The 214,183-nt window shown below is 48.6% G+C and overlaps 8 protein-coding genes, 2 long non-coding RNA genes and 1 other non-coding gene across 34 annotated transcripts; 6 read left to right on the top strand and 5 right to left on the bottom strand.

Annotated features, from left to right (window-relative positions):
- Positions 1 to 2,782: 2,782 nt before the first annotated feature.
- On the top strand, positions 2,783 to 36,980 carry CCDC13 (coiled-coil domain containing 13). Its single transcript, XM_061127765.1, has 15 exons — positions 2,783 to 2,952; positions 6,658 to 6,893; positions 10,329 to 10,471; positions 12,059 to 12,148; positions 16,954 to 17,070; positions 18,278 to 18,382; positions 20,799 to 20,957; positions 21,589 to 21,765; positions 22,632 to 22,838; positions 24,422 to 24,561; positions 25,050 to 25,133; positions 27,346 to 27,468; positions 32,198 to 32,352; positions 34,342 to 34,456; positions 35,025 to 36,980. Exons 1-15 carry the CDS (start codon positions 2,783 to 2,785, stop codon positions 35,182 to 35,184), a joined length of 2,181 nt encoding a protein of 726 aa, XP_060983748.1. The 3' UTR covers positions 35,185 to 36,980.
- A 5,346-nt stretch (positions 36,981 to 42,326) lies between these two features.
- Positions 42,327 to 49,725, top strand: HHATL (hedgehog acyltransferase like). The gene is made up of 11 exons (XM_061127897.1): positions 42,327 to 42,432; positions 42,855 to 42,922; positions 43,459 to 43,572; positions 43,834 to 44,028; positions 44,388 to 44,597; positions 44,840 to 45,011; positions 45,530 to 45,674; positions 45,796 to 45,831; positions 48,669 to 48,870; positions 49,275 to 49,416; positions 49,601 to 49,725. The coding sequence occupies exons 1-11, from the start codon at positions 42,327 to 42,329 to the stop codon at positions 49,723 to 49,725; spliced, it is 1,515 nt and encodes a 504-aa protein (XP_060983880.1).
- A 429-nt stretch (positions 49,726 to 50,154) lies between these two features.
- On the bottom strand, positions 50,155 to 57,126 carry KLHL40 (kelch like family member 40). The gene is made up of 6 exons (XM_061129141.1): positions 55,966 to 57,126; positions 54,297 to 54,457; positions 53,984 to 54,091; positions 53,600 to 53,785; positions 51,599 to 51,745; positions 50,155 to 50,627 (listed from the first exon to the last, which is right to left on the bottom strand). The coding sequence occupies exons 1-6, from the start codon at positions 57,124 to 57,126 to the stop codon at positions 50,516 to 50,518; spliced, it is 1,875 nt and encodes a 624-aa protein (XP_060985124.1). The 3' UTR covers positions 50,155 to 50,515.
- A 4,337-nt stretch (positions 57,127 to 61,463) lies between these two features.
- Positions 61,464 to 74,626, bottom strand: ZBTB47 (zinc finger and BTB domain containing 47). Of its 2 annotated transcripts, none has more exons than XM_061127885.1 (6): positions 74,526 to 74,626; positions 69,095 to 70,648; positions 67,290 to 67,437; positions 65,907 to 66,022; positions 65,136 to 65,280; positions 61,464 to 64,936 (listed from the first exon to the last, which is right to left on the bottom strand). In XM_061127885.1, the coding sequence occupies exons 2-6, from the start codon at positions 70,565 to 70,567 to the stop codon at positions 64,578 to 64,580; spliced, it is 2,241 nt and encodes a 746-aa protein (XP_060983868.1). In that variant the 5' UTR covers positions 70,568 to 70,648; positions 74,526 to 74,626; the 3' UTR covers positions 61,464 to 64,577. The 2 variants fall into 2 exon arrangements, with proteins under 2 accessions (XP_060983868.1, XP_060983867.1); XM_061127884.1 differs by lacking the exon at positions 74,526 to 74,626 and adding an exon at positions 74,100 to 74,220.
- Positions 74,627 to 74,710: 84 nt separating this feature from the next.
- Positions 74,711 to 79,594, top strand: LOC133045663 (uncharacterized). The gene is made up of 3 exons (XR_009690306.1): positions 74,711 to 74,787; positions 78,317 to 78,422; positions 79,405 to 79,594. It is a non-coding gene; the product is annotated as an uncharacterized LOC133045663 (long non-coding RNA).
- A 109-nt stretch (positions 79,595 to 79,703) lies between these two features.
- Positions 79,704 to 120,304, bottom strand: NKTR (natural killer cell triggering receptor). 8 transcript variants are annotated; one of them, XM_061127879.1, is made up of 17 exons: positions 120,112 to 120,275; positions 119,902 to 119,982; positions 109,987 to 110,061; positions 109,316 to 109,423; positions 108,774 to 108,818; positions 108,441 to 108,468; positions 98,114 to 98,143; positions 97,498 to 97,643; positions 96,327 to 96,549; positions 95,731 to 95,886; positions 92,805 to 92,892; positions 92,170 to 92,315; positions 87,586 to 90,468; positions 85,126 to 85,221; positions 84,682 to 84,738; positions 84,020 to 84,124; positions 79,704 to 82,517 (listed from the first exon to the last, which is right to left on the bottom strand). In XM_061127879.1, exons 2-17 carry the CDS (start codon positions 119,957 to 119,959, stop codon positions 82,430 to 82,432), a joined length of 4,332 nt encoding a protein of 1,443 aa, XP_060983862.1. In that variant the 5' UTR covers positions 119,960 to 119,982; positions 120,112 to 120,275; the 3' UTR covers positions 79,704 to 82,429. The 8 variants fall into 8 exon arrangements, with proteins under 8 accessions (XP_060983862.1, XP_060983858.1, XP_060983859.1 ...); XM_061127875.1 differs by lacking the exon at positions 108,441 to 108,468 and adding an exon at positions 106,912 to 106,999; XM_061127876.1 differs by lacking the exon at positions 108,441 to 108,468 and adding an exon at positions 106,912 to 106,999 and having other exon boundaries at positions 84,020 to 84,121.
- Positions 120,305 to 122,846: 2,542 nt separating this feature from the next.
- Positions 122,847 to 132,489, bottom strand: SS18L2 (SS18 like 2). Of its 6 annotated transcripts, none has more exons than XM_061127895.1 (5): positions 132,353 to 132,489; positions 128,496 to 128,575; positions 127,976 to 128,184; positions 127,632 to 127,708; positions 122,847 to 123,977 (listed from the first exon to the last, which is right to left on the bottom strand). In XM_061127895.1, exons 3-5 carry the CDS (start codon positions 128,042 to 128,044, stop codon positions 123,890 to 123,892), a joined length of 234 nt encoding a protein of 77 aa, XP_060983878.1. In that variant the 5' UTR covers positions 128,045 to 128,184; positions 128,496 to 128,575; positions 132,353 to 132,489; the 3' UTR covers positions 122,847 to 123,889. The 6 variants fall into 6 exon arrangements, with proteins under 6 accessions (XP_060983878.1, XP_060983875.1, XP_060983876.1 ...); XM_061127892.1 differs by having other exon boundaries at positions 122,848 to 123,977; positions 128,417 to 128,575; XM_061127893.1 differs by lacking the exon at positions 132,353 to 132,489 and adding an exon at positions 132,121 to 132,240 and having other exon boundaries at positions 122,848 to 123,977; positions 128,417 to 128,575.
- SEC22C (SEC22 homolog C, vesicle trafficking protein) lies at positions 131,633 to 165,041 on the top strand. Of its 7 annotated transcripts, none has more exons than XR_009690305.1 (8): positions 131,633 to 132,141; positions 139,425 to 139,633; positions 141,505 to 141,668; positions 143,787 to 143,966; positions 154,293 to 154,411; positions 156,128 to 156,193; positions 158,086 to 158,715; positions 163,741 to 165,041. XR_009690305.1 is itself a non-coding variant. In XM_061127890.1 (8 exons), the coding sequence occupies exons 3-8, from the start codon at positions 139,452 to 139,454 to the stop codon at positions 158,284 to 158,286; spliced, it is 912 nt and encodes a 303-aa protein (XP_060983873.1). In that variant the 5' UTR covers positions 132,394 to 132,488; positions 132,676 to 132,704; positions 139,425 to 139,451; the 3' UTR covers positions 158,287 to 159,381. The 7 variants fall into 7 exon arrangements, 5 of the variants coding, with proteins under 5 accessions (XP_060983869.1, XP_060983872.1, XP_060983870.1 ...); XR_009690304.1 differs by lacking the exon at positions 163,741 to 165,041 and adding an exon at positions 162,092 to 163,375; XM_061127890.1 differs by lacking the exons at positions 131,633 to 132,141; positions 163,741 to 165,041 and adding exons at positions 132,394 to 132,488; positions 132,676 to 132,704 and having other exon boundaries at positions 158,086 to 159,381.
- Positions 153,208 to 153,340, top strand: LOC133046327 (small nucleolar RNA SNORA42/SNORA80 family). Its single transcript, XR_009690465.1, has one exon. It is a non-coding gene; the product is annotated as a small nucleolar RNA SNORA42/SNORA80 family (small nucleolar RNA).
- Positions 165,042 to 173,263: 8,222 nt separating the features above from the next.
- VIPR1 (vasoactive intestinal peptide receptor 1) lies at positions 173,264 to 204,653 on the bottom strand. Of its 5 annotated transcripts, none has more exons than XM_061127869.1 (13): positions 204,526 to 204,651; positions 192,836 to 192,944; positions 188,650 to 188,757; positions 184,681 to 184,787; positions 182,957 to 183,063; positions 182,411 to 182,543; positions 179,842 to 179,995; positions 179,255 to 179,315; positions 178,982 to 179,048; positions 178,517 to 178,608; positions 175,628 to 175,757; positions 175,360 to 175,401; positions 173,264 to 174,685 (listed from the first exon to the last, which is right to left on the bottom strand). In XM_061127869.1, exons 1-13 carry the CDS (start codon positions 204,601 to 204,603, stop codon positions 174,494 to 174,496), a joined length of 1,380 nt encoding a protein of 459 aa, XP_060983852.1. In that variant the 5' UTR covers positions 204,604 to 204,651; the 3' UTR covers positions 173,264 to 174,493. The 5 variants fall into 5 exon arrangements, with proteins under 5 accessions (XP_060983852.1, XP_060983853.1, XP_060983854.1 ...); XM_061127870.1 differs by having other exon boundaries at positions 182,957 to 183,060; XM_061127871.1 differs by lacking the exon at positions 179,842 to 179,995 and having other exon boundaries at positions 182,411 to 182,562; positions 204,526 to 204,653.
- On the top strand, positions 202,623 to 204,472 carry LOC133045747 (uncharacterized). The gene is made up of 3 exons (XR_009690330.1): positions 202,623 to 202,712; positions 203,690 to 203,740; positions 204,109 to 204,472. It is a non-coding gene; the product is annotated as an uncharacterized LOC133045747 (long non-coding RNA).
- Positions 204,654 to 214,183: the final 9,530 nt, after the last annotated feature.

Raw genomic sequence — 214,183 nt, 5'->3', positions numbered from 1 at the left:
ACACATCTATTAGTATGTCTAAAATAAAAAATAGTGACAAATCAAGTACTGGCAAAGATGCGGAGAAAGTGGATCACTCATACACTGCTGGTAGAAATGTAAAATGGTAGAAGCACTCTACAGAAAAGATTGATGGTTTTTTATAAGACTAAACATGTTATTATACAACTGGACTCTTGGGCATCTATCCTGGAAAAATGAAAGTGTTAAGTTCCCACAAAAATCTATATACGAATGTTTGTATCAGCTTTATTTGTAATCCTCCTCATGTGTCTGTTAGTTGTTCAGTCCTGTCCAACTCTGTGACCCTATGCACTGTAGCCCACCAGGATCTTCTCTCCATGGAATTCTCTAGGCAAGAATACTGGAGTAGGTAGCCATTCCCTTCTCGAGGGGATCTTTCTGACCCAGGGATTGAACCTGAGTCTCCTGCACTGCAGGCTAATTCTTTACCGTCTGAGCCACCAGGGAAGGCCCTTTATCTGTAACTGCCCCCTACTAGAAAGAGCCCAGATGTCCTCTGAGGGGCAAATGGTTTAAACAAGATGTTGTACATGCATATCATAGAAAACTACTCAGCAATGAAAAGGAACAAACTGATACATACAACAACCTGGATGAATCTCCAGAAATCGATTCTGAATAAAAGAAGTCAGTCCCCAAAGGTTACATACTATATTATTCCATTTATATAACATTTCTGAAATGACAAAATTTTAGAAATAGAGAACAGATTAGTGGTCACTCCTTTTGGAAGTGAGGAGGGAGGAAAGTGGATGTGGTAATAAAAGCCCAAAAAGAGGAATCCTCGTGGTGATTTAAGTGTTCAATATTTGAAAATGATAGTGGATATGCAAGCCTAAGCATGATAAAACAGTATAAAAGTAAACATACACACAAATGAATACAAGTACAACGATCAACATCAATATTCTGGCTGTGATATTGCACTAGAGTTCTGCAATATGTGGTCTGGTGCCCCTCCTTCATGCATGTCTGTGGAGTGAATGCCTTATGAGAAAAAAAGAAAACAAAAAAACCAAAAAAAAACCATGAAATATCTGAAGACTTTCTGAAGACCTGCATCTAGTAGTGACTTAAATTGGGAAGTACCTTAAAGAAGAAAACAAACAAACACACAAATGTTTTCCATTATGCAAATAAACCATGTACTCTATATTTTTAAATCCTCTAAAGTGCAAAAATAAAAACACACCACTGCAATTCCAGTACTCGAATACAACCATTTTTAACTTTAATATTTCTTTGCATTCCTCCCCAGTCATGCTCCGTTCATAGTTTTTGTTTTGTTTTGGCCGCGCCATGCGGGATCTTATTCCCAGGCCAGGGATCGAACTCGTGCCTCCTGAAGTGGACGCTCAGAGCCCTAACCACTGGACTGCCAGGGAAGTCCCTCTGGTCCTAGTTTTAAAAACATAACTACATTTATTTAGCAGTTATTATTTCGTGCCTTGCCTTTTACACTCACTGGCACAAAATAACCTTTTCCCGACACTGTTCTATATTTTCCAAAGAGATTCTGAAAGGCTACGTTAAATTTCATGGTGGGATCGTTCCCTTTACCTTTTTCCAGCAGGACTGCGGGATGTGCATCTCTGCGTAGAACGTTTGGCCCACAAAACTTTTAAAACACGTTCTAGAGGCGGACCACTAGCTCAACTTTAAAGTCTCAAGACGCAAGACGCCCCGTTCCACTACCCCTCCGCAACGGCTGACTTACCTACTAAACCCAGGTAGTCCGCACCTCCGTCCCTTTCCGAGCTCCCGGCGCCCTCTTGGCCGCCGTAGACGCATGATGACGTCACGCGGCGTCGTGGCTGGTTTCCCTGGTGACGGTTGCCAGGACAGCGCAGGACAGCGTCTGAAGAGGCGACGGAGCTTCTGCAGCTAGAGATGGGGAGCAGCGGAGCAAACACTGTAAGTGCAGGGAAAACTACAGAATGGTTCCGGCTGGAGTCAAGGGAGCAAGTAGCCGCCAGGAGGCCTGGCCGGAGCCAGGGTGTATACCTGTGTAAAGATTTATTGAGCTGTACACTCACTTTACTCATGTAAATTATAATTCAATTTAAAATTATACCTCAACTAAAAGCAGTAATTAGGGACTTCCCTGGTGGTCCAGTGGTTAGGACTCCGCGCTCCCAATGCAGGGGGCTCGGGTTCGATCCGTAATCACGGAAGTAGATCCCATATGCCACAACTAAAGATCCTGTATGCTGCAACTAAGACCTGCTACAGCCAATAAATATTTAAAAAAAAAAAAAAAAAACAGGAATGATATCTGAGCCCCATTCCTAGGAATTGATATTTAATTGGTCCAGGGATGTGCCACAGCATTGTTATATTTTAGAAGCTCCTAGGAGATTCTAATGTTCAGCTAGAGTTGACAACACTGCTTACAGGGATAGGAAGGAATCAACTGTTGACTCTGAGTAATGGGGAGAGTATCCTGATGGCACAGTCAGGGATGGAAGGGTGTGTCGGGGGGTGGGGTGGGGCGGTGACGCTCAGTACAGTTCAGCTATTGCTTTCAGGGGATCTGAAGTGAGGGTGGGTCTTCCAAGCTTCCACATGGACACCTGCAAAGCTAAGCAGGAAACTCCAGGTTTGGGGAGTTGTAAACAGGGCTTACTACGAGTTGAGCACTCTTGAGAAAGAAGCACTTCGTAGAGTTTGCTTCAGCTCAGGCTCCTTTTCCTACTCCGAGGGCAAGATGACAGAGGATGAAGGCTCACAGGACACCCTGAGGCTCCAGTTTAGAGCCATGCAAGAGATGCAGCACAAAAGGTTACAGAAGCAGATGGAGAAACGGAAGGAAAAAGAACTGAGCCTCCAAAGCAGAGGTGATGACCAAAAAGAGCCCCTGGAGATATCTGATGGCCTCAGCGTCCTCCAAGCTGGGGAGCAGAACTCGAAAACCAGCTTTGAGCAGAGGTAAATGTAAGCTTGGACTCTCCCAGGGGCACTGCAGGGAGGTAGGGAAGAAGGGGAGAATGACTGCAGACAGTTCGACAGTCCAGTTGGCTAGATGTGTGTTTATCAACTGAGACTCAAGAGGTTTTGACATAGAGATTGTTACTGAAGACTCTTGCATCTGATAGAGGGTCTGTGGGCGTACAGACATAACTTGGCATGAAATTTATTCAAAAACCATGTGAAGCCAAATGGAAAATTTTGAAACCAATCAAGGTGTAGTTTATTAAGAAAAAATTGGTTTTTGAGGAGCCAGTTGGCTGGCTCTGATATCTCACAGATGATCACTGCTCCAAACCTCACCTGAGACTCTTCTGCCCCAACTTCCCTTTCCTGACACATAAGGACACATAAACCTACCTCTCATAAAGAAGCACTTGATGGGTTCCTTGCTTTTATCTAGTTGGTGAAAAAGTTGAAGAGTCCAAAATCTTTTCATTTTGCTCTAAATTTGATGGTATCCTACAGATGCAGTGATTTATATAGGCTATTAGAAGCAGAAGTCTCCATTGATACAAAAGTTTGCTAGCCATTTTGCTAAAAAAAAAAAAAAAGCACAGTTGTTGAGCTACCTCTTTGCTTCTGGTTTCACCTAGAATCTATTTTCTCCATCTACAATTCTACTTTTCATGGTTTCTCAGTTTTCACAATGTTCTACTGAAAAATGCTAATTAGAAAAAATTAAGATATCAATAATTGAAAAAATTCATAGGGCTCCTAAATATTAGATCTAAGTTAACCCCAGACCGATTTCCAAATGATCTTTCCCCAAGTCGGAGAAAGTGGAATTTGTGGATACTTGAGCTGTTGGTATCCAACGATATTATTAATAATAGCCGTTATCTAATAATTAGTTGAGCTTCCCACGTGGCTCAGTGGTAAAGAATCTGCCTGCAATGCAAGAGATCCAGGTTTGACTCCTGGGGCGGGAAGACCCTCTGGAGAAGGAAATGGCAACCCAGTCCAGTATCTTGCATGGGAAATGCTGTGGACAGAGGAGCCTGGTAGGCTACAGTCCATGGGGTCACAAGAAAATTGGACATGACTTAGCAACTAAACAAAACAACAATAATTACTGTTACCTTTGAGCTTCCCAATTGGCACTAATGGTAAAGAACCAGCTTGCCAATGTAGGAGACATAAGAGATGCAGGTTCAATCCCTGGGTCGGGAAGATCCCGGGAAGTGGGCATGGCAACCCACTCCAGTATTCTTGCCTGGAGAATCCCATGGACAGAGGGGCCTGGAGGGCTACAGTCCATAGGTTGCAAAGAGTTGGACACAAGTGAAGCAACTGAGCAGACACACATGCATAATTTCTATAACTTATTTACTTCCTGAGCAACTGCCTCTATGGAGCAGGCTTCATGCCTAATGATGGAAACGATCACAGACCCATCAATCACACATTTCTCATGTTTTAAAGTTCTGAAAAAAGTGTTGCAAGACAATGTAAAACATACAATACCAGTCGCCTATTCTGATTTCCTGTTGGGTTAACCTGAGACCCAGAGCCCTGACCTCAGCTTAAGGCTTAGACAGTCCTCTTTGGTCTTCTAATTGTTGTTCAGTCACTCAGTCATGTCCAACTCTTTGTGACCCCGTGGACTGCAGTACACCAGGTTTCCCTGTCCTTCACCATCTCCCAGATGCTCCATCTTGCTCAAACTCATGTCCATTTAGTCAGTGATGCTCTCCAACCATCTTGTCCTTTGTGGTCCTCTTCTCCTCCTGCCTTCAATCTTTCCCAGCAGTAGGGTCTTTTCTAATAAGTCAGTTCTTCACATCAGGTGGCCAAAGTGTTAGAGCTTCCGCTTTAGCCTCAGTCCTTCCAATGAATATTCAGGGTTGGTTTCCTTTAGGATTGACCGGTTTGATCTCCTTGCAGTCCAAGGGACTTGATCTCAAGAGTCTTCTCTAATACCACAGTTCAAAAGCATCATTTCTTTGGCACTCAGATTTCTTTACAGTCCAACTCTTACATCCATACATGACTACTGGAAAAACCATTGCTTTGACTAGACGGATCTTTGTTGGCAAAGTAAAGTCTCTGCTTTTAATATGCTGTCAAGGTTTGTCACAGCTTTTCTTTCAGGGAGCAAGCGTCTTTTAATTTCATGGCTGCAGTCACTGTCCACAGTGATTTTGGAGCCCCCCAAAATAAAGCCTCTCACTGTTTCCATAGTTTCCCCATGTATTTGCCATGAAGTGATGGGACTGGATGCCAGGATCTTTGTTTTTTGAATGTTGAGTTTTAAGTCAGCTTTTTCACTCTCCTTTTTCACCATCATCAAGAGGTTCTTTAGTTCCTCTTTGCTTTCTGCCATAAGGGTGGTGTCATCTGCATATCTGAGGTTATAGATATTTCTCCCAGCAATCTTGATTCCAGGTTGGGCTTCATCCAGTCCAGCATTTCACATAATGTACTCTGCACAGAAGTTAAATAAGCAGGGTGAATATAAGCATAGAAGTTAAATAAGCCTTGACCTACTCCTTTCCCAATTTTGAACCAGTCCATTGTTCCATATCCGGTTCTAACTATTGCTTCTTGACCTGCATAAGGTTTCTCAGGAGGCAGGTAAGATGGTCTGGTATTCCCACCTCTTTAAGAACTTTTCCACAGTTTGTTGTGATCCACATAGTCAAAGGCTTTAGCATAGTCTATGAAGCAGAAGCAGATGTTTTTCTGGCATTCTCTTACTTTTTCTATGATCCAATATGCAAGTAAAACTAGAGGGCCTTCCCTGGTGGTCCATTGGTTGAGGCTTTGCCTTCCAGTGCAGGGGCTGCAGATTCCCGTTGGAAAGCTAAGATCCACATGCCTCGGGGCCAAAAAACCAAAACAAAAAAGAGAAGCAGGGCTTCCCTTGTGGTCCAGTGGGTTAAGAATCAGCTTTCATTGCAGGGGACACCGATTCAATCCCTGGTCCAGGAAGATCCCACATACTGTGGGACAACTAAGCCCATGCACCACCACTAGAAGAAAGCCTGTACGCAGCAACCAAGACCCAGCGCAGCCAAAAATTTTAAAATAAATAATCTTAAATTATAAAAAAAAAAAGAAGCAATATTGTAACAAATTCAATAAAGACTTTAAAAAAATGGTCCGTATCAAAAAAATCTTTAAAAAATTAAGACTATAAATTTCCTTCTAAGTATCACTTTAGCTGCTGTTCACAAGCTTTCAGATATATTGCTTCTACAGTCAATTCATTCTAAATGCTTCATAATACACATTATGATTTCTTCTTAACCCATAAATAACTTAGCAGTGTGTGTGTATGTGTAAGTTTAGTTCCAAGTATATGACAACTTTAGAGTTCTTTTCTGAATTTTTGCCCTTTTTCAGTATTGATTTCTAATTTTAGACAATTAATATTAAAGAAAATGGTCTGCATGATGCTCATTATTTGGAGTTTGATAAGATTGCCTTTGAAGCCTACAATACATTTTTATGCATGTCCCATAGATGCTGGAAAGGAGTATGAATTCTCTGGGCAGGGTTTTACGTAGCTCTGTTGAACCCCTAATAAACCACAGCATTCAAAGCTTGTTGCTCCTTTCACTTATGTGCATGTGTCCTTGATCACTGTTTTGAGAACAGTATGCTAAAAATCTGCTCATTGAGATTCCCCTTAATTTCTCCTTCCTGTTTTATACAGAACAGTTCTAGTCACCACCCAGTACCCATCAGGGACAACAAACCTGGGCCACGGAGGCCTGAGCCGCCTGTGATTCTGCCTTTCCCTTGCAGGGTACTTGAAGATGAGATCGAACAGCTTCGGGATCAACTCCGGGAAACAGTGGATGAGAACGGGCGATTATATAAGTTGCTGAAGGAGAGGGACTTTGAAATCAAACATCTCAAGAAGAAAATAGAAGAAGACAGATTTGCCTTTACAGGTAACTGCATCACTATCATGACAGCTCCTACCCTGACGTCCAGGTTGGCTGGCCCAGCTACCATGGAGCCTACGGGGCAGACAAACAACAAGTTCCGGAGGGCAAGTGTGAAGAGAGAGTGCAAGGCTGTAATCAAGCTTATCCCCACGAGTTCCAGAAATGAGGGATGGGGAGAGGAATGGAGCAGGCAGGGTGGGCCAGCATGCCAGGAACCGGGAGCACGAGAACATCAGAGGCAGAGGGCAGGCATTCCAGGCAGTGTGGGTGAATCGCTGGGACTCATGACAGTTCTCCGTGGCATTTGCTGCATGTTCGGTGGGCTGATGGCATCCATTCTATCTCGATGCTCTGGCTCAAACATGGACGTGAGAAAAGCCCCAGCAGAAATAGGCATTTACTCTATACCTCTTGCTGTTACTGGGCCAGAAGGGTAGATAAGACAGGGAATTTGGCTGTTCCCCGGGGATTTCCTAGAATCCAGTGGCATCTAGAGTGGACCTTGTCCCTTCAAGTCTGACTTGGACCCTGGCTCTGCTGCTTGAGACCTTGACCCCATGGGCCTGTTAGGGACCTTGGGTATGTTAGCCCTGTGGTATGGACTGGACATGACCACTGACTCTGTGGTTCTAAGCTAGACCTTGTTCTGACAGATGTGGTGGAGACTTTGGCCCTGGTTTCCTCTGCTCCATGCATTGAGCAATTCCCAGGTGGCTGACTAAGAAAGTACAAAGTCAGTGTCACCAATCACAGAGGGCAACACGCCTCACCTGGCATCTGCCGGAGCATCCGCTCTGCCTTTGCTAGTAAATGCCCTTAAGAGTAGGTGCACCCAGAGGACCAGTGCTGAATTAAAATGCAAGGGGAATTTGGTATCTTAAAAACTCTTACGCCTCCCTCCATTCTTTGGCCTTTTCTGTCTAAAATAAAGCTATACTGAAGAGAAGGCAACACCTAACCTGGCTTGGGTTTCAGATGCAAAGGGGCAGCTTTTGCAAGGCTGTCTCTCAAGGCTGAGAGGCTCCAAGGGGAGAGGAGATGTCTTCATGTTTTGAAGAGGAAAGTCTGACAGGCTCAGTTCATGTTTTTAAACCAGGCTGCTGACAGCTGATAAACTGGGTTTCCTTTGGCTGGATTTTTCATGTTTGCTTTAGTTTTTCCATTTCTTTGTACAATTCTTTAATGATTGCGCTAGTGCTTACAACACACAACTTTTCATGGCCTACTTAGAAGTATTATTTTACCACTCAAGTGGGATGAAGAAATTTTACCACCATATGGACCCCTTTACCCTCCCCCTTACAGTACAACTCTTAAGTATTGTATCTGTGTATGCTGGAAATCTCATCAGAGAATCCTATCATATTTTCTTTCAACCATTATACGTGAACCGTGAACTTCCAGATGTCAGATTTAGAAAAGGCAGAGGAACCAGAGATCAAATTGCCAGCATCTGTTGGATCATCAAAAAATCAAGAGAGTTCCAGAAAAACATCTACTTCTGCTTTATTGACTATGCCAAAGCCTTTGACTGTGTGGATCACAACAAACTGTGGAAAATTCTGAAAGAGTTGAGAATACCAGACCACCTGACCTGCCTCTTGAGAAACCAACCTGTATGCAGGTCAGGAAGCAACAGTTAGAACTGGACAAGGGACAACAGACTTATTCCAAATAAGGAAAGGAGTATGTCAAGGCTGTATATTGTCACCCAGCTTGTTTAACTTATATGCAGAGTACATCATGAGAAATGCTGGGCTGGATGAAGCACAAGCTGGAACCAAGACTGTCAGAAGAAATATCAATAACCTCAGATATGCAGATAACACCCACCCTTATGGCAGAAAGCAAAGAAGAACTAAAGAGCCTCTTTATGAAAGTGAAAGAGGAGAGTGAAAAAGTTGACTTAAAACTCAACATTCAGAAAACTAAGATCATGGCATCTGGTCCCATCACTTCATGGCAAATAGATGGGGAAACAGCAGAAACAGTGACAGACTTTATTTTTCACTGCAGATGGTGACTGCAGCCATGAAATTAAAAGATGCTTGCTCCTTGGAAGAAAAGTTATGACTAACCTAGACAGCATATTAAAAAGCAGAGAAATTACTTTGCCAACAAAGATCCGTCTAGTCAAAGCTATGGTTTTTCCAGTAGTCATGTATGGATGTGAGAGTTGGACTATAAAGAAAACTGAGCACCAAAGAATTGATGCTTTTGAACTGTGGTGTTGGAGAAGACTCTTGAGAGTCCCTTGGACTGCAAGAAGATCCAACAGTCCATCCTGAAGGAAATCAGTCCTGAATATTCATTGGAAGGACTGATATTGAAGCTGAAATTCTAATACTTTGGACACCTGATGTGAAGAACTGACTCATTTGAAAAGACCCTGATGCTGGGAAAGATTGAAGGTGGGAGGAGAAGGGGACAACAGAGGATCAGATGGTTGGATGGCATCACTGACTCTGTGGACCTGAGTTTGAGTTAAGTCCAGGAGTTGGAGATGGACAGGGAGGCCTGGCATGCTGCCATCCATGGGGTTGCAAAGAGTCAGACATGACTGAGTGATTGAACTGAACTGAATTATATTAATACATATTTTAAAGAACTTAATGGTATAAAATATTCTATTTACCCAGATATTTTAGCATTTCTGTGCTTGCCCATTTACTGCTGCCCCTATCATCATGGGGATGGCGGCTTCAAGAGTGGGGCTTGGGCTTCCCTGGCGGTTCAGTGGTAAAGATTCCACCTGCCAATGCAGGAGACGCCAGTTCAATCCCTGATCTGGGAAGATCCCACATGCCTCAGAGCAATTAAGCCCATGAACCACAACTACTGAGCCTATGCTCTACAGCCCAAGAGCCACAACTGCTGAGCAGAGGTGTTGCAACTACTGAAGCCCGTGCACCCTCGAGCCCATGCTCTGCAGCAAGAGAAGCCATCGCACTGAGAAGCCTGTGAATCGCAACTAGAGAGTAGCCCCTGCTTGCTGCAATAATGAAGACCCAGCACAGTCAAAAATAAATAAAATTATTTTAAAAAATAGTGGGGCTTGTCTGGAGACAGAGTTGGGAAAGAATAAGCAAAAGAAAAGGATTTCCCCCATTCGCTCTGAGCCCACTGCCTGCCCTTTGGACGAGAGAGGGCAGATCACTTTGACCGCTTTCTGATGTCTAGTTTCAGGATTTGTAATGCTTTTGAGTCCTGGGAGGGAAACATAACCAGAAAACTCACCACTGGACCATCTGCACTTCTAGGTTTCGTTTCCTTCCCCAGGTTCTTTCTCCTCACGTGTCCTCATCCTCTTCGACATGAGGTGGCCGAGGGCTACTCCTGGTTTCCCCAGTCACTGCCTGGCCCAGGTCAGCAGCAGCAAGCTTGTTCAACATGCAGGCCTGTGTTTTTAATGGACCTCACCATTTCCCTTCATTTTAGGGACAGCTGGTGTGGCTGGGGATGTGATTGCCACCAAAATCGTCGAGCTGTCCAAAAAGAACCGGGTGCTGATGGCAGAGTCTGAGGGTGCGAAGACCAGGGTGCGGCAGCTGAGCAACCGCATCCAGGAACTGGAGCAGGAGGTGAGGAATCTCAGGTGCGCCATGGGCTCCTCACACCCCACACCACTCCTCCAGAGAGGGGACGCACTTAGATGCCTTGGGTCCTTCACAAGGACTTTGGGCCAGTGTTTGCCCTGAGTCCCTCAGTCTATCATATCCTGAGAGGGGAGTGTTGGGAAGCAAGGAGGAAGCAGGCCTGGAGAGGTAACCCAGCACACTGGAGAGGATGCGAGCCTGGAGCCTGACCACCCAGGTGTGAATGTCAGCTCCACCACCAACTTGCACTGTGACTTTGAGCCAGTTACAGTCTCTCTGTGCCTCAATTTCCTCCACCAGTCACATGGCAGTGATAATGGCGCTCACCTCAAGGTTTTCTGAGGATTAAATGACTTAATGTTGTAAAATGCTTAGAACAGTACCTAGCAGGTAGTTAGCACCAAAAAGATGTTGTTAGATACATTATCAGGGATTTTCTGGCTAACTTGAAGCTAGAACCAGGAACATTCCATCAGTCCCTCCCATGTTTGTCCACCTTCCCTCTCTGCTGCCCCTACCCTCTCACATAAACGCCTCCAGCTGAGCGAGGGCACAGCCCCAGCGGCTCATGGTCCCTCCAGAGCTGGAATGAACCTACGTACATAGCTTCTCCTCCTGTGGCTGGAGGAGCTGAGGCTGGCAGAGGTTAAGAGGCTTTCTCAAGTCACACAGCATGTGGTGGTGCCAGACTTCAAATCCAGTTCTGTTGTTCTCCAAAACCCTCTTCAGGCATTATACTTGGCATTGCATTAGAACCTCTTTATTCTATAACAAATTTTTTTTGAGAACCATCTCAGGCTCTGTGCCAGGCCCTGGGGAGACTGTGAGGCGCAAAATAGTCCTATTCTTTTCCTCCTGGAGTCAGACTAGCAGCGAAGGCCCCTTCGAGGAGGTAGCATGCACAGTGGGTCCCTGGAGGATGAGAAGGGGCTAGACTCGGAGGATTGAGGCTGGGGCCTCCAGACAGGGGACCCAGCAGGGGCAGAGGACCTAAATATGGATAAAGGCCTGAAAGAGGGCCAGTGTGACCAAGCGTGGAGCAAGGTGAGGTCAAAGAGGTGGGAGGGCGGGTCATGCCCAGCCGTGTCAGACAGGGGTGGTCTTGGTGTGAAGGACAACTGGGAAGCCCTTAAAGGGTTGGTTGACTGTCTGTATATAGCGGCGGTCTTGGCCAGCCCACAAGCCTGTCAGGCAGGTTTCTTAGAGTCTCTGACCTTGTTTCCTTGAGTGTAAGGTGAAGTCTGTAATTCCTTTTCTCTCTGTCTCCCAGGCTGTTATTAGATGCAAATCATGGCTGCAGAATCATTATTTATTAAGCTGTTCATGAATCCTAGGGCTGCTCCATTCCGTGACTTGGGAATGGGGCAAACAATCAATTAAACCCTTTCCCATTGCAGAATGGCTTGTAAAAGACAGTTCTTCCATTAATGGGCCTTAAAGTGAGCTGAAGAGACAGGCTACTGAGATCAGGCACTGCACATCTGATGGCAGCACCAGAGGCCTTCACTCAAGGTGCCACAACCACTGAGTAGAATCAAATATTAAGTGCTAGGTTTGCTTTTGCTTTTTCAGCTGCAGATGACCCAGGCCAGGCTGCCAGCCAAGGGACCCACTGACGCAGGAGCCAAGCCACTGAGGACCCAGATCGGAGACAGAGTCTTGGTATGAATTCTCTTCTGTGCTGGGGAGTGTGTGAGGCCTGGGCTCCCCTCTTCCATGGGGGTGCAGGTGTCTCTCTCGGGGGTCCACCTCCACCCCACTGCTGAGCCAGTGCCACTACTGCAGCAGCATCCTCAGAGTAGCCATCAGGGCACAGTGACCGAGTCTACCGTCTGAGGCCAGGAATGCCCCAGTGAAGGCTACTGAGGGTCTAACTGATTTAGTTCCCAGAGAGAGAGGTTAGGAGGGGCCTGAGGACCCTGGAATTCTAGAATTTCAGGATCAGGAGGGAAGGCCTGGTCCAGCTGGCCTCCCGCTCTCAGCCCAGCCATGAAGGATCTCTGTTACAGCCTCCTCACTGGGAGGCATCCAGCCTCTACCTTACCCCAGCGACAGGGAGCTCACTCTTCCTCAATGGAACCCTGGTTTCAGAGGGAGGTGATCCATATTGTGGTAAGTCTTCCCTTGGTGGAACTCCAAATCTACAGAGTAAAAGTGATTACTGGGAATGGGGCCTGTTTCCAAGATTCCAGTTTTTACTAAACCAGTGAGCCTCCATGAAACCTAGGAAATGGGAATTACAACTCCATGAAGGAAGGCAGTCTGACCCAGTGGGCTACTGGTGAGGGGCACCGAACCCAAGCCAGACAATAAATAGCTCAGAGTCTCAAGAACAGGCTTCCTAGGTGGCTCAGTTGTAAAGGATCTGCCTGCCAATGTAGAAGACAGAGGAGATGAGGGTTCAGTCCCTGGTTTGGGAAGATCCCTTGGAGGAGGGGCATGGCAACCCACTCCAGTAATCTTGTCTGGAGAATCCCCATGGACAGAGGAGCCTGATGGGCTACAGTCCATGGGGTCACAAAGAGTCAGACATGACTGAGCAACTGAACACACACTCAAGAACATCCCAGGAGGCCTCCCCACAGTTTTTTTTGTTCTTGTTTTTTTTGATTGCACCACATGGTTTATGGGATCTTAGTTCCCTGACCAGAGATTGAACCTGGGGCCCCAGCAGTGACAGCACCAAGTTCTAATCACTGGACAGCCAAGGAAATCCCCCCATTGCTTTCTTAAGCCAAATGAGTTGGTGAAACGGAATCCAAGCCTCAGTACACCCAGTTCAGTGCCCCCCTTTCCACCCAATCGTCCCTGTTGTCTATGACTCAGGGTCGAGCCACATCATGCCTGTCTCAAGGAGAATTCAGTTCTCTCCTCGGTGTACAGTGATGGGCCCCTCCATGTAAAGGGCGACATATCTCTTGAAGGCTAGTCTTGTGTAGACCTGTCTCTTTGCTAGGGAGGCAGTGGAGGGGCTCTGCCCTCAGCGGGGGCCAGACTGGGTGTCATTCAGCACTCTGCCCAGCTCTGGGGGATGCTGCTAAGCTGCCCCATGTACATCCCCATCTCTGACTGGGACTGTGCTGGGTGGGAAACTGCTCATTCAGTCACTTGTTGAGCCTGATGGGATTTTCTGTAATACAGAGAATCAAAGACCAGCCCACTGTCCACAAGGGGGCTCAATAGGGGAGATGAGTAGGCATATTGAAGGAAGGAGCGGGGACAGGGCCCTCAGGGAGAGACCCCCAGCTCGGAGTTCACAGAAGGAATGCACTCCACCCGAGGCCAAGAGGTGGGATGGGCAAGGGCTTCCTGAGGTGGCCTTGCTGGAGTAGGAAGGTAGGGGTGGCCCTTCCAGCAGAAGCAGCGCAAGCTCAGAGCAGGAAAGTGTCACTGTTCCTATTCTGTCTGTTAGCTGGGCATCAGTTAGACAACATTTGGCTGCAGCCCAGGGCCCATGAGGAGGGAAAGGGGAACATAACAAAGGGGAACAAACAAGGGGTGGGGTCACCTGCGGAAGGAAGCCTTGACAGTAGGTGGAGCAGGAGCTCCAACTTTGTTCTCTGGCAGCAGGGAGCCTGGGAGGTTTCTGATGGACTGCAGTCTCCACTCCTCAGGACACACGTCTTCCCCAGCCTCTTCTGATGAGAGCGAGAACAATAGCCATGTCCCTTTCATTAGACTGTTCAGGCCAACCCAGGCCTGGGCCAGGCTCCATAGCCTTCGGGCTCACACCCGAAGTAGGGTGAGCAGTAGGATTAGAAGCCTGGTCCTTCCCTTGCACCAACTGATTCTCCAAGTTTAAGCTGGGACTGATGCCTTTGCATAGTGGCAACAGGTACACTGGTTGGTGGGCTGAGGGTCCCACTAGGCAGTGACACTGAGACCATCTGCTCCTGTCCCAAGACATCAGGTGGCTTAAACTTCTGGGAAACAGGGTGGATACCACAGCGGCTTGCTGAATTTTTCTGGGCTGCTGTCCGGGCCCAGAGCTCCAAGTGCATTCCAGAGTGAAGCTGAACGCCCTCTCTGCATGGGGCCTCATGAAGCTGTTGTTGTGTGTGGCCTTGGCACTGTTTGCTCCCCTAGACACCATTTCAGGTATTCCCTCAGGGGAAAAAGCCAAGACCCCCAGAAAGCCTGTGGTATCTCACTCTGGGCAGAAACAGCTCTGAAATGCCAAGGAGGTGGGGTTGGCACAGCTTCCCAGGTTGGGGGTGAGGTGTGGAGCCTGACAGAGCAGATGGGGTGATGCCCTCACCGCAACACCATCTAACCCTCAGCCACCTTTGCCAGCTGCTGACCCAAGTCAAGTTATGCCCCCCGGGCATCACCGTCTGTCAGAATCTGCCCCAAGGAGCACATGCATTATCCCATCAACACTCACAGGTACCCCCGGGGCTGGTGTAAGATGCCCCCATTTCACAGAGGAGAAAATGAGGCTTGGAGAGGTGTGTGGCTGCCCGGCTCCGGATTGAGATGCAGTCTGAGTGGCCTTTCTGTGCCCTTATGCTCGCAAGCTCTCTCACGTCCTGCACCACCGCCCACCAGAGCCTGGGGGACAGGGCGGGAGGGGGGTTGTCAGGCAGGGGCTGCTGCTTCCTAACCCAGGGCAGATTCAAAACAGCACCTTAGCAGGAGGCAGACAGGCCCCCAACAGCAGTGGGAAGGGATGGCAGACAGCCAGATGGGGGAGGGACAGACAAAAAATTAGATTAAAAAAAAAATAAGATGCCCTTGTGTTTTGCCTAAGTTCTCAGGTTGCAAATTCTGCTCACACTAGTTACTCTATTCAGCCTCATGGTGGCGCTGTGAGGACGCAGGCATTTCCTAGGTGAGGAGACCCGGTGAGTCCAGGCTTTTCTGGCTGTGTGTGCAGGTCTAGCTGCTCTGATCAGTGGTTTTCACAGGGGATGCCCAGAACCTCTGGGGTCCATGGGGCTCCCCACCCCCAGCCTCCTGGGGTCTATCTTTCACCAACATTCCCTGGAGGTTTTAATCTGTGCCTACTAAGAAAAATTCAGCAAGCCGCTGTGGTATCCACCCTGTTTCCCAGAAGTTTAAGCCACCTGATGTCTTGGGACAGGAGCAGATGGTCTCAGTGTCACTGCCTAGTGGGACCCTCAGCCCACCAACCAGTGTACCTGTTGCCACTATGCAAAGGCATCAGTCCCAGCTTAAACTTGGAGAATCAGTTGGTGCAAGGGAAGGACCAGGCTTCTAATCCTACTGCTGTCACCTCAGCCAGCTGTGTGCCTGGGAGGGCATGTATTTCCCTTCTCAGGAACTTATTTTCATCACCTATGGAAAGGGTTTGAATGGGCTGGCCCTGGAGTCCCTTTAATGCCAAAGTTCTGTGAGCCTCAGGAACTTCTATTGAAGCCAGAAATGCGGAGCACATTAGCTCACCATTTTGAGAAAAATTTCATCCAAATAGTTTACATGAAATATTATTTAAAAAAAAAAAAGACACTGCTAAGAACGCCAACAGGCAGAGTTTTCATGGTTCCTGCAATTCTTTATGCCACAGAAATGGAGCACTATGGGATTAAACTGGGTCCTGATTTCTTTTTTCAAAAAATAATGTTATTCATTTATTTGTTTTTGGCTGTGCTGAGTTTTGGGCTTTTCTCTAGTTGCGGTGTGCAGGCTTCTCATTGGGTGGCTTTTCTTGTTGCAGAGCACTAGGGCGCACAGGTTTCAGTAGTTGCAGCACATGGGCTCAGGAGTTGCAGCTCTTGGGCTCTCGAGCACAGGCTTAGTACCTGTGGCACATGGGCACACTTGTTCTGCCGCATGTGAGATCTCCCCAGATAAGGGATCGAACCCGTGTCTCCTGCATTGGCAGGCAAATTCTTTACCAGTGAGCCACCAGGGAAGCCCTGGGTCCTTATTTCTATTTAGTGAACTTACTGCCAGGAAAGGGAGCCCAAGGCCCAGTCTGACGATTCTAGGAGAGGGAGGCCCTGAGTTAGAATGGTTGTGGCCCTGCTGCCAAGCTAGGGCAGGCTTCTATAAATAAACCTGTTCCCTCTTCATCCTGAGTGAGGGCGGATTTGCTGTGATGCCAGTCTCTGCACACAGCAGAGGGACCACAGTCTGTGAGTGCCTGGGAGGTGGGGAACAGCCTCTTCCAGATGCTCCCAGGCTGTGGTCAACCACAGGTGTCCACACGTGTGGGGGCCACACTTGAGCACAGGGCTCAGCCCCCAAAGTTGGGCTGCCAGGATCCACATCCCTACTCCCATTGAGGTCCCTCAAACCAAAGGGCTCACCTTCCACCAGCCTCTGCTCTGCATCCACAATGGGCTGACAACAGGACCTACCTCACAGCGGGTATGAGGATGAGATGGATTCCTCTTGTTGAGCCTTAGCGTGGTACCTGCACACACCTGGAGAAACGGGGACTGTGAGTATTATTACTATTTAGGCTTCACGTGACCTCTCTCCCTCCTGTCTTTCCCAACCAGCCGGAGAACCCAGAGGTGAAAGTCTTGCAGGACAGGCTGGCGGCCACAAACTTGAAGATGAGTGACCTCCGCAACCAGATCCAGGCTGTGAAGCAGGAGCTCCGGATGGCCCAGAAGGTACTTCCGGGTCAGAGTTCAGGTCCTCTTGTATTGCTGGGACTAGGGCTGGGAAGGGCACGGCTGGACAATGGCTTCCATTCAGGAGTTTGGTCCCGTGAGCATCATGCTGCTTGTTCTGGGTCAGGCTCCAGATCCAGTAACTTCCTTCCACCAGGTCTTTAAACAGACCCATCTGGTAAGGGCGATTGCTGGCCGCCTGCAGGTCCCTGCACAGAGGCCCTTGTGGTGCCCACTCAACCCTGGACGGAAGACAGCGCTGTCCACCCTGGAAAGTCCCTTAAACCTTCCCTGTGCTATGTGTACCCCAATAGACCCTGGGTGTCTCCTTAATAAGCCACCTTGGACTTGGAAGCCTACCAAGACCCACCTCCTGTCCTCTGCTGTCTCTAATATTAGAAAATGGAAAGGTTGTTTGTGGATTAAAGGCCCCTTTCAAAGGAAAATGCTCAGACTTGGGAGGCAGGCCCAGCTGGTTCATTATTTATTTTTATTTACATAGTGAATTCTCTGGCATTTGTCTTCCCTGCTGGAACCACTCAGACCAGCCAAGATTTCCAAAACAGAGTTCTATTGTGGAAACAAGCACCAGAGACTTGGTACGCTAGATCAGTTTCCATGACAGGCTACAGAGGGGCCCAGGGCACAAGCTGGGGTGTACTGTTTCTACCTCAAAGCCTCGAGGTTGAGCCTGAACATCTCCCTGTAACAGCCACAAATCTGGGCCCTTCTGGAAGCAAACATCCCCAGCTGACATTTGGTAGGCCCCTGCCTTGTTGCACTCAGACACGGCCCCTTGTCTGTGGCTTTGCACAGAGGGCAAGGCCCTGTGGTGAGGTCGTCCCTATAACCTCCAGAACAATCTCAGTTCAGGGTGACAGGTAAACAAATTTAGGAAGCAGGTCTTGGTCATCTTTGTGATTCACTCATCCCAGAATGTGTCAAGAGCAGGCCGCCCCACCTGGGTAGTGTCACCAGCTCCTTGTCTGCTCTGAGCATCACTGAGAAGTGCTGGGAAAGGTGGGTTTACTGCTTTCCCAGGGAGAGAGCTGTTCGTACAGTGTGGGCAACTGGCCCGGGAGGTGGGGAGGCTGGAGAGGGGGTGGTTGTGCAGGTGGAGGCCGGGTCTTCTGGGAACGCCAGGCACCCAGCACTGTTTCTGCACATACTGTGCTTTGGGTCATACTGACGGCCCCACCTTTTTCAGGTTTTGACTAGTGAGGTTGGGGAAGATGTGAACATCCAGCAGCTCCTGTCCTCGCCTGGGACCTGGAGGGGTCGGGCTCAACAGATCCTCGTCCTGCAGAGCAAGGTGAGTGAGTCATCAGACGCCTCCTGGCCCTGAATGTAAGGCTTGAGATGCCCTAGAAAGACCCACGATGACCCACATTAAGAGACACAGAACCCAAAAAAGGCCTTTAGGTTCTGCGGAGCGCACTCGCAGGGCTGTTGTTTCACATTCTTCCCAACCAGCCTGATTTTCATTTGTTATTTAATGAACAAGCATTTATGTAACACTACATGCCAGGCACTGACGCTCAACAAATGCCAGAGCCTTTGATTTATTTCACTCCAGGCAAATTTTTTTCCCCCTAGTTCATGTAAATTTGCATGAGTATTGTACTTGTAGGCTTTTTCCAGTTTTGTCCAGATGCTTGTAGGCTTTTGAAAGTTTCAATTACCCACCCCACCCCCCACCAAAAAAAAACTTGGCCTGTCTCCCTTTTTATGTTCGAAATATTTTGGAGCATCTCCGGGAAATGGTGAAAGACAGAGAAGCCTGGCATACTACAGTCCATGGGGTTGCAAAGAATCGGACACAAATGAGTGACTGAACAGCAACAAAGAGGGTGGGAGTGGGGGCTCCACAGCCAGACTGCTTGGATTCAAATCCTAGCTCTCTGGGGCCTCCCTGGTGGTCCATGGCTAAGACTCCATGCTCCCAACGCAGGGGGCCTGGGTTTGATCCCTGAATGGGGAACTGGATCCCACATCCCACAACTAACATGTGCGCCAACTGAGACCTAGTATGACCAAATACATAAATATATATTTTTTAAAAAACAGCAAACATTAGCTCTCCACTCACCAACTGTGTGGCCTCAGGCAAGCTGCTTCATCTCCGTGTCTCAGTTTCCTCCTCTTTGTACTGTGGATAATGACAGCATCTACCCTAAGGTTGTGGGCGGACTGAGTGAGTGCACATGTGTAAATCGCTTACCACATGCCTGGCATGGAGGAAACGCTGTCTGAGGTTAGCTGGACCACGAAACTAAGAGGCGCACAATTGGGTGGGCCACTTCCACTATTTGCCACGTGCAGGCTCGCCTTCACCCCAGGTTCTCCAGTGGCTTTTGCCCTCAGGGTCTCCTGTGGGATCCTTGAAGCCAAATGAAGAGGTCTCTAAAAAACTGTAATTAACAGCCAGTGTGTGGCCTTGAGCTTCCGGAGACCTGAGTTTGAGTCTGGCCTCAGTCATTGGTCTACATGTTTGGTGTCTTTGAACAAATCTCTTCATCTCTCTGCGTCTCAGTCTCCGCACCTGTAAAATGGAGATGATAATACCTTCTTTGTAGGATTGTTATGGGTTAGACAAAATAACGTTTGGGAAGCACCCAGCACAGTGCCTGGCCATAATAAGCACTCAGCACTTTAGTTATTATTGTTAGTGTTGTAAAGCTGTGTAAATAAATGGTTAAAAGCAAGTGTTCTTTACCGCTTAAATGGAATTACCACACAGTGCCATGCAAGGGCGCTGATCCTGCAGCCCTTTACCAGGGATCCCAGTGAATTTTTCTCCTGGCCATGGACACAGGAGCCTGGTGGGCTACGGTCCACGTGGTCGCAAAGAGTCGGACATGACTGAGTGATTAACACTTTAAGGGTCACACCATTTATTTTGTGTTGACACAGAAATCAGGGTTAGAAGGGCCCTAGGGGTTATCCACATTAAACTCAATGTGATAAAGCCATTGTTTTGTAGGATGACTTCCACCTCCCCTGTGCTGAGGGCTTCCCCTGGGCCATTTTGGGGTTTCTCAAAGTTGCCTAACCTAACAATCATCTATAGCACCTGTTTAAAATGAAGATCCCAGGGTTCTTCCCCTGGAATGGGCCCCAAGATTTGTCACCCCAAGAAACATCTTGGGGATTCCCAGGCTCAGACAAGTTGGGATACTGAATTCTCATAACATTATACAGGGTATACTCATAGACCCCCTTAACAGACGAGGGACCTGAGATTCAGAGAAGTAATCTGTGCAGAGTCACACAGCCAGCGAGGCTCTGAGCTGGTCTCCCAGCTTCCACACCCTGCCCTCCCTCGCAGCATCTCCTGCAGGAACCCGTGGCCTCCCGAGGAGCGTCCCCAGGCTCAGGTGGCCTGTCTGTTAGCTATTCCTGGTACTGAGACTGCTGTCCTTTCCCTCCCAAGTTCCTGGGGCTCCACATCTGCTTCTTGGCCTCAGAGATAAGGTGATTTTTCTCATTTACTTTGAAGTTTCTCTTTGCCAAGCAAAGCCTCTCTGGTGTCTTCCCTTGTTCTGCTCAGGATGCTACCACAGGCCCCTCCCATCCCTCCCCCATCGTAGTCCCTCTCCTAGGGGCCTCCACATCCATCTGAAACTGTGGTGTCGTCTGTCCAGGGGGGTCGTACAACCATCACATCATAGGGTGGCCCCTCTGAGGGGTCGAGTCTGACTACAGACCTGTTGTGGAACCACCTTCAGGTTCGAGAGCTTGAGAAACAGCTGGTCCAGACCCGGAGCCGGTCTGAAGAAACAGCCAGTGAGCTGTCTGTCTATCCTGACCCAAGGAAGCTGTCGGCCCAAGAGAAAAATCTGCTGCGGATCCGCAACCTGGAGAGGGAAAAACAGGAAGGCTGGGAGGTGAGTGTGCCCAGCAGGAAGTCAGGGGCGTGTGGGGTCGGGAAACCACCCCCGCGATCATGTCTGTGAAGACTCAGAGGCTCTGAGGTTCGGGGTCACCTCTGTGCATGTTCCTCATGCCCTGTTGGTCCACCCTGAGAGACCTGACTGGTTCCTCACCCCAAGCCCATTTCATGAATATCAGGGTGGCCCCATTATGGACGTTGTGGAGATGTTGGGCCTGAAACTAGCTCTTGATGGGGTGAGACAACTCAGTTTGAACCTTAGCCTTAGTGTCCACCGAAGCATGGCTTTTCTCTTTCGCCACACAGGAAGGGATTGAGGGTCCTCAGAAGACACACTGGGGCTTCCTAGGTGGCTCAGTGATAAAGAACCCACCTCCCAATACAGGAGATGCCAGAGATGTGGGTTCGATCCCTGGGTCAGGAAGATCCTCTGAAGGAGGAGATGGCAACCCACTCCAGCATTCTTGCCTGGAGAATCTCATGGACAGAGGAGCCTGGTGGGCTACAGTCCATGGGGTCGCAACCCCTCTCTGCTCTGGCCTCATCAGTGAATGGCAGTGAAGGCTCAGCCGTGACCCAGGGCCCCACTCAGCCCTGCAGCCTGTGACTGCCCACTCTGATTACAGAAACTTGCGGCGGAGCGGGATGCCCTCCAGAGAGAGCTCGAAGAGCTGAAAAAGAAGTTTGAGGGCATGAGGTCCCGGAACAAGGTGCTGTCGAGTGAAGTGAAGACCCTCAGGAGTCAGATGGGGACCCTTGTGGAGAAGGGCCGGCATGATGATGAGCTCATCGACGCTCTCATGGTACAGTCACCTCTGGGGCCCCACCCCACCCAAAGACCTGTGACCCAGTCCCAGCCCCCAGAGTCCTCATGTGCCCCAACATGCCACCCACATAACCCGGGAGCTCGTTGCTCTGCTGGGTCCAGCCCCAAAGCCTGGCCCTGGGCACAGAAGCAGCATAGAGGCTGCCAGAGGGCCAGCAGAGGACCTGCTGTGAGAGGTTAATGCTGGCCATGAGTCACTGAGCCTGTGGACCCCAAAGGAGAAAGAAGAGGATGACGGGGGGAGCAGATGTGATTACACCCTGGGTTATTGTTCATGGAGGAATGGAAAGGATGACTGAGGGGAGCCGGTGCATATTCTTGTCTGTGTGGTAGGAACAGCACACCCTTCTGGGCTCTTGGGGTGTGGTTTATGATGGTGAGTCCCCAGTCATGTCCGACTCTTTGCAACCCCATGGACGGTAGCCTGCCAGGCTCCTTTGTCCATGGGATTTCCCAGGCAAGAGTACTGGAGTGGGTTGCCACTGCCTCTTCCAGGGAAGATAACCCTTAGGAACACATAATCCAATTTCACAGCTAGGTTAAGTCATCCAAGGCCACACAACTGAATTCAAACCAGACTTATCTGATCGTGAAATCTCCTTGGATGGGGCTCCTGGAAACCCCTTGGATGTCCTTAACCCTGACCTCAAGGAGAAGGAAGCTGAGGACAGGAAAACCTTGTTGAATGAGGGCAGGCAAAGTACTCTTCCTTCTCAAGGGAACACTAGCGTCCCACTGTTAGGTTCCCGAGGAGCAGGGAAGGGGTGGGTTGCTGGTCTTCTCTTGCCTTTCTCTATCAAGAGTCGTGGCTCCCCTCGCCCACCCTCCCACCCGGCGCCACAGGACCAGCTGAAGCAGCTCCAGGAGATTCTGAGCAGCCTGAGTCTGCAGGAGGAGAAGACGCGAGTGTCCCAGCACCGCCTAGACCAGCAGCTCAACAGCGAGGCTCAGCGGAGCAGCAGCCTGGTGGCCCAACTGCGGGCCATGGTGGCTGAGCGGGAGGCCAAGGTGCGGCAGCTGGAGCTGGAGATCGGGCAGCTCAGTCTGCAGGTGAGCAGGGTGCTGGTTCAACCTGCTGGCTCCCAAGTCGGGGCAAGTCCACCCATTACCCAGAGAAACCTCAGCCACTTCCTCTTCTCTCCACCTGTGTTCCCTCGGGCTGCACCATCTCCTACCTGGCCCCGCTTCGGCTCCCTGCTGCCATCTGGCTCCCCGGCCCATGCTACACCCACCTTTCCTCTCTAAAGTACAGATCTGATTGCCTCCCTGCTCCTTGTAAAACCTATCTGTGGCTCCCCATCACCCTCAGCCTCACCTGGTCCTCAAGGGTCCAGGCTCCCGCCAGCTTACCCTCTCCCTCCCCAGCTGTGGCCTTCATCCTCATGACCCAAGATGGTGGCCACAGTGCCAGCACTTTTATCCACATTCCAGGCAGCAGGATGGCAGAAGCAAAGCACACTCCTTTATCCAGTCTGCAGGGCACCAGGTGACTGGTTCCTGCTGCCACCCCTCCTGCATCTTCTCTTCACTGCCCGCCGTCCACCATTCTGACCACGTGGATGCCACTGAGCTCCCCCATGGCCCTGCTTTCTCCCCACTCTGGGCCTGTGCACATACCCAAAGCACACACCTTCCCTGCCCTCCCCCTCAGCGTTGACATCTTACTAGTCCAGAGCTGCTCCAGGAAGCTCCAGGGCTCCCAGTCTGCATTACAAGCCCCTCCTGGGTACTCTCCTAACTCCTGTGCATGCCCAAGCCAAACTTTTGTCACACAGTGTGATCATTTTCCTGTTTTCTCCCCCAAATTCTCCTTGAGGGGGCACTGACTGTGGTACCTCAGTGCCTGGCCCAGGACCGAGCACACAGTAGTTGCTCAGTAAATGCCTGTCTAACGCGTAAGCTCCTGAGGATGTTTTGCCTTAGCAGAGGCCTGGAGGTCACAGTATCTCCACCTCACTGCTGTCCTGGCTCCAGGTACAGAAAAGAGGACTGACCTGCACCTCAGAGGTCACACCGAGCAGTTGGGGGCCGAGCACTACCCACCCGACAAATGGGCGCACATGGCGAGTTTTCTCAGGGTGGGTGGGGCTCACACCAACTGTCCCACTGTTGATGGTGGCCAGACCTCCTGCTGGGGGTTCTCAAACGTTCCTCCTTCCACTGGCCCCACCAGCCATCTGGAAGAGGGAGGGAAGGGGAAGGTGGGGGCCTGAGAAGCCCAGCCTCCCGGCCAGGCTGCTGGCTCTTGATCTTGGCTTCAGGTGTTTGGAACGTCTTCGTGTCTCCAGCTGAAAAAGGCCTGAAGTCACACCTGGTGTTCACCCCCATGTGGGTGGGGCTACCCGGAGAGGTGGACCTGCCCCCTCACTTCCCCTTGGGACCTGAATGTGGAACAGCTTCCTGGCCCGGTCACCCTCCTCTGGCAGTAAAGCTCCCTTTCTGAAGAGAGGCGTTATGAGCTGTCATTATCATGCAAGCAGTGCCTTCACCCAACAGGCCTCGCTCTGCACTCCTGAAAAGAAGCCTCTTTCATATCCCCTGAAAGCCCTGAAATCAAGCCAAGGCCCCCTCCTGCCTTCTCCAGGCCTCTGAGCCAAGGCCCGGATGATGGAGTCCACGTCTGTTCCCTGCAGTATCTTCGGAATAAAGGAGTAGACGAGGGCTCCAGTGGACCCGAGGTCAGCCGGGCCTCGGCCAAGCTCCCCGACGACCCTGGCCTGACCAAGCCCCCAGCCTCAGCAGGCGATCATGCTGGCAGGCTTGGATCTTCCCGGTAAGAAAAAATGGTGGGGGCGGGGGGGGGGGGGGTTGGAAAGTGCATCTTCATTATTCAGAAGAAAGGGCGGGAAGCCATGGATGCAATTTTACGATGTCTGTGGTGTTGTCTTTCTGATACGTGGGCCTCCCCTTCAGTCAGCCTCGTGTCTGCATGAAGGGGCCAGTGAGTTCCAGATACCATTACCTCAAGAGTGTTTGGCTGCAGCTCTCTGTAAAATTGGCTCCCAGCTGGCCTCAATTCTCACCTGCCTCTAGGATTCTCAAACAGACCCATGTTGGACCCTTTGAGGCTCTAATGTCCCCTGGTTCTGTCTTGTTTTTAAGCAAGCTAGAGTTCTGGAAAGGAGGGCAGCAAATCCACAGAGTGGCTGTAAGGGCCAGCACTGCCCCCTCCACTCCCAGGTCCCTGCTGGCGCCTGCTCCCTTCAGAGCTGGGCCCAGCCTGCCTGCCCGTGGTGATGAGCCCATTCTGTCTTCGCACAGCTCCGTGACCAGCCTGGGCCACACACTGGTGGAATCTTCTCTCACATGGCCTTCCCTGCCCAGTCCTCATGGGGCCTCACCCAGGTAGGAGCCCAGCCCTCTCAGCACCACACCCTCACAGGACTTCCCATCCTTGATCACTGAGCCGGTGTTACCATCCCATTACAAGGATGGGAAACTGAGGCCAGGCCAAGTCTGGGGACTCTTCCCAGGATCCATAGGGACATGGAGGGTCAGGGAGATCCAGGGCCTTATCTAAGGTGAAACGGCAAGTGGCTTCAGAATAGGAGTCCTGGCCTAGTGTTCTTTCTGCTACCAGAGTTCACACCAGGAACCTTCCAGGGCCTGGGGCCCAGCACCTTCCCTTGCCTCCTCTTGCCCATTGAGAGTCCGTCTCTAGGGGGAGAATTTCACGTCACACGGTTCCCACTTTAAGCCACTGATATCCCCTCTGCTCTCTGGCCCGCTCTTTGTTGATAGAATCAAGCCGTAGCACTCAAATGGGCCTTTTGTTCCTCCTGCCAGCTCACGGACAAAGGGCCGCCTTGTCCGGCCTCACTGTCCTGTGTACTGTCCACTGGAGCCATGCTGCTGTCAGCTCCTGCCCCCGCTCCCTGGGCAGGTCAGCTCAGGTTCCGGTTGGGGCCTCTCAAGGGCCTCTGTCTCACGTTCGCCTTGCTGTGTGGCTCTCAGCAGATCAGTCCTCCCTGGGGCTGCTGTCCCCCAGCAAGTGTCTGGGGGTGCTTCCGGCCTAACATCTGGCGGCACAGGCACCAAGAGCTGAGGCCAGCCCTGCAGATGCCCCCTCCGTCAGCCTGGGGCCACAAGGGCACGGGGGAGAGGGGTCTGACTCAGAGCCTCAGGGGCCCATGTCGCACCCTCCTCACAGCACAGGGAGAACAGAGGCTCTGTCGCTCTGAGGTTATCATAGTAGTGAGAGCAGGAGGATAGACAAGATGACCCCAAGGTCCCTTCCAGGCTTATGTGGCCATGACCTCTGCACTCCAAAGGGTTGCAGGAGCCAATGTGCCCCGGGCTGGCCAGACTGCTGGTTCTTAAGCTTGTGTCTTCCACAAGACACACATATTTACTAAAGCCAACCACATGTGAGTCCTGCCCTCATAGAGCTCACAGTTCCCTCCCATCAGGGACAGGACAGATGTTCATCGAGTAGGAGTGACCCTAGAGAGCGTGTCTATCAGGGCTAGCGTGCTGGCTCAGATGCAGTGCCTAGGAGGCAGGTGGAGTGAGGGGATAACTCCCTCCTCCCACATGTGAGATCACAGAGGTGACTAAAGTAGGTTTTCCTAACTTACTGTGCACACGAATCAGCTGAGGATCTGCCAGGTTACAGCAGGTTCTGACTCCGCAGGTAGGATCCTGCCGGAAATGGGATCCCGCATTTCCAGCAAGCTCGCTGATTCAGAGACCACACTGAGTGGCAAAACCTTAGCATATACTTAGGAACCAAACAGGGAGGAGCCTGCAATCCTCGGAGCCCATCTCAGCCAACCCCTGTTCAGCAGGAGGACTGGGGCCAAGAGAGGGGGAGCCAGTCAGCTTCTGGGCTCCAGGCCCCAGCCCAGCCCTCCTCATGTCCTGTGGTTCTGGGAGAGAAGTCTGCCTCACCAGGGTCTCCCCAGGAAGGGTGAGGGCAAAGCAGAGAGCAGCTTGGCACTGTACAAGGGCTCTGGGGTGGGGGCATGCAGAGCTCCCCTTTGGTCCCAACCCCAGCCAGCAGGTAAGGTCCAGCGGTAAGAAGGGAACCAGAGATGGGCTGGATCAGGGCTGGAGAAAACTGACTAAATTACAAAGCAAGGGTCCAGGGCCCAGGAAAGAGGACTGGGCTTGGGGTCACACCAGGAGATACAGGAGGGCCAAGACAGGCTGACAGGGAGACAGGAGCTGGGCCCAGTTGGCAGAGAAGCATGGACAGGTCCCACACCACAGAGGTTCCCAGGGTACCACCAGGTCCCCAAGAGTCAGCTTCCAAGGCAACCAGACTGATTCCAGGCCCCTACAGGGATTGGGTAGACAAGAGGTGCTGATGAAACTCTAGTCCTGGTGGGGTCTAGCTTTGGAGCCAGCTAAGTGAAGTCGAGAGACTTCAGCAGAGCCAGGAATGGAGGCCTGAGAAGAAGCTAGCGGAAGAGGCCAGAAGGGACTGGACTGTCTTCCTTCTTTCTGGTTCCCTTTGAGGACCTCTGAATGTCCTTCCAGTCCCTCCCACCCTCACAGGGATAAGCGTCTCTTCAGGTAACCCTTCACTGATCTCTGCCCCCACCCTGGTCCCCAGGTTCTTGGACTCCCCTGAACAAAAAGGCTGGCAGACACAGGTGACGGAGTTCAAGGCCCTCTGGCAGGCTGCCGAGGTGGAGCGCGACCGGCTCACCGAGTTTGTCACCGTCCTGCAGAAACGGTAATGCCTGGAGCCAGGGACACACTCTCGTGGGCCCAGGCGGGCTGGTGGTGGGCAGCCTGACCCAGGGGCATCCCTCTTGGACAGAGGCCAGGCCGTGTCCGTGACCAGATCCACCTCACTGGTGAGCTCGGTTCCCACAGAGTTGGTCCCGGGCCTTCCCAGCCACATCTCATGTGCCCCCGAGTGCCCCTCAGTCTCGGGGCCCCGTCATCACACTTGTGTCCTGCCCCGTCCTGTATGTCCCCAGTAGGACTGCTGGACACATGTGGCCATGAGGTGGGAGTCTCAAGGAGGGGACTCTCTGAAGTGGGTAAATCAGTCAAGTCCACTCACCAGTAAGAAAGATCTAGGATGAGCATGGCACTGTACTCCGAGTCTCTGCAGGCTGTGGTGGGAGGAAGTTCCAGGCGAGACTGAGGCCTGAAATAACAAAGAGGAAAAGGGTCACTGAGAGATGGGGAGCTGAGGCTTTCCTGGTTGGGGGAGGGAAGCGTGTGGCCTGAGGTAGTGGACCGGGGGTTTGGTTTCCTCTAAGGGGTTGTTGACAGATTTCTATTCAGATAAACCAGTGTTCCTTGCTCAAGTGATACTTTTGGCAAGAACGGTGGCTGCCCAGGCCAACACACGGCCCAACCATGTGACCTCCACACTGAAAACTAGAAAGGATACCACAGAGTATCTCCCTGAACAGGCATGTCACATGTCAGTTAGGGCTCTTTGGTGACAACAGAAACCAATTCTGGCTAAGTCAAGGGAAAGGAGAGTGTGGGAAAGCACTGGCTGACTCCAAGGTGCAGGGCAGAAGAGGAGCCCAAGAAAGCCCAGGGATACTGGTAGCAGGAACCCTGGAGAAGTCTCTCCTGGGCCAGGAGAATGATGCAGGCCCAGCGGATTTCAGTTCTTGTGCAAGTGGGTCCCGGGAGAGAAGGTCTAGCTGGCCTGGGTGGCTCACATGTCAACCCTGGACAAAGGCCAGACACCCTTACTGGAAGGACCTCCAGGTGCTCACATAATGGAGGAAGGCTGGGACTTCCCTGGTGGCCCAGTGGTTAAAGCTCCATGCTTCCACTACAGGGGGCATGGGTTTGGTCCCTGGTCAGGAAACTAAGATCCCACATGCCACACACTGCAGCCAAAAAAAAAAAAAGAATTAAATTAAATGGGGGAAGGGCAAATTGCCAAAGGAAAAGATGGAGTAAGTCACCCAAGGAGCTGAGGTGCTGGGATGGCAACTGCCTAAGCAGTGAGGGGCAATCAGCTTTGTTTTCTTTTCAGTAGTATGTACACAGAGAGGGTATGTATTTCAGACTTGCTCAAGCAAATGAGAAAAAGTAACACTGATTCTTTTTCTGTCATTGAAATATAATGGCTAGCACAAGCCTCCAGCCTATCCAATGGAAGAAACATAAGTTATGGCTTTCTCTCCCATTTTCTTTAAGCTGCACCTGAGTCTGGGGCAGTGTGGGTGTGAAGCAAGGTGACTAGGTTATCTATTGCTGCCTAACAAACCATCCCAGACCTAGTGGCCTCAAACATGATTTACTCTTTCTTACCATTCTGTGGGCGGCCTAGGTAATTCTGCTTCACGTGATGCCAGCAGGATCACTCACATGCTCCGTTCAGCTAGCTCGGTAGGGGTGCCTTTGTTCTGTACATCACCTCCCTTTCCAGGTGGTGCTTCATCTTCCAGGGCCTCTCCATTCAGGGCTGGGGTGAGGGTGGGGCAGGCGAGAGACCTAGGGTACAATATTCAAGAGACACGCTCAGAGTCACACGTGTGATTCTCAGCTGATACCCAGACCTTCTGGGGAACTGAATTTTACATTTTATTTTATTTTCATGACTTTTTATTTGAATAGCTATATGTGAACACGAGGCTGCAGCCGCTGTGTTGAGCAGCACAAGTCCATCATATTCTACCATATCCCATGGTGTGAATATGTTACCTTTGGTCTTTCCCCTGTTGATGCACCTTTAGGTTGTTTTAGTCATTTGCTTCAGCAAATAAAGTTTCAAGGAACATTCAAAATAACAAGGAACATTGAAACTAACATTGTTAGTTTCAAGGAACTAACACAACACTAACAGGTTGTGTTAGTAGCTGTATACTGTGTTGGCATACAGTTCTGTGTTGGTAGTTGTATTCTGTTCAAAATTATTACCATTCTGTTCCTTCTTGAAGGAAGGGAAGAAGAACGCTGGGAAGGTGGGAAGAATGCTTCCTCCAACACTGTTCTTACACTTCCAGGTTCCCACTCTGATTTGCATGGGTCTATGTGTGAACAGTTAGAACTGGACATTGAACAACAAACTGGTTCCAAATAGGAAAAGGAGTACGTCAAGGCTGTATATTGTCACCCTGCTCATTTAACTTATATGCAGAGTACATCATGAGAAATGCTGGGCTGGAATAAGCACAAGCTGGAATCAAGATTGCCGGGAGCAATATCAATAGCCTCAGATATGCAGATAACACCACCCTTATGGCAGAAAGTGAAGAGGAACTAAAAAGTCTCTTGATGAAAGTGAAAGAGGAGAGTGAAAAAGTTGGCTTAAAGCTCAACATTCAGAAAACTAAGATCATGGCATCTGGTCCCATCACTTCATGGCAAATAGATGGGCAAACAGTGTCAGACTTTATTTTTGGGGGCTCCAAAATCACTGCAGATGGTGACTGCAGCCATGAAATTAAAAGACGCTTACTCCTTGGAAGGAAAGTTATGACTAACCTAGATAGCATATTAAAAAGCAGAGACATTACTTTGCCAAAAAGGTCCGTCTGGTCAAGGCTATGATTTTTCCAGTGGTCATGTATGGATATGAGAGTTGGACTGTGAAGAAAGCTGAGCACCGAAAAATTGATGCTTTTGAACTGTGGTGTTGGAGAAGACTCTTGAGAGTCCCTTGGACTGCAAGGAGATCCAACCAGTCCATCCTAAAGGAGATCAGTCCTGGGTGTTCATTGGAAGGACTGATGCTGAAGCTGAAACTCCAGTACTTTGGCCACCTCATGTGAGGAGTTGATTCATTGGCAAAGACCCTGATGCTGGGAGGGATTGGGGGCAGGAGGAGAAGAGGACAACAGAGGATGAGATGGCTGGATGGCATCATCGACTCGATGGGCATGAGTTTGAGTAGACTCTGGGAGTTGGTGATGGACAGGGAAGCCTGGCATGCTGTGATTCATGGGGTCGCAAAGAGTCAGACACAACTGAACGACTGAACTGAACTGAACTGATGTGTGTATGTCATCCTTTGCTTGGGTGAAACCTCAAACAGTCCTGGCCTTCTAGCTGAACCTTTGGTATCACAAAAGGCTGAAATGCCATACCTCACCATAAGAAGGACCATAGCCTCAAACTCAGTGAGAAAATAATCAGATCCTTTGGTGAAATAACCAAATAACGAGGACTTGAAGGCCCATAAATTCATGACAAGTATATAGAAAATAATAAGTAATCATAATAATGAACAGAAAGCAATCACTAGTCTAAGCAAAACAAGCAAATAAAAAAGAAAATGTCCAGAATTCTTTGGTAGTCTAGTGCTCAGGACTCGGAGTGCTTCCACTGTAGAGGACCCTGGTTCAAATCTGTGGTTGGGGAACTAAGATCCCACATGCTGTGTGACATGGCCAAAAAAAAAAAGTAATCATGAATATACTGCCTTTTGAGTGTCCTAATGTAACCCCCTGTGGTAGACAGGATTTTGTTCTCTGTGTCCTTCACCCCCACTCTTGTGCCTGTGAATACTTTATGTTATATGGCAAAAGAGACTTGCAGATGTAATAATCATCATGGACCCTGAAACAGGAAGATTATCCTGGATTACCCAATCTAATCACTTGAACCCTTAAAAGCAGAGAAATTTCTCCATCTGGGGTCAGACAGAGAGGTGCTACAGAAAAAGTCAGAGTCAGAGCATGAAAAGGGTACCCGGCTGGCCTTGGAGATGGAGGGGGCCCGATAGTCTCTAAAAGTTGAAAGTCACCAGCCAACAAACCAACAGGAAACAGGGATTTCAGTCCTTCAACTGGAACTGAAGCCTTCCAACAACGTGGATAAGCCTAGAAGCAGATTCTCTCCTAGAAACTCCAGGTAAGAGCCCAGTTCAGCCAACACCTTGGTTTTGGCTTATAAAACCTGGAGCAGCGAAACCAACAGGACCTGCTAAACTTCTGACTTACAGAACCATGGGGTGATAAATCTGCATTGTTTTAAGCTAAGTCTGTGGTAATTTGTTATAGCAGCAATAGAAAACAAATATGCCACCTAACATTCATTCAGCCCCCAGTAATGGTAATATAACTACATTGCGAGGTGGTGAGGTGATTCTCTTTGGTGAGGAGAAAGTACTAAAATAAAACTTAAATCTCATGTTGCATAAGATATACTCATAAGATTATATTTAAGCCTTAAAAAACAGCAGCATAAGCATCTGTAGAAATATGGCAGTAGTGAAAGGAACAGTTAAAAGTGGTATAAGTGGTTGCTTCTGGAGAGCAGGAATTGGGAGTGAGGAGTGGTGGAAAGAGGCTGCATTTTTTTTTTCCATTTTAAGGCTTAGAGAGAACTATATGGTTTTTAAATGCACATATCTATGTTACTGCAATAAAAATAAGGAAGAATGGAGTCCCGTGCCCACCAGTGTAAGATGTGCCCAACTCTCTGAGGTCTGAGCAGGTGGGTGCCAGGGAGTATGGTGACCCTTGTTCTCTCATCACCAGGGTGGAGGAGAGGAACAGCAAGCTTCTGGAGTCAGAGAGGAGGCTGCAGGAGGAGCGGCACCGCGCTGTGGTGCTGGAACAGCACCTGGAGAAAATGCGCCTAGAGCCGGGCAGGATGTCAGCCTCTCAGAGAGCAGCCCCCAGGAGCAAAACAGGTAGGGCTGGGGGTGGGGCCAGCCCAGGGCCACATGGGCTGATGGTGTCCTGGGGCTCCTGTCTGACTGGGGGCCAGGGGGAGAGGACACGCAGCAGCAGAGGCAGGCTGAGCTCTCTACCCTGGTGGAGGGGCTGCTGACTGGCTCTGCCCTCTGTCCTGAGCCCCTTAGCTTCCAAAGGCGGGACCCTAAGGTTCCTCATGTCACTTCTGCTTTCATCCCATTGGCCAGATCCTAGTCACGTGACCACACCAGCTGCAGAGGGAAGTCTAGGTGTCCTGAACTAAAAGTTCAGTTCTGTGGCTCTAACACAGTGGTTCTTAAGGTACAGTCTCTGGACCACAAGCAGCAGCTTCTTGTGGGGCGGGGGAAGTGGGGATGCGAGATGCCAGAGCCAGAAGCCATTTTTGGGGAGGGAGAATCTTCAGTGTGGAGATGATGGATCTGCCTCTCTCTGATATCTCTATCCCAACCCCTCCAGGTTCTGGCGTGGACTTTTGTCCCCACTTCCCTGCCTCTCAACACCCCAGTACCCCTCCCCCAGCCAAGGACACATAGATCTTTTTTTCCCAGGGAAGGTGAGATCAGAACACTGTAGGACGTGCCAGAAGTAGGGCACAGAGAGGGAGGAAAGCCCTTTTCCCACCAGCAGAGCCAAGACTCCAGGGCCTTCCAGGAGCTGCTGAGAGTACAGGCTGGGGAAGGACTACAGGGCTTAGCTCTGCTGAGCTCTCAGGAACAGGTCCCTTAAGATGTAGTATCTCCCGACCTTGGACTTACCTCCTGCCAGGCAGCCGAGCTCCCAACTAGGGAGGGCTAAGCCACAGTAAGAAAACTACTTTGGCACTGCCTGGACAAGGAAGGGGCAACTGCCTGGAGAGAAAGTGACCATGTGGCTTCTGTGTATGCTGCCTGTGACCTGGGAGAAGCACCACCCCTCTGGGGGGCACAGCACACCCCTTCACATATACAATAGGAAGCCTGATTGTGAAATGTGGTCCCTTGTGGCAGTTCCATACCAATGGGGAAGAGAACAATAAACAAACCAGCAAAGGATGGCAGGTCAGATGGAGGCAGGGGCTGTGGCTCACAGCAGAGGAAGAGGACAGGAGGTACGGAGAGCAGCTGATTTCTGTGGAGCAGTCACCCTAACTGATGAGCTGACATCTGAGCAAAGACAGCAGAAGGGGGTGGGGATGTGGCATAGATACCAGTGGGAAGAACAAGTGCAAAAGCCCTGAGATGGGTACATGGCTGGAGGCTTGGAGGCAGTGAGACTACAGCATGGGGAGGGGAATATGAAGTGAGGTAGGGAAGTCATGAAGTGCTGAGGAGGTGGTTCCATCACACAGGCCTTGAGGGCCAGATGTGCATTCACTGTGGCCTCACGGAGCTCTGGAGGCAAGAACTATTCTCCTCATGAAACAGGTGAGGGAACCAGCTCAGAGAGGTTGATGGTTTACCTGGGGCCACACAGCAGGAGGTAAAAGCCAGGGCTGCTGATGTCAGGTGATTTACCCAGCACCATGCCGCCCCTGAGGTATTATTCAGCACAGAGGTTTTCTGATGCTGTGATAGTACTCGAATTCCCCACCAGGTGGACCCTGATTTCTTTTTCTGAGCGCTCTTTGTCCCCTGCACCCAGCCACCCTGGATCCCCTATATGTATGGATAGAGCTGGGGGTGAGGTGCCCAGTGGTAAGAGAGCATCAGGTCCGATGACCGCCTAGACTCAGACCCAACCTGCAGGCCAGACCTCAGGCCCAGCTGACTTCCAGAAACTTGTAAAATGCCAACAGGGAAACATTAACAAGAGGAGCCATCTCAGTACAAAGCAGGGCCTGGAGGGAGGCAGCCTATACCCTGAAGGAGGTATAATGTTTCAAAAAGTGGAAAAACAGGAAGTGGACAGTTGGGGGTTGGGTGAGGGGGAAGTGCTAACACAGGGCCATGGTCTCATCACAGAAAGTGGCCACTGCTGCCCCACAGGTCTGCCTGCCTCAATCACCAGGCACCACCCAAGCGAAAGTGAGAGGAAGGACCCATCTTCCACCCAGCTCTCCAGTGTGCCCATGGAATCCCAGATGGAGGAGCTGACCACCAGGTGCCCCCTGCCCCTTCTTCTGAAAAGGGTGATGTTGCATGGGTGGAGGTGCTCTGACAGGCAGAGGGACCACATCGCTTCCCCCCTGACTTCTATTTGGCCAGAAGGCTGGTCCTGCAGGGTCCTGGGTTCTAGGCCTGCAATTCAGCAACTGGCCATCAGGGGACAGAGAGACCCAACTATGACTAAAGATCTCCTGGCCCCAAGAAAAGCTTTATCATGTATGGGTTACTGAACCCACTTTTCTCATTCAACCTAAACTTTCTAAGGTCAAATGCAGTGGTGGGAAAGGAAGAAAGGGGAACCTCTATAAATTAGTACTCATGCCTTGAGGCAATCAACATTTTGGGGAACTACCAGATACTAGGCCCAGCAGCTGTGAGTGGGCCCAGAGAGGAATCCCATATGGTATTATTCCCCGAGGGTCCCTGAGAGGAGGGGACTGGTCAGAGAGTACCCTGAGTGTGAAGAACAGCTGTGCTGGCAGCCCCAGGGCCCTTCGCAAACATGCACATATGTTCACATGTGCCAGCTCAGCCATGCTGAGCCCTCTCTCTGTGTGGTCCAGGCTGGCCATCCAGGTGGAGGAGAATGAAATGCTGAAGGCGGCCCTAGGCAATGCCCTGCAGGGAAAGGAGGAGGACTTCCGAATGTACCATGAGACCCTGGACCAGGTGAAAGGGGTTTTCCTGCAGGCCCTGCGGCAGCAGAAAGCAGACAAGCACTAGGATGGCAGCCCAGTGTCAGCCTGGCTGGACAGGGCAGCCTTAGGCCTTGAGAGGATGAGGCTCTATCTGAGGACTCCATCTGCTCCTGGAAGCCAACCTGAAACAGCCATCTGGGCCTCTTCTGCCAGAAGAGGTGCTTCAAAGGTGACCAGAGCCAATATCCCATGGCAGGAGGGCAATATCCCTGGGCATGCTTAGCCACAGCAGGGAAGGAGACTGACACCCTGTCAGCATCAGCAAGAGCTCTGGGATGAGAAGCCGGCTGTGGACGGACAGATGCAGTCCCTTGGGCAGGTGCTCACTGCCCCTGTCCCCTGCAGGGGACCCTGCAGGCCCACAGAGGTCCACATGTGCAGGAGGATGCAGAGGGCTCTGGGCTGGGAGCATCCCCCAGCCACCCAGACACACTCCATCTCCCTCACCAGAGCATCCTCATAGCCCAATGCCAATCCTAAGCCAGGGCTCCATCTGTGGGCATCCCTCCCTCTGCAGACTTGGGGGCCACTATGCTCCTAGCCATCTTGTCGACCCACACCTTAGGGTTCTTCCTTAGATTCAGACCCTCAGGTTTGTAATAATAATGATTATTTTCATGATCATTGCAGATCCCAGTGAGTGGCATCTACTGTGTAAACCTGACCCCCATCAAGATCTCCAATAACCCAGGGGGTTGTCACTCTCTTTTACAGATGGAGAAACTGACGCTCATGGAAAGACACAGAGCTAATATTTAACCCTGGTCTGCATGCCTGCAACAGCCAGGGCCTCCAAAATCCGGGGCCTCTAAAAGCCTGGGCCTCCTTGAGCTGATTACCCCGGGTGGGCATGCTACCCACTGCTGGGCAGCTCTGCCCCTCTACCAGCTGCTCCAAGAGGCACCTCTTTTTGCTTCCCAAAGGCTGCAGCTGGTAGGCACTGGCGGCAGAGGGCAGAGGCGAGGCCAGCGGGAGGATTTTGAGGCAATGGGTCCAGGCAAAGGAAGAGTGTACCTCCCTCCCCACGGCACAGGGCTGAGCTGGGAGCGCTGCTGCAGGAGAGCTCCAGGCCCCTCTGTGACTGCCACAGGGTCACCCCCTCCACTGCAGTTACTGTCATGGGGAGGGGTGGCTCCATGGAGGGCAGCCACATCTCTGCTCACACGGGCCCACACAAAGACACAGACACACACAAATCCCTGGACTTGGGAGTATGAATCATACGTATACACATGTGCCAACAGATGGTGCTGACTCCACACTCATAGGTCCTGCCTGGCCATTTCCCTTCAAGTGGCATCAGAGAAAAACTTCCTTCCCAGGAAACCTGAGGGGCCCTTCATCCTGATTGCCTTCACTACACTTGCTGAGGTCTCTAGACCTGTCACCCCATGCAGGGTTGAGGCTCCGAGCAGGGGGGCCAGCATGGACTCCCTCCTCAGCCCCATCCTTGAAGAAGGGCTCCAAGAGACAGGGTCCAGGAAGCTGCAGATGGCTTTCCCTGAGGTGGGGGTTTTCACAGTATGTACGCCGCCTATGTGAGTCACTGCCCAAGTGACACAAGTGACTGGTCTTCTCTAGCAGGAATGTACATCTACCTCTACACACACACACACACACACACACACACACACACACACACACACACACACTAGCAGGAATGTACATCTACCTCTACACACACACACGTGGAGGGGCTGGCTTAAAGGTCTGCTCCACTCCCCCAGCAGAATCCCCCTTCAGGACTCCCTGAATTAAAAGGTGCCAAGTGCTGGCGCAGTGGCTGGCACACAGTAAGAACTCAATAAATGTCAGCCCTCAGTATCTCCTCTATTAGTTCCACAAATACTTGTCGAGCAGCTCCTCTGCCCCAGGTAAGGGGGCACCGGGTAAGGCAGACTCGGCCCCTGAGATCCTGGAAGCCCCAGACCAGCTGGGACGACAGATTCCCAGGCCACCATGTACCCAGCCAGCTGGCCGTCAAGTAGTCACCGAAGGCCAAGAGCATGCCAGCCTCTCCAGGCCTGTTAGGGGCCCAGAGGTGAACCTGACTTGTTGCTGCCGCCTTTAGAGAGCTGCTGGTCTGGTCAAAGAGGCGTGGGAAACAGAGGGCCCTGATGGAGCAGGAAGAGGTGGGGCGGGGTGGGGGGAGGCAGAGACAGAAAACCGCACCTCAGAGCCTCCCACCATCCCTCTGGCTTCCAGGCTCATTGCCCAGGTCTGAGTGGGACAGGGGCCATCCTTCTGCTCTCCCTGAGGTATGGATGGGAGAGGGTGGAAGGGGAAGGCCCAGGAGAAGAAAGTGTTGTCAAAAGGGACAAGGACGGGGCCCTGAAGGATCTAACTCAGGTGGGCTGGGTGGGGAGTGGACCAACCTGGTCTGTCCAGGTGAGTGCCCTGAGCAGCAGTGCCTGTCCCTGAGGAGGACCTCCCCAGCCCTCAGGCAGCTGGGCAGCCGGTGGGCTGGATTTTTCTCTCACAGATGGGAACACTGAGGTCCCTGCCCAAAGCCACACGGTGGTGGGAATAGGAGACAGGTGCCCGGAGAGTGCAACAAACAAAGAGGCCGAGGATGGAGAGGCCTCACGTGAGGGCTGTCCCTGGCCGCACCTTGGGCTGTGGGCCTGGGTGCTCAGGTTCCAACACTGACAGGTGACACCTGGTTGGGCCATGGGTGTGGCTTGGCCACTGTCCCTGTAGGGGCCTCTGGGGCACCGGAGCTGAGCTGAATAAGGTTGCAGTCTGGCTCAGGCTGATTCAAGCCCCAAACACATTCCACTGCCCCTGGCCCTCCAGAGGACTCCTCCGGGCCCCCATACCCCTCCTCCAGCAAGACCACAGCCACCATACAAGGAAGCATCTGCCCACCCACTCCATCTTCACAGGCACTGCCTGCACATATACCCTATCTCCTACAGTCCCTGAGCCTTACACACACACACACACATACACATGCCATAAACATACCACACACACATACTTTCCCCAAATTTTTACTATAAGCAGCAACCAGAAACAAATAAAAAGGACTCTGACACTTAAGAGAATTGGCCCCCTGCCCATCTTTCCCACTGGCCCTTGCTGATCTTAAGTCAGTCACTTCCTGCCCCTCATTTTGTGGGTGCCAGGCGCCCTCCCCTTGGCACCCCTCATGCAGGGAGGAGCTGGCCTCAGGCTGTCTAACCCGAGGTCCAAGAGGCCTCCCTAGCCCTCCACCCACCTGCCGTCCACCCCATCCAAGCTCCCGACAGACTCCACTGTGCAGGGCTCGCCTGGTGGACCTCCTGCTGTGTGTGAGTGCTGCCTGTCCGGGCCTCTGGAATGAGCGAGGGGTCACCCACCTCTCTTAACAGCTTCTCTCTATGAGCAGTCCAATGAGCCAGGCCCTGGCCATGGAGGGAGTCGTCAAATCCCCCCTCAAGAATCCAGTGAGGTCAGGGCCGGCAGGGTGCCCATTTACAGATGCCCATCTGAGGCTCAGAGAAGTGGATTGCCAGCAAGGCGGAGCTCAGGCTCAAGTCGGGCCAGCTGCACCTGGGTTCTTAATGGTGAAGCCAGACCACCCCATCTGCTCCCCAGAGTCATTCTCTTTGAGCCTTACAAGGGCACCAGCTGGATGGCTGGCCCAGGCTGGTCTCAGCCAGCACAGGTGTGGGTGTGCCGGGTTCCTGCCCCTGCAGGGCAACCAGTTCCAGAAGCTTATGCAGTTGGCCCAACAGCTGATTCTAACCTCCTCGTACGTCAGTTTCCTTTTCTGTCAACTAGGAAAAATGGTAACCACCCCTTCCCGAGGGATTGTGGTGACATTAAAAAGAGTTAAACCATGTACAGTCTTACAACCATGCCTGGCTACCGTGATTAACTTGTTTCTCCTCTAACCATCACTGCCTCTACGTTGGGACTCTGTTCAGGTGTCCCGCCTCCTCCAAGAAGCCAGCCCTAACCCCCCCAGCCTGGCTTAGGCACCCTTGCCTGATGCTGGCCTCCTCCAGCACTTGTGATCCATGACTGGAGCCCCCACCCAGCCCCAACAGGGCAGGAATCACCACTCATGCTTCTCGGAGTCAGGGACCAGCCACACCGGCCTCTGTGTCACTCTGGGGAGTGTGTGCTGGGAGGCAGCTTGTCGCCTTAAGGCATTACGGGAAGGTAGGGGACTCTCCTGCCCGGGCCTTGCTCAGGCCCTGGAAGTGTCCCTGCTGGGGGCAGATGGAGGAGAGCACCCCTCCCTCCTCTAGTCTCAGCTGAGCCTGTGACGGGGGTCGGGGGATCAGCATGGGCTCCAGGACCTATCCATGACGAATGACCACCACACAGCTCCTTCTGCCCCCTAACTCTGCCCCTCCTTGCACGTGCACAAACAGGCCCTCACAGACTGAGATCCTCACCCCAGAGGATCCCAGAGTGGCTGGATCACTGGGTGGCACTGGCCTTAAGGAGGCTGTGAGGGACCCTGGCACACGCCCCAGCAGGGAACTCTCGGGTCCGGCCTCCACCCACCCATGTATCAGTCTGACCCACTGGGTGCTGGAGCCGGGGTGAAGTGGGCCTCAGGATACCCCTCTGTATCAGGTTGGCTGGTTTGAGGCCTTGGCTACCCCTTCCCAGAATGAGGGTCCTGTCTCCCCCAGAGGAGTTCCAGTTGGTTGGGAGCACTGTGATCTGCCTCCATCCTGCACGGAGAGAGTGCCTACACTTGAGGACCTGCTAGCACCCCTCCACCTGGGCAGCTCCCCGTGGGACAGGGTCGGGGTATGGGGTTCACATCTCTTTTCAGTTCCAGTTCCACTGGGCCACTAAGTCCTCCGCCCCTGCACTGATGCCTGGCCAGGCAGGACTCTGCATGCTAAACTGGACCAGCACAGGGGGCTGGGTGGGGGTGCCCTGAGAATTCACACATAAAAGTGTGTGCCGAAATTCATGCAGCTGACCATCAAAGCGTGTGCATGGTGTGAGTGTGGCAAGGCAGGGCAGAGCTCACAAGCCTGCAGAAGTCAGCGGGGGCCACCTGGAAGGCTTCCTGGAAGAGGGGAGTCCTGGCGAGCAGTGAGAGGGAGACACAGGCTCTCTGGACCAGGGAAGGCAGGCTGAAGACAGGCCCAGGTGTCCCGGTGAGAGCCGACGCCAGTGGCCACCCCTTCTGCCCCCCCACCATCCTCCCTGCAGCTCCCTGTGGCCAGCAGCTCTGCAGCACTCGGCTCTGCTCCACTTCGCTCAGCTCTGCTCCAGGAAGGCCACCTCCTCCCTGCCCTCCTCCTTCCCCCCTCCTCCCGCTGTCACCACTCACCGATCACAGCCTCGAGGGGGTGGGGACCCCAGGGCTGGACACACCCCACCGTGGCCCCAGAGCCCAGCTGATCGGACGGTCGCACGGTCGGACGCAGGACCCCGGAGCCCCGAGGTGGGCAGTGTGCCAGGGTCCCTCACAGCTGCCTCAAGGTCAGTGCCTGCCAGGGATGCAGCCACCTCAGGGTCCTTGAGACCCAAGGAACCCACCCCAGGTTCCCATCCCAAACCTCAGGCTCCAAAGCCAGCTTTACTCCAGGTGTACCTGAGGTAGGCAGGTCAGCGGGCAGGGGGCACTCCTTTGTCCACAGGCGGGCCCAGGTCCGGGGGTCTATCAGGAGAGGTCCCAGGCTGGGGGCCAGCACCGGCCGCGCTCACACAGGCCTCACTGGGGATACCCGGCACCGGCCATGGGGAGCTAAAATTGGAAAGTGGCGAGTGGGAGGCAGCTGACAAAGCTATTTCGCAGGCTCTTCACCGTGCTCCGGTTTCAAGCTTCTGCTCCATTAACCCGATCCTCAGGGCCTCCCTACCCCCACCCGGCCCATAAGAAGGTGCCTCAGCCCTCAGGCCCGCAGTGGAGAAGTCAGGTCGGGCAGCCCCCAGTAGTGGCAGGGACAACAGATTGGCTTCTCCAGTTAGGGACTCCAGGGGGCTCACTGAGACCACTCAATCCCGTCCCTGGTCCACTGTGTGACCTTGACAGGTCCCTGCCCCTCTCTGGTCCATGACCCCTCCATCACTGCAACAGGGAGAATGCTGACTTTAGTGGCCTAGAGGAGCTGGTTTCAGAAATGGTGAGGGAGGTTTGGGAGAGGATCTGGGGCAGGAGACAGGGCTATGCCAGCCACCCTCTTGCTCAGCCCAGACCGAAAAGATGCCTAGACATGTTCCTCCCTTTAATTTGGGCCCTGAGCCTGTCACCCACAGGGCCCCTGGGAAGGTCCTGGTTTAGGTTGGAGCAGGATACAGAGGGCACAGGTTCTAACTGAGGTCCCAGAGATGACCCAGAAGGACTCCTGGGGATGAGCTAGACCCTGGCTGGAGGGAGTGGCCAGGCTCACCCTAAGCCTAAGACTGGTCAGCACCTTGGGCAGGGGCCAGCACACTCCCTGATGTCTGCCTGGGCCAGCCTAGCCCCACACCCACTACTCCAGGGCACCTCTTCAAATAGCACTCCTCCAGCCAGCTTCCAGGGCCTGAATACACAGAGCACTGAGAGAGTGGGCCGGTGTGGCCACAGGGGTGGCAGGCTGAGGCTCAGGGGCTGGGTGAGGTAATGGGGGTCAGTGAGAAGCCAGAGGCTGAATGAGAGGGATGGAGGCTTGGTGCTAGGGCAGGACCTGCCAAGGTCCTGGGAAGTAAAGGCAGCTCAGGAGCAGGTAGGGAATCACAGAAGGGTGCCCCGAGGGGGTGGGTTTTGTCGGAAACTGTGGGAGATTTACTGAGAGGAGTGCAGACCCTGGGGGCCAGAAATACAACGGAGGTGATGCAGAGGGAATTTCTCCACATGAAAGTCATCTGAGACCTTGGAGGAGCAGTTTGTGCAGAGGGTGGGGACCGGTCCACCTGAAAGGTATGGTGGAGTGAATGAAGGTGAAGAAGGCAGGCTGAGAGTGAACAGAATGTTTTCAAGAGCCTTTGGTGGGAAGGGCGGCTAGAGTGGCAGCTAGGATGGGGCACCAGGTGGTAGGGGGCCTGGGAGGAGTGGGAGATAGGTGGGGGGGAAGGATGGTATGAGGTCCCCAAGGGGCAGGAAAGGCAGTTTCTCTTCAGAGTGGGATACCTACCACCTCAGTGAGGGACCAAGAACTGCACGAGGGAGTGCTGAGGGGTTTCAGGGTCCTCACCGGATCTTTCTCCCTCAGCCCCATCCAGGCTATGGGCATCAAGACAGCGTTGCCCACGGCAGAGCTAGGCCTGTACTCCCTGGTGCTGAGTGGGGCTCTAGCCTATGCTGGCCGGGGCCTCCTTGAGGCTTCACAAGGTAACAGCTGGGCCCGGGGGCAGAGGGGTGGGACCCTTCTTCCCCTGGGGTTCTCAGCAAGTTTCTCTGCCCAGCAAGGTAGAAACTTAAGAAGCCCCAGACTCAAGGGTAGTCCCTAGGCCCTGAGCAGGGAAGGGGTCAGGGTGGGGGGGTGTTGAGCCAAATGCAATCATAGGGAGATTCAAATGCAGAAGAATTAACAGAGACCTGGACCGAGCCAGAGCCAGAGCGACAGAAACAGAGAGGCTCAGACACTCAGGAATACAGAGACCTGGCCCCAGACACACAACGAGACCTAGAGAGAATCAAAGGCAGAGAGAGACCCAGACCTCCTCGCCTCTCCCTAGGGTGGCATCAGCCTTGCTATAGAAGCAGGTATGGGTGTGAAGGGACCCCTCCCTGAGGCCACACTCTGTTCTCAGATGGGGCCCACAGGAAGGCCTTCCGGGAGTCTGTGAGACCTGGCTGGGAGTACATTGGTCGGAAGATGGTAGGTTCCCCACACCTCGGGGTACCTGACCGGGGTCCCTGATCCCTGGCACACCTTTCCTGTCCCAAACCTTTCTTGACTCTCCCCTGTTCCCAGTGGTCCCACATAACAAGAGGGCTCTCACTGGGGAGGGTCCCTGGCTTGAATTTTAGCAGCCTCCATTCCTCCAGTGGCCCCTCCTCTGTCCTCCTGGGGTCACATCAAGTCTGCCCAGACCCTGCTCATTTAAGAAACAACTCGAGGCATGCTTCAGCAGGGCCTCCAGCATCATACTCCCCAGAACACTGCAATAATGGCAGAATGTCAGGCAAGGTGCTGGGCAGAGGGGGAGCTCCGAGGAGCAGGGCAGCCCATATGGTGCCCCTCATTCCTCTCAACTTATCTTCCGGGTACTTGCCACAAGAGGGGAAGGCAGGGACCTTCTGCCACTGCTCTCCTCTAATGTATAAGAAGGCTCTGGGAGTGGGGAAGGTGCTGGGACCCTGACCAGCCCACTCTGCCTCTAACCCACCTTAACCTGCCGGGACCTGCCCCAGGATGTGGCTGACTTCGAATGGGTCATGTGGTTCACCTCCTTCCGCAATGTCATCATCTTCACCCTCTCCGGACACGTGCTATTTGCTAAACTCTGCACAATGGTTGCCCCCCAGGTGAGCTGGACCTGAGCCCCCCCAGCCTCCCCCTCCCTTTCCCCTCGTAAGGGTTGTGGGAAGAATGAGCATCCTGGGGTCCCACTTCCATTTACTTGAAGAGGTAACTGAAGCGTTCTCCAGTGGCAACCCACTCCAATATTCCTGCCTGGAGAATTCCACAGACAGAGGAGACTGGCGGGCTACAGTCCATGGGGTCGCAAAGAGTCAGACACAACTGAGCAACTAACACTTTCACTTTCACACTTCCCCTGTCCACAGCTCCGCTCCTGGATGTACGCTGTGTATGGGGCCCTGGCTGTGGTGGGCATCATGGGCCCTTGGTACCTGCTGCTGCTGCTTGGCCACTGTGTGGGCCTCTATGTTGTCTCACTCTTTGGCCAGCCCTGGCTCTGTCTTGGCGTCGGCCTGGCCAGCCTTGCCTCTTTCAAGCTGGACCCCCTCATTTCCTGGCAGGTGTGTGCTGGGGCAGGGCAGGGGTGGAGGGTGCAGGGACCGGACCCCAAACATCTTACTCCATCCAAAACCTTGGCCTCCAGAGTCTCCCCAAGCATGTCTTTCACTTTCCCACCTGTCTTCAACCCTTTGATTACAGAGCATGTCTGGCCCATGAGGGAGTGGAGGTGGAGTCACCTCCACCTCAGCATACATGTCCAGCTCTACCCCAGCACTTAACTGGCACTGGGCAGCCAGTGCTGACTTGCACAGGCAGAGGGAGAGGGCAGGACCAGGCTGGGCCCCTGCTGGAAGCGGGATGGGCTTCCCAGAGACAAGGGGCATCCTGGTGAGCCGGCGGCCTGTTCTCTCCCATCCAGAGCGGGTTTGTAACAGGGACTTTTGATCTTCAAGAGGTGCTGTTTCACGGGGGCAGCGGTTTCACGGTGCTGCGTTGCACCAGTTTCGCGCTGGAGAGCTGTGCCCACCCTGACCGCCGCTACTCCCTAGCCGACCTGCTCAAGTACAATTTCTACCTGCCTTTCTTCTTCTTCGGACCCATCATGACTTTTGATCGCTTCCACGCTCAGGTGAGGGGACGGACACCCTGTGGGCTCCCAAGACAGGACTAAGCCCCTTCCCCTCACCATGACTGGCAGTGAACCCCTCGCAGGAACCAGAGGGGCCTGGTCTCCACACTCGGGGCAGCCGGGATGAAGCGGCGTCTCCCCTCACCCTCAGGTCCCCAGACAGTTGGTGACTCACCATTCAGACAGGGCTCCTCCCGCAGGCAGGGCTGGCCTCCCCGCTCAGACACTTGGCGTCCCCTCAGGTGAGCCAGGTGGAGCCCGTGCGGCCAGAGGGCGAGCTGTGGCGCATCCGGGCCCAAGCAGGACTCAGCGTGGTAGCCATCTTGGCCGTGGACGTCTTCTTCCACTTCTTCTACATCCTCACCATCCCCAGTGACCTCAAGTTCGTCAACCGTCTCCCGGACAGCGCCCTCGGTGGGTGCGCGCCGGGCCCAGCACAGGGACCGGGGGTGGGCATCCACCTCAGAACCGACCTCTGCCCCCCCACCCCACCCCCCCCGCCCCCCGACAGCGGCGGAGTCACAGCCGCGGCAGCATCTGTGGAAGGGTGGGGGAGCGGGGCTTTGCTGTTTGAAATGCGCGGGACTTGGAGGTAGGCTTGCCCTGTGAGGCCCGGAGGGGTATCCTACAGAGGGCGCCCCACTCCTCTTGGGGCCTAGGGCCGATTTCCACAGCCCGACAGCATCTCCCCAGGGCCAGCCCCGCCCTCGGAAGTGGGGCGGGACCTCCGTGGAGGGGGCGGGACCTCCATGGGGGCGGAGCCTCGTGGGGGCGGTCCGGGCGTAAGGACAGCCCCAGGAGCTGGTAATTTTCCGCAGGGAAGGACTGGGCTCAGCTACCACGCTGGATTTGGGAAGGCCCGGGGCTGGGTGAGGGGCGGGAGGGGATGCCAATGTGACGGCCCCCAGGCACTAACGACCCTCTGTCCGCAGCTGGCCTAGCCTACTCAAACCTGGTGTACGACTGGGTGAAGGCGGCTGTCCTCTTCGGCATCGTCAACACCGTTGCGCGCCTCGACCATCTGGACCCGCCCCAGCCTCCCAAGTGCATCACAGCGCTCTATGTCTTCGCAGAGACGTGAGTGAGAGGTCCGGGGACACGCCCCCGGTATCCCCACCTTCCCTTAGCCTCTTCCCCCATGCTCCAGAGCTGGGCCCCTGGCCGATTTACACCTGTCTGCTCTCCTCTCCTCCTACAGACACTTTGACCGTGGCATCAATGACTGGCTTTGCAAGTGAGTTGGGGTAGGGTGGGGTGGGGGGATGTCACAGCCATCCCCCAGGTGTCTAAGCAGGGCAGTGTCCAGATGGGTCCACGATTTCAAAGGTCACCCCCTGGGCCAGAGGAAGCAAGGAGGGAGTGAGGAGGTCATGGTAGAGGTTTAAGTGAAAGATGGGGGTTTGGACGTGGGTAGGGGCCCTGGAGGTGAGAGAATGGTGGAGTGGAGACACACAGCAGGCAGCCTGGACAGGACTTGGCCTGGGATTGAGGGCATCAGGAAGGAGGGGATGATGACTCCCAGGAAGTCGTGTGCTAGGAAGGACTCTAGTTGAAGGGAGAAGGCGGAGCTGGCAGAAGGGCCTAAAAAGAGTGTCACAAGAGCAGGAGAAAAGTCAGGATCATGGGACACCCTGGAAGCTAAGGGAAGCACATTCTGGCATGGTAGGGGCAAGCAGGTTGGATGCTGCTGAAGCCAGAGACTGAGCATGAGTGTTGGTTGCCTGCAGGTTTTCAGCGTTTCCCGGGAGACACAGGGGCAGGGGAGGAGAGGGAAAGTTGGGGGGGCCACTGAGGAACTGCAGGGGAGTTACGATGTGGACAACCCCTGGAAGAAGCTTGGCACTGAAAGGGGACACATAGGAATGGCTGAAGGGAGAAGTAGGTGTTTTAAAGACAAGAAATAATGAGACATACTTGGGTGCTGAGAGGAATTATTCAGTAGAGGGGAAGAAGTTGGCAATGTTGGATAGAGGGGTGATTGATGGAGGGAGGTCCCTGAGAAGGGAAGAGGCAATGGAACCAGTGCCAGGCAGAGGTCTGGCTTTAGGACAGGGAGGAGGAAGAAAAGCCAGTGTGGATGTAGAAGAATGGTGGGTGAGTGTGGAAAGGTGAGGGATTCCTCCTGAAGGCTTTGATTTTCTCTGTGAAATAAGAGGCAAGGTCATCTGCTGAGAGCTGTTTGTTTGGGGATGGAGGGAGGCAGCATCTATGTGCCTACCTTGCTTAGATCACCACACACCCACTCATATCTGCCGGAGAGATGAAGGTGGAGTAGCCACTGCAGAGCCTGGGAGAAGAAGCTGACTAGAGAAACTTTGACACTGACAGCCCAGATAGTGTGGGAGGTGGTGGATTTATGGATTCTAATATGTCAAGGTGTGGGATTCTTCCCATCAGGGTTTAGTTTCTAGGGTGAAGGTGAGGAGGAAGTGGGTGATTTGGGCTTTCCCAGATGGGTGAGAAAGAAGTGAGGGAGAAGGGTTTTTAGGTTATTTGTGATGATGACTCATTGAATATAAGCCTGTTAAGAAGGGTGGTAAAAATAGAATGGCATCAGGAGATGAGGAAGGTAGGGGGAGTCAATGAGATTGAAGAAGTGGAACTAGGGAGTCAGATCAGCCCCTAGTGGGGCTGGGTGAAGGATGGAAATCAGGAAGAAGTAAAAGAAGTGGTGAAAAAGTTGGGGTGTGGCCATGGGAGTGGGTGACTGGAGTGGAGTGGAGAAGAAGTCACTGGAAATGAGGTCAAGTAACAGAGACACTAGCTATGCAACAGGTCTTCAACCAAATTTATTTAACAAATATTTATTGAGTATCTATCTACTGTGTGCCAGGCACTCACTGTTCTAGGCTCTGGGGATACAGTTGTGAAAATGGCAAAGACCCTGAACTCATGGTAGTTACAGTCTAGTGGGGAGAAACAGACCATAAACAGGTAAAAAAAAGAGAGAGAGAGAAAGATAATTTTAGAGAGTGGTAAGTGTTATGAAGAAAATAAAAGAATGTAATGGGATAGACTCTTCTTTAGTTGGGGTCCAGGCAGGCCTCTGTGAGATGAACTGAGACTTGAATGATAGGAAATGTGGAGGACAGATTTTCAGGCAGAGAGAAAAATAGGTACAAAGGCTTCAAGACAGGAACCAGCTGTGTGTCTCTGAGTGTCAGAAAGACTGGTGAAGGGGAAAGCACAGTGAATGAGGCGGAGAATGGTGGGTGATGAGGTCAGGGAGGGAGGAAGAAACCAGACAACGTGGGATCTTCTAGCCATAGGAAGGTGGTTGAGTTTAACTGTAATGAGGAGCTATTGAGGGAGGGTATAATTGTGGAAGTGAGGTAATCTGGGTTACACTCTTAAAAGACCTGCCTTGACAGGGAAGCCTGGCATGCTGCAGTCCATGGGGTCGCATGGAGTCGGATGCAACTGAGCAGCGAAACAACAGAAGCTGCTGTGTGGACAGTGGATAGTAGAGGCAGAGGCAGAAGCAGGGAGACAGCTTAGGTCCCTGCAATAATCTGTGTAAGAGGAGATGATCGCCTGGACTCGAGTGGTGTTACTGGAGGCATGAGCAGTGCTCAGGACTGAGTGCTCAGGACTGAGCTGTAGAAGTTGCTCACTTGGATGTGAGTGGAGAGGGGAATTGAGAATCCAAGATGGCACGAAGAGTTCTGGCAGCAACGGAATGGATGGTGGTGTCATTAGCTGAGATGGGAATGAAGCAGGTTTGGGCAGGGATGAGGGAGTCCGTCATTCATATGAGGTGTCTGGTAACAGTTGGATTTATGAGTCAGGAGATACATTTGGGGCTCATCAGCATAGAGATGGCATTCAGAGTCTTGGGTGTGGATGAGATCACTTGAAGAAGGAAGGTAGCTGGAGAGGACGGGAAGTTCAAGGCTGAGCCCTCCATATTTTGAAGCTGGATAGAAGAGGAGCAGCCACCTGAGGCCCAGGATGTTGAATATGCCCCGGATGATAATGTTGAGGAAGCTGCCCCACTTCGTGTATCCTTTACCCACCTCCCACCTTCCTTTTCCCACACTCCCACCGGCCCCTTTTCCACCTTTCCTGCAGGTACGTGTATGACCACATTGGTGGGCAGCACTCTGCAGTGATCCCAGAGCTGGGGGCCACCATAGCCACATTTGCCATCACCACTCTGTGGCTTGGACCTTGTGATGTTGTCTACCTGTGGTCATGCCTTAACTGCTTTGGGCTCAATTTTGAGCTCTGGGTACAGAAGCTGGCAGAGATGGAGCCCCTAGCGCAAATTGAGGTGAGCAGGGAAGGACTGGGGCTGGGGTTGGCTGGGGCCCTGGAGTAGGTGGCACTACTGACCTCTGGAGTCTTCCAGCCACACTTGACTCTCAGTCCAGAACTTTCTCACCACCACCCTCCTGGTCATCAGGGTAATGACTCCTCCTGTGGGTATCTGGCCCTCCCTTACGTTCTGCAGGGTGGGGGCACCTGGCGCTAGATGTGTTGATCAGGTCGTGTCCTCTCTCCAGGGTGCAGTTTCCCATGTTTAACAAAGAGGGAGAGCTAACCTGTGAGTCTCAGGATATGCTAACCAGCATATCCTAGGATCCTGTGGCCATGTGGGCAAGGCCTCTAACTCATTGTATCCTCTTTTCCCCTGGGCCTCTTGCCTCACTGCCAATGTTTTCCTGGACCAAGCAGACCTCTCTGTCAGAGCAGATGTCCCGCAGGGTCCGAGCCGTCTTTGGGGCCATGAACTTCTGGGCCATCGTCATGTACAACCTTGTAAGCCTGAACAGCCCGGAGTTCACAGAGCTGGTTGTCCAGCGCCTGCTGCTCTCAGGTGAGGGACAGTGGATACAGAATGTGCCCTGTGTCCACTTCGAGAATCGTGACCTCCTGAGATGTCCCCACCCCACCACAATTCCTCAAGGACCCAACAGGGAGGGGGCAGTCAAGTGGGGAGGGAAGAGTCACAGGGGGAGGGGGGCTCTGCTCCTAGGACCCATGACCTGTTCCCCACCCAGGGTTCCCCCGGACCACGCTGGCCATCCTGTTTGTCACCTACTGTGGTGTCCAACTGGTGAAGGAGCGAGAGCGAACCCTGGCTCTGGAGGAGGAGCAGAAGCAGGACAAAGAGAAGCTGGAGTAGGGGTGGAGGGGAAGCGGGATGGGTTCTGCTCGGCTCTTCCTGGGCCCTGGTCCAGGCCAGGCCAGATGGGGCCTGGACTGATAGAATAAAAGACTTTTCTACCGTGGTCTGGCCGTTCCCTTCCCCTTCCCCCCATGGTCTCCCAGCTCCCTGTCCAGGCAAGATGAGGAGCTGGAGGTCCAGGGAGGGGGCTCAAACTCTCGACACACACAGAGTATGTAGGAGACACATGTGGAGGGCAGAGGCCACCGACCTTGGCAGCCCAGCAGCTGAACACAAGAAGCCCCAGGTCTTCAAACTACCTGGTCACTGCTGCTTGGAGCATCTCATCCCAGACTCAGCTGCTTGCTCGCAAGGCACTTTATTCTTCTCGCAGAAGGAGACTTACTCAGGCTGCAAGGTGCATTAGATGGGGTTGCTCCCCACCTGACAGGCGAGGAGGCTGAGTCCTGTGGGGCATTTACTGGCACACAGCCAGTCTGGGACTGGACCAGGGTGCAGCCTGACACCCCGTGAGGTTCTGCCTCATAGACCAAGAACACTGGGGGATATGAGACACTGGAGAGGCCAAAAGTTTCTTATCCCTGCCCGAAGGCCCAGCACTGGGCAGCAATTTCCCTGTCCCAGCTGAAGCAGCTCCTGGGGCACCATGACGGGATGGGATCCAGGTGGGCTCTGCCTCTGCCGAACTCCTCTGCCAGGGACTCCTCCCTGGAGTCCCCACCCAGAAGGCCAGGCCTCTGTGGTCTACAGCATGGGGGACAGGGCACATTCAGGCCCTCTGGGCAGGTCACAGCTTGGTCAGGCGCAACACGTTGAGCCGCACAGGTAGGAAGGTGGCGCCGGCGGCATAGGCGATCTCCCGGAGGACCCCCTCCCACTTCTTCTCGTCCTCATTGTATCTGGGGTGGGAGGAGTGGGGACAAGGACATAGAGCTCAGTCAGCCAAGTCCAGGGTGGGACCCAGCAGGAAGAGTGCAGCAGGCCACCCCTGGGAGGTGCTGCCTCCCAGCCCCAGGCCCACCTCCTTCCTTTTCGTGCTCTGGGAAAGGGGTGGGCACCTACCTAAAGAACACCTATATTCTAGGAAGGGCTCCCTCTCAAGAATTCCACCTTCTTTTTTTTTTTAACCACATAGCATATGAGGTCTTAGTTCCTTGACCAAGGATGGAACCCATGCCCCCTGCATTACCTGCATTGGGAGGATGGAGCCTTAACCACTGGACCACCAGGGAAGTTCCAAGAATCCCATAACTCCTGGAAGTCCATCTCCTTCCAGGAAGGTCTACACCTCCTCAGTCCCCTCCTCTTGAGAATTTCTGAACTGAACCCTCCAAGAAGTAACCCCCACCACCCTCAATGTCTTGGGTCCTGTTCTCCCAGCAGTGCTGCCCCCTAGAGGCCGCCTGCAGTACTGGCATCACTGAAGGTTCAAAAGCTGCCCCAGAGGGCTGAAACCTCTTCCGACCACCTCCAGGTACCATCAGCCAAAGAAGCAAGGCACTGAGAAGCTAGGATCCAGCTACTTCTCAATCCCAGTCCAGCTCTCTCCCTCAGGAGGGAGGAGAGAGGAAAAGCCCACTCTGCTCCCTGGGGCCCATTTCTGTGGGTCTGGGTCCTAACCTGGGCATCGGCTTCTGACTGTGACACTGTTGATACCCCATAGTGGGGTGCGGTGCCATGTGTGCGCACCCAGACTTTCCCAACCAAATGGAGAGACCCTGGGCTAAGCAAGGCATGTCTGCTGTCCCGTCCCCACAGGGTTCCCTGAAAGGCAGTCAGCTCTGCCCCGCCCATGAGCCTGCCAGGCACTGCCTGGGTGCCCAGCCAGCCTTGCTCACAATTCCTCTTCCCTCCCTGGGGCCAGGCTCACCTCCAGATGTCGTTGAGCTCTGTGGGAACCAGCTCCCCGGACTCCGTCTCCAGAGTGGCAAAGCCACCAATGGCATAGAGGGTGCCCGCCAGGCTGACCAGGCTGAGTGAGCTGCGCTCCTGTGGGAAGGCCTCAAAGGGTGCCCACCTGATGGGAAGGAGGGGGCATGAGGGGGGTGCCCCCATGGGCCTTGGCAAGCCCAGTGACTGTCCCCTGCCAGCATCCATAGCTTCAGCTGCACCCTTCAAAATCCAACTCCCAGGCATCCATTCTGCAAGCACAACCTCCTCTTCCCTGACTGCTCAGGAACACCCTCTGGTCTTCTCTTCTTCCCCATTCTTTTGCCCTTCACGTTTCCCTTCACTGTTCCCCTATCATTCCATCCAACCTATCCCCCATGAAACCCACCAGGGATCTCCCCAAGGTCCCGCCTTTGCTCCTAAACCAACTCCTACTGGCCACCTCAGTCACCATTGAGACCATCCTGTGCACTCCTGCCCCATCCCTCTTCTCCCCTTCACAGCCCAGAGCCTCTCAAGCTGCCTTCACTCCCCCTAACTCCCGAGGTTGGACCTCCATCCCTCCAAAACCCCTCTCCCAACCACCGGAATTCAGGTCTCTGGAATCCAGGGCCCACAGTACACACCTCTGTTGACATGACTTTCTTCACCTTGCAGCTCCCCAGCCTCACCTCGTAGGTTTCCTTGCTGAATAAAGCATCTGCCCCTGCTGTCCCTCAGGACCTGGGCCTCAGCTTCTCCCACTCACTCACTCTCTCCTGAGGGAGCTTGTCCCCACGGAGTACTGTTGACCTCCAGATCCCACCCTCCAGCTCAGCCCTCTCTCTGCCCTGTAGGCTCCTCCTGGACATCCCCAAGCATCTCACATCCACATGTTCTAAGTGGACCCTCATTTTTCCTACCTAACTTCAATAGTTCCTCAATAAATGACGTCCCAGCCTCACACAAAAGTATCCACCTGTCCCTCTCACCCCCACCATTCAATCAATTGCTAAATCCTGCTTCTTCTGTCTCCTGAACTCTTGCTGCTGAGTATGGCCTATGGGCCAGCAGCATCAGCATCACCCGGGGGGTTGTTAGAAATATATTCTGAGATCCCTCCCCAGACCTGAGATTCAGAATCTGCATTCTAGCATGATCCCCAGGAGATTCTTGTGCATGTGAGAAACACTGGCCTAGATCTTTCTCTGGTGCATCCTTTCTGCCCCATCACTGCTGTACCCCCAGCTCCAGGCCACCATCAACACTTGCTACACAGCTGTACCCCTGCCTCCTGGGAAATCCCTAATCTCTTCTCTACATGGTCTGCCATGAGGCATCTTGGTAAAACACAGATGGGAGCTTAAAACCCATTGGAGGCATTTCACTACTCTGGGGATAAAGTGCCTCAGCCCAACTGGCCATCTCTCCAGCCCCAGTATCCACCAACCCCACCTCCCTTCACCCACCACACTCCATCCAGCCTGACCAAAGCCCTTTTCTCCATGGGCTTGTCTTTTTTTCCTCCTAACTGCCTTGGCACTAGCCTTCCTTTGCCTTCAAGCATCCTCCCACCACCCATTTAGCTGGCAGAGTCCAACTGGCCTGCTAGCACAGTTTTCTTCCTGACCTCCCCGGGTAGAGCAGCTTCTATCTTGGTTACTGCTGTTATCTCTAGCCATCAGGCCAGTGACCGGTATGAGTCTCTGAATGAGGAACCTGGCATCTCCTGGGAACTCTTGCCTGCAGACCTGGCTGGCCATAACACTTGCCCCATCTTGTAGGGGAAGCCACCTCACTGCTGACCAGAGTAAAGGGGCTAGGTCTGTGCTGATGTCCAAGCTCAACAGTGGAGACCCAAAGTAGGTGCTATGATTCCTGCCAGGGTAGACACAGAGAGGGCTGACATAGGCCCAAAGCCACGGGGCCAGAGGGTTACAGTGGGGACCTTCCTCCCTGGCTGTCCTGTGGAAGGGGGCGGGGAGGCGGGAAGCAGCCATACTTGTTGTCCGCAATGTTGTACACTTCGGCTGAGCTGGTCAGCCCTGTGTCTGTGACCCCAGCAGCTACAAAAATGCGGCCGTCATGGATGGTGGCCCCGAAGAGTGAGCGGGGAGTCTTCATGGGCGCCAGCTCCCTCCACTCAAACTTCTTAGGGTCGTAGACCGACATCTTGTTCAGGCACTTCCTATGGGGTCGGGGTGGAGGGGCAGTTAGAAAGGAGAAGGCGGGGGTGGGGAGCGCAGAGCCGCCTCTCTCCCTTGGTCCAGTCCCTCCAGCTGCCTCCCAAGGCAGGCGGGACAGACCCCTGACAGCCTCGGGGAGACGGCTTCGGTTCCGCCCGCCGACCCGGCTGCTGCAGTCCCGCTCCAAGCCCGGGCCTCACCTGTTGCTGCCTTTCCCGCCAATGACGTAGACCAGATCCATATGGGAGAGCACCGAGTGTCCGTACACGGCATAGGGCAGCGGGTCCGATTCGCCCCATTTGAACGACCTAAAGGGGAGGGCAGTAAGGCGCTCTCTGTCAGTCTCTGCATCCGCCCACCACGCAACACGTGTTGGGATGCACCCAACTTGTTAACCGGAACTCCCCAGACCGCTCAGCTCCTCGCTCCCTCTTCACCTGCCAGCCCCGCCCCGCCCCCGGATCCTTGGCCCCGCCCCCGGATCCTTGGCCCCGCCCCGCAGCCCGCACTCACTGTCTGTCGTAGCACATGACGGAGTCCAGGCTTTGCTCGTCGTCCTTGAGTTCTCGGCCGCCGACCACGTAGATGGAGTTAAGAGCCTCTCCGAGTCCGAAGAGGCAGCGCGGCGACGGCAGCGGAGGCATCCCCAGCCACTCCGAGTCCAGGTGGTCAAACTGCGGGCCGGGCGGCCAGTCAGCGACCTCCCCACACCCCCTCATCAACCCCTCTCCCCAGCCCCGGCCCAGCGCCTTCTGTCCACCCGCCGCCCCGGGTCCTGAGGAGTCCGGGCCTGCAGGTAGGGCCAGCGCAGCCTGGAGGCGGTGCCTGGAGGCAGTGCCCCTCCTCCTATCGGGCTGAGGACAGCCGAGGGTCCCGACCCCACAGGGGCCCGGAGATAACTTTTATAGCACCGTGATGGGGCATCCCTTGCAGAGCTGAGAAGGAGTCTCTGAGAGGGAGGTCCAGTTGCTGCCCTGGCCCTTCCCCAGTACAATTCCTGAATTGAGGCGTGCCTGCCCCGTTTTCCATCCCATCCCACTACACAGGAAAGGCCCAAATACAGCCACCCACTCCTTCAGACTTACAGTGTAATAAGTCTGTGGCCTTGTGCACTCCAGCAGTCGTTTTTTTCTGGCCACACTCGCATGGTTTGTGGGATTTTAGTTCACTGATCAGAGATTGAACCCCACCCCATCCCCATCCCCCAGCAGTAACAGTGGAGTCCTAACTACTGGACCAAGAGGGAATTCCCAACAGTCTGTTAATAACTATACTAGTGGCTCATCTTTTGGTGGAGTTTTCTGAGGGCTGAGCACTATGCTGATGAACACTTTATAACCATCAATTAACCTTCAGACAACTTTATCAAGCTAGGAAGTATAATATCACCATTTACAAACAGATGCCTAGAGAGAATACACAATGTGCCCACCGTGTGCCTCGGCTGGCGGAGATGCTCTCCCCACCCCCACCCCCCCAGTTTAACACTGGCACCATGCTGCCCCTCACCCCTCTCCAGCCTGGTTAGGCCTCAGTAAGCCCACTACTCACTAGGCTCCTTCCCATCTCTGTTCCGTGCTCACTGGTTCCCACCCAGAAGCACTGCACCCTCCCCTCCATGTCTCCAAATTCACCCAACTGGCAAGGCTTAAACCTACATGCCTAGTCACAAGGAAACCACGTTTGCCCTCTGAGATCCCACTGTCACATTATAACTTGAACCAGGCACCCCACTCTCCTGATCCTTCTTGGGTCTCAGTTTCCTTATCTGTGCAATGGGAAGGGAAGGGAGGATGGTCCCTTTGTTTGAGACACACTGTTCCACATTCCAATCCCAGCTTCATGCACAGGTCTTAGCCAGGACCCCTACACTGACCTTGCTCGTTCTCACTGTCCCTGACCTCAATCCCTGCACAGAGCTAGGGCCTCCAACATATTGACCATCTGAAAGCTGACATCTCCCTGAAACTGAGACACCAAAGTTATACATCTTATTGTCAACTGCCTATAACGATCTTCAGCCTTCAGGCAAGTGACTGTCATTCATCTTTCCTGGTCTACATCTCAGCCTATACCCAATGACATTCCCCAACAAGTAGACACAGGCCTCTGCTGGATCCCAAGGCGCCCCCCAGTGCCCAGAAGTCAGTACTGGCCGCCCCTCCCAAGGCTGGCCAGGCACCTGCAAGAAGTAAGCGCTCATGGGGTCCTCTTTGTTGTCCTCATTGTAGAAAAGGCCTCCAGCCACGAAGATCTGGTTCTCTTTGGTCACTAGGCTGACATGGTTCTTGGGGATCTGGGTCGAGAGGGAGGCACAGTAGCACTCATTGGCTGCCGGGTCATAGGCCACGGCGCCCTCCTCACTGATCATGAAGATGAGGTCCTGCAGGAACATGCCAAAGCGCAGGGTGTCATTGAGGATCCCGGGTAGGATGCGCTCTGCCTCCTCTTCCTCCTCCTCCGCCTTGGCTTCAGTTGTGCCCTTGTCAGTGGCCTTGGCCCCAGCCGACTCCTTCCCCTTCTCCTTCTTCTTCTTGCGCAGCACGGTGATGCGGCCCTCGTGGGCATCCTTCACCATCTGCACCTTGCGCAGCAGCTCTGGCTGGGAACGCACAAGAGGGTGGCGCTCCACGCGGCTCTCCAGGAAGGCGCGTGGCAGCAAGCGGAAGCGCACACTCTCGAAGACCGTGGGCAGTGCGCGCTGGCGCTCGGCTTGCGCCTCGGCGTCACCGCTGCTTGCCCATCGCATCACCGCTTCGAACACGGCTTCCTCCTTCTCCACGTTGAGGCCATCGCTGGAGATGATGGCGATGAGCTCGTCGGCTGAGAGCCCTAGGAAGTCGGCGTCGCGGGCCACCAGCGAGAAGCGCGCGCAGATGAAGTCGCGAGCGGACACGGCGAGGCGCGCGCAGTCGAGCAGGAGGCCGAGGCGGAAGACCGCCAGGCAGTTGGCCAGGCACAGGCGCTTCTGCAGGAAGGACACGCAGATGGTGAAGATGGAAGGGATCTGGAAGCGGTGCGCCGCGGCGAAGAGGTCCTGAACGCTCGCCTCGTCCAGCGCGATCTCTGAGGTGTACAGATAGTGGAGCACCTGGGCCACCACGTCAGGGGACACCTCCTCCAGGCGCAGCTCGCCTGCGCTCTCAGGCTCGGCCAGGAAGCGCGCCCGGAAGTAGGGGCTGCAGGCGGCCAGTACCAGGCGGTGGCACGGGAACTCGCGCTCACCCACCCGCACCACACAGTCGAGGAACTTGCCGTGGTCCAGCATGTCCTTGAGCCCGTCCTGCAGGAGCGTCTGCTGGTACAGCCGCTGCTCCTCGGCCTGCTCCAAGCCCAGCGCCATGGTGGGTGGCCTCCTCTCCGCCCTCCCTGCCTTCCTGCTGGGTCGCACGCAGTCTACGCAGCTGTCCAAGCCGGGCTATATATAGAGCTGGACCGGGCCCTGTAAGACGAGCTGCCTGGCCTCCTGCACATGACGCAGAGGGGACAGCTGGGCCGAGGCCCTCCCCCCAGAGCAACCTTGACTGAGCCCCCCGGGGGTTCATGGGACTGGGGTGGGGTGTCTCGGTCCTCCCTGAAAGATGAGGGCCTCCCTACCTCCTCTCTAAACGGAGCGCAGTGAGGCCTCGACTGCTTTCCTTGGTCTAGGTGATGCCCCTCAGGGAAGGGGATGACCCAAGCTCTGTCTCTCAGTCCAAGGAGGGATAAGCCTTCCAATCCCTCAAGGGTCTCCCTTCCTCCAGGCCTTCTGGGCTTTTCTGCCCAGCTGCTCCTATCCTCCTTGGAGTGTATCTCCCTCCACCCAGTCCTGGACACCGTGTGCTCAGGTTTCCCACTCAATGAATTTGGGCCTGGGGAACCTGTTGCCTCAGCTTTAACATGGGAAGACTTTTCTCTCCCAGCTCGGAGATCTTCCTTGGACTGTGCAAGAAAGCAAGAAGACACTCGAATAAACAAGGTCGCCACTTTCCTGTGGGGCCTGAGAAGGCCAGATCACTCTGTTGCACCTCAGTTTCCCTTCCTGCACAGTGAAGAGACAGGTGAGTTCGATTTTTAAGGGCTTCAGTTCAGTTCTGCTGTGATTCGAAAGCAGAATCACACTGCTGTGTGAGTCTGTGGTTCTGTGCAGGGGCAGAATCACACAGTACCACTCACTGTGGTTCTGTGTCCCTGTCAATACACAGGCACAGGGTTTCACATTGTAAGCTGTCAGACGTGCTAGATTCAGTTTTGTAGGTTCAACTATTTTAGCTGTTAAAACACCCAGGAATCAAAAAACTAACAAACAAAAAGTTACACTCAGAATATTCCAGGAAAGCTGTCTATGCTCAGTTCTTTGTCCATCCTAAGCTTGACCTGAGCCTGCCCAGCCTTGGGGCCCCTACACCTGTCTAGTATCTAAGGGATCCGTGTAGAGGTCTGGGGCAGCCAGTCCCAATGCCCACCCTGCTCTGGACCGCTGACCGCCTCCTCCCACTCCACAACATGCACGCACACATCAGCCTCAGCCACCAAGATTAACTTGTTCTCAAAGTGCCAGAGGCTGCAGCTGTGGGTTAAATTTAGCCCCCAAGACACTGGTGTGAACTGTTATGGGGCATTCTCCCATCATTCCTGAGTCACTTGTTTATAACCTCAGGCTTGAGGGGTGGGGGGATTAGCGAGGGGGGCTTAGCCTGGGCCAGGACTGAGTCACCACCCAGTTTTGTGATCCCAGTGATGTCAATGCCTGTCCCTCCTGAGCAGTGCTCTCAACCATTGCTTGCTGACCCCTCTAGCAGATCTCATAGGGACATAGCACCTAGGTAGGATCACCTAGAAATAGTCCTATCTTCTGGGAAGAGCAGAGGCTCACCCAGGGGCCTCCAGCCCAGCCCTATACTGCAGAACATTTCCATCCAGCACCATCAGTGAGGAGACCAGGTTTTGAGAGGCTCAGCCATGTGGCTAAGTCACACAGCTGGCGAGTGGCTGATCCAGGATTCGAAGCAGATCTGCCCACTTCCTAAGACTGTGGGAATCCCTCCCTGCCTTGCTGATTCCAAAGAAAATGTCCGTTATTCGTCATCTCACTTTCCAAAGACCAGGACAGAAGGTACTGGCTGAACAATTAACTTATATTTATCAGATGATTCAGTGGCATATTTTTAGATTATGATGAGTCCCATGGTGCTCACTTCCTACCAGGCATTCTACTAGAATGTTTATATGTGGCTCATCCATTCATCGAGAACCTACTGTGCACTATTCTAAATGTTGAGGATTCAGCAGTGAACACATCAAGTAAGAATTCCTGTCTTTTTGGAGCTTAACTTCAGCTGAGGCAAGGGGGAACAGCAACAAGTAAATAGTTATACAGGGTGTTGGATGATAACTGCTGTGGTAATAGGTAGCTGGGAAAGGGGCATGGAAAATGATGGGTAGCAGAGGTCACAATTTTAAATGGAATAGTCAGGATGGACTCACTGAGAGGACTATGCTTGAGCAGGTTTAAACCACAGAGGAGGAGCATTCCAAGCAGGGGAACAGCTTGTGCTAAGGCCCTGAGGCAGGAGTACACCTGTCCTGTTCCAAGAACAGCAAGGAAGCCAGTGAGCAATGAATGAGGAGGTGAGTAGGAGATGAAGGCAGAGAGGTAAGAGGGGGTGGTATCATGTATGACCAGTGTACAGACCGGTTTTTTTTGCCCTCTGTGAAATGGGGAACTGCTGTTTATTTTTAAATTACAATGATGGGAAATGCAAACATTTCCAAGGAAAGAGTAATATACTGATCTCTCATGTACCAAGCACCCCATTTCAACAACTACCAAGTCATGAAGTCATGGCCAGCCCTGTGTCATCCCAGCCCCTCTCACTCTGTCTTCACCCAAGGACATGCCCGGGGATCAATGTGGGAGGGAGAAAGCATGATTCCAGGGCTTGATATTGATCAGAGGGGGCTGTCATTTCATTTCATCCTTTTAAACTTTACAGCATTGGGCTTCTCAACAGAAATGCCAGCATCTAAAATTCTGAGGGAAGTCATTTCCAGCCTGAATTTTACACGCAGGCAATTTTACACCCAGGGAGATACAGTCTAGCTCTTCAGAATGTCATTCCTGGAAGTGGTCCAGAGGAGAAGGTAAATTTTAGGGTTAGGAAAAAGGAGGCCACTAAGACATAAACCTTTTAGAAGTTAAAGATCTCTGCAGTGAACTTGAAGGGACACAGTCTCAGCAAAGAGCGACAGGGAATGACAGGCTGGGGGAGGCTGTTACGCAGTTTCCCGTCTCCTCGTGGGAAGCTGGTTGCACAGTGTGTTCCTAGGGTTGTCTTCCTGCACTGCTCCTTGGTTGTGAGAGTGATGAAATGGATGGAACACTCGCTGTGTTTGCACATACTGGAAACCCTTTATGACAAAGGGTTTGGGGATGCAGCAGTGATAAACACCCAGAAACCAAAGTAAATTATGTTTAAAAGAGCCAAAAGTAAAAAGTTATAGGAGAAAGGAAATGGAATCATTGTATTATATGGCTTGGTTGAGATCAGTGTCTACATAGTCATAATAATATAGATACTAAGTATTAATGTAACCTCAAATAGTAACATAACCATGTTGGGAGGAAGGGGAATTGTGTATATAGTGTTTGTGTGTGTGATGGGAGTGCTGAAGAAATACATCTATAGCCAATGCCTAAAACTGAAAATAGGAGGAAAGCGGTGTTGGAGGTATGCTTTCCATGGACAGGAAAACACCAAAAATACCAACTGAATTGGAACTGCTCACTTATTGGGAGTTGGAAAGGAGGAGTTGTGGGGAACTGCAGGTTTTTGTTTAAAAAAAGTTCTAGAAATATTTGGCTTCTTCAACTATGTCCAAATAAAACTTTAATTTTAAAAATAGATATTTTCCTCAGAGGTTCTCTAGAAAACCATGCTGTGTGGCATGGACCGTCGCTCACGGTACAGTGGGGCTGGTGGGAAGAGGTGGTATGGAGGCAATACACGGATGGACAGGTAGCAGACGGGAAACAGGGAGGCCGAATCCCCACAAGACACCAAGCAGGGAGCAGCCGGGCCTGCAGGCCTATCAACGAGCTGCACTTTCAGGGTGACTTGAGTGAGTCCCTGTTCCCCTCAGGAAGTGGGGCTGTGTGGAAGGCAACGTCCTCATCCTGGGGACCTGAACCCCCTCCCTGGCTGGTTAGTGAACCACCCAGGAGTCTCTTTCCTAGCCCCTCCCGGTGTCTGAGACCCCTCAGGTACCCTGGTATCTCATCTTGAGACCCCCCTCTGGGCATCTGAGACCAAGTGCTACATACATGGTGAGGGGGCATTCATTCATTCACCATGTGTCCCCACAGCCTAGAATTCCATCCTGCATGGAGCCAGTGCCCCAGCAAAATAATTCTGAGGTCCACGGGGAGAGTTGCTTGTTCCCTCCTAGGAGGCCACGGTCTTCCATCTGAGATGTTCTCCTGGGCGCAGACACCAGGCTCCTCCAGACCTCAGCTCTGGACTCTGGAGACTCCCCAGGAGCCCAGCCCATCCTCAGGCAACGGAGACGAGACCTGTGGATGCTCCAGGCACAGGTGTCCATGTGGTCTTTGGCAGCTGAGTTGTCCTTCATCTCACTGTGGTCTGAGTCCTTTCAGCCCACGGTCAGGGTGGCATGTGTAAAGAAAAGGCTGGGCCAAGGGACAGTTGTACTGCCTTTATTCCCCTCCACTCTTCTCCTCACCCTCCTGCAGTCCCCCACACACTCCGGGGCTGTGGGACGACCACACAGGGCAGACATCAAGGGTCCACATGCCTGGGCACAGCCATTTTGCCACTGAGCGCCATCCCCTGCCCATGATTGCCAAGGGGTGCCATGTGGGCCATGGCAGCAAACGTCAGGATCAGAGGCTCAGGATTTGCCCCCACCGCCAGCCCCCCTGGCCCAGGTTCCTAGAACTGTGGTCATGGGGCTTGAATGGTCATCTCTCTGGCCACTCATCCCCAGCTGGCCCAAGACCAGGGACTACAAGGGGAGATGGGGAGGGGCAGGCCAGGTTCCAGACTTGAGGCTCGGCCAAGTGGGCTGAGAAGTCCAGCTGGACAAAGTGGCCCCCCTTGGCAGATCTGCAGTGGGAGGTGACCACCCCAAGCCCCCTCCCCATCACCAGCTCTGGGAAGTGGGTATGATGGCCCAAGCCCCTCGCTCCAATATCCAGGTGCTTGTTAATTTGTTTTAAAAATTAAAAAGGAAATGTAAAAGCTGGTAAAACAAGAACCCCTATCCATACGGGCACAGCTGAGGTTCCATTATTGCTTCAGACCCTTGTGGTCTGGCCAGAAAGGAGCTCCCACCAACACTGGCCCAAGGGGAAGAGAGCATTTAGCACCAGGGACACAGGGCTCCTGTCCCCACTGGGACAGGGGCCTCCCAGGAGAGGGGTTGGCCACGCCCATCTAAGCTATTAATACAATGACCATCTGACCAGTGCCCAGCCTGCTCTCTGGACCCCTCTCGTGCCCTGAGAAGGGAACCGTACAAGAGTAGGAGACCCGAGTCCTGGGGCAGGGTCTCACCAGCAGCTCCCTACAGCCTTTGCTTGTGGAAGTCTGACTTCATGGATCAGAAGCCCAGCCTGGCCAGGGCCCCCTAGGCTCTCTAAGGCTGCAGTGAGGGTAGCAGGTGGCACGGCCACCAGCTGTAACGGGAGATCCTGGTGTCAGCCACAGGGGATGAGAAGCTCAAGGGAGTCCCAGCCTACAGCCCATTTGGGGAAATCAGACTTTTCTTAGGAAAATGTGGGCCAGCTCTGAAGAGCTGCCAGGCACTGGGACTGGAGGTTGGAAATAGCAAGGGAGAGGGGGGAGTGGGGGGGGGGGGGACCCTGAGGACGTCATGGAAGCCCAGAGATCAAGGGGTGCAGGAGAAGAAAAGAGCTAGAGTAGAGCAGGAGCCTGAGAGGTGCAACCCTGACCCCATAGGAGGCTAGAACCCCCAGCCTTGGGGTGGGGGAGCTGCAGTGCTGGGAACCAGACAGGGAGCTTTCCTCTCTTGAGGGGGTGCCCAGAGGACAGCAGGGGCATCTGAGGGTATGTACGTAGGCTCTGGTTTGCACTGTTCCTGCTACAGCCCCAAACTCAAACCCTCTAAGCCCAGAGAACAATCTGGGCTGTGTGGCTTGGATTCTAAACCCTCAAATCATTCGGGCTCCTTGGGCTTACCCACATCTGTACAGAATAAAGTGCTTCGTTTATTGATGATTAAAATGTCCCCAGCCCCCTGCCCCAGCGCCATGGACCTTACGAGGAGGTCTGAGGGGTCCCGACCCCCTCAGCCCTTGGGCTGATGGGGCCAGTCCCGCCTCCACCACCCCCTGGGCTCAGGCCTCTTCCCACTCCAGCCATGCTGGGAAGGTGGTGGTGTGGGGGTAGTCATGGGGGTTTAAGGTGCAAAGAGTATAACAAACAAACTGTATAAACACAATAGGAAAGAGCTTAACTAGGAAATATGTAGCTTATGGAACCGTCCTCCCCCTTTTAAAGGCAGGAATCAAGACGTTAAATGACAACAGAAAAAGGATGTCCTATTAGTGCTGACCTCGTGAGGGCAAGCATTGAGCACAGGCTGGGGCTCTCCCAGCGCCCCCGACCCTGACCCCCAGGGCCTGATCATGCAGGCTCCTTGTGCCACCCATGAGCACAGAGGCCCAGGAGGGACAGGGGTGCTGGATGCCAGCCAGGGGCGGGTTGTGACCAGGCCTAGGGAGTGGAGGAGGCTTGCGCTGCCTTCAGGGAGCAGACAGACACAGACACACACATCTCTAGTGTGGCAGATGCAGCTGGGGCAGCTGGTGAGGGATGGGGTGCTCTGTGAACAGCTGCCCTGGCCTCCGCCCCACTGATAGCACCTTGAAACCTCAGAACATTGGCCCAAGCCTTCTCCTTAGGGGCCTGCCCCTGGGGTTCACCCATCTGCAGGGGCTCCTGGGCGGCAGACCCTGGGAGCTGGTGTTGTGGGAGCCAGCCCGTCTGTCCACCCAGGGCCTGGCCCACAACACCCTGAGGCCCAGCGGCTTCTGGGGACATCTTCTCCAGGACCCAGGGCCCTCAGTGCAGCCTAGTGCAGGTCGGGGATCCCTGTGCCTGCTGCAGGGTTGTGAATGGGGAAAGCAAATGTCTGGGGTCCAGCCCCTGCCCGCCCCACGCCCCCCTGACCCTCCCTGTGCAGAGCTGCAGTCTTCACGCCTTGCCACAGCCTCCCAGCACGCTCCCAGGGTACCCAGGCTCAAGCCTCTGCCTGGATATCCACAGGCCTCACACTGAGTCCACACCTCCTCCAAAGGGGGATGGCACTCCAACTTCTACCCAAACCCTCCAGGATATGAGGCACAAGTTAGGGGGCCCAGGAGAGGTGCGGATAAGTGGAAGGTGATCCGGGCTGGGCCACCCCCCCTCCCTCTGGCTTAGGCCTCAGCAGAGTGACCAGTCACACCTGCTCCCTGGGCCCCTGTCCCCCCCTACCTGCCGCCTCCAGCGCCCCCCTCACCTGGAGGGGGATACTGCCAACGGTTTCCTCTCTTTTCTTTTTCCTTCACTTCCCAAAAAACAAACAACAAAAAAAGTAAAGGCTTCAAGAAGTCACTGAACGGGGGCACTTGGTAGTGAGGTGTCCTCAGCCAGCTCTGGGGGCTGCCAGCCTGCACACCCCCCAGGGTCAGGGGCCTCAGGGCGAGGCCGGTGTCCAGCCAACTCCGGAGGTGTCACTGCCCCCCAAGGAGGAGGGCAGGGTCCTGGGCCCCTTGCAGCAGGCAGGCAGTTAGTTGTTGGTGCTCAGCCTCCCGCTGCCCGGGCTGGAGGCCGTGGGGAAGAGCGGCGGCGGGGGCGGCAGGTGCGGCGGGGGTGGCAGGGTCTGCGGCAGCCCGGGCAGCAGGGGCAGCGCCTGGGGCGGGGCGGGGGGCAGGCCCGGGGCCGCGGGGGCGCCGTCGCTGGCCATGGGGTGGCTGACCCGGAAGCACTTCTCCTTGTGCGCCTTGAGCATGTTGGAGAAACGGAAGCGCTGGCCGCACACGTCGCAGGGGTAGGGCTTCTCGCCGGTGTGCGTGCGCCGGTGCCGCTTCATGTTGGGCCGGCTGGTGAAGCTTTTGCCGCAGATCTCGCAGATGTACGGCTTCTCCCCTGCAGGGTGGGTGGGGATGGGCCTCGGGGAGTTACTTGGTGGGGGGGGGGGGGGGGTGCGCCACGCCCCCCACCCCCAACCTGTAAGCCAGCCTCCCTCACCCGACCTTGGGAGCCAGGGAGGCCGGGGCTGAGCCTCAGAAAAGGGCAGAGAAGGAGGCCCGCTACTGCGGAGGCCATCGCTGTTGGATCGCGGTACCTGTGTGGGTCTTCATGTGCTCATCAAAGTACTGCTTCATGTTGAAGTCTTTGCCACACCACTGGCACATGAACTGTTTGTGGCCGATGTGGATGCTCATGTGTGACCGCAGCTGGTACTTGTACTGGAAGCGCTCGTTGCAGTTCTGAGGGCGGGGTGGGGTGGGGCAAGACCCAGGGCAGAGCGGGGGTGAATAACCTTCAGGGAGGGAAGTGCTGGTCCCCAGATCATAGGGCCGCAGGACTCACAGCAGGAGGGACTCCTGAGCAAGGAGGGGTGGGTGCAAAGGCCAGTGGAGGTGTCCCTGGGGCGGGGCAGTGCACGGGGCACAGGTAGAGAGGCCCAGGTGGGAATGGGGCTCAGGAAGTGTGAAAAGGCCCCCGAGTGGAGGGAACCCTTGTGCTTAAGACTCCCCATCCTTCCTCCTTGTCCAGAGGCCTCCCTCATCCCCACCTGCAACTCCATCTCTGATCTCTGCCTAAGATGTGTCTTTCTCCACCTCTCCAGAAAGCCTGTCCTATGGTTCCAACCCACGCAGACTTCCCACCCTGAACGTGCAGCAGTGAGATAGGGAGAGGTAGCAAGGGTGTGTGTGTGGGGGTGGGTGTAGGTAGGCAACCAGGGAAGGATGGAGTAGGAGGCAAATGACAGGAGGGCCCCCTCTCTTTCTGCACCCTATACTCCAGTCTCCCCACCCCCTGGTTTTTAAGCTGCTGTTGCCCCTGATCCCTGCCCTGTTCAGGGTGGCCCCTGGGGCAGAAGTGGACTCACCTCGCATCTGAACGGCTTCTCCCCGGAGTGCTGCAGGGAGTGCACCTTGAGAGACATGCTGCGTTTGAAAGACTTCCCACAGGTCTCGCAGGTGAAGGGCATGTCCTTGGTGTGGGCTACGGGGCAGGCACGATGGCCATGACATTTCGGGGGGATCCACTTGGCTTCTCCCAGGGGACCCCTGCTGGACCACCCCCCACGTTGAGCCTTGAACCCCCCTCCTGGGGCACCATCTACCCTGGGACCTGCCCTGTGCCTTCTGTTCCCCAGGCGAGGTCCTTCCCCTTCCCTCCCTGTCCCTCCCTCCCTCTCCCCCCTCTAGGTCTCTGTCTGCTCAGCCAAGCACAGAGGCCTTCATGGTTCTTTAGCCTCGGCTCAAATCCTGGCCCAGTCACTGGTTCCCTGCATGGCTGCATGGCTGCTGTGAGCCTCAGTGAGTCTCAGCATCCTCTTCTATAAAAAAAGGAAGAGTGGTCCTGGGTCTCCAAGGTGGCTGGGCTTTACAGAGGATGGCACCTCTAAAGGCCTCAGCCTTGGGTCCCCTGCCATCCAGAAGGAGTTATCTGCGCTCCCCTCCCTGCAAAACAAACTCCAAGGAAGATGTGGGAGGAAGTGACGGGAGACAGGGAGGGCCCCCCTCACAGTTCAGAGCTGGGGAATCCAAGCCCAGGGAGGACCACCAATCCTGGGGTGCCTAGCATGCTCCTGGCTGATACACCCCAGCTTCTCAGCTCCTCGTCAGTTCATATTGGAAGCCTCCAGCACTGTCTGGCAGAGAAAGGGCATCACACCTGGCCAGGGCTCACTGTCTCCCTGGCTAGACAGTGGGGAGAGCTCCAGCCCCGAAGTGGGCAAAGAAAGGAGGGCCACCCAGACACCAGACTCTCAGCCAGGCCCACCTAAAGGGGAGGGACAGCCATGCCCAAGGCAGCGAAGTGGCCCAAGACACACTTGTGTCCAGGTATGACCCTTGGGAGGAGGGTTGCATTCAGAGAAGTCTGAAGCCCTGTCAGGGGCACAGCTGTCCTCAGACTGAGACAGGGGCTGTGTCAGCCCACACAGCGAGCATTCTGTAATTTAGCGGAAGGTGCTCTGGTGGACCCAGCCCCGTGTTGGGGCGCACAGCCTGGTTAGCAGTGTGCTAGCGGGATTCTGGTCTCCACCTGCCCTCCTGTCATGAGCCCTTGTGCTATGTGCAACCTGCCCAACCGTACATGGCAGCCCTGGCCCCACTGCCCCATCCACTGTCCCCGCCCCACCTCCTAGCTACTTGGCGCCTTCTCATCCCTTTATCTTGTCCCTGGATATGAAAGACTTCCTAGCACACCCAGCAGCCGGCCCAGCTTGGACATCGGGCCCGTTCTGCCACAGGCCTAGACTCACCAACCATGTGCTTGCGCACGTGAGCCATGGTGTAGAACTTCTTCTCACAAATTTCACAGGAGAACTTCTTTTCTGCGTAGCCGTGCACAATTTTATTGTGCTCGTGGAGGGACCAGAGCTTCTTAAAAGCTTTGCCACATGTCACACACTGTGGAAGGAGAAGACTTTAGGCCCTGGGTCAGGACCATGTGACCTAGGACAAGTCACTGCCCCTCTCTGGGCCTCAGTTTCCCCACCTGAACTATGCTGGAGAGCGAGGCCTTGATGGCCAAGGACCAGCTATGTTTGATATTCTGAGAGTCAGGGGTGGTAAATCCCTAAATATTCTTACCCACCTGCCCACCCGCCCAGGGCTGCAGCCTGGGGCCCTCCCTCCTCATCCTGAACTCATTAGGGTCATGGGCCACCTCTTCCACGAAGTCCCTCCTCTGTGCTCATTTCAACAAGACATCTTTCTACAGAGAGGAGACACATAACTGGCTGAAGGGCCACAGTAGGTGAGGAGGCTACAGTTCAAGGGGGAGCCCCCTGGATAACAGGTCCTGGCAAAGCTGAGACATTATCTCTGCTGCCTCCCCTGCTGGGACCCATACCTTGACACCACGGAGATCCCCAAGGGAACAGGTTCCAAAGTCCTGGGGGACTGCGGCAGGTGCAAGGGCCTCTTGGGCACAAGCTGGTAGTGGGAACCCTAGGGACCACACTCCCCTCCTTCTCGTCTCCGGGGCCCTTATCCCTGCAGTAGGCCAGGGCTTGGGCAGAAATTGGGTCAGGGTACCCAGGGCAGAAGAGGTACAAGCGTCTTTCCCTTTCAGGAGGGAAGCTCAGGGGTGTGCATGTGGAGAGTCACAGGGCAGCCCAGCAGGCAGGCAAGTGGGAGCGTGTGCCTGAGGGTGGGGCAGGAATCCAGGTAACCCTCAGGTACCACTTTCTCCAATTAGCAATTAGTTCAGGCAATTAGCATCGCCTACCTATGGCCCCTCAACCTCACTCCCAGCCAGAAAAAGGCAAAAAATCACTTGACTGGCCTTGTGCTGTCTTCACCCTGAAAGGCCAGGCTGGCCCAGATGCAGGCTGGCTCAAGGCTTGGCAGTCAGCCCAGCTCCCCTGTTTGGCCCCGGCAGCCTTCCTGTTGGGCCCCCTGCACTTCCCAAAGTGCTCATCCAGTCCCTCTTCCCCATGCCCAGGCCAGCTGGTACCTCCAAAGAGTTGAATGCTGGGGTTTCCTCCCGCCTGGCTGCCCCTTGCTCCACTCAGCTCTTGCAGTAAGTGGAAAATGGCGCCCCCTTCCGGGCAAGCCCCCCCTCCCCTCTGTGCTTTCTTTCCTGCAGTGCTCAATCTACCAAACCATATACATGGTGGCCCTCCTGGCTTTGCAGCAGTCCAAAGATGTACAAAAACACTGACTCATCCCTCCTCAGAGCTGGCTGTCCCCCAGCCTCACATGCTCAGACAACTCTCTCTTCTCATTCTCCTGAGTCCCTGCTCCCCTCTGCCTCTCTGGCAAGGGTACTGTTTGTTCCACTCCTTTCTGCACATCTCTGCTCTTGCAGAAGCCCGGCTCTATCTGCCTCCTCCAGGAAGCTCTCCCTGACGTCATCCCCTGAGCTCTTACCACCCTGGGCTCACCCTTGGGCCGGGGCTGGTCCCACTGTCCCCGGGGCGGGGTGGGGGGCCGGGGAGCTGAGCCTGGTCTCTGCAGACTGTGCAGACAACGCAGGCAGCAGGACACTGGGTGCCCAGGGCCCAGTTCCGGCCTGGCTCAGCCTGGATGGCTGCCCCCTGCAGGCCCCTTGGAGGCCCACCTGGATGTTGCGTTCGCAGTCTGTCTGCCGGTGCAGCAGCAGCTCGCTCTCTAACAGGAAGCGCTTGCCGCACTGGTCGCAGATCTGCATGCGGCTGTGGGTCACGTTCATGTGCTTCTCCAGGTACCAGCGGTTGTTGAAAACTCGCGGGCACTTCTGGCACGGATGGTGCTGCTTCTCCTCCAGCTTCACCTTGGCCCCCAGCCCGTCGGCAGCCTGTGGCCCTCGGGAGCCAGGAGCGGGAGCCACTGCAGGGGGCTTTGGCCGCTTCCCGCCCTGCCGCCCGGCCTCCTCCGGCTCAGGGGGACCACGTCGCCGGGCAGACCTTGTGGCCATGCGACTGTGGGCCGGGGGCTCGGCCCGGCTGCCTCGGCGCCCCAGCCCGCCCTGCCGGCCCCCCGCCTCCCCATCCTCCTCATCTTCCTCCTCCTCTGAGCTCTCCTGATCCTGCTCGCTGTGCCCTTCCTCTTCCTCCTCCTCTTCCTCCTCCTGCTCGCTCTGCCCTTCCTCCTCCTCCTCCTCCTCCTCCTCCCCCTGGCTGCCGCCCTCCTCGTCCTCCTCCTCCTCCTCCTCCGCACCACTGCCTCCTCCCTCCTCCTCCTCCTCCTCCTCGTCCTCCTCCTCGTCGTCGTCCTCCTCCTCTTCCGAGTGTCTCTGCAGCCCGTCCTCCCGGCCCAGCACCATGGTGGCTGGGCCCGTGGCAGCGCCCGGCTTGCCCTCGGGCCCTGTGGACACGTGCAGCGTCTGGTTGTTGAGGTTCACCTCCACAATGATCTGGGACTGCTCCCGCCGACTATAGGTGCCAGAACCCCCGAGCTCTTCCTCCAGCTCCTCCCCACCCTCCAGCTTGCACAAGCTGGCCGGGGGCCCGCCAGCCTCTTCAACGCCACCCTCCTTCTCCTCCTTGAAGAAGGGCTGAGCCGGCCCGAGGGCAGCAGGCACCGTGCTACCCGTGGCCCCAGCCCCGTCCTCCACGCGCACTGAGTAGGGGTCGGGGCCTTCTCGGGCGTAGATCTTGGGCAGGCCCGGGGCGTCGGCCTCCTGCTTGATGTCGCAGTAGTAGGGTGGTGCAGCCGGGGTGCAGCCAGCAGCCGGTTGGGCGAGGGCCACGGCACCGGGGCCTGGGGGGCCGAGGGAGCGGGCGTCCAGCAGCTCCTGGCAGGACGCGGCGATGTCGGCCATCTGCAGCAGTGAGGCAGCACTCAGCACCTCGTGGACATTGGCCGCGTTGACCAGCAGCTTGGACGTGTAGATGAAGTTGAGGATCTGCTGCAGGCCGCCGGGCGCCAGCGCCTCCAGGGACAGCTCCACGCGCTGCAGCTGCTTGTTTTGGGTGAAGAGCGAGTGAAAGAACTGGCTGTAGGCGGCCAGCACGCCCTTGTGGGCCGGGAAGACGCTGCGCTGGGGCACCAGCACCAAGTCCACGTCGCACAGGTCAGGCTGGAACAGGCGCTGCTCGTTCAGGCGGCCCATCAAGCAGGCGAAGTGCAGCGCCACGTCCTCCACCAGCGAGAACTCGGCCGCCGGTGAGTCCGTTGTCTTCTCAACCAGCAACTGCGGGGCCGAGGGCACAGGTCAAGTCGAGGCCAGCCAGGAGGTGCCCCCTCCCCTGCCCCATCACTCTTAGGTCCAGGTGACAGAGAAGGTGCCGAAACTCAGGCAAAGACAACAGGGAACCAGGACTCAAGCCCGAGTCAGCTCTCCTTCAGAGCTCAAACTCTGGCCGTGACCTTCTGCGGCCGTGTATCAGCTCCTGGGTCAGTGGTTGACTTTTCTGGGCCTCCCGCTGTTCCACTGTGAAATGGGAGTAGTCATCCCGGGAAGGGAAGCGGAAAAGGAGGAAAGGGGAAGGAAAAGGTTCAAGGGTGACCAACCATGTGGGTGGGCCAGGAACCTAGGGGTTTCCTGGGATGCAGGACTTTTGATGCTAAAACCGGGGCCGTCTCCAGCAAAAATCAGGACTGGGTTGTCTCCCCAGAGGCATAATTTCAGTATTTCTGGTCCCCATGGATTCTCTTCCTGACACTCACTTACAGATAAAACCCATCCTGCCCAGCCCCAGACCCCTCAGAAACAAAGGTCACAGTCACTGTCCCAGAGGTACAGTGGTCAGAGGCAGAGCAGTGAGCCAGGTGACTTCTGTTCCTGAGGTGTCTGGGGTCCGGCAGGATTGGTTTTATTTGTGAGTGAGTGTAGGGGAGAGAATCCATGGGGCCTGGAAATACTGAAAGGATGCCTGTGGGGAGATGACCCAGTCCTGGTTTGCTGGGGACAGCCCTGGTTTTACCATCAAAAGTCCTGCATCCCAAGGCTTGTACCAAACCCTTTCCCTCTAGGCCCCCCAGACCTCAGGTCAGGTGTGGTACAGGCCCAGAGGTTCTGAGATGATGTCATCTCGGTGGAGCCTGAAGGAGGCCCTTGAACCTGATTGGTCAGATTATTAGATCCTTGAGCCACATTCAATGCCTGTGAATTGCCCAGAGCAAGGGCTGGCTTAATTCTTGGTCCCACCACAGCGGCTTCCCCAAAAGCTGAGCAGCACAGACAGGCAGGCTGCCCAGTCCCTTGCATGGATCCAGCGCACAGCAGATGTTCGGTTAACAGCTATCGACGACCTGCCTGGCTGAACCTGCCCTGCAGGTACTAGGTTCTGGCCCTCCTCCGGCCCTGTCCGCTAAGTCAGAGCCTCCTACATTTGAGGGTACCTTGTTGCACTGCAAAGCCATCAGCTCTCCTACCCTATGCATGTCTCTGGAAGCCTTGGGATGAAACACCAGTCCCATCCATCCACAGCCTACCCCTCCTCTTTATGTCCATCCTTTCAGTCACTTGAATGAGAGGATCTGCTCTGGGCTTCACCCTTCATACCCAGTAGCCCAGGGCAGCACCCACCTCATGCTCTCTCTTTTTTTCAGCAGCTGCAGCTTGTGGGCTCTAGCAGTTGTGGCACATAGGCCCGGCTACCCCGCAGCACGTAGGATCTTCCTGGAACCAGGGACTGAAACCATGTTCCCTGTATTGGCAAGCAGATTCCCAACCACTGGACCACCAGGGAAGTCCACCACCATCTCTCTTGAGTTCCTCCCCAACACCTCCTTCACCCCAGCCAAGAAGCCACTTGTTTGTTCCTCTGTCTCGGGGCTGCTAGCCCATCTAGGCCTGGCCAATCTAACAGGAATAAGGTGCCACCCCCCTCTCATCTCCATCCTCTGACTCATTCTGATTCATCTTCTGGGACCAAACTTTATTACCCAGATGGGGAAACTGAGGCTCAGAATGCAAGTCTCACAGTCAACAGAAGCAGAGCCCCTGAACTCTCAGCCCTGCTGGGGCCACCCAATCTGTGTTGGACTGGATACTGTTCCACGTGGAAGTATTTCTTGGCCTTTAATGACTCAACAAGCAGGCCGAGGCATCTCGGGACCAGCTATGCTTCCCTAGACCCCACCAGCACCTCCGGCAACCTGTACTCTCCTCCCTAGAGCTGCTGCCACCTGCAAGTCAGTGAGGGGTCAGGATGCAATTTGCTGGTAACAGAAGTTCCTCAGGGCCTCCAGGGGCCAGAGAGTGGTGGGGAAGTAGCTTGGATAAGGACTTGTCAATGTCAGACCCGTTGTGGGGTACCCACCCCAGGTCCACTGCTCCTTCACAGAATGCCCCCCAGTGCCTGTGTGCCATGGGTCAAGGGCAGTGCCTAACATTTCCTGTGTGCACATCTGGTCCCAGGATCCAATGAAGACTCCTCTGGCCTCAGCAGGGGAGGAGAGGTTAGCCTAGGGGGTAGTGTTGCCCCAGAGACTCCATTTCTGAGGCAATACCCCCAGGCAAGGCTTCAACATCCTTGGCCCTTGAGGGGTCCAAAGATCTTACAACCAGGAGCCCTGACTGGACTTCTTGACCAAGCACATAGATGCTGCCTGAGTCCTTATCTGGCAGCCCCTCAGTGGCGTATGGCTACCCCCTGGCCTGGTACCTCCCACACAGGGCCCACCAGCTGTGTCTGCCTCTCCAGCCAGATGTGGCAGTTTCCTGAAGCTGTAGATAGCCCTCCCCATCTGGCTGTGCCAGCTGCAGTCACACACCCCACCCCAAGTCCAGGCCAGCTGGGCTAAGATACAAGACCAGAGGAGTGGTCAGGCACTTCTGTTGCCAGGGCATTTCATGCTGTCAAACCCTCCCCCACAAGCCAGGCTGGTGGGGGCAGGCCAGGTGCCAGGGACACCTGCTGAGGTTGCTCACCACCGGCAGAGCCTTCTACTCCTGAGAGGTACCCTGCCTCACCATCACAAAACCACCAGCTAGCTCCCTACCCTGCCCCCAGAATCTCCCTGGAGGCCCCAGGGTGAAACCTGGGTATCCATCTGCACCCCCTACTCCTTGTCAATCCTTCTGTCCCCAGACAGCAGTGGGTGGACCCAGGCTGAGAACTGCGGGGCACAGGCTCATGACTTACAGCCTCCTCCTTTTAGGGAGAGGGTATCTGTGCCAGCCTCCTCTCAACTCAGGCCACTCGTCCTTCCCGAGAAACAGGCCCAGAGAGGGCGGGGGACGGGTCCAAGGTCACACAGGAGTTTGGACCAGAGCTGCAGGCGTCCTCCCCCCATCCCGCTTGGCCCAGGAGCCCCGAATCCCCTGGCAGGGCGGCTCCAGCGCCCACGTGGCCCAAGGCCCAGGCGGGAATCCGACCTCCTCCCTCCCCCCATCACCCAGTCCGAGGGCGGCGCCGTCCCCGGCCCAGAGAAGCGCCCCCCTCCGCCCGTGCCTAGCAGGACCTCAACCTCTCGCGCCCGGGCCCCAACCCCAGGAATTTAACCCCTTCCCAACTCAGGGCCGCGTCAGAGCTCCGCATTCCCAGCCCGCAGGGACCCAGAGAAGGGGTAGGGGAGACCCGGCAAGGGCTAAGATCCCTCACACCCCTCCATGCCGAGACGACTGGCTGTTCGTTCGAGAGGGCAGAGCGGGCAGGTGGGCGGATAAGTGGGAGGACAGGCAGGGCCTTGCGTACCATGTTGCCGTGGCGCTGGGGGCTCACAGGGCCCCGCGGGATCGCGCTGCCCCCGGCGGCCAGGCCGGGGCCGCTCCATGTAGCGCCGCGCTGGGGGCCGCCCCCGCGCAGGGCCCCGCGACCATGGCCCCCGGGGGCGCGGCCGGGCGGGCGGAGGCGCAGGGCCGCGGCGAGTCCAGCCGCCGAGCAGCTGCGGCCCCAGAGCCTCAGGCGCGGCGGGCGGGGGGCGCGGGGCGCCGATTGGAGCCCGCGCGTCAGCTGGGGCCGCCGTCTGGACGCTTAAAGGGCCAGGCCGCCCTGCGCGCCGGTGGGGGCGCGGACACGCGTGGCGCGCGCCGTCCGGGTGCAGCCAGCCCCGCCTCGGGTCGCCGCGGGCTCCGGCCAGGCCCCGCCGCTCCCATCCTAGAGGATGGTCCCTGGACTTACTCTTTCTCACCGAGCCCCCTTTCCGCCGGAAAGTTCATCCCGGAGTCTAGCCTGGGAGCCCTCCAGCTGCGCCACCGAGGTGGGGTCGTAGTAGGAGGAGGCCCCCGAAATGGGGAAGCTGGACGCTCCCGCCCCCACCAACCAGTTACAGAAAAGGCTTACACCTGCTCTCCTGAGCGACCTCACACTGAGGGACTGAACCCCGCGTATCCTCGCTGGGTCGCCTTCCCCATCCTCTGACCTGGGCTGCTCTGACCTGAGGGTGAGTCTAGGATCTCCAACTGAGCTTGCCCCCCACCCCGATCCCAGGGCAGCTCAGGGTTTATGTTGTTCTGTCTCCAGGACTTGCTTCTTGTCGATCCATACTGACCTGATGGCTGCCTCTGGCTGCACAGGGACGCCCAGGACAGATGGGAGAATGCGAACCACAGCTGCATTGATCAAAGCCTTTCATGTGACAGACCCAGAGCCGGGAGAAGGCAAGACTAGAGTGAGGGCCAGAGGCCCAGGGCCCACTATGTCCCTCTGCCGTGTAGCTTGATGGCTGCTGAGAGGCCTTCCTGCTTTTTCTGCTGGGGAGATGCAGCCAGGCCTGCGGAATGCTGCTCTGGCATGGATGGCAGTGGGGGCTGGGGGCTGGTTGTGCTGGCTGCAGGCTGCACAGAAACACTGCCAGGCCAAGCAGGCAGCAGAGTGAGGACCACAGGGCGCTGAGCCTCACAGAGCCTAGGTGGTGGCTGGGCCATCATTGTGGAGAGGGGGCCTCTGTGGGCCTCTCATATGTCATCATTTGGATGCTTCTGTTTCCCCCACTCCAAGCTGATGGTTGCCCCATGTTTGGTCACTTTCACATTGCCCACATCCTGGCAGTACCACACTATACCCCACCCCCTTCGCTCACACATGCACTTGTGCTTACACACCTGCCCATGCCTGGCTGTAGCAGTGTCCCCTGAGTATGCCACTTTACTCATGAGTGGGCAGGGCCTCTGGGGCCAGTTCAGAGTAACTTGGTTCTGAGTGCCAGAGAAGGAAATGGAGTAGAGGCCAAAATCCCAGGCAGGCGCCACTCCGTAGTCTGATGTCTGTCCTGTGAAACTGCAAGGGCCTCCCGTGAGGCCAGGATTGGTAGGCCCTTAAGACAAGGCCATTCCAGGGTCAGGGAGAAAGCATTTCATGGGCAAAAACGGGGGTGACCAAAGAATGCCAAGAGAAAGAGGAGGAAACCATATAACTGGATGGAGGGTGAGATGAGACCCTGCTGAAAAAAAGAGATGGCAAGAGAAGAAGGGGCACAGATGGGGGCTCATGCCCCCAGTGATGACCACACAGCAGATATCCCGCCTCTGTGACTGTGGTGGGTGAGTTGACTCAGCTCCTAAAGGCCTCAAGCTGAGGCCAGGCCAGAACAACCTGCATGTCTGACCAGCCCATCACCTCAGGGGCTGCCTTCTGCTTCTTCCACCATCCCAACCCACTTCCTCATCTGACTCTGTGGCTCCCTTGCACAGGCCTGAGAGGCGGTAAGAGGGGAATTGTGTACCCATTGGCTGGCTAAGGACAGTGAAGGCAGAGCAGGACAGATCCCACAGTCAGATACCAGTGTGAGGAGCCAAGGAAAGGGGAGGCTGGAGCAGCCTGCTCCACAAGCTGGGAGGAGCCTGGCAGAGGGCTGCAAGGGACACTCTTGGGCCCATTTCCCAGCCAAGGTTTGGCAGGGGTTGTGACCAGCATGACCAAGATAGGGTTGCTGGCCCATTTGGAATTGGCCTTGGTTGCAATACTCAAGCCAAAGAAGGGGCTGGAGGTTGGGTGAGAAACGAAGAAATGGGGGGCTCAGTCTTCCTGAAGACCCTGGCTGTTCCCCTTTCTTCTCTGGCCTACAGCCCATCTACTGGGGGAACCCCAGGACAAGCCAGTTCTGGGAGAGGTCACTGGCACTTGGGTCACATGAGACAGGGCAGGAAGGCACTGTCTGAAGAGCTGTCTGGTGGGCTCGTGTGGGGCTGGCTCAGAGCGGAGGACTGAAAGTTGAGTAACACTGGAGCAAAAGGAGAGGACGGGTACTCCCCTGCACATGCCCCAAGAGAGGACACAGTTAAACATCTGCAGGGGACTGACTAGTGATGATTTGATGTAGCAGAATCGATTCTTGTCCAGTAGGAGTAGCCAGATAGAGATAGGCAGAATTGTTCCCTTGGCCTTGGAAAGGGCCATGTCACAGGATCCTCCCCTCAGGGTTGGTCAAGGCAGGCTTTCTGGAGGATCTAAGGTGGGATGAGTTACTGGGGAGGGGGATCCCAGGCCAGAATCACGGGGGCAAGTCAAGAGTTTGTGGAGACCAGGGCAGGGTTGGATGATCCCCAGACACTCAGGACTGGGTGCTGGCAAGGTCAGCAAAGCCACACCCCTGCTTCTAGAGGCCAGCTCGGTGTTTTCTTTTTTGTCCCCCACAACTTCCCTAAGCTTCTAGCCCCGAACTTCTCTTCCATGTCAGAGGAGGAACAGACCCAAAACGTGCTGGGGCAGCACTTGCGTGCATCTGCACACAACAGGGTTTAGCCTCCCTGGGCGGGGCGTGGAGCTGTGTAACTGCAATGGGGGAGGAGTAGAGAGTGGGCAGTGCCAGAAAACAGAAAAGGACATTGCAGCATGGGGCTGGAGGGGTGGTGGGGAAGTTCAACTTACCCACTAGGTGTGGACCCAGGGCTCTGTAGGTTGAGGGAGCATAGATCCCTGGGTGGGGGGGTTGGAGGGGAGTGGATTGCTCCTGTTCAGAGCTCAGCACTAATAGGCTACAGCTGTAGGTGGTAGGGCCTAATTCAAACCAGCAGGTTGCCCAGTTCCCTCCAGCAGCAGAAACGTCATGGCCTAGGCATTTAAGGCCTCCCTAGCAGCTTCCAGGATCCTCTCCCACCCTGCTGGTTCAAGGGGCCCTGGGCCTCTCACTAGTGACTGAGCCTGGCCCTCCTCACACTCTCCACCTGGAGGCAAGCCCAGGAACTAGTGTCCCTGAACCACTTCAACGTGTGCTTAGTTCTAAGCATTTAATCCTCACCACTCCAAAAATGGAGGAGTTATATTAATAATTATAAAAGTCAATTTACCCAGTTACCCACCAAGAAGTGTCAGAGTGAAACTTGAACCCAAGCAGTCTGGCTCAGACCCCAAACCCTTAAGGGCTGTGCCACAGAACAGTTGCTCACAGAAATCCTTTACTCCTTCAAAATAAAATCAGATTGGGCCAGAGACATTGAGACCGGTGGGATCTTTCTTTGGGAGTCTAGCCTGGTGGCAGAGGTTTTAGTTGCAGGAGGCCGTGGGTGACCGGAGACTGGGGACATGCCAGCCCAGTGCCCTATCCCCTAATGAGCTCTCTAGGAGGCCAATTCATCTCTAGGATGGTCTGGAAAGGGATGCGCACTCCTGGTTTTCATGTCTGGTTGCACCCTCTTTCTGGGTGTGAGCTTAGAGATCAGCAGTCTAAGGACTATTAGCCTCACATTACAGATGAGAGTCAGGCCTCCAGATGCAGAATGCAAGCGTCTGTGCTGAGAGCTCAAGTCACTTTTTTTTTTTTTTACCCCAATGTCCTCGGATCTCCAGGCTGGTTGGAGATGCAACCCTCCCCCAGCTAGTCTGGGTCCTGCAGACTATGAAACCCAGCTCAGTCTGTAGAGCTGGAGTTCAATAGCTATAGAAGGGGAATGTTGGGGCCTGGGGTCTCCAAGAGGCAGAAGTGCTTGACCCCAAGCTTGGCACAGCCTCACTGCAGTCCTTCTGATTCACAGGAATTAAAGGAGGCAGGAGCATTGGAGCACTTTGCCCTTACCTTCTACTGAAATCATTCAAGAAAACAGTCTGTTAGAGCCTCCTGCTCCTTTGCGTGTTGCCCAGGTAGGCCCTCCTTGCCTCACGTTCCTCAGGCACTGGCTGGAGCTGCCCAGAGTCTGTCTACAAGCTGCCAACTTCCAGGGAACCAGCTCCTCTCCCCAACCTTTACAGCATCAAAGAACTTCTCCCTGCTGTGTAGGAGTCCTCTTGGCACCCTGCCCAGTTCATCCTTCACAAGTCCCTCACGGGATGTAGGCGCTCACCTCTCTGAGCAGTGGCAGAGTGGATTCCCTCTCCTAAAGACCCGCCATCTGAGCCCAGTCTCTTCCCACGTAAGCCATGGCTTCTGGGCCCCCTCACCTGGCCACACAACTTGTCCCTCATCCTGCACTGGTGGAACGTCCTTTCCCTCCCAGGGATGCCTGGCCAGTATTCACGGTCAGTTGTGAGGGGCATTTATTTCCCTTGAATCCTCTTGCTAGCTAATTCAGAACGGTCAAAAGTCCTTGACACATTTCCTCCCAATACTGCCCAGCCGATCAAGATGCTCACTATCAGAACATCAGTAAAGATCATGGCACTTTCTAAAGAATAAGACTCTAAAGGAACCTCACTTGGGGATTTCCCTACAGCAAACTGACTCTACAATTTTCTTTAAATTTTAAGGCAACACATCCAGATTTGACTGTTTTCAGGAACTACCTGACTTGGTGGTTTACTGTTAACTCAACTTTGGAAACTGAATCTCTGCCAGTCTTACTGTGTGAGGTTATGTTGTATTCACTAAGAAAGTACAAATCCCTTTGAGTTCTGAGGAGAAAAAAGTTAATTGTACTTGCCCTGCAAATTCTCATGTGGATGCTAAAAATATCACCAGGAATATTTTCTCCCGGAGTAAGTGCTATGTGCTTGCTTGGTGAACCACTGTTAGGGAGGGAAGGGGGAAGGCTGTAGGTGGCTTATCAGGTAAACATGCTGTCCCTGGGCAGCATCTCACAGATGGGGTGGGACACAGTCCCTTCTCAGCAAGGATGTCTGTATGCAGGCCACCTCAGCTGGATGACAACTGGACCTGAAAGAAATCTGGAATTGGCAGGGGAAGCATGACCAAGCACCATCAATGGTTCTCTGCCCAGGTAAACATTTCTGCCTGAAGTTGTCTCTAGCACCACGTCGTGCCCCACCACTAATACCCGGAGAGAAGAGGAAAATGAGCCACAGAGAGAGATGAAATCTCTTCCCTGGCTGGGTCAGCAAAGAGACTCAATGCTTCCTTTTCCATTTCAGAAAGACTATTCGAAGTCTTGGTGAATAAAGAAGGATGAAACATGCACAGACTCAAACTTAGACTAAGTATATAGTTTAATTTCTACAAGGCCTCCCTTTTAAGTTTTAGGGAATTTAAATGAAGTATATACAAATTAGACATTGCAAATATATACAAAAGTATTTTCTACTGTGTTTGAACAATACCAGCTATATCATGTTTCATTTGCAATAAAGAGGAAATTACAAAAACAGTCCAATAATGCATTTTCTATTAAGAAGCACAATACACGACGTAATTCAATTTTATTAAAAAATAACTTAAAATACAGAACAATCCCCTTTAGGAAGAAAAGCTATTTCTGTAGTCCATTCAGTAAACACACAAGTTGAATGGTGCAGCTGAGGGCTGTTCTTTTCCATGGAGAAAACACATGAGGCTTCTAGGGCTCACCTTTTCAGGATAAAATTCTACCCACAGCACAACCTGCAAAGTTACTGCCTGTGGGAGGTAGAATTCTAAAATGCCCTTCTCTCTTTTCATGCCCCAATCCCAGAAAACTGTAAATATATCACTTCTGTGATTACATTCTATGGCATAGCTGACCTTAAATAGGGACACTATCTCACACATGAACCGTGATCTAATCACATGAACCTTAAAACAGGAGGAAGGCAGAGAGATCTGAAGCATGAGAAGACCCCGATGGGCCACTGCTGGTTTGGAGATGAAGGAAAGCGCACAGGAGGAATGAGAGCAGCCTTAAGGAGCCAACAGAGAGGACCCCCGCTGACAGCCAGCAAGGAACTCAATACTGCCAACAACCTGAATTAACCTGGAAGCAGATTCTTCCCCAGAGCCTCCACATGCAGCCCTGCTGACCCTTGATTTCAGCCTTGTGAGACCCTGAGCAGAGAATCCAGCCATATCACGCTGGACTCATGAGCTACAGAACTGTAAGCTAAGAAATGAGTATTGCTTTAAGCTGCTAAGTTTGGGAAAATTTGTTATACAGCAATAGAAACTAATACACTGCCTAAAGGTAACTTTTCTTAATGTAATTAGATTCGGCAGTTTTGGTTTGAGTTCTAAATGCAGTTTTTTCCACTGAATATTATTAAAGCAATATTCTCCTCTGCAGGCAACTTTTGAGAATGCTCATATGAATCACACATTGTTTTATATTCACTATCAAGTGTTTGCTTGAGTCAGGTCCTACTTTCTAATGTACTCTCATCTATCAATTTGGCAAACAATTGGCCACTTAACCCTGTTTATGAACCTTTAATAGGTGATGGTTTTAATACATCCAAGGTCACCCCTCCATCCATCAGGGGTGGTCAGATCCCTTCAACTGAGGGTTCTTTCCCACTTCCCAAGTATAGCAGTCAAGGGGTAGGATGGCACAAAGTTCTGCATCAAATATCCAATATGAATTTCTTCTGCATAACTGGATAAAACTGGCACTAAGGTGATTAAGTACACTTGGGGGAAAAGCTCAAACTAAAGATAAAAAAACCCAAAATCTCACCAGTTTTTATAGGTCAAATCATTTTTACAGGAACCACCCAAGACACTGAGTATGTGTAATCTATGCAGTACTGCACACCCTGATTTCCTGTCTGTTGTCATAAGTTTACCAATCTCACACAAGGTTTCACTGCATCACTGCAGGCCACTGAAACAGGGAAACATGCTGGCGGGTGCTAAGAACAGTTCAACTGCTCTTACATCTCTTACTTGAAAGGCTTAAAAGCAAAGCCCTGAAAAATGTGTCCAAAATGGCGGCAGGTAGATCTTAGTGTTACTTTTGAAGCCCACTCTGCATTCAACTCTTCCAGGCATCAGTCCTGGGCAGCATACCCAAGTGGTCACCAACCCTGTGCCAATCCTGCCTGCTCCATGTCCCCCAGCCCACACCTGCACTTGAGAGAAGGCTCTCCAAATAGTGAAAGTGAATACAGCTTACAATGAACCCTACTTGGGGCCAATGAATTTTTAAAAAATTTCTCTCTCTCTGATGGAATTCTAATGTATAGTATATAAGAATAATGCACCAAAAGTTACCAAGCACCAGAGCATAAACTGGAATAGAACTTTTTTTTTTTAAACAAACTGAACTTCTAATAGTATTTATTAAAAAAGCACATGAAACATTAGGGCTACAGAGACAGTGCAGATATTTATAGTTAAGGCTGATCTATTCTTTTTAACCTCACCCGCCAGCCTGAAGTAAGACAGTGGGCTGTATTATGACCACGTTCTTGATCCTCTGAGACAGCAAAGAAGAAAGGAGCCACTGCCTTATACTCCTGGTTGCCATCAGTATCAATTTTGGGTGGTTTGTTTTTAAGAGCACACATGAATAAGACTGTGTAATTGGTATGCAAGTATTCGGCCACCTTTCACAGTTCTCCTTCAGTTCTATGCTTGGGCAGCATAGATGCTAAAACCTTAAAAATGGGCAAAAAGAATCTGTATTCTAAGAAATACATGAGACAAATAATCTAAAATAATATTGCAAATTATACTTAAATTTCATGATTTCTTGATTCAAGAAAAAGAAATTAATTTCCATAGTTGGCTAGAGTAAAATGTGGCATACAAATATTTTAGGAGACATATCTGTATTTTAAATTCTATGCACATGTAAATGAACAAATAACAATTAAGAAGTGTCTATTTTTCAGATTCATCTCTAATACTGAAATAGAACAACAGACTGCCATTGAGTTTCTTAAATTTTTAAGTTACCAGATATTTACACATAAGATATAATTTGTATAAAAAAAGGGGGACACTTTCAACTATATCTGCTGCTTTCACTGGGACTTCGGTGATGAGAGTAACTTCGGTCACTTTCACTGTCAGAGCCATAAGATCTACAACTCCTGTATAACAAGACAAAACAAATATACAAATACCTTTTAACTCTCAATCCTCTGAATTCCTGTTGAAGCTTCTTTTTTGATATGAGGGGCTTGAAAGCAAGTGACTTGACGAGGCACAGCATAGTGGGTATAAAAGTACAGTACTGACCATGACAACACTGTGGACTTTTCAAAGATGTTAGTGACAGATGGTGGTGATATCAAGGTGTAAATAAAGAAACAGCACTTCCTGGGGAATTACTTGAAATCCACTCAAGGAAATGAGAATAATTTTCCATGTTACCCAAAATGAACATCAAGATTTAATTAGACTGAAGAAGTAAGGGGGAAAAAGGCCCACAACAAGAGTTTCATTAAAAGACAAGGAAATAAAAATCAAATCAAAATGTGAGCCCAATGAGGGGTGAGGTGGGGCAGGGATGGGACCGCTGGGATAGTGATTCAAGAAGACTTTGGTTTTGGTCACCATTCAGTTATTTTGAGAAATATCCACAGAGAGCCAGTCACTTTGCTAGATGCTAAGGGCACACACACAGCAGACTAGAATTCCCTGGGGCGCAAGGCTAGTCTGGAATAAGGTGTAAGATAAATAAAACACACAGCAGGGAACATATCTCAGGGTGAGCAGTCAGGAAGGGCGTCCCAGGGGCAGTGAGTGGGTTATTTCAAGAGGCAGGATGGGAGATGGTGAAATGGGCATGTGAATCTCTAAGCAGAAAATAAAGGTTCCAGAATGTTAGTGCAGGGAACACAGAAAAGCCCAAGCTGGAGTTGGTAGGTGGAGAGGCCTCCAGGCAATACTCACGAGCATGGATCTGCCCCTAAGGTCACTGGGGTGTACTTGAAGAGTTTCAAATAAGGGAGTGTCTGTATCACACTGAAATTCTATAAGCACCACTGACTGTAATTGCAATGCACGGGGGTAGTGCAGTGGTGGTAAAGGAGGGTAAGACCAGAAGCCACCAGGAAAGAGACACACAAAAAGAACCAAAAAGACTTCTGCAATAACTATATGTTACATAAAACATATCTATGAATATATATTAACACATAAAAAACATTTTTAACCATATAAACCATAAATCCTGCTACTGAATCAAGTGACTGTGACATTTTATTATATATTTTTAAAAAAACTACCTTTTTAAAATTTAAAACACTGACAAATTGGCTATTATTTCTATCAAGTAACTCTAAAGAACAGGCCACAGTTTGAGTGGTCTTCTCTCTTTGCTCCTTCCAAAAGAAATGTTTGTCCAAGGATATGTGAATATTTAAGAATCCACTTTAGATTTAAACATTAACCACAACCAATAAACATTACCCAGCAACTCTTAATACAAAGCCCACTTTCAGTAACTGCCTTTGGACTGATGAAATTCAAGAAGAGAAAGAAAAATTTCTGTCCTTAGAAGATGATGCTTTCTCTTCTATAGCAGTCTGTCGCCCCATAACCCAAGTGCCCGCAGTAACTTACAGTGCTTGAAAGAATAAAGACCCACCTGGATCGCCTATTGTAGCTTCTGCCTCGGTGATAACTGTCACTCCTCTGGCTTCTACTTCGGCTCCGACTCCTGCTATAGTAGCTATCATAAGTGTAAGACCTGCTTTAACAGCAATAACAAACACTAAATTTTCCCATTCAAATATTCATATACTCCCATTTCTTTTCAGGTTCTTAAGTGTCCTCAATGAAATATATATATATATATAGGTGTCCTCAGAGAACTAACTATATATATATATATATATATATGTCATATAGCACTATACGATAGAATGAAGATATATGTGCATAACACGTACTGGAAACATTTAATAAAACTGCCCCAAATCAGACTTACCATATTAAACAGAAAAACGTTAATTTTAAAAAACAAAACAAAACAAAATTTCTTTTTGCATTGCATTAATTTCTTTTCTGCATTGAAAAATATCACAAAGTTGACACTGAGTTAGTGCAACTGAATCTGGTGCATCTTATAGGCAATTATAGTCAATAAACCCCTGCCATTACAATTTGACATCAACTATCACTTTTGACATTAGAGCAAAATGGGTCAACAAATAAAAACTGTTTAAAAAGTCAAAGACATGTTTTCCCATGAAATACAACACCTTTAAAACGGGAATTAAAGGGTGGCTTCCCAGTCCCTGTCCATACCTGGACCGACTGCGGGGATCATAGGAGCTGCTCCTGGATCTGCTCCTGCTGGATGTTCTAAGAGTAACCACATGAGGGACCATCAATTTGTGGATCAGGACAGGCTACATAAAAAATCTAGGCATTTATTTACCCATTAAGGAGAAAACACAATGAAATTCAGCAGCTATATTTATTTAATTTTTCATATTAAAAGCATACTGGAACTTTTTTTTTAAAGCCTGTTGGGTTTCACAGGAAAGGTTTTAAGTTTTACATAATTCTTCTATGAGGTGCACATAAAGAAAGTCACTGGGGAAGAACTGGGTGGGGAAGGGGAAGACACAGGGGGGACACTGGTTTGGTATTGAGCAATGACAAGACCGTTTTCAATGGCTACTCCATTCTGCCTGTGCAGGGAGACAGATGGGAAATCACACTGTAGGGTGGGATTCACCAGCTCACCTGTGACTTTTGTAACTGCGGTAGGAACTGCTCCGGCTCCTTGTGCGGCCTCTGCTATACCACCCTCTGCTCCGACTTCTAGAGTAGCTTCTTGATCTACAATTAAGAGTGGAAAAAATATAATTATATTAACTCATTATGCTGTTAAAAGATTAATTACTAGTAGGGCAGGAGGGGGAAAACCCAATAGAGGAAAGGTCTTTGGAAAGGTCTCTCATAAACTCCTCACAGCAGGTATGACAAGAGATGGCTAATGAGAGTTTAAACTGAACAGAATGAAATAAAGGAAAAACAGAAAAGGCTGTTACAGGTATGTTCATAGGAGCCGTTTCTGTAATACCAGCAAAAGGAAACAATCCAAATCTTCATTAACAGCAGAATGGGTTTTAAAAAAATTAACACAGATATATATTGAAATATCCTAAAGTAGGAAAATTAACTACATTTACATGTATCAACACAGTTAAACCTTGGGAACATAATGTTGAGTGAAAAAGGCAAATGTAGAACATTTATACATATAAAAAAAGGATTCTATTTGAAAACAACAAAAAACATTATATATAGATAGAAACATTTACAGAAAGACAACAAAGAAAAACAAGAAAATTATAACAGAAGTTTAGAATAATATTTAACTCTTGGAGAGAAGAGAGAAAGTAGGGTAGCTTTAGGTTGGGCTCTATTATATCAAAGCTCTATTTTTTAAGATAGAAAATTATTTTCTATACCTTAATCATTTGTATGTTTTATATCTTAATGATTAAAAAATTTATACATATTTAATATTTAATAAAACAAACAAGAAAATTAATGCAATTTTGCCCCCACCCTGCATTCACTTGGCTCCCAATCCTTTTCCCCCTAGTTTGGACCTGTCATTCAGGATCAGAACAATACCCCTGTGTATATGCTACTAACGTAATATCGTCACAGGTTGTAGTTAGTATATACTTATGTTCTGGAAGACAGGTGCAGTTTATTTGCAAAGACATTCTGTTCTCATAAGATTCTAGTCATTTACTCAAACAATTGTAGGGTAACTCTGTGAGGTGACTGAAAGATGAGTAGCAAACAGTCCTTGATTCCAGCGAGTTCACAGGCCAGAAGGGGAGTCAGGCCTGGGTGGGTAACCGAAATAGGGAGGCACAGTTTAGCTATCTCAAGTCTACCATCTGTGAGCTGCTCAACTTAAGAGCAAAATTCTCAGCATTTCTGAAATGAAATACTACCCACTCCAAAGGCAGGGGTAGGAAGGAAGATGACAGTGACCAGAACCACCAACAGCTCAGAGTGAGGGTGAATGGTAGGTAGACAATGAGCAGACAGCAGACTGGCAAAGCTCAACAGGCACCTGCATCTAGACTATGAACCCAGAGAGAAAAGGCCAGAATTCATCAGCTCTCTGGGGCTTGCTGTGAATCAGAGCAGGAGGAAGAAGAGAAGCCCACACTCAAGCATGGAATGGTCTGAGGGATGAGGAAAGCCAGCAGAGGGCTTCCAGAAGGACTGAAAACATGCCCTGGCAGTGGCCATGCAGAAGTACCTGAAAATCTTAAGTCAGCTGAGTGAGATGAGGGGAGGGAAGGCACAGACTACAAACTGCAAGCAATTGAAAAGTAAACGGGAGATGGTTATTATAGATGGTAAATGTTGGTTCTTGTTTTTAAAGAAATCTGCGTAAGGGAAAAAAACGACTGATAAAAACTAGGAAGAAAAAACAAAGATTCTGAGTCTATTTTAAGTTAAAGTGATGAAAAATCAAGCACAAAATAATAGAGGATATGAGTAAGAGGCAGTGAGGTAAAACCATGAAAAGTTTATAAGAAAAGAATACAAATTAGTTGTTAACTTCATACCACCATCACAATTTTTTTCAGTTGTAAAAATGCTGATTCTCTGCATTATCCAGTCTATGTCAATGACAAAAGTTAGATGTAACCTGAACCAAAAATCAATCAATCAAAAGATGATCCTTTTTTACCATTTCCTGCCCCTTGAATAAAGATCAACTAGATGCATGTCTTGGGGCAGCTAACTTTGCCTCTCTGGCCCTCACCTTCCACTTGTATAAAATGGAGCATTAAATTACTGATTTCTAAATCCTACACATTCCGTAAATACAAGATTTCCTTCTAAGGCATGACTGATAGCAGAGAGTGGGCTCACATCTTTAAAGATGGAGACCCTGTCCCCTATCACGGCAGCGCATTGCAAGTATCAGGGAGCTTTAACTGATAGCAATAGTTTTTCACCCTGAGACCAAACTTCTTCCCCTGAAATCTCTACTCCCTGTGTGTCTTCAGTCTGCTCTGTGAGTTACATAGCACAAGCCTTCTCCTTATTTCCTCCAAGATATTTGGAAATAGTGATCTTGTCCCTAACTCTGATGTTCTTCCAAACAACAAAACGGTAACGGACTCCGCTTGGGAGACAAAAAGGAAAAAGAGTAACACTCACCGATAAGATGATGTGGAACTTCTCGATCGACTTCTTGAGTGACTATAGGAGACAGACCGTGTTCTGTGTCTTGATTTGGTCTCAGACTTACTTCTAGATCTACTTGGACTCCTGGACTGGCTATCACCATCTCGACTAGGTGTCTGCTCATCACTTGAACTCTCTTGATTTCTTGGCCTCCGGTTTAAGCGTGCCGTCTTTCTAACTTCATCAAAGAGAGACCCAGGCCGAACTTTATTTTTGCTTTTAATTTCTATTCTCAAACCCTGTGGTTTCACTTCAGGCACAGCAGTCAATGCCTTAATGTCCGTAGCACTGGATGTGGTAGCAGATGGTGCTGCAAGGTTCCCCACACCTTGTAGGGGCTTCCATTTATTATCCATGAGGCTGGTCTGACTTTTCTCAGCTACCTCTTTCTTTATGGTACTTTCTACAGTACTGGCCAAGCTGGCAGAGCCGCTATCCTGTTTTCCCATCTCACCCACCATTTTGATTTCTGACATGCTGCTTTCCTGTTTTCTCAACTCTGCCTCAGGATACTCTGCTGGCATATCCTGCTTTAGAACAATGCTTATATCCGGGGTATCAAGCCTTGAATTTCCTAGAGGGGAAGCCCCCTCGGCCTTTGCTGGGGAGCTCCGATCAGGAGTGCAAATCTCCATGTTGTCATCTGCTTGAAGCATATCCTCTGCTCCACTTGGGATGCTCTCTTCAATCTGCTGAATGTTTGGAGGAGAACTGACTACATTTTCATCAGTGTTTACAGTAACAGGAGAAATGCTGAGTTTAACATCATCTTTAGTAGGCTGATCAATATCTGATGAAACTGTTGTGCTATGTTTACCTGAAAGGCTGCTGTCTTCACAAGGCTTCTCGGTTTGGGGAATACTTTCTTTTATGGTTTCACTATTTTCAGAAACTTGTTTTTTCTCTTTTGCCTCCTGAGTAACTTGCTTTTCATTAATCTCCTCCTCCTCCTCTTCACCAAATTCTAGCGGAGGCTGCCAGTGAAATGCTTGTTTTCGTTTTGGAGTCTTGTGCTTTTTATCTTTTTTTCCTTTTAATTTCTCTTTTGCCTTTTTGGTGTGCTCCCTTTTAATATTCTCCTTTGAGCTGTGTTTATGCTTGCGTGGCTTTCCTCTAGTGTTTTCTGAATTGGAATAGAATCCCTCAGAATCAGAGGTTGAGGAGCGCTGTTTGCTTGATTTCCAGGCACTGTTACCATCAGGCAGTAAAGTATTTGCTGAAGACTTAGTTGTGGGTTTGGCTTTGATGTGAATTTCACCAGACTCTGACTCAGAATCCGAAGTGGCCTCACCTTCCTCCTTATCAGAAGATGGCCGGGGACTACTTTTATTGTTTTTAGTTACATCTCGTTCAGAATTTGACTCAGAGTCCCATTTACTCCCAGCATAATTCTTCCTTTTGGGCTTACTGCTATTTCTAAAGTGATCAGAAAGATTTTCTTTCAAAGTTCTTTTTTTTGAACGAGGCCATTCCCGTTCAGGCTTAGATTTCTCTTCATCTCTGTTTCTCTCCTGTTTATTATTCACTTCCATTTGGACTTGCTTCTCCTGGGCTGACTGCGTAACCTGAACACTTGACTGTTCACTGTCTGAAGAGTAATCTAAAGATGATCTGCTTTCACTGTATTTTCTATGACATGAAGACTTGTCTCTGCCTTTGACATATCTGTTACGAAGTACTTTTTCAGAGCTGCTGCTGTGCCTTCTATTTGAGGTGTAACTTTTTTTCCCACTGGATCTAAATTTTCTCTTGGCTCGTCTTCCATCATCACTGCTAACAGAAGAGTACGAAGATGATCTACTACACCGTGAATGGTCACTGTATTTATTTCGTGAATGAGATCTAGATGAGGGAGACCTAGACCGTGAATGTGAACTAGCTGAACTTCGAGACCTTGTGTATGATCTGGAATAAGATCTACTCCTAGAAGATCTGCTCCTTGACCTTGGTGAACTTTCTGAACTTCTATCACTGTATTTTGAATAAGCACTACGATCACTTTCTGAATTTTTTTCTCTTTTATGGTAGGACGATGAACTACCAGTCTCTTTAATATTTGCCAAACTATAAGTGCTTTGGATGGGCAGCAAATGGGTTGTTTTAGCTTTCATTTCCTGGATTCGCTCATAAGAGGGCTTCCAGGGCTTCTGCCCAGGCTTCCACCTTGAAGGAGGGGGGCTGTCACTCAGTGGTATAACAGGAATATTTTCTGCCACCACTGGTTGTACTACAACACTTTCATTTTGTGTCACTGTTGCTCTTAAAGGTTCTGTTTTAACAGGTTTATTTTCACTTAACTGAGAGGCTGTTCTTCTCGGTGATTTTGATGCTGTTCTTTGGTGCCCTGACTTAGAACTAGATCTGGACTTTGATCTACTTCGAGAATGTGATGAAGACTTTGAGGCAGTCCTTGATCTTGAGCTTCCTCTAGAATAAGACTGCGAGTGAGATTTTGATCTGTATGAGTCTCTGCTGGAATGGGTTGAAGAGCTCTGGTCATCCTTATCAGATTTAGACCAATCCCTCTTGGACGAGTGATGAGATGATGACGAGGAAGTATGAGATCTCCTTTCTCTATCACATGAGGATTTCACTCGTCGGGTTGAAGATTTTAAGGATTCTATGTCAGACGGTACAATAATCCTTCTCTTCTTAGTCTGTTTGTGCCTTCTGCAATGTTTCTGCTTTTTAGCTTTCTTTTTATGCTTAACCTTTTTCTCTTTTCTGCGTTTTTTATGGTGACCATCAGAGTGTCTTGCTGTGCTCAGATCTGAATAATATCCATTATAGGACCACGATCGGGATCTCTGGGATAAGCTCCTTTCATCCCATCGGCTTGAACAGGGGTCACTTAACCTTATAAAAAGGACATAATATGCAGGCAGTTATTTACAAGCATGTTTTCTATGCTTTAAAATTAAAATACATTTGTTGTCAATACTAGGCATCAACAACAGCCTAGTTAACAACCAAGTACTAACTCTATCAATGCTTTAAGCACATGTAGGAAGGATAAAGCAAATAGTTGATAGGCTTGGTCCTGAAATTATAAAACTTCAAAGAAACAACTATTTAACAGATTCACTTACAAAAGGATTTTTCCAGAGTCAAATCAGGAATTTTCAAATTTGATAGGAAAATAGTTTTAAAAAGCAAACCAACTAATTACAAAAGAACTGCTGACCTACAAAATTCCTGGCTTTGATCTGCTCAATAATGCTCTGCATCCAAGAATAACTCCTGAGGAAGTCAAATCAAATTCAGAAAACAATTTGCTGATTCTCTGTAGATCGGGGTAACTGCTGAAACTGTAAGAGAAGCCTCCTTTTTTTTTTGGCTACATGGCTTGTGAGATCTTAGTTCCCCGACCAGGGATGGAACCTGGGACCTGGCAGTGACAGCTCCAAGTCCTAATCACTTGATCACCAGAGAATTCCTGACAAGCCTCTTTTTCTTTCTTTTTTTAAAAAAATAACCTTATTTATTTTTGGCTGTGATGGGTCTTCATTGTTGTGTGCTTTCTCTAGTTGTGGTGAGTGGAGGCTACTCTCTAGTTGCGTTGCATGGGCTTCTCCTTGTGGTGGCTTTTCTTGCACAGGCTCTAGGGCACACGGGTTTAAGTAGTTGCGGCTCCCAGGCACAGACTCAACAGTTGTGGCACACAGGCTTAGTTGCTCCAAGGCGTGTAAGATCTTCCCAGATCAGGGACTGAACCCGTATCTCCTACATTGGCAGGCAGATTCTTTACCACTGAGCTACCAGGGAAGCCTGCCTCTTCTTAAGAAACTAGCATGACTATTGTTTTATCTCAGGATCATAGAGGTAATCAGTGACTTTCTGTTAAGGTTTTAGTTAAACTACTTAGTACAGAAATTGGGGGAAAAGTCAACGAAAACTAAGATGCAGGCTTTACAATATCAGTGCTAACATGAGAGCTCAAAACTGTTCTCAGTGCTACCATATCTATACCGCTTGCACACAGCAGATCACACACTTTGTCCTCCCTCTTTTAATTCTGAACCACTCTGCTGGATGGCCACAGAGAAAGAGAATTCTACCAGGAACAACTACACAGGGTCCCACTGGTGTATTTTGCACTAGCTATTCTGGGGCCAGCCCCACTTCTAAACTAGATATTCCACTGTGGAGTGTCACTGAAGACAAGAGATGGTACACTGCTGAAGCAGCAACAGTCCCTAGGGTCAGAAGTTAATACACACACTGGCTACAAATTTTCTCATCTACCCATTAGTGACCACAAAAAAAAAGGCTATGAAAGAATCTGCTATGTAATTTTTTTAAATAAAGTCCTGATTATTGCTAAAATTAAACAAGAAATCCTTAAGAAATTCAGTAGGGTAACGGTCTTGTGAGAGAAAATAGAATTTTGATTTACAAAGCCAATCATCCCTCCTTCCATTTCATCAAGCATTCCCAAATGTATTTTCTGGTCACAATCTAATTTTAAATATAAATCTTTAGTGAAAAATCCAGAAGTATGTCTCTATCCCCTTAAGACTTAAAATATAGCAGAGATAGGACTGTACTTATACTTACTTATCTCCTTTACTCCATTTCTCTCCACTAGGTGGTCTATATGCTCTTAATCTCTGCATTTCTTCTTTCCAGTGAGGAGGAGTTTCACTGCTATCATCATCATCTGATTCAGAACAGGATCTTGATCTTGGAGGTGTGTGATAGCGCTTTAAAAACAAAGTTAGGAATAACTATTTAAAAAATACTTCCCAACTATAATCTGTTTTAGGACAGGTAAGTATAAGACTCAATCTTGGACACCATTCAAATGCAACAATGACTGAAGTACCATAAGGATGGTATAAAGTTAAATCAAACTAAAAGAAATAGGAAAGGCAGATATTCACCTGTAATCACACATAAACTTTTCCTTAGAAGTCCTAATGGTTATACTCATTAGCTTATTCAACATACTAAGATTTCTGAACATACTATTTCACATTCATTTCAGTATTTAAACCCATTCAAACATAGCAGTAAACACTGATCTAACAGCGGTGCCTTCGCATAACTACATATTAATTAAGAGAATACAACTAGCTCCTTGGACAGACTTCGGACTATACCTAAGATTAAAGCTAGGATTCGCCTACAGGTAAAAACATTTTACTGCTCAGATAACTAATTTGAAAAAAATTAAGTTTTAACACACATACAATTGTGCCCCTTCCTTTAATCTTCCGTCCAGACTTTGACACAGATGGTTTTTGGTCACTTACAATGGGTGTAACATCAGGAATTTTCCTGGAAAAGAAGATTGAAAATTAAAAATAAGCAAATGCTAGGCAGTTTTCTCAGTGTGTAAACGCAGAATTCATGCTCCTTTAATACAAAAACAGTTCATTTAGATCTAACACTTTTATAGAATGAGGCACTCCACATGACCTAATTTTCTAAGCAAATCCTCTGTTATTTTTTAAATCTTTATTGGAGTACAGATGATTAACAATGTTTGCTATTTTCAGGTGTACAGCAAAGTGAATCAGTTATATATATACATATATCCACTCTTTTTGAAATTCTTTTCCCAGATAGGCCACTACAGAGAACATTGAGTGGAGTTTCCTGTGCTATAAGTAGGTTCTCATCAAACAAATCCTTTAAATAAATGTTAATAGATACCATTAAAGGTATTATTAGTTCATTTAATTCTCATAACAATACTATGAAGTAGGTACTATTATCAACTCCTTTTTAAAAATAAAGAATTTTAAGATTACAGTTAAGAATATTGTCCAATGTCACACAGAGAAATGAAACATGACTTTTGCAACCATGATATAACAGGGTTTTCCCAGCCAGAAATCTGGCTCCAGATAAACATACAATACCACTATAAGAAAACTTCAACTAAAAAGTATATTATAGTTTTTTCGGTTATTTCATATTCATGATATCATTTGATTTTCACAATGAAAGAAGTAGGTACTTTTGGTAGACAACTGTTTACCTCATTTTCCTCATGAAGAACAAATTACTGAACCAAATGACCTGCCTCTAACTGTTCAGCATGAATTAATGTTCATCTGGGTATCTTTTAGATGCTGATCCTATGTTACCACTCTCTACCTCCTCCCCCACAACATTCCAATTTACTCTGCTGTATGGCCCATTAACTGGTATTTTTAAAAGCTTGCCAAACTGCACTTAAGTGCAGCTGAAGATGAGAACAAATGAATTAGAGCAAGTGCAGAACCCAGCTTCTGCTAAACAAAGTGTAAGTGATAATGTGCTTAACTGCTGGCAAATTCAGTAAGATGGCAAGCTCTCTAAGGCTGACATTCCTTGTTTCCTATCCTTTCATACTGCATATCTTGCATTCTTAGCACATTAATTTTAGCTCCCAAGTGACTGATCGAATCTCAAGCATTCTAATGAAATAGATCAACTTGCTATCTTTGTTATGACACAACTACCTATCAATTATGATTTAAAATAATTCTGCAGGATACAACTTCCAAAGATATTATGTAACCAAAGAGGAGTGATGACCAAATAAACTTACCAATGATATTCAACCATAAATACAAGACAGTGGTATAAAATACATTAAAAAAAATAGCAGAAACAGATCACCAACCCAGGCTGGAAGCATGAGACAAGTGCTTGGGCCTGGTGCACTGGGAAGACCCAGAGGAACAGGTGGAGAGGGAGGTGGGAGGGGGGATAGGGATGGGAAATACATGTAAGTCCATGGCTGATTCATGTCAATGTATGACAAAAACCACTACAAGACTGTAAAGTAATTAGCCTCCAACTAATAAAAATGGATGAAAAAAAAAAAAAACAGATAATAGGGGTCAGCAAACTTTTTCTTAAAAGTCTAAGAGAAAGTATTTTAGGATTTCTAGTCTAAGAAGAAAATTAAAGATGATTATGTAACAAAAAGAAAACAAGTTTTCACAAATGTTTTATCAATGAAATTTGAAATATAATACACCATGATGTGTAGTGCACTGAACAGCATATGTAACAATGACAGCACCACATACAAACTCTGTGCAGCTCCTCAATCCTGCTGCTACAGCATAAAAACAGCCCAAGAAAATAGTGAACAAATGGATGTGTCTGTGTTCCAGTAAAACTTTATGGACACCGAAATTTGAATTTCATATAATTTTCACATATCACAAAATATTATTATTCGATTTTTTTCCACAAACATTTAAAAACATAAAAATCACATTTAGCTCATGGGCTGCACAAAACCAGACAACAGCCTGAATTTAGCCCACGGAGGACTGTAGTTTGCCAACCCCTACTAGATGACACTGAAATTGACCTTTCAAGTTTCCTACTTTCTGGCAACTAGATGGATTTGATCAATGAATGGTGTTTTCTATTTTAAGAAAAAAGAATCCCACTAAGATTTGTTTACAAGACAGAATTCTTAGAATTTTAAAATATCTAACAGTCTAAACAATAATCTTATATAGAGACTTAACTGTGAACAAGGACATCTCTATAACTTCTCAGACTTCAAAATAACTCTTCAATTGCCAATTACACCAACCACTTTATGGTATTTCTAGTCATAAAACATTTCTCTTAACAATTCTAAACTTGAGTGTAACACACAAAATACATTAATTACTACTTTTTGAAACCAAATCTAAAGCTACCTTTTAGCTTTTCTAATATAGAGGAGTTGCCACTGAGTAAGTTAACAACAGTAATATATGATACTAAATTATACCCCCAGTCACCATACAATAATTTTGCACCACTAATTGGAGTATGTTTTAAAACCTGACTGGACCCAAAGAGTTCAACTAACCCTCTGTTCTGGTAACCAAAATCTCACCTCTAATGAAAGGTTAAGTAAATGAAGTTAGTAATGAAATCTTCCCAGATCTCCACTAAGAACTCTCCCTGGTCAACTTGGCAAATTCCCTTTCTCTATTAGTAGAATATGAATTTTGAAAGGTAGGGTCCATGGCACTCATGAACCCAGTATCTCCCACAGTATATTTCAAAGTGCTTTGACTACAGGTCACGCTCAATAAATGAGTATGGACCTGCAATGAGCTGACAGGAATCATCAGTCAGAGAAATGAAAACATGCAGGTTAATCATCCTTACGGTTCAGGCTCCACTGTGACAAGAGGCATATCTCTTCTCAGTAAAAATCGGTTCTCGGGCACTGGAGGAATCTCTTCTGGGCGGACCACAGGCTTTTCCCTTTTAGCATTTGAATCAATAGATCTTTTTTCATTGGTATCACTCCTCTCAGAGTGACTTAGAAAGAACAAATCAAATCACCAATTAAAATGTGTATATCTAAATTTTTAATATTAAATAACAATATAATAACATAATTAACAGCAAAACTACTGATACCTTGCAAATCCCACTAAAAAGGTTAAGAAAATTTTCATAAACAGAACATATAAAACATGAGCGAGTGAAACAGTCACTGCACTAAAATTCTGATATAAGAATTGCCAAATGATCCTTCCTTTGAGAGTTTTAGGGATTGTTTTTACCTACAAATGCATAAATCTTTGATATAAAACATCTGTGCTACCCTTAGATTTGCAAGATTTCAATATAAACTTCCTAAAATACTATCCTTTTCAACAACAGGTAACAAAGATAAGTTTACAGAATCACACATACTGTTCCCATTCCAGGGTGTTTGTTTTTTAGGTAAGACTACCCTGGTATCTCACACTTACCCTTTTGGGCTTATTATATGTTTATTCCTTGGCTCTTCTGAACTGCTTGCTTCCTTTCGTCTCTTTTTAGAGTGTTTAACTTTCGGTCTCCTCTTATGTTTCCTTCGTCTGCTTTTCTCATGTTCAATTTCACTTTCTGAAGATGATTCTGAAGAGGATGAGGAATTGGAAGAGGAACCCGAGACTTCTGAATGAGTTGGCTTCTTCCTTTTTTTCTCAAAAACTTTTAATAAATAGTAATAAAAGTATTAGTATTGGATTTCACTGCCCACCTTTCAGAGTAAAAAAAAAATGATTACCAAGTATTATAAAACATTTTTTATATTAAAGCACACTAAACACTTAAATAAACTTTTTTTTCAAGTTGATAATACAATTTGCTGCTGACACTGTAAGGTAACAAAGCCCTCGTGAAGTCTATATATTAGTTCAGTCAGATAAGAAAATAAGTAACTACGTAACATAACATGATAAATGCTTAAAGAACAGGGAGGAAAACACAGAGTAGAGGGAATAAGGCAAGTCGAGGTAACTTAAGATAACATTTGAGCAGAGACTTGAAAGAAGTGAGGGATGGGGGTCATGCAGATATCTGAACAAACAGTATTCCAGATAGAAGGAACAGCTAGCACAAAGTCCCCAAGTGTCTGGCATGTCTGAGTAAAGATTAACACTGCTGGGAAGACAATGAATATGGAGAGATTAGAGAAACAGCAGAAAGCCAGAATCCCTTACAGACCACTGTAAAGACTTTAGTTTTGGTTGACAGAGAGGGAACCCTTGAGAAGTTGGCTCTGGTTGCTGCTGAGGACTGTAGAGGATCAAGTGTAAGCAAGAAGACCAGTTAGGAAGCTATCATTACTGAGAAAAGATTATACAGAAGCAATGACGGAGGCAAAGTGAACAATAGTGAAGCTATTGGAATAATCCAGGTAAAAGATATTTGGGTTTGGACCGAGTTGACAACAGGTGAAGTAAAAAGAAAAGGTCAGAGCTGGAAAGATTCCTGATGGATTGGATACAGGGTATGATATGGAGGCATCAGGGCTATTGATATACTCCTCATGGGAGTTTATTCCACTATTGAAATCTAGGAGGTATCTTTAAGTTTTAGTTTTTAACAAGTGTTACCTGTATCCTAGCTCCCTCTGCTCTCAAAAAACACTCTTACCGTCTTTTGTTGACTTTGTGGCAAGCACCCCGCAGTCAATAACTCGTACATCTGCATAAGGTCTACTTGCAGCATCAGTTTTCAGATTTTCAATTTGTTCGATTACTTCAAAACCAGAAATAACTAGTCCAAAGACAACATGCACCCTGTCAAAATACAAATTCAAGAAAAACTGGTTTGATGATAGTTAAGCCAAGAGCAGTAATCAAGACAACTGTTGTTAAATGATATGTTCACAGACCTGAAAATAAAAGTGTCTGATGTATGAAGCAACTAGAAGGAAATTAGAAGTTCTGCTTCATAAAAGGAAAACAAAAACAAAAACAAAAAACTGCTCAAACTGGGCCTTAGTTTTCTGCTTTTAAAACAATGATTCTTAACTATTTTACAGTAAAGAGTATAACAATCAGATTGCACTTGATACTGAGACATCATCCGTGAGCCCTTTAGTGACATGTGATCTCAAGACTACTGCATCCTGTGATACTTAGGGAGAGCTTGGCTATGAGAGAGTAACCCAGAGGTCAAGAGTGCCCCCTTGAGGGTTCACCACAGTCTAATTGGTTGGACTGGCCACCAGCACACCTCCCCAACATAATAAGAATGTAACGCTTACCCATCCAGGTGTGGAGCAGGTTTTGTGGTGCTGTGCAACAAACACCAACACAAAGATGGTGGAAACCGGGTGTTCAGGTGTACAGAGCAGAAGGGTTTAAAAGCACAGCATGTAGAGAACAAAGAGGTAAAGATAAAAAGGGGAAAGAGTTAAACATGATATACACCTAAACTTAATAAGCTTAAAAACAGCAATAGTAGTCATTTTACTGATTAAAAATACCCTCAAGATGACAATGTATTACAAACTTTTATCTCTCCAATATGAAGACTATATATACACACATATATGTGAAATAGGTTTGAAATATACAGCATAAATATACATTAAAATTAAAATTACTCTCAAATCTGAAACAATGACAATAATAAAAACAAATACAAACTCAAAACTTATCAAGATAATTAAACAAGAATAAAAAACATCTAGCCATTTGCTTATGGAAAGAAAAGTGTGATCAACACTTAACAAGTGCCCCACACACTTAATTGAGTTTTTCTACTAGTTATTTTTCATACTGAGTTAGTCTGCATCTTTTAGGCAGGTAGTTGGAGGTAGGCCTCGGGAGCCGTTTTTAGAATTTCCTGCCCCTCTTGCTTCACTTAAGCTGCCACTCAAAACAACTCAGAAAACGCAATATGGAGCAAATTTTCTATCTGCCAACACTTCTGACCACAAAGTAAGTAATTGTGGATAACATTACAAATACTTTACATTTCCATGGCCCAAAAAACATCCAACTGGTTGCTTTACAGTCACAAATTGGCAGATAGCCACTCTTGGGAAGCCTATGGGGTATATTATGGTTAAGATATTTTGAACCCAAGCTGGTTTTCCCATAGCATTTTCACAGATCTTCAGACTATGTGAATTACAGTGGAAAAAAATTCAAAAGTAGATAACTAGACTCTATCACAAACATCTTAGTTTATGAGAAAGAGAAATGGTATTTGAGAGAATGGTCACTGGATTATCAGACCATGTTAAAGCAGTCAATTGCACTAGAAGCTCTTATGTCAATTATTATAATCATTTTAAGGAAACGCTAAGAAATATAATTCAATAAAACATAATTTTAGCCTTCAATACTAAAAAATATTATTCCATCAGGAAATATAACACATATATTTACATTAAGAATTTTTAGTTCTGTAACATTACTACAGTTTAGCTTTAAAAAATTAAAATGTCAACTCAAGAAGTGGCAGAATTTTAAAGGGAATCTTGAGTTTTAAAACCACTAGTCTCAAATTTTCCCTAGAAGATTGAGAAGTGGTAGTTTAAGCCAATGTAACCATAAAAATGAATAAAAACAGAAGAAAGAAGAAAAAGAAAATGTAGCAAACGGTGAGGCACTGATGCTTAAATCGTGAAAGGAGCATCCAAAAACTATCCTGACAGTAACTTTAATACAGAAATGTGCTTCCCAGAATTATGCAACTTTATTAAGCACAGTAAAGACAGTAAAAATTAGGACATATGCTAGACAGTGATTCCACTGTATGAAAGATGGAAAGAGGTAAATTTTAAAGGTAAAAAATGTTCTATAATGTAAAGGATCAGTCTCAAACATGTAGCAGTGAAAACAATGACGTATTAGATAGATTTCCCTTCCTTGGGTCTTTCTCTCACAATTCTCAGATATTCTGGTATTGAGGAAAAGTCTACATATTTTCTTAAAACATACAGAATCCAATTCAGTTTGTACCCTGGTTAATAGAAGTGCTGTAAAAACCATCTTAGGGCAAATCTTTGGAACAAATGGTGTGATTAAAAATTTGAACTTACTGCAGTGATGCAGCAATATACTACTTGAAACTCAATTTGAGAATAGAACCTTTATGACAGATTCAAGTTTTGTTTTTAATTCAAGTGAGAACTGAACACAAACTCAATCCTTTAGTGCACTAGTAAAGAGAACAAATGAAGACAAGAGCAATGTTTTCAAGGATAAATTTCAACTGGCCCAATATGCCTAAACAGGTGTGAATAACTAAGTCTATTACTTGCATCTGCAATTCAGGATGCAGAAATACAAACTTATGATTTAATTGGGTTAGGCTATATAATAAGAATACTGGAAGTAGCTTAACAAAAAGAAGTCCTCTGGAGTTCTCAGCCCACATTCTAAGAGCAGAAATTCCAAGGTAAAGCAGGCTTACTGGAATTGGGCTGATGGGCAAGGGAAAAAAATGATATGCAATGATATGCTTGGTCCAAGCCCTTCAATTCTACTAAAATAGACAAAGAGACCTCACCCCACCAACTCTTCATTGATGTTTCAAAACGTTAGAGCTGTAAGGACCAATGTAGTGATAACATATGCCCAGTCAGTTAAGACCTTAAAGCCAGGGGCTATCATAAATATGTAAGTTTATACATGCTTATGAAAACACACCTAAAGGAGAAATAACCACAAGAACATTTCAAGTTAGAAAAGCTTACAATATTTTCACATTTCCATTTTCTACTGTCACTCAGATACTGATTTTCCAGTGTCCCTCACCTTTGAATCTGCTTTAAAAATACATGCACAAGGGTTCATCTAAACCTCATAAATCCTAGAAACAGAAAAGTATGACTGATACTCCAAAAAAATAATCTACTTTTTTTTTTTTACCATTATCAAAGCAGATTTTGGCCTTATACAGAAAGTAACAGTTCTGTACTGAAATGAGATATAAACCATTATATACGATATACCTCACTCCCCAAGATGTATGAGAACTTGGTGGTAACAGGCCACTGAAATTAAAATTATACTTCCCAGGATTTACTATGAACAATAAAATACACTTATTTTACATGTACTGCTGCCACAGATCAAGCAGAAAGTTTTTTTCTTAAAATGGTTCAATGCATATAACAATAGGATTAAAGAGATAAATAAAGGTAAAGAAAGAAAAAGAGAGAGCCTTAGAGTAATGAGACATTACCTTTGGAGCGCACGGTGTAACACTCTTTCTGTAAATTTTACACAAAAATGGCAAGAAATAAATTGTAATACACTTTTAAGACAAGACTGAATCTATGTTTTAATATCAATATAACTTTGAAATTAAATACTTTCAAGTTTTATGCAAAGCAAGAAAGCTTTTTAAAAAGGAGGGCTCTAAATTTTCTTTCACATAGGATATGTATGTAGAGATGGATTATGCTTAAGAGAAGCATTGTGGTTGAAGTGGGAATCTGCTCAGGTCCCTAATATTTGTAACATCAGAGTGTGAATAATAGTTAGAAACAAAACATTATATTTCATTTTACAAATCCTAGAAACTGGCTAAGTCAACTAACATCTTTTTCAAAAAGATAATAATGTATCTGGAATACATACATAAATATAAAAATCTGAATGCCCAGGAGCAGTTACTAGAGGTACAAAACAAAAATCTCAATGGAAAGAACTGAGTTAAGAGATTTCAAAACAAAATTCCAGAGAATATTTTTTACTAATTCACTTCAAATAATTAAGGAACCTTTCATGTTTCTACATTTGAAACCTTTTTTGGTTACACATCACATCAGACTACTATATGTTATGAGTTAATGAGCAAATGTTTAGATTGTAGTTTCTGTTCACTGCCATTACACACACTCTTTTAGTTAAGTCACTGAAAATAATAATAATAATGATAAGGCAGCATACCTAGAATTTTAAGAATCTTCTCAAAGTATAAAAAGGCAAGAGAAATGAAAGTATAAGAAAATGTATGCTATCAAATCTTTGTTGGCTACAGTACTTTATTTTCCTCTCAAATGTCTGATTTTCCCCATCATAAAAATTTTTTGTTCAATGAATATACACTGTCTGACCAATTTTAACTCAACTAAAATTTAAACATATCTAATACTATTCAGACCAAAACCCATATTATATACAGTGGACAAAATTCTTTACAGGGGTTTTGGACATACTAAATCTTAAAATATTTAAAAATGTTAAAAGGCACTGATACACGAATGACTGTCAAAAAAGAATATGTTTCAAATAATGTGGTGTTTCCAGTGAATGTTATGAAAAAAAAGTCACTCTATTTGTAAAGTAGTATGAGAGAAGGAAATAAAGACAATCTATTTGTCATAACCTTTAACATGCAGTTTTCCCCTTCAACTCCTGAAACTGTCATGCCTGTAAGAGGCAACAAATTGTACAAAGTGACAAAGCTCATGTAAGGGCAATGTAAACTAACCAAGCCATGTTACAGCGCTCTTCCTATCATTCCAGAAGTCACTAAAATAGAACAGCTTTAAAAAATTCAGCACTAAAATTAACATAATACACACCAAACACCACAAGATACAGAATTGCGTTCATGCTGCTAACACAAATGTCACACAAACACTAAGTAATATTCAGACTGGATGCCAGGGATGACACTTGATATCCAGAGAATATGGATTATGGTTAAGTGTCATGAAATCTGTTCATGAAAAATCTTTAACATATGAAGGTACTGTTCCTAAAAAAAACAAGGAAAAAAAGCCAGAACTTCTCAGGTTATTAATACTTAGTAGCATTTCTTCTCAAACTCATGAATATGTGGAAAGAAAAAGCATTTCTACCCCCAAATATCAATACAGCTTTGTAAAGCCCTGAAACCAAACCACCCCTCAACTCCTCTTGTTCTGCTACTCTAGAACAATCAGCACTTCTCTCATCCAGGTGAGTAGCTATTCTAAATGACACAGAAGATATCCTAAAACTTATGTTTTCCTCCCACAGTCCTATTTATAACAAGATGTAACAAACAAGATGAACTTTTGTTTAAAATTCAAAGTCTGACTTTTTATCCTACTTTTATCCTATTTTCTTAAATTTTTATAATTATCATGACCACTAACAGTGGCAAATGACAAAGCCTGTTCTCGAAGGTTCTGTGGGTATTCCCACTCCCTGGTGTGCCATAAGGCCTTCACAGACTAAGCCGAGGGGGATAAGCATGATCATTACTCCAATATGCTCTAACAGCAGCCAGTGAAGAAACTGGCTGACTTTGGTAAGATGAACCATAGCTGCTTTGAACCACCTTTCAGACTGATGAAAATTAAGCAGTTACAACTATTTCTTTTAGGCAAGACAATATTTGCATATAAATCACTTAATATACTAAAAAACTTAGGATCAACCTATAAAAACACTTTATTCCTTTAATGTCTGCATTTTCACACCAAAATGCATTATTTATATTTGAAAGTGAGCTACATAGTTTACAAACAGAAAAGGAAAAACAAAACTAACTTAAGGCATATGGTAAGACTAGATACAAAGCTTCCTGATAGGTTAGTGCTCTAACCCAGGAGAATAGTTATTTAATACAAAGTTATAAAGAACCTAACTAATCTCTTTAATCTATGTTATGCAGTATCTTCTTCATCTTTCTGATGAATGAAAGACAATGAAAATCAGAGCCAGACTTAATAGTTATTACTGAAAGCTGAAGGACAAGAAAAATGCTTTCCTGTGTGTCATATTATTTTTCCAGCAACACTTGATGCATCTAAAACTGACTTAAAATTAAAATAAATTCAAGGGAATTCCCTGATGGTCCTGAAGTTAGGACTCTGTGCTTTTACTGCTGAGGTTCAATCCCTGGAACTAGTATCTCACAAGTCTATAAACAAATAAATAAATAAACTCAGAGCAGACTGGTCAATAAACCTATGTAGCATACAGTGTTCAGCATGCTCTTTTTAGCTATCAATTTCTTCAAGATTATGAGAAAAATCCCTATAACCTAGACTGCATATGTCTTTTCTTCCTTATTTAACATTATCTATAGAACAGAAAGACTGGACTAGAGGATCTCTAAATTCTTTTCTAGTCCTAGACTTTATAATCCTGTAACTTTTATTGTAGCCTCTTCCTAGTCTTTGGCCTAAAAAATAAATAATAATAAAATGAACCCCATTAACATGGTCCCACAGGTCTTTGAATTCCTTCAAAAATACCTCAGCATGAACAAACTATTACTTCCTCAGTGATTCATGGGGATAGTGCTATTGATTACTTCTTTCATGTTTCTTGAACAGTACTATTCCAAAAACAATTAGTTTTCTTCTATTTAGGTCCCTAAAAGCAAAATCACTATAACTAATATAGTAGTAGATATAAGCAGTTATTGGAAAAATTATAAATAGCTTTATACAAAAGACAATCTGGTTTTTATCATACACATAATTTTTCCACCCAAAGAAAGCAACATATACAAAATATTTTAATAAAATGATGTATATGCCTTAGGAAGGAGAGGTCTCAAGTGTTTCAAGTAATGAAGACAATAGTTGTTACAAAAAGCACAAGAATTCTTGAGGAACATTTTGCTCAAGTACCCACACTAATTGCACCAAATTCACTCCTTGGAATTACAAGGTAACATATTTATAACATGAACTACAAATACAATTTTGCAAGGATTTATTAAAAGTCCTTATTAAGCAAACTATAATGGCAGTTCTTGACATTTTATGATCCATTCTCACACTACCGTTTCTTTTTCAGACTGCAGAACTGCTGCTCAAGGTGCCAAAGAAGAAGTGTGGGAGGAGGATAAAATGTAGGAGGTCACCCCTGGGAAGCTATCTGACAGCTCAATGACCATCAACCCTCGGAACCTCAACTTTCAGAGCAATTGTCCGTGATCATCTACACAACTTGAAGATTGTACATTATGCTTTTTCTTAACTACTTCCAATTCCAAATAGATCTGGGCTTGCAAGATATAGATTTTCAAAGATACTTCTTTCATGGGCCACCATCTCCATTTTACTTATTCTTTGTATAAAAGCAAGGAAACATTTTATTTAGAAAAGTGAATGTTAGTTTTATCTCATCCTGAACCCCCTGAGGAATTGGTACTTTTAGCCCGTATTAAAAAAAGCACGTGCATAAAAGCTTCTTAAAAAAAAAAAAAAAAAAAGAGGATTTTGTGACTGCAAAAATGTTTAATTACTTCCAAGATTGTTTTTAACTGAAAACTCATTTCCAAAAGTAAATTTCAAACTAAAAGTAGGAAAGTTTCTTTTAATCACAAGTTTACAGTGATCTTAGTGCCATCCATAAGCAGTTAATTATAAAAACAAGGTTAAAACTTAATCCTAATTTATAAATGTTAAAATTTTCATTTGGCATTCCTTGTCAAAACATAGTCCAATGTAAAATTAAGTCATGTAGAAAATAGACATGGCTTTAATTTTGGTTGATGCTACACATTTCTAGAAAAGACTTAAGCAAATACTAAGTAACCAAAAAACAAGATACTCTAAATTTTTTAAAGTGAGACTCTCATATACTGAATTTTAATCAATGCATATACATGCATGGGTTTTATCTCTTAACATTTTATAAATAAGCTAATAAGTATGTAACAATGGGAAGAAGCTACTGCTACCCGATAAATCAAAATTTAAAAGTAGTGATATAAAAAAGGGAATCTAAAAGAAACTTTAGAGCCCTCAGATGGTAGCTTTTTGACCAATGAATCATTAGTTTATCATGTTCACAGTTCAGATAAGCTTAAAAATGGAAATGGGAAACCTTAATCAAAGAGTAAACAGCTCCTACATTAAGTTTTTCAAAATATTTCCCATTATTTCTTTTGGCTCTCAAGGAGATTAACAATAGACAAATATTCTAGTTAAAGTGTAGTAACTAATACTCTATGGGATCAAAAAAGATAGAGGAGTAACTGTTTTAGGCCTCCTTTTTTTCCTGTACAACTCCAAGCATTATTCCCTTCTGTCAGCTTTCCATTTTTAGGACATTCTTGGCAACAGAATGCCCCTTATCTGAACTTTATCAGATCATGTTGGAATTTATTTTTCACACAAACATAAAGTGTGAGATTTACTTTATATGAATACTTTACTCCTTCAAAGACAGGGAAGCGCCATTCATACCCATCCATTCAGAAAGATGACAAAATTTTTTTCTGGTATGGAAAAAATATCTCTCCAATATACAGAGCATAACTGCAGAGATTTACTTTCAATCAAAAGCATTAAACCCCATACTAGGCAATTACCTTTCATATTTTAGATCATGTAGTTATAATAAAAATAGGTTTTGGAATAACTTTACATAAGAACACAACAGAGAGTATGCCAAAAGTCTTTCAGATGAGAGATAACTAAGGTTTTGGTTGTGTATACATGAACATGTAAAAGTGTTTGCTTTTTAAAAAACAAATCTATCATTCTAAAGTTTTCTAAGTGATAACAGCACAAATATTTGGTGAAAATGAAAGCAATATTGGGTTAATTCAATTATGCATAGAGATCTCCCAAAGTTTAAGACTGCTACAAATGTTGGCTTAACACCAAATCATTTATCTCTATACAGTGTCAGAAAATAATGGCACCTCTCTCAAACTGGCTCAAACAACAACAGTAAGAGGGAAAAGCAATCAAAAGTAAAAGTTGGTTTACTCAAACCAACTGCTTTCCATGCCAAGGATACATTCAGTTCCAGTCATAAACAATTTTTTAAATGCTCATCAAGAGTTTATATTCCAATTCAGATTTGATAAACTGAGCCCCCAAATTTGTTGAGTCAAAGCCAATTTCTTAAGATGACAACAGAATAATTTACATCTTCAAGTTACGCCTTTTTAATACCATCCTTCAAATCCAGGATATATTCTTTACACTGAGATGGTTGTTAAGAGCTTACCAGTTACTATAACATAATAAAACTCAAGCTGACAGAACCTAGCAGTAAATTTGGATCAAGGATACCATCTTTCTCATGAACAGCGCTTCTCTGTTTAGGAAAAGCTCATCTCTGAATTATGCCTACTCACATGAAAAACTGGGAACCATTGGTATGTTTCCCTCGATTTGCCATTGACAAAAGGAACGCTCTGTCATGTTTGAGAATAAAGTTTTCATCTGTTTGAAGAAAACACAAATTTGTCAGTCTCCAATTATAAGCCACTTTTAACGTGTAATGTTCAAAGTAGTAAATAGAAAGCAAAGGATGAAATTCCTCTTCTGGTCAGTACAGATACTTGACTATTTCGAAGTTCTTTTAACTAATCAAATAACAAAAACATAAAAAAAAACAAAAAACAAAAAACCCAGATACGACTTATTTACTACTTAGCCTTGAGAAAAAGAACATATATTTAATACTTTATACAAACAGCCTTAGAACAGTCACTTTTAGTAATAACAGACTTTGGCTAAATGATATTTAAACTATTAACTTTCAGGGAAAACTACCAAGAAAATTAAAAAAAAATCTTTATAGTAGAGCTCGTTTCTTCCAAATTTCCAATCACCCTGCATAATGCACCATTCATGGGAGCTTTAATAATCCTCTTATGTGCTTAATTTCTATATGGTAAATTTATTACTCAATCAAATTGTTGCTAGATGATGAAACCAACCCTAACCAAAAGAGACATGCCTAAATTAAATCAAGTATGTAGATTCTAACCAATAGGATCAAAAACTATCTAAGGAAGAAAGCCCTGTAAATACAAAAATTTAAATGGCAAGATTCAATTTTAAGATATACATACAAGTATCTGCCACAGGCAACAACCACGTTAAAGTGGCCTACAGTATTAATTTCAAATTGCTACATGCTAATGGAATCAGCTAAAGAGCTGTTTGCTACTAGTTCAAAGGAAAAACCTGTCATAAAGATTACTTAGAAATGGATTTAATTCCAGCAGAAATATCCTGAAAACTAATGTAAGTTTCCTTTTAACATTCATACAAACAAATCTTTCTTTTAAACAAACAGAAACACAGAAAACTTAAAAAACAAAAACAAAAAAAAGATTACCTTGGGAACAGGCTTCTGAAAAAGAGTAGTAATCCATTTTCCCCCAAAAGAAATATAAAAGACTATTATAACACTGAAGCTATCATGGCATTAAAACCTAGTAATACTGGATCCCATTATAAATTTCTGCAACTGACTTTTCTAAGGCTTTTTGGGGCAAGTGTAATAGTTAGATTTATGCAAATACTACTGTAGGAATAAAATACAATCAGTTCTAGTATACAAAAGAAAACATACAAACCTTTGAGAAAGGAAGAGATACCAACTTTTATTCAAAGACACTGTTTGGCTTAGAGGGGAAAAGGAAAAAAACAAAAACAAAAAAACTAGACTCTTTACCCTGATGTGGAAATAATAACCCATTGGAAAAAGAAAAAAAGATACAGATGCATGTATGAAACAGTATACAGAGTTTTCCAAGTCTTCAAGCAATATAAGAAATCCAGTCACAACCTGACCCAGACTCTTCATAAATTTATTAGGAAGGGTGCAAGGGAAAAGAGTTGGAGTTTGTGTTACTGAGCTTCGTTCTCTTACCTTTTCATTTTGCAAAAGACCACATTCTCTATAAACAAAAGAATATGTTGACAGTTTTAGGCAGGAAGATAGGAGTTTTCATGTATATAGTTGCCTAACCTCCATGCTGAAAGTCATGTTTAACCATAAAGTTAGCCTTAATTAATCTTGTCAATTAAAAGTTATATATTACAATATAATTTATCCCCAAGTTCATGCAAATAAAGTATTTTCATGCAGCATTAGTTTCATGCAAAAAGTGAACTATAAGTAAACCTCTTCTCATTAAAAGTACATGATCAACTTGCTTTATATCAGAAATGAAACAGAAGACCATAAAATATTAAGCCTTACCTTTAAAATAACCACCATAAATTGATTCTCCACCTTTTCCATTACCTGAAAATAATGAGCTATGTTAAACAATAATGAAAACTAAAAAATATACTCGTATACATAAATTACTCTTTACAGTTTTAATTTGCTGAAGGAGTTAACACCTTGTAACTGCTGCAGATGATAGAACTTCTAATAATCCGCAATCAACCTCATTTTTAAACTATAAATCCAATTCCATTATAATAAAAAATTATCCCCACAACCCATTTATTTCAAACACTGACAAAACTCTAAAAGAATAAAACCAAATGAATAATACTTGGGCATTCACTAGAGGGTATTCACCAAATAACTGTATTAAAACTGCATAAAAACAAAACAAAAAACCTCTTAGTATTTTGCTTTTTATACATTCTTGGCTTACAACATTCATTCATCCAACAACTATTCACTGACCATCTAATATTTACATCACACTGTGACACAATATTTACATTAAAATAATGATGTGCTTTAGGAATTAATACAGTTATTAACAGCATAACTTTTAGCTCTACCTTCACTGAAGTCCCCACCCTGAATCATAAAGTTTTTAACCACACGATGGAATGTAGAACCTTTATAACATAACTTCTTCCCAGTTGTTTTCCCAAGGCCTTTCTCTCCTGGAAAAAAAAAAAGAGAAATGAAGTTTAGCTACAAACATATCCTTCCAAGGGAAGGACCATCCAGTCAGCCCTTTGTCAAATTCCTCCCTTGTGTAGGGCACTCTAAGAGATAAAGCAACATTGTAAGTGTCTTTCCTCCCCATTTTATCTGTTTAAAAATATAAATCCAATTACATGTAACAACAACATCATTATGTTCTGCTTCTCTATCCTCTAATCATAAATTTATTGTGAGATCTGGAAGGCTAAATTTGTTCAAAGTACTAAAATCTGTAAAATTCTATCAAAATAAATCAGTTTTGAATACATACACTATTATTTTTTAAACTACAATGTATAAAGATTCCATTACATATAGTAGTACTTCCTTTTTCATTTTTGAGACCATTTCTTTCTCCTCTCTTCAAGAAATGCTTCCCTGACTTCTTATCAGTGAAAATAATATTTTTTATTTTTCATTTCACAATCCATTACTTTTTAAGGAAAATAGCTATTCTGTTAAGCAAGGTAAAATTTTAAGCCAGGATTTCTCATTGGAAATAATCTAATAATTCATTTACCTGAGCATAGGCAAAGGAAGTTTTTGCATGTTTTTGGACATATATCTGAAAAGAGCTGAAACATAATTCGACCAACTGAAATAAAACACATGAAAAAACAGGTAAGCAAGTTGATTAAATGTATCATACTTATATGGGAGAAATAAAGAAACAAATTGAGAGGCCCATTTTTATCATTCATTATAATTTTTTAAGAGATCCAACAGGAAAAGAATTTAACTAGGGAATACCAATTAATAAGAACCATACTATATTTATTAGCATTATGATTCACATGCAACCAAAGTGATTTCCGTCCAGAACTGTGGGATTTTAAGTGTCTTTTAACAGGACCTTATTTTATTAGATCTCTCTTAGTATATCTCCTACCTGAACTATTAATCTTTAAAGATATTCTCGATAACAGTTGTCTGATTTATGCCTAAATCCCTCCAGTGATGACAGCACATCATAGTCACTCGGGCTAGTACTAGTAGAAGAAAGTTCTGTCCTCTACTTTCAGCTTTTTACCTTTAGGCAAGAACTGTTCACAGCCAACCCCTGAACTGGCACTCACAACTAAAACTCACATTAAATTCCCTGAGAGAGCAGAAAGAGAATAGGTCATGGTTCCGAAAAACTAATCAACAAACAAACAAGAAACAATAGAAGCAAGTCTGCAAATTCGACTTAATTATGCAATAAACAATCTGCCTACCAATGCAGGAAACTCGGGTTCGATCTCTGGGTCAGGGAAGATCCCCTGGAGGAGGAAACTGCAACCCACTCCAGTATTCTTGCCCAGAGAATCCCATGAACAGAAGAGCCTGACAGGCTACAGTCCATGGGGTTGCAAAGAGTTAGACGGAACTAAGCATGCCTCCCATGCCAATAGAGAAGTGTTTCACAAATCTGTTCATCTCAGGACTTCTTTAAACTCTTAAAAATGATTAAAGCTTTTAAAATGTGGGTTATATTTTTGATATTTACTGTATTATAAATTAAAACTCAGAAATTTTCAAAACAAGAATACTCAGGTACCCATTCCATCAGCTGTCAGAGCAGTGACATCATTATATATTCTGTAATGTCTGGAAAACTCAACTTGTGAATGAGAGTGCAAGGGGCAAATCATATTATTTTATAAACTGTTTCGACTTTGCCCTCCCGTCAATAAAATAAGAAAGGGAATTTTGAATTACAACCATTTTCCTGAGTCCCTTTTCCCTTTATTCTATAAAAGCTTTTCCATTATGAACATGTGCACATAGTCAAGACTTGTAGAATAAATCAAAATTAACTGGATCAAGCATAACCCAGTACAGACACAAAATGCCTTGATTTATTGTATCACTAAATTTTACTTTATTCCTGGCCATGTCAGTTAGTTACTCTGAGGACAAAACAAGGTTACTGTTTAAGAAACAACCTTAAAGGATAAAAAGTGGAAGAATGGAATCATATAAGAAAACTCTCCCATGTCAGCACTGCCAAATCGAGTGCTGGAATCAAATTTAATGCAATTTCAAAACCTTCTAGCTGATCTTGATGTCTAAAGAAATGAAGAAAAAGTTAAAAAAGCAAAAAGGAAGATAGCAATGTATCTAAAAACATTTCAGAATTTTAGGAAATGCATGTCATATCAGTAATATTAACTACTACTCTTTGTATTTACATAAAAATAATTTACAAGTGTAACAAGAGTATTTCCATCACTCATAAATCCCTAAGAAATGGCTGGCTAGCTTTGCAAAACCATCTAGCTTTGCAAACTACATACATAGGTCTCCTTAAGATAGATGCTTTTCAGAATAAAAGATATAGTCAAAACAACTGAAACTTCACCTTTTCTCTAGGACTGTAGTAATTTCAATAAAGAGTTTTTTCCCCCAAAGTCTTTAATGCCTCCAAATGAAAACTGATGAAAATCTCAAATATTTTTAGTTTCTCCTTTACAGGTAATTATGAATCCTCTAGTGGTACAACATATATGAAAACAGTTAAATGTAATTACTTACATTTCCAGGTCTAATATTCAGAGAGGGATAGCTAACTACAAAGATTTTTTAAAAAATACTCACCTCTAATACCCTACTCTCTAACCTGATGAAGAAACAAGGTATCTATTGAACTTTCACACTCATGGGGCAATGGTTAGAGCAGAAATTCTGTCTCTGCCATGGCACTGTGTTGTTAAGAGCAAAAGAAAAAAACATGAACAAAACCAAATTGTTTTGGGCGCAATATTACAGTACAAGGTTTAAAACACTGCTAAAGACTCTAAAGTAAATGATGTACCTATCAGAACTGTTAAAAAAAAAAAATTCTGAATCATACTGGACATCTAGTTCATCCACTATTGTCAGAATTCCATTTGCAACAACACTGACAGATGAATATCAACAAATGTAGAAAAATAGCTGAAAAGCACAGGGATTCAAACAGGAGTAGGAGGTAAGAGACAAGGAATAGCCATCCTACGTTAAAGGCAGAAAAGGAGAAAAATCTTTATATTTCACGTGGAGATTTGAGGCAGAGAAAAGGAAGGAAAAGGATAGTGCTAAGAAGCCAATTTTCTCCTCTCAAAGTCCCCATAAAAATCCATATGACAACTCTCAGAATGGGAGAAAACAATAGCAAATGAAACACGAAAGAAAGGATTAATTTCCAAAATATACAAGCAGCTCATACAACTCAATACCAGAAAAACAAACAACTCAATCAAAAAGTGGGAAAAAGACTTAAACAGACATTTCTCCAAAGACGACATACAGATGGCTAACAAACACATGAAAAGATGCTCAACATCGCTCATTATTAGAGAAATGCAAATCAAAACTACAATGAGATATCACCTCACACCTGTCAGAATGGCCATCATCAAGAAGCCTACAAATAATAAATGTTGGAGAGAGTATGGAGAAAAGGGAATGCTCTTGCACTGTTGGTGGGAATGTAAACTGATACAGCCATTAAGGAAGACAGTATGGAGATTCCTTAAAAAAAAATAGGAAACAAAACTACCATATGACCCAGCCCCACTCCTAGGCATATAACCTGAGAAAACCAAAATTGAAAAAGACATATGTATTCCATTGTTCATTGCAGCACTATTTACAATAGCTAAGACATGGAAGCAACCTAGATGTTCATTGACAGATGAATGGATAAAGAAGTTGTGGTACATATACACAATGGAATATTACTCAGCCATAAAAAGGAATGCGTTCGTCAGTTCTGATAAGGTGGATGAAACTAGAACCTATTATACAGAGTGAAGTGAATCAGAAAGAGAAAGATAAATGTTGTATTCTAACACATATACACGGAATCTAGAAAAATGGTACTGAAGAATTTATTTAAAGGGCAGCAATGGAGAAACAGACATAGAGAATAGACTTACTGACATGGGGAGAGGGGAGGAGAGGGTGAGATGTATGGAAAGAGATGTATGGAAACTTACATTACCACATGTAAAATAGCCTATGGCAATTTACTGTATGGCTCAGGAAACTCAAACAGGGGCTCTGTAACAATCTAGAAGGGTGGGATGAGGCAGGAGATGGGAGGTTCAAGAGGGAGGGGATATATAGGGAGGGGATATATGTATACCTATGGCTGATTCATGTTGAGGTTTGACAGAAAACAACAAAATTCTGTAAATCAATTATCTTTCAATTAAAAAAATAAATTTAATAAAAAAAATCCATATGAATTTGCCTTCACAACCTTTCAACCAGGCCTGTGGTTATTACTGGGATCCTCTGGGCCCAATTTATGAAAAAATAAGGAGAAAAGGGGGTAAAGGAGAACCTTCTTGCTTACAGAAATGGTAACAAGCCTTTGCCCTAAAATTGAACATGAGCTCAGTGCTCAAGCTCACGTTCACGCAAATGCACTAATTAAAGCAACTTAAAAAACAAGTGTGTCACATGCTGTGCTAGGTTCTTTACAAATACAGGCAGCTCTGCAATAACATGAAAAAATTGAAAAACTGCGTTATCAAAAAATCACATATAAAGACATTTTCCATGGGACAATGCGAGCTGGGGACAAGGGAATTTCAGGTTCTAGTAAAAAAGATTTTCTATCTGAGAAGTATCAATGATAAAGGCATGCTTTTAGTTATAACAATATCTTATAAAATTTAAACATCACTGAGGAAATCCTACAACTTATCACACCTCACTCTGACCTTTCTCAGCACTGTCATTAGCATAACCCTCCTTGTGGTCTTTCAAGTAACTATTAGAGGAGAATAACTCAAAACAGCAGGGCTGCTCACCATCCTTCTCTCCCACACACCAGTTCCCCTCCTTGCTATCTGTGTCACAAGACAAACAGTAATCTGCCTAAGAAAAATTGTGCTCCTTAACTGATTAGAATAAATTCATTTTTAAAATATGATCTTTAAAACACGTGGTTATATTATTTAATTACTCTTTTCAAGAACCTTACCATGCAAGCAATACTGCACTGACGTCTTATTAGTTTATGTGTATATACAAAAGGGAGAAATCATTTAAATGGCGCAAACCACCGCATCCAGAGACACTGAGTCACTGTATTCACAAGCTTATGACCCAGTGCATGCTTGAGATGGGAGATTCATTTCTCCCGGTCCCCCAGTACAAATCAGGTCTCATATGCCTTGCTCTACCTCAGAGTAGAAGTTATTTTGGGTATTAGTCTAAAGTTTAAAGGTTAATTTTGAATACAAGCAAATTTTGCTGTACTTTAGAAACACAATAACAACTTTATAGTACTTCCATTTACAAAGAGGTCAGACGGCTTTCCCTTGGTCATAAGCAGTACTCAAACATTTGTCTTCTTTACTTTAAACTTGTTTCTCAGTTTCAGTTCCAAATACTCTGTAGTGTTTACTAAGAACATATTTTTAGTTTCTTTGATTCATGTGAACCTTGAGCAGGAAATTTAAAACATCCATTTCAATGATATTGCCATTTTACCTATTTTGATAATTGCCAGGGTTTTATGACATTGTTCTGAGGCCCACATAAACAAAACTCTAAAGTCAAGCATTCTTTTTTTTTTTTTTTCACGCATTCTTTTAAAGAAACACCTTGGTTACCATTTTAGAAAACCAACTTGAAGTCTCTGACAAATACAAAATAAGTAACATTCTATTCAAGAAGGGGGCTGTATTTTTTAAAATATCAATCTCATAAAAGACAAAAGCTATGAAAATGGAGGGTAAAGAGACATGACAGCTGAATGTAATATCTGAGGCTAGACTGGAATTTTGTACTGGAGGGGAAAGAATGATATGAATGAATTTTTAGGCTAACCAACAAAAACAGAATACAGAGATAGTAGATTAAAGTATTGTATCCATATAAATTTATGAAGTTGACAATTGCATTATGGTTATGTTGGAGAATACCCCTTTATTTTCTTTGAAAATTTTTTTAAATGCTTAAGACTCTCTTAATGAATATTTCTATTCTTAATAAATACACACACTTACTTAGGGGTAAAGAGCCATGATGTGGGTAAAGTACCTTCAAATGATTCAGAAAAAACTGTGCGTTTAGAGAGAAAGAGATTAATAAAGCAAATGGTATAGAATGTAAATAGGTGAATCTAGGTAAAGAATAGATTGGCATTCTTTTTACTGCTTTTACTTTTCAACGTCCTATAAACGTGAAATTACATTCAAACAAAAAGTTTAAAACAATGCAGATAAAACCCAATGCTTGAGTTCTATGAAAGCATGTGTCTATACCAGCAGTTCTCAAACTTTTTGGTCTCAGAATCCCTCTACATGTTAAGCAATTACTGAAGACTTTATAAAGACATTTTAATATGTTCTTTTGGCTATGCTAGGTCTTTGTTGCTACACAGGCTTTTCTTTAGCTGCAGCAAGAGGGGACTAGTCTCCAGTTGCAGTGCACGGGTTCCTCATTGAGGTGGCTTCTCTCATCGAGGAGCACAGACTCTAGGGCGCATGGGGTTCAGTAGCTACAGCTTCTAGGCCTTAGAGCACAGGCTCAGTAGTTGTGGCCCACGGGCTTAGTTGTTCTGCGGCAGATGGGATCTTCCCAGACCAGGGATTGAACCCATGTCTCCTGCACTGGCAGGCAGTTTCTTTACTACTGAGCCACCAGGGAAGCCCAACATGAGTTCTTTTTTAACAATTTACATTTTGAAATATGAACAAAAAACTTTATATGAGTGTTATCTTTTACATTTTTGCAAATCTCATTTCATGAGATTTCCTTATTTCACGTCTAGTGTAATAAAAGACAGATTTTCCTATCTACTTCCGCATTTAATCTGTTGTGTCATCACTGCCTTTGAAAAACTCTATTGAATACTAACAGAAATGGGAGTGAAAAAATTGGAGTTTGACTTCTGGTGTCATGATAGCATCTCCCAGTTTGAAAACAAAAAAAGGTCTACACCATTACATTACTATAATATAATATATTACAACTATAATTTATTTTAAAATACCTTATATAGACATTCTCATATAAAGTAATCATATGAGTTTTAAAACTATACTTCAGGCCTCTAAGAAACACACAGCCTCCAGGGGGGTGATGAATCAAAGGCTCTCCTCCAGAGGTGACTTCTAATACTGCTTTTGCTATCTTTATCTCTAATCAACTAGTAATTAGTAAAATGAATGCTTAAAATCTGTTTTTATTGGCAAACTGGTAATGTCTGGAACATAAAGATTGAATAAAAACATTTGGAGATAATCCATACCCTTCCATTAATAGGACATAAATCTGGAGTCACCCTTTGGAGTGGAACCTAAGGCTGGGTCCATCAAAAGGGTCCTGGGTCTAGTCAAGATTTAAGAGGATTCTGGTGCACGAAACTAAATTTGCATGATAATTTTCAAGATCAGAAATCTTCCACATAAAGAGTACCTGGAGCACTGAAAATGACTTCATCAGACTTACAGAACTGGTTTTATGACCTACGTGTGTGTATACTTGCTTGTCAACGTCTACATATAGCATATGTGACTTGCTTTCACTGTGACCTGGTAGCTCGCTTTTAAGCAACTGGCTCATTTAATTTTAAGTTGTCAAACAACATCGTCCTTTAATTTAGTATCTGTGGGATCTGTAGTAATATCACTTTTACTCCTCATGTTGATAATTTGTGCCTGTTGTCTTTTTTTCTGTGGCCAGTTGGGCTAGGAGTTTTATCAATTTTACTGTTATTTCAAAGAACCAAATTTTTTTTTTTTCCAGATTTTCATTTCATTGATGTTTTGTTTTCTTTTTTCAGAGGTTCTGTTTATTTTTTCTGACAAGCAGGCCCACCCTTCTTTGACTAAATATTAGTTCTCTCTATGGTTATTAGTGATTGGTTAAACTGATTACTTTTCAGGGCAGACATGAAATAGGAATCTAGCTTTTCCTTTTTTGGTGCTTCAGAAACTTATCTTTTACTTGCCTTTTTCAGATCTTGTATCAAGAAGTGAAATACTTCTGTGTGAAATCTAGAGGTCTGTAGTAAGCATATTTAAAAATACAGTATGGAACGGAAAATAAAAAGTAGAGTAGAATAGGAGGCAGTATCAAATTTCTTTGTCCATAGTAAGGGTATCACTTTATAAAACTTTTTTTTAATTTTCAGAATGTGTATGTGAGTGTGTGTAAACTATTTCTTACTGTACATCATGCTCAAAATGTGTAAAATAAATATTCTGTGTGGATATAGTAAAAAAAAAAAAAAAGAAGTGAAATACTGGAGCCCAGGGGAACAGGTTTTAGATATCTGGTGCAAACTGATTTAAGCCAGTTTAGTCAAAAATGGCTATTAAGTTTTTAGAGCATATCAAGGAGTCACCAATTAGTTAACGGCTGTTGACTGCCTTTCAAACTACCAAAACTCAGTGAAAGAGAAGTAACAACGTGAATAGTTCTGTAACTATACTCACATAATTTAAAGACATTCCTCTTTTAACATATACTTGCATTCATTTGGTAGCTTTACAATTCAAAAGTCTCATTTGTTTGCTATAAAATATACAAACTTCCATTGATAGGAATGGAAAATACACACTGTGCTGTGTTCAGCCCAATTTTTATCAGTACTTTTTGATCTCTCATTAATATAGACAACATAGCTACTCATTAAAGGATCTTTACTTATCAAAGTAAATAAAAGATATTACTTTGTATCAAGCAAATTATTAACTATAGGAGAAGACAAGAGTTATTACTTGAATAAGTACTCAATGACATACATACTAATGGTTAAATAATACAAAGCAGGACATCTCATTTCAAACAACCGAAGTGATCCTTACAAGGTGCATAAATATCAAGTACTTACTACTTAGACAATATACTGAAAAGTGCTAGAGAAATATCAATATTATATATGAAACTGAACCATATTAAATTGCCAGTTATCAACTGGTTCAACCTAGAACAATGCAAGCATTTATATATGGTTCAGTGTTCTCAAGAGTTCTAGTCACTTCTACCAGAATGATATTATAATACTGGGGATCAAAGTTCATTTTACATTTACCAAACATATTCTGGAGATTTTTCACAACAAAAGTTATTTGTGAAAGTAGGATATGAACGTGTACAAGAAAAGGAGTACTTTCCAGGGCTAGAGAACCTTTATTTGACCTCTACTTTCCAGGACTATGCTATTTTTAACTCTTAAAATAAGCCTTGTTATTCAAAACGAAAACTCACTACAGAATAAGGATTAAGAGCTTTAAGGTACAAAAGATGAAGAGAGAATGCAACAAAAATTTCTAAGATCACATCATTCCTTTGCTCAAAACATTTTATCTCACGGAGTCAAAGTTCTTACTCTGGCCTTTACTCATTTTCTGCTACTCACTTGCCTCCTTCACTCCTCAAACAAGAAGGTACACTTTCTGTTCCTCAAACAAGAAGGTTAACTTTTTCGTCAAGGCCTTCATATTATCTGTTCCTCTATCAGGAAGGTTCTTCTCAGAGATATGCACACCCTTACCTTCTCCTTCAGGTCTGCTTAAATGTCATCCTCTCAAAATGTCCTTTTCTGACCAATCTATCAAAATAGTACCCCTATTACAAGACACTTATTTTTTTTCTGGTTTATTGTCCGTCTTCCTCCAACAGAATATAAACTACAAGGAAGAGAGGCCTTTGTTCTATGCATTGCTATATCCTCAGTCTAGAACAGTAGCATGCACAATCTGCTGAACAAGATCTGCAAAAAGACTGTATATATGCTTCCAATTAAAACTTCCGTCACAGTATAAAAAAAAAAAAAGGCTAAGAAAACTGGAACCTTGCACGCTCTGCTACGTAGAATGAAGTTAACTACCCTTGAGAAGAAAATATCTAATTTTCAAAAAAATATACTAAGAAACGGCTGGATTCCCTAAAGAAAACAGTAGTGGAAGAGAACACAAGCTGCAAGTCTGTTGATACTAAATGCTTTGGTTTATCGCCCGAGACTTGTGCTAAGTCATTAGCCCACGAACCAAGGAATTCTGGCTAAAGACACTTAAGGAAAAATAAAAACAAAGTTAACCTATTAAGGATGCACAAGAATTAGAAAATATACAACGTACGAGTCCAAAGCTCATAGTACAGAGCGAGATACCAGAAACTGAAATTGGGAGTGTTTGTTCCTTAGAGATATTGTGAGAGACAAAGTCCAAAAAGGATCGCAACCCTTTTCCTGGCGCTAAGGCAAGGCAGGAACACTCAGGAGGGGTGCGGGGGGATAAGGAGTTTGGGAGGACGAGGCCTGGACTCCGATTAGATTGTATCCGGACCACCCTCCTCTCCACAGATTTTCCCTCAGGAGAAAAGGGACTACGGACTGCGCCTACCAGTTCCCAAAAAGGCTTGGGGGAGGGTTGATGAAGGTAGACCCCTCCCCTTCCCCAAGGCAAGCCTAGGCCCCGCAGGGCTCCCCAGTGGCCCGGCTCACCCGGCTCCCGGTTGATTTCGATGTCGAAGTGGCATTGCGGCCGGTCCTGCGCCCCCATAGCGACCGAGGCGGCAGCAAAAGCTGGGAGAGATGGGGAGGAAAGCGGTCAGGGCGGGGGCTAGGGCGGGGGGTGGGGCGGAGCCCGCGCCTCAGTCACCTCCCGCCGGCCTGTCGCGACAGCGCCGGAGGCCGAGACCGGCTCCCTCTCACCTCAGGCCTCCCGGCTCCCATGGAGTGCGCACACACATGCAGCCGCGCTCTTCACCTGGCTGGCCTCCAGCCTGAGACCTGCCAGTGAGCAGAAGAGAAAGCGCTGCCACCGTGGCCGGAGGCCAACGCCACTAACGGACCGCCACCCCCGCCCCCAGGCGGGTCTCCTATTGCCACGCTAAACCCCGCGAGAGCCGAAACAAATACCGCGAGAGCACGTACTCGAAGGCGGTGGTTAACAGAAGCGGCTACGCCTACGTAAGAATTCCTGGGAGCTCGGGTGCCGAGCTCCTATACCTGAGCTGGTTCTTTTTTGCTCCGCCCATTTCCTCCTTTACGTTGGAATCAGTCGCCAACTCTGGGAGCCCCCGACGCGCCTGCGCTACTTCCTGTCGTCCTTTCTCAAGGGCCGTGTCAAAGTATTTGCAGATATCGCGAGGCTTCCCTGTTGTCCATAGCTGCAGAAGAGGCTGGAGAATCAAGTTGTTGAGGATCGGTAGACCGACAGTTTTGACTTTTTTACTCAGGGAGTAGTTTTGACGCTATCCTGTTAGACTATTTGTCTCACTTCCAAGGCCGTTTAGGTACGGTCGTACGTGCGTTTCCGCTTTGGGGGCCAGCGTCGTGGGCATAGTATTCAACGCCCTCTTTTCTAAATTGTCAGTTCAAGACCTTTGCCCTTATTTTAATCACGTTCTTCGTCTTATAGAAAGCAAGAATTCTGTATTATTTAACGTGTTGTTAAACGATGTATGTATAGATTCTGAATAAAAATCCCTTGCTAGGTTTATGTAATTGTGAATATTTTCTCCCAGTCTGTCTTGCCTTTTCATTGTTTTGATAGTGGCTTGTGGAAAGCAGTTTTTTAATTTTTTATGAAGTCATTTGATCAACTTTTTCTTTTATGGTTTGTGCTTCTCTGTGTAAGAAATCTCTGCCTACCCCAAGCTCATGAAGATTTTCTCCTGTGTTTCCTTTTAGAAATTTTATAACCCTGTCTTTTTGGTGTAAGTCTATGATGTGTCAGCATTTGTGGATATGGTGTCAGGCAGAAGCTGAAGTTATTTTTTTTCTCGTAGGGATATACGGTAGTTCCACCACCATCTGTTGAAAAGACTGTCTTTTATACATTGAATTACCTTGGCTTTGTGACCACATATGTGCCATTCTATTTCTGGGCTCAATTTGCTACATTGATTTATCTTTACCATGGGGCCACACTGTTGGGTGGTGGTTGTTTTCCGTTATTTTCTTAAAATTGTAATATATACTTTACATAAACTAATCTTTTTAACTTTTTTTTAAGCTTACTGTTCAGAGGCACCAAGTAGATTCCCATTGTACCACCATCACTACCATCTAGCCAGAGGACAATCTTCATCTTGTAAAACTAAAATTTTGTACCAATTAAACAATGACTTCTCCTCCCCTCTACCCAGGATCTGGAAAGCACTCTCTTTCTTTTTTACTTTATTGTGGTAAAAAACACTTAACGTGAGATCTACCCTCTTGACAGATTTTTTAAGTGTTCAAGCTGTCTAATAACATGAGTGGGGGCCAGCTGCCATCACACTCCAGCTGATGGTTTTCACTGTGGACCTGTTAATCCAGCATTGCTAGAAATCCAGGCTTTCATGGGAAATCCTCTTATCTTTAAATGTTAGCAATTAATTCAAAACTAAAGGCATTGCACAGCACTTACCATATTTGCTGATCAGATCAGGCCCTTCAGCAGCCTACCTGGCATAGAGTACCAGCACAAACCACATGAATATAGAGGACAGAGAAGACCAATGATGGGATAGAACCCTACAGATGACAGAATGGATGGGGGCCTCTGAAAAGGGCCAGAGCCTTCAGTTAACACACTTGAATGTTTACCATGCCCAGCTCCCAACCACATAATCTCCACCTCATAACCTCAAGAGGCAGATACTACTTTCGTTATCTCCATTTTAGAGCTGAGGAAACAGAGCTTACAGAGGTTATGACAGATTTGGGATTCAAAATGAGGTCTCTCTTCACTGTTTACGAATTACAGCCTTCCTGGGTTGAAACCCTTGACTCCCAACAAAGGTTTTAATTTGGGGTTCACTTACAAGAAGCTCTTTGCCCCATTTAACAGGTAAGTCTCAAAGAAGGAAAGTTCTTGATAGAACAAAGATAACAGAAGCAGAAAGAATGATAACATAGAAAAATCACCATTAGGTAATCCCTAATGAAGTAACCTATCAAAGCTGGGTAGATCATAATTTAAGTGAAAGGCTATCAGGAGCTTGATAATAAATCATTTTGGGTTATTTCCTGATGTGATGGAAAAGTAAGCACCTATTACTTCCTATGATGTATTCTTGCCAAAGATACTAGAATCTGAGTCTAAACGAGCACCTAGATCTACTAGTTTATAGGAAAAGTGGGCCAATACTGGGATATATAATGACACCACACCACAGGGATACAACAGAAATGTGAAAAATTTTAGAGCAAATGATGTAGTTTTTTTCAACAAATGATAAAAGAAAAGGGAATTGTTAAGTATTTTTACAGACATAGCGATGTCAACAAAATGCAGGGTGTGAATTTTGTTTGGATCCTGTTTCAGACACATCAACAAAATCACATGTTGTGGGAAGAGAAGAAAATTGAACATCATGGAATTCAGGACATGCCACTCCAAAATATGGCTCCTTGGCATATTGAATATTTTAAGGAAGAACTTTGAGAAATGGCAGATCCTAGGACTCTCAGACCTCCTCCCATAAAGCAGGTCATGTGACTCTCATACGAGAGGTGCCTTCCGACACCCAGAGGGACAGAGATTTTGAACGAAAAGGCCTTGTTACATCTCCCCCAGTTTCCTACACTTAGCTCATACCATTATGTCCCATCACATTTTTCTACAACTTTATACTTTTCATCGAACTTCATATAAAAATGCTCAGGTTTAACTGTTTCTTTGAGTCTTTGTTTCCTTATGAAGGCTCCCATGTTACGTAAAACTTATATTAAATAAATGCATATGCTTTTCTTCTGTTAATCTGTCTTTTGTTATAGAGGCCTAGCTGAGAACCTTAAAAGGATAGAAAAGAAAAAGATACTCTTCCTTCAGCATCACATCTTCTATTAGTAGATGATGTTAGATGACACTTAAGACTTACTATTAATTTTTGTTGACTTACTATTAATTTTTGTTGACTTACTATTAATTTTTGTTAGCAATAACAGTGGTGGTGTTACAGGTATTTTTAACTCCTTACACTTTTTCTCAAAAACCAAGTGGAAGACATTACAGGAAAATTTCTATACCTTAATATCAGGCTTTTGTGGGAAGGCAAGCTTTATTTCAAAGTAACATGAAAAGAGCAGTCAGAGGTCCACAACCACAAACTGGTAGGAGGGAGAAACAGTCACATGTCCATTTGGCAGTGTGTCAGTGGAAAGTCTCACCAATTCCTGCTGATCGCCCAATACCTGCTCAGTTTCCTCTTCAGGCTGAAACTAAAAAGGTTGACTTGAAGATGCCCATTATATCTCTGTTATCCAAACACACTTATTTCAGGATGGAGGACACTTGGAGTCAACTTAATTGAGGGAATCCACTTAATTATTAAATATTTATACTGAGAATATGGTTAAGTTAGTAGCTTTCTTCACATTTTCACATTTTTAAAAGAGCCACAGAGGTTCCATTCACATTCTAAGCAGTTGAGTTGGCAAATATCCATTTCATAGGACATAGATCACATTCAATTACTCCTCACAACAGCCAACTGGAAGACTATTCCATTGCTTTTGAAGCACTGGTTGGGTTGGCATCCGCGATGGTAGCCAAATAAATGAGATTTCTGTGTAACACATGCTGGTACCTACGGGTGAAAAACAGATAAAAATTAGAGGTGTGTTTTTATTGAACAAAAAACTGGAAAAGAATTTATCTAGTGAATGGCTCATCTACTGAATGGACCACTCAGTTTTGTCAATGTGTCTGTTTAACATATCAGAGGAAAATACACCCAGAATCTTACCTGTTCTCACTTCTCATTCCCATAGCTACGTCTCTCGGCCAAGCCACTATCACTTCTTGCTTGGACTACTGTACTGGACCACTCTCCTAAGCTGTCTCCCTGTTCTACCTTTGTACCCCTACTGTAATTATACTCATAGCAGCCTGAGTGATTTTACAGTTTAGGTTCAGTTCAGTTCAGTCACTCAGTCGTGTCCGATTCTTTGCAACCCCATGAATTGCAGCACACCAGGCCTCCCTGTCCATCACCAACTCCCGGAGTTTACTCAAACTCATGTCCATCGAATCGGTGATGCCATCCAGCCATCTCATCCTCTGTCATCCCCTTCTCCTCCTGCCCCCAGTCCCTCCCAGCAACAGGGTCTTTTCCAATGAGTCAACTCTTCGAATGAGGTGGCCAAAGTATTGGAGTTTCAGCTTCGGCATCAGTCCCTCCAATGAACACCCAGGACTGATCTCCTTTAGGATGGACTGGTTGGATCTCCTTGCAGTCCAAGGAACTCTCAAGAGTCTTCTCCAACACCACAGTTCAAAAGCATCAGTTAAGACCATGTAATACCTCTGTTCAAAACTCCTCAAAGGTCCCCATCACATTATGAGTAAAGCTCAGCTTTTCTCATGGCCTATAAGGACCTACATGATCAGGGCCTCTAGTCTCCCTCTCTGATCTCATCTGTCACTTTCCCTTTACTCACTGAGTTCTGGCCAGAGTGGCCTCCTTGCAGAGACTTCAAGATATCCAGCAAGCTCTAGCCTGGGGGACTTCACCTGATGCTCACTCCGATTCACACATCTGCATAGCTGCCTCCCTCACCTAAGGTGTCTACCCAAATGTCACATCAAAGATAACCTGTATAAACTAGCACTTCCTCCCACTTACTGTGCTTTATTCTTATTCAAAGCGGTTATTATTATGTGCCTAATTATATGATTCTATAGTCTAAAATGTAAGCTCCATGAAAGCAAAGCTGGTATCTGTTTTGGTACTGATTCCCCAGTAGCTGAAGTAGTAACTGCTACTCAGTGTTCCTTATAAAAAATCTTGAACAGGGAATTCCCTGGAAGTCCAGGGTTAGGACTCCATACTTCCACTGCAGGGGCACAGGTCTGATCCCTGGTCAGGGAACTAAGGGTTTCCCTGGTGGCTCAGCAGTTAAAAGAATCTGCCTGCAATGTAGGAGACACAGGTTCAATCCCTGGGTTGGGAAGATCCCTTGGAGGAGGGCATGGCAACCCACTCCAGTATTCTTGCCTGGAGAATCCCATAGACAGAGGAGCCTGGTCAGCTGCAGTCTGTAGGGTCACACAGCATGACTGAGGCAATTAAACATGCACACAGGCAGGGAACGAAGATCCCATGTGGCACAAGGCCAAAAAAAAATCCTGAACAAAGTTAAAAAAGGGACAAGACATTTCCATGATAAATGCACACTTACTATGACCCCATTTCTCAATCAAGGGGTCGAGCACCAAATCAGACTGCTGCTGCTAAGTCGCTTCAGTCGTGTTCGACTCTGTGTGACCCCATAGACGGCACCCCACCAGGCTCCCCCGTCCCTGGGATTCTCCAGGCAAGAACACTGGAGTGGGCTGCCATTTCCTTCTCCAATGCATGAAAGTGAAAAGTGAAAGTGAAGTTGCTCAGTCGTGCCTGACTCTTAGCAACCCCATGGACTGCAGCCTACCAGGCTCCTCCGTCCATGGGATTTTCCAGGCAAGAGTACTAGAGTGGGTTGCCATTGCCTTCTCCGCAAATCAGACTAGAGGGCAGGAATCATGCACCATGAGATGTGAAAATGTCCATGAGGAGACTGTAGTAACTTATCCAAAATTTGAGAATCACGCGCCAAATAGAGTGTTTTGTAATGGTTTTCCATATAGAAAAATGAGAGTGTTTACGATAAACTGTAAAAAAGCAAATCACCAAATGCCAGTGTCCAATGTAAAGACTCACCCAAGATGGATATCTCCACTGAGCTGTTCAGTGAGGGAATGAGGGTTACATTTTTAGGGGGTGGGGAAAGCATGGCTTCAGTCACAATGAAATAAAATCTTTTTTGTTTCTGTAATAAACAGGGTGTAAGTCCTGGAACTATACTTAGAAAAGAGAGTGTTTTCTTTCATCTTGGCATATGGCTAGAGAGCACCTTAACTGTGCCAAATTTACCTCTGTCTTAACTGGGAACTTCTATTGGTTTTTGTCTGTGTTACCAAAAAAGTATGAGTCAGGGATCCACAACCAGAAAACAGCCATTGCTCTCATCATTTCATGAGACGTTTTCCGAATGCTAGAACTGGATGTGGAACAACAGACTGATTCCAAATAGGAAAAGGCGTACGTCAAGGCTGTATATTGTCACCCTGCTTATTTAACTTATATGCAGAGTACATCATGAGAAACGCTGGGCTGGAAGAAGCACAAGCTGGAGTCAAGATTGCCGGGAGAAAAATCAATAACCTCAGATATGCAGATGATGCCACCCTTATGGAAGAGAGTGAAGAACTAAAGAGCCTCTTGATGAAAGTGAAAGAGGAGTGAAAGCTTAAAGCTCAACATTCAGAAAACTAAGATCATGGCATCCAGTGCCATCACTTCATGGCAACTAGATGGGGAAACAGTGGAAACAGTGGCTGACTTTACTTTTTGGGGCTCCCAAATCACTGCAGATGGTGACTGCAGCCATGAAATTAAGACGCTTACTCCTTGGAAGAAAGTTATGACCAACCTAGACAGCATATTAAAAAGCAGAGACATTACTTTGTCAACAAATGTCAGTCTAGTCAAGGCTATGGTTTTTCCAGTAGTCATGTATGGATGTGAGAGTTGGACTGTAAAGAAAGCTGAGCACCAAAGAATTGATGCTTTTGGACTGTGGTGTTGGAGAAGACTCTTGAGAGTCCCTTGGACTGCAAGGAGATCCAACCAGTCCATCCTAAAGGAGATCAGTCCTGAGTGTTCATTGGAAGGACTGATGTTGAAGCTGAAACTCCAATACTTTGGCCACCTGATGCGAAGAACTGACTCATTTGAAAAGACCCTAACGTTGGGAAAGATTGGGGGTAGGAGGAGAAGGGGACGACAGACGATGAGATGGTTGGATGGCATCACACAACTCAATGGACATGAGTTTGGGTAGACTCCAGGAGTTGGTGATGGACAGGGAGGCCTGGTGTACCGAGGTTCATGAGGTCGCAAAGACTCGGACACGACTGAGCGACTGAACTGGACTGAACTGAACTGTCCCCATCCCTGTTGTCATCGGCCGGCATGGCTTTTTGAGGGGTCTTTGCAATGAGCACAATTCAAGTTTTGAAGAGGAAGCCATGTCTGACTCCAGGCTTCACAATGTACTGTCCGTATTATCTTGGGCAGGTAAGTAATTCTTCTGAGCCTTATCTGTGATCACTCAAGGCTCCTAGTTCAGGCCAGCTGATGGATTCCAATACTAGCTTCCCCTTCACACTCACAAATTAAGGGAATAAAGAGTGGACTCACTGGACGCACTCATTCGCCCGGCCTTTGTTCTGATATTCCACGATACAGCGGATCAGCTGGTCATTCTCCTCCAGGAGCTGAAAGATCAGACAAAGGGTCAATGCAGCGCGACGTCAGGACGGCAAGGACCACTGCCTCCTTTGCCTGGCTCCCCCCTCCCCGCTCCCCAAGGCCGGGCTTTCCAGCCCCAGCACCTCGGCTGACTTCATTTTCATCCCACAGCAAGTCACCTACGCACACCACCAGTCTCAGCTGCTCCCTCCAGGAAGCTTCCAGCACCCGCAGCCATTTAGGATCTCTACTAAGATCTCTACTAAGAGCTCTCTACCCGTTTTAGCGCTTACCCGCTGGATGGTCTCCTGATTGACTTCTGCCTTCCCTCTCAGCCAGTCCGGTACGAAAGCCACCGACATCCCGGGAAGCCAGGGTGGAACTCGGCCTTAGGCCGGGCAGATGCCCTCACATCTAGACCGGAGCGGACCTGCAGCTCCAGGCGCACTAAGGCCGCAGCAGGGACCAGGATACACTCTCGACGTTGATTGGGTTCTCCCACCTAGGGGGCGGGGAACAGGCGGAACGTCATTTGTGATTGGGCGCGTTCTTAATAAGAGCGATTCTTGGCGGCCTCCTCCGGCCCCACCCCTGAGGCTCTAGAGCTGTTTGTGGATCTTTTACGTTTGCGCAAGCTAGCCTCAGGACAGGATCCAAGTTAGCGTCTCGCCTTTTAGGCTTTGGGTACTGCCCGTCTGTGGGAGGAGCTTGCCCATCTGGGTCCACATTCGCACCTCTTTAAACACAGCTCTGGTGCCTCCAGGCCTGCATCTGGAGCCTGAACCTTGGGCATTGCCTCCTTTCAAGCCAAACCTTGCAAGGCCAAGGAAAACACCGGTGTCGGCTTTTGCTGAGGGAGAATCTCGCACATAGACCTCTTTTTCCTTTGGGCCCTTAAAAAAAAAAAAAAAAATCAGATTTACAACCCTAAAAACACTATTATTTTCTCCATTTTACAGATGAGAAAACAGAGATTAGGTAACTTGCCCAAGATCTCATAGCTACTGAGGGCAAAACCAGCATCTGAACAGAAGCAGTCTGGCTTTAGAATTCTTGCTTTTAACCACCTCCCTATGCTGCCTATGCACCATACTGCGGAGGTGGTTTGCTGCAACATACAGAGAGGAAGCTAGGCCAACCACTTGGGCCACACTGTTACCGCTGTTCAGTTCAGTCGCTCAGTCCTGTCCGAGTCTTTGCGACCCCATGGACTGTAGCACGCCAGGCCTCCCTGTCCATCACCAACTCAGTGAGCTTACTCAAACTCATGCCTATTGAGTCCGTGATGCTATCCAATCATCTCATCCTCTGTTGTCCCCTTCTCCTCCTGCCTTCAATCTTTCCCAGCATCAGGCTCTTTTCAAATGAATCAGCTCTTCGCATCAGGTGGCCAAGTATTGGAGTTTCAGCTTCAACATCAGTCCTTCCAAAGAACACTCAGGACTGATCTCCTTTAGGATGGACTGGTTGGATCTCCTTGCAGTCCAAGGGACTCTCAAGAGTCTTCTCCAACACCACAGTTCAAAAGCATCAATTCTTCAGTGCTAAGCTTTCTTTACAGTCCAACTCTCACATCCATACATGACCACTGGAAAAACCATAGCCTTGACTAGACTGACCTTTGTTGGCAGAGTAATGTCTCTGCTTTTTAATATGCTGTCTAGGTTGGTCATAACTTTCTTCCAAGGAATAAGCGTCTTTTAATTTCATGGCTGCAGTCACCATCTGCAGTGATTTGGGAGCCCCCAAAAAGTAAAGTCAGCCACTGTTTCCACTGTTTCCCCATCTACTTGCCATGAAGTGATGGGACAGGATGCCATGATCTTAGTTTTCTCAATGTTGAGCTTTAAGCCAACTTTTTCACTCCTCTTTCACTTTCATCAAGAGGCTTTTTAGTTCTTCTTCACTTTCTTCCATAAGGGTGGTGTCATCTGCATATCCGAGGTTATTGATTTTTCTCCCGGCAATCTTAATTCCAGCTTGTGCTTCTTCCAGCCCAGCGTTTCTCATGATGTACTCTGCATATAAGTTAAATAAGCAGGGTGACAATATACAGCCTTGACGTACTCCTTTTCTTATTTGGAACCAGTCTGTTGTTCCATTGTCCAGTCCTAACTGTTGCTTCCTGACCTGCATACAGATTTCTCAAGAGGCAGGCCAGGTGGTCTGGTATTCCCATTTCTTTCAGAATTTTCCACAGTTTGTTGTGATCCACACAGTCAAAGGCTTTGGCGTAGTCAGTAAAGCAGAAATTGATGATTTTATGGAACTCTCTTGCTTTTTTAATGATTCAGTGCATGTTGGCAATTTGATCTTTGGTTCCTCTGCCTTTTCTAAAACAAGCTTAAACATCTGGAAGTTCACGGTTCACATATTGCTGCAGCCTGGCTCGGAGAATTTTGAGCATTACTTTAGTAGCGTGTGAGAAGAGTGCAATTGTGTGGTAGTTTGAGCATTCTTTGGCACTGCCTTTCTTTGGGATTGGAATGAAAACTGACCTTTTCCAGTCCTGTGGCCACTGCTGAGTATTCTAAATTTGCTGGCATATGGAATGCAGCACTTTCACAGCATCATCTATTAGGATTTGAAATAGCTCAACTGGAATTCCATCACCTCCACTAGCTTTGTTCGTAGTGATGCTTCCTAAGGCCCACTTGACTTCACATTCCAGGATGTCTGGCTCTAGGTGAGTGATCACACCATCGTGATTATCTGGGTCGCTGGCAACCACTAAAACTCTGAAGTGGTTGTCTCCTCTCTTGTCCAGTCCACCCATGATGAACATGGGAGCAAGGTTGGTTTTCTCTGTAGCACAGAGTGAAAAGCAGCCACTTCATTGAGGATGCAGATCTTGGAAAGTTTTACTCCTCAAAAAGGGTATCAGGGCAATTCTGCCTTCTAGAGCTTCATTTCCCTGAGTGGTGGCCCTGATCCAAGCAGGCTCATTTGCTTTGCTGGGCTCTCTCTTCACAGTTCCTTTATTCATCCCATGGAGGAGGTTTTATCCCATTCCACAGAGGGCTAAGGTTAAGTGATAAATTAGCTCTGGATGTGTGCAATTTGAGGTGACCTCTAATGGAGATGTTGAAGTTTGTGGCTGGCTATTTGGTTGGAAATCAGAGCCAAGGGCTGGCAATATAAACTTCATGAATCATCACTTGTGGAAAATGGCATTATCCTTGAAGCTACTTTGTCACCCTTTCACATCCAATTCATCACCAAGTCCTATTGATTTCACTTCTACATCTCTCTGCCCAGTCTCTGCCCAGATTGCCCAGTGCTCTTCTGCTTCACACTGTTCTAGCCTAAACTCTAGCTTCATCTTCTCTTGTCCAGACAACTGCATTGACTTCCCAACCTGCCCTACCACAGTTTCCAAGAGCCTTCTCCATTTTGATCTTAATGTCAGCAGCCAAAGTGATTTCTACAAAATATAAATCCAATCAGTTTTCACCTGTCCCAAATTCTACTATGGCCTCCAATATCTTACATGATCTTACCTCTTCTAGTCTCTAGTGGCTTTCACTCTAGTTCTTACTCTGTAAACTCTGAGTTTTTTTTTTTTTTTCCTTTTTGGTGGCAAAATGTACATAACATAAAACTTGCCATTATCACCATTTTTAAATGTACAGTTCTGTGATATATAGTACATTACATTGTTGTGCAAACATCACCACTATCCATTTCCAGAACTTTTTCATTTTCCCCAAATGAAACCCTGTGCCTATTAAACAACTTCCTACCCACCTCCCCTCACCACTCCCCAACCCAGGGTTGGTTTTCATCTTTCAAGGAGCCCTGCCATAGTCCACACAGAGTTCTTTATACATTTCTCTGTCTGAAGCACTCTTCCACCCTTTGCCTCGTTAGCTACTACTCATCCAGTGTCAAGGAAGTCTCCTTGAACCACCAAATCCAGGCCAGAAGCTCCAGTAAATCCTTTCAAAACCAGTGCTCCTCTCCGAGAGTACATAGCTCAGTTTGTACTTAAACATGTGTTGTATATTGCATTATGGGTTCTGTCACTCTTCTCTCCTCTCTTAATATAGGTTTTAGTGTCAAGAGTTACTCGTTTTGTCCGCAGTGACTGGCATAGTGTCTGGTTCGCAGCAGGTGCTTACAATTTGTTAAATGAATAAATGGATGAACAGTCGTTCCTCATCTCCTTTCAGCTGATCACCAGTCTATGAGTACGTCCGCCCCCCAGATTGGAGTGTGTCCTTTGGGGCCGGACTTTGGCACCTCATCCAGGCTGGCAGCAGGCTGTGATCTTTGGTTTGCCTATCTCGGGCCTCTAGCCCAGCAAATAGCTGAACCTACGCCCCGGGCGTGTCGCGCCGTCACGCGGAACCTCCCTACTTCCACACATCAGAACCCGGCAGAAACTAAGCTTAAACTGCGAAGCCTCTTCGCACCTCCGGACGTGGGAATTACATACTTGGACCTCAGACTCACGCGGGTGAGAACCGGGAGACGCGAGGAAAGTTGGAAGGCGCGCCCTAGCGATGCCCAATCTATATTTGGGTCGAAGCCCTTTAAGTAGTACTTCATTCAAGACTCCTCCGGGACCCGGCAGTGGAGGCGCGCCAGGATTGGTCGGTTTGGGTGTGGGTGTTGCTCGGCACCAGCGAATAAGCGGGGGCAGAGGGATGTTGTGGTTCAAGACTCACGCATGCGCAGGGTCGTCTGCCTGTGCCTGGGCTGCCTGTGACCCGGGCCAGGTCTGCCGGGTGGGCTGATTGCAGAGGAGGCGGAGGGTGGCTCGGCGGGAGGGCGCCGACTCCCGGAGGCCGCTGTCGGGGCGAGGTGAGGGCTGGCGGGCTGAGGCGGGCGCTGCGGTCCGTTAGCCGAGAACAGGCGGGGTCGGGTGTGGCGCAGGGCGGGCCTGGAAGCGGAGCCCCCCTACCCCGGCCCGTCCGGCCCTCTGGCCCGGTTTAGCTCTCCAGGGCTTCTTGGGGCTTCCCGAAGTCTCAACTCCCCTTTCTGCCGCCAGCTGCTCTCCTGACTCCGGGACGGCCCAAGGTGCGAGCCTGTGGGAACCCTCAGTTGCCAGATGCCGGTGGAGCGCTGCCCACAGTGGGAGGAGACGGGGTGTGTCCGAATGATGGGATGATTGTTTACTTAATTATCCACGAACCTCACGTCAGAGTATTTTAATAACAAACTTCCCTTAGCGTGCAGATCTTGTAAGACTTGGTTTACCAGATACAGGGTTTAGTAGACCAGCTTTTGTGAACATCAGTTGTCGGAGGTGATGAGCATATGTGCCGGATATAGGATTACGTCTAGATTCCAGTGTCAGAAGGATTAAGCACTCCGGTGCTTAATTAGGTTTGTGGACATCAAAGCCACCAAAGAATATTCCCAGTGGTGAAAAGTAGTTGGTGAAATTTGTGACACGGTCAGAAAAGAAATAAAATTCAGACGGTGGATAGGGTCAATTTTCATTAAATTTACAAAGAAAGGAATGGATTCTGATAGAGATAATTTTAGTAAAATGAAAATGTAAATAATTGAATACTTCCTTATTGCTAAATAGAATTAAATTGACATAATGGTTTGCCCTGGAAAACACATTTTAGGCAATGTGGTTATAGCTCTAAGAGTTTACAACACAAAGAACATCTTGGGGTCCCAAAGCTTTTTATCCTTATAAAGAGCCTCAGAGATCAAAAGCATCCAAAGATGACTGCTGATCAGAGAGAAAAAGTGACTTATCCAAAGGAATACAATGAGTGAGGAGCAGTTGTAACTAGTGTAACCCTAGGTCTTGGCTCCTTCTATTAGCAGATCTCTGATTCGTTATATGTATGAATGCTCCAGGGGAAAGAAATGTTTTAGCAAGATAGAGTTGCTGTAATCCCAAAGATTGGATTTAGAGACACAGAGTGTACTGGAAAGATCACAGGCTTTCCGGTATTTCTGAGTAAGGAAGTTTGGGATGGAATACTAGCTCTACCACTTGAGCTTTACAGCTACCATTTCCCCATCTGTCCAGTGTAGATTATGCCCACCTCATAGATAGTTATCAGCATTAAACATCATCAGTGTAAAAAGTCATAGCATAGTGCCTGGTGTATAATATTGTGTGTGTGTGTGTGTGTGTGTGTGTGTGTGCGCGCGAGCATGCTCAGCCATGTCCAACTCTTTGCGACCCCATGGACTATAGCCCGCCAGGCTCCCTGTCCATTAGATTTCTCAGGTAAGAATACTGGAATAGGTTGCTATTTTCTTCTCCAGGGGATCTTCCCGACCCAGGGATGGAACAGCAGATGTCTCCTGTGTTTCCTGTGTTGGCAGGTGGATTCTTTACCACTGAGCCACCTGGGAAACCTGGCATATAATATTAGTTGGTATCAAATTCCATCCCCTACTCTTCTTAGCTCCTAAGGAATGGCAAACTTGACCTGTACCCTCCTCCCTACCTCATCCCCAAGCAATGCAAAACCAAAGCACTTTCTTGAACTACAAATGAGGTGCGCCCAGTTCTCAAGTCATGTGGCTGAAGGTGAATTCAGTAAGGGAAACGTAATTTTCTCTATTTTGTCCTATGTATTGTCGTTTTGAGATGTAAGCAGTGTGTCATGGTGAACCCTTGTGTTTGGATATATGTGTGCCAAGTCAAACTTGTTTTGCTTATTTAAATTTCTGTTTGGTAAGGCCTGGTTGTTTAGTGCTGTTGGTCTTTCCCCCTTTCCCTCTTTGGAAAGAGGAGGAGAAGTGTATGTGCTTGAGGTTTGGGAGAGGGTTAAGGATACAGAGATGAAAGGAAACCTGTGGGAACCAGGCTGCCCTCCAGCTAAGCACAGCCTTTTGCCAGTAGATTAGGGACAATTGATGACATGATCAGTTTATAAATAGATGCTGAGAAAAGGATCTGGGAAATGGCAGAGGCAGATTAAAATATAATTTTTATAAAATCTAATAGTAACTAGGGTGCTATATTTGATTACTACTTCAGTGTCTTTTAAAATTTTTCATTTATGTAAACCTCTTTCTCCATTCCAAGTGGAGATTTATTGTAGGAAATCTTTTTACTTAGTTTTAAAACTTAGTTTTTAAATAAGCTTTATTAGTTTAAAAGTTATATTGAGAGCTTCCTGATATGTGCCAGGCATGGTGCTAGGTTATAGGGTCCCCTGGCCTGTAGAAGGAGCTAATAAGACAGATTTGTTTGTCTGTGTGAGCACTCTTCAGCTGCCTTTGTCCTTGTATAACTTTTTCTGTAACTGAGGCATGATTTTCCAGATTCATGCCACTGCTTTCCTTTTATAAACTGAATACTGGTTATCTGCAAGCGGCTTTTATTTTAATGAATTCAGAAATTATAGTACCTTCCAGTTTGGAAATGCTATTTAGTTGCAGAGCTGCTCGCTATAAAACATGCCCTTCAGTATTCATGCATAAATCATCAGAATTACAGTTAATTAGCATAAAAGAATATTGTTCTACTAGTAGAGATATTTTAAAATGACATTTAAACATAAAAAACAAGTATGAGCTGAATTTAAGTAAGTGATATAAAAACTTTAAGTTAATACTTTTTTCCATTTTTATGTTAAAGTAATTATACTGACTGATTCAAAGGACATGAACTTGGGCAAACTCCGGGAGACAGTGAAGGACAGGGAAGCCTGACTGCAGTCCGTGGGGTCATAAGGAGTCTAACACGATTGAGCAACTGAACAACAGCAGTTATACTGACAGAAATTTGCAGAGATAGTACAGAGTATGACTGATAGATTGTATGATAATTGCATGTTTAGTTAAAAAAAAACAAACTGCCAAACTTATATTCCATGCCAAACTTATTTTCCAGAGTGACTGTACCATGTTAAAGTCCTCCCAGCAGTGTGTGAGAGATCCCATTCCTGTGCATGTTTGCCAGCATTTGATATTGTCACTTAAAATTTTACCTGTTCTAATCAGTATGTAATATTATCTCATTGTGATCTTAAGTTGCATTTCCGTTAATAGCTATTAAGAGATGCTAGATATCTTTTCACGTTCTTTTTTGTCATCTCTATATCCTTTTTGGTGAAATGTCTGTTCATGTGCTTTGTCCATTTTCTAACTGGATCTTTTGTTTTATCACTGTTGAGTTTTGATAGTGCTTTAAAAATTCTAAATATCTAGAGTCCTTTAGGAAGTATGTAGTTTAAAAATATTTTCCCCACTCTCTCGCTTTTCTTTTCATCCTCTCCACATGGATTTTGGCAGTGCAAAAGTTTTAAACTTTGATGAAATCCAATTTATTGGAGTTTCTTTTATGGATTGTGGTCTGTTGGTCTAACCCTTCCTCAAGTCCTGAACATTTTCTCTTTGTTTTCTTCTGCTTTTACACTTTTACTTTTTACACTTAAATTTATGATCTCTTTTGATCTCCTTTTTATGTAAGGTGTGAGACTAGGTCAAGATTCTCTTTTTTCCCTTTTCCTTCCTTCCGCTTATACCTCCCTTCCTCTCTCTTTCTTTCCCTATAGATACTCATTGTTCCAACACCATTTGTTGAAAAGTCTATCCTTCTTCCATTTAATTGCTTTTGTACCTTTGTCAAAAATTATTTGACTGTTCTTGCTTAGGTCTAATTTCTGGGTTCTGTATTCTGTTTCACTGATCTTTGTGTCTATGCCTCTGCTAATCTGTGTGTCTGTCCCTCTGCTAATAACACACAGTCTTGGTTACTGTAGCTATACAACAAGTCTTCAAATAGGATAGTGAGGTATGGTCCCTTTTATTCTTTTTCAAAATTGTTTTAGATATTTTAGCTTCTTTGCCTTTCCATATAAATTTTAGAATATTCTTATTTATATGTATAAACTATCTTGCTGATATTTTTACAGGAATTGAACCTGTATATCACTTTGGGGGGAGATCTTTACTATGTTGTCTTCCAGTTCATAACATGCTATATCTCCTCACTTACTTAGGACTTCTTTGATTTCTTTCAGCAGTGTTTTGAAGTTTTCAGCGTACAAGTCCCAACATGTTTTGTTAGTATTGCATTAAAAATGGGGTTCCCTGGTGGGTCAGATGGTAAAGAAACTGCCTGCAGTGCAGGAGACCTGGGTTCAATCCCTGGGTCAGGAAGATTCCCTGCAGAAGAGAATGGCAACCCACTCCAGTATTCTTGCCTGAGAAATCCCATGGATAGTGGAGCCTGCTGGGCTACAGTCCATGGGATCACAAACAGTCGGACACATCTGAGCAACTAACATTGTATTAAAAAAAAGTATAGTTTTATTGAGATCATTTTGGGGATGATGATAAATGGTATTTTAAATTTTTGTTTCTATGCATCCATTGCTGGTATATAGAAAAAGAATTGATTTTTGTATGTTGATCTTATATTCTGAAACCTTGTTGAACTCCTCTTTCATTTGAGGAGGTTTTTTGTTTTTTGTTTTTTTTGTAGGTTCTTGGGGATCTTCCATGTAGACAATTATATCATCTGCAGATAGGAGTCATTTTATTTCTTGCTTATTTCTTCCTTTCCTAGTTCCTTAGACTTTTTACATTTTTACCCCTCAATGGAAAGTCTGGGGAGATCAGAGAAATGGGCTATGTATGGTCTGTTGCCTGGTAGACTAATTTTTATTTTGTAGTTGTTGTTTAGTTGGTAAGTCATGTCTGACTCTTTTGTGTCTCCATGGACTCTAATCCACCAGACTCCTCTGTCCATGGGATTTCCCAGCCAAGAATACTCTTGGAGTGGGTTGCTATTCACTTCTCCAAGGGGTTTTCCCGACCTGGGGATTGAACCCCTGTCTCCTGCATTGCGGCAATGGCACCCCACTCCAGTACTCTTGCCTGGAAAATCTCGTGGATGGAGGAGCCTGGTAGGCTGCAGTCCATGGGGTCACTACGAGTCGGACACGACTGAGCGACTTCACTTTCCATTTTCACTTTCCTGCATTGGAGAAGGAAATGGCAACCCACTCCAGTGTTCTTGCCTGGAGAATCCCAGGGACGGGGAAGCCTGGTGGGCTGCACAGAGTCGGACACAACTGATGTGACTTAGCAGCAGCAGCAGCTCCTGCATTGCAGGCATATTCTTTACCATCTGAGCCACTGGGGAAGCCTTTAGCCTTCTCTTATTTTTATACTACTGCAGTTTCTTCATGTTTAAACTGGGATTAATTATCCATTCATCCATTACAGATATGGTCTTTATTCTAAGAACTTACCCTTAGGTAGTAGACATAGAAAACAAAGAGGTAGTTTCTGGGAATTTAGAGAGGTAAAAGTACTTCTAGGAGGGTGTATTGGAGACAGTCCTTGGTGGGGATTTGGATGTGGGGAGATCTGAGGAATGTGCACTCAGGTGAAGAATGCATGGAGGCACAGAGGTGAAAAGAGTAGCGTGTATCCTGGGGCTCCCGTTTCCTACTGCTCGTGGGAATTGAGGTGCCAGGTTACATCCCTAGTGTTCATTGGAAGAAAAGCCCACCAGTGCACACACCTGCTAATATCCTGTCCAGGTAGAGGACCTGACAACAGGGTCTGTGAAACAGGATGTGTGGATACATGGAAAGATGCAGTAAAGCTGTCAGAGCCACCTCCCTCATCCCTGGTTGCAGGGCTGCCTCATGCAGGTGTGCCGGTGACGCCCCGTGCGAGCACACACACAGGCTGCAGATGGGGGCTGAAACCCCCCAGGCTCTGCCTGCCACACTGGTCCAGGGCTGTTTCCACCCTGAGAAGCACCTCGTCCCAGTTTGCCACAGGCACCGTGAGGCCTCCAAATCTGTCTCCAAGTGTTTCTTAATGGTGCTCACATCATCATGGCTAAATATTTAGTATCTTACCATAATATCATTTGCTAAATGACTGACTTTAGCTATCTGGAGGAACTCAGTCATCATTCTGAAGATTGGCCCAGTGTCAAAGGTGCAGAAATTCAGGAGGACACGCTATCCTCTCTGTTTTCTTTTTGCTTTCTGCCTTCCTTGCCACCAGCTTGAGGTTAAATGCTTAGAATCCCTCCACGTGAGGTGAGGATATGGCAAGTGACCCACTCAGCACTCACCTCCCTGGAGGGCCTGAAACGCACAGCTCCCTAGACCCCAGCCCTCTGCATCAGTGTCAGGCTCATCCTGTCCCCTCGGGGCCATCTCACGACCTGTGTCCTGTTCCTCACTGGTCACTGCCGTGGCTCCCTTTTGGCCTGCTTCCTCACATCTCCATTCCCTCATCCAAGTCAGTTTAAACTCTGGAAATGGAGACATTCATTCAGTTCAGTTCAGTTCAGTTCAGTTCAATAGCTCAGTCGTATCTGACTCTTTGCAACCCCATGAATCGCAGCACGCCAGGCCTCCCTGTCCATCACCAACTCCCGGAGTTTACTCAAACTCATGCCCATTGAGTCAGTGATACCATCCAGCCATCTCATCCTCTGTCATCCCCTTCTCCTCCTGCCCCCAGTCCCTCCAAGCATCAGGGTCTTTTCCAATGAGTCAACTCTTCACATGAGGTGGCCAAAGGATTGGAGTTTCAGCTTCAGCAGACATTCATTAGAGAGAAGGAAAAGGAGGATTTCAAGTGAAGATGAGACAGGGAGGCTAATGGAGAGAGCATAGTTGGGAGTGATCTAGCAACAGAGGGCAGGGAGATGATAATAAAAGCCACACATGCATTTGTGGTAGAGGTGAGGGCGAGACAACCCAGAGTGAACATTTCCAGGGCGGGCTGCTGGCAGCTCATCGCCGGGCCCTCTGTAACAAGGTGACCTTCCTTCCTCAGGTGTCCTCATGACTTCTCTCGCGGACCATGTCCTTGATCCTTTTTGCCTGCGTGGTAAGGGTGAGGGATGGACTGCCCCTCTCGGCCTCCACTGATTTCTACCACAGCCAAGACTTCCTGGAATGCAGGAGACGCCTCAAGACTTTAGCCTCGCGACTGGCCCAGTATCCAGGTCGAGGTTCCGCAGAAGGATGTGACTTCAGCATCCAGTAAGCAAGCCTGTTCCCTGTTCCAGAATATCAGCTCAATTTGGGTCACTCTGAACCATGTGCAGAGAAGGCATGCTAATCACACCATATGAAAAGGAGGTCTCACGTCAGACAGCGGTTCGAGGTCGTGTGTATCTATCTACAGTAGAATGAAAGGCACTCGAACTTTGCTGCCTCACCCTCACCTCACTGTGAGTGGAGAGGCCATGAGCACTGGGAGCACCAGGTCGCCCAGTCTTCATGGTTTTAGTTTGGTAGTTTTTTCTGCCTTAGGGTGTGGGCGTGGAGAAAAGGCAAGTCAGGAGGAAATACTGGATTAAAATGTCAGGACAGGAAAAGGATGAGAGTGAGGACGCCAAGAAAATAAGGCTAGACTTGGAGTTCTAGCCCTCAGTTTTTGCTTTTTAAATTTTTTTCACCTTTAAAACAAATTTTAAAGTAAAAACAAAATTTTATGTGACAGGAACAGGGGAGGGAAAAATGAGCATCAGTAGGTCCGTCTTCTCAAGGAACTCCAAGTCAAATGAGAGGACGCTGAACATAATACAGTGAGGGCCAGTGCTCCAGTGGAAGCAGGAATCAAGTGGTCACAGTAACCATGGTCATAAGAACTAATATTGTTTTCTGTGGTCTAGGCCCTATTCTAAGTGTTGTAGGTGGCTTATGAGGTAGATAATGGTATTGGATCTATTTTACAGGGAAGGAAACTGAGGTTAAACAACTTTTTAACCTAAGGTGGTAGAGCCAGGATTTGAGTGCAGGCAACTAGGAGCCAGGTTCTCCTTGTGTGTCGTTTCTTATTTTAGGGCTTAGAGACGAAAGGTGTTCTATGGAGGGATCGGGGGCAAGGCAGGTTTTGAAATCTCAAAATGGCCTGTTACAGATTTTACATCTGTCTTTTCCAGAATTTAGGTTTTCACACTTCCCAAGTCCTTTTTGCTCCCCTTGAATAGTAAATTTTTGATTCACCTGATAAGTTGGGATCCATTAGAGTAATCCAGTCTCAGAATCAGGAAAATGAAAGGGAAAGTCCAGGCCTGCCTCCAAGCTGGGTGGTGCTGTCAGGCAAGAAGAGTCGTGGCCTGAAGAGGGACCCAGATGGCAGGCTGTCACCATTGGCCGGGCTTGGGGTGCTCAGGAGCCAACACTAAGCTGCATCTGCCCACATCTGCAGCTCCCTTCTCTGGGTGCATGAAACCCCCTTCCTTGGGGGTCCCATCCTCTTTAGGCTGGAATAATCTCACATTCTATGCACATTTTGTGCTGTACCTCAAAGAGGAAACCTTTTCTCAGTTAAAAAAAAAAAAAAAAAAGCAAAAACCTATGATTTCAGATGAAATTCTGGGCAATTCAGTCATTATTTGAAAAGTAGAATATACAGTGTTTATTCGTTTGTCTTTCAACTTAAATGTTCACCATTCTTTTCACAGAGGAAACTTGAGACATTTTTTCTTACAGGTGAGCAGTCCTATAGTTTGTTTAATGATCAATAAATTAAAGTGATCCCCTGCAGGAGGGCATGGCAACCCACTCCAGCATTCTTGCCTAGAGAATCCCATGGACAGAGGAGCCTGACAGTCTAGAGTCCAAGGGGTCATAAAGAGTCGGACACGACTGAGCGGCTTAGCGCGGACGCAGGCAAGTTAGAGCAATCGCAGCTTGTCAGCGGCAAATGCTGCTATACATTTTTGAGAAAGTGTAAGAAAGGCGCAGTCCCAGACAGGCCCACCTGAAGAGACGACGTGTACGCAACGGACAGCTCCAGGACTGTTCAAGGCCCAGCAAATCCAGAGTGGAGGCAAGGTGATGGCCGGGTGCAGGATGTGAACAGGTGGGTCTGTTCCCTGGTGACGTAGTCCCTCTCGTTCCAGCTTCTCTTCTTCGAGGGACGTGGCCTGCATGGCTATCTGCTCCCTCCAGTGTCCGGCAGCCATGGCCTTCTGCTTCCTGGAGACCCTGTGGTGGGAATTCACAGCTTCCTATGACACCACCTGCGTTGGCCTCGCCTCCAGGCCATATGCCTTTCTCGAATTTGGTTTGTAACCCACTTTCTTAGTTGTTGTTCTTTCTTGCAGCATTGTATGTGTAGAATTTCCAGTTTGAGTCTGGCTCTGACCATCTGGGAAAACCACTGGAGGTTCAGGACCGTGTCCCTGAAGAATAGCCTCATGCCATGAAATTTCACAGCAATGAAAGGGGCCTGCAAACTTGGAGGCTCAACCCTCTGGCTTTTTACCTCTCCGGAGCCTGGAGCAGGGTGGAAGAGGGTGAACCCTGTATCTTATTCTGGATCAGGGGGTCAGCAAACTGCAGAGTCTGTTTTTTGTAAATAAAGTGGAACACAGCCATGCTTGCTCCATTACTAACAGGTTGTCTGTGGCTGCTTTTGCCCTTCCCTGGCAGAGGTGAGCTATTGTGATGGACCATCTGGGGCCTATAAGCTTAAAATGTTGTCTGTCCGGCACTCTGAGAGCACTGTGCCAACCCCTCCTCTAGGGCAGCGCTGCTTAAGGCTGGTTCGTGGACCTGAGCTTCCAGCGTGAGGCACATACAGGGAGTGACAATAAAAGGTTAGAAATTCTTACGGTACTTGGACATTCCTGTGATATTTTCGATTGTATTTTATCCAAGTATCTGTATGCAACCATTTGGAAATAAGGAAACACTGGTCCTTCATGCAGAGGTTCGAGAAGCACAGCTCTGGAAGAGAAGACTGCTTTTCTAGGCTCTGCCAGAGAGGCCCTGTGGAGGCCCAAGGGTCTGGAACACAGCAGTTGTGATAGCATATGCCCTGTTTCTGTCAGGTGTGATTCAGGTCATTTTTGAGGGGGAGAAGAGGAGTGGAGGTGGGAGTTGGGGAGTTCTCCAGTCTCAGTGTAACCTGCCTTGGTCCCGTGATGCTCTTGAACGAGGGGCTGACAGCATTTGGTCCTCAGGGTCAGGTGCAGGGCTGGCACCTGGAAGTGTGGCCACTTAGGCTTTCTGGCAGCTCCTGCTCACACCCCGTCATATGGCCTGTGGCCAGCCCATCAGTAATAGGGCCAGCACTGTCTTCTGGTGTCACCCAGGGATGCTGGGAAACTCCCTGGTACTCCAGCCTCCACCTGGTAGGCCTGTGACACAGACCACAGGTTCCTCTTGAGTCTCCCCATGAGGACGGCCACTCTCAGCCCCACTTCTTCTGTGTCCCCAGGTAGACCACAGCTGCAGCATCCCTTGGCTGTCATTTGACTGGCAGCTGGTAGACCTGTGTTCTCTTCTCCCCACTCATCTCTGCATGCATCGTCCTTCCAAAGTGGTGGGCTTTGTCTCACAGGAGCCCCTTCCGGGCATCACGTTTGCTCATTATTGAGTGAGAGTAGGATGAAAGTAAAAGTACATGGATATTAGGAGCTTCCTGAGTGGCACAGTGGTAAAGAATCCACTTGCCAACGCAGGCGATGCGAGAGACCTAGGTTCAATCCCTGAGTTGAGAAGATCCCCTGGAGGCAATACACTCCAGTATTCTTGCCTGGAAAATTCCGTGGACAGAGGAGCCTGGCGGGCTGTATAGTCCATGGGGTCACAAACAGATACAACTGAGCACATGCACACACACACACACACCACACGGATATTAGAATTATACATGATTTTGTTTTGTCAATATATTTGAAACTTCACCTCAAGTACTTATTAAAAGTTGGTAATGGATTAATACTAAATGTAAATAAAATAATTAAAACCAATACCTTTCATATAATCCTGGTTTGCACAACATATTCACATTCATTTGTAGTTTTTTTTCACACGCCTTTCTTGAGATAATCAGGTCAAGAATGACTGTCCCCATTTTGCAATCTTAGAAATCCTTTGTGAATGGCCCAGGTTTGTACTATGAGTTGTGCCTGAGCTAAGACTCAAGCCTGTCCCCCTGATTCGCTTGCCACTGAGGTCCTGATGGACAGACTGTCACATTTTAATTATTCTCCTTTGAGAGATTGATGAGACCAGTCCTGCTATCTACAAATCACTTGACCCTCATGTGTAGCTGACACTCTTCAGAGTCTGGCTGACTTATTAACTTGCTTAGAAATGCAAATTTCATTGTGTACCTATTGTCTTATAACATCCACTGTGATGACATTCAGTTTGGACTGCTCTCTTTTCACAGACAATGTCATTCAGAAAGTGAAGTGGCATTTTAACTATGTAAGTTCCACCCAGATGGACAGCAGCTTAGGAAAAATTCAGGAGGAACTCAAGTTCCAGCCACCAGTGGTTCTCACCCTGGAAGACACAGATGTGGCCAACGGGGTGATGAATGGACACACGCTGATGCACCTGGAGCCAGGTAGGTGGCCTGCTGCTCTCAGGTATTGATGAAAATGAGATAAGAGTGTATATTGCAAATGGACACTGATTGTTTGACTAGGAAGGTTTTTAGGTGGGGAGTGGTATATAAAATGTGTGGGGGAAAAAACATGGGCTGATCTTGTTTCCAGGTGGCTTTTATTAAAAAAAAACAAAACAAAACAAAACAAAAAAAACAAGCTATGACAAACCTAGACCAGCATATTAAAAAGCAGAGACATGGGGAGGAGCCAAGATGGCGGAGGAGTAGGACGGGGAGACCACTTTCTCTCCTACAAATTCATCAAAAGAATAACTGAACGCAGAGCAAACTTCGCAAAACAACTTCTGATCGCTAGCTGAGGTCATCAGGCGCCCAGAAAAGCAGCCCATTGTCTTCGAAAGGAGGTAGGACAAAATATAAAAGATAAAAAGTGAGACAAAAGAGCTAAGGACGGAGATCCGTCCCGGGAGCTCTTAGGCGGCATTGCTTGGGGTAGGGTCCGGGCCTGAGTGCCCTGAGGACAATCGGAGGGAGCTTCTGTGAGTTGCCAACATGAACTGTGGGAGACCAAAAGAGAGAGAGTAAATTAACCGGCCCGAACACACTGCCGGCCATTCGCAGAACAAAGAGACCGAGAGGGTCCAGAGAGGAGCTCGCAGGCTGCGGACCGGCCCAGCTCCGCCGGAGGCAGGAGGCAGGGAGGAGGGGAAGGTTGCGGCGAGACACAGGGCGCAGGCACCCGACCGGCGCGGGCGGGGACTGGGGCTGGGGACGCGGAGGGCAGAAGGCGCGCGCACCCGACTGGCGCCAGCGGAAACTGAGACTGGGTCCGTGGAAGGGAGGGGGCGCGCCACACCCGGGGAGAGTGCGCCCACCGAGCCCCTCGCTGCCTGGACCGCTCTGACGGGGAAGGCACAGAGAGCAGGCTCAGCTTTTCCCTCCGCGCTTTTGTGGAACACCCGAGGGCTGGAACCTCGCGCAGCACGGAGCGCGCTCCATATAGAACAGCCGGGAGCCTGAGCAGCGCAGAGGAGAGAGCAGCGTCAGCCCCTCCTGGCAGCCCCAGCCCATCCCGCGGCACCAGCCTCTCCCTGCAGCGCCAGCCCCTCCCCGCAGAGCGACGGAACTAGCTACCTGAATAAGAGTCCACCTCCGCCCGCCTGTGTCAGGGCGGAAATGAGGCTCTGAAGAGACCGGCAAACGGAAGCCAAATAAACAAAGGGAACCGCTTCAGAAGGGACTGGTGCAACAGATTAAAATCCCTCAAGGAAACATTGACTACACCGGAGGAGCCTGTAGATATCGAGAAGCGTAAGCTGGAACGAGGAGCTATCTGAAACGGAGCCGAACCCACACTGACCGCAACAGCTCCAGAGAAACTCCTAGATATAATTTTACTTTTTTCTCTTTTTTTATTTTTTTCTTTTTTCTCTTTTATTTTCCTTTAAAATCCCCTATTACTCCCCCATTACTCCTTAACTTTCATTTCCATAGACTTTTACGATTTTTTAATTAGGGGAAAAAAAAAATTTTTTTTTCTTTCTTTTTTTTTTCTTTTTTTTCTTTTTATTTCTTTCTTTTTTTCTTTTTTTTCTTTCCTTTTTCTCTTCTATTTTCTATTTTTCTTTTTCTTTCATTTCTTTTAAAGTCCTCTAGTACTCCTCTACTACTCCTTAATTTTCATTTCCAATACACTATAACCTTACAAAAAAAAAAAAAAGAAGAGAAGCCCTATTTTTAAACCGAATATTATTCTCTCCCAATCTTGACTCTCTGTTTTCTACCTCAGAATACCTCTATTTCCTCCTTTCCCCTTCTCTTCCCAATCCAATTCTGTGAATCTTTGTAGGTGACTGGGCTACGGAGAACACTCTGGGAACAGACAGCTGCGTAGATCTGTCTCTCTCCTCTTGAGTCCCCATTTTTCTCCTCCTGTTCATCTCTATCTCCCTTCTCCCTCTCCTCTTCTTCATGTGACTCTGTGAACCTCTCTGGGTGTCCCTAACGGGGGAGAATCTTTTAGCCATTAACCTAGAAGTTTTCTTATCAGGGCTGTATAGTTGGAGAAGTCCTGAGACTACAGGAAGAATAAAACTGAAATCCAGAGGCAGGAGACTTAAGCCCAAAACCTGAGAACACCAGAAAACTCCTGACTACAAGGAACTTTAAGTAATAAGTGACTGTCCAAAAGCCTCCATACCTACACTGAAACCAACCACCACACAAGAGCCAATAAGTTTTAGAGCAAGACATACCACGCAAATTCTCCAGCAACGCAGGAACATAGCCCTGAACATCAACATACAGGCTGCCCAAGGTCACACCTAACACATAGACCCATCTCAAAACTCATTACTGGGCACTCCATTGCTCTCCAAAGAGAAGAAATCAAGCTCCACGCACCAGAACACTGACGCAAGCTTCCCTAACCAGGAAATCTCGACAAGCCAATCGTCTAACCCCACCCACTGGGTTAATCCTCCACAACAAAAAGGAACCACAGACCTCCAGAATACAGAAAGCCCACTCCAGATACAGCAATCTAAACAAGATGAAAAGGCAAAGAAATACCCAACAGGTAAAGGAACATGAAAAATGCCCACCAAGTCAAACAAAAGAGGAGGAGATAGGGAATCTACCTGAAAAAGAATTTAGAATAATGATAATAAAAATGATCCAAAATCTTGAAAACAAAATGGAGTTACAGATAAATAGCCTGGAAACAAAGATTGAAAAGATTCAAGAACTGTTTAATAAAGACCTGGAAGAAATAAAAAAGAGTCAATTACAAATGAATAATGCAATGAATGAGATCAAAAACACTTTGGAGGGAACCAAGAGTAGAATAACGGAGGCAGAAGATAGGATAAGTGAGGTAGAAGATAAAATGGTGGAAATAAATGAAGCAGAGAGGAAAAAAGAAAAAAGGATCAAAAGAAATGAGGACAACCTCAGGGACCTCTGGGACACTGTGAAACGCCCCAACATTCGAATCATAGGAGTTCCAGAAGAAGAAGACAAAAAGAAAGGCCATGAGAAAATACTCGAGGAGATAATAGGTGAAAACTTCCCTAAAATGGGGAAGGAAATAGCCACCCAAATCCAAGAAACCCAGAGAGTCCCAAACAGGATAAACCCAAGGCGAAACACCCCAAGACACATATTAATCAAATTAACAAAGATCAAACACAAAGAACAAATATTAAAAGCAGCAAGGGAGAAACAACAAATAACACACAAAGGGATTCCCATAAGGATAACAGCTGATCTATCAATAGAAACCCTCCAGGCCAGAAGGGAATGGCAGGACGTACTGAAAGTAATGAAAGAGAATAACCTACAACCTAGATTACTGTATCCAGCAAGGATCTCATTCAGATATGAAGGAGAATTCAAAAGCTTTACAGATAAGCAAAAGCTGAGAGAATTCAGCACCACCAAACCAGCTCTTCAACAAATGCTAAAGGATCTTCTCTAGACAGGAAATGCAGAAAGGTTGTATAAACGTGAACCCAAAACAACAAAGTAAATGGCAACAGGACCACACCTATCAATAATTACCCTAAATGTAAATGGGTTGAATGCCCCAACCAAAAGACAAAGATTGGCTGAATGGATACAAAAACAAGACCCCTATATATGCTGTCTACAAGAGACCCACCTCAAAACAAGAGACACATACAGACTAAAAGTGAAGGGCTGGAAAAAAATATTTCATGCAAACGGAGACCAAAAGAAAGCAGGAGTCGCAATACTCATATCAGATAAAATAGACTTTCAAATAAAGGAAGTGAAAAGAGACAAAGAAGGACACTACATAATGATCAAAGGATCAATCAAAAAAGAAGATATAACAATTATAAATATATATGCACCCAACATAGGAGCACCGCAATATGTACGGCAAACGCTAACGAGTATGAAAGAGGAAATTAATAGTAACACAATAATAGTGGGAGACTTTAATACCCCACTCACAACTATGGATAGATCAACTAAACAGAAAATTAACAAGGAAACACAAACCTTAAATGACACAATGGACCAGCTAGACCTAATTGATATCTATAGGACATTTCACCCCAATACAATCAACTTCACCTTTTTCTCAAGTGCACACGGAACATTCTCCAGAATAGATCACATCCTGGGCCATAAATCTGGTCTTGGAAAATTCAAAAAAATTGAAATCATTCCAGTCATCTTTTCTGACCACAGTGCAGTAAGATTAGATCTCAATTACAGGGAAAAAATTGTTAAAACTTCAAACATATGGAGGCTAAATAACACGCTTCTGAATAACCAACAAATCATAGAAGAAATCAAAAAAGAAATCAAAATATGTATAGAAATGAATGAAAATGAAAACACAACAACCCAAAACCTATGGGACACTGTAAAAGCAGTGCTAAGGGGAAGGTTCATAGCGTTACAGGCTTACATCAAGAAACAGGAAAAAAACCAATTAAATAACCTAACTCTACACCTAAAGCAATTAGAGAAGGAAGAAATGAAGAACCCCAGAGTTAGCAGAAGGAAAGAAATCTTAAAAATCAGGACAGAAATAAATGCAAAAGAAACTAAAGAGACCATAGCAAAAATCAACAAAGCTAAAAGCTGGTTTTTTGAAAAAATAAACAAAATTGACAAACCATTAGCAAGACTCATTAAGAAACAAAGAGAGAAAAACCAAATTAACAAAATTAGAAATGAAAATGGAGAGATCACAACAGACAACACTGAAATACAAAGGATCATAAGAGACTACTACCAGCAGCTCTATGCCAATAAAATGGACAACTTGGATGAAATGGACAAATTCTTAGAAAAGTATAACTTTCCAAAACTGAACCAGGAAGAAATAGAAGATCTTAACAGACCCATCACAAGCAAGGAAATCGAAACTGTCATCAAAAATCTTCCAGCAAACAAAAGCCCAGGACCAGATGGCTTCACAGCTGAATTCTACCAAAAATTTAGAGAAGAGCTAACACCTATCTTACTCAAACTCTTCCAGAAAATTGCAGAAGAAGGTAAGCTTCCAAACTCATTCTATGAGGCCACCATCACCCTAATTCCAATACCAGACAAAGATGCCACAAAAAAAGAAAACTACAGGCCAATATCACTGATGAACATAGATGCAAAAATCCTTAACAAAATTCTAGCAAACAGAATCCAACAACATATTAAAAAAATCATACACCATGACCAAGTGGGCTTTATCCCAGGAATGCAAGGATTCTTTAATATCCGCAAATCAATCAATGTAATACACCACATTAACAAATTGAAAGATAAAAACCATATGATTATCTCAATAGATGCAGAGAAAGCCTTTGACAAAATTCAACACTCATTTATGATTAAAACTCTCCAAAAAGCAGGAATAGAAGGAACATACCTCAACATAATAAAAGCTATATATGACAAACCCACAGCAAGCATCACCCTCAATGGTGAAAAATTGAAGGCATTTCCCCTGAAATCAGGAACAAGACAAGGGTGCCCACTCTCACCACTACTATTCAACATAGTGTTGGAAGTTCTGGCCACAGCAATCAGAGCAGAAAAAGAAGTAAAAGGAATCCAGATAGGAAAAGAAGAAGTAAAACTCTCACTGTTTGCAGATGACATGATCCTCTACATAGAAAACCCTAAAGACTCTACCAGAAAATTACTAGAGCTAATCAATGAATATAGTAAAGTTGCAGGATATAAAATTAACACACAGAAATCCCTTGCATTCCTATATACTAACAATGAAAAAACAGACAGAGAAATTAAGGAAACAATACCATTCACCATTGCAACAAAAAGAATAAAATACTTAGGAGTATATCTACCTAAAGAAACAAAGGACCTATACATAGAAAACTATAAAACACTGATGAAAGAAATCAAAGAGGACACAAACAGATGGAGAAACATACCGTGTTCATGGATTGGAAGAATTAATATTGTCAAAATGGCTATTCTACCCAAAGCAGTCTATAGATTCAATGCAATCCCTATCAAGCTACCAACGGTATTTTTCACAGAACTAGACCAAAGAATTTCACAATTTGTATGGAAATACAAAAAACCTCGAATAGCCAAAGTAATCTTGAGAAAGAAGAATGGAGCTGGAGGAATCAACCTGCCTGACTTCAGACTCTACTACAAAGCCACAGTCATCAAGACAGTATGGTACTGGCACAAAGACAGAAATATAGATCAATGGAACAGAATAGAAAGCCCAGAGATAAATCCACGAACCTATGGACACCTTATCTTTGACAAAGGAGGCAAGGATATACAATGGAAAAAAGACAACCTCTTTAACAAGTGGTGCTGGGAAAACTGGTCAACCACTTGTAAAAGAATGAAACTAGAACACTTTCTAACACCATACACAAAAATAAACTCAAAATGGATTAAAGATCTAAATGTAAGACCAGAAACTATAAAACTCCTAGAGGAGAACATAGGCAAAACACTCTCCAACATAAATCAAAGCAAGATCCTCTATGACCCACCTCCCAGAATATTGGAAATAAAAGCAAAACTAAACAAATGGGACCTAATGAAACTTAAAAGCTTTTGCACTACAAAGGAAACTATAAGTAAGGTGAAAAGACAGCCCTCAGATTGGGAGAAAATAATAGCAAATGAAGAAACAGACAAAGGATTAATCTCAAAAATATACAAGCAACTCCTGCAGCTCAATTCCAGAAAAATAAATGACCCAATCAAAAAATGGGCCAAAGAACTAAACAGACATTTCTCCAAAGAAGACATACAGATGGCTAACAAACACATGAAAAGATGCTCAACATCACTCATTATTAGAGAAATGCAAATCAAAACCACAATGAGGTACCATTACACACCAGTCAGGATGACTGCTATCCAAAAGTCTACAAGCAATAAATGCTGGAGAGGGTGTGGAGAAAAGGGAACCCTCTTACACTGTTGGTGGGAATGCAAACTAGTACAGCCGCTATGGAAAACAGTGTGGAGATTTCTTAAAAAACTGGAAATAGAACTGCCATATGACCCAGCAATCCCACTTCTGGGCATACACACTGAGGAAACCAGATCTGAAAGAGACACGTGCACCCCAATGTTCATCGCAGCACTGTTTATAATAGCCAGGACATGGAAGCAACCTAGATGCCCATCAGCAGATGAATGGATAAGGAAGCTGTGGTACATATACACCATGGAATATTACTCAGCCATTAAAAAGAATTCATTTGAACCAGTCCTAATGAGATGGATGAAGCTGGAGCCCCTTATACAGAGTGAAGTAAGCCAGAAAGATAAAGAACATTACAGCATACTGACACATGTATATGGAATTTAGAAAGGTGATAACGATAACCCTATATGCAGAACAGAAAAAGAGACACAGAAATACAGAACAGACTTTTGAACTTTGTGGGAGAATGTGAGGGTGGGATATTTCAAAAGAACAGCATGTATACTATCTATGGTGAAACAGATCACCAGCCCAGGTGGGATGCACGAGACAAGTGCTCCGGCCTGGTGCACTGGGAAGACCCAGAGGAATCGGGTGGAGAGGGAGGTGGGAGGGGGGATCGGGATTGGGAATATATGTAAATCCATGGCTGATTCATATCAATGTATGACAAAACCCACTGGAAAAAAAAAATAATAAAAAAAAAAAAGCAGAGACATTACTTTACTGACAAAGTATGATCTCTCACATCCATACAAAGCTATGGTTTTTCCAGTGGTCATGTATGGATGTGAGAAATCATACCTATGATGTGGAGAGGACCATAAAGAAAGCTGAGTGCCGAAGAATTGATGCTTTTCAACTGTAGTGTTAGAGAAGACTCTTGAGAGTCCACTGGACAGCAAGGAGATGCAACCAGTCCATCCTAAAGGAAATCAGTCCTGAATATTCATTGGAAGGACTGATGCTGAAGCTGAAGCTCCAATACTTTGGCCACCTGATGTGAAGAGCTGACTCATTGGAAAAGACCCTGATGCTGGGAGAGATTGAAGGCAGGAGGAGAAGGGGACGACAGAGGATGAGATGGTTGGATAGCATCACTGACTCAATGGACATGAGTCGGTGGACATGAGCAAGCTCCAGGAGTTGGTGATGGACAAGGAAGCCTGGTGTGCTGTAGTCCATGGGATCACAAAGAGTCAGACAGACTGAGCAACTGAACTGAACTGAAGGAGATTTTCATCCTCTTTGGCTGGAAGTCACTTGTTGAATAGTACAGATTTGTACATTCTCTCTCTCTCCTTTTTTCCTCTAACAGTGAGTCCTTATCTCATCACTGCAATGGTGAAACATTGCAAATCTCCAGCAAGAAACCCACTCCTTGATGGAAGGGAGTGGAGGGCTGTGGGGATGAGAGTGGGCAGGGGTCAGGGGTCAGGGCTTCCAGACCTCTCGCTCTCGGGTTCTCTGTGGGACCCAGAGACATCTCTCTATCCCTTTGGATTTCTGAGTCCCTGTCTGAGGAATGAAGTGTTGATGAACATATTCACAGTGCCCCGGCATCTGTGACTTAGTCTGCCACTAACAACATGAAGCGTTCAATACCTAGCACATAGCAAAGCATGCTTTTTTGTGTTCTTTGTTTACAGTTATATCCAATTAAACCAACTTTTAGTTGAAGTGGATATTTGCATTCTAAGAACTCTGTAATAGTAAAATCCTTCCCCGGAAGACAGAACCATCTACACTCTAACAGTCTAATTACTTTGTTAACAGTTTTATGCTAAACTCATTGCTTAAATTTTGAAAGTGGTATATTTAAAATGTTCACATTATTTTGGCTTAACTTTGGTTTTCGATTTGAATGTTTCAACCGGTGAATTCCTGGATTGACTCATGCTATTCAGTGAGTTGATGTAATTTACATTGGGACTGAACTTAACATTCATGGAAGGAAGACTAGGGCATCAGACCCCAAGCTTCTCCTTTGCTGTACCTGACGACGGGTCACTTTGTGATGTATGTTTTGTTTTTTAACCACGTAGACAAGAGGAACAAATGCAGAAGGTGACAACTTGCCTATCTTTCTAAGACTCCCCCCTATTGTCCCAAGTCCAGAGTCTTAACAGGTAGCTCTGTTCTGAGAGGAACTTTGATAGTGTAAACTAACACACTAACAGTAGGCATCAGTTGGGCTGTGGTGTGTGTATGTGTGTGTATGCATATGCGGGAAAGGTGAGGACAAAAAAGGATGATTTAAAAGGAGACAGCAATGCATGGGTTTGGATTTATGGCAGGCTCGTCCCCCTGGGCCTCTCATAGTGTCCCATACCAGAGCAAACGCGGCCCCGAACCATTGCCTGGCCTCTGCCAGTAGGCTGCAGGCACTGAAGCGGGTTGCACAGTGGAAAGAAAAGAGAAAAAAAAAATAAATAAATAAAAGGAGACAGCAAGGACTTCCCTGATGGTCCAGTGGCTAAGACTCCACAGTTCCAATGCTGGGGACAGGGGGCCCACCCCTAGTCAGGGAACTAGGATCCCACATGCCAAGTGGCACAATGAAAATATAAAATAAATTAATAAAAGGAGCACAGCAAGAGAATGGGTGGACCCCGCTTAATTGTGTAAACCAGAATCAGTTTCAGCAGTTATCTATAAAGAGGGAATGATCATTTTGTCTTCATTAGAGTTCTGGAAATAGCTTGTAGCTGAAATAATACATGTTTCCCTCCTCTTCCCAATAACTTTGGAATTTAAAAAATTGCATTTGCTATGATTTGCCCCAGAAGCACACGTTGAATTGAATATCGTCCCTATCAGAAAAAGAACGGAACATTTTACACGCTGATGGTTGAGGTGTGTAATAGAAAAGTTATAGGGTTTGACAACCAATTTACAACTAAAGCCATAAATTGTTTTAAATCGGGATTTCTCAACCTAAGCCCTACTGACATTTTGTACTGGAAATTCTCTGTTATGGAGACTGTCCTGTGCATTGTAGCAATCTGTTCCCAGGGAGGACAACCCAAAATGTCCCTAGACATTGATTGAAGAGCCTTATCATCTCTGGCTGAGAACCGCTGGTATAAATAGAAAGGAAATGAAGCACTTAAGAAAATCTATGTTTGCTTAGAGAAGGGCCTCTTATCTCGAAGACATTCACCTTGAATTCCCAGATCCTTTCTGTCCTTCATCCCTTGCCTTTTCCCACTCTTAACTACCCCTGCTTTTTAAATTAATGTGTTTGCAATAGTGTGTTCAATTTAACTTTTTCATTAGCAGAGGTCTAGTTAATGTTTTTACTTTTTTTTCATATAGAAATTATTTTCACTTAACGCTTCCTTTTTTTCCTTGTGAAGCTCCTAATTTCCGAATGGAACCAGTGACAGCCCTGGGCGTCCTCTCCCTTATTCTCAACATCATGTGCGCTGCCCTGAACCTCATTCGTGGAATTCACCTCGCAGAACATTCTTTACAGGTAACCTTTTCTATCCAGTTTAAATCTAAAGACACACGATGGAAGAAACAGATATGGGTGCATATTGTTTATAAGGTTATTATTCACTATGTTTTAAAAATTGAAGTAAAATTCTTACTTCTTGTTTTATTCTTCGTAGTGAGTTGAGCAAATAAGAAACTTGCTCTTTTGTATTTGTTTTCCTGAGAAGTCAGAGGGGCTGCTGGAATACTGGTGAGAAATGGACAACTTGCTACAAGGACATCAGGCCACCCTGTAGCCCTGGGGACACCAGGAGTCACTGCAGGGGCTGGGTTGTTCATCCAAGGCAAAGTTTGACTCTCAGACTTTAAGATTCAGGCCCTTTTTCCCTTGGTAGAGTTGTCTCATAATCTGATTTATATCATTCAGATAGATACCAGCCTCCCCGTGTGTTTGTCAAAAGAACTGTATCACTATGAGGTTGATTTGCCAGCCTGCTCATCTCAAAGCAGCTTTCTCTTCTAATGCTTTTTACTTATTATTTTTAAATTTTGAAGTACTTCAAGCACTTAAAAACAAGCATGGAACCATTATGAACATGAACAGATAGATGTTAACTTTAAAAACAGAGTTTGGGATAAGTAGATGCTGCTGCTGCTAAGTCACTTCAGTAGTGTCCGACTCTGTGCGACCCCATAGACAGCAGCCCACCAGGCTCCCCTGTCTCTGGGATTCTCCAGGCAAGAATACTGGAGTGGGTTGCCATTTCCTTCTCCAATGCATGAAAGTGAACAATGAAAGTGAAGTCTCTCAGTTGTGTCTGACTCCTAGCGACCCCATGGACTGCAGCCCACCAGGCTCCTCTGTCCATGGGATTTTCCAGGCAAGAGTACTGGAGTGGGGTGCCATGCCTTCTCCAAGTAGATGCAAACTATTACATTTAGAATGGATAAACAAGATCCTACCGTATAGCACAGGGAACTGTATCCAATCTCCTGAGATAAGTCATAATGGAAATGAATATAAAGAAGAATGTATGTGTGTGTATAACTGAGTCACTTTGCTGTAGAGCAGAAATTAACACAATACTGTAAATCAACTATCCTTCAGTTAAAAAAAAAGCCAGACTCATGATGCTCACACCCAAGCATGTGGTAGCTAAAATCTGAAGTGCAGTTGAGGTTCAATCTCAGGGTGCTTACAGAGACCAAGGTGTTTGGGGAATGGCAGCAGGCCTGGGTCCTGAGTGGTGGCTGGCTGTTTCCACACCCCACTTTTGGCCAACAAGTGGTATGGTTCCCACTCTTATTGTTTATGATGACTCGTAAGCAGATACTTACCAAATGTCTATATGCACTAGAACAGGTGTTCGTTGCTCAAGACATAGTCCCTGCCTCGGGGCACATAGCAGAGTATGGTGACATCACTCAGGAGGTGGCAGTACCTGGGGTGGGAGGAACTGGGGACAGTTAGTACTGACAGATTGGATTTTGAGAGGTGGCCAGGCTGGGCGTGGGGACATTGCAGGTTGCGGGCTCAGCACACGTGCATGGGAACTGGACGTGCTTGGTGTACCCAGGCCATCCAGACGGATTTTACGTCACCCCCTGGTCTGGTACGTGAACAGGGGCTTGTTTCTCACCCAGGCAGGGACTGTCAGTTATACCAGACCCAATGCAGAGTAATGTACTTCGTGTCATAGTGTTTCTTTCCCTCTAAACATTCCTTTTCTTGTGTTCCTCATATTTGTCATAGGTTGCACATGAAGAAATTGGAAATATTCTGGCTTTTCTTATTCCTTTTGTAGCCTGCATTTTCCAGGTGGGTGAAATGTTGATGTTTTAGTGAGTGGGCTAAACCCATTACCTTATTTTGCTCTGTTGGAACCGTCAGTGAGTTTCCCGATCCTGCTTTTGTTCCACCAAGACATTGGTTCAGATCACGGACAGTCCCAGCCCTTAGCAGAACAACTTTCCACCCATCCTGTCCAGTCCTCTCATTTTACAGAGAAAAGACTTTGGGGCCCAGAAAGGGAAAGTCATTTGCCCTAGGTCTCCGGGCCTTTTGACAGTGCAGGAACAAGAAACTAGAAACTGGGACTGGGCTCCCAAGAAGTGAGGGATGAGACTGCAGTGGGGATTGGGTTGGGCCTGACCAGTGTGAGGCAGAGCCTGGCCTTGTGCTCATTGCTGGGCATCCAAGTACAGAAATGTCCTTCTGCAGAACTGATGCCTATGTATGTGTTTTTTTTTTCAGACACAGGACTGGGAAAAAATTTGTTGTTTCTAATAGAAATACCATCTGAGTCAAATCTGTCCTTAGGAAATGAAACAAAAATTATAATATTAACTAGAGCACTTTGATTACTAGTTATTTTCAGATAAGCTGTGTACTTAAGGACTAGAGTAGGAATGAGCTTTTGAATCCCCTGTGAAAAGGTAGTAGTGAAAGTGTTAGTTGCTCAGTCGTGTCTGACTCTTTGTCACCCCATGGACTGTAGCCCACCAGGCTCCTCTGTCCATGGAATTCTCCAGGCAAGAATACTGGAGTGGGTAGCCATTCCCCTCTACAGGGGATCTTCTCGACCCAGGGATTGAACCCAGGTCTCCTGCACTGCAGGCAGATTCTTTACCGTCTGAGTCACCAGGCAAGACTTGAATCCCCTTTAAGCAGAGTTAATTCTAACAAAAAACCTGACTCTCTTTCCCCACCTTCTACAAAGCCTAGGATTTTAGTACCTTTTCTGTATATTTAAGCCACTTCTTCTTTTAATTAAAAGTTCTTTTCTCAGGGTACCTCCTCTCTCTTCTGCATACATCCTAGATGGCCTATTTTTAAGAATTATCTGATTGTGCAAAAAGAAAATTTCAACCGAAGATTGAAAATACACTCATTCTGTGGAAAATCAAGTCTCCAAGATCATGGGTGTTGCTGAGAATACTTTCCTGGACCTTGCATTTCAGGGCTGCAGGGATCTTACAGTTCCACCTTCATCCCCTCATCTGTGGTCTTACTTGATTAGCTCTTTCGATGGGGAATTCTCCCTCCCACTTCATTGTGAGCTTTTGTCAGATTGCCCTGTGTTTTCAGAATGTGCCTTTTTTCTTTTTAAACATTCAAACAAAAAATGATTTCCAATTTTTGCAGAACAAGAATATCCTCTTTCTGTGTGATAGCCCTACAGGAAGCATCATTCTGGGAGACCTTCCCCTGAGTCAGAGATGCTTCTGAAGATGTAATAGGGAGGCTGTCTAGGGAACAGTGGTACCCTATATAGTTGTAACTCAGGAAAAACTAAAATAGTAAAAGCACAGCTTCTATTACCAACTTTGTCAGCTGTTATGACTCCCCCAGAGGAAAAGTTCCTTTGGAGGCCAGTTGCTCTTGTTAGTGTATCCCCACCTGGCTGTCTGTCCCTGACCCACATCTCTTCTTTCTCTGTAGCACAGCCTGGACATGTCTGTCTGTATTTCTTAACTTCTTTCAAGAGGGCTGTGTTCTCATTCCTCCTGTGACCTTCTATTTAACTTTTCTTATCTCTTCCAAATCCCCACTTTCATCCACTGATTGACAATAACTGATCCAGTGAGTCCAAGCTCCACTGTAACAAATTTCAGTTTAATAAGCCAACGCTTATGAAACAACTCTGCAGGGCGGGTCGTTTGGCCATCTTGTTATCTCTGATGGGCCTCCCTCTTCTGGTGTCATTTCAGTGTTACCTGTACCTGTTCTACAGTCCAGCCAGGACTACGAAGGTGGTGCTGATGCTGCTCTTCATTTGCGTGGGCAACGTGTACCTGCATGGGCTGAGGAACCTCTGGCAAATCCTCTTCCACATAGGAGTGGCTTTCCTGTCTTCACATCAGATACTGACAAGACAGCTTCAGGACAAGCAGTCTGACTGCGGAGTGTGAGGATGAGGCCACGGGATGGACGGATCCTTTGATTTTCCTCTGAGGGTCATCGGCGTTTCCCGTTTTACTTCTTGACTTCACCTCAAGTTTCCATCCTTGAAGTTCCTTTCAACCAAAGCAGACTGACCCTGAGAACCAAGATTTTTTTCCACCGGTGCAGCGGGAAGCATGAAGTTGCTGGCCATCTGGTCTCAGTTTTGTGTGAGAGTTACTGCAGAATCTCCACTTCAGCACTTTGGACAGCAGAATCTGGGCGCCCCGTCAGAAAGCACACTACTGGAAGACCAACATGGAGTGGTTTTGGTCTTTTACGTTGAGTGATGCAATAAACCACTAGATTCAGTATCAGTAGTTTTAAGTAGTTGGCAATTGTCTCCGAGGGAACCACTTAAACATCTGTATCAGCTTTTCAGTCTAAATGTGACTTTGGTGAGTTTTTTTTTTTTAAGAGGGTCAGCACAGGGTGAATTAACTTAAAAAGTGGTTTATAGGTATAACATAGATACGTTTTGTTTACATTTTTGATAACTTAGGTCTGATATGATACCTTTAGAATATTTAAATATATTTTGGATATAAATTGAACTTCACTTAGGGTAAGAACAAACTGAAGCTGAGATAATGGTTGAGAAAACTGAATTTATTTAATTTATATATAACCTTTCATGGTAGTGGAACTGTAGGGATACAGAAATATTTTGTATTTATTTGCAGGGTATATCTGAATATTTTTAAAATTGAGTAACCAGTGCTACTGGATCATAAGCTTATAAGCATGAGCAGAAGTGAGACTATCAAGACTCCTTGCAGTTGGCCACAAACTAGAGTAGGTGGGTCACACATTCACACAGTGGCACTTTGAAGTTACAGGTGGGAGAGGCTGCTGTCATCAACTTTGTATGTGGTAGCCAGGTGCCAGGCATTTTAATCATGTCATTTAATACTTGACCCTAAGTACTTGTTCTCAGAAGACCTCACAAATTAATTACTCCTCTACACCTTTCCTAATCATCTTAATTAGATTCAGTTCAGTTCAGTTGCTCAGTCGTGTCCGACTCTTTGTGACCCCATGGACTGCAGCACGCCAGGCTTCCCTGTATATCACCAACTCCCTCATTTTTGTATGAACAAAGGTCATGTGTATGTTAACTTTTTTAGAGTTTTATAGCTTATAAAGCTTTATAATTAACCCTGTGCTCAGTCCCTGGGTCGGGAAGATCCCCTGGAGAAGGAAATGGCAACCCACTCTAGTATTCTTGCCTGGAGAATCCCCATGGACAGAGGAGCCTGGTGGGCTATAGTCCGTGGGGCCGCAAAGAGTCGGACATGACTGAAGCAACTCAGCACACACGCAGGTGCTCTGAAAAGTTACTTTTCTTTCTCTCATTGTCAATATTTTGACTGATCATAGTTTTCCAAAATTTAGATCTGAATATGATCCCTGAGGCCTCTAGAAACTTCAGCCTGGGTTGTCCAGTACCACTCAGGAGGCCGTTTGGGAAGTTTGGCCTTTGGATTGTTCTTTGTAGAAGTCTGGAATATGAATAGCTCCACCATATTGCATAGAATACTCTGGGTTGAATTGTGTGATATTGATAAATTGCAGATTCCTATTTTGGTAGCTTTTAAGAGTTGAAAACTATCACAAGAGTTAGTGAGCAGGTAAGGAAAGCAAGGATGTCATTTTAGGGAATTCAGTTGACCTTGGTCATTTCATTACTGGTGGTGTATTGTTACTGAGCTACCTTAGTGTCACTTAAAAGAAAAGTTCATGTGACTAGGAACTGTAGTGGGAAAATGTTGCCATGGTAACTTTATTTTCTTATAATAGAATTTCCTATTTTTAATCAAAGTATTTGGACGTGAAAGTTACATTGGCAACATCCTCAGATGTTAAACCTCAGAGTCATCTCCCCAGTGATTTCTCAATCTGCATAATTTTCTGCGGGGGCTTCCCTGGTGGCTCAGATGGTAAGAGAATCTGCCTGCAATGCAGGAGATGTGGGTTAGATTCCTGGTTTGGGAAGATCCCCTGGAGAAGGGAATGGCAATTCACTGCAGTATTCTTGCCTGGAGAATCCCATGATAGAGGAGCCTAGAGGGCTACAGTCCATGACGTTGCAAAGAATCAGACACAACTAAGAGACTAACACTTTAATTTTCTGCATCCCTAGCAGATAAATTTTCAAGCTTTCTGGGACACAACTTTGAAGAGATGGTGAAATAGAATGGGAAGCTAAGGAGAAGAGACAATCTTTTCATATTAGCAGCACACACAAAGCTTTAAAAGTTGATTAGAACAGCTTACCAGTATATTGTTTTCATCTTGAGCTCGTGTGCTATTGGTGTTGCCATGTAGCCTGGTACCCAGACACCCTGGGGGTCTGTGATCCACATTCAGCAAGTAGTGAAGGACAGTCCTTGCAGAGGAGACCCTCCTGGCCTAATGGAGAGGTGATCCACAAGCTGGTCCAATGTGGTCTGAATCTGTGAACACCTACATGGGGTTTAAGATTTACTTTCACAAACCAAAGGGAAAAGACGCAGTCAGCAAACAGTACAGAGTAATGACCACATAAACATTATGTAACTGAAATCCAGCTAAGAGCAGCCTCAGTCTAACTGGAGGAAGAGGCTGATGATAGGAAAGGCGTTCTGGAGATTTTATCCAAGGGAAATTGCAGGCTCGAGGTTGATTTGGGTCAGGCGTAGAGTTTTTTAGCCCTGTGTCATCCTTGGTGCCTCATCCTTGCCCTCACTCCGCCATGGGCCTTTGTTTTAGCTGCTGTAGCACCTTTGTCTGCTCAGTCGTTAACTGATCTCATGGGGCCACTAATGTTGGAAAACCCTTAAAAGTGCCTTCTGGTGTCAGATGTGGCAAGATCTTGAGCATCCCTGTGTGCAATGTCCCGTCTGCTGTATCTGGGCGGGGGTGTGGCTCCGTGCGCTCCATCAGGGGCCGAGCCCAAGGCTTCCCCACCCGCAGGTGTGCTGGTGAGGGAAACACGTAGGCTCTGCTTTTCTTTCCCCAGGCCGGCTTGACTGTGACAGGGCCGTGCTCGGGTTTCCTGTCCTGGGCAGGGACACTCGGAGGTATATTTGGGTGGGATTTCCTCTCGGTACTGGAGGCCTCACTGCCCGCAGTGGGAGGATGACCATAGGCTCCCAGTTTGGCTTCTGCAGCTGGCATTCCTTTTATCTGTGAGTCAGTTTTAAAGTTCTTCAAAGGGTAAGAAAAAGGGTATTGGAAGGAAATGAGAACATTTAGCATCCTTCCTACCACCCCCACCTTGAGTTCCCTGTTCTTTCCCTAGGAGCCCCCATTCAGGTCTCCCCTGCCTCTTTCCACCTCTGCCGCCTACATTCCAGTCCTAGAGGCAGAGGCTGAAAGTAGAGGCTCTGGAGGGAGGGGGAAGCCACCTTTCACTGTAATCGATAGAAGAGGGTCCAGGAGCTTCAGAGAGGGAGCAGATGACTCAGGCCCAGCTCTCTCCCCTGTGCACCCCAGGCGCACAACAAGGCTCGCTGTTTGGGGTGCAGGAAGCAGGGGACAGGCCAAGAGTGGAGCTGGGGCCTGGCCAGTTGTTGGAAGACAGCAGCTGTCCCCTTGGCATATGGGGGTTGCACGCCATACCTTCAACCAGGGCTGCTGTTCACTGTTCTTTGATGGAATCAGCCCCTCGTCACACCGGGATGGGTGACCCTCAGAGAACAGCACCGTGCACGTGAGGACTGGCCACGAGGGAGGCTTTATGGAGGCCAGGTGAGCACACAGACACCTGCCCTGATGTTGCTCACATTCCAGGCGATTCTACACAGAATCCCAGTCAAGTACGGGGAAGCCTTACCTCTGCGCCCTGAGCATTAATAAAGGTGGGAAAAAGGAGAGTCGATGTGCCCTGGAGAGGTAATGCGGGATGGAGCACCCTGTCAGTCAGCCCAGGCCTGGAGGTCGGCATGGTTATTCCACTTGGTCCCGCTCCACAATGGGTGAGTTGTGGCTCATGGGCTGGGGTCCTCTGGGAAATGGTGGTAGTATCAGCCTGCTCCCCAGTGAGCTGTCGACAGGGAAAAAGCGATCATGGAGGGGACGCTAGGTGAATCCATTATTCATGTGCAGGAGGAGAAAGGCTTTGCATTTGGTTCACTCACTCTGCATGCTTTAGGCAGTGCAGCTCAGCACAGCCATATCTTCCAACCTTTACCAAAAAAAAGCCTCCTGCTTCCACTCCATAAAGGCAGTGGCCTCTCTTCCTCCCCCTGGACCTGCCTCCTGCCTTCCAGGCACAGCACCTTTAGTACCAGTGTTGTTTGGTCCTCCAGGATCCAGGGAGGCCAGACCTGCTGGTTAGACCGAATCTCATGGCCTGTATCTGACCCAGGTGAGGAGAGCTCTGGTTCTGCCATCTGGGAGCAGTAATGTCAAACTTGTGTTGCTGGGAAAACATGATTGGTAGAGAACCTGTGAAGAAAGACTTGTCAGTAAAATCTGGGAATGGAAGGCTATAGGAACATCTGCCTGTATGCACTGATGGCAAGGCTGTTGCCTGCAAGCACCTTTATGTAGTGTAAAATGATCAAACCTGTCCTGCTCCTTTACCCTCTGCTGGGTACAGATGACCTTCTTTAACCCTTACACTTAAGTGATTCTGGGTTCTTCTACAAGTATTATCCTATGAGTCATTCATACAACGTGGCCCCCAGGATTCCATTTTGTTTCATGGAGTTTTCCACTAAGGGCATTAAAGATTGAGGCTTGTTTAGCCAGGGAAAACCATTTATTTCACATATTAATTTTGAATGCTTGCTACCCTTGTTATACGAGCTTCTTACTGTTTTCCTGTAATAACAAAGATCTATTTTGAGTAAATGATGAGTGCGTTTTAACAAACTTTCACACAGTCATAAAGTCTAAACTTGTGTTGATATAGGTAAAGAATGTTGTATAACTGTTTATATACTATGTATGTATGTATATATATATATATATATATATACACACACATATATATGTGTATATATATATATAATAAACGAGGTGGCTCCAGAAGTGGGAAGAGAATAAATCCAAGGTGCTCATTAACTTGTGTGTTTGTGTGAAAAATTCTGAGTTGTGGGCCTGTTTTCCTAGAGGGGGTGATGTGGGCCTGGCATAAGGGAGGGGGTTGTGTTGATAGAAATGAAATTCAAGTCCTCTTGCCCGGTGAGGTCTAGACAGGTGCACGGTCTCAAATAGTCTTCAGCACTAATCCCTAGAGTCTGGAATGCAATCATGGGTCCAGGAAAAACCTTGGGAAAACCAAAATAGCAATTGTGGCCCTGCCCTGGGGGCTGGGAGGGCTGCCTTCTATGCAGCCTCTGCTTCTACCTGGCAGTGTGCCCCCAGCCAGTTACCTTCCCTGCTCTAGGCTCTGAGCTCCTGTCATATCGTTTTTTCCTTTTTTCATTTCCCAGGACCAGCCCTGTCAGGAAATGGCCACCAGAGGGCACACCACCAGGTTCCTAACCAGGTTCCCAGCCCAGGGACCGGTGCTGTTTTGCAGGGTGATGATGATTCCTTCAGCAGCTGATAAAATTCCCAGAAAGAAAACAAATGCACCCACCTTTCCTGACCATGCTTTAAGCACGTTGGGGAACGCATGCTCCAAGTTTCTCATCACCGTCAGTCCTGAGCGAAGGTTTTCGGAGGAGGACGAAGACTTCCAAAATAAGAATCTGGACTATTGAGTTCTGGGATTTGGGAGTGGACAGAACCTTTAGGTACCATCAGGTGCAACCCTGTTGCTGCTCAGATGCAGGAGTTGAGGCCTGTCCTAGGTAGCCGGTGTGACCGTGTAGCCCAGAACACTGTCTGTCAGTCAGAACTCCTCTGGGCTGAGAACAAGGTGCACTTGGAATAAAAAGTGCCGCAGAGAATGAAAAGAGATCTTGGCCCATAAAGGGTGCCCTTTTTGTGCCAGGAGGGCTGTGTGCTAGTTTAGGCTGATGAACTGCCTTCCTTTTTCTGGGACTCTAACCTCTGTGGGGCCGGGTAGCAGGGCTGCTGCCTGACGGCGGTGTAGCATCCTTGAGCAGAGCCAGCAGAGGAGTGAGGCTCAGGAACGGCCCCACCTGAGTGCTCCTACCTTGGCTGAAGCAGCTCCAAGACACCCCCGGTTGAATGTGCAGGACGAAAACTACTACGTTCCTTGAAGAACATGAGGGAGTGTTATATTTGACCCACGATGAAAGAGTGCTTCTTAAACAAAAACGCATCACAAGCACGACCCTCAAGGTGAAATGATCAATGAACCTGATGACATACAAATAATGATTTCATGCGCACAGTTTAAAGAATGAGAGAAGATATTTACAATGTCTGAAACCAGCAAGGGATTAATATACAAGCAAGTCCTGAAATCATTAAGAAAAGATAAGGGACTTGAACAGAAAAAATGAGCAATTTGCCTAAGAGAAAACCCAGAAAGCTAATAAGCATATGAAGATGTTTGAAATCATTAGAAATACAGAAAAATACCTATTTAAACAATTGTAAGGTATCGCTTTATGCCTATGCGTTTGGCAAAACTTAGAAAGCTGGGTGGCACCACATATTGGAGCAAGTTGCGGGGATGTGGGACTTCATGTATGGCCAGTGTGAAGAGCTGTGCTATTGTTATAGGCTGGACTGCGTTCTCCTCAAATTCATATGTCAAAGTCCTAACCTCCAGTGCCTCAAAATGTGGCTGTATTTGGTGATAGGGTCTTTTTAAAAATATGGATCATTTAAAAAATATTTATTGAATTTGTTACAATATTGCTTCTGTTTTGTTTTGTTTTTTTTTTTGGTGGGGGGGCGGATCTTAGCTCCCTCACCAGCGATTGAACCCAACCCCCTGCATTGGAAAGGGGAGCCTTAACTACTGGACCACCAGGGAAGTGACATGGTCTTTACAAAGGTAATTAAGGTTAAAAAAAAAAAGATCATATGAAGAGGGCTCAAATAGTTAAAAGTAGAGATTAGGACACAGATATGTACCGAGGGGAGACCCCAGGAGAGCACAGTGAGGAGGTGCTCTTCTGTAAGCCAAGAAGGAACCAGCCCTATGGGTCACCTTGACCTCCAACTACTGGCCTTCACAAACGTGAAAAAATACATTTCTGTTCTTTCATCCACCCAGCCTGTGGCACTTTGTTCTGGCGGTCCTAGAAAACTGATACAGCTGCCTACCCAAATTTAGTGCACCTGCACCGTATGCTGTGGAAACTTCAATTCTAGTTCTCTGTCCCTGGGAAATTCTTACACAGATCCTTAAGGGGACACGTATGAAGAGAAATGTTTACTGAAGCATTATTTCCGTTGGCAGAAAGCAACCGGTGTGTCTACTGTGAGGGATAAATCATGCAGGCTTGCTGTGGGGGAGTGGGTGGGAGGCAGAAGAGCCAGATTTAGATGTAGCCGCATGGATACATCTTCAGAATGTAGCACAGAGTAAAAAAAATGACATTTATACAAATTAGAAACATATGTGCACAAAATGATGCCATATTTCCTAAGAATATACTCCCAAAGATACATGTCAAATTCATCAGAATGGTCGCCTATAAGGAGTCAGAAGTTTGGGAGTTAGGTAAATACAGAAGACCTAAGAGACACGGGTTCGATCCCTGGGTTGGGAAAATCCCTTGGAGGAGGGGACGGCAACCCACTCCAGTATTCCTGCCTGGAGAATGTCCATGGACAGAGGAGCCTGTGACAGGAGGACTGTAGAGAGCTATAGTCCCTGGGGTCGCAAAGAGTCGGACATGGCTGAAGCGACTTAGTACGCATAGAGAAAATAAGGAATTTAAAAAAAACCAACAACCAAAAAACAACAAAAAAAGAGGACTGGCTAGAGTCAGCAGTTAGGTCTGAGAGCCCTGGAAGGACCAGGGGGACTGCGTTGCCCCTGGAGATCTTTCCAGGGTACCCTGGCCTGACTGGACTTGACAGGTTGGCAGGGCCTGCCTCTGGGTGCTCCGAAGACCCATGTGCTCCTGGAGTGTTTCAGCCTTCTGGGCTCCACTGGGGAACTTGAGCCAAGCCCAGGGGTTGTAATGGGTGGGGATGGTTTCTGGGACCCATGGGGGCAGGGGGAGGGGACAGAACAGAGAGGAGGGGTTGCAGAGAGGGAACGCAGGTGGGTGGGAGCTGACTCTGGCCACCGGGGACCCTCTCCTTCTTAGATTCAGGCCGTCTGACCAAGAGTTTCCTGGCCGAGGTTCTTTCCCACAGGAGGCACTCCGCTAAAAGGCTCTCTCGGGGACAAAGAGCACACAGCTGCAGGGGACAGAGGTGCACCCAAGGCAAGTCTCCCTCCCACCCCATAAATAGCCTGTCCTGGCTCCGGGGCCGGCAGAGTGAGCCCTGGGGAAGTGAAACTGGAGGGGGCTGGGGCTGGGAGGCAAGGAGGGGACCAGCACCGTGCCTGCCCTGAGGGGTTGTTCCAGGCACATTTTCTGAGGCCCCAGGGATGAGAGCGAGGGCTGAAAGCAAGGAACGCAGGGCCAGAACAAGGATGCACTTTCCCACAGGGCTGTCCAACAGCACTCAGGGAGGTCGTGAGCACCCCACCATGAAGGTGCGCAAGCAGAGGTGAGATGACAAGATGGGACCTTGGAACATGCCGTCCCCATCTCAAAGGCACTGTCTCGTTCGGGGCAGCTGGTGTCCGCGGGGACATCGGCCTGTCTCCCGGCACGCCTCTTGTCGTGTCCAGCCCACGGGGTGAGCCAGTCGCCAGTTGCAGGAAATAGCCTGTGCCAGCGCCCATTTGAAGAGTAAATATTAGTCTTTTCAAGAGCGGCCTGTTCTCTGTCACTTGGCATGGAAGGCACTGAACCGGTGTTGGGTGTTGGGGTGCGGTTGCCTCTTGGCCCCCACACCCAGATGGAACCTCTGGACCAGGTTACTGCCACAGTGAAGCTCCAAGGAACAACTCTCCCTGTGTCCGAGCAGGCATCCCCTCCCAGTGACCATGCGAGCTGTGGGCACTGGAGCCCCTGTTTAGGGGAGGTTCCGACGGCATTGAGGCCCCAAGGCCCAGGATGTAGCTGTCACATACTGTCAGGGCTGCTGCTGCGCAGGCAGAGGACTGGATCTTTTGACCTGGACCTCAAAGTCTCTGGGCCCCAGTTCTGACATATATGGTTTAAAATCCTCTGATGACCAGGAAAGGGAAACTGCCTGTCACTGAGCCACGCTTTGGGGGTGCCCTCATCCAACCACCCCAACCAACGGAGCACCCCTCCCCCAAGCCCTTCTTGCCTTCTTTTTATTTATTTATTTATTTATTTTATTATTATTATTTTTTTTTTTTTCCAGTGGGTTTTGTCATACATTGACATGAATCAGCCATGCCTTCTTTTTTTTTTTTTTTTAGCTGAGAAAGTTTATTTTATTTCCATTTAAACTGTCACACGGAGTAGTGGCTCCCCACATTAGACAGCATGGCCATCCAGACTGAGCCTTGAGGGGCTCCCTAACTTTGTCTTTTTTTTTTTTTCCTATTCTTTTTTTTTTTTTTTTTTAATTATTATTATTTTTTTCCAGTGGGTTTTGTCATATATTGATATGAATCAGCCATGGATTTACATGTATTCCCAATCAGCCATGCCTTCTTTATTCTATAATTTTCCTCTCTTATTTATTGACTCCTCCATCAGAGGCTCAGCTCCGTGAGCACAGGACCTCTGCCTTGGTCTCTGCTTGGAACAGTGCACATGGCGAGAGCTCAGTCACTATTTGCTGAGTGAACAGAATGACGTTAATACTGTGAAAATAATAAACCGGTATCATTCTTGTGTCCTGAGCCCTGAAATCGCACTCCTTTGAAGCCCTTCCACCATGACAACCAGGGAAGGGGTGGGGATGGGTGAAGCCACCTCTGGGAGCAGGGAGGATGTGGGGAGGGGAGGATGGAGGGAAGGGAGGATGAGGGGCTGAGGATGGGGGGACGATTGGGGCGGGGGAGGAAAACCCAGCTTCAGCTGGTGAGTGGTGGGAAGGGGAGGGGACATATCTCTCAGATGCTTGTGTAGGTTTCATTCTCTGGGATGAAACCGCGAAGGGAAAGGAATTGAAAACTGAAGCTAAAGGAGGGTGTGTTCCCCTCTGCACTGGAAGACAGCCCCCCCCCCACCCCCCACCAGGCAGCCTGTGGCTCTCAGGTGGCCCTGCTGGGTAAAAACGGTGGAGCTACAGATTTGAAGGCAAGAAGGTCAGAGTAGGCACCTTCCCTCAAGCCTCCTTCCACTCCCAGAGGCCTGGAAGGTTCCAGAAGTTCCTCTGCTCCATGAGGCACGGGGAAGGTGGCTGAGTGGGGACCTGGTGGGCCTGTCTCAGCACTGCTGGGCCCAGTGCTGAGATGAGAGCAGCTCATCCCCAGGGTGGGAATGGAGGGATGGCTGGGGCTGGAGGGGTCTGAGGAGCCAGAGTGAATTGAGATGGGGCCTAGAGCCGAGAGAACAGGCTGGGAGCTCATGAGCCACCATGAATGTCCACCGAGACCTTAGAAGACTCTAGCCTAGTTTTGTGCCAGGCTCCTTTCTCTCCTGCCACAAGGCCACCTGTATTGGGCTCTGCCTCGTGTCTTCTTCACCTACCTCTGCCAGCTCCTGCAGGAAAGATGGGACTGACCCCACCTCAGCTGTCCCACACAGCTCTTGCTTTCTGCCCCAGGGCCTCCGGAGTCATTGTGGGACAACTGCAGGCATCCGCGTACACTCAGTCCCGCCCTGCCCAGCAGTGTGAGGGTGTTGCCACGGGCACTCCCACTCCTTGGAGGGTCCCCGTGGACACGAGTTCCCATTGGCAAAGTGGTGACCAGCTCAATAACCCACCTTGATTTTTGGCTCTCTCGGTTTCCCTGCATCAAATTTCTCTGTTCCGTGTTCCTGGTTCCTGGTCACGGGCTCTGATTTCTGAGGACTCAGGCCGCAAAGTCACCTGAGCCTCTGTGCTAGAAACGGCCCCCTGGAACTAGGTGTCCCCTCCCTGGCCCCCTCCACATTTCCCTGGGTTGCAGGGGCTAGAAGGCCCGGACCCCCTGACTGCAGAGAATTCAGATGCAGGTTAGAGGGAGGCTCTTTGGGAGAGAGTGGAAGGCAGAAGGGGAGTGGGGGCTTCCCTTCCTGTGGCGTGGCAGCTGCTGGGTGGGATCTGGCAGATGTGAGTTTTTGCTGCAACAGCGCGCTGTGTTTCACTTCCTTGTCACCAGTTTAATGGATGTGCAACTCAGACACTGACAATAATTTCCTTCAAGGTAGCAGCTGGGGTGGTGTGACCATGAAGCTAGGTGTGCCCTAGTTTCCATTCTTCCAAACTTTTATACGTTTACTTTCCTACTTTCAATCTCTTTCTGGGACTTCCCTTGTGGTCGAGTGGCTAAGACTGTGCTCTTAATGCAGGGGAATCTGGGTTCAGTCCCAGGGAACAAGATCCCAAATGCCACAACCAAGACCTGGTACAACCAAGTAAATAAATAAATGATAAATGTTTAAAATCTCTTTTTGCAGAGAGACTTAGAGTGTTTTCTAGATCTGACCACTGATCCATCACTGGTTTGGTTTCCTCTCCTCTACCATCTACCACACGCCCAGGCTCAGATAGAGGGAATACAGAAGGCCATACACTTACCCAAAGAGGTGTCCAAAAGGAGACTGAGAGTCAGATTCTGTTGGTTGCCTACTCAATAGCTATCTTCCTTTATCAGATCAATCCTTATTCCTTATTAGATCAACTTGCCTCTGAAAGCCTGGTCTCTCTTAAAGCCAGGGCTTGCGTGTGTGACCTAGTCCTGGCCAAGGAGCCTGAAGAGAGTATATAGAAAGTAGGTTCTGGGATAGTTTATTTTCCTGACAAAAAGAGGCACACAGGAAGCACTCTCCTCCCTGTCAGTGAATGGGGTCCTGTGAGAATGTGAAGCTTGGAGCAACAGCAACCATCTTGCAATCAAGAGGCAATAAGTCTGAGGACAAAAGTCAACACATTGAGGATGGTAGAGTGGACAGGTAGGAAACACCTAGGTCTAAGTTGACATTTATTGAGCGTCTGAATTAATCTTGGAGCTCCCTACTTCTAGTGGGCGTCACCCTGACAGGACTCCTTCCCTCTGCGCTACATAGAGACTGGCTCAGAACTCTTCAAAGTTTTTTTTCCAAGCCAATATGCTGATCTCAGAGACACTGGGACCTCTGGGAGCTGGGCTGGGACTATGGTGAGGCAGGTGAGGCAAGTGAGGCACTGTTTTTGGATGCAAAACTTAAGGGGGTTGCAAAAAACTCAGTGGTAATCAGGATAAGTATTTTAATACAATACTTTTAAAAAAATAAAAACTAATGTCAAAGCACAAAATGAACAAAAAAAATTAATCAAGATTTTGAAATAAAGACAATAAAGATTCAGGGTCACCAATTAGGTCTGGTTTTAGGTTTCTGTACAGGGGGAAATGGCAACCCACTCCAGTATTCTTGCCTAGAGAATCGCATGGACAGAGGAGCCTGCCGGGCCATGGTCCATGGGGTCGCAGAGAGTTGGACACAACTAAAGTGACTGAGCACTCACGCACAGGGCAATCCCAGTGAATCTGACCTATGACAATTCATAGAATGAGGCAGGGTTCTGGGGCTGTGAGAACGGAGTTCAAGGCTGGGCTACAACTGATGACTTACTGGTGATCCCAAGCACGTCCCTTCCCTCCTCTCTGGATTTCATCTGTCCTTCCTGGAGGCTGGGGCATTGCCTGGATGGCCTCCTGACCCATCTTCCTCATCCCCCCACGGCCTGCAGAGGGTTCTGTCCCTTTTTCTGGGAGGCTGCGTCTCCCAGGCCATCGACTCCTGGCTATTAATATCTCAGCCATCCCTGGCCTGATCAGGGTGTTTAATGGCTGCCAGCTGTGGCTCCGGCCCCCCTCCCCCGGGAGAGATAAGAGCAGTTCCTGTTCCCACATGGAGGGAACAGAAAGGAGCGGTGGCGGGGGGGTTGTCATTGCCCGCTAAAACAGGCCCTGGGCAAGTGATGGGAACTGAGGTACTGATACCAGCTCTTCACTCCAACCACCCCCGCCAGCCAGATGGAGGTGCCTGGGGATATAGACTCCCCGTGCCCACCCCCGGGGGCTGCTCTGGTCTCCCTACCTCCTGCCTGGGCTCTGTCCCCTTAGGTCAGGTTCCAACAGTCTTGGGTCTTCTCCCCAGGTACCCCACAGACCTTACTTCAGCATGTTCCAAACCAGTTCTTCCTCACCTAATGGACTGGCAGCTTTTCCTTGTTCCGCCCCTGGGGTCCTTCTCAGCAGTCAGAGTGGCCTGCCCCAAACCCACCCTCATACCTTTGGCTTCATTTAAGAAGCCCCCACTGAATTCCTGCTGCAAAGAGCCCCCCATACTTGCTTCCTTGGATTCAGGTGACTCTGGCACCTCTTCTGCTCCCTTGGGATCTGGCGACTCCTTCCTAGTCCTCGGGAAGTACCCCTCACCTGGAAGATGCTGCTTATCCATCCTACTGGCAGACTGGTCACCCTCCTTGGGCAGCCTGTCCCCTGGAGTGGCAGGAGTCGCCCACATGGTGGTAGTCTGTGCCAGGATGGTGGTGGGGAGGGGCTACTTGTCCTTGTCTTCCCAGAGTGAGCCCACCTGAGTGAACTGGGCTTTGCCCTTAGGGTCTGGGGCCAGATGTGGTCAAGGGCCAGGGCCTCGCCTGCAGGCCACCAGAGGTCTGGTTCTACCTGGGGTCACAGCTGGGTCCGCGGCTGGAAGCACTGTCACAAGGGCTTGGTTGGAGGGCCCATCCTGGGTCTCCTTCATCCCAAGCTGTCCCTGGGGTCATTAATCCTATGTCTTCACCACCTCCTCTCTCTCTTGAATCTCATTCTGAAATGGATCTGAGGAGAGAGGCCTGACCTCTCTGTCACCTGGCCTTCTGGGGAGGGGCCTCCACTCAGGTATTTGGGTCCCTAAGGCCAACCTTGATGAAGTCCTCGAGGCACCCACCAGGTGGCGATAGAGATGAGCTGGTCTGGTCTGACTGCCCAGAAAGGCCTGAGAGGTACTGGCAAGCTGGAGGAAAGAGTGGGTGCAGGAGAAATTCTGCTCGTGGTCACCCCCATTCTACTCCCAGTTCATACAGAGCCTGGGACATCTGCTCATGACCTCTGCTGGCAAGGAATCATGTCTCAACTTCTCTGCATTCCTGAATGCCCCTCAACCCCTGGCAGGAGCCGGGATTTGTGGGGGTGGCAGGGCCCCACCTCTGTCTTTTTATTTTTTTGTCCCTGTCTTGGGTCTCTCTCTCTTTCCACCCTCCTGGATGATAACTCTGCTTGTCTCCCCAGATATGACTCACTAATGGTGGGATTTTAGGTAGAGTGGAGAATGGGCCAGGACCAGCAGAAAGTTCACAGGAAGGGGAACCCAAGGAGGTCAACTGGAGCAATGACTTTGAATCCATCCCTTGCTGACCGACACCATCTTCTTCGCCCTGCAGCCTCTGTGTTTAAACCTATTAGAGGTATTGTCTGTTTTGGGGACACTTATTCTGTCCTCCGCCACCTGGACAATGGTAACACGGTCACCTCATGACCTGGGTGTTCCTTGGCTGTCGGTGCCCAGACATAACCATTTCTGGGACTGCAGACAGCTCCGTCAGCTGTTTTGCATAGTTCCAAGAATAGAACTGTCTCTTGTTGGTTGGATTTTGAGGGCAGGGGGACACAACAAGGACAGGGTATAACTTCACCACACTCAGAGAAGAGAGGGTCCCACTGAGCAATATGTGAGTTGAAAGCCCTTAGAACTGTGTGTTCCTCACATGGAAGCCAGAGGGGTGGTGGCCTCTGACTTCAGTGACGACTTTGACCAGCCCTCCTTGGAATGGGGGATGGGGGGATGGCCACGAGTTGGAAGCTGGTCCCCATTTTACCCCACATGGGAACACCAACCACCAGGAAAGCCAGGCTAATCCAACCCAGTCTTTATTGTTGCACTAGCCTGTTTGCAGTCCCAAGGGGATCTTCTGGCTGGGGCGTGGATAGCAAGCCGTGTGGCCACAGGGGTGCAGGGAAGATACAGGCTGTGACAACCCCCAGGCTCTTGTCCAGAGGATACACGGGCCAGAGGACTCCTCAGCCACACTCCGGGGAGAATGGGAATGGGGTTCGGGGATGGTGCTAATAACAATACCAGTGGTGATACAAATAAGCAAGAGGATTCAGCTGGTTACCATATATAAAAGGCAGCAGTTAAGAGTCTGTGCTTTCACTTTCCCATCAGCAAGATCTGAGTTCAAATCCTGTCTGTGTGACAAGGTGAGGTACCTGCTCTGGGTGAGGCTCACTGTGATAGTGCCCACCTTGCAGGGTTGCTGTGAGGATGAAGGGGCCTGTGAGCGTCCATCATCTCTGAGCCTGGTGCTAATAGTTGGCACATAGGTGGGCAGCTCCCAGAGCTGGTGAGGATCGGTAGGGCTGGAGGTAATCTCTTGGAATTGGTCCAGCCATCCCGGGGCAGCTCCACCCTAGCGGGGACTATGGAGATAGCTGCCCTCCCCAAACTAAAAACTCCTTGTTTACAACCGCACCTGCTGGAGGCAGAAAAACTCATTCACTGCGAAGAGCTGGCAGCTATGAGGAGGCACTAAGGGAGGGGACTGCATGTTTGGAGAGATGCCTGAATGGTTATGCTTAACCCAAAAGAACCTGATGTCAACGGTGGAACTTCAGGCACTGTCCAGGTGGTGGTGGCAGGTGACCTTTCAGGGCAGTAGCCTTGTCGCCTGAGATAACAGCACATTCCCAAATGCACTGTCTGGGGATAGGCGGTGGCCTTTCTCCGATGGGTCGGGTGGGTCACGTGAGCTACCCGGGGTGGAATCAGGCGAGAGTATGCAGATTTCTTGCCCTCAATTGGCGGAGGAAGTCTTTGGGGGCGGAGTCTGAAGATAGCTTCACCCCACTTCTTCCAGGTAGGAGCTTCCAGTGTTCCTCCAACTATGTACCCTCGTCTGTCCAGGCAGGCGCAAAGGCAGCGTTCTCCAGGGGCTGCCGGACAGTGATCTGGGGGCCCGGGGAAGCCTCCTGAGCTCAGGGCTGGGGCTGACCTCGCCCGAGAGGTCTCTGCCCCCGGAGCAGCGCCGGGTGGCGGGCAGTGCTGGCGAGAGGTGCCGCCCAGCCGCCTGGGCACCTGGCGGTCAGACCAGGGAGACTTCGGCCTGGAAGCTGGAGGAGCGGCCTGCACCAGGGCTGACGCGGGTTAGCATGGAGACCTGCGTGCTGCACGTGGCCCCGTTGCTGCCTGCGGATGGGTGCTGGTATTTGGGGTCCCAACCCAAGACGCCCTGCAGGTGCCAGCGCCGCCACTTCCGCCGCAGCTCTGCCTGCACCTGGGAGAAGGAAAATGGTCAGGCCCGCTCCAAGGAAGCCTCCCGCCATGCTGACTGGGCTGCAGTCCGTCTAGGATGCGGAGGCAGGCAGTCATATCCTCTTGAGGAGTCTAATGTGAGGGGCCAGATGCTACTTTGGGCGCTGCAGAGATGGGACCTCCTTGGAGCCAGGCCAAATCAAGCCATTGGAGTTCGGGGAGGTGGGAGCCAGAGAGGATCAGAGAATGCAGTCTAGGCAGGGAGTGGGATGCTGCAGGGGGTGGGTGGCGGTACTCTAGTCTCCAGATCCTTGCCCTCTAAATCACTGAACTCATCCAAGTAGATTTTTGTGCTTTGTAACCAGGCTCCACAGTGACTCAACCTTGCTGCCTCCACCCATCCCCGCTCACACTGTACATAGCCACCCAACACAGCACTTCTCACACTCTTCTCTCACGAATCACACAAATCCCCGGAGATTTTCTTCAAAGCAGATTCAAAGTCAGCAAGTCCGGGGTTGTCCCAGAAATCAGCATTTTAAGCAAGGTCCTAGGTGCCATCACTGACGTACTAGTCTGAGGACCACCTTTGGCATAGCAAGGTTTGACCCGTCTCTGCTCCACGCATCAGGGTTTTTGGACCCTGGGGCTACCAGACTTCTGTTCCCTGGCCCCCAGGGTCTGGGAGGGGCTTACCTCACCATTCAGGAAGCAGTAGAGGATGGCCACCACGAAACCCTAGGGAGGAAGGGAGCAGAAGTGAGGTAGACAGACTCGGAGAGCCCCAAGCCCTGCCCCACCCATGTTCCCTTGGATAATCAAAGGGCTAAACGTAGAGTAGGTGCTTAGCAGATACTTATTACAGTGAAAAGATTGTCATCTACGGGCAAGAGGCCAAGGACCCAGGAGAATCCCCTCCCTTAAAGCCCAGAGAAGAATGCAGCCTTATGTCCACAGTTCCTACCTGGAAAGACCCCACGACGAGCTCAAACACCATTTTCACTTCAGCCTTAAAGTTGTCGGGGAAGAAGGCGAACATGATGTAGTGCACGCCAAACAGGGGGATCAGCAGAAGGGTGGACTTGGCCAATCTCCTGGGGACAGGGGAGGGGCAGGCAGTGGGCATGGGTGTCCACACATGTGGATACAGAAGACAGGGACAAGGAGCAGGATGTGTGAGGATGGGCTGTGGGGTTTCGTAAGCCCTATATCCACATGTTTCTGTTCTGCATCTGCAGTGCCTGTATCCTCATGCTCCCCCGGCCCTCCTCTCCTGGACAGGCTCATGAGAGAGAGAGAGAGTGTGTAACCCCTCTATTTCACTTCCTGGAGGAGAGCACATAAAGGAAGACCACTGCTGAAAAACCCAAGGATGATGCATAATAGTGGCTATTTCAGGCTCCATGGCCACTAATGAGGTATTAAGCAATGGGAGATCATGGTTTCTCTTTCTCTGGTCTCAATTTCTCCAATTTGTACAATGGGGCGAGTGTATGCTCAACATGGTCAAGTAAGAGAAGTGCTTTTTCCTTCTCTCTGTTGTGTCCAACTCTTTGGGATCTCACGGACTGCAGCACACCAGGCTTCCCTGTCCTTCACTATCTCCCGGAGTTTGCTCAAACTCATCTCCATTGAGTTGGTGATGCCATCCAACCCCTGTAAACTTGGAAGTGCTTTGGGCACTACAAAGTGCAATGTTTTCATGAGAGACCAATGCTTTACTGGAATTTGAGGGCCTTTGGGAAGGAAGGCTTTGTCCTTGGGTAGCTGACCACATCTGTCCAAGGTCACTTGGGAGGATGGTGGGTGCTCAAGTTTGTGCTTGGTCACCAAGGGTGACTCGGGGTCAATTAGCAAAGCCCTGTCTTTGGCTTCTCTGCTGTGTCCACTTCCCCAGGAGTTGCTACCTTTTCTGGGATCACACCCCTTTCCCCCTGTCTCCCCCTGACCAATACATGCAACCCCAGCATTCTCTGAAAGACCAGCTCTTTCTTAACCACCCTTGTGTGTTCAGCAGGGTCCACAGTCACTTGAGATGACTCACCCCTTTCCCGTGGAGCAGGGCTCATCCTGGTTCAGGCCTCCCAGCCAGCCCCCTGACCTCATAGTTAGTCCAGGCAGCGTGAACCCACAGTCCTCGCGCTGGGAGAGGTCTGAGGGCTGGATGTGTCTCTGCCTTTCTCTCTCCTGCCTTGGCAGTCAGTCCAGGGGAGCCTAGCCCTGAGCCTGAGGACCTACCCACTCCTTCCTGGACCTGGTTCCCCACCACACCAACATCCCCACCCCTGCCCACCACTCCTTGGCTGCAAACCTATCCCACGCACCCGCCACTGACAGATGGAGGCTTTCTTTAAATTGAAGGCTTGTGGGGAGGTGGAGAGTGGGAGCTGACAGTCCCTCCACAGGGAGCTCCATCTTCCACTCCCCCCACCTCTTCTGCCTGCCAACAGCTGTTCAGTTTCCACCTCACCCACGTGGACCTGGCGATGACCGGCTTGCTCTGCCTCAGATCCAAGCCCTTTTGAGCAGTTGTGTGTTTGGGGGAAACAAGGCCCCGCAGGCAAATTAGAGGAAGAGCGGGCACAGGCCTGCTGAGTTAGCCCTCGGGCCCACTGCAGCCCCTGCAGGGCCTTCCTTTCTCAGACTGGAAGGGAAGCCCCGCCTCCACACCCGGCAGGAGGGAGAGCTGTCACACCAGGAACTCAAGTCGTTCTTGTCTCATCAGAGAGAATCGCAGGATTCCAGAATAGAATCCTAAATCCAGCAGCTCGTGACATTCTTTCTAGCCAGATTAGAACCACAGCACAGATTCCCCAGAGAGAAGCCGGGCCCAGGAGAACATTCTAGAATCCCAGGACTGAAAGGCCCTAGTGGGATGTCCCAGGTTTGTCTTGTCCGTGCAGTGCAGATAATCAATCTCCTGTTCCCATCTGCGGGTGTACAGACCGACTCACCCTCCCGTAGCCACCCGCTTTGTGTTTCTCTAGTTCTGTCTTCCAGTTTAGTTGTTTTAATGAAACCTGCCAGTTCTCTCATCCCCCCCCCCCCCCCAGCTTCCACAAGCACAGGAATGCCCCTCACACCTTTCAAGCAAGGCTATGACCTCTGTCCCCACAGACACTGTGCCCTCCCCCCGCCATGGTGATGTGGTCCCAAACCTTTGAGGAGGAGGAGGGAGTATGGGTCAGTTTCCTCATCTGTGAAATGGGTACAATTTGGAGGAGACTTGGAGAAGGAAACAGCAACCCACTCCAGTATTCTTGCCTGGAGAATCCCATGGACAGAGGAGCCTGGCAGGCTACAGTCCATGGGGTCACAGAGAGTCAGACATGACTGAGCAAATAACCCGTGGAGGAGACTATATGGATGGAATGAGATGAAGCCTGGAAACCCCATTGCACGCGCCTGGCATGTAACCTGCGGGTGCCGTTGCTACTCTCAGGGGGTACTGAGCCCCGAATGTGGCTGTTTCCTTGGTAGACCTGGGGCTCCCCCGAGGCATCCGTCTACCGCACCCCATTTTTGAGCCAGGCACAAGTCAGGCACTGGGCACGTGGTGTGAACAGGACACAGGTTATCTCCTATCTTCTTGAGCTCCCTCGTTTAGCAGCAGATACACAGCAGGGCAGATCACATTCTAGGCAAGTCGTGAAGAGAAGTAGCCTTGGGACTCACGGGCCAGGTGAGGGCGGGGCTGGGGACATGTGTGGACTGAGCCAGGCCATGGCGTGGAGCTGGGCAGAGCATGGTGGCTGTTTGGTGACTCTGGCAGGGAGCTTCTAGGGAATGGGGGATGATCTGAGGACTGGAGCTGGGGATATTGGGAGGGCCAGGGCCCTGGGTCCGTACTCACGAGTACGGGCTGCTGTCACTCTTCCCGACATCTGGGGGCCGCAGTTTCTGAACCAGGATTCCAATGATGCGAATGAACAGGATGAAATTCACCTGGTGGGTGGGGGGCCAAGGTTAGGTGGTCAGAGAGGGGAGGAAGGGTGTCTAGTCCCCTGGAATGATGGCCTTGTCCCCCAGGGCCCAGTTACCGGTCTATTGTACCTTTCCCCTAGCTCTTCCCTCTTCGGGAGAGTCATCCAGGAACCCTCTTTCACACCCCCAAGGTCTGGGCCTCCCCATTTGCTTTCTCTACTCTAGAGGAAGAACTGCTGGGGAAGGAGTTGGGGACAGTCCTGCCTTAGGCATCGATCAGGAAGTCTAGGTTTCAGTTCTGACCTAGACATGAATGTCCAGTGGGATCTTGGCCAATTGTCTACCCACTCCGGGCCCAGTCTCCCCATCCCTAAGTGGTGGAAGGAGGCCTTACCAAGATGGAGGCGAGGATGGGGGCCTTTATGATCCACCACAGTGAGGAGTTGATTGTGTCCCAGCATCTGGGGCAGGAGATGGAGGGGAGAATGAGGGAGCTTGTCCTCGGCCCCAGAGAGTCAGTCCTCCTCCCGCTGTCCCCAGCTCTGCCCCGGAGCCCTTTAAAAACCACTGGCCCAGAGTCTGTTACTCCCCAGCCCCTCCTGATCCCACCCAGGGGATCTGCCCTGAGTGTAGGGAGCCAGGAGGAGGGGGCAGGCTGACAGCTCACCCATAATCCTCAAAATGGATCCTGATGATGGTCCACACCAGGGTGAATGTGCTGGGCACCCCTGTCAAGACCGAAGGAGAGAGAAAGAAGAGAGGGCACAGGAGAAAGAGGGAGAAATGAGGCGGAAGAACCAGGGAGGGATAGGGAGAGAAAAGGGAGGGTTTCCAATGCGGTCACTCATGGTGGCATACATAGACAGTTCACTCTGCAGAGATACTCTCCTGAGGGGGCGAAGCTTTAAGACTGCAGGACTGTGCCTGTCTGCACAGTCTTTCTCTCCTTTTGGCAGAGGTGCTTTATAGATTAGCAGCATCCCTGTGTGTTTCGAGGGGTGAAGGGGAAGTGGAAGGATGTTCAGAGAGCCTGTCTGTCCCACAGGTCAGCCCGAGGTACAGCTGGAGCCAGAGGGCGCCTGCTCAGGGGTCAATTGGAGGACTTTTCTCAATCCTTGGCTGAGTGCCCTGCAGGTAGGACTTGAATCCCAGCAAGACCTAAGGGTGCAGGCTGGGTTGGTACCCGCCCCCCTAAAGAGCTCCCCCAGCTTTGCCCCCTTGTTCCCATCCTGACAGCCCTCCCTGGTACCATACCCCAGCCGATGAATATGTACCCCCAGAAGTACTTCCGCTCAGAGAAGAAGGAGACGGCGAGCAGGGTGTGCAGGTAGAGGCCCTCCACCAGCAGCCAGAAGAAGTTGGCCATGACACAGTACTGGAATAAGACCACGGCTGCCTTGCAGCCCACCTGCAGGGGAGGAGCAGGGAGGGGGCTCACTGGAGTAAGCAGGGGTCCCTGCCTGCCCACATCTCTGTCTGAGGTGATCAAAAGGTATACTGTACAGCCAGCTTCCCAGTTAGCACTAATTTTAGATCATCAGATGCTTTGGAATAAGCTCAAAGTTTTAATTATCCACCCATGAATTTATTATCTATTTATCTTCCTATCTATATATCTAGTAACTCACCTACCCACCCAATCATCCATCTACCCACTTATCCACTTATCCATACACTTACCCACTACCCCCAGCATCCACTGTCAAGTCACCCATCTTTCTATCTACCATCCGTGCATCCACCCATCATCTGTCTATCGGCAACCATCATCTTCCATCTGCCAATCCATCGACACACTCACCTATCAGTCTCTCCATTCATTTATTATCTACATATCAGACATTCACTATGGACTCAGACACCTGGACATCTCTTCATCCATTCATTTATCTACTTGTCCATCAGTCTGCTCCTCCATCCACCCACCGATATACCACACCCCTCTACCCATCATCTATCCAATTTTTCTTACTTCATCCTTCTATCTTCCCACCTACTCAAGTCATCCAGACATTATTTACTCAGCCATCCAGCTACCAATCCATCCACTTACCACCTCTGCTACTCAATCACCTTATTCCAATTACCATGGAAAGTAGCTGGAAGAGGTATAAGGGGGAATTCTTGCTTTTATTAGCAAGAGTCCCTTGAGTGTGTAGGGAGAAGAGCTGTGGACTGTCTCAGGAGCCTCAAGGACAGGGGAGGGGAGGGGGAACAGAGCACCTGTAGCAGGGGGCACTGTGAGCTATAAAGCAAATAAGGGGGTTAGATGGAATTGTTGGGGAAAGATAGGGACAGAGAAGAGGAAGAGAAGGGGGATGAAGAAATTAGAAAAAAAGAGGGGAGGGGAGAGGTGATCATTCCTCTTGGGCGGTGAAGAAGCTGGGTGAAGAATGGGTTCCCTAGACAGGTGAGTGAGGACAGGGGAGAAGTCAGGGACACCTCTGGGGAGGGCAATCAGGGGCTCTGGGAGGCCCGGCTGGCATGATTAGAAGGTCTTCTGGGCCCTCTGTCCTCTCCCAGAAACAATCTTCCATTTCAAAGTGAGCCCAGAAACGTGTAAGCCAGAGCTTAGAGACACCGACCTCCAGGAAGTCTTCTATTTTCACTCCTCCCTACCCAGGCCTCAGGTTCCCACCATTCTCTCCTGTGCCCTTGGCTTCGAAGCGTCCTCAGAGAGCAGACTCCACTCCTCTGCCGGCTGGAAAGTCCTTCCTCAGGTCTTACTTAGGTCCCTCCTGTAGGCAGTCTGTTTCCCCTGCCCTCCCTCATTGCTTGTCAGCAAGAATAACTCAGATCTTTAACAGGGCAATGATCTGTGCTTCTTCTTGCCTTAGAAAAGCTTCACAGAGCAGCTAATGCATAGGGAAGCCACTATTACCCTCAACAAGTGCGCTGGAGGCTGCAGGCTGCTCCCCAGGCTCTGGGGCTCATGTCCCATGGGTCTGAGCCCAGCTCCCAGGTGAGGTCATCTGAGGCACTCTGGGAATGACCAGGGTGGCCCCTCTTGGTGTTCCTTCTCCCTTGAGACACCTGAGATTCTACCATCACTCTCTGCAGAGATTCACTTTCAATCCCACTCTTTGGGGAGAAGGTACTGCTGACCCCTGAAGTAACACACTACCTCTGAGGTCCCTCATTAGGCAATGAGTCATTGACCACAAGGGGTAGATGGGAGACAGGACTGGTCTTAAGCTCTCTGTCTCTGCTCAGGGCTGTGGCGCACTCAGGGAGGGACTAAGGAGATGGACTCCTTAGTGGTGGGCAATGACTTCTTTAAAGGCTCTCAATCTCCCTTCCCTAGGCAGGTCCAGAGTGACTGACGGCAGGGGAAGAAACGAAGAGCAGGGCGGTGTGGGGTGGGACTGGCTCCAGGTGGCCATGGGGGGAGGAGAAAGGGGGGCATGATGAGCAGAGCCCTGGGGATGCGGATGGCAGGGAGGAGGGTTGGAAGGAAGCTCAAATGTCCTTGCATGATGGGGAAACTTGAGGCAGGGAGTTCCCTAAAGTCCCATGGGAAGTTAGCAGCAGAGGCGGGAAGGGGAGGTTATGAGCTGTGGCCCCAAGTGTCCCTTTTCCCACCCAGGAGAGGTGTTTCTCATTGGCAGGAGGAGGTGTGTGAACCCCCAGATGACCAAGCACCCCCTCCTGCTGTGGGAGCGAAGTGGGATTCAAGGAACTGGCAGGCAGGGTCAGACAGGAGTTTGGCCATCTTAGGAGAGAGAGAGAGGGAGAGAGAGGGGAGGAAGACAGGAGGGAAGAGAGAGAGAAGAGGAGATTCAGGAGAGAGGGCAGAGGGCGGCAGGCCTGGATGGGTCCTCACCGAGCCCTTGGAGCAATGGTCCGTCTCCCCACTGTTGAAGAGGGCCAAGTCTTTGATGAAGACGGCGGCGGCCCTCAGGATGAAGGATATGAAGAGGTGCATATGGATGTAGTTCCGTGTGCAGTGGAGCTTCCTGTGGGAGGCGGCCAGATCTGGGAGGCCGAAGAAGGCCTCAGACCCCCGCCCCATCCAACACGTCCAGCGCTCTGAGAGAGGGGAGGACTCGAAGCCTCTGAATGCGGACCCTACCCTCAAGGGGGACCCTGTCCCCCGGCATCCTATCCAGATGTGCAGCCTGGCTTGCCGTACCTCCTTCCAGGGCACAGGCCTCTGGTGACCTATCCCCCGGTGACCGGCTCCCTGTGAGGGACGAGGCTGACACAGGGGAACACTCTGAGTGGCCTGCTGTCTCAAGGGGAGGCTGGCCTGGCAGGGGGGCTGGGGCAGGACTGGATAGGGGCTGACCGTGGAGCGAGGAACAGCATGCCTGGGAGCGGAGTGACCTGGTCGGTCTCTCTGAGGCCTGTGGCTCGGGCTTGTCCTCACCTGAACAGGCTCAGGATGGCCGTGGCGACCAGGAGGGTGGCGAGGGACAGGCTGTAGCCGATGGTGTAGCCGGTCTTCACAGAACTGTAGAACACTGTCTGCTGCTGCTAGAGGGAGGCGGGGTGAGGATCTCGGGTGGGGTGAGGGGCGCTCACCTAGGCGCGGGGTGCCCTATACATCCTGCCTCCCTTCCCCTGCCTTGGCAGATGAGGAGGCTGAGGCCTGGGGCTCCCAGTCCCCAGACCCCCTGACTCCCTGGTTTCCACAGACGAGTCAGGGCTGCTTCCCAGGGTGGAGGCGGAGGGTTGATCTCAACTCTTCTCTGCTCCTTCACAGGAGAAAGGTCAGTGGGGGAAGGAGCAAAAATGCCACACGTTCCACTGGCCCATCCATTCATTCTTCGGTCATGTGTCCAGCAGACCTTCTGAGCCAACTCTGGGCTTGGTATCCTTGGGCGTAAGACTGCTCACCCTTCAGACCCTCACACGATGCCCTCCCTCCCCACTGAAGACAATAGTAAAGAAGACACTTGTTGTTTAGTCTCTAAGTCTTGTCTGACTCTTTGTGACCCCATGGACTGTAGCCCTCCAGGTTCCTCTGTCCATGGGATTTCCCAGGTAAGAATACTGGAGTGGGTTGCCATTTCCTCCTCCAGGGGATCCTCCCGATCCAGGGATGGAACCCAAGTCTCCTGCATTGACAGGCAGATTCTTTACCACTGAGCCTCCAGGGAAGCCCAAAGAAGACACTAGGGGTGGATCGTGTCACAAATGTGTGACTTGTCGGGGCTGGGGTTAGCAGGAGGAGGGCATTCTGGCCTTTCTGGGGAGGTGGGACAAAGCTGGATGCCGAGGGCTTCCTGCTGCCCCCGCCCCATGGATGCACACACAAAGCCATGGGCAGCCCCTCCTTCCTCACTGCCTCCTACTCCCTGCTGGAATAGAGGCCAGTGGTTAGAAAGGACTTAGTGGATTTAGATCCTACCTGAGGATCTGGTGGGCTTTGAAGGCCTCTGAGAAAATTACTGCCCTCTTGGGAGGAATAGAAGTCCCTATCTGTGAAAGGCATCAGGAGTGGGACAGAAGTCATCACAGACAGCCAGACAGTGTTCACACATCAAAGCTGTGAGGGGCTCCTAGCTTGGGACTCCAATCACATTCCAGGCTTCCCATCAGTATCTCTCCCTGGCTCCTGGCCCCACATCCTTGGAGAGACCACTGACAGTCTGCTCCAGGGCAGATCCCTGCCCTGGGACCGAGGACAATGGCCCTGGCCCTGTCTCTGACTGGCTGCTGGGTATCTGAGGCCAGTTCCCTCCAGGATCCGCACCTCGGTTTCCCTTCTGCGTGAGACAGGGAGGAGGGGTTCTGTCTGCCCTGCTATGTCCAGGGCTGGAGCAAGGTTCCTGTGAGGGAGTGGGGTGGGCTGGCCTCACGGTGAGGTCTCAGCTTTGCTGCTGTGTGTCATCCTCCTGGAAGCCCTCTCCTGGAAGCCCTCTCCAGGACCCTTCAGGGGAGCTGGGGGATGAGCCCCTGGGAATGTGGGCCTGGAGAGGGAGGAGGCTTGGGGAGGGCAGATGCCAGGAGTCCTGGCTCCTACACAGAGGGCAACCATGCCCCTTGGTGGGAGAGAGTGGAAGGAGCCAGCAGGCCTGGGCAGTTGTGTGTGTGTGTGTGTGTGTGTGTGTGTGTGTGTGTGTGTGTGTGTGGTGCATGGAGGCCCACCTCATCCAAACTCGATGAATTGTCATCCAAGCCACAGGCAACGGGGTAGGGGCCAGGCTCCAGGGGCGTCCAGCCCGCTTCGGTGCAGCTGCGGCTCACGTTGCGGCCTGGGTGGAGGGTGGGGTGGAGAGGAGAGAGGGTGAGGTGGGAGCTGGCAGGTTGGAGGAGTAGGCATGGAGTCTGTCTGTCTGTGGGCTCAGCCCTACTCTTACCATCTGCTGCAGCATCAGGTTCCAGCTGTTCTGACCTAGATGCCCAGGATATCATGGGGCAGCCTGGGGCAGGGAGAAGCCCCTCCAGGGCTGCCAGCGGACCCTCTCACACAGATGACAGGGCAGACATTGCTGCCCCTTGCTCTGTATAAACCTGACCTCAGGGCGATTTAAACCCTGATCCTCATCACAGGCAGCCTGGATCCTTGGCAAGGACTGATCCCTGACCCTTGGCATGAGCTGAATGCTGACCCCTGTCACAGGGCCATGGATGCTACCATGTCAGATGGTTTCTTGGTCCCGTGTGTACAGACAGCAGCCTTCTGGCTGGCGTAAGGGGCCCAGGCCTGCCCAGTCCTCCTGGGTCAGCCTGCCTGGGCCTACGAGTCTGGGTTTCCTTCCATACCCTGGGGGCCAGGGGTTCAGATGTGCTGCTGGAGAGGGACCAGAGTAAGGCAGGAGGTGGGTAAGAGTTGGAGGACATCGTATAAAGGCACAGATGTGAAGTCCTGACACATGGAGAAGTGGGAGTTGCTGGCAGGGGCACCTGCCCAGGCAATGGCAAGAATGAGAAGAAATGAGCCGCACAGGATTGCAGAATCTCGGGGCTGAACCGCTGAGGCTGGGTTTCCAGGGCAGTGCACTGTCCTCTGTCCCTGGAGGCCCAGGGCTGCAGCCAAGGGATAGGACCATTAATGGGCCATGTGGGGTGAGGGGTACCCCTTAGGGTCTCACTCTTCAGGGCAGGGAGGGGCTGGATAGGAAATGGGTGGGACAAAGGGGGCCCCCTCGCCTCTATCCTAGGACTCCTTACAGAGACTCTGAGTCCAGGAGAGAGACCGCCTGCCAGGCTTGTGGTGGGAGAGGGAGGGAGGAGGAGGAGGGAGAAGGAGGAGGAGGGAAAAAGGAGAGGGAGAGAGGATGAGAGGAGACAGAACAGGTAGGAGGAGGAGGTAAGAAGTTGAGAAAGAAGGTGGGAGGAGAAAAGATTAGGGAAAGAGATCAAGCGAGTTGACCAGGAAGAAGTGAGAAAGAAGGTGGCTCCTGACATCCTTGCCCTCTAGCTGCTTTCTCACCTGGGCCACTACTGTCAGCACCACCACCGACATCATCACCATCACCATCATCACCATGGACGTTTTGAGAACTTTCCCCAGGTACACTGGATAGAGCACTTCAGGCACATTATCCTTTTTGGAGCCCCTCCATCATCACAGTTGGGGAGCCAAGCTCCAAGAGGCTGGTCACTTTTCCAAAACCACATAGGAGATATAGGGTAGAGCAGGTATGGTCCCCACACTCTCCCCAGGTGACTTGGACCCTCATCTGCACTGAGGTGACTGAGGACTTAGTTCAGGCGTCCAAGTGCAGAGCTGTAGGAGGCGGGAGGCGTCAAGTCATCCTGAGCTCAGGGAGGGTCCCTGCACATGTTTAATACTTCGAAACTTGGCCGTGTGCTCAGAGCATCCCAGGTAACTCCCTTTTCGCTATTTCCATGAATCTTCCTGGCTGCCATTTGAAGGAGGTGTTCGTCACCCCACTTTCTGGATAGGGAACTGAGGGATGGCTAGGGGTGGGGGGATCTCCAGGAAGGAGCAGTCGGCTGGGTCTCTTTCCACTGTGAGGTTCCTTCCTGCCACTGTGGCAGGAAGGACTTTGCAGAGGAAGGGGCATTGGGCTAGGCCAGTTCCCTGGCTTACACTTTTTCCATCTGGTTGCCCAGGAAAACACACCCTTTCCCTTACAGATTCAGCCCCTAACCCAGTCTCCTATTCCTCACCATCATTTTCGGAGGCTAAGGCCGCCAAGGATAGCTGCGCAGGTTGTTCACTGCACAAGGGCATCTGGCTGACGGACCCCGAGGGGTAAAGTGCACTTCCTACTCAGCTTGTCACAAGGTGGGTTCAGTGAGCGGTTGACTCCACCCGAGGAAGAGTTGCCTTCTCTCATCTGCCTGAGGGCTCGGTGGGGGCCCCAGTGAGGCTGGCAGCCTCCGCGTTAGCCAGATGGTGGGCTGGAGTTCCGGTTCTCAAGTGAAGGAGCTGCCTTCTCAATTCCAGCAGGGACAGAAGGAAAAGCCTCAGGAGGGATGCAATTAGCATAGTGTCAGAGTGGAATGCAATTGGCGGGCGCTCCCAGGGATCTGAAGAAAGGCTGGTTGCCAGGCTCTGCTGAAGGGAGCATGATGAGAGCTGCCCCAGGGAGCTCAGCTCCTACCTGCCCAGGTGCTGGGTCCCCCTGGAAGAGGGCTGGGCTAGGTGGGTGCTGGCCTGGACTGTGACATGCCTCTGGCTGAGGCATGTCACGGAGGCCACCCTCAAGGAGAGCACCCAGATCTCCTTGACCGCTGAGCACGCATCCCTGAGCACTTGGGGGCAAAACATGACTGCCTCGAAGAGACCATTTGGTCCCCCTCCCATTCTCACTTTACAAACAGGGAAATAGGCCCAGAGGGGGAAAGGTTACCTGGAGAGAGAGACTTTTTGCTCATCCTCTCAATTCTTATCTAGGTCCTGTCCATCACCACCCCTTACCACCCCAGCCCTGCTCCTCCCTCTGTCCTCCCCCAGCTCATCAAACCCATACCTGAGTGGGGCACACATGACCCCTCCCCTCCGTCTTCCCCCACCTGCCTGCTTCCCTCCCCTGACTTGCTGTCCACCCAGGTCCAAACCATCATCATCTCTCCTCTGCCCTGGTGTTGGGTTTTCCCATTTGTACCCCCAGACTTCTCTCTTCTCACAGAAACCAGTTATCTGTTAAAAATCCCCAGCTGGATTGTGTCCATCACCCGCTTAACTTCCGTCATGGCTTCTGAGTGAACTTAGGGAGAGCCCACATCCTGGCAGTCCTCCAGGCCTCTGCCCGCCTGGTCTCTGTCTTCTCCTCCCTCGCCTGAGCTCACGTGGCCTCCACTGAATTTCCTCAGGGCTCATACCACGGGCTGTGGATCCTCTCAGCGATCCCCCGGCTAGGATCTTTGAGACTCTTTCCCAGCCGAGGTCTTCAGACAGTGGTCCCAGCATCACCTCCTTGTAGAGGCCGCCAGGACGGCTGCCTTAGCTTGCTTCTGCCTCTTCTCTTTCCCAGCACTGCTTACTACTTATATAATATTTGCGTGTGTTTTCTTGCTAAACGTCTCTCCAACTAGAACATGAGCTCCCTGAACACAGCGCATTTTATCCTTCTGACCCATGCTGTGTTTGTCCAGCCTAGTGCCGGTCAAGCTAGTAGGTGTTTAATGATCATTCTCTGAATGAAAGCATGACTGACTGTGTGCCCTAAGCCCCTTTAATTATTCAGTATCAAGACGGCCCATTTCCTGAAGAGGTTCCCCCTTTTCTTTTCTGCCTTATACGCGCATATTTACTTAAGCAGGACCTGACAAGTTGTGTAAGAAAGGCCAGTTTCGCAGAGTCTGAAAGGTCATTGCCTCCAGGTAGTGAAAGAATGAATCAAGACCAGCCCCCCAAAATGGGAACGTGGAAGCCATAACTGTCAATCAGTTATCAATCGCTGAACAAATATTTAGTGAGCCCTTCCCACACGCTTATCTTTCTGGGAAGAGCTAATCAGATCTCATGAGCCCTTCAGAGAACTAATAGTGCAGCCTCTTCCGGGAAGGCCCCCCACCCCCGATTGCTCTAGCCCCTTTGAGCACCTCCTTTGTTGTCTCACTTCCCTGAGAGGTGATTCCCCACTCCAGCCACCTCTACTTCTGCCACCCAGCTCCCGCCCTTCAACCTGAGGTTCTTACCTTGAATGGGGGAGAAGAGCTTAAAGATGAGGGGACAGGCCAAGACAACCACCTGGCCCCTAGGGGTGGCTGGCCAGCAGGTGAGGTTGTCCCACATCTTGCCGCAGCCTGTGGGGTGAAGGCAGAGGACACATGGGTCAGCGTAGTCACCAGGTGCCTCCAGCCTTGGTCCTGAGCCCACAGGCACCCACTCGCTTCCTCCTTGTTTAGGCTCCCACCTTGAGGAGCCTCCAGTCTGAGGGGAGACAGGGAGGGAGGAGAAGGAGGCATAACTACAGGTCTATGGTTTTTGGTGGGAGACAGAGCTCCCCTTGTGTGTTTCGAACAGCGGAGGAGGTTTGTTTGTTGCGGAGATTGTGAGGAAGGGCTTCCCCAGCATCCGATGCACAGGCGACAGGGATGCCAGGCAGGCATTGTGCGCGGTTCTGCACAGCGGTGAGCAGTGTAGCATCTGGGACTCTCAAATGAGTCGCTGGGCGTTTGCACAGACGAAAATCTTTTGTAATGACCAGAGGCTAGACTCTTACTCCATTTTACAGATAAACACAAGGCACTTATTGTACGGGTTTGACAGTACAAGTTTTCCAGGAAAGAAGCAGCCAAGTAAAAGGAGAGAAGCCTGGGCTTTGCTGTGCTCTGAACTTTACTAAGAGTTGTTCAATGTTTTGGAAAATCACGTTACTTATGGCAATGCTGCCCATGAACCTGGGTCAGTGATGCAACCAGCGTATATATCAATCTACATTTAAAGCTCTCACATTCTCAGAATTTATATTTATAGGTACAACCTTTAGACTCTGTCTTCTTATCTTTTGGTGTGATTGTGCTGGAATGTGTACACAGTATTTTATTATACATGTCTTTATTCTATTTTTGTTTTACGTTATAATTAGGACATCATTAAAAAAAAAGGTGCATGTCCTAAGTTTCATTTTAGAATAGTAAAGGAGGCGTTAGGAAATATTTGTAATAAAAAGTAGCTATTGGGTATGATAGGGTGATGAATATACTAGGGTTTATCTAGTTCTTGAGGAGTCTTCATAAAACTCATAAGACAACACCAAATTACCATATGGACTGTAGCCCACCAGGCTCCTCTATCCATGGGATTCTCCAGGCAAGAATACTGGAGTGGATAGCCCTTCCCTTCTCCATGGGATCTTCCCAACTCAGGGATCAAATGCCAGGGCTCCTGCATTGTAGGTGTATTATTTACTGGCTGAGCCACCAGAGAAGCCCACCATAAAACAACACAAATGCCTCCAATCCAATAAAATTGTGAACTGTGACAGGGGCTGGTGATTAGGGAGCAAATTCGGATAAAACCCTGTATCACGGGCTGTGTTCTCCACTGTGCATCTGTTCACCTTGCCTGGTGAAGCCTGCACAGTGGGGCTTTTAGGGGTTCACTTGAATAGGCAGATGCCAATGCTGTGGTCTTGCCTGTTCAGGGTCTGGGTGCCCCTGAGGAACAAGGACTCCTCTGGATGCCCTCCCCCAAGGGAGGTTTAATTGTCTCTTTGCAACACTGCCAGTCCCATAGATTTACTCATGAAACCCAACCCCTGAGCCAAAGTCAACGCCAGCTGGGCCAAACCCAGCCCATCCCAGGTCCGAAGGTTCACGAGTTCCCAAGAACGGGGCCTGGGAAGAGGAGGCAGAAGGACATCCCCACTCGGGGAAGAGCCTTGAGCCTCTGAATACGAAGGTGGGCCAGCAGTGGGGAGGGGAGGGGTACCTTCTGGGGAGCCAGGGGGCACCTGCAGCTGAAGGCTGAGAACACCTGGATCTCCGAGTCCTGGCCAGAGAGCACAGGCTCCCTGCCTTGGGGACCCCATCCGCTACCACCCATCCTATCCTGAGTCTTTTGAGGCCTCACTAGGGCTCCAGTCTCTCTTCCATCCCTGTGCCCACATCTTTGGAGGCCATGTAGCTGCCAGTCAAATCTTGCTAGATCCTGTTAATGGTATCATCAGCAAACACTTATGCAGCCTTTATATGTGGGAGACATTGTTCTACCCTCTTTACGCTAAGAACTTATTTAACCCTCCCAATTTACTGACAAGCAACTGAGGGACAGAGCCATCACACAACTAGCTCCAGGTCTCTGGCAAACTGCTTGCCCTCTGCCTGATCTGAAGGACTCGAGACCCTTTCTCTGGGAATTCTGCCTGGCTGGTCTGTGGATAGCCCTAACGATGCTGGGCATACCCTGGCTTGCAGGCCAGCTATTGTGTCTGGGTTCTTGCCAGGCTTCGGGCTCTGTAGATTTCCAGCAGCCACCCAGATCAGGAGTGGATTCAGAACTGGGTGTCCTGAGCTCAACTTCACCGGAAGCGGCAGAGAGAGGAGGAAGCCTGGGCTCTGCGCTCCAGGGGCGGCCATGCTTGGCCTCGAGGAATCTCAGTACCGTCAGCGCTGGGCTGTGAACTGCTGGGGTACAGGCTGGTGGGCGGGGTGGGGCTGGGGGGAGCCAAGGTCAAGGGGCTGCCACCTGGTCAGGGAGGCTTCCTGCAGGAGAGAGCAGGGTCGGGAAGCTGAGGTGGGGGACAGCCAAGAAAATGCTGGGCATCTGGAGCGCCTGTGGTTGTGAGCTGGGCCCGGGAGTATTCTCTGTGTGTCTGCCCCCGGGAGGCCACACAGGTCCCACCGCACAGGTCACCAGGCCCACAGAGACCCAGGGCCCAGGCTGGCTATGCGTGCCCACAGTGGGGCTGCAACCTCAACGGGAAAGAAAGCTCAGCCTGGGTGCGGGATGGCGAGGCAGGGTGGGGACCTCTGCTGTGTCATTTTATAGATGTGTGTGCACAGACACACACACTGACAAGCATTCCCCGGCACACAGAATCACAGACACACATGTAAACATGCATACAGGTATGCTTACTTGAACATGGAAGAACCAGACATAAGCAAACACAGGCACAGAGAGACACACACAACTCACGGACACACATGTATAGACACGACTGAGCATACCACAGACATTCACACACACACACACACCACAGGGCAGACATATCCAGGCAGGTCCAGGCTTACACAGACATATGCCTCCAACATGCAAAGACACTCAGAGTCAGACACAGAGCTACAGGCTCCAGAGGCACAGAGGCAGTCCTAGACAGGCGTGGGCCAGGTGTGCACAGTCAGATGTGCACGAACACGCAGAGTCCTGCGCAAGGTCATGGGCAGACTCACCGCCCACAGACCCTTCATGGCCTCCTCTGCATCTCAGGCCGACTGCCTGGTGACAGAGTGTTGGCTTCCTACAGGCACCCTGTGCCAGCAATGACCTCATTGGGATCACAAGGGTGGCCTGCCCTCGGGGCCTGGGAGGTGCTCTAGTGGGGCCTAGAGTCCGGTGTCTGGGCGTCTCCGGGCTGCCCATGATCCCGGATCTCACTGTTGAGAGTTTCCAAGGCTGTGTGCAGCCTGGTCTTGACTTCCTGCCCCAGAGGCAGGGGTGGGGGTGCGGCATACAAACTGTAGGCAGGTCTGGCTAACCCTCCCCCGGGCCATAGTTTCAGGGCCTTGGGAGACAGAAGGCCATCCTTCCTTGAGAGCTGGGAGAGGTAAAGGCCATCTGTGATGCTGCACACACTCAGAGCTGCAGGAGGTGGGAATCAGAGCTCAGAAGGAGGGTCTTAGGATGGGGTTCATGACTGTCAGCCTCAGTGAGATGGGGGGACAGGGAAGCCAGGAAGAACAGATGCTCCCTGCTCTTGAGCCAGACTGCTATGTAGCTGTAACCCTGGCTTCAGGGAGGTGACCTCTGGGAGAGAGACCCGGAGCTGGCCCAGGCACCCCACTGCTTCAGCCCTCCCCCCCACCTCAGAGAGGCGTGAATTGTACACCCACTCCCCACCCGCCACAGGCAGTTGGCCTTGGCACCTTCTGACTTCCCAGACTCTCTGCTTCTCCACATCCTGCCCGCCCTTCTGAGTCTGGCTCCAGCAACAGCTTTTAAAGGAAGCCCTCTATTTCCTTCCATTCTCACCCCACGGTTGCTGAGCCAAACGTGGGGAGCACAAGACTGGGGAGTGAAGACCAGAGGGTGATATCATGTGATCCGATGGCCCTGTAGCTAGGCAGCCTCGATCTGAGGGTGCAGCAGGGCTCACGGTGAGAGGAAGGTGGGCTACGTGGAGGGGGGAGGGTTCTTTCTTGCCATCAGGGGCCTCACCTGCTGTTTCATTCTCCAGCTGCGCCTCCTCCAGGCACTGCTCATGCTGTACCGCGATCATCCGCAGATAGTCACACTCTTCCTGCTGTAGCCCTGCCGCCCAGCAGCCCTGGGAGAGCGAGACAGGGAGGGGGACCCGTCAGCCTCATTCGTCCACAGCCTACCTGTCCGTCCGGGGGCTCCAGGAGCATGGGGCTAAGCAAGGACCAGTCGCCGGACTGACCCAAGTTCCAGACTGAACCCCAGCCGCAGTCTGAACTCGACCTTAGACTGAAGTCTGACCTTGACCTAGATCTGACCCCAAACTCTTATCCGGCGTCCCCCGCAAAGCCCTCTGCTGTGAGGGCCCTGTCACGGCTTCCTGCTGGCTCCAGTAGTAGTGTGGCTGTAACAACACTGTCTCTGTGGGTGGCACGACTCTGGACAGAGGTCAGAGGGCCTCTCCTTGGAGCCCAGAGCTGGCCCACAGGATCCTCCAGCTTGGGCTGGGAGCCCTGGGTCCCTGTTTCGGTCTCTGTGGATGAGTGGGGCCCGGCAGGTGCTACCTTGTTCTGAGTTGGACCCTGGCTTCTGGTCCTCGGAGCCAGGCCTGGGAGGAGTCCAGGAGTCTGACTCCATCTTTCATCCTCTGTCCCCATTCCTGGAGCCTGTGCTTCTTCCCCTGGGTCACCAGGCAGGGAGGGGAATGCTGGTCTTCCTTGACCAGACTCTCCACCCCCCTTCTTAGCTTCTGAATAATTCAAGCTCTGGCAGATCTAGTGAGGACAAGGGAAGTCTCAAGCAGTAAGAGAGGCCCCTCTAGAATGGCTCACAATCCAACCAGGCCTCCTCTTGCAGAGGTCACCAAGAAGCCCATGCTTCCCCCTCCCTCCGCTGTGCCCTGGCCAGGGACTAAGGGTAAAGTCAAACCTGTGTGCCAGGGAGATATTGGCATTGGGGCTGACATGTGAGTAGGGGTGAGAGCTGCCCAAGAATAGCTGGAAAAAACAGGTCTTGGGAGTCAGGTCTTGCGGAGGAAGGTGTGGTAAAGGCCTCAGTGAAGGATCCACTGGGCTGGTGGCAATTTCTGCCAGTCTCTTTGGCATTAGGGAAGTGGCTGCCACCCTGCTTCCTCATCTCTGCCCAGGGAGAAGAATGTCACAGTCCCCAACAGGGCTATGGGGTGAGTCCCGCAAGATTGCTCCAGAATCAGAGTCTCTTCCAGCTTGTCCCCCTCATCCTGGGACAAGGGCTTGGCCCTCAGTTTCCCTATGAGCCAAATGGACCTTGGCCCCCTCCCCTGATGACTCTAAGGCTTCTTGTGCAGTAGGGTTTCGGGGAGAGCACAGGTATGTCAGGGGGTTCCCCTTATTTCCTTCTTTTAAGGAGATCCCTGTCTGGCTGCTAGGCACCGAGGCTGTGACTTTAACCATTGCTCTAGACAAGTCAGTCCCACTGTAAGCACGTGCCTCCAAAGAGGGACCACAATCTTAAATCTCGTATCTTTTCTTTTAAACAGTTATATGAACAACTGTATCCTGCTCCATAATAGATCTGTGTTACTTTCCATATGTCAGCTTTTAAATGACTTGTGCTTAGTCTCTCAGTTGTGTCCGACTCTGTGACCCCACGGACTGTAGCCCGCCAGGCTCCTCTGTCCATGAGGATTTTCCAGGCAAAAATACTGGAGTGAGTTGCCATGCCCTCCTCCAAGGGATCTTCCCATCCGAAGGATGAAACTCAGGTCTCCTGCATTGCAAGTGAATTCTTCACCATCTGAGCCACAGAGAAGCCCAAGAATACTGGAGTGGCTAGCCTATCCCTTCTCCAGGGGATCTTTCTGACCCATGAATTGAACCAGGGTCTCCTGCATTGCAGGTGGATTCTTTACCAGCTGAACTACCAGAGAAGTCCTTTAAATGACTTACCAGCTAATAGTTTTACCCTAATTGACTGGTAGAGTTAACAGTCCGAGATGGAACCCACGTTCTATGTGTGGCTTTCACGCTAATGGCTCATGGATGAGTGAGGTCTGGGTGCTGGGTCACATGATTCCCCTCTTGCTCCAAAGTGTCAGAGATTCTCATGGTGCTTTGTCTTAAGGGATTTGTATTTGGTTCATCCTGCTGGGGCATGGGAACAAGAGTGGCCAGAAGGATCCCGGAGGTGGACTCTGGAAGAGGAATCCAGGGATCAGCCACCCCAGCTTGTGTCCCACCATTGGTCTCTCTTGCTCTGTTGGAGCACACTTCTCTCAAGGGTACCTTCCCAGCTTGCTGTCCTCAGTTACAGGGTGTGTTCTGCCTTCTGGTGCTTCCCCAGCCTTGCCTGCCTCTTCTGCCCATTTTCAGCTGCCATCACCCCCTCAACCAATTTTAGTTAAACCCAATGGCTCAGCAAGTAAAGAATCTGCCTGCAGAGCAGGAGATGCAGGAGACGCGGGTTCAATTCCAGGGTTGGGAAGATCCCCTGGAGAAGGGCATGGCAACCCACTCCAGTATTCTTGCAGGAAAATCTCATAGACAGAGGAGCCCAGCAGGCTAAGGTCCATGGGGTTGCAAAGTCGGACATAACTGAAGTGAATGAGCATGCACTCCTCACTGTGAAAGCAGGATGGATAGTAAGTAGTAGACATCAGAGTCACTGCCTTCTATCATTCTTTACAACTCTTCCAGTGCCACGTCCTCGTTCTGTCTGGGAAATCATGCCCTTCCCCACTCCTAGTCCATGGGTTCTGATGAACCCTCTCTCAGGGGATCAACATGTAGCCAGACTTAAGCCAGTTAAGAGTGTTCCTGGCCATAGTGCCTGGCACATGGTCCAATTCACACTCCTCAGAGCCAGGAAGCTCATTCCTGGGACCTCGGATTAAGCAATTAGGTAAGTGGATTTGTTCTTGCTCACTGGACTGGAAACCTCAGAGGATGCAGGGGCTAGAACTACGGCTACCACCTTGTTGCCGAGTGGAACCCAGTGATGAAACCTGCATGTTAAAGGCCGGAAGAAGAGATGGAGAAAAATGGGATCCTCTTGACATTATCGGAGCCCTTGAATGCAGCCATGTCTGAAACCAACCCTGCTTCCAGCAACATGACTCAAATACCTTTCTGTATGGCTGAAGCCAGTTGAGTTTTCTGTCCCTGTAACCAAGAGTCCAGACTTGTGCTCTGAGACTAGGACAAAGGATGTCCGCGTTTGCTGAACTTTCTTCTTCTTCTTCTTTTTTTAATATTTATTTACTTAGTTGATTGCACTGGGTCTTAGTTGTGGCATGCAGGATCTTTAATTCCAGCATGTGAACTCTAAGTTGTGGCATGTGGGATCTAGTTCCCTGAGCAGGGATCAAACCCAGGCCCCCTCCATTGGGAATGGAGTCTTAACCACTGGACCACTAGGGAAGTCCCTGCTGAGCCCTCACAAGCCTGGGCTATGGCCCTGCTGTTTGCCAGGACACATTTGTTTTCCAATCACTGAGGGCATCCCAGGGCTCCTGGCAGTTTCTGCTTGCTACTCTCTGAGGGTGAAGACTGCAGGGTTAACTTCTCTAGGCAACTCTGCTCGCCCAGAAGCACAGTAACAGAGTCTGTACTGACAGGCACTATGTAGAAGCAGGGACGGAGCCCTTAGGGTCACCTGGGATATCTCTGAATAAGTGGAGGTAGTCTAGAAGGGGAGTCCTGCTTTCATCACGACCAAGTATTGGGCCCCATCTGCAGAATGGTTGAGGAAATAGAGACCCAAAGAGGGACCAGAGGTCAGTCAGCAATGCACATTTCCCAAAGGACCTAAGTCTCTGGCCACTGGTCTGGACAGCATCACTCCCTCTCTGTGGCCTTGCCTCGGGCCATCTGGTCAACCATTGCCCTTTGGAGGACAGGGCCAGGGCAGCTCCCTCTAGCCTTATCACTGAGGAATTCAGGCAGACTTTGAACTTCCTCTTCTATATACTTCCCTATTCTAAACATCCTCATTATCCCCCTGAACTCCAGACACACAAAATTAGAAAATTCCCAGCCAGATACAGCCAAGTCTACTGGCCCCAGGGAAGGGATATAGCTGGTGTGTAGGATTCACAGAGAATCAGCAGTAGTGGTGGGCCCTTAAGGTTGTGTAAGAGTCTGATAATTAGAGGTGGAGTAAGGACATTCCAGAAAGTAGGAACAGTGTGTGCAGAAGCACAGAGGCAAGAAAATGCCTAACACAGTCAAGTCTGCAAGAAGTCTGATGTGGCTTCAGTAAGGGGTGCTGGAAGCATCAGGAAACAAGTTTGGAGATGTGGACAGGGGCCGGGCCTCATCAGTCCCTGCCTGGACTAGTGCAGAAGCTTTCAGCCCCACCACCTGCAACCTGAGGGATCTTTGTAAACTGTGTCCTCATTCTCATTCTCCTGCATCAAATCTCTGATGGTCCTAGGAGTAAAAGCCCATACATCAAAATGGCATTCCAACCCTTCCAAACCCTACCACTGCCTACATCTCCTAACTTGTCTCCTGACACTTCATGGGGAGAGGAGAAAGTGGGGCTCAAAGTCAGTCCTACCTTGTTGTTTAGTTGTTCAGTCGTGTCTGACTCTTTTGCGACCCCATGGACTATAGCCCACCAGGCTCCTCTGTCCATGGAATTTTCTAAGAATACTGGAGTGAGTTGCCATTTCCTTCTCCAGGGGATCTTCCTAGACTAGGAATCGAACCTGTATCTCCTGCTTGGAAGGTGGATTCTTTACCAGTGAACAACCTGGGAAGCCCTCACTTTGCAGTTGGGTTAAGATGAGAGTTTCAGGCCAGTCCAGTTCCCCAATACCTTCTCTGTGACAGGCATTCCTGAGCCCAGAAGAAGGGACTCAGGCAAGAATGAAGAAGTCCCTAGCATCCCTTCAGTTCTGATCCTGTGTCTCCTGCCATTTTGTTGGCTGCATGTGGGAGGTAACTGCCTGGGATTTGGAGTATAGTCCTGAGGGTCTAGCTGGGGGTCTGGATTAGCCATGTCTTGTTAATTCCACCTGCTCAGGATGCCCCTTCCTGTCTATTCCCACTGTGAGAGGCTTGGGACAGATCCTTGCTTTCTCCTCCCAATGGGGGCCCCCTGAGACCTGGGGTAAACGCTGAGGTGGTAGGGCAAAGGGTGAAGATACTGGGAGTTCTAGCTGTTAGGTGCTGGGGGCTCAGCAAGACAGGGGTGAGCCCACCTCAGGTGTTGGGGGCCATACCCAACTCCCCTCAAGGGACGTTTGAGACCACAGCTACTGGCCTGGATGAGAACCTCCTGCTTTACCCAGGGCCAGAGAACTATGGCAAAAGAAGCCAAGGGAGACAGAAGCAGGGTGGTGGGGACACGTGGGTCCTTCCGAGGAGCAGCTGGTCTCCGAGAGCATCTAAAATGCAACAGGCTGGAATCAATGAAACAGGAGAAAGAAATTCCTGCCTGTAAGGTACCAAGCCCTGGGGGCCAGCATGGATGCTCTGTGTTTCTGAGATGCTCCTGGGTGCTTATGGATGCTCCTGTTTGTCAAAGGAGGGCTCTCTCTCTTTTTTTCTCCCCCCTGCTAGGGATAGTTGGAAAAAGCTGTGGAAAGGGAGCAGAGAGAGCAGGGGCTCCATTACCATGTTACATCCCACGATTTACTTAAGCCCTTCCCTACCACCACTGAAATAATGGAGCATCAAAGGGTCATGAGGGGAAACTGAGGACTCAGAGAGAAAGCAGTGTGATCAAAGGTACATAAGACCACAAACCAGCTTCCAGGATGACCCCTTCATTTTGGTTTTTGTGTTTGAACTGGTGAGGAGTCGCAGACCTTGTAGTCAAGGAAGAAGTGAGGGTGGAGAGGAGAGGAGGAGAAAAGAGTCGGGGTGGGAACAGGAAGGTGAGGTAAATCAAGGGATCCAGAGGTCACAGAAAAGAGGAGAAACAGACTCCTGCCTTTTCAGAGGGCACTAAAGGAAGTAGAGATGATTATCTTAGTGGGAAGAGAAACAGGGGAGTCTGCTGGGCTGATGGGAAGGTATAATAGCTTGATCTGGGTGGTGGCTACACAGGTGCACATGTGTGAGACAATTCCCTGAGCCATCACTTCTGATGTGTCCATCTCATTAGCTAAAACCTATCTCTGAAGTCCCAGGGCAGCATGTGGCATGCCATAGCCACTTTGGAAGAAGTAGTTACTCTTATAAGATGGCATAGCCTAGTTAAGTCCACGAGTTCTGGAAGCAGACTCTTGGCCACTTCCTGGCTGGGCGAACTTGGGCAAGTCACCTCAGTTCATCTGTAGAAGTGGCAACAATGACAGCACCACCTCCATCAAGGTTGTGTTGAGAGTTACATGTAAAGGACACAGGGGGATTGACAAGGGTTACCAGTTGTTGCCAAAGCCCCAGCCCAGCCCAGCCCCACATGCCCAGATGCCAGCCTAGTTCCAGCATGATAGCCTTGCAGAATCCCAGGCAGCCTGAATGTCCTTCCCACTGACAAGTGGCAGCTGTGTCCACCAGAGGGGAGGTCTCAAGCCTGGTTCTCCTTTGCCCCCTATTGCTGTCTGATTTCTCTTACCCTCCCTGTATTTTCACGTTCTTTGGCCAATAGTCCAAAGCTCCCCGTCTCTGCAAATCCTGGGAAGGCTGGACATTCCTAATGGTCCAGTGCTTAAGACTGTGCTTCCAATGCAAGGGGCAAAGGTTTGACCCCTAGGCAGGAAACTAAGATCCCACATGCCACATTTTTGGTGGCACAGCCAAAAAATAAAAATCCTGGGGAAGGTTGAACTCTAGGGAGTAGGAGGATGGAGTGAGAACTTGTATTGGGGGGCTGAGGGTAAGAAAAAGAGGGAGACATAGGGACACAAGCTTGGGTCTGGGGCAAGGAAGAACTTTCTGCAGTTCAAGGTGATATCAGGATAAGGGCTCTCATTATTAGGAGAATGCAAAGGAGTTCAGCTTCGTGTTAAGCCTGGACCCATTAAAAGGCCCTTCTTGTGAGGTTTACTGAGGGCCACAAAGCCTTTCAGGTTTTTTTGCAGAGGATCACCACGAAGAGGGCCTTTACTACCTTCGTTACCACGAAGTCACTTTGCTAAGCAGGGGCAGTAGGGACTCAGGTTTCAATCCTCTGTCTTTTGAAAGTCATCCTGGGCATCACTGCAGAAAGAACACTGTTTCAAACATGGTGTCTGTGGGTGATGTTGGTGTCTGATCAACCGCAGAAAGCAGGGCACCAGCCCCTGGAGCCATGAGTCCTTGACATGTCGGCTGGTGACCTCTTCCTCTCCCCTCTTCCTCTCCCCTCACCCCTCTTACCCTCCCCTGGGCAGGAAGAACTTGTTTTCAAGATGGCTGGAGGCACTTCCTGGGAGATACAAACCTTCACATCATGAACCACATGAGAGGGGGTGCAGATAAGATTGAGCCCTGTCTGGTGAAGTCTAGCCTGCTGCCCACCCACCTGCTCAAGGCCCCCTGCTCTTCCCCTCACCCACCTTCCAGCTCACTGTACAGTCCCATTACGGCACAGGCAGGACAGTTTCTTGCAGTAAATGCAACACCCCTCCTCCCCTGATAATATCACCACACATCTTATGATGCTTGATTAAATGCTACTGGGGGACATTGGCTATTGAATATCGGCTATTAAGGAATCCCTGTTAATTTTGTTAGGAGTGATGATGGTATACAGGAAAATATCCTTGATTTTAGAGATGCATCTTAAAATAATTTGGTCTATGATGTCTATAATGTATTTTCAAATGCTTCAGCCAAAAGAGCAAATGATACAAATATTAATGGTTAACAACTTTCAAATCTAGAAGTTTGGAGTGGACAAACATTGGAAATTCCTGTACTGCTGTTTTGGTGACATCACTCCCGGAAATGGGCATTTCCATGTTCATTATACTACTTGCTCTACATTTTTTTGTATGCTTGAAAATGTTCACAATAAAAGTTTTAAAAAAACCCATAATGTGGCAGAGAGATTATATTGTATTTCTTTTTCTTCTGAAATACATCTAAGGCAGGTGAAAGTTTGCACACACTGCACATTTTCCTTGGTACAGTGAGAACAGCTTTGTGTTGGGGAGGTCAGACAGGAAAGGGCAGAGTCTAGGAGGTTGAGAAGATGGAGCAAGGAGGAAGGGATGAGGCTTTGTTTAGTCCCCAGACCCCATTCCTGCGTCCACAGCCAGAGGGGCACAGTGAGGAACCCCTGTAAGTGGCAGGCTCCTCAGGCTGGATTGCCATGAGGCTGCCACCATGCAGAAGGGTCCATCATCCAGTTCTCCCTAAGAGGGCTTGTCACCTGCCTGAGCCTGGAACCTCATGCCCCGTATTGTTTGGACACCCGTGAGGACACACCACCTCCTGTGCCCAGGACTCCTGCCTTCCCTGGAAACCCCTGAGCAAGGGGGACAAGAGAGAGCTGAAGAAGGGTCCATAAGGCTCCCAGGCTGGGGATCCAGAGGAAGGAACAATCTGTCACACAGTTCACACAGCACTTCCATATCCTTCAACTACCAGAGAAGTCCTGACTGGAAGGCCAAGCCCTTTTCATAGTCAGCTGTGAGGCTGGGGTGAGATGGGGTGGGATGGGGTGGGATGGGGTGGGGTGGGGAAGACTTGGCTCCAGCCAAGGTGGAGCTGGCCTCTCTTCCCATTTCCCCTGCATGTTGGGCCAAGGGTTCTCACCCTCCTTTTTGTGATGAGGAAACAGAGGCCCTTCCACAGAGAGGAAACATGTTCTCCAGGTCAACTGGCCATGGCCATGGAGTGCGCTGAGGACACAGCTCAGGCTACTCATCATGGAAGCTCTAGAAATGTCAGGAAAGGTGGATGTCAGGGCAGCATGGGAAGGTGGAAACCTCGGGGGGAGCTTGATCTTCCAGCACAGCCCCACCCACCCCTGGGAGCCTTGGGCAGGCCTAACTGACACGGTCACTTGACTTAAGAGGGAGACTTGACCCCTCTGTAGCCGTGTTTCCTAAACACCACAGGTGGCTGGCTAGGGGCCGGGACTGCTGGGTAGCCATGGAAGCTCCTGGAGCCGCTGGAAGCAGATGGCTGGGGCAGGATGCCTATGGCAAGGTGAAGCTTTCAGGAGATGGCCAGTGAGCCTCAGAGAGAAGTCGGAGGAACCAGGCCTCTCTGAATCCCTGGGCCAACCCAGCCTCTGGGTGGCAGGGTAGGGGGGGAGCTGAGGGGTTCCTCCTCCTTCTGGGGAAAGGCCCATTGGTCCTGCCAACAGAGGCTGTCTCATAGTCTCAGGTGGAAGACTGGATCATTTTGCCAAACTCTTTAGGAACTTCCCTGTCTCCTCCAGGCAGCTTTCCCTGACTGCTCCTCTGAGCGACCATTGCCCCAGTTCTGGAAGGCTGCACCCCACATCTGGCTGGGCTGGTTCTCCTGGGTCACTGGCTCTGCTCTCTGCTACCAGCTGGAGAATCTTCCCAGGGCAGGGCATGGGCCTGCCCCTTCTCTATGACACCTCCTGTCTCTGCCCTTGGGCTGGGCACTGGCCTGAGCAGTTCTGCTACCAATGAGGAGTTCCTGTGCCTACTCTCCAGCGGGTAGGGGCAGTGGAAAGCTTGAAGGGTGGCCTTGGGGAAGACTTCCTCTTCTGAGACACTGGAGATTTTCTTTCCTTTTTTTGCTTCCCTGTTCAGAAATTTCCTCTTCCCAGGCTGAGGTCAGGGCTCCATAAACAGGAGTGAAACGGCCTTGGGTCTTCAAACTGAACTTTGCAGCTGCCATTTTATGACTCTGATAACACACTACCCTGCTTCCCTGAGTCAGGCTGAAGCAGGATTGCCTGGTGTCTATTTGGCGTGGGAGCAAGGGGTGGCTTGTGTGGAGAAGGGAGAAGTAGAGAGGAAGGTAGGGGCCCCTCATTCCATCCTGCCCTCACCGACTCCTGGGTGAGTCCCTTCGCCTCCCTCTGCGGGCCCAGCCCTGCACTGGGCTGTAGGGGACATGGGAGGGTGAGAGACCTTAGGCCTTGATCCCATGGGATGGTCAAAAGGGCCCAGGCTAGGGTTGAAGAGTGAGGTCAGAGTGGGAAGGACACAGTGGGTTAGAACAATCAGGGTAGGCTGTCTGGAGGAGGAGCTGGAGTTGGGAACTAACCAAATAAGATGGGGAAAGAGAGGGGAGAGTAGGCATGGCAACAGCCAGGCTTGAACTGTCTCAGGAGGTGGGGGGCAGATGTTGCTGGAGAGGGGACCCCACTAAAACCAGTCTGCCCCGAGGCTGAGAAGCCTCCAGCAATGGGAAAATGTGGTGCCAGTGGTGGTCCCAAGATTCCTGGCTCATCCGTGGAAAATTTGAGTGGTCAGAGCTCAGGGATGGGAGAGCCAGAGGGTTGCTGGTGAGGCCTGGAAGCTCTGTGACCCTGAGAGGCTATAAGTGTTGCCAGAGTATGCCTTCAGGGCCAGAACTTGGTGAGGCTTTGAGAGCTCAGGAGGTGGGTCTCACCATAGCTATCACTGAGAGAAGAATTATGCCAATTGTCATAAGGTCTGCTTCCGGGACAAGCAATGAGCATCCCAGCCCAAGTGTGCAGCACATTAGCGAGATGGAAACAGAGATTCCTGCCCTGGTGGAGGTGATGGTCAGGGAGATACTCAAGGGACAGAAGAGACTACAGATGACCCATATACTCCATCCGTCCACCAGCCAACCTGGAGCTGGTGGCAGACCTGGAACCCACAGGTTTTAGGCCCTGCCCAAGCAGCAACCACAGATTCCTCAAGTTCCAGGGGAGGGATAGAAAGAAATCAGCTTCAGTCCAGGTCTGATGGGTGGGGGACAGGTGTGGCTCTGATATCTTTGGGCCTCACTTTGCCCATCTGTAAAATGGGCTTGGGTAGTCTTCAGGTCTTCCCTGATCTTACAGGAAGATGACCCATGCATCTTCTGCCTCAGTCAGAATCTGCCCTGCACCCAGGTGAGTGCCTCCCCCCTCCACTAGCAACACACATGGGCACACCCACACATGGGACACATGGGTACCAGGGGCACACACACATACCCATGTGGAGATGAAGCAGAAATGCAAGGAAGAGGGTGGCCACTGCTTCTGGGTTGTTTGCTCCCTTCCCATGCACATGTCTGGCCTTCTCCAATAAACCACCCCAAATCCTCATCGCCCACCACCTTCCACCTTGGGCTCTGTATCTTTCAACTTTGCTCAGTGGGAGGGCACAGGAAGGGTCTGCCTGCCAGTCACCTGATCCCCAAAGCCCCTTTCCCGGGGGCTCAGAGCTTGGTCTGCTGCTGAATGTCACTCCTACAAGTAACTTAATGTCCCCACAGACACCTCCCGGCGGGCACAGCACACAACGACGACCCTCACAGCCTTCCCCTAACCTACTGCCTACCAGACCTTCCATTTCAGTGGCCCGCAGTCTCCGACCCTCCATTTACGGACTTCGCCAACCCACAGCCATTACATGCAAGGCCAGTTTGGAGCCAGCTCTTTCCCGCCGGCCCTCTACGAGTGTCCCAGATTCTGACGCAGAACGGGCTCCAGGCTGCGCGGGAAGGGACTAGGCGCCAGGGAGACCCTACCCCGCCCTAGGGTCTAGACCCGGTCTCAGGCGCAGCGAAGACGAGACCGCATGCTCCGCGCCCCTTACCCCCTCCACACAGACGTGAGCACACGGCCGGGCTCCCGTCACCCCCGCTCCACCCCCAGGTGCCGGGACTCGGGGCTGCCCGGCGGACACTCACTGCGGGGCCGAAGACGCAGACGAGGGCGCCGGTCAGCACGCAGAACCAGCGGGCGGGCGGCGGGCTTGTCGGGCGCATGGTCCGCCCCGAGCCGGCGGCGGGCGGCCCCGCGCCGGTAACTGGCAGGCGGGCGGCGCACCACGCGGCCGACGGCGGGGAGCCTGACAGAGTGGCGCTGTCTAGGTGGCCCGGGCGCTATGAGGCGCTGCTCTGGGCGGGGGCGGGGGCGGGGGCGGGCCCTGGGGGCTCGTCTGACGGGCGGCGGGTCTAGCCAATGGGCTCGGCAGAGGCGGGGCGGCCGCGCAGGTGTGGGGCGGGGCCGGGGGCTCCCCGGCTAGTAGGGAGTCTGCGCGCTCCCCCCGCCAGTCTCACACTTCAGTCCTCAACTGCGAGGTGTGGGTAGACCTTCGTCCCTTGGGACCGCATCCCCGGGAATCCCGAGAGCCCAACCTGCCCCATTCTTCTTGTGCTTGGCTCACGACGTTTCCAAGAGCCTGACTGCGATCTCCCACTCCCGCAAGCCCCTTGAGCCCCACCCCAGGGCGCCCTGCTCTTTCACCTTCAGAGTCACCTGCTCTAGGAGGCCTCCCAATCTCCCCATTTCTCACTTCTGCACCTCTGAGGGTAGGTGCAGGCGGGCCGGACTACAAGACAAAACGTGACTTCTGATCCCCCAGGCTGAAGGCCGAGACTTGCTTAAGGTCCTGGGCTGCAAGTGCCCCAGATAAGTGGAGCTCACTATTTGATCCATTTTCAATCGCCCCAACTCATCCCTCGCGCGGGAGAGGCCACACGAAGGGAAGTTAGGGCGCGAGTGAGGCCCGATTCTTTGATCCCTGGTGCCTTCCTCGAGCCCTGGCGACCTAGCAGGGCGCGCTCGATACCGGCTGTGCTCTCGGATAACTCATGACCTAGTCGAGGGTCGTGCTTCAGGAAGGATGATATGTCCGCGCCCTCGCGCGTCTCGGCCGGAGCACCTCCGAAAGAAGGCAGAACCTAAGTTCTAGCGCCATCGCGCGGAGAGGGAAGGTTTGTTTCCCAGAGCGCTAGTCCAGAACCTGCGCATCGGACCTGAAACAACCGGAGTCCTCCTCCTCCCGCCTTCCGTATGTTACAGCTTGGGAAACCGAGGTACAGAGAAACCCCCGGACCTGGGCCGCCTGCCTCTGATGCCTCGCTTCCAAGATTCTGCGGCTGACATCGGACCATCCAGTCTCCACCGTGCATCCTCAGGGCTTGGTTTATTCTTCCTTAGAATGAGGCGCAGGTTCATTGACGCCCTGAGAGGTCTTCTTGTAGCGCCCTGAAAGGTCTCCTTCTTGTGGACCAAATTCAGGTGGCTGCCTTGCCCTCTTTCTAAGGGTTCTAGAAGGTGCGATCGAGGCTGGAGCTGGCGGTGGTGGCAGTGGGGTAGGGTAGCTAGTGAGTGACTGTGATAGGGAGTTGAGGGAGGGCGGTGTTCTCTGGAGAGGCGGAGAGGGCTGCGCATCCCTGGCCGCCTGCGGGATATGCGGCAGTTTGAAGGAGGTGCTATTCCAGGCGCTGGGTGACCCGCAGGTGCGACGGAGTTCCCTGCTGACCCACTGGAGTTTTCCTCCCTACAGAGCGGGGAACTCTGGCCACTGATGGAGCAGGATGGAGTTATAGAGAGACAAGGGAAAGCCAGGAAAGGATGAGGGTCCAGCCCCTCCTCGATTTCAGCTTAATTGGATGCTAGCATTTGCTTTCGCTCTCCCTCCCTCCCTTTCTTTCTTCCCTTCCATGTTTACTCATCTTCTATTCTTTCTCCTCCCTCTCTCTCTACACTTTTTCCCTCCCATCCTCCCTTCCTCTCACATTCATTAATAGTTTGCTATGTGCCAGACTCTGTTCTCTGCACCAGGGCACAGAGATGGATAAGTCAGCAGCATCTCTTGCCTGGGAAGGACCTGGGGAGCTATTGTACTCCCCCCTAGATTTCCAGCTCCTTCCAGTGGAAATATACACAGTTATATTTAATATAACTATTAAATATAAACTATTATAAATATATAAACTGATATAAAATATAAACTATTAAACTATGGAAATATAATCAGTTAGCCAGGACAGAAGCACTTCCCCAGACTAGAGAACTGTGGAGATGCATTTGCCCTGTCCATTCTGGGGCTTGGACTCAATTCCTCCTGGGAGGAAGTGTTTGAAGAATGAGTCACCAACCATCTCCTCAGCCATTCTCACTTCTGGAGGCCAGATTAGGCTCAGGAGTCAGAGGTCATTGCCTCCCCCTGTGCCCAGCCAGTACCCCCACTCAAGCCTCAGTTCTCTAGCAGGGCAGTGGAATTTTGTCCTCATTCTGGAGTGTCACTTCTGCTGGCACAGTGCCCCAGGAGTCCTAGATGGGAATGGCAAATCCATGAGCTTTGGATCTCATAAACCCTTTCCCATTCTACACACACACACATATACCCCCCCACCAGATTACCTGCTGAATAATGCTGATGAAGTCCCACAATTAAGGCATGTCCTTTGGCCTGCTGAAGTTCTGCTCTCTCTGAGGACAGATAATTTGGGTATTTGAGAGTGCATTTGAGGGGGTTGAGGACTGGGGAATATAAGGGAGTCAGCCAGACCCCACTTGGGGCTTCCCTGGTGGCTCAGTGGTAAAGAATCCACCTGCAATGCAGGAGACACGTGCAGGAGACGCGGATTTGATTCCTGGGTTGGGAAGATCCTCAGGAGAAGGAAATGGCAAGCCATTCCAGTATTCTTGCCTGGAAAATCCCATGGACAGGGGAGCCTGGTGGGCTACAGTCCATGGGGTGGCAGAAGAGTCAAATGTGACTTAGCAACTAAACAACAACAACAACAAACAAAGACCCCGCTTAGCCGAGTGACTCTTGGTGAGGCCCAGAATGGGGGCAGAAGGGGGAGGGGGGAAACGGAAGTGAAAGTGAAGTCATTCAGACTTGTCTGACTCTTTGCAACCCCGTGGACTGTAGCCTACCTCGCTCCTCTGTCCATGGGATTTTCCAGGCAACAGTACTAGAGTAGGTTGCCATTTCCTTTTCCAGAGGATCTTCCCAACTCAGGGATTGAACCCAGGTCTCCCACATTGTAGCCACATGCTTTACCATCAGAGCCACCAGGGAAATCCTGGGAAAATGGAGGAGGGGTGGAAATCTGACGGCTCCCAGCTGGGAGAGGCTGCTCTCCTCTCTCCTGGAGGGTGTCCACACAACACCCCCTCCTTAGCTGGAGGGCAATGTGGGCAGGCTGGTGGCAATAAGAGTGACTGGCAGGGCCCCTGGATGCCCTTGCAGTCCTCAGACTCCCAGGAAGGAAGCGGGTGACTAAGGAATAATAGTTTCCGTGCAGATTCTTTACAATGAAAATTACTTCTTTGTTCTTTCAGAATTGTTCTCCTGGGAGACCCACCCTTCCTTACCTAGCAAAAGGCACAAAACAACTTCAGAAGTGAAAGAAGGCGCAGGAAAGGGAAAGTAGCAAAAACAAACAAAAACCTGAAAAATTCAACCACGAGTCAGTTTGACCTTGTTTTGCTCAGTTGTTCCTGCATGTCCAGTTCTATGTCCTGAGGCACTGAGAGGTCTCCCAGGGGCCTACTCCTGGGGAGTCCTTGGGATCTGATGAAACCATCCTTTCACCTGCCTAATGGTCTGGAGAAGCTTCTTGGGTTGGGGAGGGATATCAGAAACTGGAGGTGTGTGGAGGTGGGGAGCAGGGAGACAGACTACTTGAGGGTGTGGGAAGCAGAGACTTGAATCTCCACTTCCCATCCCCCACCCTGTCTGAAGCCCGAGTGCCTCTGGAGTTGGCCTTTGCCAGGATTGGGAAGAGGGCTGCAGCCACCTCCTGCCCTTTGCTCCCTCCTGTCCTATTGAATGGATTTCTCCAGGAGTATTCTGTTCTGAGGTTTCTCCTCCTGGATCCCTGGAACCAGTCTCCAGTCTCTGGCCCAGGCCCCACCTTCCTTCTGGATGCAGGAATCCGAGGGGTGCAGAGGTGTAGGGGGAAAGAGAGAGAGTCACTTGCCTTTCCCCGTGATGACAGGCGAGGCAGGAAAGAATCTGCAGTTACTCATTTGGAGCCTGCCTGGCTTCCTGGCTGCCTGCCGCATCCTAGCAGCGGGTGCCACTCTTGCCTCCCCCAGTCTTCTCCCACCTCCTGGAGTCGGGTCGTGCATGCACTACTTGAAGGCTCCCTGTTCAGGCACTCACAGCACAGTCTGGCCTTCATGGTAGGAACCACGAACTGGCCTGGGGAGTCACTGCTCAGGATGCCCCTTCCAGAACTGTCCACATTGTTGGGTGGATGCAAGCAAGCTTTGCCCTTTCTGAGTTTCTGAGTTGAAGACACCTCCATCCAGAGGGGCTGCCCACCACTTCCCCAGCAGATGCTTATTAACTCCAAGCTGTGCTTTGGTGGAAGGCAGGAGAGGCCCGTTGCTTAAAGAAGCAATAATCCCTTCATCTTGTCTGTAACAGCTTGCAGGGAATAGCATTCCTTCATCCCTCTTGTATCACCACCTCCACTGACTTGGCCCTGTGATAAGTACTGGGGATGTCACAGTGACTTAAGACACTGGCGACCCCTCTAGGGCAACCTAGCACTGCTTGAGTGGGGGACTGGAGGGACGTTCTCATGATGCTGCAGCTGCACTAGGAAAATAAACAAAGTTCATAGAGTACAGATGATGGAGAGAGAATTGTTCTGATTTGCGAGATCGCGAAATGAAAAAGACCAGGGATGGCTTCTGAAATGGACTACACCATCTTGTGATACTGGAGGCTAGGGTTTAGAGCTGAGGAATGGGTGGGGGCCGAGAGAAGGTGATGTTGCCAACTCTAGGTGTATGAGTTCAGGCCCTCCAGTGGTCAGATGCTGGATGGAGTTAGGATTATTGGATGTGAGGAGATGACAAAGGAAGAGATCCTGTGAATGACAAAGAAGGAGAAGGCAGAGCCAAGGTGACACACGGATGCCTTAGTAACCCTGTGTGCGGTCAGTGTCTGGGGGCCATCTGGGAAGAGCAGGCCTTTCCCTCAAAGGCTGTGGTGGATCCTGAAGGCGCTACTCCTAGAGGCTGTCAGCTCACTGAATTCAGCTCTCAGCTGAAATGGCAAGTTCTTTCTTGACAGGAGATCCAAGTGATGCATGTCTGCAGCTACCACAGAGGGGAGACTGAGTCATGGAAAATGAAGGCAGGGGAGAGTTCCTGCTTCAGGAGACAGAGGAAGAGGAGACCATGGTCCTACCCTAGGGAAATGCCTATTCTGGGCACAGACAAGGATGACTCCAGAAGGAACTTCTCTGTGACCCCACCCCAACCATGATCATTTTAAATCGTCATTGATCTATCATTTTACCTGTAAATATCTCAGTAAAAGTGAAAGTGAAAGTCCCTCAATCGTGTCCAATTCTTTGCAACTCCATGGACTATATAGTCCATGGAATTCTCTAGGCCAGAATACAGGGGTCGGTAGCCTTTCCTTTCTCCAGGGGATCTTCCCAACCCAGGGATTGAACCCATGTCTCCCGCATTGCAGGTGGATTCTTTACCAGCTGAGCCACAAGGCAAGCCCAAGAATACTGGAGTGGGTAGCCTCTCCCTTCTCCAGTGGATCTTTCTGACCCAGAAATCGAACCGGGGTTTCCTGCATTGCAGGTGGATTCTTTAATAGCTCAGCTATCAGGGAAGCCCAAATATCTCAGTAGGTGGCTCTAAAGAATAAGAACTAAAAAAAAAAAGACCCACAATACCATTATTACACAATGCCATTTTTATGCTAACCACCCCAACCTACCCAAATTCCTAAACAGCGTTAAATAGTCATTATTTAATTTTCATTCTTTGCCTCATAAATGCTTTTATTTTCTACCAGTTCTTTGTTTAAATAAGGCTCACATATTATAATTCAAGACCGTCTCCCTCCATCTCTCTGCCTCTCTTCCTTGCAAGTTCTCCTTGGAAGAAATGGGGATGCGGTCCTGTCTACTGGCTTTCCACAGTCAGAGTTCTGGTGACTGCATTCTGTGGTGTTATTTAACTATTTTTCTAAGAAAGATTACTTAAAAACACATCTTAAAAACATATGTGAGGTGATTTGCTCATGAGTTCAAATTGCCCACAGATCCTGAGTGAGATCCCTCTTTATCTTTCCTTTAGCTCTCCTCTGCTTCTCCCACTCTTGTCTCCAGCCACACTGGCCTCCCTGCTACTTCAAAAACTCATTCTTGGTCCACTTTTTTTTTTTTTAATTGAAGTATAGTTGATTTACAATGTTGTGTTAGTCTCTGCTGTAAAGCAAAGTGATACATGTACATATATTCTTTTTCATATTCCTTTCTATTATAGGTTATACAAGATGGGGAAACAGTGAAAACAGTGAGAGACTCTATCTTCTTGGGCTCCAAAATCACTGCAGATGGTGACTGCAGCCATGAAATTAAAAGATGCTTCATCCTTTGGAGAAAAGTTATGACCAATCTAGACAGCATATTAAAAAGCAGAGACATTATTTTGTCAACAAAGGTCCGTCTAGTCAAGGCTATGGTTTTTCCAGTGGTCATGTATGGATGTGAGAGTTGGACTATAAAGAAAGCTGAGTGCCGAAGAATTGATGGCTTTTGAACTGTGGTGTCGGAGAAGACACTTGAGAGTCCCTTGGACTGCAAGGAGATCCAACCAGTCCATCCTAAAGGAAATCAGTCCTGGGTGTTCATTGGAAGGACTGATGTTGAAGCTGAAACTCTAATACTTTGGCCACCTGATGTGAAGAACTGACTCATTAGAAAATATTCTGATGCTGGGAAAGATTGAAGGCAAGAGGAGAAGGGGATGACAGAGGATGAGATGGTTGGATGGCATCACTGACTCAATGGACATAAGTTAGGGTAAACTCCAGGAGTTGGTGATGGACAGGGAGGCCTGCTGCAGTCCATGGGGGTCACAAAGAGTCGGACACGACTGAGCAACTGAACTGAGCTAAACTGATACAAGATGTAGTTCCTGGGCTATATAGTAGGTCCTTGTTGGTTATCTATTTTATATATAGTAGGTGTATATGTTAACCCCAAACTCTTATTTCATCCTCCTCTCCTTCCCCCTTAGTAACAGTAAGTTGGTTTTCAGTTTCCTAGCCTACTCTTGCTCTTGGTGTTAGATCCCTCTGCTTGGAATGCTCTTGCCCAGGTATCACCATAGCTCCTGACCTTTCTCTTTAAGGCTGATTGCCCTACTTCATACTGTAACTGCTTCGCCTCCCGCCCCCGACCCCCAGGTTGGGGCCCCTCACCTTCTCTAGACTTTGTTCCCCACTGTGCTTATCACCTCCTAAGGTACAATGTCCTTTAGTTATTTGTAAATTCACTTTATTACACTTATTGTCTTTTTCTCCCTGCTAGCAGAGAAGTTCCATGAGGGCAGGGATTTTCAGGTGTTTTGTTCCCAAATGAGCAGCCCTCTATTCATGTTCATTGAATGAACAAATAAGTGAATGGTTCTTCCTAAAATCCATAGCTGATGCCGCCTTCTCTCTGTCCCAGGATTCTAACCCTGCTCTCTCTCAGGCTCTGAGGGAACCTCCTCCCTGCCCCTCCTTAGTCTGGCTTCAGCTGCTCTTCCCTGCTCCAACCCAAGCCTGGGCTCTTCCATGTAGAACACCAAGCTCTTTCATGCCTCCGTGGCCTTGCCTAGGCTGTTCCTTCTGCCAGGAATGCCTTTCTCCACACATCTCTTATGAGAGATTTTGTCATGCTTTAGGGCCTTAGTCCATGTCAGTCACCCACTCTGGGAAGACCTCTGGGGTCTCTCCTGGGATGACAGGCCCAGAGTGGTGATGACTGGAAACACAAGAGAGATGGAGTTCCTCCAGCGAGCCTATTCTGCTTAGACCTGTCTTAGACTCTAGTCCAAATCTGACCCTTGATCACAGGTTGCTCCCTAACCATGATCTAAGGCCTCTACCCCAAGTTACACATGACCCTAGACTTATTCCTGACTCTAGCCTGACTGCTAACCCATATCATGGGTCTCAAACAAGACTAACCTTTGATCCTGATCATGGGCTCCAATCCAGGGTGACCCATGACCCCAGAATGATACCTAACTTCCTAATATGGGCATCAGCCTAGTGTGACTTCTGACACTAATCCACATTGCCTGTCACCAGGAGTGATAGTGTGTGACTGGCTCCTGGAGGCAGTCCCTGAGTCTCCTGAGTCCACAGTCCCTAGAGAGGGGCCACAGTCTCTAGAGAGGGGCCAGGACCTCAAGGCTGGGAGTCTCCAGGGAACCTGGGGGAAGTTTTCACATCTGCCCATCAGCTACCCAAACCTCCCTCTGGCCCCCAATCCAGTGGATTTTGCACCAGTCTGAGGGGAGACACAGCTCTTCCTCAGAAAGTCCTATTCTGAGAAGAAACAAAGCCGTGTCCTTGAGGAGACACAGGAGGGGAGACACAGTGCTCTCTCAGGGACCTGGAATCTGAGGGGAGACAGAGCTCTGCCTCAGGAAGGGTGAATCTGAGGGTTCAAACAGCCTTGTCTTCAGGGAGCCCTAGTCTTAGGGGAGACACCTTTTTACCTCAGGGAGTCCCATTATGTGGAAACACAGCCCTGCTCTCTAAGAACCACAGTCTGAGGGGGAGATACAGTCCTTGCTCAGGGAGCCCCACACTGAGGAGAAACACAATCCTGATTTCAGGGAGCCCAAATCTGAGGGCAGACACATCCCTGCCCTCAGGGAGACCCACTATGAGAAAACACAGCCCTGATTGCAAGAAGCCCAAGTCTGATGGGAGATACCTCCCTACTTCAGGGAGCCCTACTATAAGAAAACACAGCCCTGCTCTTGAAGAACCATAGTGTGAGGGGGAGATACAGCCCTGGACAAAGGGAGGCCCCTCTGAGGGGAAACACAGCACCAACTTCAGGGAGCCCCAGTCTGTGGAGAGACACTCTGAGGAAACACAGACCTGCCCTTGAGGACCCACAGTGAAGGGGAGACACAGAGCTCCCACAAGGACCTGGAATCTGAGGTGAGACACAGTCCTGTCCTCAAAGAGCTCCAGTCAGAGGGGACAGTCCTGGCAGGGAAGCCCAGTCTGAGGGGGAAAACAGCGTTGTCTTCAGGAAGGCCCATTCTGAGGAGAGACACTGCTCTATATTAGGAAGCCACAGTATGAGGAAACATAGCCCTGCTCTCAGAGAACTACAGTCTGAGGTAGAGATACAGCCCTCCCTCAGGGAGCCCCAGTCTGTGGAGACACAACTCTTCCCTTGAGGATCACAATGAGGGAGAGATACAGTGCTCCCTCAGGGACCCAAAATCTGAGGGGAGACACAGCCCTGCCTCAGGGAAGGTAAATCTGAGGGAAAAACAGACTTGTCTTTAGGGAGCCCCAGTCTGAGGGGAGACACTTTCCCACCTTGAGGAGCCCCACTATGAGGAAACACAGCCCTGTTCTCAAAAGAACCACAGTCTGGGGGGAAGATAAAGCCATTCCTTAGGGAACAGGAATCTGAGGTGAGACATCACCCTATTTTCAAAGAGCTGTACTTAAAGGGTAGATACAGCTCTGCCTTTGGGGACCCCAAGTCTGAGGGGAGACACAAATCTGCCTGAGGGAACTAGAATCTGAGGGGAGATACCACC

The sequence above is a fragment of the Dama dama genome, chromosome 24, assembly GCF_033118175.1.
Source record: "Dama dama isolate Ldn47 chromosome 24, ASM3311817v1, whole genome shotgun sequence".
Taxonomy (NCBI): domain Eukaryota; kingdom Metazoa; phylum Chordata; class Mammalia; order Artiodactyla; family Cervidae; genus Dama; species Dama dama.
Note: the sequence above shows the minus strand (reverse complement) of the source record. Positions and strands in the feature narration are given on the sequence as shown.

Bases quoted from the DNA above. Each gene is read 5' to 3' on its own strand.
- SS18L2 (XM_061127891.1), bottom strand. From the start codon at position 132,233: ATGAAGTACTACTTAAAGGGCTTCGACCCAAATATAGATTGGGCATCG. The intron at 128,576-132,120 runs GTATGTAATTCC...TTTTTTTTTAAG, and splicing joins CGCGTGAGTCTGAGGTCCAA to GGCCCAAAGGAAAAAGAGGT. The intron at 128,185-128,495 runs GTTTGGCTTGAA...CCCGCCCCCTAG, and splicing joins GTTTTCCTTGGCCTTGCAAG to GTGGGAGAACCCAATCAACG.
- CCDC13 (XM_061127765.1), top strand. From the start codon at position 2,783: ATGCAAGAGATGCAGCACAAAAGGTTACAGAAGCAGATGGAGAAACGG. The intron at 2,953-6,657 runs GTAAATGTAAGC...TATACAGAACAG, and splicing joins AAAACCAGCTTTGAGCAGAG to TTCTAGTCACCACCCAGTAC. The intron at 22,839-24,421 runs GTGAGCAGGGTG...TGTTCCCTGCAG, and splicing joins TCGGGCAGCTCAGTCTGCAG to TATCTTCGGAATAAAGGAGT.
- ZBTB47 (XM_061127884.1), bottom strand. The intron at 65,281-65,906 runs GTGAGTCCACTT...CCCCGCCCTCAG, and splicing joins AGAAGCCGTTCAGATGCGAG to AACTGCAACGAGCGCTTCCA. The intron at 64,937-65,135 runs GTACCGCGATCC...CCCACCCTGCAG, and splicing joins GCACATGAAGACCCACACAG to GGGAGAAGCCGTACATCTGC.
- HHATL (XM_061127897.1), top strand. From the start codon at position 42,327: ATGGGCATCAAGACAGCGTTGCCCACGGCAGAGCTAGGCCTGTACTCC. The intron at 42,433-42,854 runs GTAACAGCTGGG...CTCTGTTCTCAG, and splicing joins CCTCCTTGAGGCTTCACAAG to ATGGGGCCCACAGGAAGGCC. The intron at 42,923-43,458 runs GTAGGTTCCCCA...GACCTGCCCCAG, and splicing joins AGTACATTGGTCGGAAGATG to GATGTGGCTGACTTCGAATG.
- KLHL40 (XM_061129141.1), bottom strand. From the start codon at position 57,126: ATGGCGCTGGGCTTGGAGCAGGCCGAGGAGCAGCGGCTGTACCAGCAG. The intron at 54,458-55,965 runs GTGCCTGGCCAG...CCCGGCCCGCAG, and splicing joins TGAGCGCTTACTTCTTGCAG to TTTGACCACCTGGACTCGGA. The intron at 51,746-53,599 runs GTATGGCTGCTT...CCTTCCCATCAG, and splicing joins TACAACATTGCGGACAACAA to GTGGGCACCCTTTGAGGCCT.
- SEC22C (XM_061127886.1), top strand. From the start codon at position 139,452: ATGTCCTTGATCCTTTTTGCCTGCGTGGTAAGGGTGAGGGATGGACTG. The intron at 143,967-154,292 runs GTAGGTGGCCTG...TTCCTTGTGAAG, and splicing joins GCTGATGCACCTGGAGCCAG to CTCCTAATTTCCGAATGGAA. The intron at 154,412-156,127 runs GTAACCTTTTCT...TATTTGTCATAG, and splicing joins TCGCAGAACATTCTTTACAG to GTTGCACATGAAGAAATTGG.
- NKTR (XM_061127875.1), bottom strand. From the start codon at position 119,959: ATGGGGGCGCAGGACCGGCCGCAATGCCACTTCGACATCGAAATCAAC. The intron at 92,893-95,730 runs GTAAGGATGATT...CTTCTTTTCCAG, and splicing joins GTCACAGTGGAGCCTGAACC to GAAAATTCCTGATGTTACAC. The intron at 84,739-85,125 runs GTGAGCTGGTGA...GGTTACTCTTAG, and splicing joins CGCAGTTACAAAAGTCACAG to AACATCCAGCAGGAGCAGAT.
- VIPR1 (XM_061127869.1), bottom strand. From the start codon at position 204,603: ATGCGCCCGACAAGCCCGCCGCCCGCCCGCTGGTTCTGCGTGCTGACC. The intron at 179,996-182,410 runs GTGAGGACCCAT...CCTCCCCTGCAG, and splicing joins ACCATTGCTCCAAGGGCTCG to GTGGGCTGCAAGGCAGCCGT. The intron at 174,686-175,359 runs GTAAGCCCCTCC...TCCTTCTCCCAG, and splicing joins ACTGCTTCCTGAATGGTGAG to GTGCAGGCAGAGCTGCGGCG.